This window comes from Scyliorhinus torazame, chromosome 4, assembly GCF_047496885.1.
Source record: "Scyliorhinus torazame isolate Kashiwa2021f chromosome 4, sScyTor2.1, whole genome shotgun sequence".
NCBI lineage: Eukaryota > Metazoa > Chordata > Chondrichthyes > Carcharhiniformes > Scyliorhinidae > Scyliorhinus > Scyliorhinus torazame.
Genome location: NC_092710.1, coordinates 58,769,128 through 59,055,435, shown reverse-complemented (window position 1 = coordinate 59,055,435; position 286,308 = coordinate 58,769,128). Strand labels below are relative to the sequence as shown.

The 286,308-nt window shown below is 51.7% G+C and overlaps 1 protein-coding gene across 2 annotated transcripts; it reads left to right on the top strand.

The window, feature by feature from the left end:
* Nucleotides 1–142,879: 142,879 nt before the first annotated feature.
* Nucleotides 142,880–255,910, top strand: LOC140410233 (NACHT, LRR and PYD domains-containing protein 3-like). 2 transcript variants are annotated; one of them, XM_072498186.1, is made up of 13 exons: nt 142,880–143,013; nt 169,067–169,141; nt 169,901–170,067; nt 192,152–192,323; nt 192,420–192,485; nt 199,963–201,736; nt 220,418–220,504; nt 229,916–230,086; nt 236,203–236,373; nt 247,127–247,297; nt 248,362–248,532; nt 253,168–253,335; nt 253,497–255,910. In XM_072498186.1, the coding sequence occupies exons 2-13, from the start codon at nt 169,099–169,101 to the stop codon at nt 253,591–253,593; spliced, it is 3,258 nt and encodes a 1,085-aa protein (XP_072354287.1). In that variant the 5' UTR covers nt 142,880–143,013; nt 169,067–169,098; the 3' UTR covers nt 253,594–255,910. The 2 variants fall into 2 exon arrangements, with proteins under 2 accessions (XP_072354287.1, XP_072354286.1); XM_072498185.1 differs by having other exon boundaries at nt 142,880–143,282.
* Nucleotides 255,911–286,308: the final 30,398 nt, after the last annotated feature.

Sequence of the window (286,308 nt, the reverse complement as noted above, 5' to 3'; positions counted from 1 at the left end):
AGACTCCGCACAGACAGTGACCCAAGCCGGGAATCGAACCTGGGACTCTGGAACTGTGAAGCAACAGTGCTAACCACTGTGCTACCGTGCTGCCCTCCAGGCTAACCAGTTTCTCTTCATAGCTGAAATGCTCCAGCCCAGGCAACTTCCTGATGAATGTCCTCTGCACCATTTCTAGCGTAAAGGCGCCTTGATTTCATGGAGATACCGAATCCGAGAATAAAGACCTGTTTCTATAATTGGAATGATTTTCTGCGGAGGCCACACCTGATGATCCATCGACAGTTTTTTTTGTTTTCAGCTTTCAGGAAGTGATGTACTTACACTGGAGGTGTGGCAGCGAAAGGTCAGCAGACTTGCAATGGTGTTTTTATAATATCATGTTTGTATATGGGTGTAGCTCGCTCATCTAGCATTTATTGCCCAACCCTAGTTGAACTGAGTGGTTTGAGATTCGGAGGGCCTTTGAGGGGGATCACACTGATGAGCTTCTAGAGTCTCATGTAGGTAAGGGTGGCCCTATTTCAAATTGATTAAGATTTTTGTTGAATCCAAATGCCACCATCGTGGGATTCGAGCCCCTAAGCCTGAAACTGGGTCTCAGGAATACTAGCCCAGTGACAATACCACACGCTACCACCTCGGATGAGATGCTGAGGAGAATGGGGGCATATTGATTGGTTTTTAGAATAATTACAGATGATCTCACTGAAATATTTCAGATTTTGAAAGAACGTTTGACAGCGGACATGGAGAGGTTTGTGCTCAGGCTATGGAATGTGTGTGGATGTATTGTCATGAATACTGCGGATGAGATCCTGTTTGGCAATGATTTACGTGAGGGTAATAACGCGGTAATTGACGAGATGTCACTGGCAGAAAAGACTTGAGGCCCGAATGGCCGCCTTCTGCTCCTGTTGCGTATTTTGTTCATCCCTGTGTAACATACGGGCCGGCCATAGAGTTATAATGTCATAGAGTTTCACAGCATAGCAAGAGGCTCTTCGGCCCATCGTGTTGTGCTGGCCATCATGCACCTTTGCATTCTAATCCCATTATCGAGCGTTTGGTTCATTGCCTTGTATGCTGGTGCCATTTACCACCCTTTGAGACAGTAACTTCCTGGTCCCCACGACCCTTTGGGTAAAACGGGCTTTCCTCAAATCGCCTCAAAATCTCCCGTCCATCATTTTCGATTCATGACTCCTGGTTATTGACCTCCTCAAATGGGGTTGACTAACAGGCCCTCAACCTCATTGGCTGGGAGGAAATCTCCACTAAATTTGAAACAAGAAAAAAGCAAATTAATTATTTAACTAAGTAGAGGAGTAACTAAACCGGAGCTGGAGATTAGTGTATTTAGCATTTCATAATTATAATAGAAATCTCGCGCCAGGGACTATATTGTTCAATGTAACTTAATTTAATGAGAATTTACTAAGCATTTATTTTAAAATTAATGCTAGAAATGTCAGTCACCGGGTAAAATGCTTCATCTGTGATATGTGGGAAATCGGTGATGCATCAAGCATTCCAGACAACTACATCTGCACGACATGTACACAATTGAAGCTCTTCACAGACCTCATAGATCAGTTGGATAAGCAGTTAGATGCACATAGGAGCTTGCAGGGATGGAAAGCTTCATAGACAGGAGTTTTAAAGACATGGTCACATCCAAGCTACAGGCAGGTAAAAAGGTGAGCTTAGGAGGGGCAGGCAGTCAGTTCAGGAACCCCCTGTGGTTGCCACCCTCTCGAACAAGTAAGCCATTTTGGATACTGTTGGAGGGATGGCCTATCAAGGGAAAACAACAGCAGCCAGAGTGATGGCACCTCGGCTGGCTATGTTGTTCAGCAGGGAGGGTCAAAGTTCAGAAGAGCTGCAGCCATAGGGGACGCTATAGTCAGGAGCACATATAGGCGAAAGACGATCCATGATGGTCTGTTGCCTCTTTTGTGCCAGGGTGAGGATGTCTCTGAACAGGCATGGAGCATTCTACACATTGGTACTGATGACATAGGTTAGAAGAGTGACGAGCTCCTGCAGTGGGAAGTCAGGGAGTTAGGTAGTACGTTTTTTTTAAAAAGGGCCTCTAGGGTTATAATCTCAGGATTACTCCCTGTGCCACATGCCAGTGAGACTAGGCATAGGAAGATAGTGCAGCTCAACAGAGCATTTCATATATCGAGATCATTGAGATCTCTATCAGGGCAGGTGGTGCAGGAAGTGCAGCCATCTCCAGCTCCTCCAAGACCGAGTTAGGGAACTGGAGCTGGAGTTGGATGAACTTCGGATCATTCGAGAGGCAGAAGGGGTCATAGATAGCAGCTTCAGGGAATTAGTTACACCAAAGATTGGAGATAGATGGGTAACTGTAAGAGGGACTGGGAAGAAGCAGTCAGTGCAGGGATCCCCTGCGGTCGTTCCCCTGAGTAACAAGTATACCGCTTTGGATACTTGTGGGGGGGGGGACTTACCAGGGGTAAGCCATGGGGTACGGGCCTCTGGCATGGAGTCTGTCCCTGTTGCTCAGAAGGGAAGGGGGGAGAGGAGCAGAGCATTACTAATTGGGGACTCGATAGTCAGGGGCACGGATAGGAGATTTTGTGGGAGCGAGAGAGACTCAAGTTTGGTATGTTGCCTCCCAGGTGCAAGGGTACGTGATGTCTCGGATCGTGTTTTCCGGGTCCTTAAGGGGGAGGGGGAGCAGCCCCAAGTCGTGGTCCACATTGGCACTAACGACATAGGTAGGAAAGGGGACCCCCACTCACCGCATGTAGCCTCGCGACCCTAAAGGTCGACCCTCCCCCGCTCTTCGCAAATCTCACCGCCGACTGCAAACCGGTCGCCACCAGAAGCAGGCGGTACAGCGTCCAGGACAGGACTTTTATCAGGTCCGAGGTCCAGCGACTCTTGCGAGAGGGAATCATCGAGGCAGCAATAACCCCTGGAGAGCCCAGGAGGTGGTCATCAGGACCGGGGAAAAGAACCGAATGGTTGTAGGTTACAGCCAAACCATAAACCGGTACACGCACCTCGATGCGTACCCCCGTCCCCGGATCGCAGACATGGTTAATCAGATCGCGCACTACCGGGTGTTCTCCTCGGTGGATCTGATATCTGCGTACCACCAGCTCCCAATCCGCCCGGGGGTCCGCTTTTGAGGCAGACGGCCGCCTCTTCCACTTCCTCCGGGTCCCCTTTGGTGTCACTAATGGGGTCTCGGTCTTCCAAAGAATGATGGACCGAATGGTGGACCAGTATGGCCTGCGGACCACATTTCCGTACTTGGACAACATCATCATCTGCGGAAATGATCAGCAGGACCATGATGCCAACCTCCAGAGATTTCTCCAAACCGCCCGAACCCTTAACCTCACTTCCAACAAGGAGAAATGCATTTTCCGCACAACCAAACTAGCCATCCTCGGCTACGTCGTGGAGAACGGGGTCCTAGGACCCGACCCTGACCGTATGCGCCCCCTCCTGCAACTCCCCCTCCCTCACTGTCCCAAGGCCCTGAAAAGGTGCCCTGGATTCTTTTCATATTACGCCCAGTGGGTCCCCAACTATGCGGACAAAGCCCGCCCACTAATCAAGGCCACCATCTTCCCACTGGCGGCTGAGGCCCGCCAGGCCTTCAGCTGCACCAAGGCAGATATCGCAAAAGCCGCAAAGCGCGCGGTGGACAAGTCCGTCCCCATCCAGGTGGAGAGCGACGCATCAGAGGTCGCCCTCGCCGCTACCCTCAATCAGGCAGGCAGGCCAGTCACGATTTTTTCACGAACCCTCACCACCTCCGAAATTCGACACTCCTCAGTCGAAAAGGAAGCCCAAGCCATTGTGGAAGCCGTGCGGCACTGGAGGCACTACCTCGCTGGTAGGAGGTTTACCCTCGTCACCGACCAACGATCGGTAGCCTTCATGTTTGATAATACGCTGCGGGGCAAGATCAAGAATGATAAGATCTTGAGGTGGAGGATCGAACTCTCCACCTATAATTACGATATAGTATATCGTCCTGGGAAGCTCAACGAACCCCCAGATGCCCTGTCCCGCGGCACATGCGCCAGCGAGCAAGATGACCGACTACATGCTATCCACTATGACCTCTGCCACCCGGGGGTCACCCGGCTTCTCCACTACATCAAGGCCCGCAACCTGCCCTACTCCACCGAGGAGGTCAGAGCCATGACCAGGGACTGCCCAATCTGTGCGGAGTGTAAGCCGCACTTCTATCGACCGGATAAGGCCCACCTGGTAAAGGCATCCCGGCCCTTTGAGCGCCTCAGTATCGATTTCAAAGTGCCCCTCCCCTCCAACAACCGCAACACATATTTCCTCAACATCATCGACGTGTTCTCCCGCTTCCCCTTTGCAATCCCTTGCCCCAACATGACCGCGGCCACCCTCATTAAAGCCCTCCATAGTGTCTTCACCCTGTTTGGTTACCCCACGTACATTCACAGTGACGGGGGCTCCTCGTTCATGAGCGACGAACTGCGTCAGTACCTGCTCAGCAAGGGCATCGCCTCGAGCAGGACTACCAGTTATAACCCCCGGGGAAACGGGCAGGTGGACAGGGAGAACACGACGGTCTGGAAGACCGCCCTCCTGGCCCTACGGTCTAGGAAACTCCCAGTTCTCCACTGGCAGGAGGTCCTCCCCGACGCACTCCACTCTATTAGGTCCCTACTTTGCATGGCCACAAACGAGACCCCTCATGACCGCCTGTTTGTTTTCCCCAGGAAATCCACCTCCGGAGCCTCGCTTCCATCCTGGCTGAAGACACCGGGACCCGTCCTGCTCCACAAACACATCACGAGCCATAAGTCCGACCCCCTGGTCGAGAGGGTCCAGCTCCTACACTCCAATCCCCAGTACGCATACATCGAACACCCCGACGGCCGGCAGGATACGGTCTCCCTCCGGGACCTGGCACCCACAGGTTCCACTACCACTGCCACCCCATCTTACCCCGCCCAACCTATGCTGACCAGCGCCCCTACATGGCACCCGCACCCCCTCCCGCCCGCCATTCCCCCTTCACCTACCCACAGGAATGAAGCCCCAGATGACATGCTCCCGGAGTCCATGTCTGTGCCCGCACCGGCGACTTCACTACCGATGCCAGCACGGCTAAGTTCGACGCCCGGGCCAGCTGCGATACCAGAGCTTCGGCGATCACCGCGCACGGACTGGCTGAACTTATGAACCCTTCACCCCCGCCGGACTTCATTTTTTTTAACAGAGGGTGTATGTGGTGAATGTATTGCTGTAACCATGTGCATAGCTGTATTACGCTGTTGCCCATGTGGGCTCCACCTATGGACCATTATAAGGTATTATCTATGATGTAGCATGTTGGGGCCTGTGTGGCCTCCGCCCCTGGCTCCACCCCTTGAGGGGAGGTATAAAGAGCAGTCGCCCTGTAGGCGGCTCCCACTAACAGATCAGTCGCAGGCAGGCACTGTTCTAGTTGATTAAAGCCAGTTTACTTCTACTCCTGGTTTCGTGTGAATTGATGGTCACATCAGGCCTCATTTTTTCGGATAGTTCCTTCCAGGCCATAGCAACTCACTGTTTAAAATAAAAACACCAATCTCCCTTCAGGTTCCTTTACCGGTTACAAGACACCAGTCGTTCTGCTTCCGTCGCTTGTGGCAGTGGAAACACTTTCTCTCTCATTATCAAACCTTCCTCATTTTGAACTCCCTTATTCAATCTCCCTTCAGCATTCTCTGCTGTAAGGTGAGCAGAGCCGGTTTCCCCAGAATCACCACATAGCTGATGTGTATTTCGATTATTTCACTAGATGTGGGTGTCCCTGCCAAGACCACCATTTATTCTCCATCGCTAATACCCCTTGACAAGGTGGTGGTGAGCCGGTGTCGGCTATCTTGCAAAGTTGCAGATTCCTGGCACTGTTCTGGTCATTCTGCTCTGCATCCTGTTCCAGTTCATTCTACATGGAGCCCGAATTGGATGCAAAGCTCGAGCTGAGGTCACACTGGTGATTGAAGAAGGTTGAATTGCACCCAGCTATTTAAACAATGATCTCAACATGTATGGGTGGATTTGTTTCGTGTCACGTGTACCGTCGTACAGTGAAAAGCATTGTTCTGTCTACAGTCCACAGATCATTCCAGACATGAAAAGAAAAAAACATAATAGGGAAACATTAAATACACAATGTAAATACAGACACAGGCATTGGGTGAAGCAGGCAGGAGTGCAGTACGACTCAGTAGAGAAGATGGGCAAAGAGATCAGATAAGTCCATAAGAGGGTCATTCAGGAGTCTGGTAACAGCAGGGAAGAAGCTGTTTTTGAATTTAATGTCCCGTTATCTTCAAAGATCTTTGTAAGTTATCCCCGGGTCTCCTGTGCCACAATTAAAATTATTCAACAAATTAAAATTGTTACTTTTGATTTGAAGGGCCGAGTTGGATATTTCATAGAATTTACAGTGCAGAAGGGGGCCATTCGGCCCATCGAGTCTGCACCGGCTCTTGGAAAGAGCACCCTCCCAAGGTCAACACCTCCACCCTATCCCCATAACCCAGTAACCACACCCAACACTAAGGGCAATTTTGGACACGAAGGGCAATTTATCATGGCCAATCCACATATCTGGAATCTTTAATTACATAAGTAGACAGCACACATTCCGCTTCTCTCAGATGCAACGATGGACAAGGGAATTGGCTGAACATTTAGCCCAGCCACGGACTCAACCTAACCCTGGAGATCGAATCCCACATTCCTGGTGATTTCTCCACTCTCAAAGATAGAAAGATATTGACCAAGATTAAAGCAGAGATTGACTGATTTCTAAATCCCAAGACATAAAGGGACATGGGGATAGTGTTGGGGAAAAGACATTGAAGTGAAGATATTTCACAGCCTCGACTCCACCCCCGAAATATACACTCCGCCCCGGAACGCCCACAGACTGCAGCAGCAGAGACAGCGACTGTGACTCGGACGACAGCCACAGCACGCCTCCCTATTATCCCCAGGCAACAGGACCCACACCCAGTTCAGTATTTTTCATATATTACCGGACTGAACCCCATTACAATTCTCACCGGACACACCCCCACCCAACTTTTACTGGACGGATGACTCAAGGACGGTACAGTAAGCCAGATTAGAGCAGTTAGATGGACCCTTCTCTTGCAGGGACGGGACATCACTGTTAAAAGGACAAAGACCCACACCTACTTAGCCGACAACTCACAGTACCCCGGAACCCCCCATGAATGTGAAATTATCTCTCCACACCACAACACAGGCCCCTTTATCGCTAAAACCCCCCCCCAGAAAGATAGGTAGTTCAACCCAGAGCCCCCAGCACACGGACACATGTGAGCCCATAAAGATCTATGTGGATGGATCTTCCACAGTCTTGGATGGGAAGCGCATAACAGGTTGCGGTATATATGTCGAGGACGCGCAGGGACGTGCCCTTGAGGAAATATCGTCAAAACTTCCAGGCCACTTAGGCACGCAGGCAGCAGAGCTCGCGGCCATCGCGAATATAGTGGAACACCCAGATTCCTTCCCCAGCCCAGCAGACATATACTCGTACAGCCTCTTTGTCTGCAACAGCCTCACGGAATTCCTGCCCCTTTGGAAAGCAAGAGGATTTGTTTCCGCAGACGGAAAACCCCTCCCCTCAGCCCCATTGCTCCGTCACATTTTAGAGAGAGCCCAGAACAGGACTTTTGGGATAATCAAAGTCCGCAGTCACCATCGTTCCTCCCCCCCTGGAAATGTGAAAGCCGACGCACTGGCTGAAGCAGGTTCCAGGCACGGATATTTTTGGAAACCCCCCGAAATCGCACCAGTGAATGCAGTTCAGGTCTCACAGACAAAGATCGAGGATCTAGTGGAGGCCCAGAAGCAGGACAGCAATCTCAGGGAGATTGTAAAAGGAAACTATCCAGCACCCGATGAGAGGTTCAAAAATGCTCTGGCCACACATGACGGGGTGGTGTTAAAAGACACCCTTTATGTGGTTCCTGAACAGGACAGGAATCAACTGATTTGTTTGTTCCATGACAGTCATGGACATCAGGGAATCGATCCCACTACAGCCCATCTCAAGCAGCTTTGTTGGTGGCCGAATTTAAAGGAAGATGTAAACCATTACACAGAAAACTGTCTTATCTGTGTGCAGACTAACCCGGACAGATATGCCAAAAAGGCCCAACTCAGCCACACCCGACCCGTTAATGGCCCCTGGACTAACCTCCAGATCGATTTTATAGGACCATTGCCCCCATGCAGGAATGGCTATAAATATGTACTTGTGGTAATTGACACATTTACCAAATGGGTGGAAGCATTCCGAGCCCGCACAAACACTGCAAAAACCACAGCCAAGATCTTAACCCACCACATCTTTACAAGATGGGCACTCCCCCGCAGCATTGAATCGGACCAAGGTTCCCATTTTACGGGACGTGTCATGCAGAGCGTCCTCACGATATTTGGCATCACCCAAAAATTCCACATAGCATACCACCGACAGTCGAGTGGTATCGTGGAGCGCATGAATCGGACCCTAAAATCCACCCTCAGAAAAATGGTCCAGCAGAACACCACCACTTGGGACTCAGTCCTCCCTTTTGCGCTGATGTTTTTGCGTAACACAATTTCTACATCCACAGGTTACACCCCACACACCCTCATGACCTGACGCCCCATGAAAGGCACAGAATTTCTGTGAGGTTTAGACTTGACCAGCCCCGAAGTGACGGCCCTCACACACGAGAAAGCAGTAGAGCAATTAGTTCAAAATGTTAAAACGGCTCAGCTAGCAGCCGCAGTGAAATTGGGCAGCAGAAAGAAACAGAGCAAGGCTTGTTTCGACAAAACAGTGCTTGCGACTGAGTACAGTATCGGACAGCAAGTGATGCTCTTTGTATACAACCCCAGCACATTCCTGCCACCAAAATACTTGGGTCCGTATTCCATTGCGGATAAAGTAAGCCCTTCCGTGGACTTCCGGGTGCGGCGATGACCAGCTGAGTCGCACGTTTCGGCAGCTCCCTGTGAAACGGACTTTTGGGCTCTTGATAGGAGCCCCAACGGCAATTTTAACGGCTGAAAACACCGTGCGGTAAACCAGAAGGGTGTTCCCCCTGGACACGGATGGAAAAAGGAGAGGAAAGTGGCCGGATTGCAGCGGATCCTTTGGAACAACGGCAAGGAAGGCAAGCAGAAACCAAGATGGCGTCGGAAGGTGGCAGTTTCATATGGGGCCCTGAACAACAAGAGTTTTTGAAACGCTGCGTGGAGGAGATAAAAAAGGAAATGAAGAAAGAGTTGTTGGCCCCGATATTACAGGCGATTGAAGGGCTGAAAGAGGAACAAAAGACCCAGGAGCAGGAGCTTCGGGTCGTGAAGGCGAAAGCAGCAGAGAATGAAAACGACATACAGGGCCTGGTGGTGAAGTCGGAGATACAGGAGGCACACCAGAAACGATCTGTGGAGAGGTTGGAGGCACTGGAAAATAACGCAAGGAGGAACAACTTGAGGATTCTTGGCCTTCCTGAAGGTGTGGAGGGGGCGGACGTCGGGGCATATGTGAGCACGATGCTGCACTCGTTAATGGGAGTGGAGGCCCCGACGGGTCCGTTGGAGGTGGAGGGAGCATACCGAGTTATGGTGCGAGGACTGAGAGCAGGAGAAGCTCCCAGAGCCATAGTGGTGAGATTTCTCCGTTTTAAGGATAGAGAAATGGTCCTTAGATGGGCGAAGAAAACTCGGTGTAGTAAATGGGAGAACGCGGTGATCCGCGTCTATCAAGATTGGAGTGCGGAGGTGGCGAGAAGGAGGGCGAGCTTTAATCGGGCCAAAGCGGTACTTCACAAAAAAAAGATAAAGTTTGGAATGCTGCAACCGGCAAGACTGTGGGTCACATATCAAGGGAGGCACCACTACTTTGAGACGGCGGATGAAGCGTGGACTTTTATTGTAGAAGAAAAATTGGAATGATTGGACTACGAAAATGAACGTTTGGACAAAGTGGTGGGACGAGTGGGGGGGGGGGGGCGAAGAGGGATTGTATGATTAATCCTGCGGTATGGTAACTTTTCTTTCTCCCACAGGTGGTGATGGGGGGAGGTGGGGAGGGAGAGGAGATGGGGCGTTGGCCATGGGAGGCGGGGCCGAGGGAGAGGCGCGGGCTTGGTTCCCGCGCTATGATAATTATGGCGGGAATAGAGAAGCAGGAAGGAGGGGGCACCGCACGGGGCGAGCCGTGATCACGGGGGGAAGCCGAGGTCAGCCAGAGTTTGCTGACTTCTGGGAGCAACATGGGGGGAGTAATTACGCTAGCGGGGGGTCTAGCGGGGGGGGGGGAGGGGGGAATTACTGGGTTGCTGCTGCTGGGGAAAGGGGGGAGTGGGTGCGGGAAAGGATGGGTGGGGGGGCACCGTCTGGGAGAAATACAGCCGCGTGGGAACTGGGCGAGAAGCTGGAAAAAGATGATGGCTAACCGGCAAGGGGGGGGGGGGTGGGAAGCCCCCCAACTCGGCTGATCACGTGGAACGTGAGGGGGCTTAACGGGCCGATAAAGAGGGCACGAGTACTCGCACACCTTAAGAAACTTAAAGCAGATGTGGTCATGTTACAGGAAACGCACCTGAAACTGATAGATCAGGTTAGGTTGCGCAAAGGATGGGTAGGGCAGGTGTTCCATTCGGGGCTGGATGCGAAAAACAGGGGGGTGGCTATATTGGTGGGGAAGCGGGTAATGTTCGAGGCAAAGACTATAGTGGCGGATAACGGGGGCAGATACGTGATGGTGAGTGGCAAATTACAGGGAGAGATGGTGGTGTTGGTAAACGTGTATGCCCCGAATTGGGACGATGCCAATTTTATGAGGCGAATGCTAGGACGCATCCCAGACCTAGAGACCGGAAAGCTGATAATGGGGGGAGACTTTAACACGGTGTTGGAACCAAGGCTGGATAGGTCGAAGTCCAGGACTGGTAGGAGGCCGGCAGCAGCCAAGGTGCTTAAGGATTTTATGGAGCAGATGGGAGGGGTGGACCCGTGGAGATTCAGTAGACCTAGGAGTAAGGAGTTCTCGTTTTTCTCCTATGTCCATAAAGTCTATTCACGCATAGACTTTTTTGTGTTGGGTAGGGCGTTGATCCCGAGGGTGAGGGGAACGGAATATACGGCTATAGCCATTTCGGATCATGCCCCACACTGGGTAGACTTGGAGATAGGGGAGGAAACAAGAGGGCGTCCACCCTGGAGAATGGATATGGGACTAATGGCGGATGAGGGGGTGTGCTTAAGGGTGAGGGGATGCATTGAAAAGTACTTGGAACTCAATGACAATGGGGAGGTTCAGGTGGGAGTGGTCTGGGAGGCGTTGAAGGCGGTGGTTAGGGGGGAGCTGATATCAATAAGGACACATAAAGGGAAGCAGGAGAGTAAGGAACGGGAGCGGTTGTTGCAAGAACTTTTGAGGGTGGACAGACAGTATGCGGAAGCACCGGAGGAGGGACTGTATAGGGAAAGGCAAAGGCTGCATGTGGAATTTGACTTGCTGACCACAGGCACTGCAGAGGCACAATGGAGGAAGGCGCAGGGTGTACAGTATGAATATGGAGAGAAGGCGAGCAGATTGCTGGCACACCAATTGAGGAAAAGGGGAGCAGCGAGGGAAATAGGGGGGGTGAGAGACGAAGATGGAGAGACGGAGCGGGGAGCGGAGAGAGTGAATGAAGTGTTTAAGACATTTTATAAAAAATTGTATGAAGCTCAACCCCCGGATGGGAGGGAGAGAATGATGGAGTTTTTGGATCGGCTGGAAATTCCCAAGGTGGAAGAGCAGGAAAGGATGGGATTGGGAGCACAGATCACGGTAGAAGAAGTGGTGAAAGGAATTAGGAACATGCAGACGGGAAAGGCCCCGGGACCGGACGGATTCCCAGTTGAATTTTACAGAAAATATTTGGACTTGCTCGCCCCGCTACTGACGAGGACCTTCAACGAGGCAAAGGAAAGGGGACAACTGCCCCCGACTATGTCAGAAGCAACGATATCGCTTCTTTTAAAGAAGGAAAAGGATCCGCTACAATGCGGGTCCTACAGACCAATCTCCCTCCTCAATGTAGATGCCAAGGTCTTGGCCAAGGTAATGGCAATGAGAATAGAGGAATGTGTCCCGGGGGTGGTTCATGAGGACCAAACTGGGTTTGTGAAGGGGAGACAGCTGAACACGAACATACGGAGGTTGTTAGGCGTAATGATGATGGCCCCACCAGAGGGTGAAACGGAGATAGTAGTGGCGATGGATGCCGAGAAAGCATTTGATAGAGTGGAGTGGGATTATCTGTGGGAGGTGTTGAGGAGATTTGGGTTCGGAGAGGGGTATGTTAGATGGGTGCAGCTGTTGTATAGGGCCCCAGTGGCGAGTGTGGTCACGAATGGACGGGGATCGGCATATTTTCGGCTCCACAGAGGGACAAGGCAGGGATGTCCTCTGTCCCCATTACTGTTTGCACTGGCGATTGAGCCCCTGGCGATAGCGCTGAGAGGTTCCAAGGGATGGAGGGGAATACTTAGGGGAGGAGAAGAACACCGGGTATCTTTATATGCAGATGATCTGCTACTATATGTGGCGGATCCAGCGGAGGGGATGCCAGAAATAATGCGGATACTTGGGGAGTTTGGGGATTTTTCAGGGTATAAATTGAACATGGGAAAGAGTGAGCTGTTTGTGGTGCATCCAGGGGAGCAGAGTAGAGAAATAGAAGACCTACCGTTGAGGAAGGTAACAAGAGACTTTCGTTACCTGGGGATCCAGATAGCTAAGAATTGGGGCACATTGCACAGGCTAAATTTGACGCGGTTGGTGGAACAGATGGAGGAAGATTTCAAGAGATGGGACATGGTAGCATTGTCAATGGCAGGGAGGGTGCAGGCAGTTAAGATGGTGGTCCTCCCGAGATTTCTTTTTGTGTTTCAGTGTCTCCCGGTGGTGATCACGAAGGCTTTTTTCAAAAGGATAGAAAAGAGTATTATGGGTTTTGTTTGGGCCGGGAAGACTCCGAGAGTGAGGAAGGGATTCTTACAGCGTAGTAGGGATAGGGGGGGGCTGGCACTACCGAGCCTAAGTGAGTATTATTGGGCCGCTAATATTTCAATGGTGAGTAAGTGGATGGGAGAGGAGGAAGGAGCGGCGTGGAAGAGATTAGAGAGGGCGTCCTGTAGGGGGACCAGCCTGCAGGCTATGGTGACAGCCCCATTGCCGTTCTCACCAAGGAACTATACCACGAGTCCGGTGGTGGTAGCTACACTGAAGATTTGGGGACAGTGGAGACGAGATAGGGGAAAGGAGCACTGGGGGGGTCCCCGATAAGAAACAACCATAGGTTTGCCCCGGGGGGAATGGATGGGGGATATGGAATGTGGCAAAGAGCAGGTATAACGCAATTGAAAGATCTATTTGTGGATGGGAAGTTTGCGAGTCTGGGAGCGCTGACCGAGAAATATGGGTTGCCCCAAGGGAATGCATTCAGGTACATGCAATTGAGGGCTTTTGCGAGGCAGCAGGTGAGGGAATTCCCGCAGCTCCCGACACAAGAGGTGCAGGACAGAGTCATCTCAAAGAAATGGGTGGGGGACGGTAAGGTGTCGGATATATATAGGGAAATGAGAGACGAAGGGGAGACTATGATGGACGAACTAAAAGGGAAATGGGAAGAAGAGCTAGGGGAGGAGATTGAGGAGGGGATGTGGGCAGATGCCCTAAACAGGGTAAACTCGTCGTCCTCGTGCGCCAGGCTAAGCCTGATTCAGTTTAAGGTATTACACAGGGCACATATGACTGGAACACGGCTCAGTAAATTTTTTGGGGTGGAGGATAGGTGTGCGAGGTGCTCGAGAAGCCCAGCGAATCATACCCATATGTTTTGGTCATGCCCGGCACTACAGGGGTTTTGGATGGGGGTGACAAAGGTGCTTTCGAAAGTAGTAGGAGTCCGGGTCGAACCAAGCTGGGGGTTGGCTATATTTGGGGTTGCACAAGAGCCGGGAGTGCAGGAGGCGAAAGAGGCCGATGTTTTGGCCTTTGCGTCCCTAGTAGCCCGGCGCAGAATATTGCTAATGTGGAAAGAAGCCAAGCCCCCGGGGGTGGAGACCTGGATAAATGATATGGCGGGGTTCATAAAGTTAGAGCGGATTAAGTTCGTCCTAAGGGGGTCGGCTCAAGGGTTTACAAGGCGGTGGCAACCGTTCGTCGAATATCTTGCGGAAAGATAGATAGGGGAGAACAAAGAAGGCAGCAGCAGCAGCCCAGAACTTGGGGGGTGGGGGGTGGGGGGGTGGGGGGGGTGGCCTGAGACAAGGCAGTTGCCAATTAGGGCTAGTTTTTATTTTTGTTATTTAATATTTATTTATTTGTTGTTGTTTTCTTTTGTTCTTGTTTAAATAAAAAAGGTCATTATTATCTGTATTGTTATAATGTTGTGTAAAGGATGCACAATGTACTGTGTTGGTTGACCAAAAATTTTCAATAAAATATTATTTAAAAAAAAAGTAAGCCCTTCCGTATATAAAATAAAGTATTCCAATGGTACTGCTTGGTTCCATATAAACCAGATGAAGGCTTATGGAACACAGTCTAACCACGCACACCACGTCATGCTCGACGCAGCAGACCAAGCCCCACCCACAGCCAACGTAACCTGACCATCCCCCAACACGCCCAGCCCAGCCACGGACTCAACCTCGACTCCACCCCCGAAATATACACTCCGCCCCGGAACGCCCACAGACTGCAGCAGCAGAGACAGCGACTGTGACTCGGACGACAGCCACAGCACGCCTCCCTACTATCCCCATGCAACAGGACCCACAACCAGCGATTCCGACTACGATCCAAGTGATCCCTTCCTGATCACTTTCCTGAACAAACCCCACCACCGACCACCGAACCACACTGACGACCCCGATTCTGTCCCCACACAACTAGACACCAACTATTGGCACCGAGATACCTCGTTCCGACTCGTCCGCAACGACGAGAGCGACCCCACCTCACACCACGCAGCCCTTTCAGCCCTGATACACTCAAGAGTTTGGCACCCGGGGGAAAATGACGACCTTGGGTCTGACTCCCAAACCGAGAACCCCTTAGCGACCCTGTTCGCAACCGAGAACTGAGGTGTCCAGATGATGTTCTAAAAGGAACCGTTTGGGAGAAGTGGTGTCCTTTCTGATGAAACCTGCAGAATGTTTTATGTTGTTTGTAAGTTTGTTAAATGTTGTTTGTCAGACAGGAAAACATTTTTCACGGCCCCACGCCTTTTTGGCCGAAACCTCTGTGGACTTGCCCACAGAGACTCACTACTGCCAGACACTAATTCAGCAGAACTAGCTTGTCTGCAGAGACTTGTTCAGGTACCAGACGCCCGTTGGTAACTGCCCTTCTGGTTCGAGGGAAAGAACCACTACGGCAGCCCCCCCACGATGACTACATTTCTTGCCCGTTCTTGTCGGTTGCTCAGGCAGTGGAGAAACGGCTTGGGACCCGCCCTGCCTGGGAACCCCCCCTCTGGTCAACTACGCTCGGGTAGGGGAGACACGGCATTGGTCGCCGTCCTACCCGGGGACTCCATCCAACTCTTACCCGTCGCGGCCCATACGCACCTCATTTTCGAAATTTTAGTTCAAAACGTTTTGTTTTCTTTCAGGTACCCCTTAGGTTGCCAACCACATGCTATTTACATCCTGAAACATTTGGATGGTAAATTGTACAGTCTGCGAGACGGCTCGCACTGGTTCATTATTTGGAAGTTTGTCTTGTCCTAAAATTCGGTTTTTGAAATACAATGAGGGAGTCACACATAGTGACCAATCATAAAGGGAGTATTTGGCACTACAGGACAGACACACTATCGTACAAGATATTAAACAAAGATAGTTACAGACACTATGCTTGTTTCCACAGAACTCCAGAAGCTCCAGGACCGGAGAAGAGAAGAAAGAAAAGGAAAGAGAAGAGCCATGAGGACTTCCTTCACATGGATCAGCATCATCTTTATGGACATTTGGTTGCACGTGAACGCGAACCCCATGACCTCAAGCCCCCCCAGCCGTTAATGTTTCACTTCCCCACAGTACCCAGAGCCCAGTCACCAGCGACACCACATCATCTTGGTGTGCCAGGTTTATAACCTGGTACTCCCTGTCCTATGTAATAGAAACATTACTGGTATTGGCGATACTCTGCTGCATCGTGCAGACTATGCGTCTAAGAAAATGGAGAAGGAGAGCCGACCGCGCTCGAACCCCGATAGGATCAGATCCCCTATGTTCGGAAAGGACCAGACCCCCGACCCCCACGATCTATAATAAAGAGCATTCACTTGCGGTTTTATTGTAAATAAAGAAATGTAAAGAACTATACATGAGCAAATTGTACGACCGTGAGCTTGACTGCCAAGCCAGGAAAACTGATGTATAAACTGCTATGATTTTGTTTGTATGGTTGAGGAAGGTAGAATGATGAAATGTTTAAGTGAGTGTAGTGTACTAAGAATAGTTAGAGGTTCCCAGTTTATTGTTTTGTAATGCATGTCCCTGTTTGACATAGCGCCCTTAGAATTGTCAGTTAAAGATTTTTGCATAGCTATGGTCAGTGCAGAGGCAATGAAGGAAGTGTCCCCCTTAGGTCAGGGAATGGAAAGCAACATAGTTATGTGATCCTTCACGCTTCGCGTTAGGATCACAAGGAGGATGTGTAGCCTCTTAAAATGGCCAACTCCCGATTCAAAATGGCGAACGGCAAAGGCTGATGGGAAAGTCAGCCAACAAGACAAAAACCAGCAGCTGCAGGTTGGCTGTGTATTTACCACTGGAAAGGCCAGACAATATCGATACCAGCAACCATCAGCATAACAAAAAAACAGCTATCTGCATACTAATGAGCAATCCCCGGGAACAATAAGCAACATTTACACACACAAAGCAAAACCAGACTCTTCGGCGCCAGCAGGAGCCTACACAAAAGGAGGTGAACGAGCACCTCAAGACCGCCCATCAATCAGGGAACCGCTTCAGCATTGGAGAAAATCTAACCAAGCGATTGGGACAAAGTCCAATCACTTGGGACCAGGTACAGGGTCCACCCCGAAAGGCGGGCACCCCCTGGGGACTGTAAGAATTGAGCCCCAAGTTCAAATTGCTCTCTTCTCTTCCTCACCACCTCTTTGAGCTCTTCGTCCTGCCCGGGTCACCCAGCAACAACGAACCAACATTAACCGTGACCGGAGCAGTGAAGATCGAATATAAGTTTAATTCAATGCTCGCTACGAGATAGGCGCTCCTAGCTACCAATCTGTACCAACTTCGAATCCCGCAGGCTCAGAACCCGAACGAAAGGCCATTTGTTTCCCTGACCTGGTGGGCCAGTTCCAAGTTAAGTATAGGCCTGTTATTTGTAGAAGTAGCTTAGACGTAGAATTTGTGCATGAGTAGCAATTACTGTGTATAATAAATGTGCTTTGATTTAAATCTTACTAATCGGTGAATTGGATTATTGATCATTACTCGGACTTGAACCACGTGGCGGTATCAGAAAGATACCTGGCGACTCAAGAGCAAAGGTAATAAAACAGAGCAATTGAACTAAGGCAAAATCAGCAACAGTACGATCACCCCATTTTCCTCTTAAAAGCTGACAGAGGCTAGTCAACTCCTTTACTGGAGAAAGATTTGCTTTTCCCTCCAGAGAACTCGATGAAAGCTGAGGTAGTAGTGAATGGGATGGGTGGAGATAGTATCTCTATTCCATTCTATAAAGTACAATTGGAGCGTGATTTACTGTCAGATCCAGTAGTCGATGGGCTGCTTAAGAAATTCCCAGTAGCTGGAGTAGACTTCCATTTGGGGAATGATTTGGCAGATGTGAAGGGTGCAGTTTCACCCATGATTACAGAGAGTCAGAGAGAAGTACAGCAGATAGCACGTGAGATGCCAATGGTAGGGCATACGAGAGTTAGGAAACCTCATTTGACATTAAATGACTCAAAGAAATGTTGAAAGACGGTGGTGACATATCAATGGTCAGTGGTACTGAACCAGATTCTGAGAATGCGAGCACCAAATGTGGCCATAGGAAAGAGGAGTTCGAATTTAGTAACAGTGACAGCGATGAAGAGTCAGGCTAGAGTTCTGAATTCAATTTCGGTCCTGATTATGGAGTAAGGATAAACAACTGGTACAGAATAGACCTGCCACTAACTAACCCTGACCCAATGGCAAGTAATTCTTCCGAAGCTAGGAAAGAAGACCGCAAATCTGCTTGGAAGAAAAATATACCGAAAAGCATGGCATCAGTTAGTCAGGACAAGGACAGTGAGGGCTGTGAAGTGATACCAAGTGAACAGCTGGTTAATGAACATCTTTCGAAAGGTCCCCAGTGCCTCTTCAGGGTAAAGGAAGCAAATAGCAAAGGAGGTGAAATAATCAGCCATTGATTCCTTTTGAAAATTGAAAGGAAGGTGGATGGAGATTTAAAAAGGGGGATTAAGGGGTTGGTTTGAGATGAGTCTTCACTGCCGTGGTTGCAGCCTTTGGGAAAAGATTTGCCCAAAGATTTTCAGGTTGGTGCAGATCCGTCTTTCCACTGCCAGGTGGAGCTAAGTACAGAGATTTTCAGGTCAGCGCAATTCCAATCTCCAGCCACAGGATGGTGCTGTACGCAGGGTGACTGTACCGGTGCAACTCTGCTCTTCTGCCACCAGATGGAGCGTCGGCCTCCCTGTTGAATTACAACAGTTTTGACCCTGGAATGGGCAGACTTTCACTTGCCTGATTTCTGTACAAAACTCTGATGGTTTCTGACAGAACAGAAAAACAAAAGATGGAACTCTGCAGAAGACCCACCTTCTGTCCTGACAGTTTCTGACTGACTCCAACAATCACAGGCAATAATAGGAGATGGCTGAAATTACTACATTCCCGATTGCCTGTCTGCCAAGTCCATCAGATTGACATTGCAGGTTCTGCCACAGAACCCAAAGGGACATCCTGGATTTGTCTGTCAGGACAGGGCTGCAAAGGGTCCAAAGACTGTAATTTAAACAGAAATCACAAACGGTCCAAAAATAAAGTAGCAGCTAACCAGGGGTCTGTAGATCAAATCAGGCAGCAGGACGGGGATAAAAAGGAACACAGACTAGACAAAGGGCGTTACAACAGTGTCCTGCCAACTGAGTGTAATTGTCAGTCTTTCACTGCAGTCCAGACTGAGCCCCACCCTGGGTCCTTCCTGCCTGTACATTTCCCCAGTTTCCCATTGGGGAACATTCAGCCCGGGATCTCCTGCAGAAGCAGCGCTGTGGAGTCGGGAGGCGGAGTCTGGTGACCCTGTTCGTCCTGGGCGTCTGATGTCACAATGGGAGATGACCCTCACTGAGCTCCAGCTGGAAACTGGGAAACGGCCAATAGGATTTCAACCTGGAGCCCGGCCGGTTAAAGGGGAGGGACAGGGAATCAGAGAAACATGTTCACAGGATGAGAGCAGGGATGTTTATAAATTGAAAATATCAAACACCACACTCAGTCCAGGTCTGGATTCCTGCAGCAACTTCAGCTGTCTCTCTCCAATTAAATGGAACTGACTCTCCTGCAAGCTGAAACAGATTAACAACAAAGAACAATACAGCACAGAAACAGGCCCTTCGGCCCTCCAAGCCGGTACTGGTCATGATACCAACCTTTGCCAAAACCCTCAGCATCCCTTGTGCCGTATCCCTCTATCCCCATCCTATCCATGTGTTGGTCAAGATGCCTTTTGAACGCCGTTAATGTATCTGCTTCCACAGCCTCCCCTGGCAACGCGTTCCAGGCACTCAACACCCTCTGCACATCTCCTCTAAACTTTGCCTCATGGACCTTAAACCTATGCCGTCTGGTGACTGACCCTCCACCCTGGGAAAGAGTGCTGCCCATCCACTCAATCCATGCCCCTCATAATCTTGTAGACCTCTATCAGGTCACCCCTCAACCTCCGTCTTTCTAATGAAAACAGTCCGAGTCTATTCAGCCTCTCCACCTAGCTAACACCATCCAGACCAGGCACCATGCAGGCAAACCTCCTTTGCACCCTCTCCAAAGCCTCCACATCCTTCTGGTAGTGTGGTGACCAGAATTGTGCGCAATATTCCAAGTGCTTTGTTCTTTGTACATGAAGCTTAAAGACAATGGTGGTTAAAGTGCTGCTTTTGTTATCTCCCGGTTTATTCTCTTGTCCTGTGCAGCTTCTGTGTGGAAATCTACAGACTGCTCCCACCAGTGTCTTCTTCCCCTTCTTACTTACCTCCACCACATGGATTCAACATCTTCCGATCCAACATCATTTCTTGCTCTTGCGCTTATTCCATCTTGTACCAACAACACTACCCCACATCCTTTCCTGCCTGCCTGTCCTTACGTATCCTTAAATATTTAGTTCCCAGTATTAATCTCCCTGCAACTACAGCTCATGGTTATACGACCATACCCATTTGTGTCGTTAATTCATTTATTTTGTGCCAAATGCTACGTGCATTTTAGTAAAGAGCCAGTAATGTTGCCTTGTTCCTATATTTCCCTTTTAACCCTATTTTTTGTTTTTTTAAAATGTTTTTATATTCTCCCTATCTGGTGAACTCTGGGTATCAGTGTTTTTTTTATTATTCGTTCCTGGGATGTGGGTGTCACCGGGCCAGCATTTACTGCCCCTCCCATTTAAGAGTCAACCACCTTGCTGTGGATCTGGAGTCAGGAGTCACATGTAGGCTAAGGACGACAGATTTCCTGAATCCTAAAGGGCATTAGTGAACCAGACGGCTTTTTTCTTTGCAACAATCGACATTGGTTTCATGGCCATCTTTTAGTCAAAGTTAAATTTCACCATCGGCCATGGTGAGATTTGAACCCAATCCCCGGAGCATTACCCTGCGTCTCGGGATTATTTGTCCAACGACAATATCACTACACCGCTGCCTCCCCTATCGAGATAGCTGACTTGTATAGTGTTGTATCCTTTTGCTTTGTTAGCCTATGTATTCTCTCTGCAGAAACGCCCCTGCTCTATTTAATATAAAGCTCTCCCTACTTCCCTAATTAACCGGTTTGCAAGAACATTAGTCCCAATAGCTCAGCAAACACAGAACTGATGAACAAGACTTGGTGCCAGGAAGCACAAGGGTAGCAAAGTTTTGGATAACCTCAAGCTTACAGGGAGGTGTGCGGCCTGCTGGGAATGTCATCAGGTAAATAATTCTGGAATAAATAAAAGAATGGATGACGGCTTCAGCAATAAATGAGCGGAGGCTGGGGAGGGATAGAATGACGTCACTGAGGTGGAAATAGGCTGCCTTGGTGATGATGTGCCAAAGTATTTGGCAGTTCGCCTTGGGATGAAATATTTTGCCACGGTTGTGAACAGTTCAGTTCCGTCTCAAGTGAGTGGAGTCTTTAGCAGGGACTGGGTGTATTGATTTCACTCTTGCCAATATTTCAAACCGTACACATGTTCTGTGTGTGTGGACAAGGCTTCCTTCGATCGTCTTGCCTGCTAAAACGCAAACAGAAAAGCGGAAGACATGTGGGACTGGGGGAAGAGATTCAATTACCTGACTGAACAGGAATCTCATTGGCGAAGTCGCACTGGGGACAGACCGTCCACCAGTCCCAAGTGTGCGATAGGATTCACTCAACCAATCAATCTGCTGAGGCAGTAGTGAGTTCATATTGAGGCGAGGTCATTCACCAGCTTCGCATTCAGGATGGGATTCACTCAGTTATCCAACCTCCATGCTCTGGGGAGAAAGCGCTTTAATGCCTGGACTGTAGGAAATTATGTAAAAGTCCCAGGGAACTGATGTAACACTAACGCAGTCAAAAAGATCAGACACTGTTCGGGTGTTTTCATTTTGGGAGTGGGCTGAAATCATCATCTAACCTCACTCGGCAATCAGGTTACCTCACTGTTCACACTAGGGAGAGCCCATTCACACATTCCCAGTGCGCCAAGGGATTCCCTTGCTCATGGAGGCCCAGGTAAATTCAACAGGTTCCACGGCAGGGAGGAACGGGAAAGCTTGGGAGGGGAGATACGATGGGTGCAACTGCAATAAAAGTCAGGGGTGCAGGGGGTCCTGAGATGAGATCCCTTGAAACCAGATAGTTAGGATAACACTAGAATAGCTCTGCATAAGTTAGTTTACTGAGGGCTGAAACTAACAATAGAAAATATATCCAGTAATCATTATTAACCATTAAACATGTATTCTTAGAACATAGCAGTAACAGGCATTTAAACTCTTGCTAATTGTAGTGGCCGCAATGTATGATGGGATTTAAACTAGCTGACTTGACCACATTCCTAAGAAAGACAGAATCACACAGAACTAATGTGGGCAGCAAAGACACATGCAGAGGAAGCAGCTCTTATCGCCAAAGCTAGACATCCCATACTCAGGCAACGGTACAGCTAGGAACCACACACTGATAAGAAAAAAATGGGAGGGAGAGCAAAGGACAATGGATGCGAGGGGCTTGAAAAACAACAGATGGCCAGTGGAAAGGACGGGACTACATCATGGGCTGACCACGCAGCTAAAATAAAATTCATTGGTCAAGGAATAATATTAGCTAGAAGGATTGGACCGAGCCTAGGTGTGGCAGGGCTACTGATTTTTGGAAATTGTGTCACTATTGAACCTAAAGCAATTTAAAGCAGAGTGTTTTGGGCTTTTATCCAAATCACTCTCCCTCGTACGTTGACCAAGCTTGGAAAGTAAAGCCGCCTTAACCAGAGTTACTGTGTCCACGAGTCTTTGTGTCAGCTAAATAGCAATTAGGTAGGGAGATTCCCCATGGAAAAGTCAGCTCAATACTCAATCTCTGAAAACGCTCCTCGAAGGAGAATGGAGTCCAGAGGGATCTGAATATTAAGAGGGGTGTGCCTTACTCTGGAAGGAGGAATGGAAGAGACCTACACCTCCACTTCCTGCCTGAGGTGTAACAAGGAAAAACTATGATGTTGTTGCCATTACAGAGACTTGGTTGAGGGAGGGACAGGATTGTCAGCTAAACGTTCCAGGATTAGATGTTCCAAGTGGGACAGAGGAGGATCTAAAAGGGGTGGGGGAGGGGGTTGTACTACGGATTAAGGAGAATATCACAGCTGTACTGCAGAGGACACCTCAAAGGGCTCATGCAGCAAGGCAAGATGGGTAGAGCTCAGTAATAGGAAGCAGTAGCCAATAGCCAGCAGGAGATAGAGGAGCAGATATGTAGGCATTTTTTGGAAAAGTGTAAAAGCAACAGGGTTGTTGTGGTGGGCGATTTTAACTTCCCCTATATTGACTGGGGAATATATTCTCCTATATTACTTTGTGCTAGGTGCGTGGACGCGCCAGAGTTTGTAAGGTGCATCCAGGAGGGCTTCTTGAAATAATATGTAAATAGTCCAACTGGGGAAGGGACCTTACTGGACCTGGTATTGGTGAATGAGCCAGGCAAAGTTTCACTCGGGGAGCCTTTCGGAAACAGTGACCATAATTCAGTAAGTTTTAAGGTACTGTTGGATAAAGATAAGTGTAGTCCTCGTGTGAATGTGCTAATTTGGGGGAAGCTGATTATATCAATATTAGCGCAGAAATGAAGAATCGAGTTCGGAGGCGGACCTTTGAGAGTAAGTCAACATCTGGCACGTGGAAGGCTTTGAAATGTCAGTTGATAGGAGTTCATGACTGGTATGTTCCTGCGAGGAAGAAGGATAAGTATGGCAAGTTTCTGGAACCTTGGATATTGGGAGCCTAGTCCAACATAAAAAGAAAGCATTTGTACGGTCTAGAAGGCTGGGAACAGAAAAGGCCCGTGAGGAGTATAAGAAAAGTAGGAAGGAACTTAAGCAAGGAGTCAGGAGGGCAAAAAGTGGTCATGAAAAGTAATTGGCAAATGGGGTTAAAGTAAATCTCAAGGCTTTTCATGCGTATATAAAGAATAAAAGGAGCCAGGGAAAGGGTTGACACATTCAAGAGCAGGGAGGGAATCTATGTGTGGAGCTAGAGAAAATGGGCGAGGTACTAAATGAATACTTTATTCACAAAAAAGAAGGACTTAGTGGATGATGAGTGTGGGGAAGGGTGTGTAGATAGTCCGGGTCACATTGAGATCACAAAGGAGGTATTAGGCACCTTCAAAAACATGAAGGCAGTTAAGTTCCCAAGGCCTGATGGGATCTACCTCAGAATACTGAGGGAGGCAAGAGAGGAAATTGCTGGAGCCTTGACAGAAATCTTTGTATCTTCACTGGCAGCAGGTGAGGTCCCCGAGGATTGGAGAATAGTCAATGTTGTTCCTTTGTTTAAGAAAGGATAATCCAGGAAATTACAGGTCAGTGAGCCTCATGTCAGTGGTAGGGAAATGATTGGAGAAGATTATTCACGACAGCATTTACTCCCAATTGGAAGCAAGTAGGTGTATTAGCGAGAGGCAGCATTGTTTTGTGAAGGGGAGTTTGTGTCTCACTAACTTGACTGAGTTTTCCGAGGAAGTGAAGAAGATGATTGATGAAGATAGGGTAGTGGATATTTTCTACATGGACTTCAGTAAGGCATTTGGCAAGGTCCCTCATTGCAGACTGGTACAGAAGGTGAAGTCACACGGGATCAGAGGTGAGGTGGCAAGATGGGTAGATGGAAGACAGAGGGTAGCAGTGGAAGGGTGTTTTTGTGAATAGAGGGCTGAGACTAGTGGTGTTCCACAGGAATCAGTGCTGGGACTGTTATTGTTTGCAGTATATATACATGATTGGAGGAAAATGGAACTGGTCTGATAGGTACATTTATGGACAACACAATGGTTGGTGGAATTGTGGAGAGCCATGAGGACTGTCAGAGGATACAGCAGGATATAGATTGGTTCCAGACTTGGGCAAAGTGATGGCAGATGCAGTTTAATCCAGACAATGTGAAGTAATGCATTTTGGAAGGTCTAATATGGATGGGAATCAGTAAATGTCAGAACCATTTAGAATATTGACAGGCAAAGGGATCTGGGTGTACAGGTTCACATGTCACTGAAAGTGGCAATGCAGGTGGAGAAGGTGGTCAAGAAGGCATATTGCATGCTTGCTGTATCGGCCGGGGGATCGAGTATAAAAATTGGCAAGTCATCCTGCAGCTGTACAGAACCTTATAGACTCATAGATGTTTATAGCATAGAAACAGGCCCTTCGGACCAGCTTGTCCATGCCGCCCAGTTTCTATCACCAAGCTAGTCCCACTTGCCTGAATTTGACTCTTATCCCTCTATACCCACCCTGCCCATGTAACTGTCGAACTGTTTCTATTTTAAAAATTTAGAGTACCCAATTCATTTTTCTAATTAAGCGGCAATTTAGCGTGGCCAATCCACCTAGCCTGCACATCTTTGGGCTGTGGGAGCGAAACACACACACACACGGGGGGAATGTGCAAACTCCACATAGACAGTGACCCAGATCCGGGATCGGACCTCGGCGCCGTGAGGCAGCAGTGCTACCCACTGGGCCACCGTGCTGCAGAGCCTAACTATTTCCTAAAGGAAAAGATTCTACCCACCTCTAGCACTGCCTCTGGCAGCCCGTTCCAGATGCTCACCACCCTCTGTGTGAAGAAACTTCCCATCTGGTCTCTTTTGTATCTCTCCCCTCTCATCTTAAACCTATGCCCTCTAGTTTGACTCCTCTACCTTTGGGAAAATATGTTGCCTATCTACCTTATCTATGTGCCACATTATTTTATAGACCTTTATGAGATCACCCCTAAGCCTCCTACGCTCCAGCGAGAAAAGTCACAGCCTATCCAGCCTCTCCTTATAACTCAGACCATCAAGCCTTGTAACATCCTTGTAAATCTCTTCTGCACTCTTTCCAGTTTCACAATATCCTTCCTATAATAGGGTGACCAGAACTGAACACAGTGTTCCATGTGCGGTCTTACCAATGTCTTGTACAACTTCAACAAGGCGTCCCAACTCCTGTATTCAATATTCTGACCTATAAAACCTAGCATGCTGAATGCCTTCTTCACCACCCTGTCCACCTGCGACTCTACGAGGAGCTATGAACCTGTACCCCTAGATCTCTTTGTTCTGTAACTCTCCCCAACTCCCTACCATTAACTGAATAGGTCCTGCCCTGATTTGATCGACTAAAATGCATCACCTCACATTTATCCAAATTAACTCCACCTGCCATTCATTGGCCCACTGGCCCAATTGGTCAAGATCCTGTTGCAATCTTATATAACCTTCTTCACTATCCACTATGTCACCAATCTTGGTGTCATCTGCAAACTTACTAACCACGCCACCTACATTCTCATCTAAATCATTAATATATATAACAAATAACAGTGGACCCAGCACCAATCCCTGAGGCACACCACTGGTCACAGGTCTCCAGTTTCAAAAACAACCCTCCACAACCACCCTTTGGCTTCAGTCGCCAAGCCAATTTTGTATCCAGTTGGCTACCTCACCCTGGATTCCGTGAGATTTAACCTTTTGCAACAACCTACCATGTGGTACCTTGTCAAAGGCCTTGGTAAATCCAAGTAGACAACGTCAACTGCACTGCCCTGATCTACCTTCATAGCTCAACATATTCTTTAGCTGATTTCTGAACTTAGCCTGTGTCAGTACATAAATGCAGGTGTTTGTGCAGCAGCTCAAAAGCTGCAGCATCAATCCCAGTTCTCTTACTAAGGGAGGTAAATATATGTCACGAAAGCCTAAATATATCATCCGGATCCACATATAATAGAACATATACACTGCCCATAAAAGAATGAAATTCGCCGAGATAGCAAACAGTAAAATGATAGATTTCCTTCGGCTCTCCATCTCTGGATCGCTGGGGCTCTCCTGACTTACATGACCTCTGATTCTCCTCCGGGCTCTGCTGGCCACTAAAATGTATCTTACGGTTAAACTATTGAGCAGCATAATGATAAAAAATGGGACACATGGGTTGAGAATATAATGAAGAAGTTCAATTCCTATCCAGAACTTTGAATACAAAATACCAAATGTTTCATAGCAAAACCAAGGGGCGTTTGAAAATTTATAGCGACCTCTCAACAGGAAGTACCAGAATATATTCTTTAAACAACTGAGAAATGACACTGTTCCAATAACGGTAACTGCAGTTTTCTGTGTGCAATATTTCACTTTCACATTCTGCCAGCAAATAGCCACAAATCGATCAAAGGTGAAAGTGACGGTGAACCAAACTGAACAGTCTGTAGTAGCATAAAGCAGCACGGCATGGATATTACACACCGGAACATACCAAAGGAAAGAAAACAGTCTCGAATAAGAAATTGGAATCTGCCTCAACATCGAATCAAGGATAGCGACCAGCATATCCGCTGCTGCCATGGCCACCAAGTAGCATGTGGTGCCTTTGGAGAGACCACACTTTCCCTTAGATAGTATCACAATCGTCAGCAAGTTAACTGTCAGGAAAGAAAACAGACATCAAATCATAAACAACACAAAATGCAGAAGTATAAGATAGATGGAGGCCTTGGTGAGATCAGTGGAGCATATAATCCCACACCACAAGACCAATCTGTGCGCTGTGCTATAGTCAGATTTCTGAAAGTGATATATACTTAGTCCTTATTTCCCCACTCTATCCGTTATTCTTGAAGTTAGCATTAAATCTGTTTCCATCATCTTTCAGTTCGTGAATTCCAGGAATTCCAGGAAACATGCTGCCTAAAATAACGATCCCTATTTCCCTTATATTTTGTCAATTGTCCTTGATTTGTATCCTTGGGGTATCAACCCTGCTTCCAGGAGAGATTATTTATAAAAATGTAGCAGAGATCACACCATATAATGTGTTTTGTTTCAATAAAGTCTCTTCTGGTTTAAGGCTCTTCCAGTTTTCATACAGTTTATTATATCTGGTATAGATTTGGAAAGTATGAACTCTACCATTTGCAATGTAACTTTGCCCCATTTAAAGCGTGTACCTTAGATACAAAGCCTCATCACAGACATAGACAAAGTTTTATTAACGTTCATGACAACGGTATTTTTTTGGTTTTCCCATCCAGTAATGGGATTGAATAACTGTACCAGGGCTTCAGGACAAAGACAACATTCTCATAAACACACCCAGATTTGGGAATAATAATACAACCTAAATTAAACATTCCCAAAAGTAAATACGGTCATTTCATTGTTGTTGCAGTTTTCAATTCCCAACTAAATATAGATGCATTTGTTCAACCTGGCTGTGTAAATCAGTAAAGACTCAGAATTCCTCCCAGGCAACAGCACCGAATTTGTAGACTTGTCCTGTGGATTTATGTGAAAGTTATCGTCCAGTTTTTGTAATACCCAGAATTTGCCAAATTCCTTCCATGTCCAATATATGCTTTGGTACAGTATCTGAATCATGGAATTCCAACAGTGCAGAAGGAGACCATTCGGCCCATTTAGTTTGCTCCGACCCTTGGAAAGAGCACCCTACTAAAGCCTACGCCTCCACCGTATCGCTGTCAACCAGTAACGCTAACTAACTTTTCGACACTGAGGGGCAATTCAGCATGGCCAATCCACCTAACCTGCACATCTAGGGGTAACACGCCGCAATAGAACATAGAACATTACAGCGCAGTACAGGCCCTTCGGCCCTTGATGTAGCGCCGACCTGTGAAACCACTCTAAAGCCCATTGACACTATTCCCTTATCGTCCATATGTCTATCCAATGACCATTTGAATGCCCTTAGTGTTGACGAGTCCACTACTGTTGCAGGCAGGGCATTCCATGCCCTTAACACTCTCTGAGTAAAGAACCTACCTCTGACATCTGTCCTATATCTATCTCCGTCAATTTAAAGCTATGTCCCCTCATGCTAGACATCACCATCCGAGGAAAAAGGCTCTCACTGTCCACCCTATCCAATCCTCTGATCATCTTGTATGCCTCAATTAAGTCACCTCTTAACCTTCTTCTCTCTAACGAAAACAGCCTCAGGTCCCTCAGCCTTTCCTCATAAGATCTTCCCTCCATACCAGGCAACATTCTGGTAAATCTCCTCTGCACCCTTTCCAATGCTTCCACATCCTTCCTACAATGCGGCGACCAGAATTGCACGCAATACTCCAAATGCGGCCGCACCAGAGTTTTGTACAGCTGCAACATGACCTCATGGCTCCGAAACTCAATCCCTCTACCAATAAAAGCTAACACACCGTACGTCTTCTTAACAACGCTCTCAACCTGGGTGGCAACTTTCAGGGATCTATGTACATGGACACCGAGATCTCTCTGCTCATCCACACTGCCAAGAATCTTACCATTAGCCCAGTACTCTGTCTTCCCGTTATTCCTTCCAAAATGAATCACCTCACACTTTTCTGCATTAAACCCCATTTGCCACCTCTCAGCCCAGCGCTGCAGCTTATCTATGTCCCTCTGTAACTTGTAACATCCTTCCGCACTGTCCACAACTCCACTGGCTTTAGTGTCATCTGCAAATTTACTCACCCATCCTTCTACACCCTCCTCCAGGTCATTTATAAAAATGACAAACAGCAGTGGCCCCAAAACAGATCCTTGTGGTTCACCACTAGTAACTGGACTCCAGTCTGAACATTTCCCATCAACCACCACCCTTTGTCTTCTTCCAGCTAGCCAATTTCTGATCCAAACTGCTAAATCACCCTGAATCCCATGCCTCCGTATTTTCTGCAGTAGCCTACCGTGGGGAACCTTATCAAACGCTTTACTGAAATCCATATACACCGCATCAACTGCTTTACCCTCATCCACCTGTTTGGTCACCTTCTCAAAGAACTCAATAAGGTTTGTGAGGCACGACCTACCCTTTACAAAACCGTGTTGACTGTCTCTAATCAAATTATTCCTTTCCAGATGAAGATAAATTCTATCTCCTATAAACCTTTCCAATTTTGCCCACAATAGAAGTAAGGCTCACTGGTCTATAGTTACCGGGGTTGTCTCTACTCCCCTTCTTGAACAAAGGAACAACATTTGCTATCCTCCAGTCTTCTGGCACTATTCCTGTAGACAAAGATGACTTAAAGATCAAAGCCAAAGGCTCAGCAATCTCCCCCCTAGCTTCCAGACAATCCTAGGATAAATCCCATCCGGCCCAGGGGACTTATCTATTTTCACACTTTCCAGAATTGCTAACACCTCCTCCTTATGAACCCTTCTAGTCTAGTAGCCTGAATCTCAGTATTCTCCTCGACAACATTGTCTTTTTCCTGTGTGAATACTGATGACAAATATTCATTTAGCACCTCTCCCATCTCCTCGGACTCCAAGCACAACTTCCCACTACTGTACTTGACTGGCCCTACTCTTACCCTAGTCATTCGTTTATTCCTGACATATCTATAGAAAGCTTTAGGGTTATCCTTGATCCTACCTGCCAAAGACTTCTCATGTCCCCTCCTGGCTCTTCTTAGCTCTCTCTTTAGGTCCTTCCTAGCTAACTTGTAACTCTCGAGCGCCCTAACTGAACCTTCATGTCTCATCTTTACAGAAGCCTCCTTCTTCCTCTTGACAAGTGTTTCGACTGCTTTAGTAAAACACGGTTCCCTTGCTCGACCACTTCCTCCCTGCCTGACAGGTACATACTTATTAAGGACACGCAGAAGCTGTTCCTTGAACAAGCTCCACATTTCCATTCTGCCCATCTCCTGCAGTTTTCCTCTCCATCTGATGCATCCTAAGTCTTGCCTCATCGCATCATAATTGCCTTTCCCCCAGATATAACTCTTGCCCTGCGGTATATACCTATCCCTTTCCATCATTAAAGTACACTTAATCGAATTGTCGTCACTATCACCAAAGTGCTCACCTACCTCCAAATCTAACACCTGTCCTGGTTCATTACCCAGTACCAAATCCAAAATGGCCTCGCCTCTCGTTGGCCTATCTACATACTGTGTCAGGAAACTCTCCTGCACACATTGGACAAAAACAGGCCCATCTAAAGTACTCAAACTATAGCCTTTCCAGTCAATATTTGGAAAGTTAAAGTCCCGCATAACAACTAACCTGTTGCTTTCGCTCCTATCCAGAATCATCTTTGCAATCCTTTCGTCTACATCTCTGGAACTTTTTGGAGGCCTATAGAAAACCTCTAACAGGGTGACCTCTCCTTTCCTGTTTCTAACCTCAGTCCATACTACCTCAGTAGACGAGTCCTCATCAAATGTCCTTTCTGCCACAGTAATACTGTCCTTGACTAACAATGCCACCCCTCCCCCTCTTTTACCACCTTCCCTGAGCTTACTGAAATATCTAAATCCCGGCACCTGCAACAACCATTCCTGTCCCTGCTCTATCCATGTCTCCGAAATGGCCGCAACATCAAAGTCCCAGGTACCAACCCATGCCGCAAGTTCACCCACCTTACTCCGGATGCTCCTGGCATTGAAGAAGACACACTTTTAACCACCTTCCTGCCTGCCGGTACACTCCTGCAACTTTGAAACCTTACTCATAACCTCACTACTCTGAACCTCCTGTATACTGGAGCTACAATTCAGGTTCCCAAGCCCCTGCTGAACTAGCTTAAACCCTCCCGAAGAGCATTAGCAAATTTCCCCCCCAGGATATTGGTACCCCTCTGGTCCAGGTGTAGACCATCCCATTTGGAGAGGTCCCACCGACCCCAGAATGAGCCCCAATTATCCAGAAATCTGAAACCCTCCCTCCTGCAATGGTTAGCTCTACTGCCTCACGACGCTGAGGTCCCAATATTCCGGCTCTGGGTCACTGTCCGTGTGGAGTTTGCACATTCTCCCCGTACCTGCGTGGGTTTTGCACCCACAACCCAAAGATGTGCAGGGTAGGTGGATTGGCCACGCTAAATTGCCCCTTAATTGGAAATGATGAATTAGGCACCCTAAATTTTTAATTAAAAAAAAAGAAAAAAACCCTGCACATCTTTGGACTATTGGAGGAAACCGGAGCACACGGAGGAAACCCATGCAGACATGGGGATAATTTGAAAAAGCCATAGTCACCCAAGGCCCTGGCATTGTGAGGCAGCAGTGTTAACTACTGTGCCACCCATTATCATTATTATCATTATCATTAGTAAGTTCACTGCCTTCACCGATAAACTTCAGCACAATCTTTAGAAGCCCATGTAAAATCTGATTAATAAATATATCCCTGGCTGCAAATGCTGAAACGGTCTTCACTTCTAACTTCAAATATTGCATCTCTTAAAATCATGCACTTGCAGTCAGGTGGTCTTAGTTTGAATAAATATGTACAGATTTGAATGACGGTGGGACCACATTTATCTGGATGACAGGGAATATGTAGACCTGCTGTAAATGTTGCCATTCACCCAGAAATGTCCTGTAAATGCTGAGACACATTCAGAAACAGCCTATCATTAAGGACACTCTCAGAAGCCACCTGTCAATATCGACCAACATACACTAATGTCTTGTCCATATCGAAGAAGACAGTTAAAGGCTTTGCGTTAAACTGAGACACTCACAGGTCGATTTACATTCCATGTGTCCCTTGTAAATTCTATGACTCCCAACATAATCTACAGACTCGATGTAGACACTGACAGATCACAAAGATATTCGTATATGCTGTTAAAAAAATCTAAGGGTTCTGCGTTATCACTGAAGCAAAATCTTTTTAATACTGATAGGTCCCGCGTTTAATCTCATATGGATCCCTTTGTCAATAGTGACCACCTGCGAATGTTGCCATGATCCTAAGGAATTGTGCACTTTATCAGGATGCAGGAATCACCAAAAAATACACCATACATCAGCCACACATTTATATATGGCACGCATTGGAGCTCAGTCAGTCTTCTGTTACATATCAAATGTCCCAGGAACTCCACAGTGGGGAGAATTGGTAAATTAATGATCAGTGCGATAATACAGTGAAATATACTTTAGAAAATTAGTCGCTGGGTGTAGTGACTCACAGGAATTTGAACCACAGTAGAGACAGGATTAAGTAACCAGCAATATTGTAAAACATGCTGTAATACTTATAATTGAGTTTAGCAGAATACCGGGTACAACATAAAACACGACAGTGTAATGTTAATGTCAAAAACAACAATGTAGTTTAACAGAGTTACTAAGATAAGAGTTAAATATAGATCCTTACTCGGAACACCAACAGCGACAAGAAAGGGATAGTAAATCTTCTGGATGTCATAAAGTACATCTTGTATCTGGAACACCAGACTCCAATTCATTATTCAGCCCACAATGGAACCAATGCTAATGTTGCAGTTGATGCTTCTGCAGTCTGGGAAAACATGTCAAAATGAAGCACGTATTCATAGTGAAGGTAAACCCTCTAGTGAAACAATTAGGGCCCATAGAGACTAATATTAATTCCAGTCACTGAACATACACATTCAGTTAATACTTTGAACATCATCACTTATTAAATCACAAAGTGATTACCTGGACAATGCTGTAGATTCCGGTACGTTTCCAGGATACCGGACTCACCAAAATCCGGAACTTGCATTTTTAACCTGGTCCGGCCCTGTACCCCTTTCTTTGCCTCATCCATCTTTTATTGTACGAGTGCAACAGGGCTGCACATTGCAAAACACCGTGACTGGTGTGTACGTGTGTGAACGAAACCTACTGTTTTATTTCATCTTATCTCGAGTTTGCTGCGCAATTTAGTCACAGAACATTCGAGTACTCCGAACCTAAGGGTTGGTGAAAATACACGATTTACAAGGTGGGGGAGGGGGGATCAAAAATCAAAAATGCCTGTCTGTTTCTAGATGCGTAGTGAGAGGAGAAATCAAGACATTTTAAAATAAATTTAGAGTACCCAAATCATTTTTTCCAATTAAGGGCCAATTTAGCGTGGCCAATCCACCCACCCTGCACATCTTTGGGTTGTGGGGGCGAAACCCATGCAAACACGGGGATAAAATGCAAACCCCACACTGACAGTGACCCAGAGCTGGGATTGAACCTGGGACCTCGACGGCGTGAGGCAGCAGAGCTAACCACTGCGCCACCGTGCTGCCCAAATCAAGGTTTCTTATATTAATCTCCCTCCTTTTTTTAATATCCGTTCATGGGATGTGGCATCACCTGTGGCTGGGCCAGCACTTAGTGACTAAACCTGAGGCAATTCAGAGTCAACCACATTGCTGTGGGTCTGGAGTCACAGATAAGCCAGGCCAGGTGAGGTAAGGACGGCAAATTTATTTTCCTGAAGAAAATTCCAGATGAACCTTTAATAACAATATGCCGTGGTGGGATTCAGATGTTTGGTCCACAGAGGATTATCTTGGGTCACCCGGTTACCACGCGAGCTATGCGAGCGGCAATAACAGTAGCCACGTCTTCCCCCGAAAATTCAACACATGGAAAATAATGATCAATTCAAGGATAGTAAACATGAATTTGTGAAAGGGAAGTTCATCTTTGACGAACATATTGGCGGTTCTTTAGCTTGTTACTTGTTGCACAGATAAACAAACTGAGTGGAGTTGGATTTTCAGAAGACTTTGATAAGTTCTCACAGCGGAGGCTAAGAAACAAAGTGAGAGCGCAGGGCATTGGGAGCAATGTACTCGGATGGACGATGAATTGCGTCACAGACAAACAACGTAGAAGAGGAAAAAGAGTGTCATTCTCAGGATGGCTGTCTTTTACGGGTGGGGTATCACAAGCATCAGGGCTAGGGCCACATCTGTTCACAATCCATATCAATGGTTTAGATTGCAATGTTTCCAAATTTGTTAATGGCACAGAACTAGATGGAAATGGCGGTTGTGAGGAAGATGCTAGGAGGCTTCAAGTGGACTTGTACGGGCTAAGTGAATGGGCACGGACATGGCAGATGGAGTGCCGTACGAATGAATATGCAGCTATCCACTTTGGTAGAAAAAGAGGCAGACGGAATATTCCTAAAATGGCGAGAGATTGGGAAGTGTTGGTTCCAACGGTATCTGGCTCGTTAATAATACACTGAAAGCTAGAATGTAGGTTCAGCAAACAATTATGGGGGAGATTTTTGTGGGCCTTCATTGCAAAGACATTTGAGCACTCAAATAGGGATGAATTTCAGCAATTTCTAGAGTCTTGGTGAGATGGCATCAAGAGTATTATGTACATGGAGAGATTGCACTGAAAGTTCACCAGATGTTAGCACTTACCCTGCTCCTAAAACTATTCACCCAGAGATACTCAAGTGGGGAAATAAGCTACCTACATCTACTCAGGAGGAAAAGAAAATGTGAAACTGCAACATGCGATCACTGGTACTACAATAACACCCGCCTCGACAGAAGGAAATGAGTTGTGGGTTGCCTGAATGTGTACATTCACTAATGCTCCTGCAAATCTATATTTACTCTCTCACATTCCTCCAAACACTGTCACTGAATCTGGACAGTGTTAAAGGATAGCCTGCCTTTCACCGGGTCATTTCAGACAGTCTGGTGATGGTCAGAGTTTTTACAGGCTCTGATGGTGACAATACATATTGAGGGATTCCCAGCTGTTTTAGGATATAGTACCAACAAGTTTTGTGTTCCATTTTTGTTTTAGCCTGTGCAGTGGTCACCAAGCCAGGCAAAGTGCTCCCAAAGTGGCTAAAAAGACCTTTCTGAGCCCCCCGCTGAACTTTTTCCGGGACACTATTCAATCACACGAGTCATTGATCAGGGTGTCCCAGACCTCCAGTCCTGGTTCCCTGTCAATTTGCTGCACAAAAGCCTTCGCCAGTGTGAAAACTGTTCAAGAGTGCCCAACACATCACACCCTGGTGGCAACTTCTCAGCCCAAGACCGTAAGAAACTACAGAGAGTCATGAACACCGCCCAGTCCATCACGTGAAACCGCCTCCCATCCATTGACTCCATCTACACCTCCCGCTGCCTTGGGAAAGCAGGCAGCAGAATCAAAGACCCCTCCCGCCTGGGTTATTATCTCTTCCAACCTCTTCCATCAGGCAGGAGATACAAAAGTCTGAGAATAGGCACCAACAGATTCAAACCAGCTTCTTCCCCGCTGTTACCAGACTCTGAAATGACCCTCTTATGAGCTAAACTATCATCTCCACACATCTTCTCTACTGAGTGTACTACATTCAGTATGCTTCACCCGATGTCTGTGTCTATGCATTTACATTGTGTATCTATCGTGTGTCTTATATACTTTCATGTATGGAACGACCTGTCTGGACTGTTTAGTAAGGGGAGGTCTTGCCTGACAAACCTGTTAGAGTTCTTTGAAGAGATAACAAATAGGTTAGACCAAGGAGAGCCAATGGATGTTATCTATCTTGACTTCCAAAAGGCCTTTGATAAGGTGCCTCACGGGAGACTGCTGAGTAAAATAAGGGCCCATGGTATTCGAGGCAAGGTACTAACATGGATTGACGACTGGCTGTCAGGCAGAAGGCAGAGAGTTGGGATAAAAGGTTCTTTTTCGGAATGGCAACCGGTGACGAGTGGTGTCCCGCAGGGTTCAGTGTTGGGGCCACAGCTGTTCTCTTTATATATTAACGATCTAGATGACGGGACTGAGGGCATTCTGGCTAAGTTTGCCGATGATACAAAGATAGGTGGAGGGGCATGTAGTATGGAGGAGGTGGGGAGGCTGCAGAAAGATTTAGACAGTTTAGGAGAGTGGTCCAAGAAATGGCTGATGAAATACAACGTGGGCAAGTGCGAGGTCTTGCACTTTGGAAAAAAGAATAGAGGCGTGGACTATTTTCTAAACGGTGACAAAATTCATAATGCTGAAGTGCAAAGGGACTTGGGAGTCCTAGTCCAGGATTCTCTAAAGGTAAACTTGCAGGTTGAGTCCGTAATTAAGAAAGCAAATGCAATGTTGTCATTCATCTCAAGAGGCTTGGAATATAAAAGCAGGGATGTACTTCTGAAGCTTTATAAAGCATTAGTTAGGCCCCATTTAGAATACTGTGAGCAATTTTGGGCCCCACACCTCAGGAAGGACATACTGGCACTGGAGCGGGTCCAGCGGAGATTCACACGGATGATCCCAGGAATGGTAGGCCTAACATACGATGGACGTCTGAGGATCCTGGGATTATATTCATTGGAGTTTAGGAGGTTGAGGGGAGATCTAATAGAAACTTACAAGATAATGAATGGCTTAGATAGGGTGGATGTAGGGAAGTTGTTTCCATTAACAGGGGAGACTAGTACCCGGGGGCACAGCCTTAGAATAAAAGAGAGTCACTTTAGAACAGAGATGAGGAGAAATTTCTTCAGCCAGAGAGTGGTGGGTCTGTGGAATTCATTGCCACAGAGGGCGGTGGAGGTGGAGGGACGTTGAGTGTCTTTAAGACAGAAGTTGATAAATTCTTGATTTCTCGAGGAATTAAGGGCTATGGAGAGAGAGCGGGTAAATGGAGTTGAAATCAGCCATGATTGAATGGCGGAGTGGACTCGATGGGCCGAATGGCCTTACTTCCACTCCTATGTCTTATGGTCTTATGGACTGTACGTAGAACAATATTCCCTGTACCTCGATACAGCAGATCAATCAATACAATCCAGTTGGTGTGGAAGATGGAGTTCGGTGGGTGGGCTGTGGGATCTCTGATGAGGAACTGTTTTTTAATGGTGGCGTCTTGATTCAATTGCTGCTGCCACAGGGCCCGTCGTGTTATTTACCGGCACAATGTTCTTAACCATACAAGCTGGCATGATGGGAGGCATGCAGCCAATGGATTGGGAAGGTTTTGTGCAGCAGCAGGCTTGGGTGATGTGAACCGACTCCAGGTGATTTCATGTTGAAATCGCCCCCTGTTTGCAAGGGTGTTGGTCAGGATTGGGAATGAGGGGAGCTGGGTTTATCGGAGGGGCCCAAGATGATGCACATTGTTGCGTTGAGTTGGGGATTGACAAGATTGATATGGGATGACTTGGACCATATTGGTGCCCAGTACTCTGCAATTGTGTAGATGAGAGAAAGAGCTGAGGTCCTTAAGATTTAACAATGTGCACCTCATAAAGTACCAGCACTCCTCCTGGGGAGGAGTTTGTTTCGCGCTTTGGTCTTCTCTGTCTCACAGTAGTTGGTCACCTTTGCAACATTATTGGTTAGTTTAGGTTTCTGCTTTCAAAAAAGCCCGAGACTGAGAGGCAGAGCAGATATAAAAAACATAGAAGTCACAGTGCAGACGAAGGCTATTCGGTCCATCGAGTCTGCACCGGCCCTTGGAAAGAGCACTCTACTTAACCCCACGCCTCAACCCTATCCCCGTTATCCCACCTAACCTGTTGGACACTAAGGGGCAATTTAGCATGGCCAATCCACCTAACTTGCACATCTTTGGGCTGTGGGAGGAAACCGCAGCACCCAGAGGAAACCCACGCACACACGGGGAGAAAGTGCAAATGACATCTGAACAGTTTCTGAATGGTGGCATCGTAGCACAGTGGTTAGCACTGTTTCTTCACAGCTCCAGGGTCCCACGTTCCATTCCCGGCTTGGGTCACTGTCTGTGCAGAGTCTGCACGTTCTCCCCGTGTGTGCGTGGGTTTCCTCCAGGTGCGTTGGTTTCCTCCCACAGTCCAAAGATGTGCACGTTAGGTGGATTGGCCATGCTAAATTGCCCTCAGTGTCCAAAAAGGTTGGGTGGGATTACTGGGTAATGGAGATAGAGTGGAGGTGTGTGCTTAGATAGGGTGCTCTTTCCAAGGGCAGGTGCAGACTCAATGGGCTGAATGGCCTCCTTCTGCGCGGTAAATTCTATACCACACAGACTGTTTCCCAAGGCTGAAATTGGACCCGGATCCCTGCAGCTCTGAGGCAGCAGTGCTAACCACTGTGCCACAGTGCCACCATTCAGATTCCGAACTGATATCGTCAGCATTGATGATCTTACTAAACATGTTTGGAGGCAGATCGCTGATATAATTTTGGAAAAGCATTGTGGCTAGAACAGTTCCCTGGGGAAACTCTTTGGACTTTTGCTTCCAGGCACGAGTCCCCTCACCCATGCTCACCCTGAATTCTCTATCTCAGAATAAGAGTTGATGGTGCCAAAAACCCATCGGGAGAGCACTCTTAAGATTTGGACAAGGAGACCAATGTGTCAGACCATGACGAATGAGATCGAAAAGCCAGCACCTGTTTGAGGCTATTTTCAAATAAATTTTCAATTGCTGTGGTTAGGGCAAGAATGTTGTCTGTGATTCACCCCGGCTTGTTCAGCTTTCAAGATTTTCTCCACCTCTGGCATGGAGCCGCTGGAAGATGAGGTATTCCGGGAGCTTGTAGCAGGCAGGGAGCAGAGATATTGATCGGTAGCTTGAAGGTACGTTTGTGTCTTTGACTGGATTTGTGAGGCTGAGGAATATCGATATGTGCTCGGGTTCTCCCTTCACTGGTAGTCTTGGTGAGGGGCTGGTTTAACACAGTGGGCTAAATAGCTGGCTCGTAATGCAGAACAATGCCAGCAGTGCGGGTTCAATTCCCGTACCAGTCTCCCCGAACAGGCGCCGGAATGTGGCGACTAGGGGCTTTTCATGGTAACTTCATTGAAGCCTACTTGTGACAAGCAATTATTATTATTAATTGAGCCAACCAGCAGCGGGCATGTTTGCCAATGTGTTTGAGGACCTCAGGAAGAAAGTTGCCACAGGTCGGGCACAATGGTGTTCAGCAGCAGTGCCAGGCTTTGATGTTTTTGTAGAATTCCACTCAGTGAAGTGTTCGGGGCAGGACCTGAAATTTTAACGCCTCCGAAATGTTCTCCACTCTGTCTTTATTTGATTCTTCACATTGTACTCCAGGGGTGCCTATCCCATATGGGAGAGAGGGGTTGCTACGTTGTTGGCATTTACTATAATAGGCGTTAGGGGCTTCTCCAAGGTAGCATAGGAACTTCCAGGAGTTCTGGATGGAATAGGTGAAATACAAGTTTTGATTGGTTTCTTGCCATGTAGCTTTCCAGGTAGAGTCCATCAAATGATCAAATATATCTGGCTCACCAGTTTCCCTGTAGTGCTGAAGGAGAGGGTGTACACTAAGTGATATCTATTTGGGATGGATTTGGAGGCAACTTTGTAGAATGCTTTGCAGATGGGGCTGTGTGCCCACTCTAAGGTAGCATGGCATCGTTACAACATTTTCTAGTCTTGTAGCATTTCTCCCAATTGGCTTTGCGTCAGTTCCATCCTGCAATAAGGTGAAAATATTGAGGATGCTGAAAATCTGGAATAAAAACTGGAAATGCTGGAAAAATAATCTCACCAGAGCTGAGAACACCCGCGGAGTGAAAAACAGAGCTGACATTTGGAGTCCGCGGGTTCATCTTTGGTGATGAAAAAAATGAGAAATTTTATTTGGTTTTTGGTTTATTTTTGGGGGTTTATTTCGGTTTAAGAAGGAGTTGTGTCGCTGAGCAAAATAGAAGTTCTACGATAGATGGAACTAAGAAAGATTTGAGAAATACTCTATGGAACAGAGCAAAAACCGAGTTCATGATAGTGTTAAAGACTAAAGAAGGTGCTGATAGTAGCACAAAGGTAGCAGAATATTTTAATAACAGAACCAAGGTCAGCGCAGAGTAAAGTAAAAACTTAGAGCAAATAACAGCTGATCCTGGGGACGGGGTGGGGGCAGTATTGGGAACAATTGGATTTAAACATTTATTTCACCCGATCTGACTACGAACCTACAGAGTGTTTTTTTCCAGTGTTTTCTGTTTTCAACATGAAAATCCAATTATTTCTTCTCGACATTGCCCTTTGATTTAAAGCCAAGGATTGAATGCAGAGGTAGAGATTCCACTGATGTTTGAACTTAGGATCATCTGTTTAAAAAAGAGTCACTTTAACTACCTCCGCCAAAGCGTGCACCAGCATTCTAATTCACAGTCTAAATTTGTATCTCAATCTGTTGTCTCAACCATCTGTTTTGTTCAGCTGTTCTATGGTATATGCCTGTGCGAATTCATCTGCACTCGTCTTTGAATGTTTTCAAATGGTGTTTATTGTGGGGAAAGTGTGAGACAAACCCTTGAATGCAAGAAAGTTCATTTGGTTTTGTCATGTGAGAGTGCCTTTAAGAATTGGATGCTGAAGAAATGTACCTTTAACAGATGAAGCTGATCATATTACTGAAGTGATGTCACGGGGGGGGGGGTGCTGAGCTCACTTCTGCTTTTGGTTTCAGTTTGAAAAAGCAGCTTGTGTGTGTCTGGGTGTTTCCAGAGAGCTGCAGGAAGAAAAGCAAGGTGCTGGAGCTGAAGTCAACCAAGCTGATATATCTCTGCCATCCAACAGAAAATATATATTAACTGTGACCTGGTGTGTTACTGTTTAAGGTTTGAAGCCTTTTGGATGTTTGAAGGAACATTTTGAGGGATTATTTAGTGTTGTATTATTTTCTGGGTTTTCTTTGAAGTAAGGGGTGTTCAGAGATCCAATGTTTATTTAATAGGTTAATTTGAGTTCATGGCATAAACATTGATTAGTTTTAAAAACCACGTGTCCATAATTGTAATCCCACACCTGGGGAACAAGCCGTGTGCTTCAAAAGCAACAATCCATTAAAGGGAGAGGTTGGGTGAACTCCATGATACATTTTGGGGTTCTGAAAACACCTCGCCCTCGTCCACACAGCACTATCGCCGCAAGACTGCACGTCCCTGGACACTGAGGGGCAATTCATCATGGCCAATCCACCTAAACTGCACATCTTTGGACTGTGGGAGAAAACTGGAGCACCCGGAGGAAACGTGGAAAATGTACAAACTCCACCCAGAAATTGACCCAAGGGTGGAATTGAATCTGGGCTCCTCAGGCAGCAATGCACTGTGCCGCCTGTATGTAAAGTTGTCATAGTTCCAGCTGACAATGGGGTGATTTTTCCCTTTGGGGGAGAGCTGTCTGGTGGCTATTTACCCTGAGGGTCAACATATCTTAAGCGAGGGGGAAAGGTTGAGAAGGGGGAAACCTTCATGGATAACCTCAGCTTGTAATTGAACCCTCTCTTCTGGCCTGGCATTTCATGGCAAACCAGCTGCCCAACCAATTGAGCTAAACCGGCCCAGTTTAAAGATAAATTGTGTGACTGTTAGAGGTGTTAGTAGATCTGTCAAACCACAGTCATCATTAAAATGTTGCACTTTTTATCACTCCCCATTCTTCCCTGTATTCAATGACAGAAATCAACCAATTCTTCCCTTCCTATCAGTTTTATCAGTTATCGACGGTAATAATTCAAAGCGCTTCCTTAAATAATAATGTCCAAACATAATATTGATCCAATCTGGCTTCTTTGTATTGGCAAATCCAAATCTTTTTATTCGGACATTCTGAGGTCGATTTAGTCTTCATTACATCCGTCTGCACGCTATTTTGTGTTGTTAATTTTTTCTGGTTTGCTTTAGTCTCCATTCTTTATTCCTTCATGTTAGATTGGGACGGTTGCGAATCAGCCACTCAAAACCTCATCTGGACACATTTTTGTTACTTTCCTCTCAACATTACAGCTCTCTTCGCATTTTACATCATGAATAATTTCCTCTCCTCCCGTCCTCACTCACAGACCTTCACTTTTAGCACACCCTGCCCCATCCCGCCTGAAGATGTGAAGGTGTTGAATTATTGATCCTGGTCAATTTCCTGCTGCTTTGTACCGACCGTTTAATCAATGTAACAGTGCCACAATTATCCAGCTGTGGTGAGCCAGTGGTTCGGAAATTGTACCTTGAGTGTTGTACGTGGGGTTCAGTGTGAACGTTCAAACACTGCTCGCAGCCCCATGATTGACATTATTCCCTTCTTCCATCAGCTCGCTGACTTGAAAAGATTAAATTGAATCCATCGACACAGAACTTGGAAACACAAATAATGTGTAAGGTTCATTGAAATTATGTTGATTTGTCAACACTCAAAAACGGATGAACAACAAACTCAGAAGAAAGGTTGAAAATGTATTTTAATAAATGACCGACAATGTTTGGGAACAAAAGCAGGAGCTTCAGCGCGCTTTGGTTTCATTTCCATGATGTGGAGACACCGGCGTTGGACTGGGGTGGGCACAGTAAGATGTCTTACAACACCTGGTTAAAGTCCAACAGGTTTGTTTGGAATCACTAGCTTTCGGAGAGCAGCTCCTTCATCAGATGACTGAAGCGGTGGGTTCCACAAACACACATCTAGACAAAGTCAATGATGCAAGGTGATACTTTGAATGTGAGTCTTTGCAGATTTTATTTCAAGTTTGAGGAGATTTATCTGCGCCTCTGATCGCAGTCGGACTCGACGCTGCAATCTTCCAATAACATCACAGAACACATTGAAATGAGACGCCCTCACCATTCGGCCATGGGAGCTCTGCAGAAACACTCAAGTAAATGTCACTGTTGCATTCAAGCACCTGCATTATGGTATGGAAAATATTATGAATGCCGTGTCCTGATCCACTGCTGAAGCTGAATTCTGACTCTTTTCTATAAATGTTGTGTTGTTTTCACAGAGAAACAGAGGACACCACACGGCAGGCGGTGGAGAGAATGTGTTCTCACGCCTTGCAATTTCACTGAACTATTTATTTAGGTCTTAAAATAAAGACATTGGAAAAGAAGTAGAACAGTGGCATTATTTGGACACAGTTAGGTCAAGGGATTTGGGTTTGATTGTTCACTTTTCTAACCAATGTCGGAATAACTGTCCAGTTAGAATTTACCACTTTCTCCAGTCATTTCCTGAAATTAGTTTGCGTAGCTGCATAAATGCCAGTAGCTTGTCCAGTAGCTCAAAGACAATTTACACATTGCCTGTTTGGGAGGCGATACATTTCAGAGATGTAATTTCAGGTGGGTAATGCACGGCTAAGTCGATAGTCACAGATCAAACAGCAGCTGTAAACCACAATAAAACTCTCTGACATAGTGAACAGGAAAATAACGGATTTCCTTCAGTTTCCCATCTCTGGATTATTCTGATTCTTACTGTTCTCAACCTGCAGTTCTTTGCAGACCATGGTAACTATTAAAATGCCGCTGATTATCAATAATAATAACAACAATAATCTTTATTAGTGTCACAATTAGGCTCACATTAACACTACAATGAAGTAAAGAAAGAATATATAAAAACAAACAGAAGTAATGGTAATATTACTTCAGTACCAAAAGTCCCAGATTCGGAAACCCACGCCAGGACAGAAACCCCAGTGAGTATTGTTAATGAAAGTAAAAATACTGCGGATACTTGAAATCTCAAGAAGCAACACCCGAGCACTCCAAAACGCTGCAAGATTTCCATCATGTTTCCCAATGGCCCCTCCGGATTCCCAACATATAAATGCATATAGTGAGACCCTATGCTCCACCACTTCTCTAACTATCCTTTGCCAAGTTTTAGAAGCTCTCAGCGCCATGGCTAGCGGCTCTACTGCCAACGCAAATAACAAAGGAGAGATTGGACATCCCTGCCTAGTACCCTGGTATAGGAGAAAGGGCTCAGACAGAGGTCACTTTGTTAATGCATACACTGGCAAATGGAACTGCATTCAATAGCTGCACCAATTCTATGAAGCCCGGTCCAAACCCAAATGTCTTTAATATTGTGAACAGGTAGTCCCATTCTACCTGGTCGAAAGCCTTCTCTGCATCAAGTGAAAAAATGATCGCCAGAACCAAACCCTCCCCAGGGGTGAGGGCCACGTTCGGCAGCCTTGTCCCGTTTGCTGTCAACCTCTGCCCCTATACTAATCCCATTTGGTCTTTTCCCACCACCTCCGGAAGACAAGGCTCCAGTCTTAACGCCTACATCTTGGCCAGGATGCCGTCAACAAATCCATTTGAAGGCTGCCTCAAGGCGACCTGCCATTTGTGCAAACCAATTCTTTGAGCCTGCACGGCTGGATGCGTCCACGCGAGATCAGATGATATGACCCGCAGACTGTGGGGTATTCGTTCTTCTTCAGGAGCAGAGAAATCGATGCCTGCCCTAGTGAATGTGGCAAGGCACCTCTCTCAAAGGAACCCCTGAGCATTCCCAATAACAGAGGACCCAGCTGATCTAGGAATTTTTCATAGCATTCCACGGGAAACCCATCGAGCTACGGTGCCCTCTCCGAAGTATAAACTTTAGCGCCTCCTTGATCTCCTCCAAATTTAACGGGGCATCTAGTTCCTCCTGCACCTCCTCTCCCACCTTGGGAAATTCCAACTCCCACAGAAATTCCACCATACCTCTCATCCCGAGGTGGTTCGGACTTGTAGAACCCCTCGTAGAAGGCACAAACTGTGCCGTTTACCTTCTCTTGAGCCAAAAGCAGCCCCCGCCCCACGCTCTAATGTGAACAATCCCTCTCAGCCTCCCATTTCCTCAGTTAATATGCAAGGAGCCGACTTGCCTTCTCTCCATACTCATAGATTCCCCCTTCAGCTCACCTCAACTCTTGCATCGCCTCATCGGCGGAGATCAAATTGAACTGCATTTACAGATTTTTCCTATCTGCAGATAGGACCCCCGGGGGCCCAGGGGGCGAGAGAGGCTGATGTTTTGGCCTTTGTCTCCCGGGTAGCCCGGAGACGGGTCTTATTAGATTGGCGGGACTTAGAGCCCCTGAAATCAGGGGTTTGGGTTAGCGACATGGCCGGGTTTCTCAGGCTTGAGAAGATCAAGTTCACCCTGAGAGGATCAATGTTAGGGTTCGCCCGGAGGTGGCAGCCGTTTAGCGACTTCCTTGGGGAAAATTAAGCTGTCAGCAGATACGATAAGGGGGGGGGGGCTTAGGGAGAGGGGTAGGGGGGAGATAGCGTAGGTGGAATCAGTGAGTGGAGGAGGGGGGACTGGGGAACTGTTTGTGTGCACCATGTTGGCTGGTATGGTTGTTGGTTGTTAGGAGGCTATTCACTGTGTTATGTTTGCTTCAGAAACTGTTGTTAAAAAAATTACAAATCCCTTCACAAAATGTTTTATTTAAAAAAAGATTGAATCGCTCCTGTATCCCTTAAATTTTAATCTCCTTACCAATTCCACCGGTACACACGAGTACACCTTACCCTTACAGATTATATCATTTAAGCGTTCTGATACTTGCTTGTTCACCAACTATGGGATGCGCTGCACAATTTGTTGCACCTCTGCCATTGGTACAATGATTTTTACTTTAATAAACCCTTATCCTCTTTTACCGAAACTGTCTTCCCAGTACATTTCTTAAGCCACCAACACTGCGACTTCACATGTCCAACTTTATTACAATGAAAACACTTATGTTTTCTTTTCACTCTATCACGATCCTAGGTTTCCTTTTTACTCTAAGGCACACTCTCCTTAACATTACCAAACAAAGCTCCTTTGCAATGACCACCATGAATTTCTCATTAGTCAGGTTTCTATCCTTCAACAGATTGAAATTAATGTAGAAACCAAACTTAGTTTCATGAACCAATTCAAAATCATCGGCCATTTCTGCTGCCTGTCTAGCATTTTGAGCGCTTTGCTCTTTCACTTGAGTTCTCATTACTGAGTGGAATGAATCTCCTAATTCCTCCAAGATGATTATTTTCCTAAAAGCATTATATGTTTGGTCTGTTTTTTATTTTCTTATCCACCTGTCAAAATTAATTTTTTTTAAATCTTTTGAATTCAATATATGTCTGACATGGTTCTTTCCTCAGATTTCTAAACTTTTGTCTGTAAGCTTCTGGCACAAGTTCATGTGCTATTAATATGGTTTAGCTCACCTCATTATGATCCCTAGATATCTCTTCTAATAGTGATGTGCGACCTACCAGCTTCATCTGAACCAACACTACCCACATGGTCTTTGGCTAATCCAATTGATTAGCCACTACCTCAAATGAAATGAAAAAGCCTTACACGTGTTTCTCATCAAATCTTGTAAATGCTTGAATGTATTTAAGCATATCCCAACTAAGCTTGTGTTTGTAAAGTATGTCTTCTTGCTCTCACCTTCCTCAGATTCAGCCTTTAACTTCAACCTTTTAAGTTAATATTCTCCTTGCAGCACCATTTTCTGAAGTTGAGATTCTCTCTCTCTTTCCTTAACCATTTAAACCTTTTCTAATCTTTCCATTTCTCCATCAATCGGCCTCCTTTCAATTTCCTTTAGAAAAGCTCTCTTTTTCCTTTTCTTCTGCCATTGCTGATCTCTCCTTTTTCTTTGCTTCTGCCATTTTCATCTCTCCTGTTCCACTGCTTCTGCTATTGCCAATCTGTGTATCCTTTGCTTCTGTTTCCAATTTCTCAAGTTATATTTGCAATCGAATTCAAGCTAATTCTAATGATTCAGGCTGTGTCTCTGGAAAATTTAAATATTGAGCTGTGGTTTGTATTATCTCTACCTAACTCACGCCTTTTGATAAGGTTAACCACAGTTTCTCCACCAAACCCAAAAGCCTTGTTTTAGTCGCCCTTTCATTCCAAATAATTATTTCCACATCCAGGAAAATGTTTGGAATTTGAAGGGTCTTATCCAGCCACTCCTTATTTAAATTTCAAAACGTGAAAGAATGCGACCATTCTTTAAGTTCAATAACCCCAAGCCAAGCAAGGAATTCTCCTCAAATTCCCAGACGAGCCCTCAATTTTAAAATGAACGTAGACCAGACACCAGCAGTGGCTAGGATACTGGACTGAAACCCTAAAATCTTTGTTTATTTGTAAGATTGCTTGGAAAGAATTATTTGCTCCAGTGGTTATTGCATGAAAAAAACTAGGTCTTTGGTATTTCTAAAACAAAACTTTACTATGAATACAATATCAAACTTTTTAACATCATATCAAAAATAACACCTTACAATTACCCCTGAACACTCCGACTCAATTTCCCATTAAACAACAAGGAAATAAACATACAGCTCTCAATCTATCTTAAAATCAGCAGGACATGGAGTAATACTTGTTTTATAAGACACATTTGGCTCCGGTTAGAACCACGTTCAGACTCTGGCTGAATATCTTCATAAAAAGTGGCTCACCTGCTGGGTTTCAGCTTCTTCCTGGTCCCCAAACAAAACTGTTCTGCTTTACATGTTATTACTCTTTTATAACTATCCTATTGTGAGAGAATTATGAACTTGTGGTCAGGCAGATGAGAATTCAGCCCCTCTCTCTCTCTCCCAACCTTCTCCAAATATCACTGCCTCTCTGAATTCCTGGGTTCCAACCAGCAATGTTCTTATATCTCAAAGCTGAAAAATAAATGACTTCTGCAGGTGGAATAACCGCAGTAACACCCCAGGGACATTTCCAGTCAGACCACATTGCTCTGGTCAATTGCACCGGCTGTTTTCTAGATGTTCTCAGGCCTGTACAAACAAAATTATTTTTTAATACATGACCAATGCAGATAAACACACTATATCCCAAGGATGAAACCCCCAAAATATCCCAATATTTAGAAGCCAATAATCCTAAAACCTACCATTCATCACAAACGTCATGATTTTGAACTTCTCTACAAAATCTACTTTCAACATTTTGTTACCTACAGAGAGAGAACAGGCCATATCTTCCACACATCCGTGTAATTCAAATCTCTTATTTTTCGAATAATTGTCACGAATCTATAATGCACCCCTTCGAATCTCTACATCTTTCCTGGTTTAGCTCACTGGGCTAAATCGCTGGCTTTTAAAGCAGACCAAGGCAGGCCAGCAGCATGGTTCATTTCCCGTACCAGCCTCCCTGAACAGGTGCTGGAATGTGGTGACTAGGGGCTTTTCACAGTAACTTCATTGAAGCCTGCTCGTGACAATAAGCGATTTTCAGTTTTAATTTCAAGACTGGTGTTCAGAAGTAGCGCAGTGGTTAGCACTGTTGCTTCACAGCTCTGGCTCCCAGGTTCGATTCCAGGCTTGGGTCACTGTCTGTGTGGAGTCTGCACGTTCTCCCCGTGTCTGCTTGGGGTTCCTCCAGATGCTCCGGTTTCCTGCCACAAGTCCCGGAAGACATGCTGTTAGGCGAATTGGACATTCTGAATTCTCCCTTCGTGTACCCAAATAGGCGCCGGAATATGGCGACTAGGGGCTTTTCATAGTAACTTCATTGCAGTGTTAATGTAAGCCTACTTGTGACGCTAACGATTATTATTATTAGAAATTGACACTATTCTTTAGTTGTTGCCAAACCAACTGCACATAAATGCTCACTATACTTTCCTTGCTTTTATACTCTCTGCCTCTGTAATTGAAAACGAGGATCATGTGTATCTTGTTCGCCAATTATTAAATTACGCTCCCACTTTCAACGACGTGTTTCAACACACCCTCCGCTCCCTCAGTTCCTGCAATCCCTTTAGAATGTTATCTCTTATTTTGCATTGTCTTCCCAACTCTTCCCAATATATATCACTTCACATTTCTCGGCATGAATTTCACCTGCCACTTGTCTGTCCATCGCACTACCCTGTATAAGACTTGCACAGGACAATGACAAACCATCCGAAACGTTCACAACGCTTGGAAGTGTGTTGTCTGAAACTTTTGAGACGCCACTTTAAATGCTGCAGGTCAGTTGATGCAGGTACACCCACAGTGCCTTTATTTACAAATGTGGAAATAAAGCAAACACAGATTCTAGAAAAAACAGAGCCTTACAAGAAATAAACAAAAGAAAACAAATAGAAATAGAAAGAATAACATGATAAACAGGCACTTCTGGGCAGAGTGAGCATTTGTGGAGAGCAGAATCTTCAGTTAAACGATTCATGGCTCTGAACTTTCTCGAGGTCTGAACATTTAATTCGAGTTTCCTCTCCACGGAGAGGATTATATTTCCTCCCCTTTAATGTTGCAGCTCCCCATTTTGGTTGCCAGAGTTAAAAGATTTAGCATTTTTTAAAAAATGTATGAACTCACTTTGCACATTAAATGGTATTTGCTCTTCGCTCATCACCATTTTCACCGTTGATACTAACAGAATAAACATTCTGAACCCAATGGTACTATTGCCACTGTAAGGTAGATTTTGTCAACTGTAACATATTCCAGTTGTGCATCTCCATTTCTCAGACCTAGAACCAGGACTGATGCATCCGGCGTGGTTATGTTGCAGAGACAACAGGGTTCCGATTGCTTTCACTTCAGCTCCGTTCCTCTCCAATGCCAACATGGTGGAGAGTTTTTGATGGTCGTTTTTTTTTCTTTGCATGTTATTTTTTTTTTTTGCATTGCTTGTTTCTTTTCGAAGATACAATGCAATTGTGCACTGCTAGCTGTCACACCAAGCTGTTAGCACAGATTGCAGGGCAATTTCCCCCCCAGGCATTAACCATCACTCGTGTAGTGGGTAAAGCGGGAAAGCAAGCTGGCAATGGGGGAAGCAGGAATGAGTTTCAACAGATTTCTCTCATTTTAACGGAAGGGCAATTAGAGAGCTCAATAAGCTGCGAGCCAGCGTCCCCATCAGCATGTTTTCCTGTGCTTCACTCTGGCGATGTCAATGCAGAGAACTGGATATCAGAATCGACCCCATTGCAATGGAACTTTGAACAAAAGCATTGTTCAGTGACATTGCACGGTGCTGAAGTTCGAGCTCGATGTTGAATCTTAAAGTGCTATGTTGGGCCAGCTTGTGCTGTGAGCTGTGCAGTTAGTTGGCTTCGCTGGGCAGCATAACAGTAGAAACTTCTTACCATTCACAGACCTGATCAAATGGCGCCTTTTCTCCAAGAGATGACGCGGTGCCTACTGTATAAATCCATGTCTCCATGTTTGGAACAGCGTAGGGCGGTATTGCAGACACATCATTACCACGAGTAAATAACTTCCTGTCCTCCATTATCCAAACTTGGAGGTGAGCAATTCCTAATACAATTAGGCTTAGAGAGGGAGATTGTGGCCGGGGATAAGACGTGTGTTACCGTCGCCACATCAGGAAACGACAGGGGATGAACCACCAGCTGTATAACTGGAGCTGCCTAAATACCCCCTTGTGTGAGAAATGTCCATATTTTCATTTCCAGTTAATTCAAAGGATAGCAATATAATAGTATAATCGACCAGGAATCAAACCCTCACTGTGCATTAAAATAAAATTAAATGTTTGGTCAAATTATCATTGTGATGTGATGCGTGGTGTCACGGAAGAAATGACTTGAAATGAATTATTGAGTTGTCTGCCATGAGTTAGCAGTGCGCACCTGTAAATAATCTGTTAGGATCGAGAGAGGTGTGGAAGAGTATTGAGGGGAAAAAAACAATTCATTAAGATAGCTACAAGACGAGGTTTAGCGCTGGTCTCACAGGTACATGCAAAAACAGAGTTGCCTCTGCGATTATAGCAGAAATTGTATCAATAGTCTCACCAAAGTGGCCATCGCTAGTCGTACAGTGCTGTGAATGGGAGTCCAAATGAATGAAATCAGTTATTCGAGAGGAGGAGCATTGTCACCTCTGGTGGACATACAGCATATCTGAGTTACAGGCCAAATTTAATGTATGTGTATGTTCACTCCTGGTAATTTGGGAGCACGTTCACATCCCTACTCAACTCTTCCAACTTCTTCCATCGGGCAGCAGATACAGAAGTCTGAGAACACGCATGAACAGATTCAAAAACAGCTTCTTCCCCGCTGTTACCAGACTCCTAAATGACCCTCTTATGGACTGACCTGATTAATACTACACCCCTGTATGCATCACGGGATGCCGGTGTTTATGTAGTTACATTGTGTACCTTCTGTTTCCCTATTATGCATTTTCTTTTTATTTCCTTTTCTTTTCATGTACTTAATGATCTGTTTCGAGCTGCACGCATAAAAATACTTTTCACTGCACCTCGGTACACGTGTCAATAAACAAATCCAAATCCACCCTTGCAATGGCTGCACCTCGCACCGGAGGGACATGTCCACCAAGGCGCATTGGATTAACTCACCTTTTGCCCAGGTGTCGCAGTCACACTAGTACTGAAGGAACAGCCTCCTCCAACGCTGCCGTTCCACAGTCATCACAACGATTTCTGCGCTGCTTATCTGAAGGAGTCGAGACGTTAGAACGGATTCAAGTATTGGGGCAGAACGACTCGTAACTGGGAGACAACCTCTCCCAGTTCTGTGGGAATAGGGTCAGTGCCGGTGTTGTGACACTTCGCTTCAGACTTGTAGTTAATGCTTTCTTTGTGTTTTTCTTCAAAAATGTTCGAATTTCAATGTCAACCTTTTCTTTTAAACTGGCGCATCAGACAAACAGCAACAAAAACAGACTCCCCCGAGTTTGTCTGTTGAGCCAGATTTTATGGGCAACGGGTAATATCCCGGCCTCTGAAACTCTGGGTCTCAATCCCAGTTCATGACCTGATGGCCATGGAACCTGGCGTTCATCACTCTGACAAACAGGTGGCTTCTCACTCCGTAAATCTTTCGAATGCACTCCAAAGGTGGTAAGAGTAGCACAGCTTCCAGGTCAGCCATTTGATGGAAAAGAGTTGAACTCTCAACCATCATTGGCCAAATCTCCAGACGGGCAGCACGGTAGCATGGTGGTGAGCACAATTGCTTCACAGCTCCAGGGTCCCAGGTTCGATTCCCGGCTTGGGTCACTGTCTGTGCGGAGTCTGCACATCCTCCCCGTGTGTGCGTGGGTTTCCTCCGGGTGCTCCGGTTTCCTCCCACAGTCCCAGGGTGTGCCGGTTAGGTGGATTGGCCATGATAAATTACCCTTAGTGTCCAAAATTGCCCTTCGTGTTAGGTGGGGTTACTGGGTTATGGGGATAGGGTGGAGGTGTTGACCTTGGGTAGGGTGCTCTTTCCAAGAGCCGGTGCAGACTCGATGGGCCGAATGGCCTCCTTCTGCACTGTAAATTCGATGATTCTAAAACATTCACGTAATTTGCCACAGCAACTGAGCCTTCCTGAATAGTCCGTGTCACATATTTGTTAAATGACTGTAACTAATGTTAATTATGACTTAATCTGATTGACTCCCTGGAGGAGTGATGTGTGTATAAGTGCCTTATCCACCCGCCACTCTTTCAACACGTACAGAATTTAGCCATTCTTGAGGGAAATGGGACGACCGACGATTCTTTTGGTGAAAGAGTTGTACTATCCAATTCTCGCCTCCTTTGGTGTCCCGGGTAAGACATTGTAATCTCCTTAATGTTCATCAAAGTTACCTTGTGTCTCCGTCGTACTGCCTCGTGGATAAAGCAGCATGTTTCTCCTGTGGCACGTTACAGAGTTGGTAGTTTTTGAAGTAAAAGCTATGTGTGCACACTTTACTCGTTTCCTTTGATCCGATAATTTTACTGATGTTTAAACGTTCTTTGAATATCCAGTGCAAGGGTTTTAAAGTGTTATCTGATCGCCTTGTCACCCTGTTCAGTGTGCGCACTTCAACCGCTCGTACAAATGTGAGCAGGTTTCCCTGATGATGGCTTCAATGTTATTCCTGTTGTTTTACATTGACAGTTCAACAGGGAAATCAGGAATGGAGTAACATGTGCTCATATCTCCACATATACTTCAATCGGACACCGCAACAATATATATTCTCTTCCTTACAGCCAACCTGCTGACAATTGTGGTTCTCTACCGAGGAAACTGCGGCCTTTCCACATGCATCACGGTCTATATGGTGGCCATGGCAACAGCAGATCTACTGGTCATGATCATCAATGTAACAATATATCACATTTTCAGCAATCACTTTCCGCTTTCATTCCTCTCTCACACTCCCGTCTGCAAGCTCCTTATTTACATCACTGTTGTCACCATCGACTTGTCTGTTTGGTTCACCGTCTCCTTCACATTCGACCGTTTTGTCGCCCTCTGCTGGCCGAGGTTTAACATACGATATTGCACCCAGAGAACTGCGACAATAGTTATAACAGCGTTCTTTGTATTGAACCTTTTCAAGGATATTCTCTTCCTGTTTGCATATCAAACTGAGCAAATAATTAACAATGTGCATTGGGGCTGCCGAGCAAATGTGGCGTTTTATTCCTCACCTCTGGGCACAGTGTTCTCCTGGTTTCACAGCGCTTGGGTTGTGTGGATTCCTTTTATTCTCATTACTTCTTCAAATGTTTTAACCGTCCGAAGTATTTTAATGGCCAATCGAGCCCGGAGGAAACTGAAAGGTCGCAAAGGAGAGGCTCACACCGACACGGAGATGGGGAGCCGAAGGAAATCCATTATTTTACTCTTTTCTATATCAGGCCTGTTCATACTGCTGTGGCTGACAGCTGCCCTGAGCTTTGTAACTACCAGACTGACAAACACCGCTTATTACCGAGGCGACCGCACAGCCCCTGGCTATATCGCCACTGAAACCGGAGCTTTCCTCAAGCTGTTGAGCTGTTTACAAAATCCGTGCATTTATGCAGCGACCCAGAGGAAGTTTCGAGAAGAGCTGAAGAATGTCGTGAATTCTCCCTGGATACTAATCCAGAGATTATGCAAGAAATTAGGATAAAATGTGTCCTGCCATTGTGGAATTGCACTTCTTGTGTAAATGTGAGCTACACCAGTATGAATTGTGCAGAAAACACAATGAAAGCACTTTAAATTCGGATCAGTGATAACAACGTGACAGCCCCACAGAGGCTGCAGAAATGTGGACACCAAAGAGATCCGCCTTCAGCCGCACAAACTGCGATCACCGTCACTTTAACAATCAGCCAGAATATATATTGGTGATGCCAGCCCAAAGGAATGAAATGTCATTTGATTGCCAACGTGGTGTCTTTCCTGAAACTTTGCTCTCATCCCTGTCGGTGACAGTTTCATTATTGAACAAAATCCTTATTGGCAACTCTGGTCACTTCATAATCTTTCGAACAGAGGAAACAATCAGAATTCGTTCGAATGAAGTGACATTTTACTATGTATGTCCCATTCACTGACCTATAATCTCCATTGTAATGAAGTGGAGCTGCCGGCGTTGGACTGGGGTGGGCACAGTAAGAAGTCTTGCACCAGGTTAAAGTCCAACAGGTTTGTTTCGAATCACTAGCTTTCGGAGAGCAGCTGCTGACTCACCTGATGAAGGAGCTACGCTCCGAAAGCTAGTGATTCCAAACAAATCTGTTCGACTTTAACCTGGTGTTGTGAGACTTCTTCATTGATGTATCAAACCAATCGGTAGGCCACTATCTGCTCTTGCTCCGTGCTGTCCATAGAAGTGGCTTGGGTAACATTATTGACATTCAGTTTCAAAACGTCTCCCAAACCAATTGGTAAAGGAATGAAGAAACGGATGTATTTTCATAAATATATTAACTATTAATATTCACGCAATGTACTGATAAAAAATAAAACATTGTCAGAAATTCAGTAATAATATTTTGCAGGTGGTGCAATTTTGTGAGAACTAAGCTGAACACAGAAGGTTAAGAGGGGAGGTGAAAGAGCAAATCTGAGGAGCGAGGATTGGTCATATGAAAGGACTGGCAACCAACAGAAAGGGGAATCCCAAAGCCTTCTATAGGCAATCAATAGTACAGGGGCTGGAGGGGAGGGGAGGAGGGCTGATTGGGGACCAAAAAGGAAATGTACATATAGAGGTATGGAACATGGATGAGGTATTGAATAATAAAAATCTTTATTGTCACAAGTAGGCTTACATTAACACTTCAAATAAGTTACTGTGAAAAAGCCCTAGTCGCTACATTCTGCCACCTGTTTGGGTACACAGAATTACTATGTTGCCTCTTTCTTTGCCAATGAGATACATTCTACAGAGGCCATGGTGACAGAGGAGGATAACCAGTTGGTGATTAAAGTTGCCAATGCACTGGAGGTGGATGACTTGGGCATTGGAGGAAGTGAGATTAAGAATTATATGGGCACAGGCGAGAATAGTTCAGTGCTCCAGACTGGGGGACGGGGGGGGGGGTCTCAAGAGGAGTGTAGATTTTTTATATAAATACCCTTGTTTTTAAAAAGTTTAAACGATTCGCAGATACATTAAATTTATCTTTGGTGGTCAGGAAGGTTTTAGATAAAAATATATTCGGGATAGAATTAATAGTAACAAGGAAAATTGCAGTTGGATCAGGAAGTGCCAATATGGATTTCTTAAGGTAAATTCGTGCTCACTGAACTTGCTGTAGTTTTGAAGACGGACCAGAAAGGGTGGGTGAGGTTAATGCTGTTGATGTGGTGTGCACAAACTTACAAAAGGCTTTCAGTACAATGCAACACAACAGATCCCTGAGGAAAAAGTCATCGTTAATTCAATCCACGGGACTGGAGCGACGTGGATACCAAACTGGCTGAATAACAAGAAGCAGCGAGTAACGGTCAGTGGAAGAAAGTTTGTAGTGGTGTTCCACAAGTGCCGGTTACTTTTCCTGATATATATTAATGATAGGCATATTGGTGTTCCGGGACAATTCCAAAGTTTATTGATGATACGAATTGGAATCTGTGAACAGGACAGTGCAGAACTTCAAAAGGATTTGATGGAATGGGCCAATAGGTGGAAATGAAGTTCAGGATGGAGAGAGTGAAGTGATTCAGTTTGGTAGGAAGAACATGGAAAGGCAATAGAAAACAAGGAGCACAACTCTAAATGGTGTGCAGGAGCAGAGAGACCGGGGTGAATCTGTGCATATATCAGTGAAGGTGTCAGGACTCGTGGGGAGAATAATTAATAAAGCAGACAGTATGCTTGACTTTATTGATAGCGGCACACGAACAAGGAGTTTAAACTAAGCTGTTATAAGACATAAACTAGTTAGACCTCGGCTGCTGTAGTGTGTACCGGTCACAGAGTCACACTACAGGAAGAATGTGAATACTTTGGAGAGAGTGCAGAAGAGATTTACAAGAATGGCTCCAGGAATGAGGAAGTACAGTTGTGAGGATATATTAGAAAAGTTAAAAATGTTCTCCGTGGAGGAACAGTTTGACAGGAGATTTGACAGAGGTGTTGAATGAATTTAGGCGTCTGGACAGAGTAGAAACTGGCCCATGCCTCAACCCATCATAGTTACCTTTATTGAGGTTCAGGACACGGGTCTCAGAATCAACTACCTCACTATTCACCTTGATTTGAAAATAATTCTATCATATTATGGTCACTCATCCCCAAAGGTTCTCTCACAATTAGATTGCCGCCTAATCCTTTCTCATTGCACAATACCAAAATGGCCTGTTCCCTTGTGGTTCCTCAACACATTGGTCCAGAAATCCATCCTGGACACACTCCAGAAGTCCCTCCTCTATTGTACTGTGACTAATTTGTCTCACCCAATCAATATTCAGATTGAAGTCACCCATAATCATAGATGTTCCTTTATCACATGTTTCTCTGATTTCCTGTCTAATGCTATTCCTAACTTTACCACTGTGGTTCTGGGGTTGGCCTACCACCCCTACACACGAGTGGTGAACGTAACTGAGGCTTTGATAAACTAAACGGAAAGCCTCCTGGCCTCAGATCCCGAACTGAGGCAGCGGCGGAGACTAGCCACCTTTATACTGAGTCCGAGGGAGGCGGAGCTAGCAGGCAGTAGTTTATCACATTACATACAATACAGTGGCAGTTTACCACAATACACACATTATATACTACAGTGGTTCGGACCCAGCAGGGACAAGCCCAGGCATGTAACAGTACAACAGTACAATACAATACAATGGTTTACCACATTCACCCCCTGTTAAAAAAAGAGTCCAGCGGGGCTGAAGTGGACATAAAGATCAAGTCTGTCGGGGGCCTTGACCTTCCGCCGTGATCGCCTCAGTCCTGGCTGTGGTGTGGGCACCGGTGTCGCCACCTGCGCGTCCAGGAGCATGTCGTCCTCTTCTTCACCCAGTCGGTGGAGGGGGGGGGGGGTGTATGGGCGGGGGTGGTGGTGATGGCCGCCGGTGGGCCTGCGGGTGCCAGACCTTGAAGTAGCCGGGTAGTGGTGGAGGGAGACGGTGTAGGATCAGGGTGGTGGTGATGATCGCTGGGGAACCTGCAGGTTGGCAAATCCCGGAGGGAGACTGTGTCCAGCCGCCCGTCCTGATGTGCCACGTAGGCATATTGTGGATTGGCATGGAGGAGCATGACCTTCTCAACGAGGGGATCTGATTTATGGCTCCTCGCATGCCTCCGGAGGCGGACAGGCCCTGGGACTGTCAGCCGGGACGGGAGCGAGACCCCGGAGGTGGACTTCCTGGGGAAGGCAAACATACGTTCGTGAGGGGTCTCGTTGGTGGCAGTACACAGGAGCGACCGGATGGAGTGGAGTGCATCAGAGAGGACCTCCTGCCAGTGGGAAACTGAGAGACTTCTAGACCGTAGGGCCAGGATGATGGCCTTCCAGACCGTCGCGTTCTCCCTCCACCTGTCCGTTTCCCCGGGGGTTGTAGCTGGTCGTCCTGCTGGAGGCGATGCCCTTGCTGAGCAGGAACTGACGCAACTCATCGCTCATGAAGGAGGAACGCCGATCGCTATGGATGTAGGTGGGGAACCCGAACAAGGTGAAAAGACTGTGCAGGGCCTTGATGACGGTGGCAGAGGTCATGTCAGGGCATGGGATGGCAAAGGGGAATCTTGAGTATTCGTCTACAATGTTGAGGAAGTACACGTTACGATCAGTGGAGGGGAGGGGCCCTTTGAAATCGATGCTGAGGTGCTCATTGAGCGAGAGGCCTTTACCAGATGCGCTCTGTCTGGCCGATAGAAGTGCGGTTTGCACTCCACGCAGACCTGGCAGCCCCTGGTCACAGTCCTGACCTCCTCGATGGAGTAAGGCAGGTTGCAAGCCTTGATAAAGTGAAAAATACGGGTGACCCCCCCCCCCCCCCCCCCCCCCCCCCCCCCCCGGTGACAGAGGTCATTTCAGAGGATTTGCTTCTTTGGGAGGTCGGTGAAGTCTTCGGTGAAGGATCCGAGGTATGCTTTGAAGCAGCCTCCCCGAACAGGCGCCGGAATGTGGCGACTAGGGGCTTTTCACAGTAACTTCATTTGACAATAAGCGATTTTCATTTCATTTCATCATTGTGGAGGGCCTGGAGTCGGTCTACTTGTGCGCTGGAATATGTACCACGGGATAGGGCATCTGGGGGCTCATTGAGCTTCCCAGGTCAATACACGATATCGTAGTTGTAGGTGGAGAGCTCGATCCTCCACCTCAGAATCTTGTCGTTCTTGATTTTGCCCCACTGTGTATTGTTAAACATGAAGGAAAACACCTCACTGACTGAAATCGCAGCCACTGTCACACCCACTTGTCTGACTCCCATTGCAGTAGAGATCCCAAACACACACTGTCTACACTCACAAATTGCTTCCTCCCTCGACACTGAAAACAAGGTGGAAAATCAGGACATTGTGTGTTCATTGTTTCTCACGGTAATTGTGAACGACAGAGCGGAATTTACAGAAAGGATACATTTTATGTTGCTCGTCAGGGCGGCGGTACAGCCTAAGGAGCTATCTTTAGGTCATGGTCTCCTTCTGGAGACGTGGGTTCGCGTCCGGTTTATGACAAACCAAATAAATGGATTGATCCAATAGTGATGGGGCCGATGAAAGTAGAAACGATTTATCAGGATCATTGAAGGGTGGAGCAGATTTGAAGGGCTGTTTCTCTGCTTTTTTCTGACAGGAAATGTGTATTTTGCCGCTCTTTTACAGTTCCCACTTGCTGTTAGCTGATGTTCCCACACCCTGAATAATGAAGGATATAGATTAGAGAAGGGCACAGCACAGAATCGTTGTTCATATTATATTGTTGACGCTCTCCAACTATGTTTTATTCAATCGCCTGTCAGACGTACCATAACTTTCCTCTACAATATTTATCACTCCAACTTTTGAGCTGTTTTCTTTCAGAAAAAAAGGACGGATTCAGACACCAGTTAATCAATTGTTGTTGGCTGGTGTCATTCGAGGTTGCCGCCTATGTGATAAATATTTAGTCTACATTTTTCAATCTCTGAAAATGTAAGAGGATGTGATATTTTCCTGGATGCTTCAACCTCTAGTGTATGTGAGCTTTGACATCGGGCCGTCTGGACTCGAAACGCTAGCTCTTTTCTCGCCCTACAGATGCTGACAGACCTCTAAGATTTTCCACAATTTTCTCTTTTTGCTTTCAGATTCCAGCATCCGCAGTAATTTGCTGTTATCCATGTGAGCGAGATCATTTCAGTATCACTTACTATCAGGTGTATTGTCAGTGTTACAGAAACAGGGCAATGTGCAGAGGAACATAGGTGTAGAACATTGGCCGTTAGAATTTCCTCACTGTTTCTTTTTGTATGAAATAATTGCATTCATTTTGTTTCTGTCGGTCTCTGAAATTCTATTAACTGCGGGACTCATCCTGAATCTGATAGATATTAACGAATGTCATTGGGGTTTCAAACGTTTATTTGTCAGTCTCTGGAGTTGTATGGGAGTGTAGGATCCAATTTGTACCTGTCAGTCACTGATACTGTGTGGGAGCATGGGATTCATTCTGTACCTAGCACAGGGGCGGATCTACTATGAGACTAATGAAGCTTAAGCTTCAGGGCCCCTAATCCCGGAGGGGCCCCAGAATCGACTTTAGTCCACATTGCTTAAAAATTTTGCGTCCAGTGGACGAGAAGGGGTTTTTAAAAAAAAAAATATTAATAATATAGTGTAATTTAATACAAAATAATAGTTAAAATAAAAATTAAACGGTTATTAAAGTATCTTGTAGACTAGCCGAAAACGAAAAAAACGTTCAAATTAAGGGTGTTTATTTCTAAATATATTTAATATAAAATAATTATAAATAATTTAAAACATTAACATTTATGACAGAAATACAAACAGTAGATGACGTGTCGTAACAGAAAAGGGGAGCCGTTGAAAAGGCAATCACAATGCTAACGTGAATTTTCAACGTGATAGCACTCGTGATAGAGATCTAGACAAGAATATTTTTCAATAAAGTGTTCATGAGGATACAATATTTTAATTACCCCTACTCAAAAATAAATGTTATATTTAGAAAAGTAAGGTAAGTAATAAAGGTGAAATAGTGTTAGATTAGCCTAAGCCTATTGTTCTTATGAAGAGGTGAACGGAAGGTAGGCTACGACCGCATAGCCGAGGCTAATACTATACTACAAGTATTTATGAAAAAGTAATAAAAGGGTGAATTTGTGTTAAATTACAGGTGTTTATTATGAAAAGTGTTCAAATAATGGTAAAATTGTGTTACATTACCTTAGCCTATGGGTTTTGGTGGCCTAGTCTTGCCTAACTTGGTCTAGCCTAGCGTAGGTTAGCTTGAACATAGCCTAGTTTAGCCTATTTAGCTTATTTACTATAAATCTTAAAAAATGGTGCTTTACTTTCTGAGAAGGGGTTTTTAAAAAACCCTTTCTCAGAAAGTAGACCTAAAAGTTTTTCCTTTCAAAGCATGCGACAATAGTTGCACGACACAAATTGATTCATTTTTGTTGTATATATTTCAACAATCCCAAAGTTTGAGAGTCAGTAGCACAGATGTTGTAAAGGTGGAGTGTCGCGGTAAGTTGGCTATTCTGCTGTGGCTAATGTAATTTTTTCCCTTTTTAACAGAGGTCAAGACCCTAGAGGAATAACAATGAGTTCACAAAAGTACTTAAGTGGATACCAAAAACGCAAACTCAATGAAAAGCGATCTGACAAAATTTCTAAATGTCAAAAACTAACAAACTATTTTGCAATGTCAAGTTTGTCAACACCTACAGTTGAAACAAGCCAAGCAAACACCATTGAAGCCAGTGATAGTGCACAAACCGTGGGAGCCCTTTCTAGCAATATTCAACCCACTGTTGACGCTTTTGATACAGATGACGATCACAGTAGTCAACATGAAAGTACCGCGGAACAAGCAGAAACTGAGCAGAAACATGAAACAGGAAGCACATTCAGTGATTTCAAAGAATACAGTCACCTCGAAAACTGGCCCATAACAGTTGATAATGATTTCATACAGAATTGTTAAATGTAAGACATAGGTTTTTTTCAAAATAAAAACCAGATGATGTATATACCGAATCAAGCAGGGTTTACAAGGAGCAAAACAGAAGTTTCTCAAACAAATATTTTGAAAAAAGATTGAAAAATGGCCAGACTGTGATGAGACCCGGGTTAGTTTACTCAAAGAGCAAAGGCTGTATATAAGGTTTTGTTTGCAAACTCTTTTCTAAATGCCAAACATCACTTACAACAGGTGGATTTTCTGACTGGATGAATGTACTCAGAACTCTGGAGAATCATGAAGACAGCATGGAACATCAAAGGGCAGTGTTATGTTGGATAACAAGAAAGTCAAATAAAAATACTGTGGATCAGCAACTTGAAGAACAGATGAGAAAAACCATACAGTACTATTTTGAAGTACTGAAAAGAGTTGTAGCTGTTATAAAGTTTTTAAGTGAAAGAGGTCTGGCATTTAGAGGTCATGAGGAGAAGTGGGGCTCACCAAATAATGGAAACTTCATGGGGGCCAATGAACTTATTGCAGAGTTTGACCCACTTTTACATGAACATCTCAAGAAATGTAAAAATGAAAAAGTAAATGCTACTTACCTATCCAAACCCGTGTATGAAGAATTGATAGAAATCATGGGAAAACATGTGCAAGATGAAATTGTGAATCAAATCAACAACCTAGACACCAAATACTACTCTATTATTGTTGACTCTACGCCTGACCTGACACATGTTGACCAGCTGGTAATTGTGGTTCGATACTGCTATAATGGAAAACCCTGTGAGAGATTTTTAACATTTTTACCGATAGAAAACCATTCACCCACAACCTTGTTCAACAAAATACAACAAGTCCTGGGTGAACATAAACTTTCACTTGAAAATATCTGTGGTCAGTCCTACGATAATGCATCTAACATGAAGGGCTCGGAGAAAGGGCTGCAAGCACTCTTTAAAAACATTAACAGGTTCGCAGACTATGTACCATGTGCAGCCCATTCACTTAACCTTGTTGGAGAAAAGGCAGTGTCTAATGTCCCTGAAGTTGTTGACTATTTTGGCATTTTGCAGGAGCTGTATGTTTTCTTTTCTGGATCTCCATGAAGGTGGGGGATTTTAAACACACAGGGCAATCTACATTTTTTTCTAAAGAGCTTAAGTGTAACTAGAAGGTCTGCACACTATGATGCAGTCTGGGCAATTAAAAATGGATATATGGGTATTTTACAAATTCTCAAACATATTTTTGAAGACTCAGAAGAGAAGCCTGAATGTAAACGAGATGCAAAGAATTTATACCACAAGTTGGTAAAGCTGGAATATGCTATTTTAACACTCGTTTGGGAAGAAGTGCTGGAGCGTTTCAACAAAACAAGTAAGAAACTTCGAACCCCTGGTTTTGATGTATTTGAAGGTTATCTTCTGCTGTCATTGTTAATTTTGTTTGTTAAAGAACTCAGAGAAAATTCAGCCGATAGGATTGCACACTATGAATCAGAAGCAAAAGGTTTGTGTGAAGATATCACCTCAAGTTATTCTGATGCTTCCAAACGCATTGTTACAAGGACATTTTCAGATGGAACAAGTGGTATTGTTTCTTTGAGAGGAGCTGACAAATTTAGGATAGAAGTTCTATATCAACTCTATGACTGCTTGATAATCCAGTTACGCAAGAGGATTGACCATATGAGCAGATTGCGAAAAGGTTCAAGCTCCTCTCAGAATTGGTGAACAATTCTGAAATTGATGAGGACAGTATTAAACTTATAATATCCTATTACAAAGATGATATTGACCAAAAATTTGTAAACGAGTGTTATCAGTTCAAAGAATATTTGCACCTTAGGAAATCCTAGAACACAAAAGAAAACACGCCATCTAAAATGCAATGCGCAGAAGTTCTTCAGCTTATTTGTGAGCAACACCTAATTGAAGTGTTCCCCAATATTACTGCTGCGCTTAAGCTGTACTTGACAATGCCTATCACGAGCTGTGAAGCAGAAAGGAATTTTTCCAAGCTATCCCTTATAAAGAACAAATTTCGGTCTACCATGACTGAAGAGCACTTACATTCTTTATGCATATTGTCTCTAGAAAATGACATTGCAAGGAAACTCACATATAACAAAACTACGTGAATATGTTGCTAGAAAAAACAGAAAAAAGAGTATTTTGTAAAATGTGCTTCATGTAGTATGTATTCTCATAGGTGTCTAAAATAAAAGATTATATTGACTGTGGTCTTTTCTATGTTTTATTTCATCATTCTATGATGCATCATGCATTTATATAACATTTCCCTAATTTTCATCCCCCCATAACTCGAAAACTATAAGGCATTGGAAATTTTTATTCACACCAGTGACTTTGACATGTGAGATAATCCAGTACAGCAATTTTAATCAAAATCTGAGATGTAGTGGTTACATTTTTTTAATTTGTGGTGATCTGTTGTGGAACAACCCCATTGAAGAAGATAACAATGGTTACCCAGACCTCGTTGCTGGTTGTGAAGGGGCCCCCATAATAATTCAAGCTTCAGGGCCCCAAAAATGTAGGTCCGCCACTGACCTAGCAGTGTCTGATACTGGGCGTGTGTGTGGGATTAATTCTGTATCTGTTGGTGTCCGATACTGTATGAGTGCAGGATTCATTCTGTATCTGTCAGTTTCTGTGTATGAAGTTATTCATGTAGACCCTGCCTTCTCAACCATGCCACTCGCCTGAGGCGTGATGATCCTCAGGTTAAATCACCACCGGTCAATTCTCCCCGTCCTTGGGGCAAACAGCCTGTGGTCACCTGGGACTATGGCGACTTTACCTTGTATTGTGTTTATGTGGTGGGGGATTCATTCTACATCTGGCTAAGTCTAATACTGTGTATTTGTGTGTGGTATTCATTCTGTATCTGCCAGTGTCCGATACTTTGTGTGAGTGTAAGATTCATTCTCTTTCTGTCTGTCTCTGGTACTGCATGAGAGTGCGGATACATTCTTTAATTATTAGTGTCTGGTATTGCGTGCGTGTGTGGGACTAGGGCTGGTTTAGCACAGTGGGCTAAATAGCTGGCTTGCAATGCAGATTAATGCTAGCAGCATGGGTTCAATTCCCGTACCAGCCTCCCTGAACAGGTGCCGGAATGTGGCACAGTAACTTTTCACAGTAACTTCATTGAAGCCTACTTGTGACAATAAGTTATTATTATTATTCTGTATATGCCATTTTCTGGTACTGTGTTTTAGAGTGGGATTTATCCTGCACCTGTCTCTGATACTGTGAGAGTGTGGAATTCATTCTCTATCTGTTAGTCTCTGGTACTGTGTGTGAGTGTGAAATTAATTCTGTATCTATAATTTTCTGGTACTGTGTATTAGCGTGGGATTGATTCTCTATCTGTCATTCTCTGCTACCGTGCGAGAGTGTGGGATTCATACTGTACCTCTGGTGCTGCTTGCGAGTGAGGTTTTATTCTGAATCTGCTCTGGCGCCGTGTATTAATGTGGATTCATTCAGTATCTGCCATTCCATGAGAGTGTGGTACGCATTCTGCATCTGCCAAACGCTGGCTGTTTATTCCATTGCTCCAATTTGTTTCAATTCCGCTGCTCAGCCCCCTGACTGTCAGACGCATTTTAGCAGCGAGTTGACTCCATAAAAGACTGAGGCATTAGATGAAGGGTGAAAATTGCAGTGACCCAGAGATGGAGAACAAATGTAAGTTTGTGATTTTACTCATTTTCATGATTCTCATATTATATAATTGCAAAAATAAACGCTAATGGTTGCACAGATTTTAAATATGTATTTTTTATAAGTCAGATATACGCAGCGTAATTTAAGTTGCAGCAGAAACATATTTATTCATAGTGTGCCTCAGTCTGGATTCAGAGAACATGTCATGAATGTGCTGAAACATCAGGCTTACAGCCATTGTTAAATTAATAAGTAATCAAAACAACCGAGGAATTGTTCCATTATATGAATGAACTATTTATCCACAAACACCAATAGAGAGAGAACAGCTGGCAAGACGTGATGGCTGGCACAGTCGACTATGATATAGTGGCCATGGTTAAAACATGGTTAAAGGAAGGTCACAACTGGGAGTTAAATAGTCAAGGGTATCAAACTATTCGGAAGGACAGAGTGGATGGTAAGGGAGGTGTTGTAGTTCTGTTATTTAAGGATGACATCCGGGCCGTAGTGAGGGATGACATCGGTGCTATGGAGGATACGGTTGTATCCATTTGGGTGGAAATTAGGAATAGTAAGGTGAAAAAGTCACTGATAGAAGTAGTCTATAGACCACCAAATAGTAACATTACGGTGGGGCAGGCAATAAACAAAGAAATAACTGATGCATGTAGAAATGGTCCAGCAGTTATCATGGGGTTTTTAATCTACATGTCGATTGGTTTAACCAGGTTGGTCAAGGCAGCCTTGAGGAGGAGTTCAAAGAATGTATCCGTGATAGTTTCCTAGAACAGTATGTAATGGAACAAGGGAACAAGCGGTCCTAGATCTGGTCCTGTGTAATGAGACAGGATTGATTCATGATCTCATAGTTAGGGATCCCCTCGGAAGGAGCGAATTTAAGATGGAATTTAAAATACAGATTGAGGGTGAGGAGGTAAAATCAAACACTAGTGTTTTGTGCTTAAACAAAGGAGATTACAATGGGACGAGAGAAGATCTGGCTCAGCTAGACTGGGAGCAAAGACTTGATGGTGAAACAGTGGAGAACATTCCAAGCGATTTTTAACAGTGCTCAGCAAAAGTTTATACCAACAAAAAGGAATGATGGTAGAAAGAGGAAAAATCGACCTTGGATATCTAAGGAAATAAGGGAGAGTATCAAATTGAAGGAAAAAGCATACACAGTGGCAAAGATTAGTGGGAGACTAGAGGATTGGGAAATCTTTAGGGGGCAACAGAAAGCTACTAAAAAAGCTGTAAAGAAGAGTAAGATAGATTATGAGAATAAACTTGCTCAGAATATAAAAACAGATAGTAAAGGTTTCTACAAATATATGAAACAAAATAAGAGTGGCTAAGGTAAATATTGGTCCTTTAGAGGATGCGAAGGGAAAATAATACACAATAAAAATAATCCACAGGTGAAGGGAGAACCGGGGAATCTTTCAAATTCCTGCGCAATCTATGAGTTTAATTATCTGTGTTCATATGTTAAGAGCCTGGAAATTAGCAGCACTCCTACACAGCATCAAGGGTATTTTCCTACCAAAGCGGGGAACTGTAACATCTGCAAATAAGGAATGACAAAGCAAGTGATAAGAAATAATTCTATTGGCTTTAGTGTCTTATGTTTTAATCAAATAATTAGGGAAACGCTTTGTATATTAGATGGACTGACCAAGCAAAGATGGCAGCACAGTGGTACACTGTCGGGAGGGCCTTGCTCTGGGATTCCTCAACATCGACTCTGGACCCCATGACCTCTAATGGCACCAGGACAAATATGGGCAAATATATCTCCTGCTCATTACCACCCACCGTCCCCCCTCATTTGATGAATCAGAAGTACTCCATGTTTAAAACCACGTAGAGGAGGCACTAAGGGTGGCAAGGGCACAGCACTTGCTTTGGATGGAGGACTTCAACAATCATCACAGGGAGTGGCTCGATAGTACTGTGGTGGTATGTATTAGGGGTAATACGGTACACCACGTGTTGACAGGCTATTGGTGGAGGGATGCCAGGTCCTGATAGGATCTGCCACCTACTGGACTCCACCCAGAAATGCCGGTATAAGAACCCAGTTTTCCCTCCATTTCTCTCAGCAGCTGCATTCTGTAACCACGCTGCTGGGGACAAAGTTCTGCTTAATAAAGCCTTCAATTGACATTACCTCAACCTGCCTCGCGTCATATTGACGGTGCTACAAGTACCACAACAGGCAGAGCGGCCGGCACCTAAAGGGAACAGCTGCAAGACCTGGAGTGCGGCAATTAGTGAGGGAACCAAAAACAAAGTTCCCTTTCACATTTCGGATGCACTCCATTCGTGCTGAGTGGAACTACTACCCTGTGAAATGAGAGAGATGTCGAACATATCGAGCAACCAAAGACTGGACATCCATGAGGCCATCAGCAGCAGCAGAATTGTATTCAACCACAACCTGTAACCTCAGGGCCCGGCATATCACACACTCTATCATTACCACCAAGCCAGGGGCTCAGCCCTAGAACAATGAAGATTGCCGGAGCGCATAGCAGGAGCAATACCAGGCATGCCTAAATGTTAGGTGCCAACCTGGTGAAGTTAAAACACAGGGCAACTTGAATGCGAAACAGCGTAAGCAGAAACTGATAGACAGAGTTAAGTGATGCCATAACCAAAAGATCAGGTCGAATATCTGCAGTCCTGCCACATCCTGCCTCGAACGGTGGTGGAAAATTAAACAACTTACTAGAGGAGGAAGTTGCACAAATATCCCCACCCTCAATGATAGAGGAGCCCAGCACATCCGTGCAAAGGATAAGGCTGAAACACTCACAGCAATCTTCAGCCAAAAGTGCCGACTGGATGGTCCGTCACAAAATCCTCCAGGAGTCCCCAGCATAAAAGATGTCAGTATTCAGCCAATTCGATTCACACGGCGTGAAATGAAGAAAGGCCCTGCACACTGTAAAAGCTATGGTCTAGAACAATATTCTGGCAATAGTTTAAATTTAGATAAATGTGAGGTGATGCATTTTGGTGGATCAAATCGGGGCAGGACCTACTCAGTTAATGGTAGGGAGTTGGGGAGGGTTATAGACCAAAGAGATCTAGGAGTACAGCTTCATAGATCCTTGAAAGTGGAGTCATAGGTAGACAAGATGGTGAAGAAGGCATTCGGCATTATTGGTTTCATTGATCAGAACATTGAATGCAGGATTTGGGACATCTTGCTGAAGACATTAGTAAGGCCACACTTGGAATACCGTGTACAGTCCTGGTCACCCTATCATAGAAAGGAGATTATTAAACTGGAAAGAGTACAGAAAATATTGATACGGATGCTACCGGAACTTGATGGTTTGTGTTCTAAGGAGAGACTGGGACTTTTTTCCCTTGGAGCGTAGTAGGCTTAGGGGTGGTCTTATAGACGTCTATAAAATAATGAGGGCATTGATAAGGTATAGTCAACATCTTTTCCCAAGGTATGGGAGTCTAATACTAGAGGGCATAGGTTTAAGGTGAGAGGGGAGAGATGCAAAAGGGTCAAGTGGGGTAATCGTTTCACACAGAGGGTGGTAAGTGTTTGGAACAATCAACATCCTGGGGGTTACCATTGATCAGGAACTGAACTGGACTAGCCACATTAATACTGTGGCTACCAGGGCAGGTAAAAGGCTAGGAATCCTACGCCGAATAGCTCACCCTCCTGAACCACAAAGCCTGTCTACCTTCTGCAAGGCACAAGTTAAGAGTGTAATGGAATGCTCTCCACTTGCCTGGATCATGGCAGCTCCAACAACATTCAAGAAGCTCGACACCATTCAGGACAAAGCAACCTGCTTGATGCTCCCCCTTTCAGAAACATTCAAACCCTCCACCACCGGCGAACAGTGGCAGCTGTGTGGACTATTTATAAGATGCACTGCAGTAACTCACCAATGTTCCTCAGGTAACACTTTCTAAAACCACGGCTCCTACCATCTAGAAGGACAAGAGCAGCAGATAGCTGGGAACCCCACCACCTGGAGGTTCCCCTCCAAGTCACTCACCACCCTGACTTGGAAATATATCACTGTTGCTTCACTGTCGCTGGGTCAAAATCTTGGAACTCTTTCCTGAACGGCACAGTGGATGTACCGACACCTTAAGTGCTGCAGCATGTCATGTGAGGGTACCTTTAAGACATGGATGTTTAAGAAATGTACCTTTAAGAAAACAGTGATGTCAGAGAGTGGGTGGAGCTGGGCTTTAGGTCAGCCATTTTGGCAGGTTTTTGGTTTCAGTTTAAAAACAGCTTGTGGGTGTCTTTGTGTTTCCAGAGAGCTGCAAGTTTTAAAAACAGCTTGTGTGTGTCTGTGTTTTGCAGTGAGCTGTGATGTCTGCCATAAAAGACCACCTCTGGATCATTTGGGTGATTTAAACTCATGATAGTAAAACCTTTAACCTGATGTGATTTTGTTTAAAGGTGTTAAGTCTCTTGGAAGTTTGAAGGAACATTTTACGGAGTTATTTACTGTTGCAATATTTTCTGAGTTATCTTTGAAGTAAAGGGTGTTAAGAGATCCAATGGTTATTTAAGATGTTAAGTTGACTTCATGGAATAAACAGTGTTTAAAAACCCAGGTGTCCATAATTGTAATCCCACACCTAGGGAACAAGCCGTGTGCTAGGAAAAGCAACAAATACAGTAAAGGGGGAGGTTGGTTGAACTCCAGGATACATTTTGGGGTTCTGAAAACGGCCTCACCCATAACAATTGGGGGCTCAAGGGGGATAAAAGTCTATCTATTGGATTGGCTTTTGTGAACTTAAAGACAGTGAAGGATTGTTGCTTTTCCGGTGTGATATTTTAGTTTAAGTGGGGAGAGTGTTGTGAACAATGGCTCTTTCAGAGGCTCAGACGTTTTTGGGGGTGGAGAATGTCACACGTAGTACTTTACGGACAGAAACGAAAAGCAGACTGTTAGATTTGGCAAGATCATTGCAGTTAACATTACCTGACAAAATGCGAAAAGATGAGATAATTATGGCGGTGGTTAAGCATTTAAAGTTGCCTAAGATAGAGATTGACTCATTGGAAATGGCAAAAATTCAGTTACAAATTAAACAGGTGGAACATGAGAGAGAGTTAAAGCGGCTGGAATATGAGAGTGAGAGAGAGGAAAAAGAAAGAGAAAGAGAGAGAGAGGAAAAAGAAAGAGAAAGAGAGAGAGGAAAAAGAAAAAGGAGAGAGAAGAAAGGAGAAAAGAAAGAATAGCCCTAGCATAACAAAAAGAAAAAGAAAAGGAGATACAGATCACGGAAAAAGATAAAGAGAGGGAGTTTGAACTTCAGAAAATGGCCATGAAACATGACAATCAGTTAAAATTGTCAGACATAAAGGGAAGCGTATAGTTGGATGATAATGACGAGGATAGTGAGAAAGAGCGTCATAGTTGAAGGCTTGGTGGGAATCTATTTAAATATGTCCAAGCATTGCCAAGGTTTGACGAGAAGGAAGTGGAAGCCTTTTTCATTTCATTTGAGAAGGTAGCTAAACAAATGAAATGGTCACAGGACATGTGGGTGTCACTGATTCAAACAAAGCTGGTAGGTAGAGCGAGTGAAGTGTTTGCATCACTACCGGAGGAGGTATCTGGAACGTATGAGGAGGTGAAGAAATCCATCTTAAGTGCAGATGAGCTAGTGCCTGAAGCTTACAGACAAAGGTTTAGAAATTTAAGGAAAGAATTTGGTCAAACATACATGGAGTTTGAAAGGCTCAGAGTAATTTTGATAGGTGGATAAGGGCTTTGAAAATAGACCAAATGTATGAAGCTCTCAGAGAAATTATACTTTTGGAGGAGTTTAAAAATTCAATTCCTGATGTAGTGAGAACTCATGTGGAAGAACAGAGGGTTAAAACTGCGAGATTAGCAGCGGAAATGGCAGATGATTATGAATTAGTTTGTCAATCAAAGATTGGTTTCCGACATCAGTTTCAGCCGGTGAGGGATAGAAACTGAGGACATGAGAAATACTCAAGTGGTAAAGGTAAAGGTGATCTGATGGGAGACAATGAAGAGAGTGTACCTCAGATTAAAAAATAAATTCAGGAGGGTGGAAAAGAAATGAAAAGTTTCAGATGTTTTCACTGCAATAAACTAGGCCATGTAAAGTCAGTGTTGGTGGTTGAAGAAAAGCACTGGGAAGGCTGATGTGGTAAAACAGGATAAGACAGCGGGGTTTGTTAGAGTGGTAAAGGAAAGCCCAAGGGAAGCGAAGGAGGTGCAAATAGGAGCCTGTTCAAGAAGTAATTGTTAAGAAGGTGCCAGATGTCTTTAAAGAATTTACTTGTGTGGGTAAAGTTTACTCGTGTATCAGGAGGAGCAGGTAAAGAAGTCACAATTTTAAGAGATACAAGGGCTCGTCAATCTTTAATGGTAAGAGATGAGGAATTATGTAGTTTGGGAAGAATGTTGCCAGAAAAGGTGGTGATATGTGGAATTCAGGGTGAGAGGAGTAATGTTCCATTATATAAGGTAAGGTTGGAAAGTCCAGTGAAGAGTGGTGAAGTGGTAGTAGGGGTAATAGATAAACTATCTTGTCCAGGAATATAGTTTATCTTGGGTAATGATATAGCTGGATCGCAGGTGGGAGTGATGCCTACTGTGGTTGATAAGCCAGTGGAAAATCAGACAACTGAAGGGTTGAAGGACGAATATCCTGGGATTTTTTCGGATTGCGTAGTAACAAGGTCGCAAAGTCACAGGTTAAGACGAGGAGAAATCAAAGAGTGAAGATGAAGTTGAAGTGCAATTATCAGAAACGATTTTTGATCAGATGGTTGAAAAAGAACAAGAACAGGTGGAGGATGAGGCGGATATTTTTAGTTCAGGAAAATTGGCAGAGTTACAACAGAAAGATGTAGAAATAAAACGGATATATCAGAAAGCATATACAGAAGAGGAATCTGAGAGTATACCCGAATGTTATTACCGTAAAAATGAAGTCTTGATGAGAAAATGGAGACCTGTACATATGCAGGCGGATGAAAAGTGGGCAGAAGTTCATCAAGTTGTATTGCCGGTAGGGTACAGAAAGGAGGTGTTGCGAGTTGCAGATGAGGTACCAGTGGGAGGTCATTTGGGAATAAGGAAAACTCAAGCTAAAATCCAGAAACATTTTTATTGGCCTGGACTACATAAAGATGTAGTTAAATTTTGTCAATCATGTCACACATGTCAAGTGATAGGGAAACCTCAAGCAGTGATAATACCAGCGCCCTTAATACCCATTCTAGCATTTGAGGAACCTTTTACAAGGGTCCTAATCGATTGTGTAGGACCGCTTCCTAAAACAAAATGTGGGAATCAATATCTTTTGACTGTAATGGATGTGTCTACTCGGTTGCCAGAGGCCACTCCAGTACGTAATATTACAGCTAAAAGGATTGTGGAGGAGTTACTTAAATTCTTTACCAGATATGGACTACCCACAGAAATTCTATCGGATCAATGAACAAATTTTACTTCAAAGTTATTCAAAGAAATTATGGGTAGCTTAGGAATAAAACAATTTAAATCAACTGCGTACCATCCAGAATCGCAGCGAGCGTTAGAAAGGTGGCATCAGACATTAAAGACAATGTTGACGGTGCATTGTCAAGATTATCCAGAGGATTGGGATAAAGGAATCCCATTCGTATTGTTTGCAATTAGGGATGCACCTAATGAGTCTACCAAATTTAGTCCTTTTGAACTAATTTTTGGTCATGAGCTAAGAGGACCACTTAAAGCTAGGTTTTGTGGACCGTACCAGATTGAAAGGAAATTAAGTGAGGTGAATATGTGGTGAAAACACCAGATAGAAGGAAGACTCACCAAGTGTGTCATGTGAATATGCTTAAAAGGTACTTTGAAAGGGAAGGAGAGAAAAAGGAGGTTTTAATGATTCTAACTCAAAGTGACGAACCAAATCCAGATGACTGTGAATTTGACATACCTCAAATTAAATTGGAAAATGAGGATGTTCTTAAAAATTGGGATGAATTGTTAAGTTACCTTCCAGAGGAAAAACGAACTGACCTGAAAGAGTTATTGATATCACATGGGCAAGTTCGTAGAGATAAATTGGGAAGTACTAAAATGGCTATACATGATGTCGATGTGGGAAATGCTGTTCCTATCAAACAACATCCATAAAGACTTAATCCTTTAAAATTGGCACACGTTTACAGAGAGATTGAGAGTATGCTGAAGAATGGCATAATTGAAGTGGGTTGCAGCCAATGGAGCTCACCCATAGTGATGGTACCTAAACCAGACGGTACCCAACGGTTGTGTGTGGACTATCGAGAGGTGAATGCAGTTACAAGAACGGACTCTTATCCTATCTCACGTTTGGAGGATTACATGGAGAATGTGGGTCAATCTGCTTTTATTTCCAACTTCCAGACATGGAAAGAACATTTAAAACATCATATGGAGTTCTTCGATCGACTTCAGGAGGCGGGTTTGGTGATAAACCTAGCCGAAAGTGAATTTGGAGAAGCCCAAATCACTTTCCTTGCGGAGTTTCTGATACCCTCAAGACGAAGGGAGATGATGCGATTTCTTAGCATGAGTGGATTTGATCGAACAGCTGTGCAAAAGTTTTGTGGCGTGATTACTCCACTGATGGACTTGCTAAAGAAACGTCAAAAGTTTCAAGGGACAGAGGACTTTCAACAGGCATTTGACTGCCTGAAAGCTGTGGTAACCAATGTTCCTGTATTGGAGCATTGCAAGAGTCTTTGTGGTCAGATTGAACTAAAGTATCTGATTCTAAAGAGAAATGCCGAGGAGAAGAGGAATGGATGGATCGTGCAGACTTTGTTCAAAGAGACTGACAATCGAGAAGGATTTCGATTGGAGGAAGAAGAACAAAGAAAAATGGACTATATTATTATACCTGTTGGCATGTGTTGTTTTTTTAAGAAAACGAAACGGCATATTTACTGTGTACATTTCTTAGTGGATGATGCAAAAGTGAAAAATGAAACCATCTTGAAGTTTTTTTAAAAAAAATATTTTTATTCAGGTTTTTTAACAACACAATTTTTTCCCAATAACCCCCCCCCCCCCCCCCCCCCCCGTAACAAAATAACGCAAAATCACCCTGAGCAAGACATATACATGGCAAGATGGTATTTTTACATAGCTTTATACACTGGCTCTTGGCCGCACGTACCGTTTCTCCCCACCCTCCATGCCATCTCCCGCTCGTCCATCCCCTCAAACAATCGCTCGTTCCCCCCTCCCCCCCCTCCCCCCAGGGTTGCTGCTGCTGACCGACCTTCTTCTAACGCTCCGCGAGACATTCTAGGAACGGTTGCCACCGCCTGTAAAACCCCTGTGCTAACCCACTCAAAGCAAACTTAATTCTCTCCAATTTTATGAACCCCGCCATGTCGTTAATCCAGGCCTCCAGGCTAGGGGGCTTCGCCTCCTTCCACAATAGCAAGACCCTTCGCCGGGCTACTAGGGACGCAAAGGCCAGAATTCCAGCCTCTTTCGTGTCCTGCACTCCCGGCTCATTCACTACTCCAAATATTGCTAGTTCCCAGCTTGGCTTGACCCGGACTTTCACCACCTGGGATATTACTCCCACCACACCTCTCCAGAACCCCTCCAATGCCGGGCATGACCAAAACATACCCGGCATTGGAGGGGTTCTGGAGAGGTGTGGCGGGAGTAATATCCCAGGTGGTGAAAGTCCGGGTCAAGCCAAGCTGGGGACTAGCAACCATCTTGAAGTTGATGGTCTATTTTTTTTTTCTTGGGGGGAGTTGTCATGCGAGAGTACCTTTAAGACATGGATATTTAAGCAATGTACCTTTAAGAAAACAGTGATGTCAGAGAGTGTGTGGGGCTGAGCTCAGGTCAGCCATTTTGCAGTTTTGCAGTTTAGTTTTGAAAAGTGCCTGGCTGGATTTGCTGAGAGCAGTTTAAAAGTGCCTGGCTGTTTTATCATAGATTATCATAGAATTTACAGTGCAGAAGGCCATTTTAGTCCATCGAGTCTGCACTGGCTCTTGGAAAGAGCACCCTACCCAAGGTCAACCCTCTACCCTATCCCCATAACCCAGTAACTCCACCCAACACTAAGGGCAATTTTGGACACTAAGGGCAATTTATCATGGCCAATCCACCTACCCTGCGCATCTTTGGACTGTGGGAGGAAACCGGAGCACCCGGAGGAAACCCATGCACACACGGGGAGGATGTGCAGACTCCGCACAGACAGTACTGTGAGCTGATTAAAAGGAGAAAGCCAGTTTGAGACAGCAGCTTGAGAAGTTCTGGTTTGCTGTGAGTTGCTTGAAGAGAGAAAGCAAGTTTGAAAAAGTAGTTTGTGTGTGTCTGTGTGTTTCCAGAGAGCTGCAGGAAGAAAGCAAGGTGCTGGAGCTGAAGTCAACCAAGCTAATATATCTCTGCCATTTTACAGAAAATATATATATCCTTTAACCTGGTGTATTACTGTTTTAAAGGTGTTAAGTCTCTTGGAAGTTTGAAGGAACATTTTTTTTTTAATAAATATTTTATTGAAAATTTTTGGTCAACTAACACAGTACATTGTGCATCCTTTACACAACATTATAACAATACAGATAATAATGACCTTTTTTATATAAACAAAAAACAACAAATAAATAAATATTAAATAACAAAAATGAAAACTAGCCCTAATTGGCAACTGCCTTGTCACAGGCTATACCCCCCCCCACCCACCCCCCCCATCCCTCCCCCCCCCCCCCCCCCCAAGTCCTGGGCTGCTGCTGCTGCCTTCTTTTTTCCCCCATCTATCTTTCCGCAAGATATTCGACGAACGGTTGCCACCGCCTGGTGAACCCTTGAGCCGACCCCCTAAGGACGAACTTAATCCGCTCTAGCTTTATGAACCCCGCCATATCATTTATCCAGGTCTCCACCCCCGGGGGCTTGGCTTCTTTCCACATTAGCAATATCCTGCGCCGGGCTACTAGGGACGCAAAGGCCAAAACATCGGCCTCTCTCGCCTCCTGCACTCCCGGCTCTTGTGCAACCCCAAATATAGCCAACCCCCAGCTTGGTTCGACCCGGACTCCTACTACTTTTGAAAGCGCCTTTGTCACCCCCACCCAAAACCCCTGTAGTGCCGGGCATGACCAAAACATATGGGTATGATTCGCTGGGCTTCTCGAGCACCTCGCACACCTATCCTCCACCCCAAAAAATTTACTGAGCCGTGTTCCAGTCATATGTGCCCTGTGTAATACCTTAAACTGAATCAGGCTTAGCCTGGCGCACGAGGACGATGAGTTTACCCTGTTTAGGGCATCTGCCCACAGCCCCTCCTCGATCTCCTCCCCTAGCTCTTCTTCCCATTTCCCTTTTAGTTCGTCCACCATAGTCTCCCCTTCGTCCCTCATTTCCCTATATATATCCGACACCTTACCATCCCCCACCCATTTCTTTGAGATGACTCTGTCCTGCACCTCTTGTGTCGGGAGCTGCGGGAATTCCCTCACCTGTTGCCTCGCAAAAGCCCTCAATTGCATGTACCTGAATGCATTCCCTTGGGGCAACCCATATTTCTCGGTCAGCGCTCCCAGACTTGCGAACTTCCCGTCCACAAATAGATCTTTCAGTTGCGTTATTCCTGCTCTTTGCCACATTCCATATCCCCCATCCATTCCCCCCGGGGCAAACCTATGGTTGTTTCTTATCGGGGACCCCCCCAATGCTCCGGTCTTTCCCCTATGTCGTCTCCACTGTCCCCAAATCTTCAGTGTAGCTACCACCACCGGGCTCGTGGTGTAGTTCCTCGGTGAGAACGGCAATGGGGCTGTCACCATAGCCTGCAGGCTGGTCCCCCTACAGGACGCCCTCTCTAATCTCTTCCACGCCGCTCCCTCCTCCTCTCCCATCCACTTACTCACCATTGAAATATTAGCGGCCCAATAATACTCACTTAGGCTCGGTAATGCCAGCCCCCCCCCTATCCCTACTACGCTGTAAGAATCCCTTCCTCACTCTCGGAGTCTTCCCGACCCAAACAAAACCCATGATGCTCTTTTCTATCCTTTTAAAAAAAGCCTTCGTGATCACCACCGGGAGGCACTGAAACACAAAGAGGAATCTCGGGAGGACCACCATCTTAACCGCCTGCACCCTCCCTGCCATTGACAGTGCTACCATATCCCATCTCTTGAAATCTTCCTCCATCTGTTCCACCAACCGCGTTAAATTTAGCCTGTGCAATGTGCCCCAATTCTTAGCTATCTGGATCCCCAGGTAACGAAAGTCTCTTGTTACCTTCCTCAACGGTAGGTCTTCTATTTCTCTACTCTGCTCCCCTGGATGCACCACAAACAGCTCACTCTTCCCCATGTTCAATTTATACCCTGAAAAATCCCCAAACTCCCCAAGTATCCGCATTATTTCTGGCATCCCCTCCGCCGGATCCGCCACATATAGTAGCAGATCATCCGCATATAAAGATACCCGGTGTTCTTCTCCTCCCCTAAGTATTCCCCTCCATCTCTTGGAACCTCTCAGCGCTATCGCCAGGGGCTCAATCGCCAGTGCAAACAGTAATGGGGACAGAGGACATCCCTGCCTTGTCCCTCTATGGAGCCGAAAATATGCCGATCCCCGTCCATTCGTGACCACACTCGCCACTGGGGCCCTATACAACAGCTGCACCCATCTAACATACCCCTCTCCAAAACCAAATCTCCTCAACACCTCCCACAGATAATCCCATTCCACTCTATCAAATGCTTTCTCGGCATCCATCGCCACTACTATCTCCGTTTCACCCTCTGGTGGGGCCATCATCATTACCCCTAACAGCCTCCGTATATTCGTGTTCAGCTGTCTCCCCTTCACAAACCCAGTTTGGTCCTCGTGAACCACCCCCGGGACACATTCCTCTATTCTCATTGCCATTACCTTGGCCAGGACCTTGGCATCCACATTTAGGAGGGAAATTGGTCTGTAGGACCCGCATTGTAGCGGATCCTTTTCCTTCTTTAAGAGAAGCGATATCGTTGCTTCAGACATAGTCGGGGGCAGTTGTCCCCTTTCCTTTGCCTCGTTAAAGGTCCTCGTCAGTACCGGGGCGAGCAAGTCCAAATACTTTCTGTAAAATTCAACTGGGAATCCGTCCGGTCCCGGGGCCTTTCCCGTCTGCATGTTCCTAATTCCTTTCATCACTTCTTCTACCGTGATCTGTGCTCCCAGTCCCACCCTTTCCTGCTCTTCCACCTTGGGAATTTCCAGCCGATCCAAAAAATCCATCATTCTCTCCCTCCCATCCGGGGGTTGAGCTTCATACAATTTTTTATAAAATGTCTTGAACACTTCATTCACTCTCTCCGCCCCCCGCTCCATCTCTCCTTCCTCATCCCTCACTCCCCCTATTTCCCTCGCTGCTCCCCTTTTCCTCAATTGGTGTGCCAGCAATCTGCTCGCCTTCTCCCCATATTCATACTGTACACCCTGCGCCTTCCGCCATTGTGCCTCTGCAGTGCCTGTAGTCAGCAAGTCAAATTCCACATGCAGCCTTTGCCTTTCCCTGTACAGTCCCTCCTCCGGTGCTTCCGCATATTGTCTGTCCACCCTCAAAAGTTCTTGCAGCAACCGCTCCCGTTCCTTACTCTCCTGCTTCCCTTTATGTGCCCTTATTGATATCAGCTCCCCCCTAACCACCGCCTTCAATGCCTCCCAGACCACTCCCACCTGAACCTCCCCATTGTCATTGAGTTCCAAGTACTTTTCAATACATCCCCTCACCCTTAGGCACACCCCCTCATCCGCCATTAGTCCCATGTCCATTCTCCAGGGTGGGCGCCCTCCTGTTTCCTCCCCTATCTCCAAGTCTACCCAGTGTGGGGCATGATCCGAGATGGCTATAGCCGTATATTCCGTTCCCCTCACCTTCGGGATCAATGCCCTACCCAACACAAAAAAGTCTATGCGCGAATAGACTTTATGGACATAGGAGAAAAACGAGAACTCCTTACTCCTAGGTCTACTGAATCTCCACGGGTCCACACCTCCCATCTGCTCCATAAAATCCTTAAGCACCTTGGCTGCTGCCGGCCTCCTACCAGTCCTGGACTTCGACCTATCCAGCCTTGGTTCCAACACCGTGTTAAAGTCTCCCCCCATTATCAGCTTTCCCGTCTCTAGGTCCGGGATGCGTCCTAGCATTCGCCTCATAAAATTGGCATCATCCCAGTTCGGGGCATACACGTTTACCAAAACCACCATCTCTCCCTGTAATTTGCCACTCACCATCACGTATCTGCCCCCGCTATCCGCCACTATAGTCTTTGCCTCGAACATTACCCGCTTCCCCACTAATATAGCCACCCCCCTGTTTTTCGCATCCAGCCCCGAATGGAACACCTGCCCCACCCATCCTTTACGCAGCCTAACCTGGTCTATCAGTTTCAGGTGCGTTTCCTGTAACATAACCACATCTGCTTTAAGTTTCTTAAGGTGTGCGAGTACTCGTGCCCTCTTTATCGGCCCGTTGAGCCCTCTCACGTTCCACGTGATCAGCCGAGTTGGGGGGCTTCCCACCCCCCCTTGCCGGTTAGCCATCATCTTTTTCCAGCTTCTCACCCAGTTCCCACGCAGCTGTATCTCCCCCAGGCGGTGCCCCCCCGCCCATCCTCTCCCGTACCCACTCCCCCCTTTCCCCAGCAGCAGCAACCCAGTAATTCCCCCCTCCCACCCCCCCCCGCTAGACCCCCCCGCTAGCGTAATTACTCCCCCCATGTTGCTCCCAGAAGTCAGCAAACTCTGGCTGACCTCAGCTTCCCCCCGTGACCACGGCTCGCACCGTGCGACGCCCCCTCCTTCCTGCTTCTCTATTCCCGCCATAATTATCATAGCGCGGGAACCAAGCCCGCGCCTCTCCCTCAGCCCCGCCTCCCATGGCCAACGCCCCATCTCCTCTCCCTCCCCACCTCCCCCCATCACCACCTGTGGGAGAAAGAAAAGTTACCATACCACAGGATTAGAACATAAAACCCCTCTTCGCCCCCCCCATTCGCCCCACCACTTTGTCCAAACGTTCTTTTTCATAATCCACTCATTCCAGTTTTTCTTCCACAATAAAAGTCCACGCTTCATCCGCCGTCTCAAAGTAGTGGTGCCTCCCTTGATATGTGACCCACAGTCTTGCCGGTTGCAGCATTCCAAATTTTATCTTCCTTTTGTGAAGTACCCGCCTTGGCCCGATTAAAGCTCGCCCTCCTTCTCGCCACCTCCGCACTCCAGTCTTGATAAACGCGGATCACCGCATTCTCCCATTTACTGCACCGAGTTTTCTTCGCCCATCTAAGGACCATTTCTCTATCCTTAAAACGGAGGAATCTCACCACTATGGCTCTGGGAGTTTCTCCTGCTCTCGATCCTCGCACCATAACTCGGTACGCTCCCTCCACCTCCAACGGACCCGTCGGGGCCTCCGCTCCCATTAACGAATGCAGCATCGTGCTCACATATGCCCCGACGTCCGCCCCCTCCACACCTTCAGGAAGGCCAAGAATCCGCAGGTTGTTCCTCCTTGCGTTGTTTTCCAGTGCCTCCAACCTCTCCACACATCGTTTCTGGTGTGCCTCCTGTATCTCCGACTTCACCACCAGGCCCTGTATATCGTTCTCATTCTCGGCTGCTTTCGCCTTCACGACCCCAAGCTCCTGCTCCTGGGTCTTTTGTTCCTCTTTCAGCCCTTCGATCGCCTGTAGTATCGGGGCCAACAACTCTTTCTTCATTTCCTTTTTTATCTCCTCCACGCAGCATTTCAAGAACTCTTGTTGTTCAGGGCCCCATATGAAACTGCCACCTTCCGACGCCATCTTGGTTTTTGCTTGCCTTCCTTGCCGTTGTTCCAAAGGATCCGCTGCAATCCGGCCACTTTCCTCTCCTTTTTCCATCCGTGTCCAGGGGGAACACCCTCCTGGTTTACCGCACGGTGTTTTTAGCCGTTAAAATTGCCGTTGGGGCTCCTATCAAGAGCCCAAAAGTCCGTTTCACAGGGAGCTGCCGAAACGTGCGACTCAGCTGGTCATCGCCGCACCCGGAAGTCTTGAAGGAACATTTTAAGGAGTTATTTACTGTTGCAATATTTTCTGAGTTATCTTTGAAGTAAGGGGTGTTAAGAGATCCAATGTTTATTTAAGATGTTAAGTTAAGTTCATGGAATAAACAGTGTTTTGTGTTTAAAAACCCACGTGTCCATAATTGTAATCCCACACCTAGGGAACAAGCCGTGTGCTCGGAAAAGCAACAAATACATTAAAGGGGGAGGTTGGTTGATCTCCATGATACATTTTGGGGTTCTGAAAACACCTCGCCCATAACCGGAGGGAGAATTCAGAATGTCCAATTGGCCTAACAGCACGTCTTTCAGGACTTGTGGGAGGAAACCGGAGCACCGGGAGGAAACCCAAGCCCACACAGGGAGATCGTGCAGACTCCACACAGACAGTGACCCAAGCCGGGAATCGAACCTGGGACCCTGGCATTGTGAAGCAACAGTGCTAAGTGATGGGAAGTCGGCCCATCTGTGGCGGAGCATCGGGGGAGAACCTCAGGTGGCGACCCAACGGCCGTGCGCCGTACTCAGCGATGACGGTGTTTTTGAGAGGGCGGAGCGTACGAAAACCGGCACCGCTCCCAATTCCGGCATAAAACAGATTCTCCGGCCAATCGGCGAACCCGATTTCAGCTTCGGCAATCGGAGAATCCAGCCCTACTCCTCCCAAAGGGTCGTGAATCTGCGGCATTTGCTACCCCAGAGTGCGATGGATGCTGGGATAGTGAGTAAATTTAAGGAGCAGTTAAACAGACTTTTAATTTGGAATCGGTAGAAGGGTTATGGAGAACAGACAGGACGGTGGAATTGAGGCCATGATGAGATCAGCCATGATGGTATAGAACGGTGGAGCTGGCTCGAGAGGCTAGATTACCTATTCCTAGTTCTTATGTTCGATGAAATATGTCTTCTATCTAATTCTACCTTTCAGTTCTTGGTCTGCAGCCATGTATGCTGCAGCACCTCAATGACAAATCTGGTGTTCTTGATTAATAAGGTGATGAGGGATAATGGAGAGAAAGCAGGAGAATGAGAATGAGAAACATATTAGCTGTGATCGAATGGCGGAGCTGACTTGATGGGCTGAATAGCTAATTCTGCTCCTTTATCTTATGGATGTAAAAGATCTGTTATTGGAAACGCAGCTTCATTGTTAGATGAAACTGGCTAAACGTTCAGGGTTAATCTTCTTAACTAACTCAGCACACACGATGTTGGTTTTATTATTTCAATTTTCAGTTATGTTTGCTGAATATTTCCTACATTGCCAAGGAACAATCTGTCAGATCTCGGTGCAAAAGGTGGGGAGACCAACTGGTGCAGGGACAGACTTATGGAGACAGACAAGAGCAAATAGGTGTGGCAGACAGAAAAATAGTCAAACTGATGGGGTGAAACTAAAAGAGGGAACAGGTAGAGAGAGAGAGACAGAGATAGCATAGAGTTGATAGAAATAGAGACAGAGAAGGATCAGAGTTAGAGGAGACAGGAGAGGAGCTGACAAGATAGGAGTCAGGGAGAGAGAGTGAGAAAGAGAGAGAGAGAGAGACAGACAGACATTGGGGAATTCAGGCAAGGGGAGGCAGAGAAAGTGACCAAGGGAGAGGCAACTTGGGGGAGGAAGATTCGAGGCAGACACATAGGATGATACAGGTGGGAAACAGAAAGAGAGGCAGAAGTGTTGAGACCAACTGGGTAGACTGCCAGGAGAAACCTCCAGGGGATAGAGAGATCTGGAAGGAAGATAGCTGGGGACGAAAGAGAGAAACAGATTGGGGGTCAACTGGGGAGAGACAAATGGGAAGTGAAGGCAGAAGGAGGAGCTGGATGGGGTTGGAGAGAAGAGAGAGACTGACATGAGAGATATACTGGGAGGGAGGGAGGTGGTAGGAGCGGATCGTGAGAGGGATGGATGGAATCAGAGAGAGTAGCATGGGAGGTTGTGGGGGGGGGTGGTGGGGAGAGATGGATGAAGAGATAGGTGGGGTGGAGGTAAAGAACAAATAATGGGGAGACAGATGGAGGATATACAGAGCCAGGTAAGATGGGGTATCGAAATACAAGAGACAGAAAAGGAAAGTGCAGAGTTAATGCGGTGAAAGAGGGATATAGAAATGAGGAAAGGGCAGAGAGAGGTGCAGAGTTACAAAGAGGGAGCAGATGTGGTGAGTGAGACAGAGTGAGGCACAGATGTTAGAGACAGATGGAGAAGGTATATTGTAATAGAGACAGATGTGGGCGATAGATATGGCTGAGGTAAGAGAATTATGGATATGGGAGACACTGAGGGAAACAGGCGGGGTAGACAGACAGAGAGAGAGAGAGGAATTAGGGGACACAGAGAGAAAGAAAACGTGGACTTCTCCAAACCAGCCCCGTGGTGGGTCTGGTGGCAGGCGGGCGCAGTGAATCTGGAGTAAAGTCAGAAACCTGCCAGTGTAAAATCCCATTGCAATTCTCAAGTTAATGGCGGGTGACTATTCATGCTGACAGGTGTAGCAAAGGCCATTTGCATCTCCTGAATGTCCATTAAAACAGCTGTCCACCGGCACACTATCAGGCCTTTCAATTTTCCGGGAATCTACATTGCTGTTAAATCCGATTGCTAATGAATGGCGTGCACAAGTAATCGTCAGTTCGCCAGATACTTTGGGGTGATTGCAACAACTTACTGCCATAGTGCTGTTCCCCTCCTGTTGGCCACCCTGACGGTGCAGGACAGGCTCATGCCTCAAACTCCATGCCGAGCTGGCAGTGAAGTGGTGGGGGAGCGGGCTGGGTGGTTAGGAGGCGAGGGAGTGGTCACGGTGGAGTGGCAGGTGAAGTGGTGGGGGAGTGGGCTGGGTGGTGAGGAGGCAGGGGAGAGGGCAGGGTGAATTTCATATAATTTACAGTGCAGAAGGAGGCCATTCGGCCCATCGAGGTGAGAGGCTGAGGTGGCGGGGAAGGGGCTGAGATGGCAAGGGAGCGGGAAAGGGGCTGAGGTGGCGGGGGAGCGGGGAAGCGGCTGAGGTGGTAAGGGAGCGGGAAAGGGGCTGAGGTGGCAAGGGAGCGGAAAAGGGGCTGAGGTGGCAAGGGAGCGGGGAAGGGGCTGAGGTGGGGGAACGGGAAAGGGGCTGAGGTGGCAAGGGAGCGGGGAAGGGGCTGAGGAGGCAAGGGAGCGGGAAAGGGGCTGAGGTGGCAAGGGAGCGGGAAAGGGGCTGAAGGTGGCGGGGGAGCGGGAAAGGGGCTGAGGTGGCGGGGGAGCGGGGAAGGGGCTGAGGAGGTGGGGGAACGGGAAAGGGGCTGAGGTGGCGGGGGAGCGGGGAAGGGGCTGAGGTGGGGGAGTGGGAAAGGGGGCTGAGGTGGGGGAGTGGGAAAGGGGCTGAGGTGGCGGGGGAGCGGGAAAGGGGCTGAGGAGTGGGGGAGCGGGAAAGGGGCTGAGGTGGCGGGGGGAGCGGGAAAGGGGCTGAGGTGGCGGGGGAGCGGGAAAGGGGCTGAGGAGGTGAGGGAGCGGGAAAGGGGCTGAGGTGGCGGGGGAGGGGGAAAGGGGCTGAGGAGTGGGGGATGGGCTGAGGAGGTGGGGGGAGCGGGAAAGGGGCTGAGGTGGCGGGGGAGCGGGAAAGGGGCTGAGGTGGCGGGGGAGCGGGGAAGGGGCTGAGGTGGCGGGGGAGGGGGAAAGGGGCTGAGGTGGCGGGGGAGCGGGGGAAGGGGCTGAGGTGGCGGGGGGAGCGGGGAAAGGGGCTGAGGTGGCGGGGGAGCGGGGAAGGGGCTGAGGAGTGGGGGATGGGCTGAGGAGGTGGGGGAGCGGGAAAGGGGCTGAGGTGGCGGGGGAGCGGGGAAGGGGCTGAGGTGGCGGGGGGAGGGGGGAAAGGGGCTGAGGTGGCGGGGGAGGGGGAAAGGGGCTGAGGTGGCGGGGGAGCGGGAAAGGGGCTGAGGTGGTGGGGGAGTGGGAAAGGGGCTGAGGTGGTGGGGGAGTGGGAAAGGGGCTGAGGTGGTGGGGGGAGCGGGGAAGGGGCTGAGGAGTGGGGGATGGGCTGAGGAGGTGGGGGAGCGGGAAAGGGGCTGAGGTGGGGGAGCGGGAAAGGGGCTGAGGTGGCGGGGGAGCGGGAAAGGGGCTGAGGTGGGGGGAGCGGGAAAGGGGCTGAGGTGGCGGGGGGAGCAGGGGAGGGGCTGAGGAGGTGGGGGGAGCGGGAAAGGGGCTGAGGAGGTGGGGGAGCGGGAAAGGGGCTGAGGTGGCGGGGGAGAGGGAAAGGGGCTGAGGTGGCGGGGGGAGCGGGAAAGGGGCTGAGGTGGCGGGGGAGCGGGAGAGGGGCTGAGGTGGCGGGGGGAGCGGGAGAGGGGCTGAGGTGGCGGGGGAGGGGCTGAGGAGGTGGGCGAGCTGGAAAGGGGTTGAGGTGGCGGGGGGAGCGGGGAAGGGGCTGAGGCGGCGGGGGGAGCGGGGAAGGGGCTGAGGTGGCGGGGAGCGGGGAAGGGGCTGAGGTGGCGGGGGAGGGGCTGAGGAGGTGGGCGAGCGGGAAAGGGGCTGAGGAGGTGGGGGAGCGGGGAAGGGGCTGAGGTGGCGGGGGAGCGGGAGAGGGGCTGAGGTGGCGGGGGAGGGGCTGAGGAGGTGGGCGAGCGGGAAAGGGGCTGAGGAGGCGGGGGAGCGGGGAAGGGGCTGAGGTGGCGGGGGGGAACGGGAAAGGGGCTGAGGTGGCGGGGGAGCGGGGAAGGGGCTGAGGTGGCGGGGGAGCGGGAAAGGGGCTGAGGCGGCGGGGGAGCGGGGAAGGGTCTGAGGCGTGGGGGAGGGGCTGAGGAGTTGGGGGAGCGGGAAAGGGGCTGAGGTGGTGGGGGAGCGGGGAAAGGGGCTGAGGTGGCGGGGGAGCGGGAAAGGGGCTGAGGTGGCGGGGGAGCGGGGAAGGGACTGAGGAGGTGGGGGAGCGGGGAAGGGACTGAGGAGGTGGGGGAGCGGGAAAGGGGCTGAGGTGGCGGGGGGAGCGGGAAAGGGGCTGAGGAGGTGGGGGAGGGGCTGAGGAGGTGGGGGAGCGGGGAAAGGGGCTGAGGAGTGGGGGAGGGGGGAAGGGGCTGAGGTGGCGGGGGGAGCGGGAAAGGGGCTGAGGAGGTGGGGGGAGGGGCTGAGGAGGTGGGGGAGGGGTTGAGGAGGTGGGTGGGAGCGGGAAAGGGGCTGAGGAGTGGGGAGGGGGAAGGGGCTGAGGTGGCGGGGGAGCGGGAAAGGGGCTGAGGTGGGGGAGGGGCTGAGGAGGTGGGGGAGCGGGAAAGGGGCTGAGGAGTGGGGGAGGGGGGAAGGGGCTGAGGTGGTGGGGGAGGGGCTGAGGAGTGGGGGAGGGGGAAAGGGGGCTGAGGTGGCGGGGGAGCGGGAAAGGGGCTGAGGTGGCGGGGGAGGGGGAAAGGGGCTGAGGTGGCGGGGGAGTGGGAAAGGGGCTGAGGTGGCGGGGGGAGCGGGGAAGGGGCCTGAGGTGGCGGGGGAGCGGGAAAGGGGCTGAGGTGGCGGGGGAGCGGGAGAGGGGCTGAGGTGGCGGGGGAGGGGCTGAGGAGGTGGGCGAGCGGGAAAGGGGCTCAGGTGGCGGGGGAGCGGGGGAGGGGCTGAGGTGGCGGGGGAGCGGGAAAGGGGCTGAGGTGGCGGGGGGAGCGGGGAAGGGACTGAGGTGGCGGGGGAGCGGGAAAGGGGCTGAGGTGGCGGGGGAGTGGGAAAGGGGCTGAGGTGGGGGAGCGGGGAAGGGACAGAGGTGGCGGGGGAGCGGGAAAGGGGCTGAGGTGGCGGGGGGAGTGGGAAAGGGGCTGAGGAGTGGGGGAGCGGGAAGGGGCTGAGGTGGAGGGGGAGCGGGGAAGGGGCTGATGTGGCGGGGGAGCGGGGAAAGGGGCTGAGGAGTGGGGGAGCGGGGAAGGGGCTGAGGTGGCGGGGGGAACGGGAAGGGGGCTGAGGTGGCGGGGGGAGCGAGAAAGGGGCTGAGGTGGCGGGAAAGGGGCTGAGGAGGTGGGCGAGCGCGAAAGGGGCTGAGGAAGTGGGGGAGCGGGGAAGTGGCTGAGGTGGCGGGGAAGCGGGGAAGGGGCTGAGGTGGCGGGGGAGCGAGAAAGGGGCTGAGGTGGCGGGGAAAGGGGCTGAGGAGGTGGGGGAGCAGGAAAGGGGCTGAGGTGGCGGGGGAGCGGGGAAGGGGCTGAGGTGGCGGGGGAGGGGCTGAGGTGGCGGGGGGAGCGGGGAAGGGGCTGAGGTGGCGGGGGAGCGGGGAAGGGGCTGAGGTGGCGGGGGAGCGGGGAAGGGGCTGAGGTGGCGGCGGAGCGGGGAAAGGGGCTGAGGTGGCGGGGGAGCGGGGAAGGGGCTGAGGAGTGGGGGAGCGGGGAAGGGGCTGAGGTGGCGGGGGGAGCGGGGAAGGGGCTGAGGTGGCGGGGGGAGCGGGGAAGGGGATGAGGCGGCGGGGGAGCGGGGAAGGGGCTGAGGAGTGGGGGATGGGCTGAGGAGGTGGGGGAGCGGGAAAGGGGCTGAGGTGGCGGGGGAGCGGGGAAGGGGCTGAGGAGTGGGGGGATGGGCTGAGGAGGTGGGGGAGCGGGAAAGGGGCTGAGGTGGGGGAGCGGGAAAGGGGCTGAGGTGGGGGAGCGGGAAAGGGGCTGAGGTGGCGGGGGAGCGGGGGAGGGGCTGAGGAGGTGGGGGGAGCGGGAAAGGGGCTGAGGTGGTGGGGGAGCGGGAAAGGGGCTGAGGTGGTGGGTGAGTGGGAAAGGGGCTGAGGTGGCGGGGGAGCGGGGAAGGGGCTGAGGTGGCGGGGGAGCGGGGAAGGGGCTGAGGTGGTGGGGGAGTGGGTAAGGGGCTGAGGTGGTGGGGGAGTGGGAAAGGGGCTGAGGTGGCGGGGGAGTGGGGAAGGGGCTGAGGGTGGCGGGGGAGCGGGGAAGGGGCTGAGGTGGTGGGGGAGCGGGAAAGGGGCTGAGGTGGCGGGGGAGCGGGAGAGGGGCTGAGGTGGCGGGGGAGCGGGAGAGGGGCTGAGGTGGCGGGGGAGCGGGAGAGGGGCCGAGGTGGCGGGGGAGCGGGAAAGGGGCTGAGGTGGCGGGGGAGCGGGAGAGGGGCTGAGGTGGCGGGGGGAGCGGGAGAGGGGCTGAGGTGGCGGGGGAGGGGCTGAGGAGGTGGGCGAGCGGGAAAGGGGTTGAGGTGGCGGGGGATCGGGGAAAGGGGCTGAGGTGGCGGGGGAGCGGGGAAGGGGCTGAGGCGGCGGGGGAGCGGGGAAGGGGCTGAGCTGGCGGGGGAGCGGGGAAGGGGCTGAGGAGTGGGGGAGGGGCTGAGGAGGTGGGGGGAGCGGGGAAAGGGGCTGAGGTGGCGGGGAGCGGGGAAAGGGGCTGAGGTGGCGGGGGAGGGGCTGAGGAGGTGGGCGAGCGGGAAAGGGGCTGAGGAGGTGGGGCAGCGGGGAAGGGGCTGAGGTGGCGGGGGGAGCGGGAGAGGGGCTGAGGTGGCGGGGGAGCGGGAGAGGGGCTGAAGTGGCGGGGAGGGGCTGAGGAGGTGGGCGAGGCGGGAAAGGGGCTGAGGAGGTGGGCGAGCGGGGAAGGGGCTGAGGTGGCGGGGGGAGCGGGGAAGGGGCTGAGGTGGCGGGGGAGCGGGAAAGGGTCTGAGGTGGCGGGGGAGCGGGAAAGGGGCTGAGGTGGCGGGGGAGCGGGAAAGGGGCTGAGGAGGCGGGGGAGCGGGAAAGGGGCTGAGGTGGTGGGGGGAGCGGGAAAGGGGCTGAGGAGGCGGGGGAGCGGGAAAGGGGCTGAGGTGGCGGAGGGAGCGGGGAAGGGGCTGAGGCGGCGGGGGAGCGGGGAAGGTGCTGAGGAGTGGGGGAGGGGCTGAGGAGTTGGGGGAGCGGGAAAGGGGCTGAGGTGGCGGGGGAGCGGGAAAGGGGCTGAGGTGGTGGGGGAGCGGGAAAGGGGCTGAGGTGGCGGGGGAGTGGGGAAGGGACTGAGGAGGTGGGGGAGCGGGGAAGGGACTGAGGAGGTGGGGGAGCGGGGAAGGGACTGAGGAGGTGGGGGAGCAGGGAAGGACTGAGGAGGTGGGGGAGCGGGGAAGGGACTGAGGAGGTGGGGGAGCGGGAAAGGGGCTGAGGTGGCGGGGGGAGCGGGAAAGGGGCTGAGGTGGCGGGGGGAGCGGGGAAGGGGCTGAGGTGGCGGGGGAGGGGCTGAGGTGGCGGGGGGAGCGGGGAAGGGGCTGAGGTGGCGGGGGAGGGGCTGAGGTGGCGGGGAGCGGGGAAGGTGCTGAGGTGGCGGGGGAGCGGGGAAGGGGCTGAGGTGGCGGGGGAGCGGGAAAGGGGCTGAGGTGGCGGGGAGCGGGAAAGGGGCTGAGGTGGCGGGGGAGCGGGAAAGGGGCTGAGGAGGTGGGGGAGGGGCTGAGGAGGTGGGGGAGCGGGAAAGGGGCTGAGGAGTGGGGGAGCGGGAAAGGGGCTGAGGAGTGGGGGAGGGCGGAAGGGGTTGAGGTGGCGGGGGAGGGGCTGAGGAGTGGGGGAGGGGGAAAGGTGCTGAGGTGGCGGGGGAGCGGGGAAGGGGCTGAGGTGGCGGGGGAGCGGGAAAGGGGCTGAGGTGGCGGGGGAGCGGGGAAGGGGCTGAGGTGGCGGGGGAGCGGGAGAGGGGCTGAGGTGGCGGGGGAGGGGCTGAGGAGGTGAGCGAGCGGGAAAGGGGCTGAGGTGCCGGGGGAGCGGGGGAGGCGCTGAGGTGGCGGGGGAGCGGGAAAGGGGCTGAGGTGGCGGGGGAGCGGGGAAGGGACTGAGGTGGCGGGGGAGCGGGAAAGGGACTGAGGTGGCGGGGGAGCGGGAAAGGGGCTGAGGTGGCGGGGGAGTGGGAAAGGGGCTGAGGAGTGGGGGAGCGGGGAACGGGCTGAGGTGGCGGGGGAGCGGGGAAGGGGCTGAGGTGGCGGGGGGAGCGGGAAAGGGGCTGAGGAGTGGGGGAGCGGGGAAGGGGCTGAGGAGGTGGGGGAGCGGGGAAGGGGCTGAGGTGGCGGGGAAGCGGGGAAGGGGCTGAGGTGGCGGGGGGAGCGAGAAAGGGGCTGAGGTGGCGGGAAAGGGGCTGAGGAGGTGGGGGAGCGGGAAAGGGGCTGAGGTGGCGGGGGAGCGGGAAAGGGGCTGAGGTGGCGGGGGAGGGGCTGAGGTGGCGGGGGAGCGGGGAAGGGGCTGAGGTGGCGGGTGAGCGGGGAAGGGGCTGAGGTGGCGGGGGAGCGGGGAAGGGGCTGAGGTGGCGGGGGAGCGGGGAAAGGGGCTGAGGTGGCGGGGGAGCGGGGAAGGGGCTGAGGAGTGGGGGAGCGGGGAAGGGGCTGAGGTGGCGGGGGAGCGGCGAAGGGGCTGAGGTGGCGGGGGAGCGGGGAAGGGGCTGAGGCGGCGGGGGAGCGGGGAAGGGGCTGAGGTGGCGGGGGAGCGGGAAAGGGGCTGAGGTGGCGGGGGGAGCGGGGAAGGGGCTGAGGAGTGGGGGAGGGGCTGAGGAGGTGGGGGAGCGGGAAAGGGGCTGAGGTGGCGGGGGAGCGGGGAAGGGGCTGAGGCGGCGGGGGAGCGGGGAAGGGGCTGAGGTGGCGGGGGAGCGGGAAAGGGGCTGAGGTGGCGGGGGGAGCGGGGAAGGGGCTGAGGAGTGGGGGAGGGGCTGAGGAGGTGGGGGAGCGGGAAAGGGGCTGAGGTGGCGGGGGAGCGGGGAAGGGGCTGAGGTGGCGGGGGAGCGGGAGAGGGGCTGAGGTAGCGGGGAGGGGCTGAGGAGGTGGGCGAGCGGGAAAGGGGCTGAGGTGGCGGGGGAGCGGGGAAGGGGCTGAGGCGGCGGGGGAGCGGGAAAGGAGCTGAGGTGGCGGGGGAGCGGGGAAGGGGCTGAGGAGTGGGGGAGGGGCTGAGGAGTTGGGGGAGCGGGAAAGGGGCTGAGGTGGCGGGGGAGTGGGAAAGGGGCTGAGGTGGCGGGGGAGGGGGAAAGGGGCTGAGGTAGCGGGGGAGCGAGGAAGGGGCTGAGGTGGCGGGGGAGCGGGGAAGGGGCTGAGGTGGCGGGGGAGGGGCTGAGGAGGTGGGCGAGCGGGAAAGGGGCTGAGGTGGCGGGGGAGCGGGGAAGGGACTGAGGTGGCGGGGGAGTGGGAAAGGGGCTGAGGAGTGGGGGAGCGGGAAAGGGGCTGAGGTGGCGGGGGAGCGGGAAAGGGGCTGAGGTGGCGGGGGAGCGGGAAAGGGGCTGAGGAGGTGGGGGAGGGGCTGAGGAGGTGGGGGAGGGGCTCAGGAGGTGGGGGAGCGGGAAAGGGGCTGAGGTGGCAAGGGAGCGGGAAAGGGGCTGAGGTGGCGGGGGAGCGGGAAAGGGGCTGAGGTGGTGGGGGAGCGGGAAAGGGGCTGAGGTGGTGGGGGAGCGGGAAAGGGGCTGAGGTGGCGGGGGAGCGGGGAAGGGGCTGAGGCGGCGGGGGAGCGGGGAAGGGGCTGAGGAGTGGGGGAGGGGCTGAGGAGTTGGGGGAGCGGGAAAGGGGCTGAGGTGGCGGGGGAGCGGGAAAGGGGCTGAGGTGGTGGGGGAGCGGGAAAGGGGCTGAGGTGGCGGGGGAGTGGGGAAGGGACTGAGGAGGTGGGGGAGCGGGGAAGGGACTGAGGAGGTGGGGGGAGCGGGGAAGGGACTGAGGAGGTGGGGGAGCGGGGAAGGGACTGAGGAGGTGGGGGAGCGGGGAAGGGACTGAGGAGGTGGGGGAGCGGGAAAGGGGCTGAGGTGGCGGGGGAGCGGGAAAGGGGCTGAGGTGGCGGGGGAGCGGGGAAGGGGCTGAGGTGGCGGGGGAGGGGCTGAGGTGGCGGGGGAGCGGGGAAGGGGCTGAGGTGGCGGGGGAGGGGCTGAGGTGGCGGGGAGCGGGGAAGGTGCTGAGGTGGCGGGGGAGCGGGGAAGGGGCTGAGGTGGCGGGGGAGCGGGAAAGGGGCTGAGGTGGCGGGGAGCGGGAAAGGGGCTGAGGTGGCGGGGGAGCGGGAAAGGGGCTGAGGAGGTGGGGGAGGGGCTGAGGAGGTGGGGGAGCGGGAAAGGGGCTGAGGAGTGGGGGAGCGGGAAAGGTGCTGAGGAGTGGGGGAGGGCGGAAGGGGTTGAGGTGGCGGGGGAGGGGCTGAGGAGTGGGGGAGGGGGAAAGGGGCTGAGGTGGCGGGGGAGCGGGGAATGGGCTGAGGTGGCGGGGGAGCGGGAAAGGGGCTGAGGTGGCGGGGGAGCGGGGAAGGGGCTGAGGTGGCGGGGGAGTGGGAAAGGGGCTGAGGTGGCGGGGGAGCGGGAGAGGGGCTGAGGTGGCAGGGGAGGGGCTGAGGTGAGCGAGCGGGAAAGGGGCTGAGGTGGCGGGGGAGCGGGGGAGGCGCTGAGGTGGCGGGGGAGCGGGAAAGGGGCTGAGGTGGCGGGGGAGCGGGGAAGGGACTGAGGTGGCGGGGGAGCGGGAAAGGGACTGAGGTGGCGGGGGAGCGGGAAAGGGGCTGAGGTGGCGGGGGAGTGGGAAAGGGGCTGAGGAGTGGGGGAGCGGGGAACGGGCTGAGGTGGCGGGGGAGCGGGGAAGGGGCTGAGGTGGCGGGGAGCGGGAAAGGGGCTGAGGAGTGGGGGAGCGGGGAAGGGGCTGAGGAGGTGGGGGAGCGGGGAAGGGGCTGAGGTGGCGGGGAAGCGGGGAAGGGGCTGAGGTGGCGGGGGAGCGAGAAAGGGGCTGAGGTGGCGGGAAAGGGGCTGAGGAGGTGGGGGAGCGGGAAAGGGGCTGAGGTGGCGGGGGAGCGGGAAAGGGGCTGAGGTGGCGGGGGAGGGGCTGAGGTGGCGGGGGAGCGGGGAAGGGGCTGAGGTGGCGGGGGAGCGGGGAAGGGGCTGAGGTGGCGGGGGAGCGGGGAAGGGGCTGAGGTGGCGGGGGAGCGGGGAAAGGGGCTGAGGTGGCGGGGGAGCGGGGAAGGGGCTGAGGAGTGGGGGAGCGGGGAAGGGGCTGAGGTGGCGGGGGAGCCTGGAAGGGGCTGAGGTGGCGGGGGAGCGGGGAAGGGGCTGAGGCGGCGGGGGAGCGGGGAAGGGGCTGAGGTGGCGGGGGAGCGGGAAAGGGGCTGAGGTGGCGGGGGGAGCGGGGAAGGGGCTGAGGAGTGGGGGAGGGGCTGAGGAGGTGGGGGAGCGGGAAAGGGGCTGAGGTGGCGGGGGAGCGGGGAAGGGGCTGAGGTGGCGGGGGAGCGGGAGAGGGGCTGAGGTGGCGGGGAGGGGCTGAGGAGGTGGGCGAGCGGGAAAGGGGCTGAGGTGTCGGGGGAGCGGGGAAGGGGCTGAGGCGGCGGGGGAGCGGGAAAGGAGCTGAGGTGGCGGGGGAGCGGGGAAGGGGCTGAGGAGTGGAGGAGGGGCTGAGGAGTTGGGGGAGCGGGAAAGGGGCTGAGGTGGCGGGGGAGTGGGAAAGGGGCTGAGGTGGCGGGGGAGGGGGAAAGGGGCTGAGGTAGCGGGGGAGCGAGGAAGGGGCTGAGGTGGCGGGGGAGCGGGGAAGGGGCTGAGGTGGCGGGGGAGGGGCTGAGGAGGTGGGCGAGCGGGAAAGGGGCTGAGGTGGCGGGGGGAGCGGGGAAGGGACCGAGGTGGCGGGGGAGTGGGAAAGGGGCTGAGGAGTGGGGGAGCGGGAAAGGGGCTGAGGTGGCGGGGGAGCGGGAAAGGGGCTGAGGTGGCGGGGGAGCGGGAAAGGGGCTGAGGAGGTGGGGGAGGGGCTGAGGAGGTGGGGGAGGGGCTCAGGAGGTGGGGGAGCGGGAAAGGGGCGGAGGTGGCAAGGGAGCGGGAAAGGGGCTGAGGTGGCGGGGGATGGGCTGAGGAGGTGGGGGAGCGGGAAAGGGGCTGAGGTGGTGGGGGAGCGGGAAAGGGGCTGAGGTGGTGGGGGAGCGGGAAAGTGGCTGAGGTGGCGGGGGAGCGGGAAAGGGGCTGAGGTGGCGGGGGAGCGGGAAAGGGGCTGAGGTGGCGGGGGAGGGGCTGAGGAGGTGGGGGAGCGGGGAAGGGGCTGAGGTGGCGGGGGAGGGACTGAGGAGGTGGGGGAGCGGGGAAGGGGCTGAGGTGGCGGGGGAGGGGCTGAGGAGGTGGGGGAGCGGGGAAGGGGCTGAGGTAGCGGGGGAGCGGGGAAAGGGCTGAGGTGGCGGGGGAGCGGGAAAGGGGCTGAGGTGGCGGGGGAGGGGCTGAGGTGGGGGAGCGGGGAAGGGGCTGAGGTGGCGGGGGAGGGGCTGAGGAGGTGGGGGAGCGGGGAAGGGGCTGAGGTAGCGGGGGAGCGGGGAAGGGGCTGAGGTGGCGGGGGAGCGGGAAAGGGGCTGAGGTGGCGGGGGAGCGGGAAAGGGGCTGAGGTAGTGGGGGAGCGGGGAAGGGGCTGAGGTGGCGGGGGAGCGGGAAAGGGGCTGAGGTGGTAGGGGAGCGGGAAAGGGGCTGAGGAGGTGGGGGAGCGGGAAAGGGGCTGAGGTAGTGGGGGAGAGGGGAAGGGGCTGAGGTGGCGGGGGAGCGGGAAAGGGGCTGAGGTGGTGGGGGAGCGGGAAAGGGGCTGAGGTGGCGGGGGAGCGGGAAAGGGGCTGAGGTGGCGGGGGAGCGGGAAAGGGGCTGAGGAGTGGGGGAGCGGGGAAGGGGCTGAGGTGGCGGGGGAGCGGGAAAGGGGCTGAGGTGGCGGGGGAGCGGGAAAGGGGCTGAGGAGTGGCAGAGCGGGGAAGGGGCTGAGGTGGCGGGGGAGCGGGAAAGGGGCTGAGGTGGCGGGGGAGCGGGGAAGGGACTGAGGTGGCGGGGGAGCGGGAAAGGGACTGAGGTGGCGGGGGAGCGGGAAAGGGGCTGAGGTGGCGGGGGAGTGGGAAAGGGGCTGAGGAGTGGGGGAGCGGGGAACGGGCTGAGGTGGCGGGGGAGCGGGGAAGGGGCTGAGGTGGCGGGGAGCGGGAAAGGGGCTGAGGAGTGGGGGAGCGGGGAAGGGGCTGAGGAGGTGGGGGAGCGGGGAAGGGGCTGAGGTGGCGGGGAAGCGGGGAAGGGGCTGAGGTGGCGGGGGAGCGAGAAAGGGGCTGAGGTGGCGGGAAAGGGGCTGAGGAGGTGGGGGAGCGGGAAAGGGGCTGAGGTGGCGGGGGAGCGGGAAAGGGGCTGAGGTGGCGGGGGAGGGGCTGAGGTGGCGGGGGAGCGGGGAAGGGGCTGAGGTGGCGGGGGAGCGGGGAAGGGGCTGAGGTGGCGGGGGAGCGGGGAAGGGGCTGAGGTGGCGGGGGAGCGGGGAAAGGGGCTGAGGTGGCGGGGGAGCGGGGAAGGGGCTGAGGAGTGGGGGAGCGGGGAAGGGGCTGAGGTGGCGGGGGAGCCTGGAAGGGGCTGAGGTGGCGGGGGAGCGGGGAAGGGGCTGAGGCGGCGGGGGAGCGGGGAAGGGGCTGAGGTGGCGGGGGAGCGGGAAAGGGGCTGAGGTGGCGGGGGGAGCGGGGAAGGGGCTGAGGAGTGGGGGAGGGGCTGAGGAGGTGGGGGAGCGGGAAAGGGGCTGAGGTGGCGGGGGAGCGGGGAAGGGGCTGAGGTGGCGGGGGAGCGGGAGAGGGGCTGAGGTGGCGGGGAGGGGCTGAGGAGGTGGGCGAGCGGGAAAGGGGCTGAGGTGTCGGGGGAGCGGGGAAGGGGCTGAGGCGGCGGGGGGAGCGGGAAAGGAGCTGAGGTGGCGGGGGAGCGGGGAAGGGGCTGAGGAGTGGAGGAGGGGCTGAGGAGTTGGGGGAGCGGGAAAGGGGCTGAGGTGGCGGGGGAGTGGGAAAGGGGCTGAGGTGGCGGGGGAGGGGGAAAGGGGCTGAGGTAGCGGGGGAGCGAGGAAGGGGCTGAGGTGGCGGGGGAGCGGGGAAGGGGCTGAGGTGGCGGGGGAGGGGCTGAGGAGGTGGGCGAGCGGGAAAGGGGCTGAGGTGGCGGGGGAGCGGGGAAGGGACCGAGGTGGCGGGGGAGTGGGAAAGGGGCTGAGGAGTGGGGGAGCGGGAAAGGGGCTGAGGTGGCGGGGGAGCGGGAAAGGGGCTGAGGTGGCGGGGGAGCGGGAAAGGGGCTGAGGAGGTGGGGGAGGGGCTGAGGAGGTGGGGGAGGGGCTCAGGAGGTGGGGGAGCGGGAAAGGGGCTGAGGTGGCAAGGGAGCGGGAAAGGGGCTGAGGTGGCGGGGGATGGGCTGAGGAGGTGGGGGAGCGGGAAAGGGGCTGAGGTGGTGGGGGAGCGGGAAAGGGGCTGAGGTGGTGGGGGAGCGGGAAAGTGGCTGAGGTGGCGGGGGAGCGGGAAAGGGGCTGAGGTGGCGGGGGAGCGGGAAAGGGGCTGAGGTGGCGGGGGAGGGGCTGAGGAGGTGGGGGAGCGGGGAAGGGGCTGAGGTGGCGGGGGAGGGACTGAGGAGGTGGGGGAGCGGGGAAGGGGCTGAGGTGGCGGGGGAGGGGCTGAGGAGGTGGGGGAGCGGGGAAGGGGCTGAGGTAGCGGGGGAGCGGGGAAAGGGCTGAGGTGGCGGGGGAGCGGGAAAGGGGCTGAGGTGGCGGGGGAGGGGCTGAGGTGGGGGAGCGGGGAAGGGGCTGAGGTGGCGGGGGAGGGGCTGAGGAGGTGGGGGAGCGGGGAAGGGGCTGAGGTAGCGGGGGAGCGGGGAAGGGGCTGAGGTGGCGGGGGAGCGGGAAAGGGGCTGAGGTGGCGGGGGAGCGGGAAAGGGGCTGAGGTAGTGGGGGAGCGGGGAAGGGGCTGAGGTGGCGGGGGAGCGGGAAAGGGGCTGAGGTGGTAGGGGAGCGGGAAAGGGGCTGAGGAGGTGGGGGAGCGGGAAAGGGGCTGAGGTAGTGGGGGAGAGGGGAAGGGGCTGAGGTGGCGGGGGAGCGGGAAAGGGGCTGAGGTGGTGGGGGAGCGGGAAAGGGGCTGAGGTGGCGGGGGAGCGGGAAAGGGGCTGAGGTGGCGGGGGAGCGGGAAAGGGGCTGAGGAGTGGGGGAGCGGGGAAGGGGCTGAGGTGGCGGGGGAGCGGGAAAGGGGCTGAGGTGGCGGGGGAGCGGGAAAGGGGCTGAGGAGTGGCAGAGCGGGGAAGGGGCTGAGGTGGCGGGGGAGCGGGAAAGGGGCTGAGGTGGCGGGGGAGTGGGAAAGGGGCTGAGGAGTGGGGGAGCGGGGAAGGGGCTGAGGTGGCGGGGGAGCGGGGAAGGGGCTGAGGTGGCGGGGGAGCGGGGAAGGGGCTGAGGCGGCGGGGGAGCGGGGAAGGGGCTGAGGTGGCGGGGGAGCGGGGAAGGGGCTGAGGAGTGGGGGAGGGGCTGAGGAGGTGGGGGAGCGGGAAAGGGGCTGAGGTGGCGGGGGAGGGGCTGAGGAGGTGGGGGAGCGGGAAAGGGGCTGAGGTAGTGGGGGAGCGGGGAAGGGGCTGAGGTGGCGGGGGAGCGGGAAAGGGGCTGAGGTGGCGGGGGAGCGGGAAAGGGGCTGAGGTGGCGGGGGAGCGGGAAAGGGGCTGATGTGGCGGGGGAGCGGGAAAGGGGCTGAGGTGGCGGGGGAGCGGGAAAGGGGCTGAGGTGGCGGGGGGAGCGGGGAAGGGGCTGAGGTGGCGGGGGAGCGGGGAAGGGGCTGAGGTGGCGGGGGAGCGGGGAAGGGGCTGAGGTGGCGGGGGAGCGGGAAAGGGGCTGAGGTGGCGGGGGAGCGCGGAAGGGGCTGAGGTGGAGGAGCGGGGAAGGGACTGAGGAGGTGGGGGAGCGGGAAAGGGGCTGAGGAGGTGGGGGAGGGGCTGAGGAGGTGGGGGAGGGGCTGAGGAGGTGGGGGAGCGGGGAAGGGGCTGAGGTGGCGGGGGAGGGGCTGAGGAGGTGGGGGAGCGGGGAAGGGGCTGAGGTAGCGGGGGAGCGGGGAAAGGGCTGAGGTGGCGGGGGAGGGACTGAGGAGGTGGGGGAGCGGGGAAGGGGCTGAGGTGGCGGGGGAGGGACTGAGGAGGTGGGGGAGCGGGGAAGGGGCTGAGGTGGCGGGGGAGGGGCTGAGGAGGTGGGGGAGCGGGGAAGGGGCTGAGGTAGCGGGGGAGCGGGGAAAGGGCTGAGGTGGCGGGGGAGCGGGAAAGGGGCTGAGGTGGCGGGGGAGGGGCTGAGGTGGGGGAGCGGGGAAGGGGCTGAGGTGGCGGGGGAGGGGCTGAGGAGGTGGGGGAGCGGGGAAGGGGCTGAGGTAGCGGGGGAGCGGGGAAGGGGCTGAGGTGGCGGGGGAGCGGGAAAGGGGCTGAGGTGGCGGGGGAGCGGGAAAGGGGCTGAGGTAGTGGGGGAGCGGGGAAGGGGCTGAGGTGGCGGGGGAGCGGGAAAGGGGCTGAGGTGGTAGGGGAGCGGGAAAGGGGCTGAGGAGGTGGGGGAGCGGGAAAGGGGCTGAGGTAGTGGGGGAGAGGGGAAGGGGCTGAGGTGGCGGGGGAGCGGGAAAGGGGCTGAGGTGGTGGGGGAGCGGGAAAGGGGCTGAGGTGGCGGGGGAGCGGGAAAGGGGCTGAGGTGGCGGGGGAGCGGGAAAGGGGCTGAGGAGTGGGGGAGCGGGGAAGGGGCTGAGGTGGCGGGGGAGCGGGAAAGGGGCTGAGGTGGCGGGGGAGCGGGAAAGGGGCTGAGGAGTGGCAGAGCGGGGAAGGGGCTGAGGTGGCGGGGGAGCGGGAAAGGGGCTGAGGTGGCGGGGGAGCGGGGAAGGGACTGAGGTGGCGGGGGGAGCGGGAAAGGGACTGAGGTGGCGGGGGAGCGGGAAAGGGGCTGAGGTGGCGGGGGAGTGGGAAAGGGGCTGAGGAGTGGGGGAGCGGGGAACGGGCTGAGGTGGCGGGGGAGCGGGGAAGGGGCTGAGGTGGCGGGGAGCGGGAAAGGGGCTGAGGAGTGGGGGAGCGGGGAAGGGGCTGAGGAGGTGGGGGAGCGGGGAAGGGGCTGAGGTGGCGGGGAAGCGGGGAAGGGGCTGAGGTGGCGGGGGGAGCGAGAAAGGGGCTGAGGTGGCGGGAAAGGGGCTGAGGAGGTGGGGGAGCGGGAAAGGGGCTGAGGTGGCGGGGGAGCGGGAAAGGGGCTGAGGTGGCGGGGGAGGGGCTGAGGTGGCGGGGGAGCGGGGAAGGGGCTGAGGTGGCGGGGGAGCGGGGAAGGGGCTGAGGTGGCGGGGGAGCGGGGAAGGGGCTGAGGTGGCGGGGGAGCGGGGAAAGGGGCTGAGGTGGCGGGGGAGCGGGGAAGGGGCTGAGGAGTGGGGGAGCGGGGAAGGGGCTGAGGTGGCGGGGGAGCCTGGAAGGGGCTGAGGTGGCGGGGGAGCGGGGAAGGGGCTGAGGCGGCGGGGGAGCGGGGAAGGGGCTGAGGTGGCGGGGGAGCGGGAAAGGGGCTGAGGTGGCGGGGGGGAGCGGGGAAGGGGCTGAGGAGTGGGGGAGGGGCTGAGGAGGTGGGGGAGCGGGAAAGGGGCTGAGGTGGCGGGGGAGCGGGGAAGGGGCTGAGGTGGCGGGGGAGCGGGAGAGGGGCTGAGGTGGCGGGGAGGGGCTGAGGAGGTGGGCGAGCGGGAAAGGGGCTGAGGTGTCGGGGGAGCGGGGAAGGGGCTGAGGCGGCGGGGGAGCGGGAAAGGAGCTGAGGTGGCGGGGGAGCGGGGAAGGGGCTGAGGAGTGGAGGAGGGGCTGAGGAGTTGGGGGAGCGGGAAAGGGGCTGAGGTGGCGGGGGAGTGGGAAAGGGGCTGAGGTGGCGGGGGAGGGGGAAAGGGGCTGAGGTAGCGGGGGAGCGAGGAAGGGGCTGAGGTGGCGGGGGAGCGGGGAAGGGGCTGAGGTGGCGGGGGAGGGGCTGAGGAGGTGGGCGAGCGGGAAAGGGGCTGAGGTGGCGGGGGAGCGGGGAAGGGACCGAGGTGGCGGGGGAGTGGGAAAGGGGCTGAGGAGTGGGGGAGCGGGAAAGGGGCTGAGGTGGCGGGGGAGCGGGAAAGGGGCTGAGGTGGCGGGGGAGCGGGAAAGGGGCTGAGGAGGTGGGGGAGGGGCTGAGGAGGTGGGGGAGGGGCTCAGGAGGTGGGGGAGCGGGAAAGGGGCTGAGGTGGCAAGGGAGCGGGAAAGGGGCTGAGGTGGCGGGGGATGGGCTGAGGAGGTGGGGGAGCGGGAAAGGGGCTGAGGTGGTGGGGGAGCGGGAAAGGGGCTGAGGTGGTGGGGGAGCGGGAAAGTGGCTGAGGTGGCGGGGGAGCGGGAAAGGGGCTGAGGTGGCGGGGGAGCGGGAAAGGGGCTGAGGTGGCGGGGGAGGGGCTGAGGAGGTGGGGGAGCGGGGAAGGGGCTGAGGTGGCGGGGGAGGGACTGAGGAGGTGGGGGAGCGGGGAAGGGGCTGAGGTGGCGGGGGAGGGGCTGAGGAGGTGGGGGAGCGGGGAAGGGGCTGAGGTAGCGGGGGAGCGGGGAAAGGGCTGAGGTGGCGGGGGAGCGGGAAAGGGGCTGAGGTGGCGGGGGAGGGGCTGAGGTGGGGGAGCGGGGAAGGGGCTGAGGTGGCGGGGGAGGGGCTGAGGAGGTGGGGGAGCGGGGAAGGGGCTGAGGTAGCGGGGGAGCGGGGAAAGGGCTGAGGTGGCGGGGGGAGCGGGAAAGGGGCTGAGGTGGCGGGGGAGCGGGAAAGGGGCTGAGGTAGTGGGGGAGCGGGGAAGGGGCTGAGGTGGCGGGGGAGCGGGAAAGGGGCTGAGGTGGTAGGGGAGCGGGAAAGGGGCTGAGGAGGTGGGGGAGCGGGAAAGGGGCTGAGGTAGTGGGGGAGAGGGGAAGGGGCTGAGGTGGCGGGGGAGCGGGAAAGGGGCTGAGGTGGTGGGGGAGCGGGAAAGGGGCTGAGGTGGCGGGGGAGCGGGAAAGGGGCTGAGGTGGCGGGGGAGCGGGAAAGGGGCTGAGGAGTGGGGGAGCGGGGAAGGGGCTGAGGTGGCGGGGGAGCGGGAAAGGGGCTGAGGTGGCGGGGGAGCGGGAAAGGGGCTGAGGAGTGGCAGAGCGGGGAAGGGGCTGAGGTGGCGGGGGAGCGGGAAAGGGGCTGAGGTGGCGGGGGAGTGGGAAAGGGGCTGAGGAGTGGGGGAGCGGGGAAGGGGCTGAGGTGGCGGGGGAGCGGGGAAGGGGCTGAGGTGGCGGGGGAGCGGGGAAGGGGCTGAGGCGGCGGGGGAGCGGGGAAGGGGCTGAGGTGGCGGGGGAGCGGGGAAGGGGCTGAGGAGTGGGGGAGGGGCTGAGGAGGTGGGGGAGCGGGAAAGGGGCTGAGGTGGCGGGGGAGGGGCTGAGGAGGTGGGGGAGCGGGAAAGGGGCTGAGGTAGTGGGGGAGCGGGGAAGGGGCTGAGGTGGCGGGGGAGCGGGAAAGGGGCTGAGGTGGCGGGGGAGCGGGAAAGGGGCTGAGGTGGCGGGGGAGCGGGAAAGGGGCTGATGTGGCGGGGGAGCGGGAAAGGGGCTGAGGTGGCGGGGGAGCGGGAAAGGGGCTGAGGTGGCGGGGGAGCGGGGAAGGGGCTGAGGTGGCGGGGGAGCGGGGAAGGGGCTGAGGTGGCGGGGGAGCGGGGAAGGGGCTGAGGTGGCGGGGGAGCGGGAAAGGGGCTGAGGTGGCGGGGGAGCGCGGAAGGGGCTGAGGTGGAGGAGCGGGGAAGGGACTGAGGAGGTGGGGGAGCGGGAAAGGGGCTGAGGAGGTGGGGGAGGGGCTGAGGAGGTGGGGGAGGGGCTGAGGAGGTGGGGGAGCGGGAAAGGGGCTGAGGTGGCAAGGGAGCGGGAAAGGGGCTGAGGTGGCGGGGGAGCGGGGAAGGGGCTGAGGTGGTGGAGGAGCGGGGAAGGGGCTGAGGTGGAGGGGGAGCGGGAAAGGGGCTGAGGTGGTGGAGGAGCAGGGAAGGGGCTGAGGTGGCGGGGGAGCGGGAAAGGGGCTGAGGTGGAGGGGGAGCGGGAAAGGGGCTGAGGTGGCAAGGGAGGGGGAAGGGGCTGAGGTGGCGGGGGAGCAGGAAAGGGGCTGAGGTGGCGGGGGAGCGGGAAAGGGGCTGAGGTGGCGGGGGAGTGGGAAAGGGGCTGAGGAGTGGGGGAGCGGGGAAGGGGCTGAGGTGGCGGGGGAGCGGGAAAGGGGCTGAGGTGGCGGGGGAGCGGGGAAGGGACTGAGGTGGCGAGGGAGCGGGAAAGGGGCTGAGGTGGCGGGAGAGCGGGGAAGGGACTGAGGTGGCGGGGGAGCGGGGAAGGGGCTGAGGTGGCGGGGGAGCGGGAAAGGGGCTGAGGTGGCGGGAGAGCGGGGAAGGGACTGAGGTGGCGGGGGAGCGGGGAAGGGACTGAGGAGGTGGGGGAGCTGGAAAGGGGCTGAGGTGGCGGGGGAGCGGGAAAGCGGCTGAGGAGGTGCGGGAGCGGGAAAGGGGCTGAGGTGGCGGGGGAGCGGGAAAGCGGCTGAGGAGGTGGGGGAGGGGCTGAGGAGGTGGGGGAGGGGCTGAGGACGTGGGGGAGCGGGAAAGTGGCTGAGGTGGCGGGTGAGTGGGAAAGGGGCTGAGGTAGCGGGGGAGCGGGAAAGGGGCTGAGGTGGCGGGGGAGCGGGAAAGGGGCTGAGGTGGCGGGGGAGCGGGAAAGGGGCTGAGGAGTGGCAGAGCGGGGAAGGGGCTGAGGTGGCGGGGGAGCGGGAAAGGGGCTGAGGTGGCGGGGGAGCGGGGAAGGGGCTGAGGTGGCGGGGGAGGGGCTGAGGAGGTGGGCGAGCGGGAAAGGGGCTGAGGTGGCGGGGGAGGGGCTGAGGTGGCGGGGGAGCGGGGAAGGGGCTGAGGTGGCGGGGGAGGGGCTGAGGTGGCGGGGGAGCGGGAAAGGGGCTGAGGAGGCGGGGGAGCGGGAAAGGGGCTGAGGAGTGGGGGAGCGGGGAAGGGGCTGAGGTGGCGGGGGAGCGGGGAAGGGGCTGAGGTGGCGGGGGAGCGGGAAAGGGGCTGAGGTGGCGGGGGAGCGGGAAAGGGGCTGAGGAGTGGCAGAGCGGGGAAGGGGCTGAGGTGGCGGGGGAGCGGGAAAGGGGCTGAGGTGGCGGGGGAGTGGGAAAGGGGCTGAGGTGGCGGGGGAGCGGGGAAGGGGCTGAGGTGGCGGGGGAGCGGGGAAGGGGCTGAGGTGGCGGGGGAGCGGGGAAGGGGCTGAGGCGGCGGGGGAGCGGGGAAGGGGCTGAGGTGGCGGGGGAGCGGGGAAGGGGCTGAGGTGTGGGGGAGGGGCTGAGGAGGTGGGGGAGCGGGAAAGGGGCTGAGGTGGCGGGGGAGCGGGGAAGGGGCTGAGGTGGCGGGGGAGGGGCTGAGGAGGTGGGCGAGCGGGAAAGGGGCTGAGGTGGCGGGGGAGGGGCTGAGGAGGTGGGCGAGCGGGAAAGTGGCTGAGGTGGTGGGGGAGCGGGGAAGGGGCTGAGGTGGCGGGGGAGCGGGAAAGGGGCTGAGGTGGCGGGGGAGCGGGAAAGGGGCTGAGGTGGCGGGGGAGCGGGAAAGGGGCTGATGTGGCAGGGGAGCGGGAAAGGGGCTGAGGTGGCGGGGGAGCGGGGAAGGGGCTGAGGTGGCGGGGGAGCGGGGAAGGGGCTGAGGTGGCGGGGGAGCGGGGAAGGGGCTGAGGTGGCGTGGGAGCGGGGAAGGAGTTGAGGAGTGGGGGAGGGGCTGAGGAGGTGGGGGAGCGGGAAAGGGGCTGAGGTGGCGGGGGAGCGGGAAAGGGGCTGAGGTGGCAAGGGAGCGGGGAAGGGGCTGAGGTGGAGGAGCGGGAAAGGGGCTGAGGTGGAGGAGCGGGGAAGGGGCTGAGGAGGTGGGGGAGCGGGGAAGGGGCTGAGGAGGTGGGGGAGCGGGGAAGGGACTGAGGAGGTGGGAGAGCGGGAAAGGGGCTGAGGAGGTGGGGGAGGGGCTGAGGAGGTGGGGGAGGGGCTGAGGAGGTGGGGGAGCGGGAAAGGGGCTGAGGTGGCAAGGGAGCCGGAAAGGGGCTGAGGTGGCGGGGGAGCGGGAAAGGGGCTGAGGTGGCGGGGGAGCGGGGAAGGGGCTGAGGAGGTGGGGGAGCGGGAAAGGGGCTGAGGAGGTGGGGGAGGGGCTGAGGAGGTGGGGGAGGGGCTGAGGAAGTGGGGGAGCGGGAAAGGGGCTGAGGTGGCGGAGGAGCGGGAAAGGGGCTGAGGTGGCGGGGGAGCGGGAAAGGGGCTGAGGTGGCGGGGGAGCGGGAAAGGGGCTGAGGTGGCGGGGGAGCGGGAAAGGGGCTGAGGAGTGGCAGAGCGGGGAAGGGGCTGAGGCGGCGGGGGAGTGGGAAAGGGGCTGAGGAGTGGGGGAGCGGGAAAGGGGCTGAGGTGGCGGGGGAGCGGGGAAGGGGCTGAGGTGGCGAGGGAGGGGCTGAGGTGGCGGGGGAGCGGGAAAGGGGCTGAGGTGGCGGGGGAGCGGGAAAGGGGCTGAGGTGGCGGGGGAGCGGGAAAGGGGCTGAGGAGTGGGGGAGCGGGGAAGGGGCTGAGGTGGCGGGGGAGCGGGAAAGGGGCTGAGGTGGCGGGGGAGTGGGAAAGGGGCTGAGGAGTGGCAGAGCGGGGAAGGGGCTGAGGTGGCGGGGGAGCGGGAAAGGGGCTGAGGTGGCGGGGGAGTGGGAAAGGGGCTGAGGAGTGGGGGAGCGGGGAAGGGGCTGAGGTGGCGGGGGAGCGGGGAAGGGGCTGAGGTGGCGGGGGAGCGGGGAAGGGGCTGAGGCGGCGGGGGAGCGGGGAAGGGGCTGAGGTGGCGGGGGAGCGGGGAAGGGGCTGAGGAGTGGGGGAGGGGCTGAGGAGGTGGGGGAGCGGGAAAGGGGCTGAGGTGGCGGGGGAGGGGCTGAGGAGGTGGGGGAGCGGGAAAGGGGCTGAGGTAGCGGGGGAGCGGGGAAGGGGCTGAGGTGGCGGGGGAGCGGGAAAGGGGCTGAGGTGGCGGGGGAGCGGGAAAGGGGCTGAGGTGGCGGGGGAGCGGGAAAGGGGCTGATGTGGCGGGGGAGCGGGAAAGGGGCTGAGGTGGCGGGGGAGCGGGAAAGGGGCTGAGGTGGCGGGGGAGCGGGGAAGGGGCTGAGGTGGCGGGGGAGCGGGGAAGGGGCTGAGGTGGCGGGGGAGCGGGGAAGGGGCTGAGGTGGCGGGGGAGCGGGAAAGGGGCTGAGGTGGCGGGGGAGCGCGGAAGGGGCTGAGGTGGAGGAGCGGGGAAGGGACTGAGGAGGTGGGGGAGCGGGAAAGGGGCTGAGGAGGTGGGGGAGGGGCTGAGGAGGTGGGGGAGGGGCTGAGGAGGTGGGGGAGCGGGAAAGGGGCTGAGGTGGCAAGGGAGCGGGAAAGGCGCTGAGGTGGCGGGGGAGCGGGGAAGGGGCTGAGGTGGTGGAGGAGCGGGGAAGGGGCTGAGGTGGAGGGGGAGCGGGAAAGGGGCTGAGGTGGTGGAGGAGCGGGGAAGGGGCTGAGGTGGCGGGGGAGCGGGAAAGGGGCTGAGGTGGAGGGGGAGCGGGAAAGGGGCTGAGGTGGCAAGGGAGGGGGAAGGGGCTGAGGTGGCGGGGGAGCAGGAAAGGGGCTGAGGTGGCGGGGGAGCGGGAAAGGGGCTGAGGTGGCGGGGGAGTGGGAAAGGGGCTGAGGAGTGGGGGAGCGGGGAAGGGGCTGAGGTGGCGGGGGAGCGGGAAAGGGGCTGAGGTGGCGGGGGAGCGGGAAAGGGGCTGAGGTGGCGGGAGAGCGGGGAAGGGACTGAGGTGGCGGGGGAGTGGGGAAGGGACTGAGGAGGTGGGGGAGCTGGAAAGGGGCTGAGGTGGCGGGGGAGCGGGAAAGCGGCTGAGGAGGTGCGGGAGCGGGAAAGGGGCTGAGGTGGCGGGGGAGCGGGAAAGGGGCTGAGGTAGCGGGGGGAGCGGGAAAGGGGCTGAGGTGGCGGGGGAGCGGGAAAGGGGCTGAGGTGGCGGGGGAGCGGGAAAGGGGCTGAGGAGTGGCAGAGCGGGGAAGGGGCTGAGGTGGCGGGGGAGCGGGAAAGGGGCTGAGGTGGCGGGGGAGCGGGGAAGGGGCTGAGGTGGCGGGGGAGGGGCTGAGGAGGTGGGCGAGCGGGAAAGGGGCTGAGGTGGCGGGGGAGCGGGGAAGGGGCTGAGGTGGCGGGGGAGGGGCTGAGGTGGCGGGGGAGCGGGAAAGGGGCTGAGGAGGCGGGGGAGCGGGAAAGGGGCTGAGGAGTGGGGGAGCGGGGAAGGGGCTGAGGTGGCGGGGGAGCGGGGAAGGGGCTGAGGTGGCGGGGGAGCGGGAAAGGGGCTGAGGTGGCGGGGGAGCGGGAAAGGGGCTGAGGAGTGGCAGAGCGGGGAAGGGGCTGAGGTGGCGGGGGAGCGGGAAAGGGGCTGAGGTGGCGGGGGAGTGGGAAAGGGGCTGAGGTGGCGGGGGAGCGGGGAAGGGGCTGAGGTGGCGGGGGAGCGGGGAAGGGGCTGAGGTGGCGGGGGAGCGGGGAAGGGGCTGAGGCGGCGGGGGAGCGGGGAAGGGGCTGAGGTGGCGGGGGAGCGGGGAAGGGGCTGAGGAGTGGGGGAGGGGCTGAGGAGGTGGGGGAGCGGGAAAGGGGCTGAGGTGGCGGGGGAGCGGGGAAGGGGCTGAGGTGGCGGGGGAGGGGCTGAGGAGGTGGGCGAGCGGGAAAGGGGCTGAGGTGGCGGGGGAGGGGCTGAGGAGGTGGGCGAGCGGGAAAGTGGCTGAGGTGGTGGGGGAGCGGGTAAGGGGCTGAGGTGGCGGGGGAGCGGGAAAGGGGCTGAGGTGGCGGGGGAGCGGGAAAGGGGCTGAGGTGGCGGGGGAGCGGGAAAGGGGCTGATGTGGCAGGGGAGCGGGAAAGGGGCTGAGGTGGCGGGGGAGCGGGGAAGGGGCTGAGGTGGCGGGGGAGCGGGGAAGGGGCTGAGGTGGCGGGGGAGCGGGGAGGGGCTGAGGTGGCGTGGGAGCGGGGAAGGGGCTGAGGGTGGCGGGGGGAGCGGGAAGGGGCTGAGGTGGCGTGGGGAGCGGGGAAGGAGCTTGAGGAGTGGGGGAGGGGCTGAGGAGGTGGGGGGAGCGGGAAAGGGGCTGAGGTGGCGGGGGGAGCGGGTGAGGTGGAGGAGCGGGGAAGGGGCTGAGGAGGTGGGGGAGCGGGGAAGGGGCTGAGGAGGTGGGGGAGCGGGGAAGGGACTGAGGAGGTGGGAGAGCGGGAAAGGGGCTGAGTAGGTGGGGGAGGGGCTGAGGAGGTGGGGGAGGGGCTGAGGAGGTGGGGGAGCGGGAAAGGGGCTGAGGTGGCAAGGGAGCCGGAAAGGGGCTGAGGTGGCGGGGGGAGCGGGAAAGGTGCTGAGGTGGCGGGGGAGCGGGGAAGGGGCTGAGGAGGTGGGGGAGCGGGAAAGGGGCTGAGGAGGTGGGGGAGGGGCTGAGGAGGTGGGGGAGGGGCTGAGGAAGTGGGGGAGCGGGAAAGGGGCTGAGGTGGCGGAGGAGCGGGAAAGGGGCTGAGGTGGCGGGGGAGCGGGAAAGGGGCTGAGGTGGCGGGGGAGCGGGAAAGGGGCTGAGGAGGTGGGGGAGCGGGGAAGGGGCTGAGGAGGTGGGGGAGCGGGGAAGGGGCTGAGGAGGTGGGGGAGCGGGGAAGGGGCTGAGGAGGTGGGGGAGGGGGAAAGTGGCTGAGGTGGCGGGGGAGTGGGAAAGGGGCTGAGGTGGCGGGGGAGCGGGGAAGGGGCTGAGGTGGCAAGGGAGCGGGGAAGGGGCTGAGGAGGTGGGGGAGTGGGAAAGGCGCTGAGGTGGCGGGGGAGCGGGAAAGGGGCTGAGGTGGAGGAGCGGGAAAAGGGCTGAGATGGCGGGGGAGTGGGAAAGGGGCTGAGGTGGCGGGGGAGTGGGAAAGGGGCTGAGGTGGCGGGGGAGCGGGGAAGGGGCTGAGGTGGCGGGGGAGCGGGAGAGGGGCTGAGGTGGCGGGGGAGGGGCTGAGGTGGCTGGGGGAGCGGGGAAGGGGCTGAGGTGGCGGGGGAGCGGGGAAGGGACTGAGGTGGCGGGGGAGCGGGGAAGGGGCTGAGGAGTGGGGGAGCGGGGAAGGGGCTGAGGTGGCGGGGGAGGGGCTGAGGAGGTGGGCGAGCGGGAAAGGGGCTGAGGTGGCGGGGGAGGGGCTGAGGAGGTGGGCGAGCGGGAAAGTGGCTGAGGTGGCGGGGGAGCGGGGAAGGGACTGAGGAGTGGGGGAGCGGGGAAGGGGCTGAGATAGTGGGGGAGCGGGGAAGGGGCTGAGGTGGCGGGGGAGCGGGAAAGGGGCTGAGTTGGCGGGGGAGCGGGAAAGGGGCTGAGGTGGCGGGGGAGCGGGAAAGGGGCTGATGTGGCGGGGGAGCAGGAAAGGGGCTGAGGTGGCGGGGGAGCGGGGAAGGGGCTGAGGTGGCGGGGGAGCGGGGAAGGGGCTGAGGTGGCGGGGGAGCGGGGAAGGGGCTGAGGTGGCGTGGGAGCGGGGAAGGAGTTGAGGAGTGGGGGAGGGGCTGAGGAGGTGGGGGAGCGGGAAAGGGGCTGAGGTGGCGGGGGAGCGGGAAAGGGGCTGAGGTGGCAAGGGAGCGGGGAAGGGGCTGAGGTGGAGGAGCGGGAAAGGGGCTGAGGTGGAGGAGCGGGGAAGGGGCTGAGGAGGTGGGGGAGCGGGGAAGGGGCTGAGGAGGTGGGGGAGCGGGGAAGGGACTGAGGAGGTGGGAGAGCGGGAAAGGGGCTGAGGAGGTGGGGAAGGGGCTGAGGAGGTGGGGGAGGGGCTGAGGAGGTGGGGGAGCGGGAAAGGGGCTGAGGTGGCAAGGGAGCCGGAAAGGGGCTGAGGTGGCGGGGGAGCGGGAAAGGGGCTGAGGTGGCGGGGGAGCGGGGAAGGGGCTGAGGAGGTGGGGGAGCGGGAAAGGGGCTGAGGAGGTGGGGGAGGGGCTGAGGAGGTGGGGGAGGGGCTGAGGAGGTGGGGGAGCGGGAAAGGGGCTGAGGTGGCGGAGGAGCAGGAAAGGGGCTGAGGTGGCGGGGGAGCGGGAAAGGGGCTGAGGTGGCGGGGGAGCGGGAAAGGGGCTGAGGTGATGGAGGAGCGGGGAAGGGGCTGAGGTGTAGGGGGAGCGGGGAAGGGGCTGAGGAGGTGGGGAAGCGGGGAAGGGGCTGAGAAGGTGGGGGAGCGGGGAAGGGGCTGAGGAGGTGGGGGAGCGGGGAAGGGGCTGAGGAGGTGGGGGAGGGGGGAAGGGGCTGAGGTGGCGGGGGAGTGGGAAAGGGGCTGAGGTGGCGGGGGAGCGGGGAAGGGGCTGAGGTGGCAAGGGAGCGGGGAAGGGGCTGAGGAGGTGGGGGAGTGGGAAAGGCGCTGAGGTGGCGGGGGAGCGGGGAAAGGGGCTGAGGTGGCAGGGGAGCGGGAAAGGGGCTGAGGTGGAGGAGCGGGAAAGGGGCTGAGATGGCGGGGGAGTGGGAAAGGGGCTGAGGTGGCGGGGGAGTGGGAAAGGGGCTGAGGTGGCGGGGGAGCGGGGAAGGGGCTGAGGTGGCGGGGGAGCGGGAGAGGGGCTGAGGTGGCGGGGGAGGGGCTGAGGTGGCTGGGGGAGCGGGGAAGGGGCTGAGGTGGCGGGGGAGCGGGGAAGGGACTGAGGTGGCGGGGGAGCGGGGAAGGGGCTGAGGAGTGGGGGAGCGGGAAAGGGGCTGAGGTGGCGGGGGAGCGGGGAAGGGGCTGAGGAGTGGGGGAGGGGCTGAGGAGGTGGGGGAGCAGGGAAGGGGCTGAGGTGGCGGGGAGCGGGAAAGGGGCTGAGGTGGCGGGGGAGGGGCTGAGGAGGTGGTGAGCGGGAAAGGGGCTGAGGTAGTGGGGGAGCGGGGAAGGGGCTGAGGTGGCGGGGGAGCAGGAAAGGGGCTGAGGTGGCGGGGGAGCGGGAAAGGGGCTGATGTGGTGGGGGAGCGGGAAAGGGGCTGAGGTGGCGGGGGAGCGGGAAAGGGGCTGAGGTGGCGGGGGAGCGGGGAAGGGGCTGAAGTGGCGGGGGAGCGGGGAAGGGGCTGAGGTGGCGGGGGAGCGGGGAAGGAGCTGAGGAGTGGGGGAGGGGCTGAGGAGGTGGGGGAGCGGGAAAGGGGCTGAGGTGGCAAGGGAGCGGGAAAGGGGCTGAGGTGGCGGGGGAGCGGGGAAGGGGCTGAGGTGGTGGGGGAGCGGGGAAGGGGCTGAGGTGGCGGGGGAGCGGGAAAGGGGCTGAGGTGGAGGGGGAGCGGGAAAGGGGCTGAGGTGGCGGGGGAGTGGGAAAGGGGCTGAGGTGGCGGGGGAGCAGGAAAGGGGCTGAGGTGGCGGGGGAGTGGGAAAGGGGCTGAGGTGGCGGGGGAGCAGGAAAGGGGCTGAGGTGGCGGGGGAGCGGGAAAGGGGCTGAGGTGGCGGGGGAGTGGGAAAGGGGCTGAGGAGTGGGGGAGCGGGGAAGGGACTGAGGAGGTGGGGGAGCTGGAAAGGGGCTAAGGTGGCGGGGGAGCGGGAAAGGGGCTGAGGTGGCGGGGGAGCGGGGAAGGGACTGAGGAGGTGGTGGAGCGGGAAAGGGGCTGAGGTTGCGGGGGAGCGGGGAAGGGACTGAGGAGGTGGGGGAGCGGGAAAGGGGCTGAGGTTGCGGGGGAGCGGGGAAGGGACTGAGGTGGCGGGGGGAGCGGGAAAGGGGCTGAGGAGTGGGGGAGCGGGGAAGGGACTGAGGAGGTGGGGGAGCTGGAAAGGGGCTGAGGTGGCGGGGGAGCGGGAACGCGGCTGAGGAGGTGGGGGAGCGGGAAAGGGGCTGAGGTGGCGGGGGAGCGGGAAAGCGGCTGAGGAGGTGGGGGAGGGGCTGAGGAGGTGGGGGAGGGGCTGAGGAGGTGGGGGAGCGGGAAAGGGGCTGAGGTGGCGGGGGAGCGGGAAAGGGGCTGAGGTGGCGGGGGAGCGGGAAAGGGGCTGAGGTGGCGGGGGAGCGGGAAAGGGGCTGAGGTGGCGGGGGAGCGGGAAAGGGGCTGAGGTGGTGGGGGAGCGGGGAAGGGGCTGAGGAGTGGGGGAGGGGCTGAGGAGGTGGGGGAGCGGGAAAGGGGCTGAGGTGGCGGGGGAGCGGGGAAGGGGCTGAGGTGGCGGGGGAGGGGCTGAGGTGGCGGGGGAGCGGGAAAGGGGCTGAGGTGGCGGGGGAGCGGGGAAGGGACTGAGATGGCGGGGGAGCGGGAAAGGGGCTGAGGAGGCGGGGGAGCGGGAAAGGGGCTGAGGAGTGGGGGAGCGGGGAAGGGGCTGAGGTGGCGGGGGAGCGGGGAAGGGGCTGAGGTGGCGGGGAGCGGGAAAGGGGCTGAGGTGGCGGGGGAGCGGGAAAGGGGCTGAGGAGTGGCAGAGCGGGGAAGGGGCTGAGGTGGCGGGGGAGCGGGAAAGGGGCTGAGGTGGCGGGGGAGTGGGAAAGCGGCTGAGGAATGGGGGAGCGGGGAAGGGGCTGAGGTGGCGGGGGAGCAGGGAAGGGGCTGAGGTGGCGGGGGAGCGGGGAAGGGGCTGAGGCGGCGGGGGAGCGGGGAAGGGGCTGAGGTGGCAGGGGAGCGGGGAAGGGGCTGAGGAGTGGGGGAGGGGCTGAGGAGGTGGGGGAGCGGGAAAGGGGCTGAGGTGGCGGGGGAGCGGGGAAGGGGCTGAGGTGGCGGGGGAGGGGCTGAGGAGGTGGGCGAGCGGGAAAGGGGCTGAGGTGGCGGGGGAGCGGGGAAGGGGCTGAGGAGTGGGGGAGGGGCTGAGGAGGTGGGCGAGCGGTAAAGGGGCTGAGGTGGCGGGGGAGCGGGGAAGGGACTGAGGAGTGGGGGAGCGGGGAAGGGGCTGAGGTAGTGGGGGAGCGGGGAAGGGGCTGAGGTGGCGGGGGAGCGGGAAAGGGGCTGAGGTGGCGGGGGAGCGGGAAAGGGGCTGAGGTGGCGGGGGAGCGGGAAAGGGGCTGAGGAGTGGGGGAGCGGGGAAGGGGCTGAGGTAGTGGGGGAGCGGGGAAGGGGCTGAGGTGGCGGGGGAGCGGGAAAGGGGCTGAGGTGGCGGGGGAGCGGGGAAGGAGCTGAGGAGTGGGGGAGGGGCTGAGGAGGTGGGGGAGCGGGGAAGGGGCTGAGGTGGAGGAGCGGGAAAGGGGCTGAGGTGGAGGAGCGGGGAAGGGGCTGAGGAGGTGGGGGAGCGGGGAAGGGGCTGAGGAGGTGGGGGAGCGGGGAAGGGACTGAGGATGTGGGGGAGCGGGAAAGGGGCTGAGGTGGCGGGGGAGCGGGAAAGGCGCTGAGGTGGCGGGGGAGAGGGAAAGGGGCTGAGGTGGTGGAGGAGCGGGGAAGGGGCTGAGGTGGAGGGGGAGCGGGGAAGGGGCTGAGGAGGTGGGGGAGCGGGGAAGGGGCTGAGGAGGTGGGGGAGCGGGGAAGGGGCTGAGGAGGTGGGGGAGCGGGGAAGGGGCTGAGGAGGTGGGGGAGGGGGAAAGGGGCTGAGGTGGCGGGGAGTGGGAAAGGGGCTGAGGTGGCGGGGGAGCGGGGAAGGGGCTGAGGTGGCAAGGGAGCGGGGAAGGGGCTGAGGAGGTGGGGGAGTGGGAAAGGCGCTGAGGTGGCGGGGGAGCGGGGAAAGGGGCTGAGGTGGCGGGGGAGCGGGAAAGGGGCTGAGGTGGAGGAGCGGGAAAGGGGCTGAGGTGGCGGGGGGGGGAAAGGGGCTGAGGTGGCGGGGGAGCGGGGAAGGGGCTGAGGTGGCGGGGGAGCGGGAGAGGGGCTGAGGTGGCGGGGGAGGGGCTGAGGTGGCTGGGGGAGCGGGGAAGGGGCTGAGGTGGCGGGGGAGCGGGGAAGGGACTGAGGTGGCGGGGGAGCGGGGAAGGGGCTGAGGTGGCGGGGGAGCGGGAAAGGGGCTGAGGAGTGGGGGAGCGTGAAAGGGGCTGAGGTGGCGGGGGAGCGGGGAAGGGGCTGAGGAGTGGGGGAGGGGCTGAGGAGGTGGGGGAGCGGGGAAGGGGCTGAGGTGGAGGAGCGGGAAAGGGGCTGAGGTGGAGGAGCGGGGAAGGGGCTGAGGAGGTGGGGGAGAGGGAATGGGCTGAGGAGGTGGGGGAGCGGGGAAGGGACTGAGGAGGTGGGGGAGCGGGAAAGGGGCTGAGGAGGTGGGGGAGCGGGAAAGGGGCTGAGGTGGCGGGGGAGCGGGGAAGGGGCTGAGGAGGTGGGGGAGCGGGAAAGGGGCTGAGGAGGTTGGGGAGGGGCTGAGGAGGTGGGGGAGGGGCTGAGGAGGTGGGGGAGCGGGAAAGGGGCTGAGGAGGTGGGGGAGGGGCTGTGGAGGTGGGGGAGGGGCTGAGGAGGTGGGGGAGCGGGAAAGGGGCTGAGGTGGCGGAGGAGCGGGAAAGGGGCTGAGGTGGCGGGGGAGCGGGAAAGGGGCTGAGGTGGCGGGGGAGCGGGAAAGGGGCTGAGGTGGTGGAGGAGCGGGGAAGGGGCTGAGGTGGAGGGGGAGCGGGGAAGGGGCTGAGGAGGTGGGGGAGCGGGGAAGGGGCTGAGGAGGTGGGGGAGCGGGGAAGGGGCTGAGGAGGTGGGGGAGCGGGGAAGGGGCTGAGGAGGTGGGGGAGGGGGAAAGGGGCTGAGGTGGCGGGGGAGTGGGAAAGGGGCTGAGGTGGCGGGGGAGCGGGGAAGGGGCTGAGGTGGCAAGGGAGCGGGGAAGGGGCTGAGGAGGTGGGGGAGTGGGAAAGGCGCTTAGGTGGCGGGGGAGCGGGGAAAGGGGCTGAGGTGGCGGGGGGAGCGGGAAACGGGCTGAGGTGGAGGAGCGGGAAAGGGGCTGAGGTGGCGGGGGGGGGAAAGGGGCTGAGGTGGCGGGGGGAGTGGGAAAGGGGCTGAGGTGGCGGGGGAGCGGGGAAGGGGCTGAGGTGGCGGGGGAGAGTGAGAGGGGCTGAGGTGGCGGGGGAGGGGCTGAGTTGGCTGGGGGAGCGGGGAAGGGGCTGAGGTGGCGGGGGAGAGGGAAGGGACTGAGGTGGCGGGGGAGCGGGGAAGGGGCTGAGGTGGCGGGGGAGCGGGAAAGGGGCTGAGGAGTGGGGGAGCGGGAAAGGGGCTGAGGTGGCGGGGGAGCGGGGAAGGGGCTGAGGAGTGGGGGAGGGGCTGAGGAGGTGGGGGAGCGGGGAAGGGGCTGAGGTGGCGGGGAGCGGGAAAGGGGCTGAGGTGGCGGGGGAGGGGCTGAGGAGGTGGGGGAGCGGGGAAGGGGCTGAGGTGGCGGGGAGCGGGAAAGGGGCTGAGGTGGCGGGGGAGGGGCTGAGGAGGTGGGGGAGTGGGAAGGGGCTGAGGTGGCGGGGGAGCGGGAAAGGGGCTGAGGTGGCGGGGGAGCGGGAAAGGGGCTGAGGTGGCGGGGGAGCGGGAAAGGGGCTGAGGTGGCGGGGAGCGGGGAAGGGGCTGAGGTGGCGGGGAGCGGGGAAGGGGCTGAGGTGGCGGGGGAGCGGGGAAAGGGGCTGAGGAGTGGGGGAGCGGGAAAGGGGCTGAGGTGGCGGGGGAGCGGGGAAGGGGCTGAGGAGTGGGGGAGGGGCTGAGGAGGTGGGGGAGCGGGGAAGGGGCTGAGGTGGCGGGGAGCGGGAAAGGGGCTGAGGTGGCGGGGGAGCGGGAAAGGGGCTGAGGTGGCGGCGAGCGGGGAAGGGGCTGAGGTGGCGGGGGAGTGGGAAAGGGGCTGAGGTGGCGGGGGAGGGGCTGAGGAGGTGGGCGAGCGGGGAAGGGGCTGAGGAGTGGGGGAGGGGCTGAGGAGGTGGGGGAGCGGGAAAGGGGCTGAGGAGTGGGGGAGCGGGAAAGGGGCTGAGGTGGCGGGGGAGCGGGGAAGGGGCTGAGGAGTGGGGGAGGGGCTGAGGAGGTGGGGGAGCGGGGAAGGGGCTGAGGTGGCGGGGAGCGGGAAAGGGGCTGAGGTGCCGGGGGAGCGGGAAAGGGGCTGAGGTGGCGGCGAGCGGGGAAGGGCTGAGGTGGCGGGGGAGTGGGAAAGGGGCTGAGGTGGCGGGGGAGCGGGGAAGGGGCTGAGGTGGCGGGGGAGCGTGAGAGGGGCTGAGGTGGCGGGGGAGGGGCTGAGTTGGCTGGGGGAGCGGGGAAGGGGCTGAGGTGGCGGGGGAGAGGGAAGGGACTGAGGTGGCGGGGGAGCGGGGAAGGGGCTGAGGTGGCGGGGGAGCGGGAAAGGGGCTGAGGAGTGGGGGAGCGGGAAAGGGGCTGAGGTGGCGGGGGAGCGGGGAAGGGGCTGAGGAGTGGGGGAGGGGCTGAGGAGGTGGGGGAGCGGGGAAGGGGCTGAGGTGGCGGGGAGCGGGAAAGGGGCTGAGGTGGCGGGGGAGGGGCTGAGGAGGTGGGGGAGCGGGGAAGGGGCTGAGGTGGCGGGGAGCGGGAAAGGGGCTGAGGTGGCGGGGGAGGGGCTGAGGAGGTGGGGGAGTGGGAAAGGGGCTGAGGTGGCGGGGGAGCGGGAAAGGGGCTGAGGTGGCGGGGGAGCGGGAAAGGGGCTGAGGTGGCGGGGGAGCGGGAAAGGGGCTGAGGTGGCGGGGAGCGGGGAAGGGGCTGAGGTGGCGGGGAGCGGGGAAGGGGCTGAGGTGGCGGGGGAGCGGGAAAGGGGCTGAGGAGTGGGGGAGCGGGAAAGGGGCTGAGGTGGCGGGGGAGCGGGGAAGGGGCTGAGGAGTGGGGGAGGGGCTGAGGAGGTGGGGGAGCGGGGAAGGGGCTGAGGTGGCGGGGAGCGGGAAAGGGGCTGAGGTGGCGGGGGAGCGGGAAAGGGGCTGAGGTGGCGGCGAGCGGGGAAGGGGCTGAGGTGGCGGGGGAGTGGGAAAGGGGCTGAGGTGGCGGGGGAGGGGCTGAGGAGGTGGGCGAGCGGGAAAGGGGCTGAGGTGGCGGGGGAGCGGGGAAGGGACTGAGGTGGCGGGGGAGCGGGAAAGGGGCTGAGGAGGTGGGGGAGGGGCTGAGGCGGCGGGGGAGCGGGGAAGTGGCTGAGGAGTGGGGGAGCGGGGAAGGGGCTGAGGTGGCGGGGGAGCGGGGAAGGGGCTGAGGTGGCGGGGGAGCGGGAAAGGGGCTGAGGTGGCGGGGGAGCGGGGAAGGGGCTGAGGCGGCGGGGGAGCGGGGAAGGGGCTGAGGAGTGGGGGAGCGGGGAAGGGGCTGAGGTGGCGGGGGAGCGGGGAAGGGGCTGAGGTGGCGGGGGAGCGGGGAAGGGGCTGAGGTGGCGGGGGAGCGGGGAAGGGGCTGAGGCGGCGGGGGAGTGGGGAAGGGGCTGAGGAGTGGGGGAGGGGCTGAGGAGGTGGGGGAGCGGGAATGGGGCTGAGGTGGCGGGGGAGCGGGGAAGGGGCTGAGGTGGCGGGGGAGCGGGGAAGGGGCTGAGGAGTGGGGGAGCGGCTGAGGAGGTGGGGGAGCGGGAAAGGGGCTGAGGTGGCGGGGGAGCGGGAGAGGGGCTGAGGTGGCGGGGGAGGGGCTGAGGAGGTGGGCGAGCGGGGAAGGGGCTGGGGTGGCGGGGGAGCGGGAAAGGGGCTGAGGTGGTGGGTGAGCGGGGAAGGGGCTGAGGTGGCGGGGGAGCGGGGAAGGGACTGAGGTGGCGGGGGAGCGGGAAAGGGGCTGAGGTGGCGGGGGAGTGGGAAAGGGGCTGAGGAGTGGGGGAGCGGGGAAGGGGCTGAGGTGGCGGGGGAGCGGGGAAAGGGGCTGAGGTGGCGGGGGAGCGGGAAAGGGGCTGAGGTGGCGGGGGAGCGGGGAAGGGGCTGAGGAGTGGGGGAGCGGGGAAGGGGCTGAGGTGGCGGGGGAGCGGGGAAGGGGCTGAGGCGGCGGGGGAGCGGGGAAGGGGCTGAGGAGTGGGGGAGGGGCTGAGGAGGTGGGGGAGCGGGAAAGGGGCTGAGGTGGGGGAGCGGGAAAGGGGCTGAGGTGGTGGGGGAGCGGGGAAGGGGCTGAGGTGGGGAGCGGGAAAGGGGCTGAGGTGGCGGGGGAGCGGGGAAGGGGTTGAGGTGGCGGGGGAGCGGGAAAGGGGCTGAGGTGGCGGGGGAGCGGGAAAGGGGCTGAGGTGGCGGGGGAGCGGGAAAGGGGCTGAGGTGGCGGGGGAGCGGGAAAGGGGCCGAGGTGGTGGGGGAGGGGCTGAGGTGGGGGAGGGGCTGAGGAGGTGGGGGAGGGGGAAAGGGGCTGAGGTGGCGGGGGAGCGGGAAAGGGGCTGAGGAGGTGGGGGAGGGGCTGAGGAGGTGGGGGAGGGGCTGAGGAGGTGGGGGAGCGGGGAAGGGGCTGAGGTGGCGGGGGAGGGGCTGAGGAGGTGGGGGAGCGGGGAAGGGGCTGAGGTGGCAAGGGAGCGGGAAAGGGGCTGAGGAGGTGGGGGAGCGGGAAAGGGGCTGAGGTGGCGGGGGAGCGGGGAAGGGGCTGAGGTGGCAAGGGAGCGGGGAAGGGGCTGAGGAGGTGGGGGAGCAGGAAAGGCGCTGAGGTGGCGGGGGAGCGGGAAAGGGGCTGAGGTGGCGGGGGAGGGGCTGAGGAGGTGGGGGAGGGGCTGAGGAGGTGGGGGAGCGGGTAAGGGGCTGAGGTGGCGGGGGAGCGGGAAAGGGGCTGAGGTGGCGGGGGAGTGGGAAAGGGGCTGAGGTGGCGGGGGAGCGGGGAAGGGGCTGAGGTGGCGGGGGAGTGGGAAAGGGGCTGAGGTGGCGGGGGAGCGGGGAAGGGGCTGAGGTGGCGGGGGAGTGGGAAAGGGGCTGAGGTGGCGGGGGAGCGGGGAAGGGACTGAGGAGGTGGGGGAGCGGGGAAGGGGCTGAGGTGGCGGGGGAGTGGGAAAGGGGCTGAGGTGGCGGGGGAGCGGGGAAGGGGCTGAGGTGGCGGGGGAGTGGGAAAGGGGCTGAGGTGGCGGGGGAGCGGGGAAGGGGCTGAGGTGGCGGGGGAGCGGGCAAGGGGCTGAGGTGGCGGGGGAGCGGGGAAGGGGCTGAGGAGTGGGGGAGGGGCTGAGGAGGTGGGGGAGCGGGGAAGGGGCTGAGGTGGCGGGGGAGCGGGGAAGGGGCTGAGGTGGCGGGGGAGCGGGGAAGGGGCTGAGGAGTGGTGGAGGGGCTGAGGAGGTGGGGGAGCGGGGAAGGGGCTGAGGTGGCGGGGGAGGGGCTGAGGAGGTGGGGGAGCGGGAAAGGTGCTGAGGTGGCGGGGGAGCGGGAAAGGGGCTGAGGTTGCGGGGGAGTGGGAAAGGGGCTGAGGTGGCGGGGGAGCGGGGAAGGGGCTGAGGTGGCGGGGGAGTGGGAAAGGGGCTGAGGTGGCGGGGGAGCGGGGAAGGGGCTGAGGTGGCGGGGGAGCGGGGAAGGGGCTGAGGTGGCAAGGGAGCGGGGAAGGGGCTGAGGTGGCGGGGGAGGGGCTGAGGAGGTGGGGGAGCGGGAAAGGGGCTGAGGTAGCAAGGGAGCGGGAAAGGGGCTGAGGTGGCGGGGGAGCGGGAAAGGGGCTGAGGTGGCGGGGGAGCGGGGAAGGGGCTGAGGTGGCAAGGGAGCGGGGAAGGGGCTGAGGTGGCGGGGGAGCGGGGAAGGGGCTGAGGAGGTGGGGGAGCGGGAAAGGGGCTGAGGTGGCGGGGGAGCGGGAAAGGGGCTGAGGTGGCGGGGGAGCGGGAAAGGGGCTGAGGTGGCGGGGGAGCGGGGAAGGGGCTGAGGAGGTGGGGGAGCGGGAAAGGGGCTGAGGTTGCGGGGGAGCGGGGAAGGGGCTGAGGAGGTGGGGGAGCTGGAAAGGGGCTGAGGAGGTGGGGGAGGGGCTGAGGAGGTGGGGGAGCGGGAAAGGGGCTGAGGAGGTGGGGGAGTGGGAAAGGGGCTGAGGTAGCGGGGGAGCGGGAAAGGGGCTGAGGTGGCGGGGGAGCGGGAAAGGGTCCGAGGTGGTGGGGGAGGGGCTGAGGTGGGGGAGGGGTTGAGGAGGTGGGGGAGGGGGAAAGGGGCTGAGGTGGCGGGGGAGCGGGAAAGGGGCTGAGGAGGTGGGGGAGGGGATGAGGAGGTGGGGGAGGGGCTGAGGAGGTGGGGGAGCGGGGAAGGGGCTGAGGTGGCGGGGAGGGGCTGAGGAGGTGGGGGAGCGGGGAAGGGGCTGAGGTGGCAAGGGAGCGGGAAAGGGGCTGAGGAGGTGGGGGAGCGGGAAAGGGGCTGAGGTGGCGGGGGAGCGGGGAAGGGGCTGAGGTGGCAAGGGAGCGGGGAAGGGGCTGAGGAGGTGGGGGAGCAGGAAAGGCGCTGAGGTGGCGGGGGAGCGGGAAAGGGGCTGAGGTGGCGGGGGAGGGGCTGAGGAGGTGGGGGAGGGGCTGAGGAGGTGGGGGAGCGGGTAAGGGGCTGAGGTGGCGGGGGAGTGGGGAAGGGGCTGAGGTGGCGGGGGAGTGGGAAAGGGGCTGAGGTGGCGGGGGAGTGGGTAAGGGGCTGAGGTGGCGGGGGAGCGGGGAAGGGGCTGAGGTGGCGGGGGAGTGGGAAAGGGGCTGAGGTGGCGGGGGAGCGGGGAAGGGGCTGAGGTGGCGGGGGAGTGGGAAAGGGGCTGAGGTGGCGGGGGGAGCGGGGAAGGGACTGAGGAGGTGGGGGAGCGGGGAAGGGGCTGAGGTGGCGGGGGTGTGGGAAAGGGGCTGAGGTGGCAGGGGAGCGGGGAAGGGGCTGAGGTGGCGGGGGAGTGGGAAAGGGGCTGAGGTGGCGGGGGAGCGGGGAAGGGGCTGAGGTGGCGGGGGAGCGGGGAAGGGGCTGAGGTGGCGGGGGAGCGGGGAAGGGGCTGAGGAGTGGGGGAGGGGCTGAGGAGGTGGGGGAGCGGGGAAGGGGCTGAGGTGGCGGGGGAGCAGGGAAGGGGCTGAGGTGGCGGGGGAGCGGGGAAGGGGCTGAGGAGTGGGGGAGGGGCTGAGGAGGTGGGGGAGCGGGGAAGGGGCTGAGGTGGCGGGGGAGGGGCTGAGGAGGTGGGGGAGCGGGAAAGGTGCTGAGGTGGCGGGGGAGCGGGAAAGGGGCTGAGGTTGCGGGGGAGTGGGAAAGGGTCTGAGGTGGCGGCGGAGCGGGGAAGGGGCTGAGGTGGCGGGGGAGTGGGAAAGGGGCTGAGGTGGCGGGGGAGCGGGGAAGGGGCTGAGGTGGTGGGGGAGCGGGAGAGGGGCTGAGGTGGCGGGGGAGGGGCTGAGGAGGTGGGGGAGCGGGAAAGGGGCTGAGGTAGCAACGGAGCGGGAAAGGGGCTGAGGTGGCGGGGGAGCGGGAAAGGGGCTGAGGTGGCGGGGGAGCGGGGAAGGGGCTGAGGTGGCAAGGGAGCGGGGAAGGGGCTGAGGTGCCGGGGGAGCGGGGAAGGGGCTGAGGAGGTGGGGGAGCGGGAAAGGGGCTGAGGTGGCGGGGGAGCGGGAAAGGGGCTGAGGTGGCGGGGGAGCGGGAAAGGGGCTGAGGTGGCGGGGGAGCGGGGAAGGGGCTGAGGAGGTGGGGGAGCGGGAAAGGGGCTGAGGAGGTGGGGGAGCGGGAAAGGGGCTGAGGTGGCGGGGGAGCGGGGAAGGGGCTGAGGAGGTGGGGGAGCTGGAAAGGGGCTGAGGAGGTGGGGGAGGGGCTGAGGAGGTGGGGGAGCGGGAAAGGGGCTGAGGAGGTGGGGTCGCGGGAAAGGGGCTGAGGTGGCGGGGGAGCGGGAAAGGGGCTGAGGAGGTGGGGGAGGGGCTGAGGAGGTGGGGGAGCGGGAAAGGGGCTGAGGTGGCGGGGAGCGGGGAAGGGGCTGAGGTGGCGGGGGAGCGGGAAAGGGGCTGAGGTGGCGGGGGAGCGGGAAAGGGGCTGAGGTGGCGGGGGAGCGGGAAAGGGGCTGAGGTGGCGGGGAGCGGGGAAGGGGCTGAGGTGGCGGGGGAGCGGGAAAGGGGCTGAGGTGGCGGGGGAGCGGGAAAGGGGCTGAGGTGGCGGGGGAGCGGGAAAGGGGCTGAGGTGGCGGGGAGCGGGGAAGGGGCTGAGGTGGCGGGGGAGCGGGAAAGGGGCTGAGGTGGCGGGGGAGCGGGAAAGGGGCTGAGGTGGCGGGGGAGCGGGAGAGGGGCTGAGGAGGTGGGGGAGGGGCTGAGGAGGTGGGGGAGCGGGAAAGGGGCTGAGGTGGCGGGGAGCGGGGAAGGGGCTGAGGTGGCGGGGAGCGGGGAAGGGGCTGAGGTGGCGGGGGAGCGGGAAAGGGGCTGAGGTGGCGGGGGAACGGGAAAGGGGCTGAGGTGGCGGGGGAGCGGGAAAGGGGCTGAGGTGGTGGGGGAGCGGGAAAGGGGCTGAGGTGGCGGGGGAGCGGGGAAGGGGCTGAGGTGGCGGGGAGGGGCTGAGGAGGTGGGGGAGCGGGGAAGGGGCTGAGGTGGCGGGGGAGCGGGGAAGGGGCTGAGGTGGCGGGTTAGCGGGGAAGGGGCTGAGGTGGTGGGGGAGCGGGAGAGGGGCTGAGGTGGCGGGGGAGGGGCTGAGGAGGTGGTGGAGCGGGGAAGGGGCTGAGGTGGCGGGGGAGCGGGGAAGGGGCTGAGGTGGCGGGGGAGCGGGGAAGGGGCTGAGGAGTGGGGGAGGGGCTGAGGAGGTGGGGGAGCGGGGAAGGGGCTGAGGTGGCGGGGTCGCAGGGAAGGGGCTGAGGTGGCGGGGGAGGGGCTGAGGAGGTGGGGAGCGGGAAAGGGGCTGAGGTAGCAAGGGAGCGGGAAAGGGGCTGAGGTGGCGGGGGAGCGGGGAAGGGGCTGAGGTGGCGGGGGAGCGGGGAAGGGGCTGAGGAGGTGGGGGAGCGGGAAAGGGGCTGAGGTGGTGGGGGAGCTGGAAAGGGGCTGAGGTGGCGGGGGAGCGGGAAAGGGGCTGAGGTGGCGGGGGAGCGGGGAAGGGGCTGAGGAGGTGGGGAGGGGCTGAGGAGGTGGGGGAGCGGGAAAGGGGCTGAGGAGGTGGGGGAGCGGGAAAGGGGCTGAGGAGGTGGGGGAGGGGCTGAGGAGGTGGGGGAGCGGGAAAGGGGCTGAGGTGGCAGGGAGCGGGGAAGGGGCTGAGGTGGCGGGGAAGCGGGAAAGGGGCTGAGGAGGTGGGGGAGCGGGAAAGGGGCTGAGGTGGCGGGGGAACGGGAAAGGGGCTGAGGTGGCGGGGGAACGGGAAAGGGGCTGAGGAGGCGGGGGAGCGGGGAAGGGGCTGAGGTGGCGGGGGAGTGGGAAAGGGGCTGAGGAGTGGGGGAGCGGGAAAGGGGCTGAGGTAGCGGGGGAGTGGGAAAGGGGCTGAGGAGTGGGGGAGCGGGAAAGGGGCTGAGGTGGCGGGGAGCGGGAAAGGGGCTGAGGTGGCGGGGGAGCGGGAAAGGGGCTGAGGTGGCGGGGGAGTGGGAAAGGGGCTGAGGAGTGGGGGAGCGGGAAAGGGGCTGATGTGGCGGAGGAGCGGGAAAGGGGCTGAGGTGGCGGGGGAGCGGGAAAGGGGCTGAGGTGGCGGGGGAGGGGCTGAGGAGGTGGGCGAGCGGGAAAGGGGCTGAGGTGGCGGGGGAGCGGGGAAGGGGCTGAGGTGGCGGGGGAGCGGGGAAGGGGCTGAGGCGGCGGGGGAGCGGGGAAGGGGCTAAGGTGGCGGGGGAGCGGGGAAGGGGCTGAGGAGTGGGGGAGGGGCTGAGGAGGTGGGGGAGCGGGAAAGGGGCTGAGGTGGCGGGGAGCGGGAAAGGGGCTGAGGTGGCGGGGGAGCGGGGAAGGGGCTGAGGTAGTGGGGGAGCGGGAAAGGGGCTGAGGTGGCGGGGGAGCGGGAAAGGGGCTGAGGTGGCGGGGGAGCGGGGAAGGGGCTGAGGTGGCAAGGGAGCGGGGAAGGGGCTGAGGTGGCGGGGGAGGGGCTGAGGTGGTGGGGGAGCGGGGAAGGGGCTGAGGTGGCGGGGGAGCGGGGAAGGGGCTGAGGTGGCGGGGGAGTGGGGAAGGGGCTGAGGTGGCGGGGGAGTGGGGAAGGGGCTGAGGTGGCGGGGGAGAGGGAAAGGGGCTGAGGTGGCGGGGGAGCGGGGAAGGGGCTGAGGTGGCGGGGGAGTGGGGAAGGGGCTGAGGTGGCGGGGGAGTGGGAAAGGGGCTGAGGTGGCGGGGGAGCGGGGAAGGGGCTGAGGTGGCGGGGGAGAGGGAAAGGGGCTGAGGTGGCGGGGGAGCGGGGAAGGGTCTGAGGAGTGGGGGAGCGGGGAAGGGGCTGAGGAGTGGGGGAGCGGGGAAGGGGCTGAGGTGGCGGGGGAGCGGGAAAGGGGCTGAGGTGGCGGGGGAGGGGCTGAGGAGGTGGGCGAGCGGGAAAGGGGCTGAGGTGGCGGGGGAGCGGGGAAGGGGCTGAGGTGGCGGGGGAGCGGGGAAGGGGCTGAGGCGGCGGGGGAGCGGGGAAGGGGCTAAGGTGGCGGGGGAGCGGGGAAGGGGCTGAGGAGTGGGGGAGGGGCTGAGGAGGTGGGGGAGCGGGAAAGGGGCTGAGGTGGCGGGGAGCGGGAAAGGGGCTGAGGTGGCGGGGGAGCGGGGAAGGGGCTGAGGTAGTGGGGGAGCGGGAAAGGGGCTGAGGTGGCGGGGGAGCGGGAAAGGGGCTGAGGTGGCGGGGGAGCGGGGAAGGGGCTGAGGTGGCAAGGGAGCGGGGAAGGGGCTGAGGTGGCGGGGGAGGGGCTGAGGTGGTGGGGGAGCGGGGAAGGGGCTGAGGTGGCGGGGGAGCGGGGAAGGGGCTGAGGTGGCGGGGGAGTGGGGAAGGGGCTGAGGTGGCGGGGGAGTGGGGAAGGGGCTGAGGTGGCGGGGGAGAGGGAAAGGGGCTGAGGTGGCGGGGGAGCGGGGAAGGGGCTGAGGTGGCGGGGGAGTGGGGAAGGGGCTGAGGTGGCGGGGGAGTGGGAAAGGGGCTGAGGTGGCGGGTGAGCGGGGAAGGGGCTGAGGAGTGGGGGAGCGAGGAAGGGGCTGAGGAGTGGGGGAGCGGGGAAGGGGCTGAGGAGTGGGGGAGAGGGAAAGGGGCTGAGGTGGCGGGGGAGCGGGGAAGGGTCTGAGGAGTGGGGGAGCGGGGAAGGGGCTGAGGAGTGGGGGAGCGGGGAAGGGGCTGAGGTGGTGTGGGGACCGGCAGGGTGGTGATGAGGGAGGGGGTTGAGGGGCTGACAATGGTTTATTTAAGGAACCAATCAAAACAATATCCGAAAGGACATTAACTGAGGGACAAATTAAGAGGGGCTGGTCCTGGAAGGGGCACCGCCCCAAATTAACAAAGAGCAACAGAAACTTCTCAACATCAAATCAAGGGTCTGAGGGTCCAACAGTAACAAGGAGCAGGGGGTGAGGAGGTGGGGGAGGGGCTGGGTCGTGAGGAGGTGGGGGAGGGGCTGGGTTGTGAGGTGGGGGAGGGGCTGGGTAGTGAGGAGGTGGGGGAGGGGCTGGGTAATGAGGTGGGGGAGGGGCTGGGTAGTGAGGAGGTGGGGGAGGGGGTGGGCGAGGAGGTGGGGATGGAGTGGGTAGTGAGGTGCGGGAGGGGCTGGGTAGTGAGGAGGTGGGGAGGGGCTGGGTAGTGAGGTGGGGGAGGGGCTGGGTAGTGAGGAGGTGGGGGAGGGGCTGGGTAGTGAGGTGGGGGAGGGGCTGGGTAGTGAGGTGGGGAGGGGCTGGATAGTGAGGAGGTGGGGGATGGGGTGGGTAGTGAGGAGGTGGGGGAGGGGCTAGGAAGTGAGGTGGGGGAGGGGCTGGGTAGTGAGGAGGTGGGGGAGGTGCTGGGTAGTGAGATGGGGGGCTGGGAAGTGAGAAGGTGGGGGAGGGGCTGGGTAGTGAGGTGGGGGAGGGGCTGGGTAGTGAGGTGGGGGAGGGGCTGGGTAGTGAGGAGGTGGGGGACGGGCTGGGTAGTGAGGAGGGGCTGGTTAGTGAGGAGATGGGGAGGGGCTGGGTGCTGAGGAGGTGGGGGAGGGGCTGGGTAGTGAGGTGGGGGAGGGGCTGGGTAGTGAGGAGTGGGGGATGGTGTGGGTAGTGAGGAGGTGGGGGAGGGGCTGGGTAGTGAGGAGGGGCTGGTTAGTGAGGAGGTGGGGGAGGGGCTGGGTAGTGAGGAGGGGCTGGTTCGTGAGGAGGTGGGGGAGGGGCTGGGTAGTGAGGTGGGGGAGGGGCTGGGTAGTGAGGTGGGGGAGGGGCTGGGTAGTGAGGAGGTGAGGGAGGGGCTAGGAAGTGAGGTGGGGGAGGGGCTGTGTACTGAGGAGGTGGGGGAGGTGCTGGGTAGTGAGGAGGTGGGGGAGGTGCTGGGTAGTGAGGAGGTGGGGGAGGGGCTGGGTAGTGAGGTGGGGGAGGGGCTGAATAGTGAGGAGGTGGGGAGGGGCTGGGTAGTGAGGAGGGTCTGGGTAGTGAGGAGGTGAGGAGGGTCTGGGTAGTGAGGAGGTGGGGGAGGGGCTGGGTAGTGAGGAGGTGGGGGAGGGGCTGGGTAGTGAGGAGGTGGGGGAGGGGCTGGGTAGTGAGGAGGTGGGGGATTGGCTGGGTGGTGTGGAGGTGGGGGATGGGCTGGGTGGTGAGGAGGTGGGGGAGGGTCTGGGTAGTGAGGTGGGGGAGGGGCTGGGTAGTGAGGAGGTGAGGGAGGGGCTGGGTGGTGTGGAGGTGGGGGAGGGGCTGGGTGGTGTGGAGGTGGGGGAGGGGCTGGGTAGTGAGGAGGTGGGGGAGGGGGTGGGTGAGGAGGTGGGGGAGGGGGTGGGTGAGGAGGTGGGGGAGGGGGTGGGTGAGGAGGTGGGGGAGGGGGTGGGTGAGGAGGTGGGGGAGCGGGTGGGTGAGGAGGTGGGGGAGCGGGTGGGTACTGAGGTGCGGGAGGGCCTGGTTAGTGAGGAGGTGGGGGAGGGGCTGAGTAGTGAGGAGGTGGGGGAGGGGCTGAGTAGTGAGGTGGGGGAGGGGCTGGGTAGCGAGGAGGTGGGGGAGGGGCTGGGTGGTGAGGGAGGGGCTGGGTAGTGAGGAGGTGGGGCTGGGTAGTGAGGTGGGGAGGGGCTGAGTAGTGAGGAGGTGGGGGAGGGGCTGGGTAGAGAGGAGGGGCTGGTTAGTGAGGAGGTGGGGCGGGGCTGGTTGGTGAGGAGGTGGGGAGGGGCTGGGTAGTGAGGTGTAGGAGGGGCTGGGTAGTGAGGTGGGGGAGGGGCTGGGTAGTGAGGAGGTGGGGAGGGGCTGGGAATTGAGGTGGGGAGGGGCTGGGTAGTGAGGAGGTGGGGGAGGTGCTGGGTAGTGAGGAGGTGGGGGAGGGGCTGGGTAGTGAGGTGGGGGAGGGGCTGGGTAGAGAGGTGGGGGAGGGGCTGGGTAGGGAGGAGGTGGGGGAGGGGCTGGGTAGTGAGGTGGGGGAGGGGCTGGGTAGTGAGGTGGGGGAGGGGCTGGGTAGTGAGGTGGGGGAGGGGCTGGGTAGTGAGGTGGGGGAGGGGCTGGGTAGTGAGGTGGGGGAGGGGCTGGATAGTGAGGAGGTGGGGGAGGGGGTGGGTAGTGAGGAGGTGGGGGAGGGGGTGGGTAGTGAGGAGGTGGGGGAGGGGGTGGGTAGTGAGGAGGTGGGGGAGGGGGTGAGTAGTGAGGAGGTGGGGGAGGGGGTGGGTAGTGAGGAGGTGGGGGAGGGGCTGGGTAGTGAGGAGGTGGGGGAGGGGCTGGTGGTGTGGAGGTGGGGGAGGGGGTGGGTGAGGAGGTGAGGGAGGGGCTGGGTGGTGGGCAGGTGGGGGAGGGGCTGGGTGGGGGAGGGGGTGGGTGGGAGGTGGGGGAGGGGGTGGGTGGGAGGTGGGGGAGGGGGTGGGTGGGAGGTGGGGGAGGGGGTGGGTGGGAGGTGGGGGAGGGGGTGGGTGGGAGGTGGGGGAGGGGGTGGGTGGGAGGTGGGGGAGGGGGTGGGTGGGAGGTGGGGGATGGGGTGGGTGAGGAGGTGGGGGAGGAGGTGGGGGTGGAGGTGGGGGTGGAGGTGGGGGACGAGGTGGGGGTGGAGGTGGGGGAGGAGGTGGGGGTGGAGGTGGGGGAGGAGGTGGGGGTGGAGGTGGGGGAGGAGGTGGGGGTGGAGGTGAGGGAGGGGGTGGGTGAGGAGGTGAGGGAGGGGCTGGGTGAGGAGGTGGGGGAGGGGCTGGGTGGTGAGGAGGTGAGGGAGGGGCTGGGTGGTGTGGAGGTGGGGGATGGGCTGGGTGGTGTGGCGGTGGGGGATGGGCTGGGTGGTGTGGCGGTGGGGGAGTGGGTGGGTGTGGCGGTGGGGGAGTGGGTGGGTGAGGAGGTGGGGGAGTGGGTGGGTGAGGAGGTGGGGGAGGGGGTGGGTGAGGAGGTGGGGGAGGGGGTGGGTGAGGAGGTGGGGGAGGGGGTGGGTGAGGAGGTGGAGGAGGGGGTGGTTGAGGAGGTGGGGGAGGGGGTGGGTGAGGAGGTGGGGGAGGGGGTGGGTGAGGAGGTGGGGGAGGGGGTGGGTGAGGAGGTGGGGGAGGGGGTGGGTGAGGAGGTGGGGGAGGGGGTGGGTGAGGAGGTGGGTGAGGAGGTGGGGGAGGGGGTGGGTGAGGAGGTGGGGGAGGGGGTGGGTGAGGAGGTGGGGGATGGGCTGGGTGGTGAGGAGGTGAGGGAGGGGCTGGGTGGTGTGGAGGTGGGGGATGGGCTGGGTGGTGAGGAGGTGGGGGAGGGGGTGGTGAGGAGGTGGGGGAGGGGGTGGTGAGGAGGTGGGGGAGGGGGTGGGTGAGGAGGTGGGGGAGGGGGTGGGTGAGGAGGTGGGGGAGGGGGTGGGTGAGGAGGTGGGGGAGGGGGTGGGTGAGGAGATGAGGGAGGGGCTGGGTGGTGAGGAGGTGAGGGAGGGGCTGGGTGGTGAGGAGGTGGGGGAGGGGGTGGGTGAGGAGGTGAGGGAGGGGCTGCGTGGTGAGGAGGTGAGGGAGGGGCTGGGTGGTGTGGCGGTGGGGGATGGGCTGGGTGGTGGGGAGGTGGGGGATGGGCTGGGTGGTGAGGAGGTGGGGGAGGGGGTGGGTGAGGAGGTGGGGGTGGGGGTGGGTGAGGAGGTGGGGGAGGGGGTAGGTGAGGAGGTGGGGGAGGGGGTGGGTGAGGAGGTGGGGGAGGGGGTGGGTGAGGAGGTGGGGGAGGGGCTGTGTGGTGAGGAGGTGAGGGAGGGGCTGGGTGGTGTGGCGGTGGGGGATGGGCTGGGTGGTGTGGCGGTGGGGGATGGGCTGGGTGGTGGGGAGGTGGGGGATGGGCTGGGTGGTGGGGAGGTGGGGGATGGGCTGGGTGGTGAGGAGGTGGGGGAGGGGGTGGGTGAGGAGGTGGGGGAGGGGGTGGGGGAGGGGGTGGGGGAGGGGGTGGGGGATGGGCTGGGTGGTGAGGAGGTGAGGGAGGGGCTGGGTGGTGTGGAGGTGAGGGAGGGGCTGGATGGTGTGGAGGTGGAGGAGGGGCTGGGTGGTGAGGAGGTGGGGGAGGGGGTGGTGAGGAGGTGGGGGAGGGGCTGGTGAGGAGGTGGGGGAGGGGGTGGTGAGGAGGTGGGGGAGGGGGTGGGTGAGGAGGTGAGGGAGGGGCTGGGTGGTGTGGAGGTGGGGGAGGGGCTGGGTGGTGTGGAGGTGGGGGAGGGGCTGGGTGGTGTGGAGGTGGGGGAGGGACTGGGTGGTGTGGGGGGGGGGTGAGGAGGTGGGTAGTGAGGTGGGGAGGGGCTGGGTAGTGAGGAGGTGGTGGAGGGGGTGGGTGAGGAGGTGGGGGATGGGCTGGGTGGTGTGGCGGTGGGGGAGGGGGTGGGTGAGGAGGTGGGGGAGGGGGTGGGTGAGGAGGTGGGGGATGGGCTGGGTGGTGAGGAGGTGAGGGAGGGGCTGGGTGGTGTGGAGGTGGGGGATGGGCTGGGTGGTGAGGAGGTGGGGGAGGGGGGTGGGTGAGGAGGTGGGGGAGGGGGTGGGTGAGGAGATGAGGGAGGGGCTGGGTGGTGAGGAGATGAGGGAGGGGCTGGGTGGTGAGGAGGTGAGGGAGGGGCTGGGTGAGGAGGTGAGGGAGGGGCTGGGTGGTCAGGAGGTGAGGGAGGGGCTGGGTGGTGTGGCGGTGAGGGAGGGGCTGGGTGGTGTGGCGGTGGGGGATGGGCTGGGTGGTGGGGAGGTGGGGGATGGGCTGGGTGGTGAGGAGGTGGGGGAGGGGGTGGGTGAGGAGGTGGGGGAGGGGGTGGGTGAGGAGGTGGGGGAGGGGGTGGGTGAGGAGGTGGGGGAGGGGGTGGGTGAGGAGGTGGGGGAGGGGCTGTGTGGTGAGGATGTGAGGGAGGGGCTGGGTGGTGTGGCGGTGGGGGAGGGGCTGGGTGGTGTGGCGGTGGGGGAGGGGGTGGGGGAGGGGGTGGGGGAGGGGGTGGGGGAGGGGGTGGGGGATGGGCTGGGTGGTGAGGAGGTGAGGGAGGGGCTGGGTGGTGTGGAGGTGAGGGAGGGGCTGGGTGGTGTGGAGGTGAGGGAGGGGCTGGGTGGTGTGGAGGTGAGGGAGGGGCTGGGTGGTGTGGAGGTGGGGGAGGGGCTGGGTGGTGAGGAGGTGGGGGAGGGGGTGGTGAGGAGGTGGGGGAGGGGGTGGGTGAGGAGGTGGGGGAGGGGGTGGGTGAGGAGGTGAGGGAGGGGCTGGGTGGTTTGGAGGTGGGGGAGGGGCTGGTGGTGTGGAGGTGGGGGAGGGGCTGGTGGTGTGGAGGTGGGGGATGGGCTGGGAGGTGGGGGATGGGCTGGGTGGTGAGGAGGTGGGGGAAAGGGTGGGTGAGGAGGTGGGGGAGGGGCTGGGTAGTGAGGAGGTGGGGGAGGGGCTGGGTGGTGTGGAGGTGGGGGAGGGGCTGGGTGGTGTGGAGGTGGGGGAGGGACTGGGTGGTGTGGAGGTGGGGGAGGGACTGGGTGGTGTGGGGGGGGGTGAGGAGGTGGGTAGTGAGGTGGGGAGGGGCTGGGTAGTGAGGAGGTGGTGGAGGGGCTGAGTAGTGAGGTGGGGGAGGGGCTGGGTGGTGAGGACGCGGGGGAGGGGCTGGGTGGTGAGGGAGGGGCTGGGTAGTGAGGAGGTGGGGGATGGGTTGGGTGGTGTGGAGGTGGGGGGTGGGCTGGGTGGTGAGGAGGTGGGGGAGGGGCTGGGTAGTGAGGTGGGGAGGGGCTGGGTAGTGAGGAGGTGAGGGAGGGGCTGGGTGGTGTGGAGGTGGGGGATGGGCTGGGTGGTGAGGAGGTGGGGGAGGGGCTGGGTAGTGAGGTGGGGGAAGGGCTGGGTAGTGAGGAGGTGAGGGAGGGGCTGGGTGGTGTGGAGGTGGGGGAGGGGCTGGGTGGTGTGGAGGTGGGGGAGGGGCTGGGTGGTGTGGAGGTGGGGGAGGGGCTGGGTAGTGAGGAGGTGGGGGAGGGGGTGGGTGAGGAGGTAGGGGAGGGGGTGGTTGAGGAGGTGGGTTGAGGGGGTGGGTAGTGAGGTGGGGGAGGGGCTGGGTAGTGAGGAGGTGGGGAGGGGCTGAGTAGTGAGGTGGGGGAGGGGCTGGGTAGTGAGGAGGTTGGGGAGGGGCTGGGTGGTGAGGGAGGGGCTGGGTAGTGAGGAGGTGGGGCTGGGTAGTGAGATGGGGATGGGCTGAGTAGTGAGGAGGTGGGGGAGGGGCTGGGTAGTGAGGAGGGGCTGGTTAGTGAGGTGGGGCGGGGCTGGTTGGTGAGGACGTGGGGAGGGGCTGGGTAGTGAGGTGTAGGAGGGGCTGGGTAGTGAGGTGGGGGAGGGGCTGGGTAGTGAGGAGGTGGGGGGGGCTGGGAATTGAGGTGGGGGAGGTGCTGGGTAGTGAGGAGGTGGGGAGGGGCTGGGTAGTGAGGTGGGGGAGGGGCTGGGTAGTGAGGAGGTGGGGAGGGGCTGGGTAGTGAGGTGGGGAGGGGCTGGGTAGTGAGGAGGTGGGGGATAGGATGGGTAGTGAGGAGGTGAGGGAGGGGCTGGGTGGTGTGGAGGTGGGGGAGGGGCTGGTGGTGTGGAGGTGGGGGATGGGCTGGGTGGTGGGGAGGTGGGGGAGGGGGTGGGTGGGAGGTGGGGGAGGGGGTGGGTGGGAGGTGGGGGAGGGGGTGGGTGGGAGGTGGGGGAGGGGGTGGGTGAGGAGGTGGGGGAGGAGGTGGGGGAGGTGAGGGAGGGGGTGGGTGAGGAGGTGAGGGAGGTGCTGGGTGAGGAGGTGAGGGAGGGGCTGGGTGGTGTGGAGGTGGGGGATGGGCTGGGTGGTGTGGCGGTGGGGGAGGGGGTGGGTGAGGAGGTGGGGGAGGGGGTGGGTGAGGAGGTGGGGGAGGGGGTGGGTGAGGAGGTGGGGGAGGGGGTGGGTGAGGAGGTGGGGGAGGGGTGGGTGAGGAGGTGAGGGAGGGGCTGTGTGGTGAGGAGGTGGGGGAGGGGGTGGGTGAGGAGGTGAGGGAGGGGCTGGGTGGTGAGGAGGTGAGGGAGGGGCTGGGTGGTGTGGCGGTGGGGGATGGGCTGGGTGGTGGGGAGGTGGGGGATGGGCTGGGTGGTGAGGAGGTGGGGGAGGGGGTGGGTGAGGAGGTGGGGAGGGGGGTGGGTGAGGAGGTGGGGGAGGGGCTGGGTGGTGAGGAGGTGGGGGAGGGGCTGGGTAGTGAGGAGGTGGGGGAGGGGCTGGGTAGTGAGGTGGGGGAGGGGCTGAATAGTGAGGAGGTGGGGAGGGGCTGGGTAGTGAGAAGGGTCTGGGTAGTGAGGAGGGTCTGGGTAGTGAGGAGGTGGGGGATGGGCTGGGTTGTGTGGAGGTGGGGGATGTGCTGGGTGGTGAGGAGGTGGGGGAGGGTCTGGGTAGTGAGGTGGGGGAGGGGCTGGGTAGTGAGGAGGTGAGGGAGGGGCTGGGTGGTGTGGAGGTGGGGGAGGGGCTGGGTGGTGTGGAGGTGGGGGAGGGGCTGGGTAGTGAGGAGGTGGGGGAGGGGGTGGGTGAGGAGGTGGGGGAGGGGGTGGGTGAGGAGGTGGGGGAGCGGGTGGGTACTGAGGTGCGGGAGGGGCTGGTTAGTGAGGAGGTGGGGGAGGGGCTGAGTAGTGAGGTGGGGGAGGGGCTGGGTAGTGAGGAGGTGGGGGAGGGGCTGGGTGGTGAGGGAGGGGCTGGGTAGTGAGGAGGTGGGGCTGGGTAGTGAGGTGGGGAGGGGCTGAGTAGTGAGGAGGTGGGGGAGGGGCTGGGTAGAGAGGAGGGGCTGGTTAGTGAGGAGGTGGGGCGGGGCTGGTTGGTGAGGAGGTGGGGAGGGGCTGGGTAGTGAGGTGTAGGAGGGGCTGTGTAGTGAGGTGGGGGAGGGGCTGGGTAGTGAGGAGGTGGGGGAGGGGCTGGGTAGTGAGGAGGTAGGGGAGGTGCTGGGTAGTGAGGAGGTGGGGGAGGGGCTGGGTAGTGAGGTGGGGGAGGGGCTGGGTAGTGAGGAGGTGGGGGAGGGGCTGGGTAGTGAGGTGGGGGAGGGGCTGGGTAGTGAGGTGGGGGAGGGGCTGGGTAGTGAGGAGGTGGGGGAGCGGGTGGGTAGTGACGAGGTGGGGGAGGGGCTGGGTAGTGAGGAGGTGGGGGAGGGGCTGGTGGTGTGGAGGTGGGGGAGGGGGTGGGTGAGGAGGTGAGGGAGGGGCTGGGTGGTGTGGAGGTGGGGGAGGGGCTGGTGGTGTGGAGGTGGGGGATGGGCTGGGTGGTGGGGAGGTGGGGGAGGGGGAGGTGGGGGAGGGGGTGGGTGGGAGGTGGGGGAGGGGGTGGGTGGGAGGTGGGGGAGGGGGTGGGTGGGAGGTGGGGGAGGGGGTGGGTGGGAGGTGGGGAGGGGGTGGGTGGGAGGTGGGGAGGGGGTGGGTGGGAGGTGAGGGAGGGGGTGGGTGAGGAGGTGAGGGAGGGGCTGTGTGAGGAGGTGGGGGATGGGCTGGGTGGTGAGGAGGTGAGGGAGGGGCTGGGTGGTGTGGAGGTGGGGGATGGGCTGGGTGGTGTGGCGGTGGGGGAGGGGGTGAGTGAGGAGGTGGGGGAGGGGGTGGGTGAGGAGGTGGGGGAGGGGGTGGGTGAGGAGGTGGGGGATGGGCTGGGTGGTGAGGAGGTGAGGGAGGGGCTGGGTGGTGAGGAGGTGAGGGAGGGGCTGGGTGGTGAGGAGGTGAGGGAGGGGCTGGGTGGTGTGGAGGTGAGGGAGGGGCTGGGTGGTGTGGAGGTGGGGGAGGGGCTGGGTGGTGAGGAGGTGGGGGAGGGGGTGGTGAGGAGGTGGGGGAGGGGGTGGGTGAGGAGGTGAGGGAGGGGCTGGGTGGTGTGGAGGTGGGGGAGGGGCTGGTGGTGTGGAGGTGGGGGATGGGCTGGGTGTTGAGGAGGTGGGGGATAGGGTGGGTGAGGAGGTGGGGGAGGGACTGGGTAGTGAGGAGGTGGGGGAGGGGTTGGGTGGTGTGAGGTGGGGGAGGGGCTGGGTGGTGTGGAGGTGGGGGAGGGACTGGGTGGTGTGGGGGGGGGTGAGGAGGTGGGTAGTGAGGTTTGGAGGGGCTGGGTAGTGAGGAGGTGGTGGAGGGGGTGGGTGAGGAGGTGGGGGATGGGCTGGGTGGTGTGGCGGTGGGGGAGGGGGTGGGTGAGGAGGTGGGGGAGGGGGTGGGTGAGGAGGTGGGGGATGGGCTGGGTGGTGAGGAGGTGAGGGAGGGGCTGGGTGGTGTGGAGGTGGGGGATGGGCTGGGTGGTGAGGAGGTGGGGGAGGGGGGTGGGTGAGGAGGTGGGGGAGGGGGTATGTGAGGAGATGAGGGAGGGGCTGGGTGGTGAGGAGGTGAGGGAGGGGCTGGGTGGTGAGGAGGTGAGGGAGGGGCTGGGTGGTGTGGAGGTGGGGGATGGGCTGGGTGGTGAGGAGGTGGGGGAGGGGGGTGGGTGAGGAGGTGGGGGATGGGCTGGGTGGTGAGGAGGTGAGGGAGGGGCTGGGTGGTGAGGAGGTGAGGGAGGGGCTGGGTGGTGTGGAGGTGGGGGATGGGCTGGGTGGTGAGGAGGTGGGGGAGGGGGGTGGGTGAGGAGGTGGGGGAGGGGGGTGGGTGAGGAGGTGGGGGAGGGGGTGGGGGAGGAGATGAGGGAGGGGCTGGGTGGTGAGGAGGTGAGGGAGGGGCTGGGTGGTGAGGAGGTGGGGGAGGGGGTGGGTGAGGAGGTGAGGGAGGGGCTGGGTGGTCAGGAGGTGAGGGAGGGGCTGGGTGGTGTGGCGGTGGGGGATGGGCTGGGTGGTGGGGAGGTGGGGGATGGGCTGGGTGGTGAGGAGGTGGGGGAGGGGGTGGGTGAGGAGGTGGGGGAGGGGGTGGGTGAGGAGGTGGGGGAGGGGGTGGGGGAGGAGGTGGGGGAGGGGGTGGGGGAGGAGGTGGGGGAGGGGGTGGGGGAGGGGGTGGGTGAGGAGGTGGGGGAGGGGGTGGGTGAGGAGGTGGGGGAGGGGGTGGGTGAGGAGGTGGGGGAGGGGGTGGGTGAGGAGGTGGGGGAGGGGCTGTGTGGTGAGGAGGTGAGGGAGGGGCTGGGTGGTGAGGAGGTGGGGGAGGGGGTGGGTGAGGAGGTGGGGGAGGGGCTGTGTGGTGTGGAGGTGGGGGATGGGCTGGGTGGTGAGGAGGTGGGGGAGGGGGTGGGTGAGGAGGTGGGGGAGGGGCTGTGTGGTGAGGAGGTGGGGGAGGGGCTGGGTGGGGTGTAGGTGGGGGGTGGGCTGGGTGGTGTGGAGGTGGGGGAGGGGCTGGGTCGTGGGGAGGTGGGGGAGGGGCTGGGTGGTGGGGAGGTGGGGGAGGGGCTGGGTGGTTAGGAGGTGGGTAGGGGCTGGGTGGTGAGGCGGTGAGGGAGGGGCTGGGTGGTGTGGAGGTGGAGGATGGGCTGGGTGGTGTGGAGGTGGGGGAGGGGCTGGGTGGTGGGGAGGTGAGGGAGGGGTGGGTGGTGTGGAGGTGAGGGAGGGGTGGGTGGTGTGGAGGTGGGGGAGGGGGTGGGTGGTGTGGAGGTGGGGGAGGGGGTGGGTGGTGTGGAGGTGGGGGAGGGGCTGGGTGGTGTGGAGGTGGGGGAGGGGCTGGGTGGTGTGGAGGTGAGGGAGGGGTGGGTGGTGTGGAGGTGAGGGAGGGGTGGGTGGTGTGGAGGTGGGGGAGGGGGTGGGTGGTGTGGAGGTGGGGGAGGGGGTGGGTGGTGAGGAGGTGGGGGAGGGGCTGGGTGGTTAGGAGGTGGGGGAGGGGCTGGGTGGTTAGGAGGTGGGGGTGGGGCTGGGTGGTGTGGAGGTGGGGGAGGGGGTGGGTGGTGTGGAGGTGGGGGAGGGGGTGGGTGGTGGGGAGGTGGGGGAGGGGCTGGGTGGTGAGGAGGTGGGGGAGGGGTGGGTGGTGAGGAGGTGAGGGAGGGGCTGGGTGGTGTGGAGGTGGGGGAGGGGGTGGGTGGTGTGGAGGTGGGGGGGGGTGGGTGGTGTGGAGGTGGGGGAGGGGGTGGGTGGTGAGGAGGTGGGGGAGGGGCTGGGTGGTGTGGAGGTGGGGGAGTGGGTGGGTAGTGAGGAGGAGGGGGAGGGGGTGGTGTGGAGGTGGGGGAGGGGCTGGGTGGTGGGGAGGTGGGGGAGGGGCTGGGTCGTGAGGAGGTGGGGGAGGGGGTCGTGAGGAGGTGGGGGAGGGGGTGGTGTGGAGGTGGGGGAGGGGCTGGGTAGTGAGGAGGCGGGGGAGGGGCTGGGTGATGGGGAGGTGGGGGAGGGGCTGGGTGGTTAGGAGGTGGGGGAGGGGCTGGGTGGTGTGGCGGTGGGGGAGGGGCTGGGTGAGGAGGTGGGGGAGGGGCTGGGTGGTGAGGAGGTGGGGGAGGGGCTGGGTGGTGAGGAGGTGTGGGAGGGGCTGGGTGAGGAGGTTGGGGAGGAAGTGGGTGAGGAGGTGGGGGAGGGGCTGGGTGGTGTGTAGGTGGGGGAGGGGCTGGGTGAGGAGGTGGGGGAGGGGCTGGTGGTGTGGAAGTGGGGGAGGGGCTGGGGGAGGGGGTGGGGGAGGGGGTGGGGGAGGAGGTGGGGGAGGGGGTGGGGGAGGAGGTGGGGGAGGGGCTGGGTATTGAGGAGGTGGGGGAGGGGCTGGGTAGTGAGGAGGTGGGGGAGGGGCTGGGTGGTGAGGAGGTGGGGGAGGGGCTGGGTGGTGTGGAGGTGGGGGAGGGGCTGGGTGGTGTGGAGGTGGGGGAGGGGCTGGGTGGTGTGGGGGTGGTGTGGGGGTGGGGTAGGGGCTGGGTGGTGTGGGGGTGGGGTAGGGGCTGGGTGGTTAGGAGGTGGGGGAGGGGCTGGGTGGTTAGCAGGTGGGGGAGGGGCTGGGTGGTGTGGAGGTGGGGTAGGGGCTGGGTGGTGGGGAGGTGGGGGAGGGGCTGGGTGGTTGGGAGGTGGGGGAGGGGCTGGGTGGTTAGCAGGTGGGGGAGGGGCTGGGTGGTGTGGAGGTGGGGAGGAGCTGGGTAGTGAGGAGGTGGGGGAGGGGCTGGGTGGTGTGGAGGTGGGGGAGGGGCTGGGTGGTGTGGAGGTGGGGGAGGGGGTGGGTGGTGTGGAGGTGGGGGAGGGGGTGGGTGGTGTGGAGGTGGGGAGGGGGTGGGTGGTGTGGAGGTTGGGCAGGGGGTGGGTGGTGTGGAGGTGGGGCAGGGGGTGGGTGGTGTGGAGGTTGGGCAGGGGTGGGTGGTGGGAGTGGGGGAGGGGGTGGGTGGTGTGGAGGTGGGGAGGTGGTGGGTGGTGTGGAGGTGGGGGAGGGGCTGGGTGGTTAGCAGGTGGGGGAGGGGCTGGGTGGTGTGGAGGTGGGGAGGAGCTGGGTAGTGAGGAGGTGGGGGAGGGGCTGGGTGGTGTGGAGGTGGGGGAGGGGGTGGGTGGTGTGGAGGTGGGGCAGGGGGTGGGTGGTGTGGAGGTTGGGCAGGGGTGGGTGGTGTGGAGGTGGGGGAGGGGTGGGTGGTGTGGAGGTGGGGGAGGGGTGTGTAGTGAGGAGGTGGGGGAGGGGGTGGTGTGGAGGTGGGGGAGGGGCTGGGTGGTGTGGAGGTGGGGGAGGGGTGTGTAGTGAGGAGGTGGGGGAGGGGGTGGTGTGGAGGTGGGGGAGGGGGTGGTGTGGAGGTGGGGGAGGGGCTGGGTGGTGTGGAGGTGGGGGAGGGGTGGGTGGTGGGAAGGTGGGGGAGGGGCTGGGTGGTGTGGAGGTGGGAGATGGGCTGGGTGGTGAGGAGGTGGGGGAGGGGCTGGGTAGTGAGGAGGTGGGGGAGGGGCTGGGTGGTGTGGAGGTGGGGGAGGGGGTGGGTGGTGAGGAGGAGGGGGAGGGGGTGGTGTGGAGGTGGGGGAGGGGCTGGGTGGTGAGGAGGTGGGGGAGGGGCTGGGTGAGGAGGTTGGGGAGGGGGTGGGTGAGGAGGTTGGGGAGGGGTGGGTGAGGAGGTGGGGGAGGGGCTGGTGGTGTGGAGATGGGGGAGGGGCTGGGTGGTGTGGGGGTGGGGGAGGGGCTGGGTGGTGTGGAGGTGAGGGAGGGGCTGGGTAGTGAGGATGGGCTGGGTGGTGAGGAGGTGGGGAAGGGGTGGGTGAGGAGGTGGGGGAGGGGCTGGGTGGTGAGGCGGTGAGGGAGGGGGTGGTGTGGAGGTGGGGGAGGGGTTGGGTGAGGAGGTGGGGGAGGGGCTGGGTGGTGAGGAGGTGGGGGAGGGCTGGGTGGTGAGGAGGTGGGGGAGGGGGTGGGTGAGGAGGTGGGGGAGGGGCTGGGTGGTGAGGAGGTGGGGGAGGGGCTGGGTGAGGAGGTGGGTGAGGGGCTGGGTGAGGAGGTGGGGAGGGGCTGTGTGGTGAGGAGGTGGGGGAGGAGCTGGGTGATGAGAGGTGGGGAGGGGTGGGTGGTGTGTAGGTGGGGGAGGGTCTGGGTGAGGAGGTGGGGAGGGGGGTGGTGGTGAGGAGGTGGGGGAGGGGGTGGGTGGTGAGGAGGTGGGGGAGGGGCTGGGTGGTGAGGAGGTGGGGGTGGGGGAGGGGCTGGGTAGTGAGGAGGCGGAGGGGGCTGGGTGGTGAGGGAGGGGCTGGGTAGTGAGGAGGTGCGGGAGGGGCTGTGTGGTGTGGAGGTGGGGGATGGGCTGGGTGGTGAGGAGGTGGGGGAGGGGCTGGGTGGTGAGGAGGTGGGGGAGGGGCTGGGTGGTGAGGAGGTGGGGGAGGGGCTGGGTGGTGAGGAGGTGGGGAGGGGGTGGGTGGTGTGTAGGTGGGGGAGGGGCTGGGTGAGGAGGTGGGGGAGGGCTGGGTGAGGAGGTGGGGGAGGGGCTGGGTGGTGTCGAGGTGGGGAGGAGGTTGAGGAGGGGGTGGGTGAGGAGGTGGGGGAGGGGGTGGGGGAGGAGGTGGGGGAGGGGTGGGGGAGGGGGTGGGGGAGGAGGTGGGGGAGGAGGTGGGGGAGGAGGTGGGGGAGGGGGTGGGGGAGGGGGTGGGGGAGGGGGTGGGGGAGGGGGTGGGGAGGGGGTGGGGGAGGAGGTGGGTGAGGAGGTGGGGTAGGAGGTGGGGTAGGAGGTTGGGGAGGGGTTGGGTGAGGAGGTGGGGAAGGGGTGGTTGAGGAGGTGGGGGAAGGGGTGGTTGAGGCGGTGGGGGAAGGGGTGGTTGAGGAGGTGGGGGAAGGGGTGGTTGAGGAGGTGGGGGAGGGGCTGGGTGGTGGGGGAGGGGCTGGGTGGTGGGGAGGTGGGGATGGGCTGGGTGGTGGGGAGGTGGGGGATGGGCTGGGTGGTGGGGAGGTGGGGGAGGGGCTGGGTGGTGTGTAGGTGGGGGAGGCGCTGGGTGAGGAGGTGGGGGAGGGGCTGGTGGTGTGGAAGTGGGGGAGGTGCTGGGGGAGGGGGTGGGTGAGGAGGTGGGGAGGAGGTGGGGGAGGGGGTGGGGGAGGGGGTGGGGAGGGGGTGGGGGAGGGGGTGGGTGAGGAGGTGGGGGAGGGGCTGGGTAGTGAGGAGGTGGGGGAGGGGCTGGGTGGTGTCGAGGTGGGGGAGGGGCTGGGTGGTGTTGGGGTGGGGAGGGGCTGGGTGGTGTGGGGGTGGGGGAGAGGCTGGGTGGTGTGGGGCTGGGTGGTTAGGAGGTGGGGGAGGGGCTGGGTGGTTAGCAGGTGGGGGAGGGGCTGGGTGGTGTGGAGGTGGGGGAGGGGGTGGGTGGTGTGGAGGTGGGGAGGGGGCGGGTGGTGTGGAGGTGGGGGAGGGGGTGGGTGGTGTGGAGGTGGGGGAGGGGGTGGTGTGGAGGTGGGGAGGGGGTGGGTGGTGGTGAGGTGGGGGAGGGGCTGGGTAGTGAGGAGGTGGGGGAGGGGCTGGGTGGTGTGGAGGTGAGGAGGGGTGGGTGGTGTGGAGGTGAGGGAGGGGGTGGGTGGTGTGGAGGTGGGGGAGGGGGTGGGTGGTGTGGAGGTGAGGGAGGGGGTGGGTGGTGGGGAGGTGGGGGAGGGGTGGGTGGTGTGGAGGTGGGGGAGGGGGTGGGTGGTGTGGAGGTGGGGGAGGGGGTGGGTGGTGTGGAGGTGGGGGAGGGGGTGGGTGGTGTGGAGGTGGGGAGGGGGTGGGTGGTGTGGAGGTGGGGGAGGGGGTGGTGTGGAGGTGGGGGAGGGGGTGGTGTGGAGGTGGGGGAGGGGGTGGGTGGTGTGGAGGTGGGGGAGGGGGTGGGTGGTGTGGAGGTGGGGGAGGTGGTGGGAGGTGGGGGAGGGGTGGGTGGTGGGGAGGTGGGGAGGGGGTGGGTGGTGGGGAGGTGGGGGAGGGGGTGGGTGGTGGGGAGGTGGGGGAGGGGGTGGGTGGTGGGGAGGTGGGGGAGGGGCTGGGTGGTGGGGAGGTGGGGAAGGAGTGGGTGGTGGGGAGGTGGGGGAGGGGCTGGGTGGTGGGGAGGTGGGGGAGGGGCTGGGTGGTGGGGAGGTGGGGGAGGGGCTGGGTGGTGGGGAGGTGGGGGAGGGGCTGGGTAGTGAGGAGGTGGGGGAGGGGGTGGTGTGGAGGTGGGGGAGGGGTGGTGTGGAGGTGGGGGAGGGGCTGGGTGGTGTGGAGGTGGGGGAGGGGCTGGGTAGTGAGGAGGTGGGGAGGGGCTGGGTGGTGGGGAGGTGGGGGAGGGGCTGGGTGGTTAGGAGGTGGGGGACGGGCTGGGTGGTGTGGCGGTGGGGGAGGGGCTGAGTGAGGAGGTGGGGGAGGGCTGAGTGAGGAGGTGGGGGAGGGCTGGGTGGTGAGGAGGTGGGGGAGGGACTGGGTGAGGAAGTTGGGGAGGGGGTGGGTGAGGAGGCGGGGAGGGGCTGTGTGGTTAGGAGGTGGAGGAGGGGCTGGGTGGTTAGGAGGTGGGGGAGGGGCTGGGTGGTGTGGAGGTGGGGGAGGGGGTGGGTGGTGGGGAGGTGGGGGAGGGGCTGGGTGGTGTGGAGGTGGGGGAGGGGGTGTGTAGTGAGGAGGTGGGGGAGGGGGTGGTGTGGAGGTGGGGGAGGGGCTGGGTGGTGTGGAGGTGGGGGAGGGGTGGTGTGGAGGTGGGGGAGGGGTGGGTGGTGGGGGGGAGGGGTGGGTGGTGGGGGGGAGGGGCTGGGTGGTGTGGAGGTGGGGGAGGGGGTGGGTAGTGAGGAGGTGGGGGAGGGGGTGAGGTGGGGGAGGGGGTGAGGTGGGGGAGGGGCTGGGTGGTGGGGAGGTGGGGAAGGGGCTGGGTAGTGAGGAGGTGGGGGAGGGGGTGGTGTGGAGGTGGGGAGGGGGTGGTGTGGAGGTGGGGGAGGGGCTGGGTGGTGGGGAGGGGCTGGGTGGTCGGGAGGTGGGGGAGGGGCTGGGTGGTGGGGAGGTGGGGGAGGGGCTGGGTGGTTAGGAGGCGGGGGAGGGGCTGGGTGGTGTGGCGGTGGGGGAGGGGCTGGGTGAGGAGGTGGGGGAGGGGGTGGGTGAGGAGGTTGGGGAGGGGCTGGGTGAGGAGGTTGGGGAGGGGGTGGGTGAGGAGGTGGGGGAGGGGCTGGTGGTGTCGGGATGGGGAGGGGCTGGGTGGTGTGGGGGAGGGGCTGGGTGGTGTAGGGGTGGGGGAGGGCCTGGGTGGTGTGGGGGTGGGGGAGGGGCTGGGTGGTGTGGGGGTGGGGGAGGGGGGTGGTGAGGAGGTGGGGGAGGGGCTGGGTGGTGATGTGGGGGAGGGGGTTGGTGAGGAGGTGGGGGAGGGGCTGGGTGGTGAGGTGGGGAGGGGGTTGGTGGTGAAGAGTTGGGGAGGGGCTGGGTGGTGAGGAGGTGAGGGAGGGCTGGGTGGCGTGGAGGTGGGGGAGGGGCTGGTTGGTGTGGAAGTGGGGGAGGGGCTGGGTGGTGAGGAGGTGGGGGAGGGTCTGGGTGGTGAGGAGGTGGGGAGGGTCTGGGTGGTGTGGAAGTGGGGAGGGGGTGGGTGGTGTGGAAGTGGGGGAGGGGCTGGGTGGTGAGGAGGTGGGGGAGGGTCTGGGTGGTGAGGAGGTGGGGGAGGGTCTGGGTGGTGAGGAGGTGAGGGAGGGGCTGGGTGGTGAGGAGGTGGGGGAGGGTCTGGGTGGTGAGGAGGTGGGGGAGGGGCTGTGTGGTGTGGAAGTGGGGGAGGGGCTGGGTGGTGTGGAAGTGGGGGAGGGGCTGGGTGGTGAAGAGGTGGGGGAGGGTCTGGGTGGTGAGGAGGTGGGGGAGGGGCTGGGTGGTGAGGAGGTGAGGGAGGGGGTGGGTGAGGAGGTGGGGGAGGGTCTGGGTGGTGAGGAGGTGAGGGAGGGGCTGTGTGGTGAGGAGGTGAGGGAGGGGCTGGGTGGTGAGGAGGTGGGGGAGGGGCTGGGTGGTGAGGAGGTGGGGAGGGGCTGGGTGGTGAGGAGGTGGGGGAGGGGCTGGGTGGTGAGGAAGTGGGGATGGGCTGGGTGGTGAGGAGGTGGGGGAGGGGCTGGGTGGTGAGGAGGTGGGGGAGGGCTGGGTGGTGAGGAGGTGGGGGAGGGGCTGGGTGGTGAGGAGGTGGGGGAGGGGCTGGGTGGTGAGGAGGTGGGGGAGGGGCTGGGTGGTGAGGAGGTGGGGGAGGGGCTGGGTGGTGTGGAGGTGAGGGAGGGGGTGGGTGGTGAGGAGGTGATGGAGGGTCTGGGTGGTGAGGAGGTGGGGGAGGGGCTGGGTGGTGAGGAGGTGGGGGAGGGGCTGGGTGGTGAGGAGGTGGGGGAGGGGCTGGGGTGGTGAGGAGGTGGGGGAGGGGCTGGTGGTGAGGAGGTGGGGGAGGGGCTGGGTGGTGTGGAGGTGAGGGAGGGGGTGGGTGGTGAGGAGGTGATGGAGGGTCTGGGTGGTGAGGAGGTGGGGAGGGGCTGGGTGGTGAGGAGGTGATGGAGGGTCTGGGTGGTGAGGAGGTGGGGGAGGGGCTGGGTGGTGAGGAGGTGGGGGAGGGGCTGGGTAGTGAGGTGGGGGAAGGGCTGGGTAGTGAGGAGGTGAGGGAGGGGCTGGGTGGTGTGGAGGTGGGGGAGGGGCTGGGTGGTGAGGAGGTGGGGGAGGGGCTGGGTGGTGTGGAAGTGGGGGATGGGCTGGGTGGTGAAGAGGTGGGGGATGGTCTGGGTGGTTGGGAGGTGGGTAGGAGGTTGGGGAGGGGGTGGTTAAGGAGGTTGGGGGTTGGCTGGGTGGTGTCGGGGAGGGCATGAGTGAGGATCTGGGTTGTGAGGTGGGGGAGGGGCGGTGTAGTGAGGAGGTGGGGGAGGGGCTACGTTGTGAGGTAGGGCCGGGGTGGTTTGGCCGTGGGGGAGGGGATTGGTAGTGATGTTGTGGGGATGGGTTGGGTTGTGTGGGATGGGTTAGGTAGTGAAGAGGTGGGGGAGGGGCTAGGTGGTGTGGAGGTGGGGGATTGGCTGGATAGTGAAGAGGTGGGGGAGGGGCTCTGACGAGTACAGGCGGTCCGGGGCCGGCGCGAGGACAGCGGGGTTGGCGGTTGGAGCCCCGCCCACAGCGCCGAGGGACTGAATGAACCAATAAACACAGAGGCGCGCGATCCTAACCGCCCATTTCAGTTTCAAACCACGGTAACCGCTCCCGCGCGCGCGGCCGCGGGCTAGCGAGCATGCGCAAACAGCTTTGGCCAGCCATCTTGTGCCGGCTGCGGTTCCCGCGCCGGCGCAGTGCTGCACCGGGCCGCCAATCCGGGGATTGAGGATGGAGCGAGCTGCTGGGTGAAAGCGGGAAGGAAACAATGGCGGCTCCAGTCCTGCAGAGTCTTCACAGAGATTGGTAGAGCGCAGTCTGCTGTCTTTTACACAATTCATGCACTGCATTCGAGTGCTTTCATGGCGAAAGTAAATGTTTTCCGGAGTTGAGAGAAAATGGCGAATGTCTGTTAAATGCGGAAATCAAACCCCAAAGAACAACACTGAGCGCCGAGGGAGAGACGTTAATCTCCCCCCAGGGCAGTGGGGGCGGAATCATTTTCCAGACCACTGAGAGTCTTGGCTGAAAACCAGGTTCAGGAAGAAGTCTGACACCAGGTTAAAGTCCAACAGGTTTGCTTCGAATCACGAACTTTAACTCCAACGCCGGCATCTCCACATCATGGAAACAAGGTTGAAAGTTTCTGGGAGGGGTGGGAAGAGAAAGTAGAGTTTGGGCTCATCAGCCTTGATCTTGTCAATAAAGCAGCAGCCTGGAGGGGTCCGGTGGCTCACATCCATCACTACTGTGTCTGTTTGTATTTCGCATATGGGTGGGGGTAAAGTAGAATTGAGACAACTGGAATCATGATGGAGCCACTGAGATCGGACAGTGTGTAACCCGGGGAGGATGGAGTCAGTGAGATCAGACAGTGTGTAACCCGGGGAGGATGGAGCCAGTGAGATCAGACAGAGTGTAACCCGGGGAGGATGGAGCCACTGAGATCGGACAGTGTGTAACCCGGGGAGGATGGAGTCAGTGAGATCAGACAGTGTGTCACCCGGGGAGGATGGAGTCAGTGAGATCAGACAGTGTGTAACCCGGAGAGGATGGAGCCAGTGAGATCCGACAGTGTGTCACCCGGGGAGGATGGAGCCAGTGAGATCAGACAGTGTGTAACCCGGGGAGGATGGAGCCAGTGAGATCAGACAGTGTGTAACCCGGGGAGGATGGAGCCAGTGAGATCAGACAGTGTGTAACCCGGGGAGGATGGAGCCAGTGAGGTCAGACAGTGTGTAACCCAGGGAGGATGGAGTCAGTGAGATCAGACAGTGTGTAACCCGGGGAGGATGGAGTCAGTGAGATCAGACAGTGTGTAACCCGGGGAGGATGGAGTCAGTGAGATCAGACAGTGTGTAACCCGGGGAGGATGGAGCCAGTGAGATCAGACAGTGTGTAACCCGGGGAGGATGGAGCCAGTGAGATCAGACAGTGTGTAACCCGGGGAGGATGGAGTCAGTGAGATCAGACAGTGTGTAACCCGGGGAGGATGGAGCCAGTGAGATCAGACAGTGTGTAACCCGGGGAGGATGGAGCCAGTGAGATCAGACAGTGTGTAACCCGGGGAGGATGGAGTCAGTGAGATCAGACAGTGTGTAACCCGGGGAGGATGGAGCCACTGAGATCAGACAGTGTGTAACCCGGGGAGGATGGAGCCAGTGAGATCAGACAGTGTGTAACCCGGGGAGGATGGAGCCAGTGAGATCAGACAGTGTGTAACCCGGGGAGGATGGAGCCAGTGAGATCAGACAGTGTGTAACCCGGGGAGGATGGAGTCAGTGAGATCAGACAGTGTGTAACCCGGGGAGGATGGAGCCAGTGAGATAAGACAGTGTGTAACCCGGGGAGGATGGAGTCAGTGAGATCAGACAGTGTGTAACCCGGGGAGGATGGAGCCAGTGAGATCAGACAGTGTGTAACCCGGGGAGGATGGAGTCAGTGAGATCAGACAGTGTGTAACCCGGGGAGGATGGAGCCACTGAGATCAGACAGTGTGTAACCCGGGGAGGATGGAGTCAGTGAGATCAGACAGTGTGTAACCCGGGGAGGATGGAGCCACTGAGATCAGACAGTGTGTAACCCGGGAGGATGGAGTCAGTGAGATCAGACAGTGTGTAACCCGGGGAGGATGGAGCCAGTGACATTGGACAGTGTGTAACCCGGGGAGGATGGAGTCAGTGAGATCAGACAGTGTGTAACCCGGGGAGGATGGAGCCAGTGAGATCAGACAGTGTGTAACCCGGGGAGGATGGAGCCAGTGAGATCAGACAGTGTGTAACCAGGGGAGGATGGAGTCAGTGAGATCAGACAGTGTGTAACCCGGGGAGGATGGAGTCAGTGAGATCAGACAGTGTGTAACCCGGGGAGGATTGAGTCAGTGAGATCAGACAGTGTGTAACCCGGGGAGGATGCAGTCAGTGAGATCAGACAGTGTGTAACCCGGGGAGGATAGAGTCAGTGAGATCAGACAGTGTGTAACCCGGGGAGGATGGAGTCAGTGAGATCAGACGGTGTGTAACCCGGGGAGGATGGAGTCAGTGAGATCAGACAGTGTGTAACCCGGGGAGGATGGAGCCAGTGAGATCAGACAGTGTGTAACCCGGGGAGGATGGAGTCAGTGAGATCAGACAGTGTGTAACCCGGGGAGGATGGAGCCAGTGAGATCAGACAGTGTGTAACCCGGGGAGGATGGAGTCAGTGAGATCAGACAGTGTGTAACCCGGGGAGGATGGAGCCAGTGAGATCAGACAGTGTGTAACCCGGGGAGGATGGGGCCAGTGAGATCAGACAGTGTGTAACCCGGGGAGGATGGAGCCAGTGAGATCAGACAGTGTGTAACCCGGGGAGGATGGAGCCAGTGAGATCAGACAGTGTGTAACCCGGGGAGGATGGAGCCAGTGAGATCAGACAGTGTGTAACCCGGGGAGGATGGAGCCAGTGAGATCAGACAGTGTGTAACCCGGGGAGGATGGAGCCAGTGAGATCAGACCTTGTGTAACCCGGGGAGGATGGAGTCAGTGAGATCAGACAGTGTGTAACCCGGGGAGGATGGAGCCAGTGAGATCAGACAGTGTGTAACCCGGGGTGGATGGAGCCAGTGAGATCAGACAGTGTGTAACCCGGGGAGGATGGAGCCAGTGAGATCAGACAGTGTGTAACCCGGGGAGGATGGAGTCATTGAGATCACTGAGGTAGAGATTGATTGTTAGGATTACTGAATGTGTCAATTTTTGTATTCTGTAACCAAAGTGTAGAAGCTAAATTAGATTATTGATTGCTGCGTTTAAATTTATCCTTGTTTCCTGGAGTGGGATCTGGCATTTTTATTGTTATTCACTTTTATTGGTTGTCCTGTGAGCATAATGAGTTGACTTGAGCCGCTACACTTCTGCTGCTGATGATGATGATGATGTTACCAAGACGGTGTAATGGAGATAACTCTGAAAGGGTCACCCCAGATTCTTAATCTTGTTGATGAGAATGTTCACCTCACATTTCTGCTGTGTTCTTGCCAGTGGTGTCATTGTGGAGAATTGTGTTGGAGGTCATTCATCTGCTGCTCTCGTGTAATTTTTACACCTATCTATACATCCTACATTCTGGTTAACTTTTCTCACAACCACACTCGATCTACTTCATGTTTCTGTAGTGAAAGGAGCACGGGGCAACCCAGGTATCCTTCCCACCCACTCCTCTAAGCACCGTCTGTCCGACCTGTGACGGAGGTCATGCATTGACCTCCTTGGACACCTGTGAACACATTTATTTTAGTGCGAAGTTAAGTCATTCTTAACTCTGATGCATGGTGTAAAAAGATGTTAATTAGTATTGACAGACTTCAATATTGCCCATTCAGAGTGTTGTTCTTTTAGGTTGTCTCTTTCAAGTGCTTCCAGAGCCTTTGCTGCTCTTTCACGTTCCCAGGTCCCAATATTCCTCTTTCCTTTGGTGATTGAACAGCCCTGTCAACCTTTAGTCTCTGCGCCACGATGAGCAACACCCAAAGTACTGAAAGCTCCAGGATCTGCACTGCTCTTTTTTGAAAGAAACACTCTGTCCTTCTGTTTGACACCCTTCCTGCCATCAGCTCCTCATCCCTGGCAGTGGACAGGTCAACTCCCATTGGTTTTGGCCTCGCCACTCAAGCTACTGATGCTGTTAATCACAGTGATTCCATATACCCTCATGATATGTTCTGAAATTAGTGTCAATCCTCTGGTTTTGAGGCCTGTTGTTTAAATGGCTGTACAGATCTTGAAAGGCTCAGTAATTGCAGCAGAGCTCTGTTAGTATCAGAAACCTGGAACAGGATTAGAGTGGTTTCAACCAGTGCTCTGAGGGTACAGTATACTCCGACCATCGCTTCATGGGCTGGTGCCTGCAGTGTGAATGGACGCAGAATGAAATACTCCCCTTCGTCCTCAGTGGACGTTGGACCTCCGGCAGGGATGGTGGGGAGTGAGGGACTGGGTGTAATTTGATTGATCCGAGCCCACTAATGTGGGAATAGAATCCTCCTGCAAAATTTTACTCCTGTCATCTCAATTGGTGATAATACCATTCCTGATCGCTCTTTTGTATTCCACTCTATTCATGTTCCCTTTCTGTCAAGCCCCACCTGCTTTTTTTGCCTCCCCTGGTCAATATTTGCCCCCCCCCAGCCACATAACAAACGTTCAAATTCCCAGTTAGCCTTCTATACTCCATTTGTTACAATGTTTCTGCATCTATTGATCTGATCTATCATCTCCACCCTTGCCCTTGTCTCCAGTGAAATCCTCGCTGTCTTCCACTTTGAAATGACCCGGTCTCGAATCATGCACATCGGAAAGTTTTTGGCAGACAAATGGTTCAGCCTGAATCTCATCGTGCTAACCACTGCCAAGTCTTGCTTTTATGTCTCAAACCTGCTCCAGGAGCATTCCAGAATTCTAAAATAACTCAGTTTTTTCATATCAGCTATCTCTTTTGAACACGTCATCATTTATTTCTCCAGCCTCAGCTCAAACAACATGAGCAGGGAGCTTTTTGGACATGGTGATTGTTTAGCTGCCTTTGCCATATTCCTTCCTTCTTGCTCACCAAGCCAAACCTTTCAAACATCCTTCCCTCCCCCCACCCATCTCTTCCCAACCACATTATCCTCAAATAATTATCTTGTTTATTTCCATCTTCCTGCAAGTCTACTTTGAGTTACCTTGTAGATGACTCCAGCTCTTTGGGCCCTAGTCCCACTAAATATCTTTACACCAAACCTCCCTTCTTGGGTACCATGTTGTCATGTGAGAGTACGTTTAAGACATGGATATTTAAGCAATGTACCTTTAAGAAAACAGTGATGTCAGAGAGTGGGTGGAGCTGGGCTTTAGATCAGCCATTTTGAGGTTTCAGTTTGAAAAAGCAGCTTGTGTGTGTCTGTGTGTTTCCAGAGAGCTGCAGTTTAGAGTTTGAAAAGAGCTTGGCAGTGTCTGTGTTTGCAGTGAGCTGAATCTCTGCCATGAAAGACTATCTCTGGATCATTTGGGTGATTTAAACTCATAATAGTAAAGCCTTTAACCTGATGTGATTCTGTTTAAAGGTGTTAAGTCTCTTGAAAGTTTGAAGGAACATTTTGAGGAATTATTTACTGTTGCAATATTTTCTGAGTTATCTTTGAAGTAAGGGGTGTTAAGAGATCCAATGTTTATTTAAGATGTTAAGTTGAGTTCATGGAATAAACAATGTTTTGTGTTTAAAAACCCACGTGTCCATAATTGTAATCCCACACCTAGGGAACAAGCCGTGTGCTAGGAAAAGCAACAAATACATTAAAGGGGGAGGTTGGTTGAACTTCATGATACATTTTGGGGTTCTGAAAACACCTCTCCCATAACAATGTTATCTAATATCATTAACTCTGTCATCTCCTCAAGCACTGGACTACTCCCTGAAAATATTCCATCATCAACCCCTCATTAATAAACTCACAATTGAACCTTCCATAACTGCAAACTGCTGTTAAATCTCCAATGTACTCTCCTCACCTGTCTTTTTCATCACGGAATCACAGAATTGATAGAAGGCCATCGTGTCTGCACCGAATCTCTAAATGAGCATTATGTCACCGCACCCCTGCACATTATTTCTGTTCAAATAATCATCTGCTGTCCTCTTCAATGCCTCACTGGAACCTGCCTCCATCATACTTTCAGACAGTGGATTCCAGATCTTTTCACATCACATTTGCTTCTTTTGAAAATCACGTCAAATTTGTTCCATCTCGTTCTTGTTCCTTTTTCGAGCGGGAACAGTTGCTCCCTATTTACTCTGTCCAGCACCTTCATGATTTTGAATATCTCTATGAAATTTCCGCTTAACCTTCTTCTCTCCAAGGAAAATAGACCCAACCTCTCCAACCTACCTTTCAGCTGAAGTTTCTCATTGTTGAAACCATCCATGTAAACCTCTTCTGCACTCTCTCCAATGCGTCCTTCCTTTAGAGTGGCCCAGACCTGTACAAAATACTCCCATCTGGGGTCCAACTAGTGTCTTGTATAAATTCAGCATCACCTCCTTGCTCTTGTACTCTGCTCTATAATACACTCAGGATACAATATGCTTTATTAGCTGCTCTTTCCACCTGTTCTGACACCTTCAATGATCTATGGACATATACGGGCAGGACCCTCTGCTCCTGAAACCCCTTCAGAATTATACCCCTAACTTTATATTGTCTCCATGTTCTTCCTACCTCACACTTGTACTTTAATTCAAGTTTTTAACATTTTAACATTTACAAAACATCACATCACAAAATAAACCCAGTACAAGCGCCCCCCCCCCCCTCCGGCCAGTCAACCCTCCTTCCCCCCCCCCCCCCCCCCCCCCCCCCAGTTGACGGTAACTAACTTCCTGAAATGCAGAATAAACTAACACCATCTCTTGTGGATGCCCTCTTAGGGCAAACTTCACATCCTCAAGTGCAAGAATTCCATTCGATCCCCCCACAACACCGAGGCACAAAGTGTAAAAGCTGAACTCCACTCCAACAGAACCCACCTGCGAGCTAAACCATCTTCCCCTGCTCCCGTCTGCAGCTCCGGCAGGTCTGACACCCCGAATGTGGCCCCAATCACCACCAACCCCCAAACCATCCTTTCCCAACTGCATCATCAAGCATAAGTAAAAAGAAAAAGCGAAGAGAGATACACATAAGAAAAGAGAAAGATCAACACCATAAAAGTCAAAACTCATCTCAGTCCCTGCCCTTCAGCTTTCACAAACGCCTCCGTCTCTTCCGCCGTCTCAAAGTAGATGTCCTCAGAGATCAGGCAGCACAGTGTCATAGTGGTTAGCACTGCTGCCTCATGGCGCCGAGGTCCCAGGCTCGATCCCGACTCTGGGTCAATGTCCGTGTGGAGTTTGCACATTCTCCCCGTGTTTGCGTGAGTTTCGCACCACAACCCAAAGATGTGCAGGGCAGGTGGAGTGGCCACGCTAAATTGCTCCTTAATTAGAAAAAATGAATCGGGTACTCTAAATTTAAAAAAAAAAGAAGTCCTCAGAGTTGTGAGTTACCCTCCGCTTCGTCGGGTAGATCAACCAAAACCTCATGTTACTCTTGTATGATGCTGCCTTTGGCCAGCCAAAGGCCCCCCCCCCCCGTCAACTCCGCTGTAAGATCCTAGTATGTCCAAACACCAATGCCTTCTCAGCTCCGCTTCACCTGATAACTGTGGAAGCCCTCTGTGGCTCATTCGTCTTTGACTTCTGCTGAAGCGACCGGTGGGCCCTGAGGGGGTCCTCCTCTTCCCCCATAAACTTAGCAAACATCTCTGCAAAGTATTCCGCTGGCCTCCGTTCATCCATCCCCCTCAGGCAATCCAATGACCCTTAAATTCTGCCTTCGTGACCTGTTCTCCAGGTCCTCCACTTTTGGCTCTTAGCCCTAGATTGCTCTCCACCACCCTCCGCAGTGCCTCACCCATCGAGGTGAACTGGTCGCTATGCCTTCTCCACCTCCTTCAACATCTCTCCTTGCTCCTGCACCTCCGTCGATGTCTTTGTCAAAGCCTCCTTCATCGGGGCAAGAGTCTCATCCACCCAATCCTTGAGCGAGGTCATTATCTCTTTTCGATGCATATCAAAATGCTGGAGAACAGCCGCTCAAACTCCCCGCCATGACTACGGCCAGCTTAGCTGCTCTATAGGGCATGTGGCTCCACCCAACGGGCGTGCACTCACCATCTTTCCTCCTCCTTGACTCAGTTGAAGTCACCAGCGAATTTCCGCTCGCCCCCTTCCCCTGATTGTCTTCTGGAACTTCAACATCCTTCAGGCTTTCTAACACCTAATCATCCAAGATTGTTCCCTGCAAACTGGGTACAAAGGGCCAACAACCAGACGCTCTAGCAGGAGTCACTCAATGTGCGACCTCCACCTACATGTCGCCACCGGAAGCCTCTCACCGTTCTGCATTGAACATCTGCACACTCCAACAACTATGTCCTTTTGAGGTTCTACACTGTCCTCCAATACAGCCAAGTTTTGTATTATCTGTAAACTTAGAAATTGGCCCCTGCACATCAAGATCTAGATCATTAATGTATATCAGGAAAAGCAAGGGTCTCGATTGACCCTTGGGGAACACCACTACAAACCGCCCTCCAGCCCCCAAAATATCATAGATTATCATAGAATTTACAGAGCAGATTGGCCCATCGAGTCTGCACCAGCTCTTGGAAAGAGCACCCCACCCAAGGTCAACACCGCCACCCCATCCCCATAACCCAGCAACCCCACCGAACACTAAGGGCAATTTTGGACCCTAAGGGCAATTTATCATGGCCAATCCACCTAACCTGCACATCTTTGGACTGTGGGAGGAAACCGGAGCACCCGGAGGAAACCCACGCACCCACGGGGAGGATGTGCAGACTCCGCACAGACAGTGACCCAAGCCGGAATCGAACCTGGGACCCTGGAGCTGTGAAGCAATTGTGCTATCCACAAGGCTACCGTGCTGCCCAATATCCATTGAACATCACTCTCTGCTTCCTGTTACTCAGCCAGTTTTAAATCTATGTTGCTACTCTCCCTTTTATTCCATGAGCTGTAACTCTTACAAGTCTGTTGTACGGCACTGTATTAAACACCTTTTGATGTGTACACCACATCAACAACATTACCCTCATCAACCCTCATCTTGACAGAAGTCCAGCAAATTGATGCTGACTGTTCCTAATCAACCCATATTTTTCCATGTGACTATTAATTCTATTCTGAATATTTGCTTCCAGAAGCTCCATCACCACCAAAGTTAAACTGAGTGGCCTGTAGTTGCTGGGCTTGTCCGTGCAACTTTTTTTTGAATAAGGATGTCATGTTTCCCAAACATCTTTCCCAAAACACCTCTTAACATCAGCAGCCAGGCTTCCATCCCTTTGCAATATTGAAAGCGCAATGATTAACACAGGTTTCAGCCATTCAGCCCTACGAGCCAGTCTGTCATTCAATGTGAACATGGCTGATTTCAACACCACACGACAGCTATACCTTTGACACCTTTACAGTCTAGAAATCTATCTATTTCCTTCTTAAACGTATTCAGTAATCTGGCTTCCACAGCCTTCTATGCTAGAGAATTTCATAGGCGCACACCACTTGAGTGAAGACATTTCTTCCCATCTCAGTCTTGGACCCCTTGTTCTAGACTCTCCAGCCAAAGGAAACCACATTCCTGTATCCAGTCTGTCCAGCCCTGTCAGAATTTTTTATGTTTCAATTAGATCCCTTCTCATTATTCTGAATGCAGACCCAGTCGACCCAGTGTCACATCATATGACAATCCTGCATCGCAGGAATCCATTGTGTTGTGTGACACAACAACCTCCTTAATGGGACAGACTTTGAACAAATTTAATGACTCGAGTGGGCATCTATGCAGTGCTGTAGGCCATTGGCAGCAGCAGAATTGTAGTCCACTACAACCTGTAACCCAAGTCAGGGGAGCAACCCTGGTTCAATGACGAGTACAGGCGCGAATGCCAGGACAACACCAGGCATACCTAAAAATAAGGTGTCAACGTTCTGAAGCTACAACACAGGGCTACTTGCATGCCAAACAGAATAAGCAGCAAGTAATAGACAGAACTAAGCAATTCCATAACCAAATCCGGTCTAAGCTCTACAATACCACCAAATCCAGCTGTGAATGATGGTGGACAATTAAACAGCGGCGTGGAGGAGTAGGCTCCACAAATACCCCTATCCTCCCCAATCTCAATGATGGAGGAGCCCAGCAGATCTGTTTAAACGATGAAGCATCCAACAATGGGCAGCACAGTAGCATGGGTGACACGGTAGCACAGTGGTTAGCACTGTTGCTTCACAGCGCCAGGGTCCTAGGTTCGATTCCTGGCTTGGGTCACTGTCTGTGCGGAGTCTGCATATTCTCCCTGTGTCTGCGTGGGTTTCCTCCGGGTGCTCCGGTTTCCTCCCACATGTCCCAAAAGATGTGCTGTTAGGTAATTTGGACATTCTGAATTCTCCCTCTGTGTACCCGAACAAGCGCTGGAATGTGGTGCCTACGGGCTTTTCACAGTCACATTATTGCAGTGTTAATGTAAGCCTACTTGTGACAATACAGATTATTATTATCTTCAGCCAGAAGGGAGTGGATGATCCATCTCCGCCTCCTCCGGAGGTCCCCAGCATCACAGATGCCAGCCTTCAGCTAATTGATTCACGCCACGTGATATCACAAAACGGCTGAAGGCACTGGATATCATAAACTCTATGGGTCCTGACAATATTCCGCAAATAGCACTGAATACTATCCAGAACTTGTTACAGCCCTAGCCAAACAGTTCCATAACAGATGCAACACCTTCATCTGCCCAGCAATGTGGAAGTTACCCCAGGTATGTGGGTATACAGGAAACGGGATCATTCCAACCCGGCCAATTATCGCCCCCATTCGTCTACTTTCGATAATGAGTAAAGTGCTGGAAGGGGCTATCTACATCTCTGTCAAGCAGCACTTACTCAACAATAACCTGCTTGCGGACACTCAGTTTTGTTCTGCCTGGGTCACTTAGCTCCTGACCTCATGATAGCCTTGGTTCGAACATGGGCGAAAAAGCTGAACTCCGAGGTGAGGGTGAGTGTCCTTGACATCAAAGCAGCATGTGATCGAGTGTGGCATTGAAGATCCCGAGCAATACTGGGCTCAGTGGGAATCAGGCCTAAAGTCCTCTGCTGGCTTGAGTTATGCCTGGCACTAAGGAAAATGATCGTGATGGTTGAAGTTCAGTCATGGAATCAGAGAATCCCTACAGTGCAGAAGGAGGCTGTTCGGCCCATTGGGTCTGCACCGACCCTTCGAAAGACCACCCTACCTAGGCCCAATCCCCTACCCTATCCCCACAACCCCACTATAGAATCATAAAATCCCTATAGTGCGGAAGAAGGCCATTTGGCCCAACGGGTCTGCACCGACCCTTTGAATGAGCACTCTCCCCATGCCCACTTCTCCCCTATCCCAGTAACCTCATAACCTAACCTGTACATCCCTGAACACTAAGGGGGGATTTATCATGGCCAATCCACGTAACCTTCACATCTTTAGACAGGGAGGAAACCAGAGTGCTTGGGGGAAACCCATACAGACACAGGGAGAACATACAAACTCCACACAGACAGCAATCCAAGGCATGAATTGAACCCATGTCCCTAGTGCTGAGAGGCAATAGTGCGAACCACTCATCTCAACTCCATGACATCGCTGCAGGAGTTCCTCAGGGTAGTGTCATGGGTCCATCCATCATCACCTGCTTCATCAATGAACTTCCTTCCATTATATGATAAGAAGTGGGGATGTTTGCAGATGACTGCAACAATGTTCACCAGCATTCGAGACTCCTCAGATACTGAAGCAGTTCATGTCCAAGTGCAGCAAGACCTGGACAATATCCAGGCTTGAGCTGACAAGTAACATTCATGTCAAACAATTGCCGGACAATGACCATCTCCAATAAGAAAGAATCAAACCACCACACCTTGACATTCAGTGGCATTAACATCACCAAATCCTTCACTATCAACATCCGGTGGGTTACCACTGACCAGAAACTCCACTGGACTAGCCAAATAAATACTGTGATTACCTGAACAGTTGAAAGGCTAGCAATTGTGTGGTGATTAACTCACCTCCTGACTCCCCAAATGCCTTTCCACCATCTACAAGGCATAAATCAGGAGTGTGATGGAATACTCTCCACTTACCTGAATGAGTGCAGCTCCAACAACACGCAAGACATTTAACAGTTTAACATCCAGGACAAAGCGGCCCTACTTGATTGGTACCCCTTTCACAAACATTCACTCCCTCCATCACTGACACACAGTTGCAACTGCAGGAACAAGGCTTCTTCAGCAGCACCTTCCAAACCCACAACTGCTATCTAGAAGGATAAGGGCAGCAGATTCCTGGGAACACAACCACCTGGATGTTTCCCTCAGAGTCACTCACCATTCTGACTTGGAAATATATCACGGTTCCTTCACTGTCGTTGGATCAAAATTCTGCAACTCCCTCCCGAACAGCACAGTGCATTACTCCTCAGGGACAACAGCGGTTCAAGAAGGCAGCTCACCACCACCTGAAGGGCAACTAGGGATGGGCAATAAATGCTGGCTAAGCCAGCGACCGCCCCCCCCCACCCCACAGTCTCTAAATGAACAACGAAAAAGAAGGCCAGTTAGCCTAACAGCCATCATTGGGACGATGCTAGAATCCATTACTGAGGAGGTAGTAGCAGGACATTTCTAAACTTCTACTACGTTCAAACAGTTAACATGGTTTTGTGAAAGGGAAATTTGTGTTTTCTGCGAGCTGATGGGGTAGTGATAATGTCACTCTGGTGGCACGGTGGCACAGTGGTCGGCACTGCTGCCTCACAACACCAGGTGGAGTTGTGGGGATAGGGCAGGGGAGTGGGCCTAAGTAGTGTGCTCTTTTAGAGGGTCGGTACAGACTCAATGGGCCGAATTGCCTCCGTCTGCATTATAGTTATCCTATGGATTCTCTTAACCCAGGATGAAGCCCTTGCGAACCAGGTTGGTATCCCGCCATGACATATATTAAAAATTGATTCAAAATCCCCGGCCAGCGACGCTCAGCAGGGACGTTAAAAGGAACGAGTAGTTTTATATCTGGCTTTTCAAATTGCTTTTGATGTGGTACCACATAAAAGATTACTGCACAAGGTAGGACGGTTTTCGGGTGCTAATAGAGAATTGGCTAACAGGAAACCGAGTTGGGATGAGTGGATCATTTTCAGTCTGACCAACTGTAACACATGGGTGTCACAGTGATCAGTGCTGGGACGTCAATTATTTACAATCTATATCAATGACTTGGATGAAGGGACTGACTGTATTGCAGCCTGTGGTAGTTGGTATTGGGGGTATTATGGTACCCTGAAAAATGCTGTAAGACCATTGGTGTGGGAGGTACCTGAGACTGCTATTTCATTGGTAAAGCCTGCCTGTTGGTTCCGCCCAGTAAGGCGGAGTATAAGAGCCTCTGCCTCCTCAGCAGCTGCATTCTGTACCTGCGCTGCTGGGGGAAATAGCTAGTACAATAAAGCCTTCAATTGTCTCCAATCTCGTCTCAGAGTTATTGATCGAGCATCAATTTTTGTACTAGATTTTAAAGAATAGAGCTCCGAATCAAGCCAGAGTGTCTGCAACTCAGCCCACACGCGGCAAACTCAGCGGTAACGTTTAAACACTGGCCGGCGTGCTTCAAAGGGTACCTCAGGATGGCCACGACTGAACCTACGGAGGACCAGAAACTGCAAGTTTTCCACTCGAGGGTGAGAGCCCAGAGATCTACACCCTCATCGAGGATGCGGACGATTTTGAGGCCGCAATGACCCTGCTGAAAGGGCACTATATTCGCCCTGTAAACCAGGTCTATGCCCTACATCTGCTAGCGACGAGGCGACATATCCCCGGGGAACCGCTGGAAGAGTTCTACTGTGCGCTCCTGGTGTTAGGGAAGAACTGTGACTGCCCGCAAGTTTCGGCCAGCGACCACACAGAAGTTTTGATCCGGGACGCATTTGTTGCAGTATGCTGTCCTCCCAAATCCGCCAGCGATTGCTGGAGAAAGAGACACTAGGCCTCAAGGGGGCACGGGCCCTTGCTAGCTCCCTGGATGTGGCCTCCCGAAACGCCCGCGCTGACGTCCCTGACAGCGCGGCAGCTCCTTGGGCAGCGTGGAACCGAATCCGATGAATCCCCCCCCCCCACAAGCTTGTGCTGCGAGACTGCAAGGCAACCCCGGGGGGCCCCGCTGCTATTTTTGCGGGCAAGCCAAGCACCCCCGACAGCGATGCCCGGCCCGCTCATCCACCTGCAAAGGGTGTGGCAAAAAGGGCCATTTCGTGGCGGTATGCCAGGCCCAGGCGGTTACCGCAGTCTCTGGGGGCGAACTGGGACCGCCATCACAACTCTCTCCACGAGCCACGTACGGCCAGCGTGCGCCGTCATCTTCCTTCTCCAGGGCCACATGCGGCCTCCGGGCACCGCCATCTTGTCCCCGACGGATGGGCGCCGCCATCTTGTACACCTCCAGCCATGTGCGACCAGTGGGCGCTGCCATCTTGGCTGGACTCTCAGGACCCCGACTCGGATGACCAAACACCGCCCGAGGAAACCATCCAAATGTTGCCACGACTTGCCTCGGTGACCCTGGACCAGTCTGGCTTCGGCTGCGACACTCGGCTGCGACGACGACCGTGCTCATCAACGGGTATAAAACATCCTGCCTGATCGACTCCGGGAGCACAGAGAGCTTCATACACCCCAATACGGTAAGGCGCTGTTCTCTTCCCATCCACCCAGTCAACCAAAAAATCTCCCTGGTCTCCGGGTCTCACTCGGTAGAGATCAAAGGGTTCTGCATAGCGAACCTCACGGTCCAGGGAAGGGAGTTTAAAAATTACCGGCTCTACGTCCTTTCTCACCTCTGCGCTGCCACGCTCCTAGGGTTAGACATCCAATGTAACCTCCAGAGCTTAACTTTTAAATTTGGCGGCCCTATACCCCCCTCACTGTCTGCAGCCTCGTGACCCTCAAAGCCGATCCGCCTTCCCTGTTTGCGGACCTCACCCCGGATTGCAAACCCGTCGCCCCCAGGTGCAGACGGTACAGTGCCCAGGACCGGACCTTCATTAGGTCGGAAGTCCAGCGGTTACTGAAGGAAGGTATTATTGAGGCTAGCAGCAGTCCCTGGAGAGCTGAAGTAGTGGTTGTAAAGACCGGGGAGAAGCATAGGATGGTCATCGATTACAGTCAGACTACAAACAGGTATCCGCAGCTCGATGCGTACCCTCTCCCCCGCATATCTGATCTGGTCAATCAGATTGCACAATACAAGGTCTTTTCCACGGTGGATCTAAAATCCGCCTACCACCAGCTCCCCATCTGCCCTCGCGTCCGCAAATACACTGCATTCGAAGCAGATGGGCGGCTCTACCACTTCCTAAGGGTTCCCTTCGGTATCACAAATGGAGTCTCGGTCTTCCAGCGTGAGATGGACCGAATGGTTGACCAGTACTGTTTGCGTGCCACGTTTCCGTAACTCGATAACGTCCCCATCTGCGGCCACGACCAACAGACCACGACACCAACCTCCGAAAATTCCTCCATACCGCAAAAATCCTTAATCTAACATGTAACAAAGACAAATACGTGTTCAGCACCGACCGTCTAGCCTTCCTCGGCTACGTAGTACATGATGGAGTTATAGGCTCAGATCCCGAACGCATGCGCCCCCTCATGGAGTTCCCCATCCGCCACTGCTCCAAGGCCCTGAAACGCTGCCTGGGATTTTTCTCATATTATGCCCAGTGGGTCCCCAACTATGCGGACAAGGCCCGCCCACTAATTCAATCCACTGTTTTTCCCCTGTCGGCAGAGGCTCGCCAGGCCTTCAGCTGCATCAAAGCAGACATCGCAAAGGCCACGATGTACGCAGTCGACGAATCCCTCCCCTTCCAAGTCGAGAGCGACGCATCCGACGTAGCGCTGGCGGCCACCCTCAACCAAGCGGGCAGACCCGTGGCCTTCTTCTCACGCACCCTCCATGCTTCAGAAATCCGCCATTCCTCAGTTGAAAAGGAGGGCCAGGCCATAGTAGAAGCTGTGCGGCACTGGAGGCATTACCTGGCCGGCAGGAGATTCACTCGTCACTGACCAACGTTCGGTTGCTTTCATGTTCGATAATGCACGATCAAGATCAAGAACGATAAGATCTTACGGTGAAGGATTGAGCTCTCCACCTACAACTATGAGACCTTGTATCGTTCCGGGAAGCTAAACGAACTTCCTGATGCCCTATCCCACGGCATATGTGCCAACGCACAAGTGGACCGCCTCCGGGCCCTCCACGAGGACCTCTGCCACACGGGGGTCACTCGATTCTTCCATTTCATTAAGACCCGAAACCTGCCCTACACCATCGAGGAGGTCAGGACCGCCACCAGGAATTGCCAAATCTGCGCGGAGTGTAAGGCGCACCTCTACAGGCCAGAGAAAGTGCACCTGATAAAGGCTTCCGCCCCTTTGAATGTCTCAGTATGGACTTCAAAGGGCCCCTCCCCTCCACCGACCGCAACACTTACTTCCTAAACGTGATTGACGAGTACTCCCGATTCCCATTCGCCATCCCCTGCCCCGACATGACCGCAGTCACTGTCACAAAAGCCCTCCACAGTATCTTCACGCTGTTTGATTTCTCCGCCTATATACACAGCGATAGGGGTCCTCCTTCATGAGCGATGAACTGTGTCAATTCCTGCTCAGCAAGGGCATTGCCTCGAGCAGGACGACCAATTACAACCCCCGGGGAAACGAGCAGGTGGAGAGGGAGAACGGAACGGTCTGGAAGACCATCCTACTGGCCCTACGGTCCAGGAATCTCCCAGTCTCCCGCTGGCAGGAGGTCCTCCCAGATGCTCTCCACTCCATCCAATCACTGCTGTGTACCACCACTAACCAAACCCCTCACGAACGTCTCCTTGTCTTCCCTAGGAAGTCCTCTTCCGGGACCTCGCTCCCAACCTGGCTGGCAGCTCCTGGACCCATCCTGCTCCGCAAACACGTGCGAGCGCACAAGTCGGACCCATTGGTCGAGAGGGTCCACATCCTGCACGCTAACCCTCAATACGCCTTCGTGGCGTACCCCAACGGACGACAGGATACGGTCTCCCTACGGAACCTGGCGCCCGCTGGATCCCCACCCACAACTCAACTACCGACCGCATCCTCCCACCTGCGCACCCCACAGCCGCCCCTTTCCCAGGTGGGTCGGTCCTTCCACTGGTCCCAATTAGGGGTGATGAAGCTGCTGAAGAAGCCGAAGCCACCCTCCCGGAGCTACGGATGCCCGAGCCGGCGCCAGCATCACCGCCGAAGCTACAACGATCGCAGAGGACGACCAGGGCCTCCGATCAACTAATTGCTTCATTCTGACTGTAAATCATTACTGTAAATAGTTGCGACATGTAACGAGGCAAAACACTGTGCTAATGTATACCGGGTACCACCATAACCTACACCTCTACCACTGTATAACGTGAGACCACCACCCCCGCCGGACTCTCTTCTTTTTAACATGGGGTAAATGTGGTAGTCGGTATTAGGGGTATTACGGTACCCTGAATAATGCTGTAAGACCATTGGTGTGGGAGGTACCTGAGACTGCTATTTCATTGGTAAAGCCTGCCTGCTGGTTCCGCCCAGTAAGGTGGAGTATAAGAGCCTGTGTCTCCCCAGCAACTGCATTCTGTACTTGCGCTGCTGGGGGAAACATCTAGTACAATAAAGCCTTCAATTGTCTCCAATCTCGCCTCAGGAGTTATTGATCGAGCATCACAGCCATATTTGCAGATGGTACAAAGAGAGGTTGGAAAGAAAGTTGAGAGGAGGATGCAAAGGGCCAGATTTACATTGAAAGGACTCTGAAACTATTTAAAAATTGCAGGAGGGTTCCAATTCTAATATTCCTGCCCCCAGCACCCTCACTTTTCAGTGTTGTGGGTGAGGGTGCATGTGGGAGCTTGAATATTTATTTCAGACCTGGCAGGCTCCATAGTAGGCGTACGGTAAGCATCTCTTCAGCCCCTCTGCAATTTTCTGTGGACCCGGGCTGACTTCTCCATTGCTTGTGCATCAAAGCTCCTCTGAGAAGTCATGATTCAGGAATATTTTGAAAAATAAGTTCAAAAGGCCTTACCCATGCTAACTTGTGTCTTTCCATCCACCCCTCATGCCCTCCATGGTATTTCATGCCCCCAACCCACCACATTGGCTTCTCACTCCACGCTAACTCGTGGCATCTTCAAGCCCATTCACCGAGTGTACACTTGTTGCTCTTTTTAGCCTTAGTTTTATTAGCTCTAATTCTGTCACCTTTGCTCACGAGTCGCTAGGTATCTTTCTGATACCGTCACGTGGTTCAAGCTCGAGTTATGATGAATAAGTCAGCACACCACTTAGTAAGATTGAAATCAACGGTCATTTATTATATACAACAAGTAATGTTTACACAATAATCCTACTATCTATATAGAAACCTACCACTACTGGCCAATACTTAACTTTAGGAAGGGCCCACCAGGTCAGGGAAACGAATGGCTTATCGAATCGGATCTGGCCCGCGGGATTCAAAAAGGCTTTCAAAAGGATTCAGGTCGATGGCTAGGAGTCTTTATCGGGTAGCGATCGCTGGAGTCAAACTTACAGTTTCTGGTTGATGTTCTTGCGAAGGTCTCGAGCAGGAGAAGAAGGGAAAGAAAGCGAGATCTGAACTTGGTCCCTCACTTTATAGGGCCCAGGGGCTTCCCGCCTCTCGGGGCGGCCCTTGACCCTGAGTCCCAAGTGATTGGACTTGTTCCCAATCACTGGATTCGATATGTCCAATAACGGGGCGATTCCTCGATCGGGGGGTGGTCGTTCACCTGTCTTTGTTTCGGCCACTGCAGGCGCCGACAGGTCTGGCCCGGCATTCAATTGCTAATATGTTGCAATTGTTCCCGGGGATAGCCGATTAAACTGCAGATGTCTGGGTTGATGTGCTGCTAATGGTCTTGAGTATCGATCTGGGCCGACTTCCCCAGAGCCGAATACGCTATTCTGTCTGCAGCTGTCCGTTTGTGTCCTGGCTGCTTTTCCCATCAGCCTTTTCGGTTAGCCATTTTAAATCGGGTTTTGGCCAAATTAATAGGGAATCAGCCATTTTAGGTGGCTACACATTCTGTACAGAACCAGTGACCATATTGTAACAATAACATGCTTAGAACACTCATTCATAACTTTGTTTCTAGAAAACTGCTGTTACAACCATATGACTTTCTGTGTTGACATGAACCTACCTATGCACCAACTAGCATATGCCAACTTGAAACCTTATCATCATTCTCCTCACAATATGTTTTGTGTCTTCTGCAGACTTTGAAAGTGTGCCCTGTACACTCAAGCCAAAACCTTTAATATACTTTCAAGCACAGTGGTCTCAGTAGTGACCCTGGGAAAACCCACTGGATATCCTTTAGTCCAGAAAGCTAATTACTGCCCTGTTTCCTGTGACTCAGTCAATTTTCTATCCATGCTGCCACTGTCCTATTTTACCCCAAGGAATTCAATTTGCTGACAAGCCTGTTATGTGGCCCTTTGTTAAACACCTTCTGAATAGATATCACATCACCACATGAGCAAATATAAATTGATCAGAGGGAGTCAGCATAGCTTTATTAAAGGTATGTCATGTCTGCTGAATCCAATAGATATCTTTGAGGAAATTATTAAAAAGGTAGACAAATGAGTATGTAATTGATGTAATTTACTTGGATTTCGGGAAGACTTTTGAGAATGTTCCACTTAAAACATAATGGCTAAAATGACAGTTTAAGAAATTGTGGGCAGCCTTTTGACTTGGACGAGGATTCCGCAGCATGGTCGGGGGAGGTTTTCCCACAGCTCATGCAGTGAGCCATTGGCTGCTGGCAGGGTCTTTGGTTCTTTTGACGTCTATAGTCTTTCAGGTGGTTTAGGTCAGGTGGATTGGCCATGCTAAAATTACCCCTTAGTGCAGGTTAAGTGGGTTCGTGGGGTGGGGTGGGGCAGGAGAGTGGGCCTAGGTAGGGGGCTGTTTCAGAGGGTTGATGCAGAATCGATGGGCCGAATGGCCTCCTTCCGCACTGTGGGATTCTATGCTTTTTGCCTGGCTTGCCAGCCCTTTGCGAAGGAAGCCACAACAAAGGGTCGACGGACCGGAAGATCCTCTGGGCAGGAAGAGCTGGCAAATCCTGTCCTTTGATTTGAAATAGTAATGGAATTAAGAGACAGAATGGGGGAGGAGAGAGATGTTCACGGCATACTCCCAAATTGCAGAATTCTATCTTGTGTTAGGCCAATTAGGTTATTTATTCAATTGGCTAAATCAAAACAGACAGTTCCTTTTAGGCAGTGTGAAAATGCATTTTTAAAAGATATTGTGTAGTATTCTGTTATTTTGTAAAGGAGACTGTGTGTAAATGGTTTAGTTAAGCTGGGACAAGATTAGGGGAATAAAAACAAAAAATGCTGTATGAACTCAGCAAGTCTGGCAGCATCTATGGAGAGAAACAGTTAATGTTTCAAGTCCATGTGATCCTTCTGCAGAACTGAAGAGGGGTAGAAATGTAATGAATGATATAGTTGGAGAAGGAGGTGGGGTAGAATGGAAAGTCAGGGATAGGTCTGAATTAAGGACAGATTGACAATAACATCATTGATGTAAAACAAAGGGATGTTAATGGTAAGCCAAGTTTCCATCTGAAATTTGATTTGCTCGCCAATTAACTTGTGCTGTGGTCATAACAACAGAAACAAATAATAACTCTTTTAAAAGGAAACAGGGTCAGGAGTAAACATTGTTCATATACACAGGGGAATTCTGATTGTTTATCCTTCTATTGAACTCTGTTCATGGCTTCTTTCCTCCTCTCCCTAAACTCATCCTGTCATGCAAGTCCCTCGTCATAATTCCCCGTGTGTGTGTGAGTGTATCTACTTCCCTTCATTCAGGGCTCATCTTTTGACTGTTTTGAGTTCTGTCCTTTTTCAATGTTTAAAATGCTGTGGATTTTGTGTTTTATACATTAGTGTCCTGTTAGTCGAACAGGAGATAACTGACTTTTAGAAGAGTTGGATTCCGAAAGTGGCAGGAACGGAATACTCGGCCATAGCCATTTCAGACCACGCCCCGCATTGGGTGGATTTGGAACTAGGAGAGGAAAGGGAGCAACGCCCACTCTGGCGACTAGATATGAGACTACTGGCGGATGAGGGGGTCTGCAGAAGGGTGAGGGTGTGTATTGAGCGATACCTGGAGGTCAACGACGATGGGGAGGTTCAGTTAGGGGTAGTATGGGAAGCGCTGAAGGCGGTGGTTAGAGGAGAGCTGATCTCCATCAGAGCCCACAAGGGGAAACAAGAGGGCAAAGAAAGAGAGAGATTAGTGGGGGAAATTTTGAGGGTGGATAAAAAATATGCGGAGGCCCCAGACAAAGGGCTATACAGAGAAAGACGAAGACTACAGACGGAGTTTGACCTGCTGACCACGGGAAAGGCAGAGACACAGTGGAGGAAGGCACAGGGGATGCAATATGAGTGTGGGGAAAAGGCGAGCCGGCTGCTGGCCCAACAACTTCGGAAGAGGATAGCGGCGAGAGAGATCGGGGGAGTTGGGGACGAAACGGGAAAGATGGAGCAGAGAGCAGGGAAAATGAACGAGACTTTTTATGAGAGGCTATATAGGTCCCAACCCCCGGGGGGAAAAGAAGGAATGTTACACTTTCTGGACCAGCTAAGGTTCCCGAAGGTGAAGGGGCAGGAGGTGGCAGGTCTGGGGGCACCAATCGAGGTGGATGAGGTGATTAAAGGACTGGGGAACATGCAGGCAGGGAAGGCCCCGGGACCAGACGGGTTTCCGGTGGAATTCTACAGGAAGTATGTGGATCTGTTGGCCCCGCTCTTGGCAAGAACCTTTAATGAGGCTAAGGAAAGGGGGATGCTACCCCCGACAATGTCGGAGGCGACGATATCGCTAATCCTGAAACGAGATAAAGACCCGCTGCAATGCGGGTCATACAGGCCTATCTCCCTCCTAAATGTAGATGCCAAACTGCTGGCAAAAGTGATGGCGATAAGGATGGAGGATTGCGTCCCAGGGGTGGTGCATGACGACCAGACAGGGTTTGTAAAGGGGAGACACCTGAATGTTAATGTACGAAGGTTGCTGGGGGTGATGATGACGCCCCCACCGGAGGGGGAGGCAGAGATAGTGGCGGCGATGGATGCAGAGAAGGCATTTGATAGGGTGGAGTGGGACTATCTGGGAGGTGCTGAAGAGGTTTGGGTTCGGTGAGGGGTTTATTAGATGGGTCAGACTCTTATATGGGGCCCCGGTGGCAAGCGTAGTCACAAACCGGCAAAGATCCGTGTATTTTCGGCTACATAGGGGTACAAGACAAGGGTGTCCCCTGTCCCCGTTGCTGTTCGCGTTGGCAATTGAACCACTGGCCATAGCGCTGAGGGATTCTAAGAAGTGGAGGGGGGTGCTTAGAGGGGGAGAGGAGCCACCGAGTGTCGCTCTACGCAGATGATCTGCTATACGTTGCGGACCCGGTAGAGGGGATGCCAGAAGTAATGCAGATACTTAGGGAGTTTGGAGAGTTCCCGGGATACAAACTAAATATGGGGAAGAGCGAGCTTTTTGTAATGCACCCCGGGGAACAGGGAAGGGGGATAGATGCTCTGCCGCTGAGGAGAGTGGAAAGGAACTTCCGATACCTGGGGATCTAGGTGGCCAGGAACTGGGGAACCCTGCATAGACTTAACCTGACGCGACTGGTGGAGCAGATGGAGGAGGACTTTAAGAGGTGGGACATGGTGCGCTATCGCTGGCGGGCAGAGTGCAGGCAGTTAAAATGGTGGTCCTCCCGAGGTTTCTTTTCGTGTTTCAGTGCCTCCCCATTCTGATCACAAAGGCCTTTTTTAAAAAAAATAGACAGGAGCATTACGAGCTTTGTGTGGGCAGGAAAGACCCCAAGAGTAAAGCGGGGGTTCCTGCAGCGCAGTAGGGACAGAGGGGGACTGGCGCTGCCGAGTTTGAGCGACTACTACTGGGCCGCCAATGTGTCGATGGTCTGTAAGTGGATGAGGGAGCAGCGTGGAAGAAGCTGGAGATGGCGTCCTGTAAGGGAACGAACCTAAAAGCGCTGGTGACGGCGCCACTGCCGTTCTCCCCGAAAAGGTACACCACAAACCCAGTGGAGGTGGCAACCTTGAGGATCTGGGGGCAGTGGAGGCGACACAGGGGAGTGACGGGTGCCTCGGTGTGGTCCCCGATAAGTAATAACCACAGGTTTGTCCCAGTGAGGATGGATGGGGGGTTCCAGTGTTGGCAAAGAGCAGGAATTGGGAAGCTGCGAGACCTGTTTATAGACGGGACGTTTGCAAGTCTGGGAGCGCTAGAAGAAAAATATAAGTTGCCCCCGGGGAACGCCTTCCGGTATATGCAAGTGAGGGCATTTGCGAGGCAACAGGTGAGGGAATTTCCGCAGCTCCTGACGCAGGGGATCCAAGATAGAGTGATTTCTGGGGTATGGGTCGGAGAGGGCAAAGTGTCCGAAATATACCGGGAGATGAGGGACAAGGGGGAGGCGATGATAGAGGAGCTGAAGGGAAAATGGGAAGAAGAGCTGGGGGAAGAGATTGAGGAGGGGCTATGGGCTGATGCCCTAAGTAGGGTAAATTCCTCGTCCTCGTGTGCCAGGCTTAGCCTGATTCAATTCAAGGTTCTGCATAGAGCACATATGACGGGAGCAAGACTGAGCAGGTTTTTCGGGGTGGAGGACAGGTGTGGGAGGTGCTCAGGAAGCTCGGCGAACCACACACACATGTTCTGGTCGTGTCCGGCACTGCATGAGTTCTGGGGGGGCGTGGCAAGGGTAATTTCAAAGGTGGTGAAGGTCCGGGTCAAGCCAGGCTGGGGGTTAGCTATATTTGGGGTTGCGGAAGAGCCGGGAGTGCAGGAGGCGAAAGAGGCCGATACTTTGGCCTTTGCGTCCCTAGTAGCCCGGCATAGGATTCTACTCATGTGGAAGGAAGCGAAACCCCCAGGCGTGGAGGCCTGGATAAACGACATGGCAGGGTTCATAAGATTGGAACGAATAAAATTTGCGTTGAGAGGATCGGCTCAGGGGTTCTCCAGGCGGTGGCAACCGTTCCTTGACTGTCTCGCAGAACGATAATGAAAAGATAGAAATGACAGCAGCAGCAACCCAGGGGGGAGCGGGGGGCGGGGGGGGGGGGGGGCACTATTTTGTGTTTTTGCTATTTTTTTTCTTCTTTTGTTTTCTTTTTTAGTTGTTGTTCTTGGTTCACTATATTATTTAAATAATGTTATTTACCAGTTCGTGTATAATCCCTTGTTGAGTTGTAAAAATGGAAAAATTTGTGTTTGAAAAATTTTAATAAAATATATTTTTTTAAAAAAGAAGAGTTGGATTCCCCAGCCATTGGGCTTCTCTGTTCCTGGTTCCTGGCGGGATAAGGTGGCTACAATGGGAAATTCCATTGGCAAGTGGCAGGAAGTTAGAATCCTGTCACCAATGAGCGGCGGGCCATTGAGAAACACACGGCTGGGGCACTGGAGAATCCAGCCCAAGGTCTCAGACTTGATTATGAATTAATGCCATTGAGAAACGACTGAGCTGAGAATGAACCACTTTCCCACGAGGGGGGGGGATGAAAGAATACGAGTGTGAGCACACAGTGAGACACATGCACAAGTGGAGATTTGTGATGGTAAATCAATTATCAAATCTACCCAATTATACGTTTTAAGGTATTATGAAGATATTCTATAAATCAGTACTGTCCAGTACCTTATTGTTTAAATTTGCAAGATTTATAACAGTTACATAATTTATAACATTCTATATTTGTGTTAATAATAGCTGTCATGTGAGAGTACCTTTAAGAAATGGGTGTTTATCGAATAGCTGTAGTGGGTGTACCTTTAAGAAATGGGTGTTTATTAGATAGCTGCAGTGATGTCAGAGAGCGGGTGAAGCTAGGCTGTCTGTCTGCTTTTGCTTTGGACTCGCAGCTACAGGGTGTGTTTTAGTTTTGTTTTGAGAGCTGGATAGCTGCAGTCACAGCAAGAAAGTGTATTGGTCTCTCTGCAATCTAAAGCCTATCTCCAGATCCTTTGGTGATTTAAAAATAATACCCGTTTCTGTAGAGAAGTTAAACCTGATGTCTTTCTGTAAAAAGGTTTTTTTTTTTGTCTTATGGATGTTGCAAGGAAAGATTAAGTGTTACTTATAGAGTACTGTATGCTTTGGGCGATTTATTGGTGTTGATAGTTGTTAAGATGTTTACTGTGGGTTTATAAAGTGTTAACTGGTTTCATAAATAAACATTGTTTTAATTTAAAAGTACTGTAGATTTCTGTTGCATCACACTTGCCGAGTGGGCCCGTGTGCTCCCCATAACCACAATCTATTAAAAGTTGTGGGTCAGGTGAACTCCATGATACACTTTGGGGTTCTCTAAACCCTGGCCCTTAACATAGCTGAACAGTGATAAAAGTCCTGAGCTCCTGTAATGTTCTTTAGCCAGGAGCTGACACCTTGAGAAATATGGTAAACATATTCAATGGAACTAAGCAGGATACTTCACCATGGACACAAGGACAGAGTCATTGCCTATAGATCCACCAGGGAGGACACCCAGCAATATATTGTGTCTGTAAATCAATATTATAGTCATCATATAATGTCATCAGAGCTAATTTCAAAATAAATCAACAAATTAAAAATATTAAACACTTTGTGAATGAAAATAAGAACACGTCATCAGATTGTTTTAACAGAATGAAAGCTCATTTAATTTCTCAATGATCATCCAATTCACATTTCCCCGCAGAATATTCTCCTCCCCGAAAATACGTCTGGGTTTGGCCCGGGTTGCATGAGTAAATCTTACCACACACTTTCCTGGTACAGAGTTTCTGCCAATGGGAGCATATCTGAAACTGGGTTGTGGAAATCAGCAGGACTCACTGAATTTCACTGGGCAGCTTTTGTGTCACAGCGATTGTGGAGGGTTGATGATAAGATTCAGAAAATGCTCGATCCCAGAGCTAACAGCTGTTGTACTGATCCAGGGGGAGGGACTAACATCATGTTTATCAAGGAAATTATCATCCTCAAATTTCTGACTAATCTTCCTGTCAATATTATATTTTTTACAGGACATCCTAATCTGGGAACAACTGTCACTACCATGGCTGAAGGTCCAAACATAGGAGGGGATCCAACATCTACAGGTAGGTTCATAAAATCCTTTAAAATATGATTTTTTCCTGATTTTGTAATGTTATGAGCAAGGAAGAGATTTTGAAATCATAAAAGATGAAATCAATTGGCAAATAAAACAAATGCCACCCACTGAGGATTAATTGTAATGCTTTACTCTCGGAGTACATAATGTCAAGATTTCGCCCATAACTCTGCATTTATCCAAGGTGAAAGCATTGTATGCTTTCAGGGAGGAGTTAAATTTAGCTGTTGGGGCTAAATGGGGTCAAAGGAGATGGGGAAAAGTGGGAACAGGTTACTGAGTTGGATGGTCAGCCATGATCACATGAATGGCAAAGCAGGCTCGAAGGGCCGAATGGCCTACTCCTATTTTCTCTGAGCTGAATTCTCCGCCGTCAGAATGCTCCATTTTGCCGGCAGCCCTGGGGTTTCCCGACGGCATGGGGCTGCCCCACAATGGGAAACCCCATCGACCAGCCGGTGAAACGGAGAATCCCGACGTCGGGCTGAACCAGAAATCTGGCGTGGCGGGACCGAGAAACCTGCTCTATGTTTCTAGAATTTACCAATCATGCGCCCAAACTACCAGCATATAAGATGAAGCCTTGTTAAGACGAAATCAAATAAATTGCTGGAATGTCGCACGTGTGTATATGGATTATCAGAGGGTGTTCGATAATGTGACTCCCAGATGTTATTTGGGGAAGAGTAATGTAGCAGACTGGATAGAAAATAAATCATGTTTAATTTTCTTTATTTTGTCACAGATCAAAACTTTCCAAATAATGAATTCTTGACAAAGTGCAATGAGTACCGGCTGTTCCAGTTGACAAAATTGTACCGGGACAGACTAGAACACGCAATTGAAGAGGTGGTGGACGAAATCAGCTCGTTGTTAACAATCGAGAAGCATTTAAGTAAACATGAGCATCAGGTAAGTTGGTGGGGCAGAGAATGGGTTTTGATTATTTACCTTGTGGTTGGTTTTCCTGGAAACCCACCGATGGGGAAACTCTTCCCTGCTCCAGCAAAATGCCCCGCAGTCATTTGATGCTCAAAGGAACGTTAATTTGCTTGTGCCAGGTTTGCTGTGGAATAAAAATGTGGAATTAAAAGTCTAATGACCATGAAGCCATTGCCGATTGTCATATAAACCCATCTGGTTCACTAATGTCCTCCAGGGAAGGAAACCTGCCGTCCTTGCCTGCTCTGGCCTACCAACCAGGCCCACACAGGTAACCCCCTCTGAAATGACCCAGAAGGCCACTCAGTACAAGGGCAATTGGGGATGGGCAACAAATGCTGGCCCTGGCAGCGATGCCCACATCCCAAGAACGAATTTTAAAAATTCACGTCTCGCCCTCCCCCACCCAGTGTACTTCCTCACGCCAATCAAAAAATTGAAGCCAGGGTGAGAAGTGACAAATATTTGGCTACTTAACAGCCTCAATTGGCATGAGGGAGGGTGGGCTTCCTGCCCCATGTTAAATCTCCAGGTGCTAGTTGGCAGGAAAGTCACCAACGTTATTTTGCAGTTCCCCCTCACACCTGCCTGCAAACCTGTCCATAGGCGACTGTAAAATTCTGTCTTTTAAAATGAAGCACCCTTAGGGAGCAGTGACCACAATATGATAGAATTTAGCCTGCAGTTTGAGAGGGAGAAGCTGGAATCAGATGTAACGATATTACAATTAAATAAGGGTAACGACAAAAACATGAGGGAGGAGCTGGCCAGAGTTGATTGGAAAAGGAGCCTAGCAGAGAGGACAGTGGAACAGAAATGGCAGGAGTTTTTGGGTGTTATTCGGGATGCACAGCAGAAATTCATCCAAAGGAGGAGGAAACATGCGAAGGGGAGGACAAGGCATCCATGGTTGACGAGGGAAGTCAAGGACAGCATAAAAGCAAAAGAAAAAGCATACAAAGTGGCAAGGATTAGTGAGAAGCCAGAGGATTGGGAAGCCTTTAAAAGCGAGCAGAGGACAACTAAAAAAGCAATAAGTGGAGAGAAGATGAAATATGCAAGTTAGCTAGTAATATAAAAGAAGATAGGAAGAGTTTTTTTTCTCAATCAATAAAAGGTAAGAGAGAGACAAAAATAGACATTGGACCACTGGAAAATGTGGCTGGAGAAGTAATAATAGGAAACAAAGAAATGGCAGAGGAACTGAATAGTTACTTTGCATCAGTCTTCACGGTGGACGACACCAGTGGGATGCCAGAGCTCCAGGAGAACCAGGGGGCAGAGGTGAGTAAAGTGGCTAATGTAACACCACTGTTTAAGAAGGGAGGGAGGCAGAAGACGGGAAATTATAGGCTGGTTAGCCTGACTTTGGTCATTGGTAAGATTTTCGAGTCCATTATTAAAGATGAGATCGTGGAGTACTTGAAAGTGCATGGTAAAATTGGACTGAGTCGGCACGGCTTCATCAAAGGGAGATCGTGTCTGACAAATCTGTTAGAGTTCTTTGTGGAGATAACAAGGAAGTTAGACAAAGGAGAACCAGTGGACGTGATTTATTTAAATTTCCAGAAGGCCTTTGACAAAGTGCCACATAGGAGATTGTTAAATACGTTAAGAGCCCATGGTGTTATGGGTAAGATCCTGGCATGGATAGAGGTTTGGCTGACTGGCAGTGGGCAGAGAGTGGGGATAAAGGGGTCTTTTTCAGGATGGCAGCTGGTGATTAGTGGTGTGCCTCGGGGGGCTGTGCTGGGACCACAACTTTTTACAATATACATTAATGATCTGGAAGAAGGAACTGAAGGAACTGTTGCTAAGTTTGCAGATCTCTTTGATGAACAGGTCGTATTGAGGAAACAAGGGGGCTGCAGAAGGATTTGGACAGGGTAGGAGAGTGGGCAATGAAGTGGCAGATGAAATACAACGTGGAAAAGTGTGAGGTTATGCACTTTGGAAGGAGGAATTTAAGCATAGACTATTTTCTAAATGGGGAAATGCTTAGGAAATCAGAAGCACAAAGGGACTTGGGAGTCCTTGTTCACGATTCTCTTAAGGTTAACGTGCAGGTTCAGTCGGCGTTTAGGAAGGCAAATGCAATGTAAGCATTCATGTCAAGAGGGCTAGAATACAAGACCAGGGATGTACTTCTGAGGCTGTATAAGGCTCTGGTCAGACCCCATTTGGAGTATTGTGAGCGGTTTTGGGCCCCGTATCTAAGGAAAGATGTGCTGGCCTTGGCAAGGGTCCAGAGGAACTTCACAAGAATGATCCCTGGAATGAAGAGCTTGTCGTATGAGGAACAGTTGAGGACTCTGGGCCTGTACTCGTTGGAGTTTAGAAGGATGAGGGGGATCTTATTGAAACTTACAGGATACTGTGAGGCCTAGATAGAGTGGACGTGGTGAAGCTGTTTCCACTTGTAGGAAAAACTAGTACCAGAGGGGACAATCTCAGACTAAAGGGACGATCCTTTAAAACAGAGACGAGGAGGAATTTCTTCAGCCATAGGGTGTGAATCTGTGGAACTCTTTTCCGCAGATGGTTGTGGAGGCCAATTCATTGAGAGTCTTTAAGACGGTGATAGATAGGTTCTTGATTAATAAGGGGATCAAGAGTTATGGGGAGAAGGGAGAATGGGGATGGGAAAAATATCAGCCATGATTGAATGCCGGAGCAGACTTGTTGGGCCGAGTGACCTAATTCTGCTTCTACGTCTTATGGTCTTGTAACCAGTGGCTATATTAATGTTTGTGCAAAGGAAAGGGGAATGGTTTGGGTATAACTCTAGTGTGGACTAAAAACAACCAGAATCAGTTCTAGTGGGACTGGGAAAAGGAGAAACCAGAGGCAGCAGTTAGAGGTTTTGGGGAAAGTCAGAGTTAATCAATCTGCAAAGTAGATAAAGGGAGTTACTGAATGGATAGATAACAATAGTCAAATAGTCATCTGTAGAAATGAAAAGCATTTGTGGAAACTGAGCAAAACATAAAATGGATAAACTCATGCCAACCAGAAACAAACTGCGAAAATTGAAAACCTTTGGTTTTTTTTCCAATTAAGGGGCAATTTAGTGTGGCCAATCAACCTGCCCTACACATCTTTGGGTTGTGGGAGTGAGACCCACGCTTAGAAAATTGAAAACCTAATGCTATGCAGTATTTATTCTTACGGCAAATATATTTATTTTTACGGCAAGAGTTGTTGTGTTCTACTGAGGGCGGCACAGTGGTTAGCACTGTTTCCTCACAGTGCCAGGGACCTGGGCTTGATTCCGACTTTGGATAACTGTTTGCACGTTCTCCCAGTGTCTGCGTTGGTTTCCTCTGGATGCTCCAGTTTTCCCTCACAGTCCAAAGATGCGCAGGCTAGGTGATTGGCCATGCTAAATTGCCCCTAAGTGCTCAACGGTTAGATAAGGTTACAGGGATAGTACAGTGGAGTGGGCCTCGGAGGGTTTGGAGAGTCGGTGTTGACTTGATGGGCTCAATGGCCTCCTTCTGCACTGTAGAAATTCTATTCTCAGGGTTTGGTCTTGAACTGAGATTTTGATCCTTTATCCCCTAAAATCACAGATAATGCAGTCTTCCACCTCTGTAATATTGTCTCCCTTATCTTAGTCTATCAGCTGATGAAACACTTTTCTGTGCCTTTGCCACCTTTAGTTTTGATTATTTTAGTAATCTCATTACTGACTATCTTTCATCCATCATAAACTTCACCACATCCAACCTGTTCTGCTAACTGTACCCTATCCCACTGGACTGCTGGTTCCACCTCAGCTACCTGTGTTCGTTCAAACTTAGTGTCTCATGGCCTTCAGGTGACTCCAATTTAAAGTTTTCTTCCTCCAGTTTAATTCCATTTTAGAACCTTATTTTCAACCATCTCTATAACCTGTTCCATCTTCACAATCCTCCAATAATACTGGAAATCTCTGTTCCCTCTGACACCGTGTACTCCCTCACATCACCCCACCTCCACTTCAGTAGTGACTGAGGTTAAAGTGGACTTGTTGTTATGGCAGGGCAGTCAGAACTAGCTGTGCAATTGAGTGACAGAAGACTTACTTGTAGAAATGGTCATCGGCTGACAATTCTGTGCCAAGAATGTTACTTCCTACTTGCCAACCCAAGTCTGGATGTTGTTGATATCAAGTTGTTATTAATTACACGAAGGTTTAATGGCAATATGCATATTTTTAATAAAATATTTTATTGATTTTCATCCTTTTATGGTAGATAATGCAGCAATCACTGAAAAGTTAATGCTTTCACATTTACAGAGCTCCCTCAGAGGCGAGCAGAGACACACAAAACAGAAAGAGGAAATATACACATTCAAACAAGGAACCTGACGACTATTTGCAGGTTCTCCCCCTGCCCCGATGTTGGCCCTGGCGTGTATCGTCCAGCATGTTCCTGTTCTCCCTCTTATCCTTGGGCTCCTCCTCCGCAGCTATGCTGCCTACCCGTGGTCCATTCTATGAGTTTATTTTGCCACCCCCTCGCTCCTTTCCTCCCCTCCCCTTTTGCATTTTGTGGCTTGCTTGTGCCTCCCCAGCCACCCTGCTCTATTGGTTGCTGGCTACAAACAGGCCCTGGAACAAGGTGAATGGTTTCCACGTCTTCTAAAGCCCTCTTCCCACCCACGGATGGTGAATTTTATTTTATCCTGTTGGAGGAATTCCGACAGATCGGACAGCCGGTTTGCAGCTTTTGGATGATGCTGCTGATCCGCAACCGAGCAGGATTATTTGGCGGGCAATTAGGGATGCAAAGGCTAGGGGGGAGGGGGGGGGTCAGTCCCCCTCACCATGACCCCTTCCCCTTAAGAGTTCTGGTTGTTCTGAGACCCTGAAGATCGCCACTTTGAGCATGGCTCCACCCTCACCCCCACAACCTTGAACATTGCCTCAAAAAAGGTTGTCCAGAGCCCAGCAAGTCTGGGGAAGGCCCAGAGCATGTGGGTTTGGGTGGCCGCGCCTCCCTGGCACCGTCACATTTATCCTCCACCTCCGGGGAGAACCTGTTCATTCGGGTTCTGGTTAGGTGCACTCTTGTGTGCCATCTTTACCTGCATTAGACGGCAGTTATATTTTTACGATTTAATAGAAATAACATTGTTAAAGACGTGATGGGTATTTGTATACCTATAAATGGAGATGGCTGGGACATTGGAGTGACATTGATAGTGAACTAAGATAATAAATGCACTCCACTCCCCGTGTCTGCGTGGGTCTCAGCCCCACAACCCAAAGATGTGTAGGGTAGGCCATGCTAAATTGCCCCTTGATTGCAAAACAAAATTGGTACTTGCAATTTAAAAAAAAAAAATTTCCAATAAAGAAAGCAGCTGTGTCTTAGCTGTAACTTCACCAACTGGTGTGGGTCCGATTAAGATTGGTAGCAGAGAATGGTAAGCTTAAAGGTGGTGATTGAATACTAATTTACCATTTCAAACAGTAGATTATTATCAGAGTTGCTTTTGAGAAGAATGGCTGAAACCAAGTGTAAATAAGTACAGTTGTTCTGTGAAGCTGAACATAATGGCCAGTGGACGAATGAAGTGGATATGTGGACATATGTTATGTCCTTACCAAAGGAAAACCAAGGTCTGGCCTTGGCACTTTGGTTCTCACCAGAAGCACAATCTGGTGCAAAATATTTTTGGAGCTAGAAGCTCACCTGAGGGAGGTTTGAATAAATTCTTAAAATTTATATAGAAAATTCGTAAGAAAGGTGATCTGTCAATCCATATGAGGCACGATCATATTTTGATAAATTTGGAAGGATGGAAAAATATTCAATGGAAGGACATATGGAATTTAACAGGTTATGTAAAATATTACAGTAATTCTATTTGGAGATGCCTTCAAATTGTTGGATTGTGCTGCATTATCCAACATGGACAGGCTCCTGGTGTTGACCGGAGTCAGATTTTCAGAATGGGATACACTTTTGGAACTGATGTCTGAAGCCTTTAAAATAAATTCTGGGTAAAGATTCATTTTGAGCCACTTTCCTAGCACCAACCGAACATTCAGCTGTCACACAAGAGATGGAGCAACATGATGTTTGCAGCATTGTGAGACCATTTAATTATGGGATGTAAGCATCAATAAGGAGGAAGAACTACAAGCAAAAGAAATGCAGAAAGAGACCCTTTTGGTGGCTCTAACAGATGTCAGGAATTGGGAACCTATGACCGGGAAATGAACTCCAGGAATAACCAAACAATAATTAATACTCTGTGACTCTGAATATCATTCCGCTGTCCAAAATGGAATAATGTGATTTTTGACATGACAGTAGTAAGGATCGGAAGATGAAGATGATGCAGATCGGCTGGAAGAAATTGTACTGGTCGCCAGAAGTTTTAGTCCAGAGGTGCATATTCTAGTTGCAGATTCATTCAGTTTGCTGTATTCAATACTGGGTGTACATCCACAGTATGTGAAATGGATTGGTTAAAGAGCTGCATGGATTCTCTAAATATTAAAGATCAAAGTAAGATTTCACAATATGAAAGTTCTATACTGTTCAGGGACAATAACACATTATGATCACTAAAGAGAGTGATGATTCCATGTAACATTGCTGTATAGGAATACAGCTGCATCAGTGCAGCTATAGTTTCCAGTGAAATACCCTTACTATTGTAGAAGTAGTCTATGGAAAAAGGTTGAAATGAAATTAGATATGCAGTACAATAAGGCAATCATTTTTGGAAAATTTGTAGACTTAGACAGTATACAATTGGAGCATTAGACAGTATACAATTGGAGCATTACTGCATCTCCTTAACAAGATCTAACATTTTGAACCACACTTTTAAAGCAGTATTGATGACATCGAGGGTGGGAACTTAATGGAAAAGAGGCAAATTGTTTAAAAACCATATCAGCAGTTTGTCCAAGTGATGAAATTGAGTTATTTCTGTCCAGTCTGATCTCAATCAAAAGGCTGAGTTCGGATTTGTAGATATTGTTTTATTTTATTTCAAATAGCTTGCAAGCCAGACTCACTCTGATAACAGCAGGACCAACACTGTTCCTGAGATCCCCAGAGCAAGTGAGTGAAAACAAAGCACATAATATCGTATGCACATGAACATAGAATCAAGTTTCTCACACGACCAAATAAGGTAACGGTGACAAATACAAGATTCTTATAGGCTCTTTTCCCACATTCCTTGACCTGGCCATGTAACCTGACCTCCACAACCACTGATGCTGATAGGTCCAGTACACATTCCTCCCCTTGGGCCTCTTTCTCCCAGCATTCTTTGCAGTATCCTTTGTGCAAAGAACTGGTCCTCATAGCTACCCATCCCCCTCTCCCCATGCTTTGTCCAATCTCTTTGTTCACTCCCTGCAACCCAAATTAATGTCTATAATGCACTATTCTAACTGGTCATCCCAGTCTAATGCTCTTTTCTTTAGTTCAATTCCTCACAAGCATCTCGTCATCAGTTAAACATTTTATTAAAGGATGCAGGTGTAATGGATGATGACTATAGTAAACGTAGAAAATGTAGGAGGAAATTATCATGGCCTGTACTGATTCTGTCATTAGCAAGAGACATTAATAACATTGTAACAATGGACTTGAAGGCATGAGACCAAGCCAAAACCATTTCGTCTTGTATTTTGTGGCACAGCAACTAGATTTAGTCAGTCAGAGTAATATATAGTGTAAGGCCCCTTCCTGTTGATTCCCTTATTTCCCATTCCTTTCACTTCGTTGTTAGCATTTTTGATTCATGGATATTTAATGGACATATATCTTTAAGTTGAGCAGAGGAAATGAGGAACTCAAAAGTTTCAAACTAGTACACTGCTGTGATGTTTTAGATTTTGAACAGAACTCAGACTTTCTGGCACCTGAGAGATTGGAGAGATTTGGTTTGGTTCGTTGGCTGATGGCCAATGGATTGGCCAAATACCATATTTTGCCTGGCAACAGACAATGATTGGGTTCAGCTAGGTGGGTTTTTCAGACCTAGGGGGGAGACGTCCCTAGACGCTAGGAGAAGAAGCTGTGAGTTGCTGTTTTGCTCTCGCTCTTTGTTTTTGAATCTGATGAGAAGTGTTGCAATCCTGATGAATCTACAGTGAAAATCATTCCAGACTGAAAGCAAGTACATCCAACTGAAGGCCTAGACTAAGAAGAAAGATGTACTGGAAGATGTCCATCTGAAACAGACTTTTACCCTTTCGCTTTTAGTGATATTTTCTTTACCCCCTCTTTCCTCTCTGTCTGTTTTGTGCGTGCGTAGAGGGTGGGGCAAGTTAAAGAAGAGGGGTTAGGAATTAGGTAATAGTTAATCAGTTGTATTTGCTGTATTTGTATTAGATATTGTTATTAATAAATTATGTTTAAATTTACAAGCCTGGTGACTGTAGTTACTGGGCAGCCAAAGACAAAGACTTTGGGTATTTTCTAAGAATGAATAGTTCATTTCAATTTGACTCTGGGTCAAGTGAGGTTGGAATTGATTGCACACTAGCCCTGGGTATTGTAACAATAGTTAAGAGAAATGGTAATTGTGGACAGAATAATAGGAAAATGGATAGGAATAATAGGAAACTGGATTGGGTGCACCAGAAAAGTTCTTAATGGCAATGGGGCATTTGTCAATGATGAATTAAGAAGCATGTGTAAAAGTATGAACAGTGCAATGTTGAAGACAACAGCAGAAAGTTCCTTTCACAATGTGATTTATGGAAGAATACATTCCGCAATTGATGCGATGCATCACAAAATCTTAGAAACATAGAAAATTGGTGCACGAGGAACCCATTCGGCCCTTTGAGCCTGCTCCATCATTCATGATGATCATGGCTGATCATTAAACTCAGTAACCTGTTTTACACCCCCCCCCCCCCCTTGTCCTTTGATCCCTTTATCCCCAAGAGCTATCTCTAATTCCCTTCTTGGAAACATTCATTATTTTGGCCCTAACTGCTTTCTGTGGTTAGCTGACCAACCGAGCTGTAAACTGATATGATACTGGTATGGCGAGTCCATGTGAAGATTTCATTTAAATTGGTTGAGAATTACAATTCCTAATGATTGGTTTATGGGGGAAATCCCCCCCCCCTCCCCCAAATCTTGGTGCTGTGGGATCATTCTTTGTAGGAACTACAACTGGTTAAAAGATTTTCTGAGCTTTTTAATGTCCTACATGAAGGGAGAAAGGCCTGGTTCTGGGTCACTGTCCGTTAGGAGTTTGCACATTCTCCCCGTGTTTGCGTGGGTTTCGCCCCCACAATCCAAAGATGTGCAGGGTAGGTGGATTGGCCACGCTAAATTGCCCCTTAATTGGAAAAAATGAATTGGGTACTCTAAATTTTTTTTTTAAATGAATGGAGAAAGGCAGTCATCAAGGCTGAGGTTTTGTAGAAAATTCAGAGAGTCCTACAAAAGGCCCTCAGAAATGCATTTTAATCCAGAATATATGCCTCTTACAAAAGAGAAGGCCTGAATTAGGGAATAGGTAGTGATGGAAAAAGGTAATTTTTGCAACACTGGAACCAAAGTGTTAGGGTACATTCCTCAAGCCTAGTTGGATTATTGACTACGTTATTACAGATTCTGGACAGGGCATAGAAAGTGAAGAGACTCCATACACTTCACATTGGTGTGTGGTGGAGAATTATGAGAAGCAGTTTACACAGATAAATGGATGACTGAATATGAACAAAAAGACACAAGGAAACTACCCAAAATTGGTGCTCGAGTGGAGAGTAACATATATGTCAGTAGGGCAGGTGTGTGGAGGGTACTGCCATTATAGGGTGAGCTGGAAAAGCCACCGGCAAATACAAACATTGGCTGAATGTGCCAGATGAGGGACAGCAGATAAGACTCGAGGATTGGGAAAATGAGGTAAAGTTATGGAAGGCCTTAAAATGCCCTGAGAGTTCTGAAAGTGGTCACAGCCCGAGGAAAAGATTACTGACTTGCGAAATGGACTCTGATGGTAGGAAGGAGATTGTGTAGCACTAGTCCACAAAGATAAAGGAGGGTGAGTAGATGTTGTAGTTTGACTTTAGAAGGACTTTAGAACATGCTAGGAATGCCATGATACGTGGAAGCCCTTATGATTGAGATGATTGGCCAATTAGAAGATAATTTGATAAAGATGCCACACATGATTGATACACTGAATTGGCAGACAGTGTACAGCCAGTCTTATCACACAAGGGGGATAAGGACAGAAAAGGTACTTCCTGATGGCACGTACAAGGCTAAAGCTAGACTAGCACCATGGAGTTTCGAAGAAAGACTTGGTGATCAAGGTGTCAGGGTGGAATTTCACTTCCCCACCCACCACAGGAAAAGTGAGTTTGAAGATTTTCTTAGATGTTTTGGCAACATATTCCTGGAAATGTTATGCGATTGATATAAAAGCTGCATTTTTGCAGGGTGAGACGTTTCAAAGCAAAGTATTTTCAAAACTACCTCGGGAATCTGGTGAAACAGAAGGAAAAGTGAGGAAATAGAATGTGTGTTACGGGCTCAATGACCCTTCAAGGGTATGGTATTTCTCAGTTGGTTCACCCTGTTGAGAATGGGTTGTTTTCAGCTAAAGGCAGATACAGGAAGTTCTATTGGTATCACAAGGAGAAACCTGCAGGAATCTTTATACTGCATGTTGATGATTATCTGTGGGGAGGACCCACGGAATTTGAGCAATGGGTGATTGATAAAACAAAGGAGGAATGTAAGGTTGGAAGTTGGCCTTTGGGGGCCTTTAAATATATAGGGTGAGACATTGGTTAGCTTCCAGCTACTGTTGATTCAAGAATTCTGCTCCATTTTACAAACACGTTTATTCTCCTCGAACACAGCTCTGTACAAAACTCAATCACCACATCACATGCCCACAAAGACCACCTGCAGCCTCTTTACATATCAGTTTCAATTATTGGATATTTAACATCAATGAGATATCTAATTGGAATGACTATTAAGCCATTCCTTAACAACATTAAGCAGAATAAGTCGGGAGAGATCTTAAATCAACAAGTCTTATTTGGAAAACATCAATTACATCCCAATAGATCAGGTAGGTCCTCACAAAAAATAGGATAATGCACCCAAGGAAGAAATAGACCAATTAAGAAGTTTTGAGTGGACAGTTACACTAGTTCTTCACTCTGGCTACAGCTATTGCTAGTTGTTTAAAATTCATTTACTGGATGCGGGTGTCGCTGGCTAGGCAGCACTTTTTTTGCGCGCACAATTTTCGAACCTTGGGTAATCCAGAGATATGAGGTTTATCACTTTTAACAGTACTTCACAAGCCAGTCTTCCAGATGCATATTCTAGGAGAGCGGGGTTTATCCTGGAGGGAAGGAATAATAAATTTGTCCTTTAGCCTTGGAAGTGAAGAAAATAAAAAAGGTGGTTAAAAGCACCTTAGCTGCTGAAACACTGGTATTAGTAGAAGCAATAAATATGGGGGTTTACTTACCTCGTACTGAAAGAAATACTATACAAGGGGAAATAGGAGGAAAGTTTGCCCTTGGAATGCTACATGGAAACCCGTTCTCTTTGGGACAGTGTTTTGTTCACACTGGGAAAAAGGTTGAGAATTGACCTTGTGGCATAAAAACAATGTTGCAGAGAAGAGAGATTTCCAAATAAAATAGGTGGATGGAAGTCACCAATTGTCAGACTGTTTTACATAGAGAGGTACTTGCTCAAGAAATTATTTGATTTATGGGAGGAGAGGGATGCCTTGTGTTACAATGAGGAAATGGAAAACCAGTATTTTGTTTGATTGTTTTGTAATTATTTATGTGTGGTAAAGAAAGGGAAAACGTTTAAAGAAGGGGAGAAATGTGGGTTTTATTAATCGGCATCGGGATTTGTTAAAGCGGTACGGTGGCACAGTAGTTAGCACAGCTGCCCCACAGCACCAGAGACCCAGGTTCGATTCCAGAATTGGGTGAGTGGTGGAATTTGCACGTCCTCCCCATGTCTGTGTGGGTTTCCTCTGAGTGCTTTGGTTTCCACCCACAGTCCAAAGGTGTCTAGGTTAGGTGAATTAACCATGCTAAATTGCCCCTTAGTAGGTGGGAGGGGTAAACCTGTGGAGATTCACGCGCCAGGGAGAAAGGGAATTCTTGTTTTTCTCCACTTAAAGTGTACTCACAGAGTGATTACTTTCTTATGAGTTGAACTCTGCTGGCTGGGGTTAGGGCGGCCAAATATTCAGCGGTAGTGATCTCGGAACACGCTCTGCATTTGGTGGACCCGGAGCTGGGAGTCGGTCCAGAGCACCGCACGGGGGTGGTAGTTAGTTGTAGGGTTGTTGTCAGACTTGGAGGCCTGTGTGAGGAATTCTAGGGCTGTAAAGGAATGCATTGAAAGTGGTGATCAGGTCAGAGATTATAGCAGTTAAGGCACATGCAGACGTTGAAGCTACGAAGGAGCGCAGAAATTGGTGGATAAGTGTGGATCGTAGATATACAAAGAGCAAAGAACAAAGAAATGTACAGCACAGGAACAGGCCCTTCGGCCCTCCAAGCCCGTGCCGACCATGCTGCCCGACTAAACTACAATCTTATACACTTCCTGGGTCCATATCCTTCTATTCCCATCCTATTCATATATTTGTCAAGATGCCCCTTAAATGTCCCTATCGTCCCTGCTTCCACTACCTCCTCCGGTAGCGAGTTCCAGGCACCCACTACCCTCTGCGTAAAAAACTTGCCTCGTACATCTACTCTAAACCTTGCCCCTCTCACCTTAAACCTATGCCCCCTAGTAATTGACCCCTCTACCCTGGGGAAAAGCCTCTGACTATCCACTCTGTCTATGCCCCTCATAATTTTGTAGACCTCTATCAGGTCGCCCCTCAACCTCCGTCGTTCCAGTGAGAACAAACCGAGTTTATTCAACCGCTCCTCATAGCTAATGCCCTCCATACCAGGCAACATTCTGGTAAATCTCTTCTGCACCCTCTCTAAAGCCTCCACATCCTTCTGGTAATGTGGCGACCAAAATTTAATACTATACTCCAAGTGTGGCCTAAGGTTCTATACAGCTGCAACATCACTTGCCAATTCTTATACTCAATGACCCGGCCAATGAAGGCAAGCATGCCGTATGCCTTCTTGACTACCTTCTCCACCTGTGTTGCCCCTTTCAGTGACCTGTGGACCTGTACTCCTAGATCTCTCTGACTTTCAATACTCTTGAGGGTTCTACCATTCACTGTATATTCCCTACCTACATTAGACCTTCCAAAATGCATTACCTCACATTTGTCCAGATTAAACTCCATCTGCCATCTCTCCGCCCAAGTCTCCAAACAATCTAAATCCTGCTGTATCCTCTGACAGTCCTCATCGCTATCTGCAATTTCACCAACCTTTGTGTTGTCTGCAAACTTACTAATCAGACCAGTTACATTTTCCTCCAAATCATTTATATATACCACAAACAGCAAAGGTCCCAGCACTGATCCCTGCGGAACACCACTGGTCACAGCCCTCCAATTAGAAAAGCATCCTTCCATTGCGCAGGAGGCGCAGGAGCATCGTGGCCAAAGCGTGCGGCGGGGGATGAGCGTGGCCTGCGGCGAGGCCTGAATCCAGCACAAATGTAGAGAGGGAGCAGCGCACGCCGGGTGGCCCCCCGCTGAAAATGAATGTTTGGGATGTTTGAAGACCCAGGAGAAGAGATGTTTTGAACTATGATTTTTGAATTTTTTTTTAAATTATGAATTATTTTTATTATATATTTTTCTTAATTTATTTATTTTTAAAAATAATTCATTATTTATTTATCTCGAGATTGAAGAAAGAAGGATAAAAATACTAAGTGGTTAAGGGATGCCAAAAACAGCTGTAAGGAAGGGAGGAAACGGGTTCGCCGCCAAAGGAGAGGACCAGGAAAAGCGGTGACAAGATGGCGGATGCCGGACCGCGTGGTAGGGCCGCACTACTTACAGTGGAATGAGAAAGGAGATGGTGATTGCACTGAGATCATTGCTGGAGGAGGCAATCACCCCAGTGAGGGTGGATGTGGCAAAGACATCGGCCGAGGTGAGAGAACAGGGTGAAAAGATGAAGGAAGTGGAGGAGGCCGTGTCGCAGCACAGTGACCAGCTCACCTCGATGGGAGACAAACTACAGAGGGTGGTGGAGGTCAACAGAGGACTCCGAGCAAAGCTCGAGGACTTGGAGAACCTCTCGAGGCGCCAAAATCTGAGAATTGTGGGCTTGCCTGAAGGGGCAGAGGGCTCAAGGTCAACTGAGTACTTTGCTAAGAGGCTGGCGGAGTTGACGGGGGAGGATTAAGACACCCCCCCCCCCCCCCCCCCCCCCCCAAGTGTGAACTGGACCGACTCATTGGGCGTTAAGGCCGAAACACAAATTAAACGAGCCGCCGAGAGCAGAATTATCTGCTTCCATAAATACCACATGAAGAAGGTGTTAAACTGGGCGAAGCAGAAGCGGGAGGTGCAGTGGGATGGTGCTAGAGTTTGGATTTACCAGGACTTGACGGTGGAGTTGGCAAAGAGACGAGCGGCGTTCAGCCGAGTGAAGGCAGCACTACAACAAGGGCCTGCGATTTGGTATGGTATACCCGGCAAAGCTGAGGGTGACTTACAACGCCAAAGATTTTTATTTTGAAACGGTGGAGACGGCTGAGGCGTTCGTGAAGGCAGAAGGCTTGGGACAAAAGTGAGGAGTGGAGCTGGAAGAGGGATTATGGACTGTGACTGGGGAGCTGGAAAATGTATAAATGTTATAACTTTCTTTTCACTGACCTGTATTGTAACTTAGAGTTTAAGTTTTTGTTTGGTTTGATTGACATTTTTGCTCCTTTTTTTGTTGTTGCAACGGGTATTTCATTGAATTGCTTGGGTTAGATTGTTTTTCTTTTTCTTCTGGGACTGGGAGGGAGGGGACAGTATGCCTTTTGGAGGGGGGCTACCCGCGGCTAGCTAACTAAAGTCGGTGAGTGAACGGAGGTGAGGTGAGAGGAGGGCTGCGGATATTGGAGCCTGGTTAGCAGGTTTTGATGGGCCTATGAGGTGAGCAAGTGGTGGGGGTGGGGGTGGGGGGGGGGGAGGATCGATACTGGGTGAAACTTTTTCGAAGGGAAGTTCAGGGGGGATTCTGGGAGGGGGGGGAGGGGATTTGATAATAATGGAAAGGGACGGGTCAGGCTCATGGGGCAGGGCCCGGTGGTATGATGTTGATGGATAAAGTGGGGGGGGGGGGCTGAGTGAGGGGGCTGGGAGGCCCAGTCAAGGAGGTGAAGGGTGCTTGCGCATCTTAAAAGTTTGAAGGCCGATGTAGCAATGCTGCAGGAGACTCACCTGAGGGTGAAGGACTAAGTAAGACTTGAAAAGGGCTGGGTTAGCCAGGTGTTTCTCTCTGGATTTGACGGAAGAGCTCGAGGGGTAGCGGTAATGGTCAGCAAAAGGGTACATTTCCAGATGGAGTAGGTGGTTGCAGATCAGGGGGTGCTGCTCTTTTTGACCTTGGTCTATTTGCTCTGTTTAGGTCACCTCTGCTCATGAGTCGCCAGGTATCTTTATGATACCGCCACGTGGTTCAAGTTCAGGTTATGATTAATAACACAGCACACCGCTCAGTAAGGATTAAAACAACGGTCATTTATTATATACAACAAGCAATATTAATACCCTAATACTACTTTCTATATAACAAACCTATCACTACTGGCCAATACTTAGCTTAGGAAGAGCCCACCAGGTCAGGGAAACGAATGGCTTGTCCAATCAAATCTTGCCCGCGGGATTCAAAAGGCTGCTACAGGTCGGTGGCTAGGTGTCTCTACCGGATAGCGATCGTTGGATTCACACTTACAGTGGCCGGTGGCTGGTCTTGTGAAGGTCTCGAGCAGGCGAAGTTGAGAGAGAGAGATCTGAACTTGGACCTTTACTTTTATAGGGCCCAGGGGCTTCCCGCCTCCCGGGGCGGCCCTTGACCCTGAGTCCCAAGTGATTGGATTCTGTCCCCAGGCTCTGGTGTCGATGTGTCCAATGGTGAGGCGATTCCTCGATCGGGGGGTGGTCGCTCACCTTTCTTTGTGTCGGCCACTGCAGGCGCCAACAGGTCTGGCCAGGTATTCAATTGCTAATATGTTGCAATTGTTCCCGGGGATAGCCGATTTAACTGTGGATGTCTGAATAGATTGGCTGCAAACAGTCCTGAATGCAACTGCGAATACCTGGGTTGATGGGCTGTTGATAGCCCTGAGTATCGATCTGGGCTACGTTCCCAGAGCTGAATATGCAAACCTGTCTGCAGCTGCCTGCTTGTGTCTTCTTGGCTGCTTTTCCCAGCAGTCTTTCGGGTTAGCCATTTTAAACTGGGTTTTGGCCAGATTAATCGGAACGCAGCCATTTTACATGGCTACAGGGGGTAGGTATGTGATTGTGACAGGGGCGCTCGAGGGGAGGTTAGTGGCACTGGTAAGTGTATATGGTCCCAATATGTGGGGCCATCCCCGACTTGGACACACACAACCTGATAGTGGGGGGGGGACTGGAACTTGGTGCAGGAGCAGGACAGGTCACGGCCACGCTCGCTGGTCCCGTCAGGGGCGGGCGAAGGCGCTGGCTGGGCTAATGGTGGAAATGGGAGGGATGGATACTTGGAGGTTTCTGCACCCGAGGGAGTGGGAGTACTCGTTTTTCTTAGCAATCCATAAGATGTACTTGCGGATTGACTTTTTCATGGTGGGGAAGGCGCTGCTGGCTGGGGTTAAAGGGCCGGAGTACTCGGCAATTGCAATATCAGATCGTGCTCCGCATTGGGTGGATGTGGCACTGGAGAAGGGGATGGTACAGAGAGCAGGGTGGAAGTTACATGTGGGACTGTTGGGGGACAGAGGGTTCTGTGACAAAATTGAAAAAGTAATTGAGGAATATGTAGGTCTTAACTGCACGGGTGAGGTGTCGAAGGCGGTTGTCTGGGAGGCTTTAAAGGCGGTGGTGAGGGGTGAGGTGATCTCGTTCAATGCTAGGCTAGACAAAGAGGAGATGTTGGAACGTCAGAGGGTAATAGATGCGATGCTGGAGGTAGACAGGAGGTATGCAGAAGATAGGAACCCAGCGCAGTTGGAAAAGAGGAAGGAACTCCAGGTGAGCTTTGACCGACTATCTACTTGGAAGGTGGTACACCAATTGAGGCGAGCAAGGGAGGCAGTTTACGAGCGTGGAGAGAAGACGGGTCAGCTCCGTAGGGATGTTGCGGCAAGGGAAATTGTCCATGTGTGGGACAGGGCAGGGAAGTTGGTGGTAGCTCCAGATTAGATTAACAAGGTCTTTAAGGAATTCGATGAGAGGTTATACAGGTCGGAGCCTCCTGGGGGAGGCCGGGAGATGCAGGAATTTCTCGATGGGCCCCGAGGTTAGGGGAGGGGGACAGGGCTACTTTAAAGGGGGCGATAGTGGAGCAGGAGATAAAAGATGCGATTGGGAAGATGCAGTCGGGGTAGGTGGCAGGGCCGGATGGGTTTCCGGTGGAATATTATAAAAGATTTAAAAATAAGCTGCTGCCGTTGGTGGTGGGGATGTTTGAGGAGGCGATAGGGAAGGGGGTGTTACCACAAACTTTGGGGCATGCATCGATTTCCCTGTTACTTCAGAAAGATAAGGAGCCGATGGAGTGTGGGTCGTATAGGCCCATATCACTTTTAAACACGGACGCAAAGATATTGGCGAAGGTACTGGCAGGTAGGCTAGAGTAGTGCCTCACGAAGGTGATGGGTGAAGATCAGACGGGGTTTGTGAGAGGGAGGCAGCTCTTTTCGAACATTAGGAGGGTATTGTACATGGTTATGGTACCGACGGAGGGGAAGGAATCAGAGGTGGTTGTAGCATTGGACGTCGAGAAAGCGTTTGACCGGGTAGAATGGGGGTACTTGATGGCTGTTCTCGAGCGGTTTGGAATTGGACCCAGATTTGTGGACTGGGTAAAGCTATTATATAAGGAGCCGAGGGCCAGTGTTCGCACAAATAACATCAGCTCAGAATACTTTCCGCTCCACCGTGGGACTAGGCAGGGATGTCCGAAAGGGATTGTGCGGGGGTGGGTAGAGCATAGGATGTTCTTATATGCCGATGACTTATTATACGTGTCGGAAAAAAGTGTGTCAATAGGGGGAATACTGGAGCTGCTTCGGGAGTTTGGGTCTTTCTCGGGGTACAAATTAAATCTGGACAACAGTGAATGTTGTGTGGTGTCTCGGCCGGGGGTGGGGGGCCTGCCATTCCAAAAAGCAGGGACTCAGTTGAGATACCTGGGGGTGCAGGTTGCTCGAGATTGGGGGGTTCCGTAGGTACAACATTTCTAGTTTGGTGGGAAGGGTGAAAGCTGATCTGGCAAGGTGGGATGATCTCCCTCTGTCACTGGCGGGTTGGGTACAGGCAGTTAAAATGAATGTGCTGCCGCGATTCCTGTTTATTTTTCAATGCCTGCCGAATTTCCTGCCAAAGGCATTTTTTAGTGAGATTGAAGGGATGATTACCTCGTTCCTATGGGGAGGGAAGGTGGCCAGAATGAAAAATGTGTTACTGCAGAGTGGAAGGCAGGTAGGGATTTGGGTCTTCCGAACCTGATGTATTATTACTGGGCCGCGAATGTGGAGAAGGTGCGGAGCTGGGTCAGAGGGGTTGACTCCCAATGGGTCAGAATGGAGGAGAGTTTGGGTAGGGGGGTCGGGATTGAAGGCGGTTGCGAAAGCGCCGCTCCCGACGGCCCTGGGGAGATACTCAGGGAGTCTGGTAGTAATAGCTTCGTTGAGAATTTGGAGGCAGATTCGACAGCACTTTGGGTTGGGGGCAGGGACAAGGGAAATGCTGATTCGAGGGCACCATAGATTTGAGCCAGGGAAGTGGGATAGAAATTTTTGGAGATGGGAGGAGAAAGGAATTAGGATACTGAAAGATTTGTTTCTTGGGGGTCGTTTTGCAGGGTTGAAGGAACTGGGAGTGAAGTATGGGCTGGAGCAGGGGAAACTATTTAGATACATGCAGGCTCGAGACTTTGCCAGAAAAGAGATAGAGTTTCCCAGTAGAGCCGGCTTCCACATCGCTGGAGGAGATGCTGACGACAGGGGCACTGGAGAAGGGTGTAGTATCGGCGGTTTACGGAGCTATTTTGGAGGAGGAGAAGGTGCCGCAAGAAGGGATCAAGGCAGAGTGGGAGGAGGAGTTGGGAGAGGGAATGGAAGAGGGGTTCTGGTGTGAGGTGCTCCGGAGGGTGAATGCCTCCACCTCGTGTGCGAGGTTGGGGCTGATACAGCTGAAGAGCACACCTTACAAGGGCGAGAATGAGACGGCTCTTTGAGGGGGTAGAAGATATGTGTGAACGTTACGGGGCGGGGGGGGGGGGGGGGGTGTACAAACCACGTTCATATGTTTGGTCCTGTCCAAAGCTGTAGGATTACTGGAAGGAGGTGTTTAGGGTAATCTCTAAAGTGGTGCACGTGAAACTGGATCCGGGCCCTCGGGAGGCCATATTCGGGGTGTTGGATCAGCCAGGGTTGGAAACGGGCGCAGAGGCAGATGTTGTAGCCTGTTTGGGTGGCAATCAACCTCTCCACCCTGTGCCCTCATGTGGCGGGGAGACCTGCTGGAATTCTTGATGCTTGAAAAGGTCAAATTTGAACTGAGGGGAAGGATGGAGGGGTTCAAAATTTGTGGGCATTATTCATTATGCACTTTCAAGAACTGGATCACATTGAACATTGGGGGGGTGCTGCTGGTAGGGTTGGGGGAGAGGGGCTGTGTGTGTTAATGGTGCCTATGGGTGATTCCTGATTCCTTTTTGTCATTTGTTGATGTTAACATGCGGGCTAATGTCTGGGGTTTGGTGTGAGGATGGGATCGTTGTTATTGATATGGGGTTTGACATTACATTCGTTACTGATTGTTTATTGTTGGGTGTAAATTTGGGAGAAAATGAGAAAAAGAATAAAAAATATTTTTAAAAACGATAGATATAGACAGGTTCTTGATTAATAAGGGGATGAAAGGAGAATGGAGATGAGAAACATATCAGCTGTGATTGAATGGTGGAGTAGATTCAATGGTGCTCCCATGTCTTATGGTCAATTGGGACAGCCAAAAAGGGCAGCATGGGGGGGGAAGGCAAGTCAACTCTTGGCACAACAACTGAGGTGATGGGAGGCAGAGGGGGAGAGTATTCAGGTTTGGGGCCGGAGAAGGTGATTGCTGTGTTCAAGGTGTTGTTCATTTCCAAAACAAAGTAAATTGCCCCTTAGTGTCCAGGGATGTGCAGGTTAGGTGGGGTTACGGGGATAGGGGGCGGGGGGGGGGGGGGGGGGGGGGGAGAAAGGGCCTAGGTAGGGTGCTCTTTCAGACCGGTCAGTGCAGACTCAGTGGGCCAAATGGCCTACTTCTGCACTGCAGGGATTCTGTGATTAATGGTTGGTGACAATATAATTAATGTGAGACATAGATGGAAAAACGCATAAAGTTTTGTTTCTTTGCAATTGGTTTGAAAGATTGTTTTCAGAAAGTTTTAATCTAGAAGAAAAAAGTTGAACCTGTCAATGTCTGATTGATTACATTGTTAAGGTTTAGTGACCATTGCATTAACTAAACAGGTGATGGGTATTTTTACACCGATTGATGGAGTTGACTACAAACAGGCCCTGGAACAAGTTGGTGAATGACCATCACAGACCCCCGGAGGGCAAATTTGATTTTATCCAGTTGGAAAATTTGCAACATGTTGGACAGCCAGTCTGCAGTTTCTGGTGGTACTGCCGATCCCCAGCCGAGCAGGATTCTTCAGTGTGCAATTAGGGAGACAAAGTGTCAACCTTCACCCGATGAAGAGTTCTGGCTGGTCTGATACCCCGAAGACTGCCACTTTCGGGCTTGGCTCTACCCTCATCCCTACAACCTTGGACATTGTCTCGAAGATGACTGTCCAGAACCTGACAAGTCTGGGGCATGTCCAGAACATGTGAGTGTGGTTGGTCGGGCCTCCCTAACACCATTCACATTTGGCATCCAGTTCCGGGAAGAACCTGCTCAATCGGGTTCTGGTTTGTTGTGCTCTGTGAACCACTTTCAGCTACATTAGGCCCCTTGTGCATGTGGAGGTGGAGTTTGCCCTGTTCAGTGTTTCGCTCCAGAGTCCCCACCCTATTTCTATTCCTGGTTCTTACTCTCGTTTTAACTGTCTCGCGTTCAGCGGGGAACATGCCTCTTCTAACAGTCGCCCATACTAAGTCACTAAACTCTCTCCAGTAAAGAAAACAGCTGTGTCTTAGTTTTTTCTTCACCAATTGATGTGTGTCCGATTTAACATTGTAGGTCTTGTTGCACATGTTTGAAGGTGGTAAATCCGAGGACCCAACCTTGAGTAGCTCTTGCAGTAATGGCCTCAGGCTGAGGTGGCTGTCCTCCGAATTGACGACCATGTTCCTTTGCACACGAATGAATCCAACAAGTGAAGTGTTTTCCTGACGAACGGCCATTTGGGCAGCACGGTAGCACAAGTGATTAGCACTGTGGCTTCACAGCGCCAGGGTCCCAGGTTCGATTCCCCGCTGGGTCACTGTCTGTGCGGAGTTTGCACGTTCTCCCCGTGTCCGCGTGGGTTTCCTCCGGGTGCTCCGGTTTCCTCCCACAGTCCAAAGACGTGCAGGTTAGGTGGATTGGCCATGCTAAATTACCCGTAGTGTCCATAAGGGTTGGGAGGGGTTATTGGGTGGAAGTGAGGGATTAATGTGGGTCGGTGCAGACTCGATGGGCCGAATGGCCTCCTTCTGCACTGTATGTTCTATGTAATCTATGTAAGTCTGAAGGGCAAAACAGGCTCTCTTTTCTGATTGACCTATTCTAATCCCTATCATAAGTTTGTAGAATTTTGGCTCATGTTCAGAGTGGATCAGGTTCTGGCCTAATGACTGCTGTCTGTGCTCCAGTGAAAGAAGTGGAAAACTCCATCCTTCCTTTCTCATTCTCAGTGTTGATCTTTCACTCTACGTCTCAGTATATTGATTATTATTCTTTACAGAAAGTCACTGAGCTCGTGGAGAAGGGACACCGGGCAGACAGTTCCAAGCTTCTCCTAAAATTGGTGATGGAGAAAGGATCTCTGGCCCGAAGCGTGATGTGGGAGTCCTTTGTGAAAATGCGTCATGGGGTCCCAAAGTTGGACAAAATACTGAACGAAATACAGGAACTTGGTACAGTAAAATCAGTGAATTCAATTTCAGATTCAATCTCTGCAGACATTATAATAAACTGCTCATCTTTCATAAAATCTTAACTTATTTCAACAGGTTCTAATGAATTTGACTTTATGAACCTTGTCCGAGACTCATCCAAAGTCCCGAGTACACTGAAAGGTAAGAGATGACAGGGAGATTTCATCCTGTTTAATTACACTTCTAGGAATCAGAATGTTTGACTGTAACCATTTGAGTTTCCAAATCTGGGAATTGGATGTAGATGCTGGAAGTACGATTCAAAATTCTTTAGATTAATCTTCATTCCTCCACTATTCTGCATCGATTAAATTTGCAATTACAAAGAACAAAGAAATGTACAGCACAGGAACAGGCCCTTCGGCCCTCCAAGCCCGTGCCGACCATGCTGCCCGACTAAACTACAATCTTCTACACTTCCTGGGTCCATATCCTTCTATTCCCATCCTATTCATATATTTGTCAAGATGCCCCTTAAATGTCCCTATCGTCCCTGCTTCCACTACCTCCTCCGGTAGCGAGTTCCAGGCACCCACTACCCTCTGCGTAAAAAACTTGCCTCGTACATCTACTCTAAACCTTGCCCCTCTCACCTTAAACCTATGCCCCCTAGTAATTGACCCCTCTACCCTGGGGAAAAGCCTCTGACTATCCACTCTGTCTATGCCCCTCATAATTTTGTATACCTCTATCAGGTCTCCCCTCAACCTCCTTCGTTCCAGTGAGAACAAACGGAGTTTATTCAACCGCTCCTCATAGCTAATGTCCTCCATACCAGGCAACATTCTGGTAAATCTCTTCTGCACCCTCTCTAAAGCCTCCACATCCTCCTGGTAGTGTGGCGACCAGAATTGAACACTATACTCCAAGTGTGGCCTAACTAAGGTTCTATACAGCTGCAACATGACTTGCCAATTCTTATACTCAATGCCCCAGCCAATGAAGGCAAGCATGCCGTATGCCTTCTTGACTACCTTCTCCACCTGTGTTGCCCCTTTCAATGACCTGTGGACCTGTACTCCTAGATCTCTTTGACTTTCAATACTCTTGAGGGTTCTACCATTCACTGTATATTCCCTACCTGCATTAGACCTTCCAAAATGCATTACCTCACATTTGTCCTGATTAAACTCCATCTGCCATCTCTCCGCCCAAGTCTCCAGACAATCTAAATCCTGCTGTATCCTCCGACAGTCCTCATCGCTATCCGCAATTCCACCAACCTTTGTGTCGTCTGCAAACTTACTAATCAGACCAGTTACATTTTCCTCCAAATCATTTATATATACTACAAAGAGCAAAGGTCCCAGCACTGATCCCTGTGGAACACCACTGGTCACAGCCCTCCAATTAGAAAAGCATCCCTCTATTGCTACTCTCTGCCTTCTATGGCCTAGCCAGTTCTGTATCCACCTTGCCAGCTCACCCCTGATCCCGTGTGACTTCACCTTTTGTACTAGTCTACCATGAGGGACCTTGTCAAAGGCCTTACTGAAGTCCATATAGACAACATCTACTGCCCTACCTGCATCAATCATCTTAGTGACCTCCTCGAAAAACTCTATCAAGTTAGTGAGACACGACCTCCCCTTCACAAAACCGTGCTGCCTCTCACTAATACGTCCATTTGCTTCCAAATGGGAGTAGATCCTGTCTCGAAGAATTCTCTCCAGTAATTTCCCTACCACTGAAGTAAGGCTCACCGGCCTGTAGTTCCCGGGATTATCCTTGCTACCCTTCTTAAACAGAGGAACAACATTGGCTATTCTCCAGTCCTCCGGGACATCCCCTGAAGACAGCGAGGATCCAAAGATTTCTGTCAAGGCCTCAGCAATTTCCTCTCCAGCCTCCTTCAGTATTCTGGGGTAGATCCCATCAGGCCCTGGGGACTTATCTACCTTAATATTTTTTAAGACACCCAACACCTCGTCTTTTTGGATCACAATGTGACCCAGGCTATCTACACCCCCTTCTCCAGACTCAACATCTACCAATTCCTTCTCTTTGGTGAATACTGATGCAAAGTATTCATTTAGTACCTCGCCCATTTCCTCTGGCTCCACACATATATTCCCTTGCCTATCCTTCAGTGGGCCAACCCTTTCCCTGGCTACCCTCTTGCTTTTTATGTACGTGTAAAAAGCCTTGGGATTTTCCTTAACCCTATTTGCCAATGACTTTTCGTGTCCCCTTCTAGCCCTCCTGACTCCTTGCTTAAGTTCCTTCCTACTTTCCTTATATTCCACGCAGGCTTCGTCTGTTCCCAGCCTTTTAGCCCTGACAAATGCCTCCTTTTTCTTTTTGACGAGGCCTACAATATCACTCGTCATCCAAGGTTCCCGAAAATTGCCGTATTTATCTTTCTTCCTCACAGGAACATGCCAGTCCTGTATTCCTTTCAACTGCCACTTGAAAGCCTCCCACATGTCAGATGTTGATTTGGCCTCAAACATCCGCCCCCAATCTATGTTCTTCAGTTCCCGCCTAATATTGTTATAATTAGCCTTCCCCCAATTAAGCACATCCACCCTCGGACCACTCTTATCCTTGTCCACCAGTACTTTAAAACTTACTGAATTGTGGTCACTGTTACCGAAATGCTCCCCTACTGAAACATCTACCACCTGGCCGGGCTCATTCCCCAATACCAGGTCCAGTACCGCCCCTTCCCTAGTTGGACTGTCTACATATTGTTTTAAGAAGCCCTCCTGGATGCTCCTTACAAACTCCGCCCCGTCTAAGCTCCTGGCACTAAGTGAGTCCCAGTCAATATTGGGGAAGTTGAAGTCTCCCATCACCACAACCCTGTTGTTTTTACTCTTTTCCAAAATCTGTCTACCTATCTACTCCTCTATCTCCCGCTGGCTGTTGGGAGGCCTGTAGTATACCCCCAACATTGTGACTGCACCCTTCTTATTCCTGATCTCTACCCATATATAGCCTCACTGCCCTCTGAGGTGTCCTCTCGCAGTACAGCTGTGATATTCTCCCGAACAAGTAGCGCAACTCCGCCTCCCCTTTTACATCCCCCTCTATCCCGCCTGAAACATCTAAATCCTGGAACGTTTAGCTGCCAATCCTGCCCTTCCCTCAACCAGGTCTCTGTAATGGCAACAACATCATAGTTCCAAGTACTAATCCAAGCTCTAAGTTCATCTGCCTTACCCGTAATACTTCTTGCATTAAAACATATGCACTTCAGGCCACCAGACCCGCTGTGTTCAGCAACTTCTCCCTGTCTGCTCTGCCTCAGAGCCACACTGTCCCTATTCCCTAGATCTCCCTCAATGCTCTCACCTTCTGACCTGTTGCTCCCGTGCCCACCCCCCTGCCATACTAGTTTAAACCCTCCCGTGTGACACTAGCAAACCTCGCGGCCAGGATATTTATGCCTCTCCGGTTTAGATGCAACCCGTCCTTCTTATACAGGTCACACCTGCCCCGGAAGAGCTCCCAGTGGTCCAGATAATGGAAACCCTCCCTCCTACACCAGCTGTTTAGCCAAGTGTTTAGCTGCTCTATCTTCCTATTTCTAGCCTCACTGGCACGTGGCACAGGGAGTAATCCCGAGATTACAACCCTCGAGGTCCTGTCTTTTAACTTTCTGCCTAGCTCCCTGAACTCCTGCTGCAGGACCTCATGCCCCTTCCTGCCTATGTCGTTAGTACCAATATGTACAACGACCTCTGCCTGTTTGCCCTCCCCCTTCAGGATGCCCTCTACCCGTTCGGAGACATCCTGGACCCTGGCACCAGGGAGGCAACATACCATCCTGGAGTCTCTTTCACGTCCACAGAAGCGCCTATCTGTGCCCCTGACTATAGAGTCCCCTATTACTATTACTCTTCTGCGCTTTGACCCTCCCTTCTGAACATCAGAGCCAGCCGTGGTGCCACTGCTCTGGCAATTCATACGATTGTGTGCTGCAAATGTACGAATGTTGCCCTATTTCACCAAATCAAACTGCTGATTGTCATTATTTATGTATTTTATACAGAGGCTCCTGATACACTGTGAAACCCGGTACACATCAGGCAGGATCCTGATACACTGTGAAACCCTGTACACACCTGGCAGGATCCTGATACACTGAAACCCCGTACACACCTGGCAGGATCCTGATACACTGTGAAACCCTGTACACACCTGGCAGGATCCTGATACACTGAAACCCCGTACACACCTGGCAGGATCCTGATACACTGTGAAACCCTGTACACACCTGGCAGGATCCTCATACACTGTGAAACCCTGTACACACCTGGCAGGATAGTGATACACTGAAACCCCGTACACACCTGGCAGGATCCTGATACACTGTGAAACCCTGTACACACCTGGCAGGATCCTCATACACTGTGAAACCCTGTACACACCTGGCAGGATCCTGATACACTGTGAAACCCTGTACACACCTGGCAGGATCCTGATACGCTGAAACCCCGTACACACCTGGCAGGATCCTGATACACTGTGAAACCCCGTACACACCTGGCAGGATCCTGATAACCGTGAAACCCTGTACACACCTGGCAGAATCCTGATACACTGAAACCCCGTACACACCTGGCAGGATCCTGATACACTGAATCCCCGTACACACCTGGCAGGATCCTGATACACTGTGAAACCCTGTACACACCTGGCAGGATCCTCATACACTGTGAAACCCTGTACACACCTGGCAGGATAGTGATACACTGAAACCCCGTACACACCTGGCAGGATCCTGATACACTGTGAAACCCTGTACACACCTGGCAGGATCCTCATACACTGTGAAACCCTGTACACACCTGGCAGGATCCTGATACACTGTGAAACCCTGTACACACCTGGCAGGATCCTGATACACTGTGAAACCCTGTACACACCTGGCAGGATCCTGATACACTGTGAAACCCCGTACACACCTGGCAGGATCCTGATACACTGTGAAACCCTGTACACATCTGGCAGGATCCTGATACACTGTGAAACCCCGTACACACCTGGCAGGATCCTGATACACTGTGAAACCCTGTACACACCTGGCAGGATCCTGATACACTGTGAAACCCTGTACACACCTGGCAGGATCCTGATACACTGTGAAACCCCGTACACACCTGGCAGGATCCTGATACACTGTGAAACCTCGTACACACCTGGCAGGATCCTGATACACTGTGAAACCTCGAACACACCTGGCAGGATCCTGATACACTGTGAAACCCTGTACACACCTGGCAGGATCCTGATACACTGTGAAACCCCGTACACACCTGGCAGGATCCTGATACACTGTGAAACCTCGTACACACCTGGCAGGATTCTGATACACTGAAACCCTGTACTCACCTGGCAGGATCCTGATAACTGTGAAACCCTGTACACACCTGGCAAGATCCTGATGCACTGAAACCCCGTACACACCTGGCAGCATCCTGATACACTGAAACCCCGTACACACCTGGCAGGATCCTGATACACTGTGAAACCCTGTACACAACTGGCAGGATCCTGATACACTGTGAAACCCTGTACACACCAGGCAAGATCCTGATACACTGTGACAGCCCGTACACACCTGGTAGGATCCTGATACACTGAAACCCAGTACACACCTGGCAGGATCCTGATACACTGTGAAACCCTGTACACACCTGGCAGGATCCAGATACACTGAAACCCCGTATACACCTGACAGGATCCTGATACACTGTGAAACCCCGTACACACCTGGCAGGATCCTGATACACTGTGAAACCCCGTACACACCTGGCAGGATCCTGATACACTGTGGAACCCCGTACACGCCTGGTAGGATCCTGATACACTGTGAAACCCTGTACACATCTGGCAGGATCCTGATACACTGTGAAACCCCGTACACACCTGGCAGGATCCTGATACACTGTGAAACCCCGTACACACCTGGCAGGATCCTGATACACTGTGAAACCCTGTACACACCAGGCAAGATCCTGATACACTGAAACCCCGTACACACCTGGCAGGATCCTGATACACTGTGAAAGCCCGTACACACCTGGCAGGATCCTGATACACTGAAACTCCGTGCACACCTGGCAGGATTCTGATACACTGTGAAACTCCGTACACACCTGGCAGGATCCTGATACACTGTGAAACCCCGTACACACCTGGCAGGATCCTGATACACTCTGAAACCCAGTACACACCTGGCAGGATCCTGATACACTGTGAAACCCCGTACACACCTGGCAGGATCCTGATACACTCTGAAACCCAGTACACACCTGGCAGGATCCTGATACACTGGAAACCCTGTACACACCTGGCAGGATCCTGATACACTGTGAAACCCCGTACACACCTGGCAGGATCCTGATTCACTGTGAAACCCCGTACACACCTGGCAGGATCCTGATACACTGTGAAACCCTGTATACTCCTGGCGGGATCCTGATACACTGAAACCCTGTACACTCCTGGCAGGATCCAGATACACTGAAACCCCGTACACACCTGGCAGGATCCTGATACACTGTGAAACCCCGTACACACCTGGCAGGATCCTGATACACTGTGAAACCCCCAACACACCTGGCAGGATCCTGATACACTGTGAAACCCTGTACACACCTGACAGGATCCTGATACACTGTGAAACCCTGTACACACCTGGCAGGATCCTGATACACTGTGAAACCCCGAACACATCTGGGAGCATTCTGATGTATGATACACCTGATAACTCAATTCCATAATTATCCAAACCACTTTCGAATTTCCTGCACTACATTGTAGAAAAATCAGAACAAAATTATTCAATAGAATGGTAATACAGATTGGCATAAATGGATGTGTCTTTTTACTTTAAATATTATATTGAATAAAATGTGTAGTCATTTTACTTTTGATTATAAGCAGCATTAAGTAAATTAGAGTTATATGCATGAACCAACTGGAAAATCTGTTTAAAGAATTGAAAGCAGAAGATAACTAGAGGATGTTTCGGGACAGAAAAAGACTACTTGGATCATAGAAAACCTAGTCTAGAAGGAGGCTGTTCGGCCAGTCGAGTCTGCATCGGCCCTCCGATAGAGCACTCCATTCAGGCCCACTCCCTAAGCTTTTGACACCATGGGGCAGTTTAGTTGGCCAATCCACTTAACCTGCACATCTTCGGACTGTTGGAGGAAACCGGAGCAGCCGAAGGAAACCCATGCAGACACTGGGAGAATGTGCAGACTCCACACATAGTCACCCAAGGCCAGAATCGAACCATGGTGCCTGGCACTGTGAGACTGCACTGCTAACCACTAAGCCTGTTCCTGTGATAGAGATGAACCCACCTAGTACCCACCAGGTGTATTTGTAGAAACATGTTCCACTGTTCTGAGACACCGCTTGCACTTGGTAACTAACCCCCACCCAATTGTGCTTCGGATGAAAAATATCCTGAATTTCCTTCTCAGTCCCACCACATAATTTCAGTTTATCCATTTGTAAATAATCACATTCATTGTGAGTCTCTTTTCTACATTAATTTTATGGCTTCCATTCCACATCTGTAGTGAATGAGATTGAGAGTTCTTTTTATTCCAATACAACTAACATTGAAAACCATTTCTGTCTATCCTAATTGAAGATGTTCAGCAGAAACACAAAGAGACACTCCGGGTACAAACTGAAAAACTGAGAGTGAACACTATCCTGATAAAGGAGAAGATTAGGATTTCCCAGCTTGTTGACCGATACGCTGAGCTAACGATCATTTCTACTGTTCGAGATCGGACACTTGTAGAACATGAACTGCTGGCAAGAGGCCGAGACCATGAAGAGTGGAGAGAGAAACATCTCCGGAGAGAATTAGAGAAAATCCGAACTGATCAATTGTTTCAGAGCAGCTTTTCCTGGACGGGCTTTTTGTTGCAGAAAGTAAAGAATTTATTTTGGCGTTCCAATTCTGGGAGTTCAGCCGCAGTGAGTGGAGTCCCGGGAATTGGAAAAACAACAATGGTACAAAAGATTGTTTATGACTGGGCCATTGGGAAAATATACCCAAACTTTCAATTTGTTTTCAGTTTTAAATTCCGGGATTTGAACACTATTGATTGTAGAATAAACCTGAGGAATCTGATACTGGATCAGTATCCTTACTTTGGGAATGTTCTGGGAGAGCTCTGGAAGAACCCAGAGGGATTTCTGTTTATATTCGATGGTTTGGATGAATTCAATGACAGGATTGATTTTGCTGACAATCGGAGAAATATAGAACCTCAGTCCACGTGCACAGATCCCGAATGCTGGTGTGAAGTGTCTGACATTGTGTACAGTTTAATACAGCACAAGCTGCTCCCAGGATGTTCAGTGCTAGTGACCAGCCGCCCCACTGCATTACATTTATTGGAAAAGGCTGAGATCAGTGTCTGGGCTGAAATCCTGGGATTTGTTGGTGATGAACGGAAGGAATATTTCAACAAGTTTTTTGAAGATCAGACGGTGGCAGCAGCTGTTTTCAAACATCTGGAGGAGAATGCGATCCTGTACACCATGTGCTACAACCCTTCCTACTGCTGGATCATCGGTCTGTCACTGGGTCCCTTCTTTACACAAAGAGACAGGAAACAGCAGCAAGTTCCCAAGACCATTACCCAACTATATTCCTACTATATTTACAACATTCTGAAAAACCACAGCCGAGAGATTGAAAACCCCCGCGATGTGTTACTGAAGCTTGGTGAGATGGCCTTCACAGGAGTCTCCGAGAAGAAGATTGTGTTTGGAAATGGAGATTTGATCCAGTACAATCTGCAACCTTCCCAGTTCCTGTCTGGGTTCCTGATGGAACTTTTGGAGAGAGATGATTCTGTCCAGAGTGTGGTTTACACATTCCCACACCTCACCATCCAAGAGTTTGTAGCTGCACTTGCACAATTCCTGATTCCAACTCCCAGGGACTTCTGGAAATGCCTCAATGAAGCCCACCGCAAGAAAGATGGGCGATTTGAGATATTTCTCCGTTTTGTTGCTGGTCTCTCCTCCTCACAGTCAGTTCGGCCCCTGAAAAACGTTCTGGGTCAATTTGCTCAACAAACAACTCCTAAAGTGATTGACTGGGTGAAGGAGAAGGTTGAAGGACAGATTAGAAACACAAATATTAAACCTAATCAAACAGACCTCCTGAACACATTCCACTACCTGTTTGAGTCTCAGAATAAGATACTGGCTCAGAACACAGTGGGATCTGTGGAAACACTTACGTTTAGTGGATTGAGCCTAACGCCAATTGACTGTGTGACCCTGTCTCATGTTATTGGACTCTGTGAAACAATAAAACACCTCGATCTGCAGAACTGTTACATTCGGTATGAAGGACTCCAGCGGCTAGAACCCGTATTGCACAAGTGTCGTGTGCTGAGGTAATGATTTATTTTTAACTGTTCAACAAATTGTGGAAAAGTCGTGGATTGAATTCTTGCTCTGGGTAAATGAAATATAGATAAGTTAAACCAGAGACAAACAGATTTGGTAATAAAGGGATGAATAATGAGAGAATCAGTTCGTAACTCCGTTAGGAATGGAAAATCTAGGACTTCCAGTGGCGGCATGTAGAGGGGAAATTGCACGTTGGGTGGCTCCCGTTTGAGGTATATTTTTAGGAGGTTTAAAGTCCGGTCCCAGGGGTAATTTTTGGAGGATTGAAGGAAGGGAGATAAAAAGTTGCTAAAAGATGCCGAAAGGACTGCAAAAACCAGTTTTGAAGAAGGGAGGGAGCTAGGGCTCGCTGTCGAGTGAGAGGGCCAGCAAAGGTGCTGGCAAAATGGGAGGCTGGACCACAAGATGGGGCCACAGTTTACGGTGGAGGCGATGACTGAGGTGAAGGCTGTGGAGCTGGAGGAGCCGTTTGCGAGGCACATGGAGGCATTGAGGAAGGAGATGGCGGTCGCACTGAAATTGTTGGTGGAGGAGGCAGTCGCCCCGGTGAGGGAAGATGACGGAAGTGGAGGAGGCCATGTCGCAGCACAGCGATCAGCTCACCTCGATGGTCATCGGTCATTGAGGCTGGGGCCAAAATTAAATGAGCTACCAAGAGGAGTAATTATCTGCTTCCATAGGTACCACACGAACAATAGGGTGTTAAGCTGGGCGAAGCAGAAGCGGGAGGTTCAGTGGGCTGGTGCTGAAGTTCGGATATACCAGGACTTGTCGGTGAAGTTGGCAAAGAAGCGAGCGGCATTCAGCCGAGTAAAGACGGCACTGTACAACAGTGGGGTGTGATTTGGTATGGTATACCCGGCGAAGTTGTGGGTGATGTACAACACCAAAGATTTTTACTTTGAGACGGTGGAGGTGGTCGTGAAGGCAGAAGGTTTGGGACAGAAGTGAAGAGTGGAGCTGGAAGAGAGATCATGGACTGTGATTGGGGAGCTGGAGAATGTATAAATGTTATAACTTTTTTTCATTGACCTGTATTGTAACTTACTTAACTTCACATTGTTATAGAGTTTAAGTTTTTGTTTGGTTTGATTGACATTCTTTGTTGCGATGGTTGTTATTTTATTGAGTTGTCTGGGTTGGATTGTTTTTTTCTGAGACTGGGTGGGAGGTGAGGGGACGGAATGCTTTGGAGGGGGTCCCCGCACTAGCTAAATGAAGTCCGCTAGTGAACGGAAGTGAGGTGGGGGAGGGGCTGCGGATATTGGAGCCTGGTTAGCAGGTTTTAATGGGCCTAAGAGGTGTGAAAATTGCGGGGGCGGGGGGATCGATACTGGGTGAAGGTTTTTTCGAGAGGAAGTACAGGGGGGGGATTCTGGAAGGGGGGGAGGGGGTTCGATGTTAACAATGGATAGGGGCGTGTCAGGCTATTGGGGCAGGGCCCAGTGGTCTAATGATGGTGGATAAGAAGGGGGGAGTGAGATACCCCCGGTTAGGATAGTCAACTGGGATGTGAGGAGGTTGGGAGGTCCAGTCAAGAGGTCATCATAAAACTTTGAAGGCCGATGCAGCAATGCTGCTGGAGGCTCAGTTGAGGGTGAAGGATCAAGTGTGACTTAAAAAGGGCTGGGTTAGCCATGTGTTTAATTCTGGATTTGACGCAAGGACTCGAGGGGTAGTGGTAATGTTCAATAAATGGGAACGGTTCCAGATGGAGAAGATGGTTGCAGGTCAGGGGGGTAGGTATGTGATTGTGACAGGGGCTCTGGAGGGGAGGTTAGTGGCGCTGGTAAGTGTGTATAGTCCCAATTGGGATCATGTAGGATTCGGGAAGGTATGTGGGGCCATTCCCAACTTGGACTCACACAAACCGATAGCAGGTGGTGACTCGAACATGGTGCAGGAGCCAAGGTTGGACAGTTCATGGCCGCGCTCGCTGGTCCCGTCAGGGGGGCGGGGGGGGCAAAGGCGTTGGCTGGGCTAATGGTGAAAAGGGAGGGGTGGACCCTTGGAGGTTTCTGCACCCGAGGGAACGGGAGTATTCGTTTTTCTTTGCGGTTGAAGGAATTTTTAGTATTCCTACTATTCGGTTACCAGCAGCACTTTGAGATTACTGGAACTCCGTAGAAATTTCAGTTAAAACTTCTCAGGTGCCAATAGGAATTGTTTTATTTGTCTTCTTTTGATTACAATTTGAAAGTCATTTAAAAGGCAATTCGTAGACAATTTGAAGCTTTTAGAGAATCAAAGACATTATCTTCTTGCTTAGGCAAACAGCTCAGCAATAACTTTTAATAGTCAAAGTCTGAAAATGAAATATGAAAAAGGGAGAGAGAGACCTAATCTAAAACTAAACTCCAACTAAACTAAAACACCAAAAACACATTAAAAAACACTCTCAAAACACACAAAAACACAAAGACACACCAAAAATGGTGGGCCGAAACTTCTTCAGTTATACCCTTTCATATCTGTCTTAAGTCATCTAATCACATCCCAATATAATCCTAATTGGTTTGGGTTAGACTCAAACACATTTGATTTGATGGCAAGCCGTCCATCTTCAATGTGCAACATTAGTTTTAATTGTTTCATGTCTGAATACATGTGCATGTTATGGAATGCGATTCTGTGCTATTATCTTTTCCAGCAAAAACTGGTCTGCTGACTTAGCTGGTATCTGCATTGTGAACAATGGTGCCTTCATATTACTGTGGCATTGCCTTGATCTGACAGCACAAGTATAGTGTCAAACTGTCTTGCAACTGTGCTGTTTTAATCTATGATGGAATTATGCTGTTTTTGTGTCTTTGTATGTTCAGAGATGACCTGAGATTATAAGTGAATTTAAAATGGGTATTTAAAACTGGGGCTTAATATTTATGCTTAAACAGCTATCTTTTACCTATACTAGTTGTATTAGAAATACCTGGCTTCTACAGTCGGCTCTTTGATAAATCGAAAGATTAAGTGAGATATATCAGAATAAGATAAAATACATCATTAATGCGATAGGATAGGTAAAAGCGCAAAGAATAACTCATTCATATTGTCATTGCAGTTTTAAACAATAGAATGGATACTTAGCATTGCAACAGGCATTTCAAAATAATTATAATAAATTAATCAAATTTGATACTACTGATTCATTATTAATAAATTATACAATATGTTAATAATAGTCAAATAGTTGATTGATCAGTAACATTTCAACAATAATATTTCAGCTCAAATTCATCAATTGGGGGTGCAGTTGGGTTAGTTTGAATCATTCTGATAGTTGGTTCCCTGTGTTTAACAAATAGTTCTTTGATGCATTTAGCACATTGGTATGTTATGTAAATGATGAATACAGCTACACAGGAGAATAGGATTATTCTTATTGTGGACATTCCAGTGTGTCCAAGCTGTGGTGTTGGGTGCTCTGATGCACAGATGAGCCAACACAGTTGTATTTGGTACAACTCTATTTTATTTCAACTGCTTTATACAATTCGCTCTGGATACTCTGCACGTGGTGTTTCCCTGAGTGTGTAGTGTAACAGGTCCTGTCTTTGTCCTGGTCTCCAGCTCTACTGGCCACCAGGTGTCGTGTTTGTCCTTTTATACTGTCCCTGTCCTTGTCTGTGATTGGTTGTGGTGTTGTGTGTTCTGATTTGTCTGTTGGTGTGTCTATCATGATGTGTGTGTTTGAATATCATGACATCCCCCCCCTTTTTACAAAGATATGTGCCTACTTGGTTATAAATATAATTGTGTCGTGTGTGCATCTAAGAGTGTGTGTGTGTGTTATTTACAGCATGTGCATACAACGTAACTATATACATGGGGCGATGTCGGGTGCATCATGCTAACGAGGTTGTACCGTAACAAAACATGAATGCAAAAAAACTTTGAATAGTGGTCCGGTCAAACGATATCTGGAACGATAAAACAACAACAGGTTGTGTTTAACAGTAGTGTTTAACGTTTAAAAGTATGAACAGTGTTATAAGTCCAGTCTAATAGGTGTGCGACGAATTCGAGTTGACCGCCTCAAGGGTGGGTCAAGAACCACCGGCTGATGTGCAAGCGTGGCCACGGGTGGCGATGGAAGGGGCATGATCCATGGCAGCTCCACGAAGTCATCCTTGGGAACCAGTGGAGGATCCGGCGTGTGTGCACGGTTCAGTTGCGAGCGTGGAAGGCGGCGCAAGGCTCGCCGATTGCGCCTACGCACCAATCCATCCGCGATGCATACCAGGAACGAGGTGGAGTCTTTTTTTCTTTTTATGTTTGTGGTGGTGCTGTTGGATGGCATCTTGTAGCTGATGGGTCGTTGCCATTGAAGAGGTACCATCACTAATATCATGCAAGGCGACGAATGTGCCAGATGTTGAAGTCGGCTGAGACTGTGCATGCTGGTTCTGGCCACATGCTGTGCTGGAAGGGTGATTCTGCTGAGAAGCGTCAAAGCATGTCGTCTTGGAGAGAGAATTGCTGCTCGCATCAATGTCTGGTGATGGTGTGAAACTAGAACCTTGCATCAGATAGGAAAATGCTATGTGGCTAGGCTGTGGTGCAGCAAATCCTGGGCAGTAACTAAGGCATCCAGTCTGTAGTGCAGATTGCACTGGCGGTTGTCCTCCTTCAGTCTTGATTTCATTAGTGGGCAATGTGCAGTGTTGGCCTGTTTGAGAATATGCTGCATAGACTGCCGGCTGCTGTAGGCTTGAATACTGGGTCTGTCCAGCATGAGCTGTCATTGGCCGCACTGTCGGTGTGGACCAAATGTGTGGACATAGCTGTGGTGTAAATTGGTGTATCCATCTTGGACTGTCGGTGCTGATTGTTATTGCTGACCCAGTGTGATTGTCACGTGATCCATTCCCTGTCGCTGTGGCATCCGCTGTCACCCTGAGCGTGCCACCACCGAGGCCGCGACACTGCCCGTCTGGAGCAAAGTCTGGCGTACGTGAATCAGAGTCGGCGCCTGGCCGCTCCCCATCTGGAGTCCGGTCCGTCTTCTGCCGATGCTCCCCGTCGGGAGTCCCAGCAGGCTCACTGGAGGCAGCTGAGATTTCGTGAAGCTGCACTTCTGGAGTCGGGACATGCAGGAGTGCATTGATTAGTGGAGAGGTTCGAGCCATTGAGGGTGGAAGTGGTGCGGTGTCACCGCAGTTGTCAGTGGTCCCACCGTGATCGTCGAGTGCCTCCGTACGCACTAGGCGAGGTCCGTCACTTTGCACCCCCTGCATGGGAAGTGGGACGCCGCCGTCACTCGTCTCACCCCCCGTGGATGGATCCTCACTGGCAGCTTGCTGTTCACTAGGGTTGGGTAAATTGTCAAAGAGTTTTCATCTGGTGGTGCAAACCATGGCGGTGGATTGTCATTGTCTTGCCGTTGTCCTTCATTTGGGCTTTTCTTCTTTGGAATTTTAAATCTTCCCCCAGACATTGCAGAACCTTGTTTATTACCCTCAAGTTCTCCCATATGTATGGCCTCGAATGTTGGATCCAATGTTTCTTTCGACATTGTACTATGTTCCAAAGAACATTCCGTTTCAGTTTTCTTTTCAGTGACTTCATATGTATCTTTGTTTAATGTACATGCCTTCATAGTCTCTGGGTCTGATTTTGCTGGGACTGGCATAGTCACAGTCTCTCCTTTCGTGTTCTCAATTGCCCACATTCTACTCCCCAGACATAACTGCTTAATCTCTGGGGTTAGTGTGGTACAATGGATAGACGGGTCGACCTTATCTGCATCTTCACCATCAGTGGAAAGCACAATTGGTTCACTTGAAACTGCTGCGGGTTTCAAGTTCTTTATCTGGCTACTTGATGTCGGTGTCCTCAGGATTCTTGCTCCAATGTTCTGCTCATTTATCAGTGGAGTGTGTATAGGTTCAATGCAATTAATGTTCCCCTCAAGGTTTGAAGAGTCATTACTGACTAACTGCTGGTCTCCGAAGTTGGGACTTTGCGGTGTTGTGTTGAAGGGAGACATTTGTCCCTGCTGTAGGTATGATTCAGGTAGTGTTATTTCCATTACCTGAGGATCAATGTCTTGTCCATTTTTTCGATCCGTACTAAAACACTGGCAATTCTCAGTCTGCTCCTTGCAAGTTAAACATACAAGTAATTTCTTGAGCAAATCCTCAGCATCCTTCTGTGACCGTGCAGCATTATTAATCTCTGTTCGGCTATAATGATCCTGAAGGTCAGCGCATAAACCTTTTTTCTTCGGGCTTGGAAGAGGCGATTGCTTTGGCTTGTCTTCAGTTGGGCTTGAACAGTCATCAGCGCTGTGCCCTTCATTGTAGCATGAGAGACCGTCATGGTCATGCTGCTGTGCGGTGGAGCATGGTAGGCTGTTATAGCCTTCTTGCTGTTCACGTGAGCATGGCAGACTTGCATCGTCTGCCGCTGGTTGGTCAGGGGAGGTTGCTAGACCCTCATGGTCTTGTTCCTGCAAGGACTGCGCATCGGAGTCAAGCGTTTCTTCTATCGTGGAGGCTGTCCACGAGCTCTCTGTGGAGGCTTGTGACACTGGAGTCACTTCTTGTTCGTGCAAGGACTGCGCTCTGGAGTCTTGCGTTTCTTCTATCGTGGAGTCTGTCCACGAGCTCGCTGTGGAGGCTTGTGACTCTGGAGTCACTTCTTGTTCATGCAAGGACTGCGCTCTGGAGTCTTGCATGTCTTCTTTCATAGAGTCGGGAATGCTGAGCAGGACGTGGACCATGCTCTGTGTGGCAGCAGGCCGCTCTCCGTGTGCTTGCACCGCTCCCTGTCTGTTAATGTCAGGCTGCAGCATCATCCTGCACTGATGAGTTGGGACGTCATATCTGCTGGATTGAAGATCTTCAAATCCGAAAAATGAATCCGCATCTGCGTCGGATTCAATGTGAGGGTCGCCAATGTTCAACACGAAAGGTTTGTCCGAGTCGTAGTCGTATAGGACCACGGAGTTGTAATTGGGCTTGCGAGGTCCAGAAAAAATGTAAAGATCGGTATCGAAGTAATCGAGGTCGGAATCATCGGCTTGTGCATAGGTAACTGCTTGTTGCAGGGTTCTTCGGAGGTCAAATTCATCTCCTGGGTCAATTTGCAGCAATGTGCTGTCATTCCAGGTGAGGGAAGGTTGTTTTACAGCTTTAACAGATTTTTGTTTTTTTGATTTGGGACGTTTCCCTTTTAAATTGGATTTGGGATGTTTCCCCTTTAAATTGGTGTGGTCTGGGGCCTCTGACATCCTGACGCTCGGTATGTAGCGCGTAGGAAGCGACTGCGCATGCGCAGATCGCTGTTCCTTTACCGATGGCCGTTTTCTTGACTGCGCATGCGCAGCGTCTCGTGCATGCGCAACCGAAACTTCCGGTTCTGCGCACTGCTCGCGCAACTGTGCTAGCGTTATACCTTTAGCAAGATGGCCGCCGACCTCGACCCAGCCCTCTCTCAGGCCCGGGATTTCAGCCTCTGGGAATTCGGCCTCCGGGATCCCGGCCACGAGGTGAGTACTGCCGCTTTTCTTACCTTTACTTGCCGATTGGAGTGCGTTTTCCTCACAGTATTTGGCAAATTTGTCCAGGACTGCCTGGTAATCGTACCTTTGTTGCCTCGTGAAGAACTTGAATTTTGTGAAGATTTCTTTTGCTCTTGCACCGGCGATGGTGAGGAGAAATTCAATTTTTTCATCATCATCCAGGTCTTTGAGTTCAGCTGCCACCAGGAATAATTCAAACGCTTGCCGGAATCGCCGCCAGTTTTCACGGAGATCGCCGTGGCACTGGAACAGCTGCGGAACCGGGAGCCAATACATCTTGCCTGGGTACTGCTGGTTGTCTCTGTACACTGAGGTATGCCGGCAGGTATCGATCCACTCCTGTACCATGTGTTGGGTGCTCTGATGCACAGATGAGCCAACACAAAGAACAAAGAAATGTACAGCACAGGAACAGGCCCTTCGGCCCTCCAAGCCCGTGCCGACCATGCTGCCCGACTAAACTACAATCTTCTACACTTCCTGGGTCCGTATCCCTCTATTCCCATCCTATTCATGTATTTGTCAAGATGCCCCTTAAATGTCACTATCGTCCCTTCTTCCACCACCTCCTCCGGTAGCGAGTTCCAGGCACCTACTACCCTCTGCGTAAAAAACTTGCCTCCTACATCTACTCTAAACCTTGCCCCTCTCACCTTAAACCTATGCCCCCTAGTAATTGACCCCTCTACCCTGGGGAAAAGCCTCTGACTATCCACTCTGTCTATGCCCCTCATAATTTTGTATACCTCTATCAGGTCTCCCCTCAACCTCCTTCGTTCCAGTGAGAACAAACCGAGTTTATTCAACCGCTCCTCATAGCTAATGCCCTCCATACCAGGCCACATTCTGGTAAATCTCTTCTGCACCCTCTCTAAAGCCTCCACATCCTTCTGGTAGTGTGGCGACCAGAATTGAACACTATACTCCAAGTGTGGCCTAACTAAGGTTCTATACAGCTGCAACATGACTTGCCAATTCTTATACTCAATGCCCCAGCCAATGAAGGCAAGCATGCCGTATGCCTTCTTGACTACCTTCTCCACCTGTGTTGCCCCTTTCAATGACCTGTGTACCTGTATTCCTAGATCTCTTTGACTTTCAATACTCTTGAGGGTTCTACCATTCACTATATATTCCCTGCCTGCATTAGACCTTCCAAAATGCATTACCTCTCATTTGTCCGGATTAAACTCCATCTGCCATCTCTCCGCCCAAGTCTCCAAACAATCTAAATCCTGCTGTATCCTCCGACAGTCCTCATCGCTATCCGCAATTCCACCAACCTTTGTGTCGTCTGCAAACTTACTAATCAGACCAGTTACATTTTCCTCCAAATCATTTATATATACTACAAAGAGCAAAGGTCCCAGCACTGATCCCTGTGGAACACCACTGGTCACAGCCCTCCAATGAGAAAAGCATCCTTCCATTGCTACTGTCTGCCTTCTATGGCCTAGCCAGTTCTGTATCCACCTTGCCAGCTCACCCCTGATCCCGTGTGACTTCACCTTTTGTACTAGTCTACCATGAGGGACCTTGTCAAAGGCCTTACTGAAGTCCATATAGACAACATCTACTGCCCTACCTGCATCAATCATCTTAGTGACCTCCTCGAAAAACTCTATCAAGTTAGTGAGACACGACCTCCCCTTCACAAAACCGTGCTGCCTCTCACTAATACGTCCATTTGCTTCCAAATGGGAGTAGATCCTGTCTCGAAGAATTCTCTCCAGTAGTTTCCCTACCACTGAAGTAAGGCTCACCGGCCTGTAGTTCCCGGGATTACCCTTGCTACCCTTCTTAAACAGAGGAACAACATTGGCTATTCTCCAGTCCTCCGGGACATCCCCTGAAGACAGCGAGGATCCAAAGATTTCTGTCAAGGCCTCAGCAATTTCCTCTCCAGCCTCCTTCAGTATTCTGGGGTAGATTCCATCAGGCCCAAATACAGTTGTATTTGGTACAACTCCATTTTATTTCAACTGCTTTATACAATTCGCTCTGGATACTCTGCACGTGGTGTTTCCCTGAGTGTGTAGTGTAACAGGTCCTGTCTTTGTCCTGGTCTCCAGCTCTACTGGCCACCAGGTGTCGTGTTTGTCCTTTTATACTGTCCCTGTCCTTGTCTGTGATTGGTTGTGGTGTTGTGTGTTCTGATTTGTCTGTTGGTGTGTCTATCATGATGTGTGTGTTTGAATATCATGACACAAGCCACGCGCAAATTTTATTCCAGAGAGAGATAAATTGGGGTGGATCAAGTTTTTTGATTTCGTTTTGGATATGTAATGCCAAATCTTTAACTTCTTTCGAGTTATCGGGAATGAAAGTGCAACATTCTGCACCAATCAGGGCGCAGGTGCCACCTTTTTCAGCTAGCACATAGTCAAGTGCCATTCGCTTTTGTAATACCACGGTTCGAATTGCTCGCATTTCGTCAGAAATTTTATCTAGGGCAGTGGCGGTGTAATCTGCTACGTTTTGTATGATGGTTGTTATTTTATTTAATTCATTCTCCATCCTCATTTCCCAATAGAAAGGAATCATTCTAGCATAAATTGCATCTCTTAAGGCAATGGAACGTTTATTTCTTTGAGCAGCTGCTTCTGAAACATGAGGGAGATTAGTCACATGACAAATGGCCGGTACAATGTATCCTAAATAGCAAGATACTGAGCAGGATGTTGGGAGCCAGGGATATGCTTTATTATCACAAATAAAGTAAGTTCCATTATAAGCAGAATATAAGTAGATATTTTCTAAGAACCATCGGTCTTCGAATGTTTTATTATTTTTGAGGTTAGCTATGCCTGTCATCTTTGAGGACCACAGAACTCTTTGTAAGAGATTGTTTGTACATTTATAAGCTGTGTTAACATCTACATAATTAGTACAAACACTATTACCCATTTGTATCCCTTTAAGGTTCTTACTGATGTAAAGTTTATATCTTAGATGTGTAAAGGAATGTGTTCTTATTCAGTTCTGGTACAACGTTCACAAAGCCAATTAAATAACTGAAAATTAAAATTGCGGCAAACATTTTACAGATCTTAAACAATTAAGAATAACTTCATGTATACAAATAAAATGATTATACAATAAAAAGTTGAACATATGATCTCTTAATAAATGGTAAAATGATTATCAAAATTGATAATGTAATTTATTAATAAATTATTAATAATAATAATTCACTAATAAATGAATCATAATGAAACTTTGTATTGGATGTGAATTGTCAAGTCTTTGACATCTTCTGGATTATACACAAAAGCTTGTTGAAAGGGTTAATTTTCTTGCAGAGACAAAAAGGGGCGTATTGCTTGGAATGATGCCATTCGCATCTCTAAACGTTTTTTTAAATATTTGTCACTCAAATGGACTGGGAGTAAAAGTTGGATTGCTGCCAAATTCCCGTTATCAAATGTCTTTGAACGATCTGTTCTTTTGGAATATAGATTTGCTTTTAATCAGAGTTGTTGATTTTTTAAAACTAGCTTCCACATTGTTTGAAGTTTTAATTTCCAGTCTAATTTTAAACATTTATTTTAAAATATCAAACACAATAACTTATTGAATATATAACTGAACCAATCTTGCGCTGTATCATGGTTTTCTGTAGGTGAATTTGTCGATTCTGTTAAAGGAAGCACAGCTAACAAGATATGTTAATTTCTTTAAATTAATAAAGCAACGTTCAGAATAATGACAGTTTTCTCAAGTTGACAGTTCTTGGCAGCTTTTTAGCGATACGTTGAGGTGTCTTTAGCTGCTTTGATGGCAGCCGTTCTGTTCTGAGTAAGTTCCCTTTTGCCTTTGGAAATTTTCTGTCCCAAGTAATCAGCTTCTTTCTGGGCAATTTGTGCTTTGGCAAAGCTAGCTTTGTGACTATTAGTACTGAGGCAGTTCAAGACCACCCGTAAGTCTTTGTCATGATCATGATCATCTTTATTGATGGAGGTTATCAGAACATCATCTTCATACTGGGTAATGGTGGAAGGCCGAACAGGCAGTTGCCTGAGATGATTCTGTAGAGCCATCTGGTAAACAGTTGGGCTATTGTGATAGCGTTGCTGATTAACTGTAAAAGCAAACCATGGTTGTAGTTGCTTAGCCAGTGGTACTGACCAAAAGCCATACTGGGTGTGTCTTGTTGGTACGTGTTACATGGTTGACCACGAGGTGGGTATGTATTGTAGTGAACATTGTCTACTTCATTATCATCTCTCGAATCCATCTGTTGTTTATGATAGCATTTTGCCATCCAGTGTCCTACTCTACCACAGAAAAGACATTGTGGTATTTTCTTACATGATTTTAATGGAGCAAGGGTACATGTTTGCCCTGGCGCCGGTGGTGAAATTGTAGTTACTGCTGATATTCCTGCAGGTGCTGCAACAGCCGCCGCTGGAGCAGCAGGTAACATGGGCTGGATTTGAGTAATAGGCTGCATTTGAGCAGCTGCAGTGTTAAAAGTTGCCTGATTGTGCAAACCACGATCTACCTGAATACATCGGTCAACTATGTCTCGGTATGTGCCAGCTGTGGCCCAAGCTGGTAAAACCAAATTCAAGGCATCAGAAACTTCAGGTTTAACACTGGCTATAAAAGCCGTTTTTAATGGACTTAAAGTGCTTGCATCCCATGTGTCATTTTTCTGGTCGAGTGTCATCCCTGAATATTCCATCCAAGTATGTAAACATTTTTTCTCAAAATCCTGAATATCTTCATTAGTTTTCTAAATGCAAGATGTGATCTTAGACCAATTGGTCCTCGGGGGGCGAAATTTTAATCGCCAATTCTTGACTGCTATCCAACCAGCTTCTAAATTTTGCAAATCGTCTCCAAGGGCAACTTCTACTTCATTTCTAAGGGTTGAAATTACACGAGTACCTAGCATGATAGTCAGAATTTGTACTCCATCAAATGGGTGGAGACTGTAAATGGCTTGTAATCTGTGAATTCCATCCCATGTGGTCATACCACCCTTTTTAGGGTGTGGAAGATCTTTGGACCATTCGTCAATTTTTGACGGATCCGTTGGTTCATGAATCCATTGGTGATCAAATATGTTTCTCGTGATAGTTTCACCGTCTTCTACTTTTTTGCTTCCAACTCTAACCCGTTTGCGTTTTAAAGGGGCTAGTCGAATTAATTTAGTATTTTGCATTGTAGGAACACTATCTTCGTCTGGTTCATCTAACAAAGGAACTGATTTATTCTTGACACTTGATCTCGGCTGTGCAATTGCCGATTGTGCCACTAGGTGGGGTGCTTGGGTTGCTTTATGAGTTTGTGCTGTTCAAATTTCTGCACAAAAAGACTGTCAAAAATTTGCAATGTTCAGTGACGTTTGTATCTCTTTCTAAAACACATCTTTCTTCGATTAACTTGCAATTTCCAAGTTCAATTTGCTCAGTTTAAATTGCAAATGTTGGTATTTTGACTCCATTTCAAAAAGTTGATTTTGGAATTCTGCTATTTGAAGAGATAACTGCTGGAGTTGAGAGGTTTTGTTTTGCAAATCTGTTTTAATTTCATCATAATGCTCAAGTTTGGATTTTGCATCTCCCAATTCTGTTTTAATTTCATCATAATGCTCAAAGTTTGGATTTTGCATCTCGCAAATCTGTTTTAATTTCATCATAATGCTCAAGTTTGGATTTTGCATCTCGCAAATCTGTTTTAATTTCATCATAATGCTCAAGTTTGGATTTTGCATCTCGCAAATCTGTTTTAATTTCATCATAATGCTCAAGTTTGGATTTTGCATCTCGCAATTCTGTTTTAATTTCATCATAATGCTCAAGTTTGGATTTTGCATCTCGCAAATCTGTTTTAATTTCATCATAATGCTCAAGTTTGGATTTTGCATCTTGCAATTCTTCAACAACTGCAATTAGTTGGTCTTTAGTGGACCTATACTCATTATCACTTTTATTTTTAATAATGATCTCTTGCTGACTGCGTATCTGTCCCATAATTACCAAGGACCATTTTACACGTTCTGCAACGTGTAATCGTGTGCATTTTCCCCATGCTCTCTTGATATTATCGCAGGACCACTGTCCTCTGGGGATATCATACTTTGATTCAATTCTTTTTGAGGTTTCACATAGGTCAAATTGTCTGCAACATATCTTCAACAGAAACATCTGGTATTCCAGCACCCCCCTTGGATGTAGTAGGGAGTAATTTTCTGCCTGCTAAATGCTCTGAATCTATTCTTTGATTTGGATCAGCCATAAATTTTCCTTGATCGCTGACTGCCGTGACTAATCTTTCAGCCACGTCTATGTGAGTCTCAACGACTGGCACCTGATTGATTTAACACCGTCCATAAAAATCTTCTTTTCAGGGGTCGAAGATTGATGCGGCTTTAAGACTTTTAATGGGTGAGAAAGATATTTCTTACCCTAGTCTAGCCGTGGGTTCCGGCTGTCTTCCGGGCATCCTCCGATTACCTCCGAAGCTTCTCGAAGGTTCTGGGCCTCCTCCGATTATCTTTGAAGCTTTCCGTCGTCGCCTGGGCCTCCTCCGAAGGTCGTATCAGTACTACCCCCTGCTGCCGACTACGCCAATTTGAAGGAATTTTTAGTATTCCTACCATTCGGTTACCAGCAGCACTTTGAGATTACTGGAACTCAGTAGAAATTTGCAGTTAAAACTTCTCAGGTGTCAATAGGAATTGTTTTATTTGTCTTCTATTGATTACAATTTGAAAGTCATTTAAAAGGCAATTCGTAGACAATTTGAAGCTTTTAGAGAATCAAAGACATTATCTTCTTGCTTAGGCAAACAGCTCAACAATAACTTTTAAAAGTCAAAGTCTGAAAATGAAATATGAAAAAGGGAGAGATAGAGACCTAATCTAAAAGTAAACTCCAACTAAACTAAAACACCAAAAACACATTAAAAAACACTCAAAACACAAAGACACACCAAAAATGGTGGCCCAAAACCTCTTCAGTTATACCCTTTCATATCTGTCTTAAGTCATCTAATTACACCCCAATATAATCCTAATTGGTTTGGGTTAGACTCAAACACATTTGATTTGACGGCAAGCCGTCCATCTTCAATGTGCAACATTAGTTTTAATTGTTTCATGTCTGAATACATGTGCATGTTATGGAATGCGATTCTGTGCTATTATCTTTTCCAGCAAAAACTGGTCTTCCGCTGACTTAGCTGTTATCTGCATTGTGAACAATGGTGCCTTCATATTACTGTGGCATTGCCTTGATCTGACAGCACAAGTATAGTGTCAAACTGTCTTGCAACTGTGCAGTTTTAATCTATGATGGAATTATGCTGTTTTTGTGTCTCTGTATGTTCAGAGATGGCCTGAGGTTATAAGTGAATTTTAAATGGGTATTTAAAACTGGGGCTTAATATTTATGCTTAAACAGCTATCTTTTACCTATACTAGTTGTATTAGAAATACCTGGCTTCTACAGCACTCCATAAGGTATACTCGCGAATCGGATTTTTGTGGTGGGGAAGGCACTGCTGGCTGAGGTTAAGGGGTCGGAGTACTCGGCAATTGCAATATCAGATCATGCTCCGCAATGGGTGGATATGGTATTGGAGAAGGGGGTAGTACAGAGGCTGGGGTGGAAATTAGGTGTGGGACTGTTGGGGGACCGAGACTCCTGTGATAAATTTGAGAAAGTAATTGAGGAATATGTAGGTTTAACTGCACGGGTGAAGTGACATTGGCGGTTGACTGGGAGGCTCTAAAAGGCGGTGGTGAAGGGTGAGGTGATCTCATTTAAGGCTAGGTTGGACAAAGGGAAGAGGTTGCAGCGTCAGAGGGTAATAGATGAGATGCTGGAGGTAGATAGGAGTTACGCAGAAGATGGGGACCCAGCGAAGTTGGAAAAGAGGAAATAACTACAGGCGAGCTTTGACCGACTATCTACCAGGAAGGCGGAGCGCCAATTGAGATGAGCAAGGGATGCAGTTTACGAGCATGGAGAGAAAGCGGGCCTATGTTAGCGGGTCAGCATCGGAGGGAGGAGGCGGCGGCAAGGGAAATTGTTCAGGTGCGGGACAGGGCAGGGAAGCTGGTGGTGGTTCCGGATCAGATTAAGGTTGAGGAATTTAAAGAGAGGTTGTATAGGTCGGAGCCACCTGGGGAAGATCGGGAGATGCAGGAATTTCTAGATGGGATGGAGTACCCGAGGTTAGGGGAGGGCTACATTGGAGGGGGCGATAGTGGAGCAGGAGACAAAAGATGCGATTGGGAGGATGCAGTAGGGGAATGTGGCAGGGCCAGATGGGTTTCCGGTGGAATATTATTTAAAAATTCAAGGATAAGCTGTTACCGCTGATGATGGGGATGTTTGTGGAGGCGATAGGGAAGGGGGTGTTACCACAAACTTTGGGGCAGGCATCAATTTCCCTGTTGCTTAAGGATAAGGATCCGACGGAGTGTTAGTCCCATAGGCCCATATCACTTTTAAATGTGGACGCAAAGGTGTTGTCAAAGGTACTGGCAGGTAGGCTGGAGGAGTGCCTCCCGAAGGTGATAGGTGAAGATCAGACGGGGTTTGTGAGAGGGAGGCAGCTTTTTTCGAACATTAGGAGGGTATTGAACGTGTTATGGCGCCGGCGGAGGGGAGGGAAACAGGTGGTTGTGACATTGGACATGGAGAAAGCGTTTGGCTGGGTTACTTGATGGCAGTTCTGGAGTGGTTTGGGACTGTATAAGGAGCCGAGGGCGAGTGTCCACACAAATAACGTCAGTTCTGGATATTTTTCTCTCCACCGTGGGACTAGGCAGGGGTGTCCTATGCCCCTCTGTTGTTTGCACTTGTGATTGAGCCGTTGGCCATTGCGTTATGAAGTTTGGCGGTATGGAAAGGAACAGTGCGGAGGGGGGGGGGAAGAGTAAGAGCAAAGGGTGTCCTTATATGCAGATGATTTGCTGTTCTACGTGTTGGAACCGAGTATGTCAATAGGAGGAATATTGGAGCTGCTTCAGGTATTTGGGTCTTTTTCGGGGCACAAATTAAATCTAAACAATGAGTGTTTTGTGGTGTCTCGGACGGGGGTTGGGACAGGGGTGAGGGGGCTGCCATTCCATAGGGCAGGGACTCACTTTAGATATCTGGGGGTGCAGGCTGCTTGGGATTGGGGGGGGCTCCGTCGGTACAACATTTCTAGTTTGGTGCAGAGGGTGAAAGCTGATCTGGCAAGGTGGAATGGTCTCCCTCTGTCGCTGGTGGGTCGGGTACAAGCGATTAAAATGAACGTGTTGCCGCGATGTTTGTTTATTTTCCAATGCCTGCCGATTTACCTGCCAAAGGCATTTTTTAGAGAGATTGAAGGAATCATTACCTTGTTCGTATGGGGAGGGAAGGTGGCCAGAGTTAGAAAGGTGCTGCTACAGAGGGGAAGGCAGGCAGGGTCTTCCGAACCTGATGTGTTATTACTGGGTGGCGAACATGGAGAAGGTGTGGACCTGGGTCAGAGGAGTGGATTCCCAGTGGGTCAGAATGGAGAAGAGTTTGTATAGGGAGTTGGGATTGAAGGCTCTAGTGACAGCACCGCTCCCGATGGCTTCGGGGAAATACTCAGCGAGACTGGTAGTAATAGCATTGTTGAGAATTTGGAGGCAGTTTTACCAGCACTTCAGGTTGGGCACAGGGTCAAGGGAAATGCCGATTCGGGGGAATCACAGATTTAAGCCAGGGAAGTGGGATGGGAATTTTCAGAGGTGGGAGGAGAAGGGAGTTAGGGCACTAAAGGATTTGTTTCTAGGGCGTCGGTTTGCCGGATTGAAGGAGCTGGGAGTGAAGTACAGGCTGGAGCAAGGGGAAATGTTTAGATATGTGCAGGTTCAAGACTTTGCCAAGAAGGAGATACAGAGCTTCCCGGTGGAGCCGGCCTCCACATTGCTGGAGGAGGCGCTGACGACAGGGGGACTGGAGAAGGGAGTAGTGTTGGGGTTTATGGGGTTATTTTGGAAGTGGAGAAGGCACCGCTGGAAGGGATCAAAGCAAAGTGGGAGGCAGAGTTGAGAGAGGGTATGGAGGAGGGGGCTCTGGTGCTCAGGAGAGTGAATGCCTCCACCACGTGCGTGAGGTTGGGGCTGATACGGCTGAAGGTGGTATGTAGAGTATACCTCACAAAGGCGAGGATGAGCCGGCTCTTTGAGGGGGTAGAAGATGTGTCTGAACCACGTTCATATGTTTTGGTCCTGTCCAAAGCTGGAGGATTACTGGAAGGAGGTTTTTGGGGTGATCTCTAAAGTGGTGCACGTGAAACTGGACCCGGGCCCACTGGAGGCCATATTCGGGGTGTCGGACCAGCCGGGGTTGGAAACTGGTGCAGAGGCAGATGTAGCCTTCGCCTCGTTGATCGCCCAAAGGCGGATCCTGTTGGGGTGTAGGTCATCCTCTCCACCCTGTGCCCTGGCGTGGCGGGGGGACCTGCTGGAATTCTTACTCTTGAGAAGGTGAAGTTTGAACTGACGGGAAGGTTGGAGGGGTTCTACAATTCATGGGCGTTATTCCGCACTTTCAAGAATTGGATGACATCGCACATTAGGGAGGGTTGGAGGGGGGGGGGGGACTATGGGTGAATACTGATTCCTTTTTTATTTGATGTTTGTGTTGACATGTGGGTTGTTTGGGGGTTGGTGAGAGGATGGGATTGTTGTTGATAAGGGGATTCACATTGTATTTGTTACCGTTAATTGTTGGCGGGTGTAAATTTTGAAGAAATGTGAAAAAGGAGAATAAAAACATTTTTTTTTAAAAAGGAATGGAAAATCTAAAATGAATTCTTGTGATCAGTGCAGTCTATTGCAAGAAATTGAGATGTATGAAGTAGCAGGAATTAGATAAAATTCCTCATCTTCTCAAGATCGAGGAGATGGATTTTGATCCTTTGAAAATTAAACTGGACCGTGGCATAAATGAAGGATTCTTGCAGCCCATACTTTATTTAAAAAGGCAATTCCTGACCATCACTGGATATTTCAGAAGTTGAATAGAGTGAGATTCATTGTCACTGACATGAAAATCTGCTCATTTATTTTTTTCATGTTGTTTCAAAACATTTGGTAACAGGTGAAAGAGATTTTGTAACCAGAGGTTGATTCAATTTGGTTCTAACTCTTTGTGTTCAGATTAAGGATGAACGAACTGGGAGATTCAGGAGTGAAACTGGTGTGTGCAGTGCTGAGGAAAATGGATTGTAAAATACAGGAACTGGGGTAAGTAACAGATTGTGAGAGATTGTGTTTATTAGGATCTTGATGCTTGCCATGGTACACGGTAACAGTACATTGTTAGTGCTACTATAAAACTGTTAACTGATATTGGGTGGGTACATAGAAAATAGGAGCAGAAATCAGCCATTTGGCCCTTGAGCCTGCTCCCCCATTCAATAAGACCACGTCGAATCTGTTTTGAGTTCCATATTCCCCATCTGCCCCTGACAACCTTGATCACCTTGCGCAGCAAAAATCTATTTACATCTACCTTAAAAATATTGAGTGATCCCGCTTCCACCGCCTTCTGAGGCAGAGAGTTCCAAAGTCGCACAACTCACTGGGAGAATAATCTCATCTCTCTCCTGTAAGGGCGACTCTTAATTTTAAAACATTGCACTCTAGTTCTGGACTCACCCAAGAGAGGAAATATTCTTCCAATATCCACCTTGTCAACACTGGTCAGAATCCTATATACTTCAATTAAATCACCCCTCGTACTTCTAAACTTGAGTGCATGCAAACCCAGCCTGTCCAGCCTCTCCTCATAGACAACCTGCACATTTCAGGTATCAATGTAAACCGCCACTGAACCATTTCCAATCCATTTACATCCTTACTTAAACAAGGAGATCCAATACTTCTCACAGTATTTGAGATGCGGTCTCACCAATGCCCTGTATAACCTGGTGTTGCAAGACTTCTTACTGTATAACCTAAGCATAACTACTTTTACAAACTTCTTTTAATAAAGGATGGTATTCCATTAGTCTTCTTGATTACAAGCTACACCTACATACTATTGTTTTGTGACCCATGCACAAGAACACCGAAATCTCTCCGCACTTTGGCATTCTGTAATGGTACTCAATTTAAGTAATGCTCTGCTTTGTTTTCATCTTCCTGTCAGAGTGAACTACTTCACACTATCTCACATTATATCCATCTGCAAACTCTGTATGCCTTATTCACAACATAACCCTCCCACCTATCTTTGTGTCCTCTACAAATTGAGCTACCATGCCTTTGCTCCTCTCACCCAAGTCATTGATGTAGGTTGTAAAAAGTTGAGACCCCAGCACAAATCATTGTGGGACTCCACTTGTCAAATCAGACAAAGCACCATTTATGCATACTGTCTGTTTTCTGCCAGCCAGCCAATCTTCAATCCAGGCTAATGAGCTTTTATTTTTTGCAATAACTTTTGATGTAGCACCTTATCAAATGCTTTCTGGAAATTCAAGTACAGTACATCTACAGGCTCCCCTCTATACCATAGCAGATGTGGCTTCAAAGAATTCTAGTAATTTGGTTAAACATGGGGTGGGATTCTCTGGCTGTTTGCTGGCGGTGGGATTCACTAGCCCCGCCGGCAGTGCACCCCCGCCCACTGATTTCCTGGTGCCTTAGGGTGGCTTCAATGGGAAATTCCATTGATACATAGCAGGAGTTGTGAATTCTGTCATCAGCAAACAGTGTGAAAAATTCGCCATCCTCGTGAGCAGCAAGGTGGACTCCCGATGGAGATTCCCGGCCAGGATTTCCCTTTCAAATGAAACCATGCTGACTCTTCCCAATTACCATGAGCTTGTCGAAATGCTCAGCTAAAACATTTTTAACGATCAATTCTAACACCTTCCCCATGACACATGTCCAGCTAACTGGCCAATAATTACCTGTTTTCTACTTCTTTTCTTGAACAGAGGGGCTTTTTTGCTACTTTGCGATCCGCTAGAACCTTTCCAGAATCTAGCGAATTATGGGAAATTAACACCAAAACATATACTCTCTCATTAGTCACTTTTAAGATCCGAAGATGAAGCCCATCAGGACCTGGAGACTTGTCAGCCAGAAGCTCCATTAGTTTGCTCAGAACTGGAAACATAGAAAATAAGAGTAAGTCAGGTAATTCGACCCTTCGAGCCTGCTCAGCCATTAATTCTGATCATGGCTGGTCATCCAACTCAATAGCCTGATCCCACCTTCTCTCTCGCTCTCTCTCTCTCTTCCCCCCCCCCCCCCCCCCTCCCGTCCCCAAATCCTTGATCCAACCTTGCCTCAAGAGCTACATCTAATAGCTTCTTGAAAATAGAGTTTTGGCCTCAACTGTTTTCTGTGGTCGCAAATTCCACAAGCCAACCACTCTTTCTGGGTGAAGAAATTTCTCCTCATCTGAGTCCTGGATGGTCTGCCCTGTATACTCAGACTATGGTGCCTAATTCTGGACACCCTCTCCATCGGGAAGATGCTTCTTGCACCTATCTGTCTAGTCCTATTAGAATTTTATAGGTGTCTGTGACAGTCCCCTCATTCTTCTAAACTCCAGTATACAATCCTAACCGACTCATCTCTCCTCATACATCATTCCTGCCATCCCAGGAATAAGTTTGGTAAACCTTTTCTGCACTCTTTACAGCAAGAACATCTTTTTTGACCAAAACTGCATACAATATTCCAGGTGTGGTCTCACCAGGTCCTATATAATTTCAGCAAGACATCCATGCTCCTGTACTCGAATCCTCTTGCAATGAAAGCCAGCATACAATTTGCCTTCTTTCTTAGGAACATAGGAATTAGGAGCAGAAGTAGACAATTGAGCCTGCTCCGCCATTCAATCAGATCACGGTTGATCTCCTCCTGGTCTTGGGTCCACCTTTCTTCCTGTTCCCCATATTCCTTTAACCCTTTTTAAAAATCACACTGCCTCCTATCCACTGACTCCATCTACACCACCCACTGCCTGGGAAAAGCGGGCAGCATAATTACAGACCCCTCCCACCCGGCTTACTCACTCTTCCAACTTCTTCCATCGGGCAGGAGATACAGAAGTCTGAGAACACGTCGAACAGACTCAAGAACAGCTTCTTCCCCGCTGTCACCAGACTCCTAAACGACCCTCTTATGGACTGACCTGACTAATACTACACTCCTGTATTCTTCACCCGATGCCGGTGTCTTATGTATTTACGTTGAGGACCTAGTGTTGCCCTATTATGTATTTTCTTTTTATTTTCCTTTCTTTTCAAGTACTAAATGATCTGTTTGAGCGGCTTGCAGAAAAATACTTTTCACTGCACCTTGGTCCATGTGACCATAAACAAATCCAATCCAATCTATCTCTCTCTTGAAACCATTTAATGATTTGGACTCATTTCACGATGGGACAGCGAGTTCCACAAATTCACCACCCTCTGCGAGAAGCTGTGCCTCGTCATCTCAGTTTTAAATCTACCGCCTCTCAACCTATATCTGTGACCTCTCATTCTAGATTACCCCACAAGGGGGAACATTTGACCTACATTTACTTATCAATCCCTTTTAGTATTTTATACACCTCGATCAGATCCCCTCTCATCCTTCTAAATTCCAGCGAGTATAAGCCCAAACTGTTTAATTTTTCCTCGTACGTCAACCCCTTCATCCCCGGAATCAATCTGGTGAACCTCCTCTGGACTGCTTCCAATACCACCACATCCTTCCTCAAATAAGAGACCAAAACTGGGCATAATACTCCAGATGTGGTCTCACCAACACTCTATACAACATTTATCTGCTTTTATACTCCAGTTGTTCTGCAATAAACGCTAACATTCCATTTGCCTTTCTTACTACATTTTGTACCTACATACCAACTTTCTGCGATTCAAGAACAAAGACATCCAGATCCCTCTGCCCAGTCGCATCTTGGATCTGCTTTTCATTTAGATAATATTTTGCCTGACTATTTTTTCAGCCTAAATGGATATCCTCACACTTATCCACATAAAGCTCCATCTGCCAAATTTTGGCCCAACCTCCTAGCTATCTATATCCGTCTGTGAAATCTGTATCTCACCTTCACTGATTGCTTTCCCACCTATTTTAGTATCCTCTGCAAATTTTGCTATGTTACACTCTGTCTCTGCTTGCAGATCATTTATATAGATTGTGTACAGTTGAAGTCCAAGGATTGACCCCTGCGGCACCCCGCTAGTTATACTTCACCAGCCAGAGAAGGAGCTATTTAAGCCGACCTTCTGCTTTCTTTCAGTCAGCCAATCCTCAATCCAATCTAGTACCGCAGGGATCAGTTCTGCGTCCTCTGCTGTTTGTGATTTTCATTAATGACTTGGATGAGGGAGTTGAAGAGTGGGTCAGTAAATTTGCAGATGATACGAAGATTGGTGGAGTTGTGGATAGTGAGGAGGGCTGTTGTCGGCTGCAAAGAGACATAGATAGGATGCAGAGCTGGGCTGAGAAGTGGCAGATGGAGTTTAACCCTGAAAAGTGTGAGGTTGTCCATTTGGAAGGACAAATATGAATGCGGAATACAGGGTTAACGGTAGAGTTCTTGGCAATGTGGAGGAGCAGAGAGATCTTGGGGTCTATGTTCATACATCTTTGAAAGTTGCCACTCAAGTGGATAGAGCTGTGAAGAAGGCCTATGGTGTGCTCGCATTCATTAACAGAGGGATTGAATTTAAGAGCCGTGAGGTGATGAAGCAGCTGTACAAAACTTTGGGAAGGCCACATTTGGAGTACTGTGTACAGTTCTGGTCGCCTCATTTTAGGAAGGATGTGGAAGGTTTGGAAAAGGTGCAAAGGAGACTTACCAGGATGTTACCTGGAATGGAGAGTAGGTCTTATGAGGAAAGGTTGAGGGTGCGAGGCCTTTTCTCATTAGAACGGCGAAGGATGAGGGGTGACTTGATAGAGGTTTATAAGATGATCAGGGGAATAGATAGAGTAGACAGTCAGAGACTTTTTCCCCGGGTGGAACAAACCATTACAAGGGGACATAAATTTAAGGTGAATGGTGGAAGATATAGGGGGGATGTCAGAGGTAGGTTCTTTACCCAGAGAGTAGTGGGGGCATGGAATGCACTGCCTGTGGAAGTAGTTGAGTCGGAAACATTAGGGACCTTCAAGCAGCTATTGGATAGGTACATGGATTACGGTAAAATGACATAGTGTAGATTTATTTGTTCTTAACGGCAGCACGGTAGCATTGTGGATAGCACAATTGCTTCACAGCTCCAGGGTCCCAGGTTCGATTCCGGCTTGGATCACTGTCTGTGTGGAGTCTGCACATCCTCCCCGTGTGTGCGTGGGTTTCCTCCCAGAGCTCCGGTTTCCTCCCACAGTCCAAAGATGTGCAGGTTAGGTGGATTGGCCATGATAAATTGCCCTTATTGTCCAAAATTGCCCTGAGTGTTGTGTGGAGGTGTTGACTATGGGTAGGGTGCTCTTTCCAAGAGCCGGTGCAGACTCAATGGGCCGAATGGCCTCCTTCTCTGTAAATTCAATGATAATCTATGATTAATCTAGGACAAAGGTTCGGCATAACATCGTGGGCCGAAGGGCCTGTTCTGTGCTGTATTTTTCTATGTTCTATTCTACCCCCAATCCTCTTCCGGATCAATCTTTTATGTGGCACCTTGTCAAAGGCCCTCTGGCCTGCTGCACCTGAATGCTTACCTTCAGCGACTGCATGAGGACACTCGGGTCTCATTGCACATTCACCTCTCCTAATTTATGGCAATTTAGATAATAATTTGCCTTCCTGCTACCAAAATGAATAACCTCACATTTATCCAAATTACACTGTTTCTGCCATTCATTTGCCCACTTGCTCAACTTGTTTAAATCACACTGAAAGATCTCTGCATCCTCCTCACAGTTCACCCTCCCACCCAGCTTTGTGTCATCTGCAAATTTGGAGATATTACATTTCTTTCCCTCATCTAAAACATTGATATATAATGTGAATAACTGGAGTTCCAGCACCAATCCCTGCGGTATCACACTCGCATTGCTTGCCATTTGTAAAAAGACCTTTTTAATTCCCAATCTCCCAGTCTTTGTTTCTTGTCTGCCAACCAGTTTTCTGTCAATCTCAATGTACTGCCCTTAATACCATTACACGTTAATCTCTTATGTGGGACTTGTTGAAAGCCTTCTGAAAGTCCATATAAACCACATTCACTGGCTCCCCTTAATCAACTGTACTGGTTACATCCTCAAAGAATTCCTGTAGATTTGTCAAGCATGATTTCCCTTTCATAAATCCATGCTGACTCTGTCCGGTCCTGCCATTGTTTTCCAAGTGCTCTGCTGTAAAATCTTTGATAATGGTTCTAGAATTTCCCCACTACCGACGTCAGGCTTACTGGTCTATGATTCCCTACTTTCTCTCTATCTCCCTTTTCAAATAGTGGGGCTACACTAGCTTCTCTCCAATCTGTAGGAACTGTTCCAGAGTCTATAGAATCTTGGAAGATGACCACCAATGCATCCACTATTTCTCAGGCTCTTCCCTTAAGTACTCTGGGATGTAGATTATCAGGCCTTCAATCCCATCAATTCTGCCAATACCATTTCTCTACTAATATTGATCTCCTTCAGTTCCTCCCTCTCAGTAACCCCTGTATTCCCCAACATTTCTGGTATGTTATTTGTGTCCTCCTTTGTGAAGACAGAACAAAGAAAAGCATTTAATTGGCCAGCCATTTCTTTGTTCCCCATTATAAATTCCCCTGTTTATGACTGTAAGGGACCTACATTTGTCTTCACCAATCTTTTTCTCTTCACATACCTGTGGAAAATCTAAGACTAGTATTTTAAACTTAAATACAAAGAACAACACAGGAATAGGCCCTCCAAGGAATAGGCCCTTCGGCCCTCAAACCCTAAAGAACAAGGGCAACTCTGTGGGCATGAAAGCCGAGCAAGGTGAAGTGAACTGGGATATTCGGCTATGGGATAGATCAATAGGGAAACAGTGGGAGACATTTAAAGGGATATTTCTATCTCCAGTTTTTGTGTCCCCTGCAAGCTTGCTTTCATACTCCATTTTTACCTTCTTAATCAACCTCTCGGTCCTCTTTTGCTGAATTCTAAACTGCTCCCAATCCTCAGGTCTGTTGTTTCCTTGGTCAATTTGTATGCTTCTTCCTTGGATGTAATATTGTTTCTAATTTCCCATGTAAGCCACTGTTTGGACACCTTTGGCAACTGCTTTCCCAGTGATTATAACTTCACCAAGTTCCTATCTCCCCTCCACTTCCCGATTTACAGATATTACGGGAATGTTTCTTGTCCTCTCTGGTGAATATAGAAACAAAATATCTGTATATTTCTTCCACCATTTGCTTATTATCTACTATTAACTCTCCATTCTCACTTTTCAGAAGACCAACACTCCCTTTTTTCCTGTTTAAATACCTGTAGAAACTCTTGCATTCTGTTTTCACATTTCTAGCTCACTTTCTCTTGCTAATTTCTTTCTCCTGGTTAACCTTTTAGTAATTCTCTGCTACTCTTTATATTCTGACCAATCACCTGACTTGCCACTCATCTTTACACAGTTGTAGGTTTTTTTCCTTAAGGTTAATGCTGTCCTTAACTTTTTTAGTTATCGATGGATGATGGCTCTTCCCTTTCGAGGAGATAGATATATCCCTTTAAATCTCTCCCACTGTTTCTCTGTTGATCTATCCGCTAGCCGAGTAGCCCAGTTCACTTCACCTTGCTTGGCTTTCATTACCACATAGTTGCCCTTATTTAAGTTTAAAAGACTGTCTTAGATCCACTCTTCTGACTTTCAAACTGCATGTAAAGTTCACTCCTGTTGTGGTCGCTGCTACCGAGGAGTGCTTTTACTCTGCGATCAGTAATTAATCTGGTCACATTGCCAAGTCTAAAATAACCTGCTGTCTGGTTGATTCCAGGCGTGTTGCACTAGGTCTGTGTTCTTCAAACTTTTTTTTCCCAGGAACCCATTTTTACCAACCGGCCAACCTTTGGGACCCAACCCGGCCAACTTTCACGACCCACCATTTTCTCTTACCTTGTTTGCTGCTGAAAAAAATGGAGGAAATTGTTTTGGGTCCCTTTGGCCCTTGTACACACTACTCCAATGGAACCTGTTGGATGAAGGAGAAGCCTTCTGGTGTCGGAAAGTATGGCGTCTTCATCTGTCCAAAGTTCTGCATTTTTTTCCTGCAAAATTTTATCAAATAAACCTCCCCCCCCCTCCCCCCCGCACCCCAAACTTGTAGAAGAATAAATAAAAATAAAATGAATAAAATAAATGAAAGAAATAAAAATTAAATGAATAAAAGAAATGAATAAAAAAAACCCGAACTTGTAAAAGAAAAAGCTGCAACCGTTTTTTAAAAAAATAGCGGTGCGGGAGGGGCTGGAGTCACAGAGAGGGAGGGAGCCGGGCACCAGGATGGGGGTGGGAGAGGGCAGGATGGGGGTTGGGGGAGAGGGCAGGATGGGAGAGGGGGGGGGCAGGGCACACTGGGGAAGGGGGCACGCTGGGAGTGGGGGGGTGGGGGCACACTGGGGATGGGGGAGAGAGCAGGATGGGGGTGGGGGGAGGGCAGATGAGGGTGAGTGGGCAGGATGGGGGGCAAGAGGGGACACACTGGGGTAAGGGGCACACGGGTTGGGGGAGAGAGGTCTCTCTGGGGGAGGGGGCACACTGGGGTGGAGGGTGGGGAGGGCGCACTGGGGCTGGGTTGGGCCCTTAATTCCACCCGGGCCGGGCGGCTGATCCGGGCAGAGAGGGGGAGCAGCCTCGCCAAGAGGCCGGTACGTTTGGGGCGGGGAGCTGCGGGGCCGCCTGTCGCTCGGCAGCGCGGCCCCGGGATGAGGCGCCTGCAGGCCCAGGACAAACCCAAAACAATTCAGCACCGAGGCTTCGCTCAACACAAACTGCAGCCGGAGCCCCGGCCCCGCTCCCCAGGCAGCTTCCCCGCTCCAAACCCCACCTCACACAGCCCGCTGCAGCTTCACCACTTCAAACATACCCCGCCAACAGCATGCTTACGGGGAGGGAGGGAGAGACCCCCCACCATCACACTGAGAACCCCACCAAAGGAAATAGCGGCCGCACTGCGCATGAGCGCCCGATCGGCACGCATGCGCATACTTTTGCGCATGCGCAATGCGGTCAAATTTTTTTTAACCTGTTTGCGGCCATTTTAAAGGCCGCTTGCAGCCGTCATTATGAAAAGCCGGCTGCTGCACGGGGATTTGCGCGATCGGGAGCGCCGCGGACAACTGCTCCGTGATCCTCCCGGGACCCGCCCGCGACCCACCCGTCGGTCGCGCCCCCGAGTTTTAAAAACACTGCACTAGGTAACTATCTTGAAATCATTCTAATAACTCCTCATCCAGGCTACTATTGCCGAACTGGTTTTTCCAGTTTACGTGTAGATTAAAGTTATCCATGATTATTGTCGTTCCTTTATCACAAGCACCCAATATTTGTTGTATATTTTGCCTTGCATTGTGGTTACTGTTCGGGAGCCTGTAGACCACTCCAACTCGTGACTTTTTTCCCCTTTTGTTAGCCTGATTGATATTACTTCCTCTCCACCAACCCATCCCGAACCATCCATCTCTCTCTCTCTCTGTCTTCAGGCTGGATGAAAACAGATTGTCAGATTCTTGTGCTGAGGATCTCGCCTTCGCTCTCAGTACAAACCGGTCACTGAAGGATCTGAACCTGAGTAATAATAAACTGGGAGATGCTGCAGTGAGACTATTGTCTGTGGCTCTAAGGAATCCGGAATGCAAAATCCAGAAACTGGGGTAGGTAGCAACCTGTATGAGATTGTGTTTCTAATAACACCATGCATGACACTACATTAACATTACAATCAATATGTGCATTGTTAATAAGCACTGGGATTCATTCAGATACATATTGTGTTATGGGCGAGGCGTTTTCAGAACCCTAAAATGTAACATGGAGTTCAACCAACCTCTCCCTTTAATGCAATTGTCGCTTTTCCTAGCACACGGCTTTTTCCCTAGGTGTGGGATTACAATTATGGACACGTGGGTTTTTAAACACAAAACATTGTTTATTCCATGAACTCAACTTAACATCTTAAATAAACATTGGATCTCTTAACACCCCTTACTTCAAAGATAACTCAGAAAATATTGCAACAGTAAATACTTTCTTAAAATGTTCCTTCAAACTTCCAAGGGACTTAACACCTTTAAGCAGTATCACATCAGGTTAAAGAATATATATTTTTTCTGTAGAATGGCAGAGGTATATTAGCTTGGGTGACTTCAGCTCCAGCACCTTGCTTTCTTCATGCAGCTCTCTGGAAACCCACAGACAGACCCACGCTGCTTTCTCAAACCTGGCTTTCTCCCTGCAAGCAGATCACAACAAATCAGAACTTCTCAAGCTGCTGTCTCAAACTGGCTTTCTACTTTTAATTAGCTCACAGCCAAACAGCCAGGTACTTTTAAACTGCTCTCAGCAAAACCAGCCAGGCACTTTTTAAACTGCAAAATCAAACTGCAAAATCAAACTGCAAAACTTGCAGCTCTGGAAACACACAGACACACACACGCTGCTTTCTCAAACTGAAACGAAAAACCTGCAAAATGGCTGACCTGAGCTCAGCCCCATCCACTCTGACATCACTGTTTTCTTAAAGGTACATTGCTTAAACATCCATGTCTTAAAGGTACTCTCACATGACACCTCCCCCCAAGAAAGTCAAATAAACCATCAACTTCAAGATGGTTTCATTTTTCACTTTTGCACCATCCACGAAGAAATGCACACAGTAAATATACGTTTTCATTTACAGAAAACAACACACTCAAACAGGTATAATAATATAGTCCATTTTTCTTCGTTCTTCTTCCTCCAACCGAAATCCTTCTCGATTGTCAGTCTCTTTGAACAAAGTCTGCACAATCCATCCATTCCTCTTCTCCTCGGCAATTCTCTTTAGAATCAGATACTTTAGTTAAATCTGACCACAAAGACTCTTGCAATTCTCCAATACAGGAACATTGGTTACCACAGCTTTCAGGCAGTCAAATGCCTGTTGAAAGTCCGCTGTCCATTGAAATGTTTGACGTTTCATGAGCAAGTCCATCGGTGGAGTAATCACGCCACAAAACATTTGCACAAAGGTTCGATCAAATTCATTCATGTTAAGAGATCGCATTGCCTCCCTTCGTCTTGAGGGTATTGGAAACTCCTCAAGGAAAGTGATTCGGGCTTCTCCAAATTCACTTTCAGCTAAGTTCATCACCAAACCCGCCACCTGAAGTCGATCGAAGAACTCCATACGATGATTTAAATGTTCTTTCCATGTCTGGAAGTTGGAAATACAAACAGATTGACCCACATTCTCCATGTAATCCTCCAAATGTGGGCTAGGATAAGAGTCCGTTCTTGTAACTGCATTCACCTTTCTGTAGTCCACACACAACCGTTGGGTACCATCTGGTCTAGGTACCATCACTATGGGTGAGCTCCATTGCCTGCAACCCACTTCAATTTTGCCATTCTTCAGCATACTCTCAATCTCTCTGTTAACCAGTGCCAATTTTAAAGGATTAAGTCTATATGGATGTTGTTTGATAGGAACAGCATTTCCCACATCTACATCATGTATAGCCATTTTAATACTTCCCAATTTATCTCTACAAACTTGCCCATGTGATATCAATAACTCTTTCAGGTCAATTTGTTTTTCCTCTGGAAGGTAACTTAACAATTCATCCCAATTTTAAGAACATCCTCATTTTCCAATTTAATTTGAGGTATGTCAAATTCACAGTCATCTGGATTTGGTTCGTCACTTTGAGTTAGAATCATTAAAACCTCCTTTTTCTCTCCTTCCCTTTCAAAGTGCCTTTTAAGCATATTCACATGACACACTCGGTGAGTCTTCCTTCTATCTGGTGTTTTCACCACATAATTCACCTCACTTAATTTCCTTTCAATCTGATACTGCCCACAAAACCTAGCTTTTAAAGGCTCCCCTACCACTGGTAACAACACTAAAACTTTATCTCCACTGGCAAAACTACAAACTTTGGATTTCTTGTTCTCTACGCGTTTCATCACATTTTGTGCAACTTTCAAATGTTGTTTAGCCAATTCACCTGCTCTATTTAATCTTTCCCTAAAATTTGACACGTAATCCAATAGTGTAATTTCCGATTTCTCACCCACCAATTTTTCCTTAATCAATTTCAGTGGTCCTCTTACCTCATGACCAAAGATTAGTTCAAAAGGACTAAATTTGGTAGACTCATTAGGTGCATCCCTAATTGCAAACAATACGAATGGAATTCCTTTATCCCAATCCTCTGGATAATCTTGACAATATGCCCTCAACATTGTCTTTAATGTCTGATGCCACCTTTCTAACGCTCCCTGCGATTCTGGAAGGTACGCAGTTGATTTAAATTGTTTTATTCCTAAGCTATCCATAACTTCTTTGAATAACTTTGAAGTAAAATTTGTTCCTTGATCCGATTGAATTTCTGTGTGTAGTCCACATATAGTAAAGAATTTAAGTAACTCCTCCACAATCCTTTTAGCTGTAATATTATGTACTGGAATGGCCTCTGGAAACCTAGTAGACACATCCATTACAGTCAAAAGATATTGATTCCCACTTTTTGTTTTCGGAAGTGGTCCTACTCAATCGATTAGGACCCTTGTAAAAGGTTCCTCAGATGCTGGAATGGATATTAAGGGCGCTGGTTTTATCACTGCTTGAGGTTTCCCTATCACTTGACATGTGTGACATGATTGACAAAATTTAACTACATCTTTATGTAGTCCAGGCCAATAAAAATGTTTCTGGATTTTAGCTTGAGTTTTCCTTATTCCCAAATGACCTCCCACTGGTACCTCATGTGCAACTCGCAACACCTCCTTTCTATACACTACCGGCAATACTACTTGATGAACTTCTGCCCACTTTTCACCTGCTTGCATGTGTACAGGTCTCCATTTTCTCATCAAGACATCATTTTTACAGTAATAACACTCTTGTATACTCTCAGATTCCTCTTCCGTACATGCTTTCTGATATATCCGTTCTATTTCTACACCTTTCTGTTGTAACTCCACCAATTTTCCTGAACAAAAAATATCCGCCTCATCCTCCACCTGTTCTTGTTCTTTTTCAACCATCTGATCAAAAATCGTTTCTGATAATTGCACTTCAACTTCATCTTCATTCTTTAATTTCTCCTCTTGTCTTAACCTGTGACTTTGCGACCTTGTTACTACACAATCTGGAAAAATCCCAGGATATTCGTCCTTCTACACTTCAGTTGTCTGATTTTCCACTGGCTTATCAACCACAGTAGGCATCACTCCCACCTGCGATCCAGCTATATCATTACCCAAGATAAACTGTATTCCTGGACAAGATAGTTTATCTATTACTCCGACTACCACTTCACCACTCTTCACTGGACTTTCCAACCTTACCTTATATAATGGAACGCTACTCCTCTCACCCTGAATTCCACATATCACCACCTTTTCTGGCAACATTCTTCCCAAACTACATAATTCCTCATCTCTTACCATTAAAGATTGACTCGCCCCTGTATCTCTTAAAATTGTGACTTCTTTACCTGCTCCTCCTGATACACATGAGTAAACTTTACCCACACAAGTAAATTATTTAAAGACATCTGGCAACTTCTTAACAATTACTTCTTGAACAGGCTCCTATTTTCACCTCCTTCGCTTCCCTTGGGCTTTCCTTCACCACTCTTAACAAACCCCACTGTCTTATCCTGTTTTACCACATCCGCCTTCTCAGTGCTTTTCTTCAACCACCAACACTGACTTTACATGGCCTAGTTTATTACAGTGAAAACATTTGAAACTTTTCATTTCTTTTCCACCCTCCTGGATTTCTTTTTTAATCTGAGGTACACTCTCTTTATTGTCTCCCATCAGATCACCTTTACCTTTACCACTTGAGTATTTCTCATGTCCCCAGTTTCTATCCCTCACCGGCTGAAACTGATGTCGGAAACCTATCTTTGATTTATGAACTGATTCATAATCATCTGCCATTTCCGCTGCTAATCTCGCAGTTTTAACCCTCTGTTCTTCCACATGAGTTCTCACTACATCAGGAATTGAATTTTTAAACTCCTCCAAAAGTGTAATTTCTCTGAGAGTTTCATACGTTTGGTCTATTTTCAAAGCCCTTATCCACCTATCCAAATTACTCTGTTTGGGCCTTTGAAACTCCATGTATGTTTGACCAAATTCTTTCCTTACATTTCTAAACCTTTGTAAGCTTCAGGCACTAGCACTTAAGATGGATTTCTTCACCTCCTCATGCGTTCCATATACCTCCTCCGGTAGTGATGCAAACACTTCACTCGCTCTACCTACCAGCTTTGTTTGAATCAGTAACACCCACATGTCCTGTGGCCATTTCATTTGTTTAGCTACCTTATCAAATGAAATGAAAAAGGCTTCCACTTCCTTCTCGTCAAACCTTGGCAATGCTGGGACATATTTAAATAGATTCCCACCAAGCCTTTGACTATGACTTTACGTCTGCCAATTTTAACTGATTGTCACGTTTCATGGCCATTTTCTGAAGTTCAAACTCCCTCTCTTTATCTTTTTCCCTGATCTGTATCTCCCTTTCTTTTTCTTTTTGCTGTGCTAGGGCTATTCTTTCTTTTCTCATTTCTTCTCTCGCCTTTTATTTTTCTTCTCTCTCTCTCTTTCTCTTTCTTTTTCCCCTCTCTCTCTTTCGTATTCAAGCCGCTTTAATTCTTTCTGATGTTCCATTTGTTGAATTTGCAACTGAAATTTTGCCATTTCCAATGAGTTAAAACTCTATCTCAGGCAACTTTAAATGCTTAATCACCGCCATAATTACCTCAGCTTTTCGCATTTTGTCAGGTAATGTTAACTGCAATGTTCTTGCCAAATCTAACAGTCTGCTTTTTGTTTCTGTCCGCAAAGTACTACGTGTAACATTCTCCATCCCCAAAAACGTCTGAGCCTCTGAAAGAGCCATTGTTCACAACACTCTCCCCACTTAAACTAAAATACCACACCCGAAAAGCAACAATCCTTCACTGCCTTTAAGTTCACAAACGCCAATCCAATAGATAGACTTTTATCCCCCTCGAGCCCCCAATTGTTATGGGCGAGACGTTTTCAGAACCCTAAAATGTATCATGGAGTTCAACCAACCTCTCCCTTTAATGGATTTGTTGCTTTTCCTAGCACACGGCTTTTTCCCTAGGTGTCCGATTACAATTATGGACACGTGGGTTTTTAAACACAAAACACTGTTTATTCCATGAACTCAACTTAACACCTCAAATAAACATTGGATCTCTAAACACCCCTTACTTCAAAGATAACTCAGAAAATATTGCAACAGTAAATAACTCCTTAAAATGTTCCTTCAAACTTCCAAGAGACTTAACACTTTTAAACAGTATCACATCAGGTTAAAGGATCTATATATTTTCTGTAGAATGGCAGAGATATATTAGCTTGGGTGACTTCAGCTCCAGCACCTTGCTTTCTTCATGCAGCTCTCTGGAAACCCACAGACAGACCCACGTTGCTTTCTCCCTGCAAGCAGATCACAACAAAACAGAACTTCTCAAACTGGCTTTCTACTTTTAATCAACTCACAGCCAAACAGCCAGGCACTTTTAAACTGCAAAATCAAACTGCAAAACTTGCAGCTCTCTGGAAACACACAGACACACACACGCTGCTTTCTCAAACTGAAACTAAAAACCTGCAAAATGGCTGACCTGAGCTCAGCCCCATCCACTCTCTGACATCACTGTTTTCTTAAAGGTACATTGCTTAAACATCCATGTCTTAAAGGTACTCTCACATGACAATTGTCTCTGATTTCCAGACTGGCTGATGTCTGTCTCACAGTTTCTTGTGCAGCGGTTCTCGTCTCCATTCTCGATACAAACCAGTCACTGACGGATCTCAACCTGAGTAGTAATAAACTGGGAGATTCAGGAGTGAAACTATTGTGTGAGGCTCTGAGGAAACCGAACTGTAAAATACAGAAACTGCGGTAAGTACCAGATTGTGTAAGATTATGTTTATACATAGAACATAGAACAGTGCAGCACAGTAGAGGCCCTTCGGCCCACAATGTTGTGCCGATCATTTATCCTAATCTAAGATTAACCTAACCTACACCCCTTCAATTTACTGCTGTCCATGTGCCTGTCCAAGAGTCGCTTAAATGTCCCCAATGACTTTGACTCTACCATCTCCGCTGGCAGTGCATTCCACACACCCACTACTCTCTGTGTAAAGAACCTACCTCTGACATCTCCCCTATACCTTCCTCCGATCACCTTAAAATTATGTCCCCTCATGACAGCCATCTCCGCCCTGGGGAGAAGTCTCTGGCTATCCACTCTATCCATGCCTCTCATCACCTTGTACACCTCTGTCATGTTACCTCTCTTCCTTCTTCGCTCAAGTGAGAAAAGCCCTAGCTCCATCAACCTGTCTTCATAAGACATGCCCTTCAGTCCAGGCAGCATCCTGGTAAATCTCCTCTGCACCCTCTCCAATGCATTTACATGATTCCGATAATGAGGCGACCAGAACTGGACACACTATTCCAAGTGTGGTCTAACCACGGTTTTATAAAGCTGCAGCAAAACCTCGTGGCTCTTAAACTCAGTCGCCCTGTTAATGAAAGCCAACACATCATACGCCTTCTTAACAACCCTATCAACCTGGGTGGCAAGTTTGAGGGATCTATGTACGTGGGTCCCAAGATCCCCCTGTTCCCCCACACTTCCAAGAATCCTGCCTTTAACCCTGTATTCAGCATTCAAATTTGACCTTCCAAAATGAATCACTTCACATTTATATAAGTTGTACACCATCTGCCATGTCTCATCCCAGCCCTGCATCCTGTCAAAGTCCTGCTGTAACCTGCAACAGCCCTCGACACTATCAACAACTCCACCAACCTTCGTGTCATCGGCAAACGTACTAACCCACCCTTCCACTTCCTCATCCAAGTCATTTATGAAAACCAAAAAGAGCAGAGCTCCCAGAACAGATGCCTGTGAGACACCACTGGTTACCAACCTCCAGGGGGAATATTTTCCATCCACTACCACTCGCTGTCTTCTTTTGGCCAGCCAATTCTGTATCTAGACAGCCAAATTTCCCTGTATCCCATACCACCTGACTTTCTGAATGAGACCACCATGGGGAAACTTATCAAATGCCTACTAAAGTCCATATCCACTGGTGTAGTTATTGTTGTAATAACTGGATGCCTGACATTATGTTGTTAATAAGACCATAAGACATAGGAGGAGAATTAGGCCACTCGGCCCATCAAGTCTGCTCCGGCATTCAATCATGGCTGATATTTTTCGCATCCCTATTCTCCTGCCTTCTACCCATAACCCCATATCCCCTTATTCATCAAGAACTTATCTATCTCTGTCTTAAAAACACTCAATGACACTCAGTGATTTTTTTTCCACAACCTCCTGCGGCAAAGAGTTCCACAGATTCACCACCCTTTGGCTGAAAGAATTCCTCCTCATCTCTGTTTTGAAGGATTGTGTCCGTTAGTCTGAGATTGTGTCCTCTGGTTCAAGTTTTTCTTCCCAGTGGGAACATCCTCTCCACGTCCACTCTATCCAGGCCTCACAGTATCCTATAAATTTCAATAAGATCCCCCCTCATCCTTCTAAACGCCAACAAATAGAGACCCAGAGTCCTTAACCGTTCCTCATACGACAAGTTCTTCATTCCAGGGATCATTCTTGTGAACCTCATCTGGACCCTTTCCAAGGCCAGCACATCCTTCCTTTGATACGGGGCCCAAAACTGCTCACAATATTCCAAATGGGGTCTGACCAGATCCTTATACAGCCTCAGAAGTACATCCCTGGTCTTGTATTCTAGCCCTCTTGACATGAATGCTAACTGCATTTGCCTTCCTAACCGCCGTTAACCTGCACGTTAACCTTAAGAGGATCATGAACAAGGACTCTCAAATCCCTTTGTGATTCTGATTTCCTAAGCATTTCCCCATTTAGAAAATAGTCTATGCTTTTCATTCCTCCTTCCAAAGTGCATAACCTCACACTTTTCCACATCGTATTCCATCTGCCACTTCATTGCCCACTCTCCCAGCCTGTCCAAGTCCTTCTGCAGCCCACCTGCTTCCTCAATACTAAATGTCCCTCTACAGATCTTTGTATCATCTGCAAACTTAGCAACAGTTCCTTCTTCCAGATCAATAATGTATATTGTGAAAAGCTGTGATCCCAGCACAGACCCCTGAGGCACACCACTAGGCATCGGCTGCCATCCTGAAAAAGATCCCACTCTCCGCCTTCAGCGAGTCAGCCAACCCTCTATCCATGCCAGGATCTTACCATAAGCATCATTGGCTTTTAACTTATTTAACAGTCTCCGAGGCGGCACCTTGTCGAAGGCCTTCTGGAAATCCAAATAAATCACGTCCACTGGTTCTCCTTTGTCTAACTTCCTTGTTACCACCTCAAAGAACTCTAACAGATTTGTCAGATATGACCTCTCCTTGACAACGCCATGCTGACTCAGTCCTATTTTAGCATGCACTTCCAAGGACTCCGCAATCTCATCTTTAATAATGGACTCTAAAATCTTACCAATGATCGAAGTCAGGCTAACCAACATATAATTTCCTGTCTTCTGCCTCCCTCCCTTCTTAAAGAGCGGTGTTACATTAGCCACTTTCCAGTCCTCTGGGACCTTCCCTGCCTCCAGTGATTCCTGAAAGATCACCACCAATGCCTCCACAATATCCTCAGCTAACTCTTTTAGAGCCCTGGGTGTAGTCCATTGACTTATCCACCTTCAGACCTTTCAGTTTCCCAGAACCTTCTCCTTAGTAATGGCCACTGCACTCACCTCTGCCCCCTGGTTCTCCTGGAGCTCTGGCATCCCACTGGTGTCTTCCACAGTGAAGACTGATGCAAAGTAACTATTCAGTTCCTCTGCCAATTCTTTGTTTCCTATTATTATTTCTCCAGGCACATTTTCCAGTGGTCCAAAGTCTATTTTTGTCTCCATCTTACCTTTTATATGTTGAAAAAAACTCTTCCTATCTTCTTTTATATTTCTAGCTAGGTTGCACTCATATTTCATCTTCTCCCCCCCCCTTATTGCTTTTTTAATTGTCCTCTGCTCGCTTTTGAAGGCTTCCCAATCCTCTGGCTTCCCATTAATGCTCATCATAATGAATGCTTTTTCTTTTTCTTTTATGCTGTCCTTGACTTCCCTCGTCAGTCATGGATGCCTTGTCCTCCCCTTAGCATGTTTCCTCCTCCCTGGGATGTATGCCTGTTGTGTCTCCCGCATAACCCTCAAAAACTCCTGTCATTACTGTTCCACTGTCTTCCCTGCTGGGCTCACCTTCCAATCAACTCTGGCCAGCTCCTCCCTCTTGTCTTTGTAGTTACCATTATTTTTTTAAAAAATAATTTTTATTAAAGGTTTTCATAAAATATCAATAACAAAATGAAAAAGAAAGAAGAACCCAACAGGGTTAAGTACAAAACACAAGCTAAAAAAGCAACCCCCCCAAACCCCTCCTCTTCCCCCCCCCCCCCCCCCCCCCCCGTGCCTAAATAATAAGTTAACATTAACACCCCGACTTAAGACAACAGGTGTATACACCCCCTCAGACCCTTCCAGTGGAAATAACATAAACAAAAATAAAGTAAACACCCCCTTTCTCCCCCTCTTCCCCCCCCCCCCCCCCGAGCTGCTGCTGCCATTGACCAATGTCTATCGTTCTGCCTGGAAGTCTAAGAACGGTTGCCACCGCCCAAAGAACCCTTGTACCGACCCTCTCAAGGCGAATTTCACCCTCTCCAATTTAATGAACCCCGCCATATCGCTGATCCAGGATTCCACACTTGGGGGCCTCGCATCTTTCCACTGAAGGAGAATCCTTCACCAGGCTACCAGGGACGCAAAGGCCAGAATTCCAGCCTCTTTCGCCTCCTGCACTCCCGGCTCCTCTGCCACCCCAAATATTGCGAGCCCCCAGCCCGGTTTGACCCTGGATCCTACCACCCTCGACACCGTCCTCGCTACGCCCTTCCAAAATTCCTCCAGCGCTGGGCATGCCCACAACATATGGGTGTGATTTGCTAGGCTCCCTGAGCACCTAACACACCTGTCTTCACCCCCAAAGAACCTGCTCATCCTTGTCCCGGTCATGTGTGCCCTGTGCAGCACCTTAAACTGTATGAGGCTGAGCCTCGCGCACGAAGCGGAAGAGTTCACACTCCCTAGGGCATCTGCCCACGTCCCCGCTTCGATCTCCTCTCCCAACTCCTCCTCCCACTTACCTTTCAACTCCACCACCGAGGCCTCCTCCTCCTCCTGCATCACCTGGTAATTTTCCGAGATCTCCCCCCCCCCCCCCCCCCCCCCCCCCCCCCCCGAGAGCACCCTGTCCTGTACTGTGTGTGGCAGTAGCCGCGGGAATTCCACCACCTGCCGTCTGGCAAACGCCCTTACCTGTAAGTACCTGAAGGTGTTCCCCGGGGGGAGCCCATACTTCTCCAGCTCACCCAAGCTCGCGAACTTCCCGTCCACAAACAGATCCCCCAACTTTCGTATCCCTGCCCTGTGCCACCCCGAAAACCCTCCACCTGTTCTTCCTGGGGCGAACCGGTGGTTCCTCCGTAATGGGGTCCACGCCGAGGCCCTAACTTCCCCCCTATGCCGCCTCCACTGCCCCCAAAGTTTGAGGGCCGCCACCAGCACCGGGCTCGTGGTATACCTCCTTGGAGGGAGCGGCAGCGGCGCCGTTGCCAGCGCCCCCAGACTCGTACCCACACAGGACGCCGTCTCCAGCCTCTTCCATGCAGCCCCCTCCCCCTCCATCACCCACTTGCGCACCATTGTCGCATTGGCGGCCCAGTAGTACCCACAGAGGTTGGGCAGCGCCAGCCCCCCCCCCCCCATCTCTACTCCGCTCCAGGAACACCCTTCTCACCCTCTGAGTCCCTCGCGCCCACACAAACCCCATTATACTCCTGTTAACCCGCCTGAAAAAAGCCTTCGGGATAAACACGGGGAGGCACTGGAACAGGAACAAAAACCTTGGGAGCACCGTCATTTTGATTGACTGCACCCTACCCGCCAGGGACAGCGGCAACGCGTCCCACCCCTTGAACTCCTCCTCCATTTGCTCCACCAGCCTTGTAAAGTTAAGCCTATGCAGGGCCCCCCAGCTCCTGGCCACCTGGACCCCCAAATATTTGAAGCTCCTCTCCGCCCTTTTTAGTGGCAGCTCGCCAATCCCCCTCTCCTGGTCCCCTAGCTGAACTAGGAACAGCTCGCTCTTCCCCATATTGAGCTTGTACCCCGAAAAGTCCCCGAATTCCCTAAGGATCCTCATTACCTCTGGCATTCCTCCCACCGGGTCCGCCACATACAGCAGCAGGTCGTCCGCATAAAGTGACACCCTATGCTCCTCCCCACCCCGCACCAACCCCCTCCAGTTCCTCGACTCTCTCAGTGCCATAGCCAGGGGTTCAATCGCCAGTGCGAAGAGCAGGGGGGACAGGGGACACCCCTGTCTCGTCCCTCGGTGCAACTGAAAGTACTCGGACCTCCTCCTATTTGTGGCCACACTTGCCATCGGGACCTCATACAACAGCCTAACCCACCTGACAAACCCCTCCCCAAACCTGGACCTCTTCAGCACCTCCCACAGGTACCCCCACTCTACCCTATCGAAGGCTTTCTCAGCGTCCATCGCCACCACTATCTCCGCCTCCCCCTCCCTCGCCGGCATCATGATAACGTTCAAAAGCCTCCGCACATTCGCGTTCAACTGTCTCCCCTTCACAAACCCCGTCTGGTCTTCATGGATGATCTGCGGCACACAATCCTCAATCCTCGTGGCTAAGACCTTCGCCAGCACCTTGGCATCTACATTTAGCAAGAAAATCGGTCTGTAAGACTCACATTGCAGGGGATCCTTGTCCCGCTTCAGGATCAAGGAGATCAGTGCCCGGGACATCGTCGGGGGTAAAGCCCCCCCCCTCCCTTGCCTCATTGAAGGTCCTAACTAACAGCGGGCCCAACAGGTCCATATATTTTTTATAGAACTCGACCGGGAAACCGTCTGGCCCCGGTGCCTTCCCCACCTGCATGCTTCCTATCCCTTTGATCAGCTCCTCCAGCCCAATCGGGGCCCCCAGTCCCGCCACCAGTCCCTCTTCCACCTTTGGAAACCTCAATTGGTCCAGGAAACGGCCCATCCCTCCCTCCCTCCCGTGGGGGCTCGGATCGGTACAATTCCTCGTAGAAGTCCCTGAAGACCCCATTGATGCCAACCCCACTCCGCACCACGCTCCCTCCCCTGTCCTTAACTCCCCCGATCGCCCTAGCTGCGTCCCGCTTCCGAAGCTGATGCGCCAGCATCCGGCTTGCCTTTTCCCCATACTCGTAGACCGCCCCCTGGGCCTTCCTCCACTGCACCTCCGCCTTCCTGGTGGTCACCAGGTCGAATTCGGCCTGGAGGCTGTGCCTCTTCCTCAACAATTCTTCCTCAGGTTCTTCCGCATACCTCCTGTCTACCCTCACCATCTCCCCCACCAGCCTCTCCCTCTCCCCCCGCTCCCTCTGCTCCTTGTGGGCCCTGATGGAGATCAGCTCTCCCCTCACCACTGCCTTCAGTGCCTCCCATACCATCCCCACTCGGACCTCCCCATTGTCGTTGGTCTCCAAGTACCTCCCTATACTTCCTCGGACCCGCTCGCTCACCACCTCATCCGCCAACAGCCCCACCTCCAAGCGCCACAGCGGGCGCTGGTCCCTCTCCTCCCCCATCTCCAAGTCCACCCAATGCGGGGCGTGGTCCGAAATGGCTATTGCCGAATACTCAGTATCCTCTACTCTCGCTATCAGCGCCCTACTCAAAATGAAAAAGTCGATTCGAGAATAAGCCTTATGGACATGTGTAGTTACCATTATTTAATTGTAATATCGTTACATCTGATTCCAGCTTCTCCCTCTCAAACTGCAGGGTAAATTCTATCATATTATGGTCACTGCTCCCTCAGGGTTCCTTCACCTTAAGTTCCCTATTCAAGTCTGCCTCACTACACAGCACCAAATCCAGAACTGCCTGTTCCCAGCTCTGTCACAAGCTGTTCCAAAAAAACAGTCTCTTAGACATTCCACAAATTCCTATTTTTCGAATCCACGACCAACCTGATTTTCCCAGATCACCTGCATATTGAAGTCCCCCATGATTATTGTAGTATTGCCTTTTTTTCATATCTCCTGATTTATTTTCTGTCCCGCATCCTGAGTATTGCTTGGGACCTGTACGTAACTCCCATCGGGGTCTTTTTACCTTTGCGATTCCTCAACTCTACCCACTGAGATTCTATGCCTTCTGATCCTATATCGCTCCTTGCTATCGATTTAACTGCATTCCTTACTAACAATGCAACCCAGCCCCCTTTGCCCATCTGCCTGTCCTTTTGATAGGACACATTTCCTTGTACATATAGATCCCAGCCCTGATCCCCTTGCAGCCACGTCTCTGTGATGTCCAGAACATTGTACCAGCTGATTTCAATGTGCGCAACAAGCTCATTTACCTTGTTCCGTATATTATGCTCATTAAGGTCCTCAGTCCTGCATTGACCACCTCCCTTCTCACTCGTCACCTTTTTTGCTCTGCCTGAGGGTGATGTTGTTCTCTTATTTTTGTTCTCTATTTCCCCTTCAGTTATGACAACTTCTAAGTTAGCGCTCTGTTTCCCATCCTCCTGCCATGCTAGTTTAAATCCTCCCGAGTGACACTAGCAAACGTCCAAGCCAGGATATTGGTGCACCTCCAGTTTAGACCCAACCCGTCCTTCTTCTACAGGTCCCACCTACCCCGGAAGAGATCCCAATGGTCCAGAAATCTGAAATCCTCCCTCCTATACCACCAGTTTAGCCACGTGTTTAGCTGCACTATCCTCCTATTTCTAGCCTCACTGGCATGTGGCACAGGGAGTAATCCTGAGATTACAACCTTAGACATCTTGCTTCTTAGCTTACTGCCTAACACCCTGAACTCCTTCTGCACGATCTCGTCACTCTTCCTGCCTATGTGGTCAGTACCTCTGTGTACTATGACCTCTGGCTGTTCACCCTCCCCCTTCAGGATGTCCTGTGTTCGTTCAGGGACATCCTTGACCCTGGCACCAGGGAGGCAACATACCATCTTGGAGTCTTTTTCACGTCCACAGAAGCGCCTATCTGTGCTCCTTACTATAGAGTTCCCTATAACTATCGCTCTTCTGTACTTTGCCCTCCCGTGCCAGTTGTAGTGCCTCTGTTCTGGCTGCGAAGGAGGATGAGAGGCGACTTAATAGAGGTTTATAAGATGATGAGGGGGGGATAGACAGAGTGGACGTTCAGAGACTATTTCCTCGGGTGGATGTAACTGTTACAAGGGGGCATAACTATAAGATTCAGGGTGGGAGATATAGGAGGGATGTCCGATGTAGGTTCTTTACTCAGAGAGTGGTAAGGATGTGGAATGGACTGCCTGCTGTGATAGTGGAGTCGGACACTTTAGGAACTTTCAAGCGGTTATTGGATAGGCATATGGAGCACACCAGAATGACAGGAAGTGGGATAGCTTGACCTTGGTTTCGGACAATGCTCGGCACAACATCGAGGGCCGAAGGGCCTGTTCTGTGCTGTACTGTTCTATGCTGTTGTTTCCCTCTGATAAGCTATTCCCTCCCAACAGTATCCAAAACGTTATACCTTTTTGAGAGGGGGTTCCTGCACTGACTGTCTGCCCTTTCTTGTAGTCATCCATCTGTCTGCATGCACCTTGGGTGTGACCACGTCTCTATAACTCCTATCGATGACGCTTTCCGCCACCTGCATGCTCGTAAGTGCATCCAACTGCTGCTCCAACTGAACCACGCGGTCTGTGAGGAGCTGCCATAGGTTACACTTCCTGCAGACGCTGGAAGCGTCACAGATCTGCCACAATTCGCAGTTAGAGCACTGCACCCCGCTGAGTTACTTTCATGCACCAGTTAATTCATTCAAAATAAATAACTTAAATTGTTATTAGATTAAGTTACAATTAACTATATGGCCCTAGCGCTAGATTGTTACTGTAAAATTAAATGCTAAATAGTAATCTCTGCCCTCAAGCTTAGTTACTCCTCTACCTAGTTAATTAATTAGTTTTTTCAATGTTTTTTCCCCCCAAAGTTAACTGATTCCCTACCAGCCAATCGGGTCACAGCTTTACTGTGATGTCACTTCAGTGTTTTTCCCCCACAATTTGAAATGTTATTTGTATCACTTACCTTCCCGGGATGCTCTCTGGATCTCTCTCTGCAGATTACCAGTTACAAAGCCAGAAGAAAGAAAACAAAACAAAACGGGAAAAGCACCTCCTCCTACTCTGCACCGAATTACCACACTGCTCCAAATTTCAATTCTCACTCGGGCTTTCTCACTGAGGCTGTCTCTACTTCACATTCGCAAATCTTACTCATTATTAAATCATTATTAATATTATGTACAAATTCCATATTATTATCAGAGTGCTATTAATAAACATATAGTAGTTTGGTATTGCAGAATTTGAGTATCGCTGAAAAAGTCATGCTGATGTCGCTTTCTGTCTTGCACTCATCAGAAAGATAAGAATACCAAATTTCCAAGGGACTATAAATTATACTGCATGATAAACAAGGTGCTGATAGGTTGACGAGTGGATTCTGGTAGAGCCATTGACATGGAAAACGCACAAGGAACAGTTAGCCCAAAACGTTTGTTTAAATTTAATGAAGGCAAGTTGACTTTTGTTGACCTATTCCATAGAGAATCTACCAAGGGTCAGTGACCCCAAGCTTTTTATCAATTGGAAAGGTTGAATGCTTGGACAAATTCCTATTGCCTCCAGAGAACTGGGCTCTGCCTATGAATATATACAGCGTTGAGCAAGCATAAGTGAGTCTGATTCATCTTAAATTTGTTGTTGGTGTAATCCCAAGTGTGCCAAGACTTGCACTAACAATCAATTTAAAATGATTAGTCTGGTTCGCAATGCGGTTTACTTATGTTTGCTCGAAGCTCCTTATCTTCATAGGCAGGGCCCAGTCCAGTTCTCTGTAGGCAAAATAAATTTGTCTAGCCAATTTTGTCTTTTCAGTTGAACAAAAGCTTGGGGTGACTGGTGCATTTTTCACGACAACACTTTGACTGACCAGAGTTGACTTACCATCCGATCAACGTCCTGTTCCTCATGCAGTATAAATTGTTGTACCCTTTGAAATTTGGGGCGGGATTCCACAGCTATTCGCTGGCAGTGGGATTCTCTAATCCCACCGGCAGCCCACCCCCGCCCATGGGTTTCCCAGCGGTGTAGGGTGGCTTCAATAGAAAATCTCAATCACAAGCAGTGGGAGTAGAGAATCCTGCCACCAGCAAATGGCACGCCAAATTTTCTATTTTCGCTAGCAGCAGTAGCAGGGCTGACTCGCAACAGAGAATGCTGACCTTCGTATTCTTGCGTTTGTCCTGATGAGCGTAAGACAAAAAGCTTTGACAGCATGTCTCTTTTTCCAGCAATATTAATAAACACTACATTATCACTAAGATTGCAATGATGTGACTGAAAACTGCACATTCTTATTGGTGTTTATCAATATTATTACTGATAAGTATCAGTAATAGTGTTATTATTATGCATTGGGATTTCTCCTTATTTAAATTATCTCTGTGTTTCTGATCTCCAGGCTGAGTGCAGTGAGTCTCACACCCTCTTGTGCTGAGGATCTAGCTTCCACTCTCCGTGAAAACAAAGTGCTAACATTTCTAAATCTGAGTTATAATAAACTGGGAGATTCAGGAATCAAACTATTATCTACAGCCCTGAGGAATCCAGACTGTAAAATACAGCAACTGCAGTAAGTGGCATAATGTGTGAGATTATATTTGTCTTAACGGAATGTCTAACATTGAACATTATTAACATTGGTAAAAGTGCTGATGATAAGTATGGTATTTTGTTAATATTGTTATAATCCTCTGGCTGGATCCTGGGTTATGGGGAAGATCTGGCTAGGAACCAATAAGATTTTGACTAAAGTAGTTAAAGGCCGGGTTTTCCAGCTCTTACTGCCAGCGGGATCTTCTGTTCCTCCGAAGGTGACACCCTGCAGCGGATTCCCCAACAGCCCGACAGGCAAACCACACAAAACACTAGACTGTGGCGGAACTGGAAGATCCCACCGGTGGCCTGCCGATCCATCTTTGCCACCGGAAAACATGCCGCAGAGGGGAAGCCGGAAAATTCCGCCTAGGATTTGAGATTTAAGACACCTGCTAATGGATTAAAGTCACACGATTCCATGGGTTTGGAACACACAAAAATGCACCACACTACACAATAAATGACAGGTACAACTAAAAAAATGTATTCCAGGGATTTCTCAACAATCTATCCAGATGTTAGACATACTGTGAGCTAATCAATCTCACTGAAACATCATCTACCTCGCAATGTTTTCAACTTCACCTTCGAATATCTTGCCTTAGAATTATCTCCAAAAGTCACTCCAATTTGGAGAGCTTCAACAGCGGCCCACCTCACAGGGCTTCAATCTCGCTTTCCCTAGATTGCCAAGTACACTCTGGTATTAACTTACAAATAAAATTTCAGATCTTCGGACGTTCCCAAGCAGCGCACCACTGCTCGAAAGGGTTCTTCTGCCCCAATGGTCCACAGCACAGTGTCACCAACCTTCAGCTGCATTCGAGCAGCTTCCAGCCTCCTCTCCAGTCACCTTAAAGTCTACTAACTACAGCTCTTGTACTTAATTAGGACTTCTTATCCTTGCCCCTTACACTGGGACATTTCTTGGCTGACAGATTGACTCACCCAAACTGTACATCAGTAAGCTTTTTATTGCTAAGTACATCGTTTGAGTATCTCTCTCCATTTATATATATTTATTACTCTGATCCACAGGTTGTGTGATATTGGTTTCTCAGCTTCTAGTGTACAGGATCTCGCCTCTGCTCTCAGTACAAACCGGTCACTGAGGGAGTTGGACCTGGGTCATAATAAATTGTGTGACGCAGGAGTGAAGCACCTGTCTGAAGCTCTGAAGAACCAGGACTGGAGAATACAGAAACTGCGGTGAGCATCTTACTGCGCGGAGCCTTACTGCGCGGGGCCTTACTGCGCGGGGCCTTACTGCGCGGAGTCCTACTGCGCGGAGTCCTACTGCGCGGAATCTTACTGTGCGGAATTCTGATTTCAATAATTGTCCGACACCGTACACCATCAGTCAAAATCGAAGTGTGAGCTGTGGATCTTGCTGCTGAGTCAGAACATTGTGGGTTTAAGTGTAACTCCAGATGCTTTAGCAGAAATGTCTTGGCTGATACTCCAGTGCAGTATTGAGAGAGCGCTGCATGGTCACAACTGTTGTCTTTTGGATGACACGTTACATCAGAACACTGGGACAGGAGTAGGCCATTTGGCTGTTTGAGTCTGCTCCACCATTCAGAAGATCACAGCTGATCTGCTGGTGATCTGAGCTCCACATTCCTGTCTGCCCTTCAGAACTCTCGACTCCCTTGTCTAACAGCCATCTGTCTAACTCTGCTTTGAATAAGTTCAATGATCCAGCTTCTACTTCTGTCAGATATAGTTCCACACCCCAATGACCTTGGGAGAAGGAAATTCTCTTCATATCTGTCTTAATAGGGAGACCTAAGCAATGTCCCCTAGTTTTAGTCTCCCCACAAACAGAAACATCTCTAGGTATACGAGCAAGGAGTAGCCCATTGAGCCTGCTCCGCCATTTAATAAGATCATGGCTAATCTGATAGTAACCTCAAATCTGCATCATGCCTACTTCCAATAGCATATTCCCTTCCAGCCCTTGCTTAACAAGAATCTATCCATCCCTGCCTTAAAAATATTCAAAGATTCTGCTTCCACCATCTTTTCAGGAAGGAAGTTCCAATGATTCACCCCATCAAGTATCCACCCTATCAAGTCACCCCAGGATCTTGCATGTTTCAGTAATGTCACCTCTCATTCTTCTGAGCTCCAGTGGGTTTCGGCCCAACCTGTTGAATCTTTCTTCATAAGGCACCCTCTTCATCCCAGAAATGTGTCCAGGGAATCTTCGCTGAACTGCTTCTAAAGCTATTGTATCATTATTTTTTAAATTGAGGCTAAACTGTACACCAGTTGTCGTCTCACCAAGACCGTATCTAGCTGCAGTAAAATATCCCTACTTTTATATTCCATTTCCCTTACAATAGACACCAGTATGTCATTTATCTTCCCAATCACTTGCGGTGCCTGCAAATTAATTTGTGATTTGTGTACCCAGATCCCTCTGCCACCAAGTTCTAAAATCCTTCTCCATTTAAATAGTACAATGATGTTTTATTCTTCCTGTCAAACTGATCAAATTCACACTTACCCACGTTACATTTCATCAGCTAAATTTTTGTCCACTCACCTTGAAGCGATGCACATGTGTGCTGTTAGATGGATGTAAATGATACTGTGGCACTCGAGAGCAGGAGAGTTACATCCTGTGGCCTGGCCAATGTTTCTGCCCTTGTCAGCATCACTTCAACAAAAAGGATGCAATGATCGTCTTCCAATGAAACATTTAAGGACTCCCCAAAACATCCAAGAGATTGTTTTGTAAGCCACGTTGGGCCCCATGGTAATATCTAATGTTGAGAGGACAACACCAACTGATAATATAGCACCATTAACATCATGAAACTTCTGAAGATGCTTCAGAATAAGATCAATGTGACACTGAACCACAGAAAGAGATATTACATCAGATGACCAAAAGCTTGGTAAAGAGGTCAATTTTAAAGAAGGTTTTAAAGGAAAGTGAGATGGAGAGCTGCAGGGAGGCTACAGGGCCACTGCTGGAAAATGGGATTGGCCGAGATCGGTGCTTGATGGCCAACGCAGATGCTATGGGCCGAAGGGCCTTTCTCTGTGCTATAAATCTCTGCGGGTGCTTCAAAGCTTGGAGCCGAGGCGACTGAAGACATGGGGCCATAACATCTGGCTCCCCAGTGTCGCATTTGGGAGGTAAACAAATGAAGTGCTGGGGAATCTCTCTCTCAGGCTCCCAGGTAAGGGTTAACCCAGCAATGGTCCACATGGACTAACTTCCACTGGATAATTGCTCTGGGCTGGGAATCATCTGAGAAAGTGATTTACATTGCCAGTTTCGGATGTTCTCCAGTTTTAAACTCAGTTACTCTGAAAGAGTTAGAAGGAAAAGGAAAACTTTGAATGTCAGAGTAACTATTTTAAAGACCCAGACCGAGATCCACATTGCACACACCACCCCCACCTCTGCTGATGTCCAAACCCCCAACCCCCCCTACATCCCGTTCACTTACCTTTGAAACTTGCCTTCTCCCTCTCCTGGTCCCTTTAAACTCACCTGCTTTACAGCAGCTAGTGCTGTTAAAGGGAGTGGGTATCTTCCTTTGCTGCACTCCATTTACACCTTGCTGATGGAGCCCCAGAGTTGCTTCTCTGTTCCTTTCTTACCTGGCCTCAGTGAGGAAGGTGAGGCGAGTCAGGGGTTTGGAAATACAGCAAAGGTAACCCAGTGATCTCCACTCTGAGGAAGCCATGGGTCTACATAACCACCAATTGTGCAGCAATTAACATTGGGGATGGGTCAGAATTAGAGGAGTGCAGATATCCCAGAGGGTATATGTACTGGATATGATTACAGGGAAAGAGGAAAGGCAATGATGGGGTTTGACAATAAATGAGAATGTTAAAGTCAAGAGGTTGTGACCAGGTGTCAAATTCCCAGGATGAGGGTGTTGTGAGGATACAGTAAGAAGTCTGACAACATCAGGTTAAAGTCCAACGGGTTTGTTTCGAATCACTAGCATTCGGAGCACGGCTGCTTCCTCGGGTGAATGAAGAGGTGAGTTCCAGAAACATATATATAGACAAAGTCAATGATGCAAGACGATGTTTTGAATACGAGTCTTTGTAGGTAATTAAGTCTTTACAGGTCCAGACGGAGCAACTGGAGAGACGAATAATCACAGGTTAAAGAGGTGTGAATTGTCTCAAGCCAGGAGAGTTGGTAGGATTTTGCAGGCTTGCCCACCCCAGTCCCAACGCCGGCATTTCCACATCTTGTGAGGATAGATTTGGAGGGTTGGGCCTGTATTCATTGGAGTTCAGAAGAATGAAAGGTTAATTTCATTGAAACAGAAAGGATCCTAGTGGACTGAGGTGAATGTTAAAAGGATGTTTCTATTGGATGAGACTTGACAGTTTAAAAATAAAGGGACTCCCATTTAAGATGGAGATGAGTATTTTTATTCCGAGATTGTGCGTCTTGAATTTTCTTCCCCAGAGAGCCATGGAGACAGGGTCATTGAATATTTTAAGGCTGAGTTAGATCGTTTCTTGATTGACAAGTGAGTCAAAGGATGTAGAAGGTGGACAGGAAAGTGGACTTGAGGCCACAATCAGACCTGTCATGATCGTATTGAATTGTGGAGCAGGCTCAAGGGACTTGGGTTACTCCGGTTGTTAACTCATAGGTTCCCATGAGTCAGTGTCAGTCAGCAAATACAGACGTTATAGGGAAATGGGACTTGCTGCAATTTAAGGCACAGCAGTAGAGTTAAGAATGAGCTCCAGTTTAGAGGGTAGAATGTGGGAGACTAACCAGGAATGCAAGGGAATGATTGAGCCTTGAGATAATTAAAGCATGAGCGAGGATTTCAATAGCAAATAAACTGAGGCAGAGTGAAGTTGGTTATGTTGTGGAGATGAAAATAAACACCTCCGTGCTGGCAAAATGATGATGACAGAAGCTCATCTCTGGATCAAATGTAATACTCGGCTTGTAAAATCTCAGACATTTTCCAGAGAGAGGGATAGAGTCGGTAGCTAGGGAACAGGGTTTGGAGCAGGAATTGAAAAATGAAATGGTTTGAGACTTCCTCAATACTTAATTTGATTACATTTCTGCTCATTCAGTACTGAATTACGGGTGGCACGGTAGCACAGTGGTTAGCACAGGTGCTTCACAGCTCCAGGGTCCCAGGTTTGATTCCCGGCTTGGGTCACTGTCTGTGCGGAGTCTGCACGTTCTCGCTGTGTCTGTGTGGGTTTCCTGTGGGTGCTCCGCTTTCCTCCCACAGTCCAAAGATGTGCAGGATAGGTGGATTGGCCTTTCTAAATTGCCCTTTGTGTCCAAAAAGGTTGGGTGGGGTTCTGGGTTATGGGGATAGGGTGGAGGTGTGGGCTTGGGTAGGGTGCTCTTTCCAAGGGTCGGTGCAGACTCGATAGGCTGAATGGACTCCTTCTGCACTGTAAATTCTATGGTTCTATGAATGTGAAATAAGCAGTCTGATCATTTATCAACAGATCTGGTGAGGTAGAGCTAAGTCAAGACAGCTTATATGTGAAAACATAAGCTGTGATCATAAAACAAGAGGAGGAATATGCTATTCAACCCCTCGAACCTGCTCCGCCAATCAGTAATATGGTTGATGTGACTGTGGCCTTGAAACTGCATTTTCCTGCCTGCTGCCACTCCCCCATCCGCATGAACCCTTAACTCCCTTCAGATCGTGAAAGATGCTCAATAATTATAAGTCTGTCTGCCTGTCTTTTAATGTCAGTGTTCATGGTACTTATAAAAACTACATTATTAATTCGTAATACTTATAGTGATGTCAATTAGAAGTTTGGGATTTACCTCGATTCCAATTATTTCTCGTTTCTGATCTGCAGACTGGATGATACCCGTCTCACAGACTCGTGTATCACTGATCTCGTCTCTGCTCTTGGTACAAACCGATCAGTGACGGGGCTGAACCTGGAGTCAAACAACTTCACAGACCAATCCATCCCTCAGCTGCAAAAACTCATCATAAACTGTAGCAGTCTGGAGCGAATAGAGTGAGTGGCTTTTATTAAATGATTAAATTAATAATTAAAATATTAATGGGATTCAATCACTTCTTTGTAAAATATTTGTCTGTAATTGTTATTAAGATATCCCAGTCTCCCTGTTATTTTTTACTGTTGTTGAATCCTGTTCAATTTAAAATCTCTTACAGGCTGTGGAAGAATCGGTTCAGTTCAACTGGAGAAAATCGATTGAAGTCACTCCAGGGAACAAGACGAGGACTGAGTGTGGAGTTGACATCATGTTAATTTACAGACATCCCCGCTCTGATTCTCTGAACATTTTCTCTGATTCCCTGTCCCTCCCCTTTAACCGTCCGGGCTCCAGGTTGAAATCCTATTGGCCGTTTCCCAGTTTCCAGCTGGAGCTTAGTGAGGGTCATCTCCCATTGTGACATCAGAGACACAAGCAACAGGGTCACCAGACTCCACCTCCCAACCCCACAGCACTGCTAACCCTAACCCTGCACCCTCGTATACTCTCATATTTGTCATTCTTTACTGTCGGAAGATACCGAATACTCGTCTGAAATAGCAGAGGTGGAAGCTGTTCAGCTGCTTTTCTTGGCTAGTATATTTGGTCCATGCTTCGCTGCTGTAAAGGAAGATGCTGGGAATATAAGCCTGGTACACGTACAGCTTTGCATTTTCTGTTAGTTGCTGTTGGTCCACATTCGACGGATCAACTTTGTCTTGATACCTGCAGTCTTGGCAAACCTGGTGTTGATTTCAGCATCAAGGGCTAAATTGCTGGTAGTTGTTGATCGAAGGTATGTGAAGTTTTGACATTCTCTAGCGTGTTATTGATGGAAAGTGGAGCCCTGGCCCATAACTCTTCCTGAGGATTAATTTCAACTCAAATCTCTTAAGTACAAACATACACATTAGGAGGAATAGGATACTCGAGCCTGCCCCACCATTCAATAAGATCATGGCTGATCTGATTGGAACTTCAACCCCACATTCTTGCCTTCTCCTGATAACCTTTCACCCCCTTGATAATCAAGAATCTATCTAGCTCTGCCTTAAAATTATTCAAAGACTCTGCTTCCACTGCCTTTTGATGAAGAGAGTTCCAGGGACTCAACCCACTGAGGGAAACTATTTCCCCTTGTCTCTGTCTTAAATAAGCAACCCTTTATTTTTTAACAGTGACCCCTGGTTCTAGATTCTCTGACAAGAGGAAACATCCTCTCCACATTCACCCTGTCAATACCCCCAAGGATCTTAAAGGTTTCGATCATTTCACCGCCCACTCTTCCAAACTCTAGTGGATACAAACCTAATCTCTCCAACCTTTCCTCATAAGACAATCTGCCCATTCCTGGTATTGGTCCAGTAAACCTTGGGACTGCTTCTAACACATTTACATCTTTCCTCAAATAAGGAGACCAATCCTGTACACAGTACTCCAGATGTGGTGTCATCCAGCCCTGTACAACTGAAGGTAACTTCCCTACTTTTGTAGTCGATTCCCCTCATAATAAATGACCCAACTCCTCAGCTGAAGCCTGACCCCACACATCAGGCTCTGATTAGCGTCACAGTCAGTGCTCTGATTGCAACAGGTAATAATGACACTGTTGAGGGTGAATCCCCAGCTCATCTCCTCGACAGCAAACCCCTCTCCCATGTCTCCGCCACATTCACCCCCAACAACAAGTGCAAGGAACTTGTGTACCTCTTTGTCACGAAGATTGTGACAATTTGATCAACTTCCTCTGTTGAGTCATCCCCTTCCTAGCCCACCAGATCAAATTTATTTTCATGTTCCAACCTACTCTAGATCTGAACTTTCCAACATCACTCCTGTTAAAAATTACCAACGGTAAGACTTCATTTTTTAAAAATGGGACTTTTTAGATTGCCCACTCATACACTCGGTACTACTTCCAGGGGTAAATGTTAAGGGGCCAGGGGAGGGTGCCTTCACCGAGCTGGCGAATGTATTTGTGACTGTGTGCTTCTTCCTAATTCCTAATATATGCATAGATAAAGTGAGAAAAACCTAACGCAGCTAAGAGTGATGCATAGAGCCCATTTGACCAGAACCTGAATAAGTAAGCTCTTCCCAGAGGTGGAGGACAGATGTTAACGGTGCCAAGGAGGCCCGGCCAATCACGTCCACATGTTCTGGTCTTGCCCCAGACTTGCGGGGTACAGGACAGCCTTCTTCGAGGCAATGTCCAGAGTGGTGGGGATGAGGGTGGACCCATGCCCAAAAGTGGCGGTCTTTGGGGTATCAGACCCGCCAGATCTGTTCCTGGGGAGGACGGCGGACGCCCTTGCCTTTGCCTCCCTGATCACCCGCCGTAGAATCCTGCTTGGTTGGCGGTCAGCAGCACCACCTAAAGCTGCAGACTGGCTGTCCGACCTATCGGAATTTCTCCAAATGGAGAAAATCAAATTCACCATCCGAGGGTCGGAAAATGGCTTCCACAAAACATGGGAGCCATTCACCCGGTTGTTCCGGGACCTGTTTGTGGCCAGCAACTAAGTAGCCAGGAGCTAGAAAGAGGTAGCCAAGACATAAGAGGGGGGGGGGAGTAAGACACGGGGGAAAAAAAGAAAGTGTAACCAAACCCCGTGCGAGATAAAGGGGCAACAGGGAAGAAGGGGAGGGAGGGGGGGGAAAATTAGAGGAGAACCAAAAGGGAGAAAAGAGAGGGGAACACAAGCAGGGTAGAAAACACAGGGGAAGACAACGGCCACAACAAATACAGCAAGACGAAAAGAGGACGAAAGAGCGGGAAGAAGGAACGGTCCAAGGTTAAAGGTCATGCAAATGAATAATATAAAACTGACCGAAATGTAAATAGCATTAGGGGCACCAGATGCCCCCCTCCTTTGTAAAAAAAATCTTTGCTCATTTTGTGTATATTTGTATTTATACCATGTGTAACAAAACCCAATTAAAGCATTTTTTAAAAAAAAGATAAAGCTAGAAAATACTTGCACACATTTGATTTGTGTTCGTTCGCACATATTCTGTGAGAAAAAAGGGGCTTAAACATATGAGAATGCTTGAGAGATCACTAGGTGTTCTGCAGATCAAAGTTTGGGAATCCCTGAGTTAGCCAAACTTCTATCCATGCTAATATTCTACCCCAACAGCATTGACTTATTAAATAGCCTTTTGTGCAGTATCATATCGAATGCAGTTTGGAAATGCAAATATATTACATCTACTGGATTCCCTTGATCTATCCTGTTCATTACCACCTCGAAAGAATTCTCAGAAACTTTCCGGGCATGATTTCCTCTTCATGTAATCATGCTGTCTCTGCTTGATTATATTATGTATTTCTAAATGTTCTGCTCTTGCATCCTTCATAATGAACTCAAAACATTTTCCTAATGCCAGATGTTAAGCTAGCTGGCATATTGTTACCTGTTTTTTGCCTCCCTTTTTCCATGAGATCCACCTCCTGGTTCCCTCGATCCCTATTCCCACTAAAGTACTAATTACCCAACTTTTCAGCTGAATCCCCGTGTTTCCTAACAGTATAGATCGCTGCCTCTTCAGGGGTTGACCTCCTTTAAATCTTCCATCATCAACTCTGTCCTAAAAAGAATAATTCTCAACCTCTCCTTTCAAACTATTAACCAATATCCAAACTTTCTTTCCTCTTCAAAGTGATTAAATGTGCTGTTGCTTCTGAAATTCATTTTCCAGGAAGTTCATCTCTGGAACCCTCCAATCATGTTTCCATCCCTGACACATTCTCCTCCAACCCCTCTCCACTCTTGTCCAACTGGGTGGGAGTGCTCTCGCATGGTTCCATTCATAATTATCTGATCATAGCCAGAGAAGCTTCCCTTCTGGCTCCTGAATCATTCCGTCTGGTATTCCATAAGGGTCTATTCTTAGATGCTGCCCGTTAACATCATCCAAAGACGTTACGTTAGTTTTCACATATACACTGAGAATTGTGAGCTCTACCACTGCATCTCTTGACTCCTTTATTTCCTCCATACCACCCATTTGAGTGCAGCACATCCTTGGTACTGCACCTCCAACAGTGCAAGTCTTACTCTGTACTGTCCCTCAGACAGTGCTGCATTTCTCCAGTGCAGCTCCGAAGACAATTCAACACTCCCTCAGTACTCGCCCTCCATCAGCGCAGTATTCCCTCAGTATTGATTATCTGACAGTCCATACAAAGATACTGTCAAGAAATAGGTCATTCGGCCCATTGAGCCTGCTCCACCATTTAATAAAATCATGGCTGATCTGATTGTAACCTCAAATCTGCATCCTGCCTACCCATGGTAATAGTGATAATCTTTTTTAGTGCCACAAGTAGGCTTACAATGAACTAATTGTGAAAATCCCCCTCGTCGCCACACTCCGTCACCTGTTCGGGTACACGGAGAATTCAAAATGTCCAAATTACCAAACAAGCACGTCTTTTGGGACTTGTGGGAGGAAACCTGAGCACCCGGAGGAAACCCACGCAGACATAGGGAGAACGTGCACACTCTGCACAGACGGTGACCCAAGCCGGGAATCGAACCTGTGTCTGGCGCTGTGAAGCAACAGGGCTAACCACTGTGCTGCTCGTTCACAAAGAATTTACCCACCCCTGCCTTATAAATATTTGAAGACCCTCATTCCACTGCATTTTCAGTGAGAGTTCCAAAGGTTCATGAGAGAAAACATTTCACCTCAACTTCAATTTAAATGGGAAACCTAAGTGACCCCCAGTTCTAAGTTCTCCCATCCTCTCCACATCGATGCTGCCAAGACCCCTCAGGATGTATGCTTTTATCAAGTCATCTCTTGATCTTCTGAACTCCAACGGATACAAACCTCGGCTTTTCTCACAAGACAACCTGTCCCTTCCAAGCATTTGTCTGGTAAACGTCTGAACTGCTTCCAAACAATTTACATCCTTCCTTAAATAAAGTGAACACACTACACCGTACTCCCGATGTGGTCTCACTAATGCTCTAACTGAAGCATAACCTTCAAAACCATAATCTCAGCCAAGCTCATATCAAAGCTCCAAAACCTAGGACTTGGCTCCTCACTCTGCAACTGGATCCTCGACTTTCTGACCCACTGACCACAATCAGTAAGAATAAACAACAACAACACCACCTCCACAATAGTCCTGCATACTTAGCCCCCTACTATACTCCCTGTAAATACACGACTGCGTGGCAAAATTTGGTTCCAACTCCCTCTACAAGTTTACTGACGATACAAGCATAGTGGGCCGGATCTCGAATAACGGCAAGTCAGAATACAGGAAGGAGATAGAGAACCTAGTGGAGTGGTGCAGCGACAATGTATCCATCAATGCCAGCAAAACTAAAGAGCTGTTCATTGACTTCAGGAAGCAAAGTACTGTACACACTCTTGTCAGCATCAATGGGGCCGAGGTGGAGATGGTTATCAGCTTCAAATTCCATGGGGTACACATCTCCAAAAATCTGTTCTGGTCCACCCATGTAGACGCTACCACCAAGAAGGCACAACAGCGCCTATACTTCCTCAGGAAACTAAGGAAATTGAGCATGTCCACATTAACTCATGCCAACTTTTACAGATGCACCATAGAAAGCACCCTATCTGGTTGCATCACAGTCTGGTATGGCAACTGCTCGGCCCAGGACTGCAAGAAACTTCAGAGTTGTGAACACCGCCCAGTCCATCACACGAACCTGCCTCCCATCCATTGACTTCATCTACACCTCCCGCTGCCTGGGGAAAGCGGGCAGCATAATCAATGACACCTCCCACCCGGCTTACTCACTCTTCCAACTTCTTCCATCGGGCAGGGAGTACAAAACTCCGAGAACACGCACAACAGACTCAAAAACAGCTTCTTCCCAGCTGTTACCAGATTCCTAAACAACCCTCTTATGGACTGACCTGATTAACATTACACCCCTGAATGCTTCACCCGATGCCGGTGTCTACGTATTTACGTTGTGAACCTTGTGTCGCCCTATAATGCTTTTTATTTTATTTTATTTTCATGTACTTAATGATCTCAATTTCACAGGCCTGGTGGAGAAGGTGAAGGAGAATTTGGAACGTGGGACATTTGTCGTGTCCCTTTGTCGTTCGTTGGTTGGGTGCAGGAAGTCAAAATGAATATTTTGTCGCAGTTTCTGTTTTTGTTCTAGTGTCTACCGGTATTTTTGCTAAAGGCATTCTTTTGAGCCTTCACGTGCTGGGGATAATCAGCTATGAGTTTCCCACCAGTGAGTGACCCAGAAGCCTGTCTTAGACTCAATCCTACTGAGGTGTAAGTATCTGCACTGGTAGAGGGTGACAGATAACGCTGTTACGCCTTTCAATGGTGATGTCTGAGAACTCCCCCTCTGAGCTGCTCGGGTCTGTGGTTTCCAGGGAGCACAAGGATGGTCCGGGCTGCTCTCCTGATTGCATTGCAAGGTAAGGGAAATGGCATTCGTACATCACGGGGAAAAATGATGGGAGATGTTTGCTCGTGATGTTTGAGGAATGAATGTTTTTTCCTAGCTTTCTCACTTTTGCTTACTGCTCCCACTTCTCCATCAGTGCAGGTGAAGTGCTGCTCCTCCCCAGCCAGCTCAAGAGTTCTTTTCTCATGGGGAGTGAGGATGCGGAGCTCCCGCATGACTTTGGGTGGCTGTGCCCTCTCTCACAGGTTATGCTCGATATTGTCTTACGGGGACACAGCTGGGGAGAGCGTCGGTGGGAGTACTGGCAGTTCAGATTATTGAGGGGTGGCACATGTGGGACTGGATTGGGAACAGGAATGTGAGGAGCAGAGTTGAGACTGGGCGGCAGGGTAGCACAATGGTTGGCACAATTGTTTCACAGCTCCAGCGTCCCAGGTTCGATTCCTGGCTTGGGTCACTGTCTGTGCGGAGTCTGCACGTTCTCCCCGTGTGTGTGTGGGTTTCCTCCGGGCTCTCCGGTTTCCTCCCACAGTCCAAAGATGTGCAGGTTAGGTGGATTGGCCATGATAAATTGCCCTTAGCGTCCAAAAAGGTTAGGAGGGGTTACTGAGTTACGGGGATAGGGTGGAAGTGAGGGCTTAAGTAGGGTGCTCTTTCCAAGGGTCGGTGCAGACTCGATGGGCCAAATGGCCTTCTGCACTATAAATTCTATGTTTTATGTGAGGGGCACAAAGGTGGTTGGGGAGGGGACCTTGTGACAAGTGGGCGACCCACAAGATGGCTGGGTGAGAGATCACCTTGGAGGTGCGAGGGGTGTGTGAGGGGTGCATTGAGTGACTGGGTGTGACAGACGTACCATGGCCACGCGAAGAAGGTCATTCATTTCTTCCGCCTCGGAGGCCCCATTCCCGTCTGTAAGGAGATGGCACTCACTGCAGATGCTGTACTCTCCCAGGCAGGGTGGTGACCATGTTAGTGGGTCGCAACCTGGAGTGCAGGCACAGGACATCACACCTGTGCTGCACTTCATCCAGGAGTGTGGTCAGAGCTCTCTCTGAGAAACAGGATCCTGGATTTTGTGTTGCCATTCCCTCTCATGGATCTGTGCAGTGCTGGGGAGACGTTTAAATGGAGCTCCCCACTGATTGCACAGATTACGTTTACTTGGGATGAGTGGACCAGCGGGGGGTGGGGGGGGCACGAAGAGTGTGGCATGATTAACGTTGGGGGGGGGGGGGGGGTGCACGAAGAGTGTGGCATAATTAACGTGGGGGGGGGGGGGGGGGGGGGGGACCTTTTCTTTAAGGCTCAAAATTTGGTGATAAATTTGTTGGCGGGATTCACACTGTTTTTCTCGCCGGAACAGATGCTTTGCTATTTTGTGTAAGGTTCCACGCAGTGGATGGGATTTTGTACCGCTGCTTACAGCGGGCAGCAATGGAGTTGGTGAGGTGGGTACAAAATATTACGGGAAATAAGAAAAGGGGAATTGCGACGGTTCGATTTCCTGCAGCAAATGTCCCCAGTCTCTGTGGTTCCCACTGAGAAATGTTGGGGAGGGGGCCGGTTTAAATTTATTATATCCAGAGTGGGCCATTCCGCTCTAACCTCCCCGATGCTCGATAATCTGCACCCAGCGTCCCAGCATCAAGCCAGCGGGATTTACAACAACTTTTTAAAAACTGACTCGGGCCTCATTTCCGAAGGGGAAATCAGAGGTTGTCATGACTCCCACGAGGACCACGGGGAACAATCATTGGGACTCGTGGAGTACGAGCTCCCCAGGTAGGAGGCGGAGGCCACCACCCTGGGGCTGATTATAAGCAATGTGTAAATGCAGGCCCAGATCAGGGCCTGGTGAGATAAATCCTCCCAGTTGGGATTACACTGTGTAGTTTTAACCTCACCACTATTATTAGAATTCCCCCTATACCAAAAAGTGTCAAGATATTCTAAATGGTGAGCAGGGATTCTCACTCCCTGATTCCTATGCAGACTTAGGTGGGTGCTATTCGGGTCAAACTAGTGTTTCAAGTTATAAACAAAGAACAAAGAAATGTACAGCACAGGAACAGGCCCTTCGGCCCTCCACGCCCGTGCCGACCATACTGCCCGACTCAACTACAATCTTCTACACTTCCTGGGTCCGTGTCCTTCTATCCCCATCCTATTCATATATTTGTCAAGATGCCCCTTAAATGTCCCTATCGTCCCTGCTTCCACTACCTCCTCCGGTAGTGAGTTCCAGGCACCCACTACCCTCTGCGTAAAAAACTTGCCTCGTACATCTACTCTAAACCTTGCCCCTCTCACCTTAAACCTATGCCCCCTAGTAATTGACCCCTCTACCCTGGGGAAAAGCCTCTGACTATCCACTCTGTCTATGCCCCTCATAATTTTGTATACCTCTATCAGGTCGCCCCTCAACCTCCTTCGTTCCAGTGAGAACAAACCGAGTTTATTCAATCGCTCCTCATAGCTTATGCCCTCCATACCAGGCAACATTCTGGTAAATCTCTTCTGCACCCTCTCTAAAGCCTCCACATCCTTCTGGTAGTGTGGCGACCAGAATTGAACACTATACTCCAAGTGTGGCCTAACTAAGGTTCTATACAGCTGCAACATGACTGCCAATTCTTATACTCAATGCCCCGGCCAATGAAGGCAAGCATGCCGTATGCCTTCTTGACTACCTTCTCCACCTGTGTTGCCCCTTTCAATGACCTGTGGACCTGTACTCCTAGATCTCTTTGACTTTCAATACTCTTGAGGGTTCTACCATTCACTGTATATTCCCTACCTGCATTAGCCCTTCCAAAATGCATTACCTCACATTTGTCCAGATTAAACTCCATCTGCCATCTCTCCGCCCAAGTCTCCAGACAATCTAAATCCTGCTGTATCCTCAGACAGTCCTCATCGCTATCCGCAATTCCACCAACCTTTGTGTCGTCTGCAAACTTACTAATCAGACCAGTTACATTTTCCTCCAAATCATTTATATATACTACAAAGAGCAAAGGTCCCAGCACTGATCCCTGTGGAACACCACTGGTCACAGCCCTCCAATTAGAAAAGCATCCCTCCATTGCTACCCTCTGCCTTCTATGGCCTAGCCAGTTCACCCCTGATCCCGTGTGACTTCACCTTTTGTACTAGTCTACCATGAGGGACCTTGTCAAAGGCCTTACTGAAGTCCATATAGACAACATCGACTGCCCTACCTGCATCAATCATCTTAGTGACCTCCTCGAAAAACTCTATCAAGTTAGTGAGACACGACCTCCCCTTCACAAAACCGTGCTGCCTCTCACTAATACGTCCATTTGCTTCCAAATGGGAGTAGATCCTGTCTCGAAGAATTCTCTCCAGTAATTTCCCTACCACTGAAGTAAGGCTCACCGGCCTGTAGTTCCCGGGATTATCCTTGCTACCCTTCTTAAACAGAGGAACAACATTGGCTATTCTCCAGTCCTCCGGCACATCCCCTGAAGACAGCGAGGATCCAAAGATTTCTGTCAAGGCCTCAGCAATTTCCTCTCCAGCCTCCTTCAGTATTCTGGGGTAGATCCCATCAGGCCCTGGGAACTTGTCTACCTTAATATTTTTTAAGACACCCAACACCTCGTCTTTTTGGATCACAATGTGACCCAGGCTATCTACAGCCCCTTCTCCAGACTCAACATCTACCAATTCCTTCTCTTTGGTGAATACTGATGCAAAGTATTCATTTAGTACCTCGCCCATTTCCTCTGGCTCCACACATAGATTCCCTTGCCTATCCTTCAGTGGGCCAACCCTTTCCCTGGCTACCCTCTTGCTTTTTATGTATGTGTAAAAAGCCTTGGGATTTTCCTTAACCCTATTTGCCAATGACTTTTCGTGACCCCTTCTAGCCCTCCTGACTCCTTGCTTAAGTTCCTTCCTACTTTCCTTATATGCCACACAGGCTTCGTCTGTTCCCAGCCTTTTAGCCCTGACAAATGCCTCCTTTTTCTTTTTGACGAGGCCTACAATATCACTCGTCATCCAAGGTTCCCGAAAATTGCCGTATTTATCTTTCTTCCTCACAGGAACATGCCGGTCCTGTATTCCTTTCAACTGACACTTGAAAGCCTCCCACATGTCAGATGTTGATTTGGCCTCAAACATCCGCCCCCAATCTATGTTCTTCAGTTCCCGCCTAATATTGTTATAATTAGCCTTCCCCCAATTTAGCACATTCATCCTCGGACCACTCTTATCCTTGTCCACCAGTACTTTAAAACTTACTGAATTGTGGTCACTGTTACCGAAATGTTCCCCTACTGAAACATCTACCACCTGGCCGGGCTCATTCCCCAATACCAGGTCCAGTACCGCCCCTTCCCTAGTTGGACTGTTTACATATTGTTTTAAGAAGCCCTCCTGGATGCTCCTTACAAACTCCGCCCCATCTAAGCCCCTGGCACTAAGTGAGTCCCAGTCAATATTGGGGAAGTTGAAGTCTCCATCACCACAACCCTGTTGTTTTTACTCTTTTCCAAAATCTGTCTACCTATCTGCTCCTCTATCTCCCGCTGGCTGTTGGGAGGCCTGTAGTATACCCCCAACATTGTGACTGCACCCTTCTTATTCCTGATCGCTACCCATATAGCCTCACTGCCCTCTGAGGTGTCCTCTCGCAGTATAGCTGTGATATTCTCCCGAACAAGTAGCGCAACTCCGCCTCCCCTTTTACATCCCCCTCTATCCCGCCTGAAACATCTAAATCCTGGAACGTTTAGCTGCCAATCCTGCCCTTCCCTCAACCAGGTCTCTAATGGCAACAACATCATAGTTCCAAGTAGTAATCCAAGCTCTAAGTTCATCTGCCTTACCCGTAATGCTCCTTGCATTAAAACATATGCACTTCAGGCCACCAGACCCGCTGTGTTCAGCAACTTCTCCCCGTCTGCTCTGCCTCAGAGCCACACTGTCCCTATTCCCTAGTTCTCCCTCAATGCTCTCACCTTCTGACCTATTGCTCCCGTGCCACCCCCCTGCCATACTAGTTTAAACCCTCCCGTGGTTATCCCACGGCATAACCCATATCTTCATAGAAGAATTCTATTTACTTACCACTTAGTAGCTTACACACGGGTCCGGCTTGCTAAGTAAAATAAAGTAAACTTTCAGAAGAAAATAATAACCACTCTTTCAGGTTATCAATTTGAACTTTACCTTTTTAACTTGAAAATAAAGTTAAAACTACTTTTACAGAAAGGTAAAAAAGATCTTTTCTTCTTCGGACCAGTTGTAAGATTTTCAAGTCTCTCTTGATAATCAGTTTTCTTTAACTTTTGGTCTTCTGTTCGATTGGCTGGGCTGCTCGGTGATGCTGCTCGTCCCATCACCAAGGAAGAAGTTATGTCTGCTCACTTTTCAGAGTTTTTATAGCAATTTTTGCAGTCTGACTTTTACAAATGACACCCTTCTGGTATTTGTGCCTAACAGTTGAAGGTTGGTTTCTTATCGGTTAGAAGCGTGGCGCCTGTGCAACAGCACAACTTAATTCCACCAGCTCGCCGTTGCTTACTTTGAACTTGCTCGCTTTGCTTGACAGGTAATAAATTTGTCTGTGTCTCGGTCAGTATTCTTTCAGATTTATGTCTTTTCTTAATGATTTATCAGACTCAACCCGGGTCATCTTTGGGTTAGGCTGATGTCATGTTCAGGTTACCCCCTTCAACTCTATCCTTATCTGGGTCGGCCATCTTCTGAAAGCTTTTCACGTCAAAATGGTGTATGTCATAGTGTAACCTCGTCACCATCTAGTTTTCTTAATTTGTAAATCAGTTGTCTCATCTTATTACTGGTGTCAGCAAGTTTTCACACTTAACAGTCGTTCCTTATCTTAAACTTTAGATTCAGGCTGTTTTTCTTAATTGTTCAATAAAATAATTCATTGCTTAAAGAATTGTGAAATACTGTTCCCTTTCATATAACTCAAGAATTTAAGTCGATCAAATTACATTTTTAACTTGTAAATCGGAATGAATTGTTCTTACCTGTTTTCTTCCCTGTCTGTGAAGTTGTCTGCTTTTCAAACAGGCTGCTGCTGTTAACCCCTTGTGGGACTTCACCCTTTCATTAAAAGTCTCAGGCATTCTCAGTGTTACTTTCATGTTTCAAATGTCATATTCTTCCGATTTTCCATCACAACTGGGAGTGAGACGCTGCATTGTTCAGACTATTGTAAATATGTGAAAATAAATCTGTTTTCATTAATGTCAGCTTCCTCTCCGTTATTATAGAGGTAAACAGGCAGGGAGCTCCGCCAGCAGATCCGTGGAGAGATCACAAAGGCACCCACAGGGTGAAGAAAGTGAGGTTTAATATGTGACACATGTGGTTTTATCCTTACATCAGTACTCACTATCTACAATTAACTAAACTCTCCTCACCTTCCTAAACTCACATCTATGCCTCGGTGTCTGCCCAGGAGAGGTGTGGGGTAGGCATCTGTCTGCCACACCCTATTGTCTGTGGTGACTTTGGCAGGCATCCTGTGCAGCGCTATTGGCCAGAGGGCCCCGGTGAGCTTTTGAAATGCTGTGTTCTGGCAGTCTCGCCCTCTTCGATGTGTGAGGCTAGAGCTGGAACGGTCAGAGAAGGGAAGGAGACAGATGGGCCAGGCACTCCCAGATCCTGCTTGGTGGTAGGCCGCAGGCTATGGACTAGTCTTTCCTCCTCACAATGGATGCTCAAAGGACCTGACTTTGGGATGGAGGGGCAGCTGGAGTGAGGGACTGAACTCTCAACTCGGGCTGGCACTTGTGGATGCCGATGAGTGACTGCACATAGAGTTCACACTCTCCACCATGGAGCTCATGCCCGACACTAGTGCAGGGCAGAGGACCTGCAGTAAAGCCTCCACTGCTGCTGCCACCCTCGCAGTGTTGACCTGCCTGACTAGGAGTGCCGCCACAACCTCCTGAGACCGAAGGTGTATGGATCCTTCCAGTCGGCCTAGCAATCCAAGATGAGAACATTGTAGCCATCTGGGATGGCCACTTTCAGTATATAAAATGGAGACTCGCAGAGCATACAGGGAAAAATGGACACTACAAAGCAACAAGCAGGCACAGAGCCTGAATGTATATTTGGAAGACAGACTTTAGACGGAACCAAAACCCTGGGCCGATTTACATATTGATGGCCCATCTCCTAGGAACAAAGAACTAGTGCTCAGGTAGCCGATACTGTCTCAGTCCGGTGCCACTACCCCAACCAGAAGACACAAACAAAGCAAGGCCAATGGCTACTTAGGACACGCCCAGCCATCAAGGCACCCGCCCCTTTATTGGCTTAGATGGATGGCAGTGACCAAGAATCATAGAATCATAGAATTTACAGTGCAGAAGGAGGCAATTCGGCCCATCGAGTCTGCACCGGCTCTTGGAAAGAGCACCTACCCAAGGTCAACACCTCCACCCTATCCCCATAACGCAGTAACACCACCCAACACTAAGGGCAATTTATCATGGCCAATCCACCTAACCTGCACATCTTTGGACTGTGGGAGGAAACCGGAGCACCCGGAGGAAACCCACGCACACACGGGGAGGATGTGCAGACTCCGCACAGACAGTGACCCAAGCCGGAATCGAACCTGGGACCCTGGAGCTGTGAAGCAATTGTGCTGGGTTATGGGGATAGGGTGGAGGTGTTGACCTTGGGTAGGGTGCTCTTTCCAAGAGCCGGTGCAGACTCAATGGGCCGAATGGCCTCCTTCTGCACTGTAAACTCTATGATAACTGGTGTATTGGCTCTTTGATCGGTATTCAGTTGAACCTTGTGGCGTTATCGAGAGATACTTGACGATTCTGAAAGTATACTCAGAATTTGGATTAAGAAAGGCGACCTTATTAACTGCCATATTTATAGAAAGTAAATATAGCAACAACATCCATTCTCAATGTTCCCCACACTGCCTTTGGAGCTCCAGCAAATGTGGGGTGTCCGAGCCCAGAGACATGTCACCTGACTGGCCCACCAGAGTCCTGGAATCCAGCTGTCCTCTGGGATCCCTGGGGCATCTTTGCCCCCACCTGCTGTGGGTCAGAGAGTTTGAGATCCTCACAAACTTGTCCCCCAAAGACTCTCCACGACTGAAGTCCACCAGGGTGTGCGCCTCTGCGCTGGTGGAGGGTGAGGCCGAAAGCTGTGACGCATCTTCAAGGTGCAGGTTTGAGAATTGGTCGGAGCTGTTGTCCTGGCTGCCCTCTACCGCCCATCCCAAAGAAGGCTCTTTCTGCAAGACAAGGGAGATGGCAGAAATGTATGGAGGCAGCATAAGGAAATTCAAGATAGAACTCGCGTGAGATCCGCGAGGTCGACGATTGGGTTCTGGGTCCTCGTTTTTATTTCTCCTGCCCATTTACCCCCCCCCTCCCCCCTCAGCGCAGGAGCGGTCCTGTCCCTCCGCTCCAATCAGGACGGTTCTCTCCTCAAATTCTGTTCGGAGTTTCAACTTGGCCATTCACCGGCTCAACTGTGCTCGCCCCTGGCAGTTGTGAGCGAGCTTTTCCTGCAAAGGAACAGATGGGGAGAGTGCAAACTGGCCCTGCGGTACGTTTGTATGTATGTGTGTGTGAGTGAGTGAACAGATTGTTGAGAACAGTGACTTACCCTGGCTGAGCGCAGGTCATTCATTCTCTTCTTGCCCTGTGCTACTGACCTCCTTTACAGGGAGTTGGCATTTACCAGCCCTGCGACCGCCACCCATGCTGGGTTGGTGACCTTGCTGGCAGAGTTCCTCCCCATCTGAAGGTAAAGAAGGTGAGGAACTCACCTCCATCGCATCCAGCATTCTGGTCAGTTCTCAGTCTGAAAACTTTAGCCTGGCCTTTCTGGCAGCCATCCTCCACTTTGCACTTGCCACAAGATTTGGGGAGACATTTAAGTGGAACGTTCCAGTAATTGAAGCACTCAGCCTTGTGGTGTTGGGTGCTCTGGTGCACAGATGAGCCAACACAGTTGTATGTGGTACAACTCTATTTTATTTTAACTCTTATAATACAGTTCGTTCTGGATACTCTGCACGTGCTGTCTCCCTGAGTGTGTTTGGTAGCAGATGTGTCCTGGTCCTTCTCTGCAGCTAATACTGACCACCGGGGGTCGTGTCTGTGCTTTTATATCTTTCTGTCATTGGTTGTGGTGTTGTGTGTTCTGATTTGTCTGTTGGTGTGTCTATCATGATGTGTGTGTTTGAATATCATGACATCCCCCCTTTTTACAAAGATATGTGCCTACGTGGTTATAAATATAATTGTGTCGTGAGTGTTGTGTACAGCGTGTGTATATGACGTAACTATTTACATGGGGCGATGTCGGGTGCGTCACACTAACAAGGTTGTACCATAACAAAACTTGGATGCGAGAGAAAAAAAACTTGAACATTGGTCTGGTCAGACGATATCTGGAACAATAAACAACAACAGGTTATAATACAGAAGTGTTTGACTTTTTGAACGTATGAACAGCGTTATAAGTCCAGTCTAATGGGTGACCGCCTCAAGAATGGGCTGGTCCTCAAGCCGGTTCAGCTGTGGAGATTTGGGGTCACACTGGTTCACCTTGGACTGTTGGAGGTGATGCTGTTGCCGAAGTCTCTACTTTACCATTTGTTGTACTTCGTGCAGTGCTTGGTTTTTTCATTCGTGCAAATATAACATTCAACATCTTTGTTAGTGGTGCCTTGGCTGTGGTTTGGTTCTGGTGGCGATGGAAGGGGCATGATCCGTGGCATCTCCACGAAGTCATCCTTGGGAACCAGTGGAGGATCCGGCGTGTGCGTACGGTTCAGTTGCGAGCGTGGAAGGCGGCGCAAAGCTCGCTGATTGCGCCTACGCACCAATCCATCCGCCCTGCATGCCAGGAACAAGGTGGAGTCTTTTTCTTTTTATGTTTGTGGTGGACGGCATCTTGTAGCCGATGGGTCGTTGCCATCGAAGTAGCACCATCACTAATATCATGCAAGGCGATGACTGTGCCAGATGTGGAAGTTGGCCGAGACTGTGCACGCTGGTTCCGGCCACCTGCTGTGCCGGAAGGGTGACTCCGCAGAGAAACGTCGAAGCATGTCGCCTTGGAGAGAGAATTGTTGCTCGCATCAACGTCTGGCGATGGCGCGAATTGGTGTGTCCATCTTGGACCGCCGGTGCTAGTTGCCACTGCCGACCCAGTGGGACTGCCACGCGATCCATTCCCTGTCGCCGTGGCATCCGCCGTCTCCCTGAGCGTGCCATCACCGAGGCCGCGACACAGCCCGTCCGGAGCAAGGTCTGGCGTGCGCAAATCAGAGTCGGCGCTTGGCTGCTCCCCATCTGGAGTCCGGTCTGCCTTCCGTCGATGCCCCCCGTCCGGAGTCCCAACAGGTTCACTGGAGGCAGCCGAGATTCCCTGAAGCTGCACTTCTGGAGTCGGAACATGCAGGAATGCACCAACCAGTGGAGAGGGTCGAGCCATCGAGGGTGGAAGCGGTGCACTGCCACCGCAGTCGTCAGTGGCCCCACCGTGATCGTCGAGTGCCTCGGTACGCACTAGGCGAGGTCTGTCACCTTGCACCTTTTGCATGGGAAGTGGGATGCTGTCGTCACTTGTCTCACATCCCGTGGATAGATCCTCATTAGCAGCTTGCTGTTCACTAGGGTTGGGTAAATTGTCAGAGTTTTCATCTGGTGGTGCACACCATGTCGGTGGACTGTCATTGTCTTGCCGTTGTCCTTCATTTGGGCTTTTCTTCTTTGGAATTTTAAATCTTCCCCCAGACATTGCAGAACCTTGTTTATTACCCCCAAATTCTCCCATATGTATGGTCTCGAATATAGGATCCAATGTTTCTATCGACATTGTACTATTTTCCAAAGAACATTCCGTTTCACTTTTCTTCTCAGGTACCTCATATGTATCTTTGTCTAATGTACATGCCTTCATGGTCTCTGGGTCTGATTTTGCTGGGACTGGCATGGTCACAGTCTCTCTTTTACTGTTCTCAATTGCCCACATTATACTCCCCATACATAACTGCTTAATCACTGGGGTTAGTGTGGTACAATGGATAATCGGGTCGACCTTATCTGCATCTTCACCATTAGTGGAAAGCACACTTGGTTCACTTGAAACTGCTGTGGGTTTTAAATTCGTTATCTGGCTACTCGATGTCGGTGCCCTCAGGATTCTTGCTCCAATGTTCTGCTCATTTATCAGTGGAGTGTGTATAGGTTCAATGCAATTAATGTTCCCCTCAAGGTTTGAAGAGTCATTACTGACTAACTGCTGGTCTCCGAAGTTGGGATTTTGCGGCGTTGTGTTGAAGGGAGACATTTGTCCCTGCTGTAGATATGATTCGGGTTGTGTTATTTCCATTACCTGAGGATCAATGTCTTGTCCATTTTTTCGATCCGTACTAAAACACTGGCAATTCTCAGTCTGCTCCTTGCAAGTTAAACATTCAATTAATTTCGTTAGCAAATCCTCAGCATCCTTCTGTGGCCGTGCAGCATTATTAATCTCTGTTCGGCTATAATGATCCTGAAGGTCAGCGCATAAACCTTTTTTCTTCGGGCTTGGACGAGGCGATTCCTTTGGCTTGTCTTCAGTTGGGCTTGAACAGTCTTCAGCGCTGTGCCCTTCATTGTAGCATGAGAGACCGTCATGGTGCTGTGTAGTGGAGCATGGTAGACTTGCATCGTCTGCCGCTGGTTGGTCAGGAGAGGTTGCTAGACCCTCATGGTCTTGTTCCTGCAAGGACTGCACATTGGAGTCTTGCGTTGCTTCTATCGTGGAGGCTGTCCACGAGCTCTCTGTGGAGGCTTGTGACACTGGAGTCACTTCTTGTTCGTGCAAGGACTGCGCTCTGGAGTCTTGCGTTGCTTCTATCGTGGAGGCTGTCCACGAGCTCTCTGTGGAGGCTTGTGACACTGGAGTCACTTCTTGTTCGTGCAAGGACTGCGCTCTGGAGTCTTGCGTTGCTTCTATCGTGGAGGCTGTCCACGAGCTCTCTGTGGAGGCTTGTGACACTGGAGTCACTTCTTGTCCGTGCAAGGACTGCGCTCTGGAGTCTTGCATTTCTGCAATTGTGGAGTCTGTCCACGAGCTTGCTGTGGAAGCTTGTGACACTGGAGTCACTTCTGGTTCATGCGAGGACTGCACTCTGGAGTCTTGCATGTCTTCTTTCATAGAGTCGGGAACGTTGAGCGGGACGTGGACCACGCTCTGTGTGGCAGCAGGGCGCTCTCCGTGTGCTTGCAGCGCTCCCTGTCTGTTAATGTCAGGCTGCAGCATCATCCGGTACTGATAAGTTGGAACGTCATATCTGCTGGATTGAAGATCCTCAAATCCGAAAAATGAATCCGCATCTGCGTCGGATTCAATGTGGGGGCCGCCAATGTGCAACACGAAAGGTTCGTCCGAGTCATAGTCGTATAGGACCACGGAGCTATCATTGGGCTCGCGAGGTCCGGAAACACTGTAAAGATCGTCATCGAAGTATTCGAGGTCGGAATCATCGGCTTGTGCGTAGGTAACTGCTTGTCGGAGGGTTCTTCGGAGGTCACATTCATCTCCTGGGTCAATTTGCGGCAATGTGCTGTCATTCCAGGTGAGGGAAGGTTGTTTTACAGCTTTAACAGATTTTTGTTTTTTTGATTTGGGACGTTTCCCTTTTAAATTGGATTTGGGACATTTCCCTTTTAAATTGGTGCAGTCTGGGGCCTCTGATATCCTGACGCTCGGTATGTAGCACGTAGGAAGCGACTGCGCATGCTCAGATCGCCGTTCCTTTACCGATGGCCGTTTTCTGGACTGCGCATGCGCAGCATCTCGCGCATGCGCAAACGAAACTTCCGGTTCTGCGCACTGCTCGCGCAACTGTGCTAGCGTGATACCTTTAGCAAGATGGCCGCCGACCTCGACCCAGCCCTCTCTCAGGCCCGGGATTTCGGCCTCTGGGAATTCGGGCTCCGGGATCCCAGCCACGAGGTGAGTACTGCAGCTTTTCTTACCTTTATGTGCCGATTGGATTGCGTTTTCTTCACAGTACTTGGAGAATTTGTCCAGGACTGCCTGGTAATCGTACCTTTGCTGCCTCCTGAAGAACCTGAACCTTGTGAATATTTCTCTTGCCCTTGCACCGGCGATGGTGAGGAGAAATTCAATTTTTTCGCTATCATCCAGGTCTTGGAGTTCAGCTGCCACCAGGAACAATTCGAACCATTGCCGGAATCGCCGCCAGTTTTCGCGGAGATCGCCGTAGCACTGGAGCGGCTGCGGAACCGGGAGCTCTATCATTTTGCCTGGGCACTGCTGGTTGTCTGTGTACACTGAGGTATGCCGGCAGGTATCGATCCACTCCTGTACCATGTGGTGTTGGGTGCTCTGGTGCACAGATGAGCCAACACAGTTGTATGTGGTACAACTCTATTTTATTTTAACTCTTATAATACAGTTCGTTCTGGATACTCTGCACGTGCTGTCTCCCTGAGTATGTTTGGTAGCAGATGTGTCCTGGTCCTCCTCTGCAGCTAATACTGACCACCGGGGGTCGTGTCTGTGCTTTTATATCTTTCTGTCATTGGTTGTGGTGTTGTGTGTTCTGATTTGTCTGTTGGTGTGTCTATCATGATGTGTGTGTTTGAATATCATGACAAGCCTGAAGGTGAGCCAGGCGAATCAGATCACATCCTCCGCTGAGGCGATGTGAAACCTGAGAAAACATTTCACCTGTCTAAGTGGCTAAAGATACAACAGGAAAACCGGTCATTACCACTGGTGTGCAATATCCCAGTTTTCCCACCAGACTTGACAATTTGCCAAAATATCGTTAAATTACGGCCATGATCAAACCACTGCGTTGTGTAAGTGAAGAATAGCATCCTAACTTTTATCTTCAATTCCACTCGTAATAAATTAGCCTTCTTGATGTCTGTATAATATTACGATCCAAGACTAGACCTCAATAGTTGCTAGGATACTGGGCAGAAACGTCAATATTTTATTTTTGTTTTGGAAGACTACAAGGGAAGGATACCTCGCTCCAGGAGTGATCACAGGAAGAAATAGGGATATGATATATTAAAATAAACTTTATTACCAACACAGTATTAAAATATCTTTAACACAACACCAGAAAATAGCTTCCAATTACCTCTTAAACAATGCTACTCAATACAGTGAATACAATACCCTTAACTGCTATCTTTATTCCCACTCAAACAACAAGGCAAGAAAACCATCTTAGCTCCCAATCCACTTTTACTGCCAATAGCATGCGCAGGAATATTTGCTTTCCAGAGATATTCTTTAAAAAAGAGACACCTTTCGACACTGCTTTAAAGACGAGGGGCAAAATTCTCCCCCAACGGCGCGATGTCCGCTGACTGGCGCCAACAACGGCGCCAATCAGACGGGCATCGCGTCGGCCCAAAGGTGCAGAATGCTCCGCATCTTTGGGAACCGAGCCCCAACATTGAGGGGCTAGGCCGGCGCCGGAGGGATTTCCTCCCCGCCAGCTGGCGGAAATGGCGTTTGTTGCCCCGCCAGCTGGCGCGGAAATGCGGCGCATGCGCGGGAGCGTCAGCGGCCGCCGACAGTTTCCCACGCATGCGCAGTGGGGAGAGTCTCTTCCGCCTCCGCCATGGTGGAGGCCGTGGCGGAGGCGGAAGGGAAAGAGTGCCCCCACGGCACAGGCCCGCCCGCGGATCGGTGGGCCCCGATCGCGGGCCAGGCCACCGTGGGGGCACCCCCCGGGGTCAGATCGCTCCGCGCCCCCCCCCCAGGACCCCGGAGCCCGCCCACGCCGCCTGATCCCGCCGGTAAATACCAGCTTTGATTTACGCCGGCGTGACAGGCAATTTCTGGGCGGGACTTCGGCCCATCCGGGCCGGAGAATTGAGCGGGGGGTCCCGCCAACCGGCGCGGCCCAATTCCCGCCCCCGCTCAATCTCCGGTACCGGAGACTTCGGCGGGGGCGGGATTCACGGCGGCCAACGGCCATTCTCCAAACCGGCGGGGGGTCGGAGAATGACGCCCAAGATCTTACTCCTGTCAGAACCATGCAGAAAATCTGGCTATATTTCTTCAGAAGCTGTTTCAGCTGGTTTATCCAATCACACTGCTCTTCCGTCTGCAGACATATTTTCAAAATGAATTGCAGAGAGCAAACTACTTGACTTCGGTTCACATATTCATCTAAATTACAACTGAACCTACTTTTTCTGCAAAATGCCTGATAATTGAGCTCCACCCAGTAACATTATCTTACTAAGCTGGAATCGATTTTTTCTCCACAGGGAATCAACGTTCCATTCAGCCAAGCTATTTACAACACTAATTGCACCCCTGGCTCCCAACCTTTCAAATTAAGATTATTTGAAAACAAGACTGCAGCAGTCATGCAGACATTAACCCAAGCAGTTAAATCCTTATTTCAGCAAATACATAGAATACAATACATCTGAAATTCCAAATCCATCACACCCCCTTAACAAAAATGAGCCAGAAATATAAGATGGCTTCATTTTTCCAGTCTTTTAACTCTAAACATTTCTCATTACTAAACATATTATATTACATTTAAACATGCAAACTTAAACAGGAGTATCGTCCATTTCAGTATTTCTTTTGCACCTTTGAACAATCTAGTTTTCTCACACTTCAAAGCCGTGAGAAAGCATCGACAATCATGTTTTCTATTCCTGCTACATGAATAATTTTAAAGTTCAATGGTTGTAACAATAAACTCCATCTAAACAGTCTTGCATTTCGATACTTAACCTTTTCCAAAAACTGGAATGGATTATGGTCTGTCGAGATAATTGTCTCCGATGAATAAAAGTGAAATGCTGTAATGCCAGTACCAAACTCAATGTCTTCCTCTCAATGGTTGAATATTTCTTTCCATGAATATTTATTTTCAGAGAAAAATAACCAACAGGCACTTTGATTCTTTTCTCATCTTCCTGCATCAGTACAGCACCAACACCCACATCACTCGCATATTTTACCGCCTTAAATTGCTTGACATAATTAGGTATCCTCAACACTGGTGCGGCGGCTAGCCCAATTTTCAGATCATAGAATGCCTCCTGACATTCTGATCTCCACTGAAATTTGCTGGGTTCTTTCAGGCGATCAGTCAATGGAGCAACCACACTGCTAAATTTTGGCACGGATTTCTGGTAGAAACCACTCATGCCCAGAAATCTCAGGACTTCTCTCCTCGTTCATGGTATTGGAAACTCCCCCATAGCTTTCATTTTCACTTTCCGTGACTACCTTCTGCATTTCTACAAAGCTGTTTCTGATGGTTTATTAACCTTTCCAACCACACTGCTCTTCTGACTGCAGATATATCTTTTAACTGAACTGCAGAGAGCAAACTGCTTGATTTCTGTTCACACCTTCATTTAGCTCACAACTGAACTTGCTTTTCCTGCTAAAAGCCTGATACCTTGGCTCCACTCATTAACAAACTCCACAGGGAATTCCCATATTCAAAACAACATTCTATTCGCCCAAGCTTTTTATGATGCCTTAATTGCACAGCTGGCTCCCAACCTTTCAAACCAAGATTGTTTTAAAACATGACCACAGCAGTCACACACACTAACCCAGGCTTTTAACCCATACTGCACAAAACACCTATAATACAATACATCTGGAATTCTTACATTCATCACAAAATATACTGCAATATTTGTAAATTAATTGTGGATGTATCCGTGCAATATTCTGCAGAGATGTCGGTGTACCTGTGTGTTATTTCTCAATCTATTTGTGTTTTATAAATATTGAGCTATAAGAGAGAAATACATAGGTGAAAAAAAAAGAAGCTTTTCAAATGAAATCTGATCAAGCCTAATCAATCAAGGAGGAATAGAGATGCCTTTAAATCAATATGTCAACACCGGAGGCATGAAATGAATTTGCATCCATCGCACAAAATCAAAAGTGGATAGAAATTACTTCTTATCAGTTATATTTATAAAGTTCATCAAAGACCACCTAATCATTCGCTCGTGGTCTAGTGATTAGGATTCGGCTCTTTCATTGCCGCGGCCTGGGTTTGATTCCCGGTTATTGACCCCGCTACAAATGGGAATGTTTATTCTATCTATGCCCCCATCATAATTTTGTACACTTTGATGAGGTCCCTACTGAGCCTTCTCTCCTCTAAGGAAAACAATCCCAGCCTAATCAGTCTCCCTTCACAGCTCAGCAGTTTCCCTACAGCTGCCTTCAGTGTATTCCTTCAACCGTCTATAGATCTACAATGTTAATCCGAACCTCCCCACTATTCAGAAATGCTGCCAGACCTGCTGAGTGTTTCCTGCACCGTCTGTTATTATTTCAGATTCCTAGCGTGAGCAGTATCTAATAGTTTGAACTTAAAACAATACCTGTCCGTGAATCAATATTTAAATAAGAAATGGGAAGCAACAGAGGGAAAAGATTCAGAGAATCCGTGAATTTCACTGAATCTCAGTAAATCTATCCCAGCTCCATACTAGTTCAGGGAAAACCATCATTGTCAGCAAAAAGGAATAAACCGGAGTCACATTTTAAACGGAAGATAAGTGGAGGTTGGAAATGTTTTTATTTGAATTACGCCTGCCTGTGTTTTTGGTGAAGAATCTCAACGAAACAGATAAAATTCAGCTGAGTTTAGGATTTCTAATGAGAGATTTTTTTAAAAATCAGCCAACAACAATGATTGGGAATTGAATCCGTGTCAACTGCTTGGAAGGCAGCTATGCTAACCACAATACCACCATCGTTTACAAGCGCATCATTGATAAAGCAAATAACCCAGGGTAGTTACCAAGAAGGTTATCATTAAAAATAAAACAGATTTGATGCTGAGTCACAGAAGTGACAGGTGACAATAGCTTAGTCAAAGGGGTAGATTTTAAGAAGCGTCTTCATGAGCAGAGTGAGCTGGAGAAGTGGAGAGGTTTATAATCTTTATTATTGTCACAAGTAGGCTTACATTAACACTGCAAAGAAGTTACTGTGAGAAGCCCCTAGTCACCACACTCCCAGAGCCTGGTCAGGTACACTGAAGAATTCAGAATATCCAAAATACCTAACAGCACGTCTTTCGGGACTTTTACATATAGAACATACAGTGCAGAAGGAGGCCATTCGGCCCATCGAGTCTGCACCGACCCACATAAGCCCTCACTTCCACCCCATCCCCGTATAACCCAATAACCCCTCCTAACCTTTTTTGGTCACTAAGGGCAATTTATCATGGCCAATCCACCTTACCTGCACTTCTTTGGACTGGGAGGAAACCGGAGCACCCGGAGGTTTATGGAGGGATTCCAGAATTTTAGACCAGGTCAGCTGAAAGCACAGCTGTCAATGCTGTAGAGAATAAAATCGGGAATGCACAAGATGGTAGAATAGCAGAAAGCTGGAGGATTTGTTGGGCTGGAAGAGTTTACAGAAAAAGGGAAGGACAAAGTCATGGAAAGGATTTTAAAATTGAAGCTTTGCCAGTCCAGGGGCCAGCATACGTCAGCATTACAAAGATGAGTGTTGATTGTAACAAAAGAACAATAGAATAATGTTGCAGCAGAATGAGGCCATTCTGTTCATCTTGCCTGTGCTCCGCTTTCCTTTCTCCATTTTTCTGTAACATCACAGATATGTTGAAATCCGTTCTGAAAGTTCTGATTGAATCTGCTTCCTCCAACTTTTCAGGAAGTGAATTCCAGACAAAAACAATCTGCTGCTTCAGAGAAACTCTTCTCATTTTCCCCTCTGATTATTTTGTCAACTTTCTATCCTCTGGTTATTGCCTCTTCTCAGAATGGTAACAAGTTATTCTCATTTACTTCAACATGTCTTGAGTATTTTGAACAGTCCATTAAGCTTCCCCTTAACTTCCTCTGCTGGAAGGACAACACTTCAGCTTCCTACTCTTTGCCCATAACTGTTGTGTCACATCTCTGCATTCTAGTAAATCTCCTCTGCATTCTCTCGCACCTTGTCACCTTTTAGAGAGTCAGTCCTGAGGTAGCTCTGCACTGTTGGTGAATCAGTATTAAGTGGGTAGCACCACTGGAGCGCCAGTACTGAGTGACAGAAGGATTGTATGGAGCTGTACTGCACTGTTGGGTGGTCATTATGGAGGTGGGGGAGAGGGCAACAGTCAGATGGGAACACTAACGGAGTCAAGCACTGTCAGAGGGTTATTGAGAGAGTGCTGTTCTATCAGTGGATTAGTACTGACTGAGTGCTAGTGAGATACTTGATGCATTGGTTTTCATTTCCAAAAAACTCATTAGTTTTGGCGAAGATCCCATTAGATTGGAAGTTGACAAATGTAACTCCATTATTCAGAGAGAGAGGGAGACAGAAAGTGGAAAAATACAGGTCAGTTAGCTTAACATTTCATTGGGAAAATATTGGAAACTATTATCAAAGTAGTTGTAGCAGGGCACTTCAATGAGCTCAAGGTAATTGGGCAGATTCAACCTGGTTTTGTGAAAGGGAAATCATATTTAACCAACTTATTGGAAATGTTTGAGGAAGTAATATATGCTGTCAATAAACGGGAAGCAGTAGAAATACTAGACTTAGATTTCCAGAAGGCATTTGATAAAGTGTCACATCAAAGGTTATTGTGCAAAATAAAGGCATATGTTATCGATGGGTAACATATTGGCATGCTTAGAAGCAGCAGAGAGTCGGCATAAATGGCTGTTCTGCAGTTTGACAAGATTTACCAAGTGGTGTGTCACTGGGATCAGTGCTGGGACCTGAACTGTTCACAATGAATATAAATGATTTGGATGAAGGGTGGACGAGATGGTTGCCAAATCTGTGATGCCACAAAGATAGGTAGGAAAATAAATTTATGAAGAGGACATAAGGAGGTTACAGAGACAGATATGTTAAGCGAATGGGAAAATATCTGGAAATGGAGTATAATGTGGGAAAATGTGAAATTGTTTTGTTAAGCAGGAATAATGAAAGGCAAGCATATTATCTAAATGGTGAGAGATTGCAGAGCTCTGAGATGTAGAGGGATCTGGGTGCCTTAGTGTATTAATTGAAAAGACTAGTATGCAGGTCCAGTAATAGTTAGTTCCTTCTTGTAAGAGAGAACAAAAACAAAAGTAGGATTTGGATTGTTTATTGTCACGTGTACCGAGGTACAGTGAAAAGTATTTTTCTGCGAGCAGCTCAACAGATCATTAATAATAATAATAATCGCTTATTGTTACAAGTAGGCTTCAATGAAGTTACTGTGAAAAGTCCCTAGTCGCCATATTCCGGAGCCTGTTCGGGGAGGCCGGTACGGGAATTGAACCCGCGCTGCTGGCCTTGTTCTGCATTAAAAGCCAGCTGTTTAGCCCACTGTGCTAAACCAACTCCTAAAATACATGAAAAGAAAATACATAATAGGGCAAATTGGTTGAGTAAGCTGGGTGGGAGGGGTCTTTGATTATGCTGCCCGCTTTCCCCAGGCAGCGGGAGTTCCAAATGGAGTCAATGGATGGGAGGCAAGTTTGTGTGATAGACTGGGCTGTGTTCACGACTGTGAAGTTTTTTGCAGCCTTGGGTCGAGCAGTTGCCATACCAGGCTGTGATGCAGCCAGATAGGATGCTTTCTATGGTGCCTCTGTAAAAGTTGGTAAGAGTCAATGTGGACATGCCAAATTTCCTTAGTTTCCTGAGGAGGTATAGGCGCTTTTGTGCTTTCTTGGTGGTAGCGTTGATGGGGGTGGACCAGGACAAATTTTTGGAGATGTGTACCCCTAGGAATTTGAAGCTGCTAACCATCTCCACATCGGCCCCATTGATGCAGACAGAGGTATGTACAGTATTTTGCATCCTGACATCAATGACCAGCTCTTGAGTTTTGCTGGCATTGAGGGAGAGATTGTTGTCGCTGCACCACTCCACTAGGTTCTCTATCTCCCTCCTGTATTCTGACTCATTATTCGAGAAACGGACCACAATGGTTGTATCGTCAGCAAACTTGTAGATGGAGTTGGAACCAAATTTTGCCACTCAGTCGGGAGTAGAGTAGGGGGCTAAGTACGCAGCCTTGCGGGGCCCTGGTATTGAGGACTATTGTGGAGGAGGAGTTGCTGTTTATTCTTACTGATTGTGATCTGTGGGTCAGAAAGCCGAAGCTCCAGTTGCAGAGTGAGGAGCCAAGTCCAAGGTTTCGGAGCTTTGATATGAGCTTGGCTGGGATTATGGTGTTGAAGGTTATGCTTGTTGTACAGAGCACGAGTGAGACCACATCGGGAGTACTGAGTACAGTGTGTTCACTTTATTTAAGGAAGGATGTAAATGCATTGGAAGCAGTTCAGAGGTTTACCAGACAAATGTTGGAATGGGCATGTCGTCTTGTGAGAAAGAGTTGTACAGCCTAGGTGTGTATCCATTGGATTCTAAAGATCAAGAGGTGACTTAATAAAAACATACATCCTGAGGGGGTCTTGGCAACGTGAATGCGGAGAGGATGGGAGAATTTAGAACTGGGGTCACTTAGGTTGCACATTTAAATTGAAGTTGAGGTGAAATGTTTTCTCTCATGAATCTTTGGAACTCTGTAGCCACTTAAAATGGCCAACTCCCGATTCAAAATGGCGAACGGCAAAGGCTGATGGGAAAATCAGCCAACAGGACAAAAACGAGCAGCTGCAGGTTGGCTGTGTATTTACCTCTGGAAAGGCCAGACAAGATCGATACCAGCAACCATCAGCATAACAAAACACCAGCCATCTGCATATTAATGAGCAATCCTCAGGAAGAATGAGCAACATTTATATAAATAAAGCAAATCCAGACTCTTTGGCGCCAGCAGAAGCCTACACAAAGGGAGGTGAACGACCACCTCAGGACTGCCCATCGATCAGGGAACTGCTCCAGCATTGGAGAAAATCGAACCAAGTGATCGGGACAAAGTCCAATCACTTGGAACCAGGTACAGGGTCCGCCCCGAAAGGAGGGAAGCCCCTGGGGACTGTAAGAATTAAGCCCCAAGTTCAAATCGTTCTTCTTGACCGGGTCACTCAACAACGCGAACCAACCCTTGACAGTGACCGGTTCAGCCGCCGCCAATGTCCAGTAAGTCTTACTTCAACGCTCGCTACGAGATAGGCGCTCCTAGCTACAAATCTGTACCAACTTCGAATCCCGCAGGCTCAGAACCCGAACGAAAGGCCATTTATTTCCCTGACCTGGTGGGCCAGTTCCAAGTTAAGTATTGGCCTGTTAGTTGTAGATGTAGCTTAGATGTAGAATTTATGCACGAGTAGTGATTACTGTGTATAATAAATGTGCTTTGATTTAAATCTTAATAATCGGTGTATTGGATTATCATAGAATTTACAGTGCCGAAGGAGGCCATTCGGCCCATCGAGTCTGCACCAGCTCTTGGAAAGAGCACCCTACCCAAGTTCAGCACCTCCACCCTATCCCCATAACCCAGTAACCCCACCCAACACCAAGGGCAATTTTGGACACTAAGGGCAATTTATCATGGCCAATCCACCTAACCCGCACATCTTTGGACTGTGGGAGGAAACCGGAGCACCCGGAGGAAACCCACGCACACACGGGGAGGATGTGCAGACTCCGCACAGACAGTGACCCAAGCCGGAATCGAACCTGGGACCCTGGAGCTGTGAAGCAATTGTGCTATCCACAATGCTACCGTGCTGCCCAATTATTGATCATTACTCGGACTTGAACCACGTGGCGGTATCATAAAGATACCTGGCGACTCAAGAGCAAAGGTGATAAAACAGAGCAATTAAACTAAGGCAAAAGTTAGCAACAACTCTCACTGAAAAGGCAGTGGAATCAGGGTCTTCAAATATTTTGTAAGGCAGGGGTGGGTGGATTCTTTGTGAACAAGCGGCATGATAGCACAGTGGTTAGCCCTGTTGCTTCATAGTTTCAGAGACACGGGTTCAATTCCCGGTTTGGGTCACTGTCTGTGCAGAGTCTGCATGTTCTCCCTATGTCTGTGTGGGTTTCCTCCGCGTGATCCGGTTTCCTCCCACAAGTCCCAAAAGACATGCTGTTAGGTGAATTGGATATTCACAATTCTCTCTGTGTACCCGAACAGGTGCCGGAGTATATCAACGAGGCGATTTTCATAGTAACTTCAGTGCAGCGTTGATGTAAGCCAACTTGTGATGCTAAAAAAGATTATTATGATCGCGGGTAGGCAGGATGCGGATTTGAGGTTACAATCAGATCAGCCATGATCTTACTAAATGGTGGAGCAGGCTCAATGGCCTGAATGGCCCATTTCTTGATGGTTTCTTTGTATGGACTGTCGGATAATCAATACTGAGGAAATACTGCACTGATGGAGGGTGAGTGTTGAGGGAGTGTTGAATTGTCTTCGGAGTCACACTAAGGACATACAGCACTGTACCGGGTAAGACGTGCACTGTTGGAAGGTAATTACTGAGAGGGCAGTCAGAGCGGAGGTACTAAGGGACAGCAGCACTGTTGGAGGTGTGTTATACATCACTGTAAGTACACAAAGGGTTATTGTACATACACTACACCTAGCTAGACACTAGAGGGAACACCAGAGACATGACACTGACAGTCAACCAATAGGTCAGTAAGATAGGACACGACCAATGGGCAGTCACGACACACACACACAGAGGTGACACAACCACAGAAGGGCATTACACCAACCCATATAAAAGTACACATCACACATGCTCAGTCTCTTTCCAGTGGAGACTCTCAGTGAGTAGACACAGGGTTGATTGAACATCACTCCCACCACGTGGATTGTAGCAGACTGGTTAGTCCGTCTGAGTAGCTATATCAGGATTAACAGTAGCGCCGAATCCAAGTAGGAGAATTGTTAATAGTTTAATAAACGTGTTAAAGCTATCTCCAAGTCTGAACCTTCTTTTGTTAGAGTGCACATCAAGGAAGCAGCTTGTGCTACAACACGAGCATAACAAAACATGGTACCAGTGAGTAACTTGAGTTAAAAATGAGTTTAAACCCATATAGCTCAACTCAACAACACAGTGACAACCAGCAACAACAGCCAGGCAAGATAATGTTCGAGATTCCAATCCCACAGCAGCTCGGGTACCAAGGTAATCTCAGTGAAAACTGGCGTTGGTTCAGGCAGATTCGAGATCTACCTGGTAGTGTCCGACCTAGATGGCGTGGCGGATGCAGAAAAAATAAAGCTTCTACTTACCATCGCGGGTCCAGAAGCAGCAGAAATCTTCCAGGCCTTCAAATACTCAAAGGGGCAAAACAAGAGCGATTTCCAGGCAGTCCTGGACAAATTCCAAGAATTCTGGGAGGAACATACAAGAAGAAAAGGTAAAAGAGGCGCCAAAACTCAAGGCGGGGTAGGCTTGCAGCAACAAATGGCAGTTTTGAATTGCAGCCATCTTGGACAAGGTGCTGCACATGCGCAGTTGCGCGAAGAGCGCACAGAACGGGAAGGTCCGTTTGCGCATGTGCGGCTATTGAGAACAAGGCCCCAAGTAAAGGAATAGCGATTTGCGCATGCGCAATCACTTCCTACGCACTACGTCACATGCTTCATGATGTCAGAGGCCCCGGACCACGCCCATTTAAAGGGGAAATGTCCCAAAACACAGAATTCTTTTTTTAACCCCTCAAAAACAGATTCTTTCACCTGGAGCAACAGCACAATGGCTGAAATTCGATCAGTAGCTGAAAGTAACCTCCACAGAACCCTGCAACAAGCAGTTAGCACCGCCCATAGAGTTGATACAGTCCTTGAAGACTATGACTTAGACCTTGAATTCTTCTTTGGACATCGCGAGCCCAATGCCAGCTCTGACACAAAACATGATGATATGGTCCTAGAAGACTACGACTCAGACAAAGCTTTCACATTGGGAGGCTACCCCAGTACCAAATCTGAACCGCAACTAGACTATTGCACACTGACCACCCCGACGACGAGTTCTTCGGATTCGGGAATCTTCAGCCCAGCATATACGACATCCCGACTCGTGAGTGCAGGATGATGCGGACTGACATCAAGAGACAGAGAGCGGTACAAGCCCACAGAAAGCGGCCTGCTGCCACACAGAGAGTGGTCCACGCACTGCGAAGGATCCCCGACTCCACACAGAGAGTGGTCCACGCACTGCGAAGGATCCCCGACTCCACACAGAGAGTGGTCCACGCACCACAAAGGGTCCCAGTCTCCACACAGAAAGCAATGACAGACTCCACGATAGAAGCAACGCAAGACTCCGCAGTCCTTGCATGAACAAGAAGTGACTCGAGTGACACAAGCCTCCACAGATAGCTCGTGGACAGACTCCACGATAGAAGCAACGCAAGACTCCAGAGCGTAGTCCTTGCATGAACAAGAAGTGATGACAGTTTCCACAGAGACCAATGCATAATTCCACACAAGGAACGCTGCAAGACTCCACAGAGGGAGTGACACAAGCCTCCACAGTGAGCTCTTGGACAGCCTCCACGATAGAAGCAATGCAAGACTCCAAAGCGCAGTCCTTGCATGAACAAGACCATGAGGGTCTAGCAACCTCCTCTGAGCAACCAGCAGCAGACGATGCAAGTCTGCCACGCTCAAGTGAACAACAGGAAGACTATGATAGTCTACCCAGCTCAAGTGAACGACAAGAAGGCACTGAGGCTCTACCCACTATGTGAGACAAGTGACAACGGCATCCCACTTCCCATACCAGATGTGGAACGTGACAGACCTCAGCTAGAATGTACAGAGGCACTCGACAATCACAGTGACACTACTGGTGACTCCGGTGACACCACGTTACTTTAAACCTCATTCGCTCGAGCCTCTCCACAAGCAAACGCATTCCTGAATGTTTTGAGTCCGGACGTGGAGCATCAAGAAACCGCAGAAGATGCAAGTGAACCTGAAATTACTCCGGATGGGGAGCATCAGGAAATCTCAGAAGATGCAAGTGAACTTGCAGTGACTCCGGACGGGGAGCATCAAGAAACCAAAGCTGATTGAGGTGTAACAGACCAGACTCCAGACGGGGAGCATCGACAAACCAAAACTGACTCGGGTGAAACAGACCAGACTCCAGAGGGGGAGCATCGACAAGCCAAAGCTGATTCAAGTAAGCCGGACATGACTCCAGACGGGGAGTGCCGCAAACTCAGTGATGGCATGTTCAAGGAGACAGCAGATGCCACAAAGGACGCTGACATGAGTAACTGTGTGAAGGACTCGTATTATCCACAGAGTGTGGTCCTTGAGTGCAGCAAACACGAAAACAAAACCAACCAACACACCAACATCATCAAAGACAATAACAAGAAGCGTACCAAAGGCAACAGCGTCGACAACAAGCATGACAAAAACAACACCAATGGAACTAAGACGGGTACAACATGGTACAACTCTGCCAATGCGGGACACTGTTACTGCTCAGCTCAGTACAATGACATACCATGGCAGGACGATGAATCTTACCAATTCACGTTTGCTGCACAACCAACAGGCAACCTGGCTTTCAGGACAGATGCCATCAAGAATTA

Bases quoted from the DNA above. Each gene is read 5' to 3' on its own strand.
- LOC140410233 (XM_072498186.1), top strand. From the start codon at position 169,099: ATGGCTGAAGGTCCAAACATAGGAGGGGATCCAACATCTACAG. The intron at 170,068-192,151 runs GTAAGTTGGTGG...TATTCTTTACAG, and splicing joins TAAGTAAACATGAGCATCAG to AAAGTCACTGAGCTCGTGGA. The intron at 220,505-229,915 runs GTAAGTAACAGA...CTCTGTCTTCAG, and splicing joins TGTAAAATACAGGAACTGGG to GCTGGATGAAAACAGATTGT.